At 48.5% G+C, this 251,561-nt stretch overlaps 1 protein-coding gene across 1 annotated transcript; it reads left to right on the top strand.

The window, feature by feature from the left end:
- Positions 1-54,703: 54,703 nt before the first annotated feature.
- On the top strand, positions 54,704-194,846 carry ATXN10 (ataxin 10). Its single transcript, XM_061124340.1, has 12 exons — positions 54,704-54,955; positions 79,749-79,940; positions 86,428-86,510; positions 95,960-96,056; positions 98,402-98,560; positions 101,175-101,255; positions 110,420-110,585; positions 117,977-118,085; positions 120,224-120,393; positions 170,550-170,613; positions 193,865-194,052; positions 194,546-194,846. Exons 1-12 carry the CDS (start codon positions 54,840-54,842, stop codon positions 194,546-194,548), a joined length of 1,428 nt encoding a protein of 475 aa, XP_060980323.1. The 5' UTR covers positions 54,704-54,839; the 3' UTR covers positions 194,549-194,846.
- Positions 194,847-251,561: the final 56,715 nt, after the last annotated feature.

Here is a 251,561-nt window from a genome sequence, read left to right as displayed (position 1 = left end):
TTCTCCCAGAAGGCTGTGTCTGCTTTGAATGAAGGGAAACGACTCCAACTTTCAGAGCAGTGCCGTGGCACGTGGCAGGAGTGCCTGGGTCCCCTGGCGCCCCTGGAGTGACCAGTGTTAAGGCTGAACCTCTTCATCCCGGAAGTGGAATGAGACGGAAACAGACTCTTGGATGATGTTTGACGTCATAAGAGAGAAATAGAGCCATTGCAGAGCTTTTATAATATGGCCTGGGGGAAGTCTGGTGACAGTCACCGTGACTTCTTGTAATTATGGTACTCTGTTGGAGACCTGTTATGGGCCAGGAATACCTCTGTAATGGTCCCCCGATACACACACACACACACACACACACACACACACACGATTCACCCTCAGCCCCTCTGCCAGGCTAGTTCAGGCCCATCTCCTGCCAAGAGGCCTCCTGCCGGCCTCACCCCTGGGCTGGTCCTCTGCTCCCACCACTTACAGAGTGATCTCCCGTCCTGTGCTCTTTCTATTCCAGTATGTACCCACCACTCTTCGTGAAAGGCTCTCTTCCCCGATATACTAGGTCTGTGACTCCCACTTTAAGAAAAACTTACTATATAATTTTTTAAAATGCACTAAAGTACAGAGAAGTGAAGTGAAGTGAAAGTCACTCAGTCGTGTCTGACTCTTTGTGACCCCATGGACTATGTAGTCCATGGAATTCTCCAGGCCAGAATACTAGAGTGGGTAGCCTTTCCCTTCTCCAGGGGATCTTCCCAACCCAGGGATTGAACCCAGGTCTCCCACATTGCAGGCAGATTCTTTACCAGCTGAGCCACAAGGGAAGTCCAAGAATACTGGAGTGGGTAGCCTTTCCCTTCTCCAGGGAATCTTCCCAACCCAGGGATTGAACCCAGGTCTCCCGCATTGCAGGGAGATAACCAAGGTCAGTGTCCCAGGGATGGTCATGACTCCAGGGAAGCCCAGAGTACAGAGAAGAATATACAAAACCTCTTGCCCCCATCACCCAGCTTCAACAGTTACTGACTCTCTGCCCATCTTCTTTTATCTCCCCTGCCCCCCACCCCTGCCCCACGCCTGCCAACTCCTCTTATTTTGCAGGAGTATTTTTTAAAATAAACTTTATTTTTAGAGCAATTTTAGATTGGCAGAAAAATTGTGAAGATAGTACAGTTACTGTATACCCCCCCCCCCCAGTTTCTCCATTTTAATATTTTACTCTCATATGGTACGATGGTTACAGTTAATGAACCCATGTTGTTGTTCAGTTGCCCAGTCGTGTCTGACTCTTTTTTTTGGACTGCAGCACTCCAGGCCTCCCTGTCCCATGCCGTCTCCTGGAGTTTGCCCAAGTTCGTGTCCATTGTGTCGGTGATGCCATCCAGCCATCTCATCCTCTGACGCCCTCTTCTCCTTCTGCCCTCGATCTTTCCCAGCTTGAAGGAAAGATAATGAACCCATATTAGACACACTATTATTAATTAAAATACATCCTTTTTTCTGGTTTCCTTAGTTCATACCTAACACCCATTTACCATCCCAGGACCCCACCCAGGATCCCGTGTGTAATCATCCTGTCCCCTTAGCTCCTCTGGGCTGTGACGGTTTCTCAGACTTGCCTTGTTTTCGATGACCTTGGCAGTGCTGGGGAGGACTGAGGTGGGGGGTTGTAGGATGCCCCTCTGTTAGGTTTCGCCTGATGTTTTTCTCGGGATTAGACTGAGTTCATGTGTGTTGAGGGGATGACCACAGAGGTGAAGTGCCCATCGCATCCCATCACATGTTGGCGCGTGTGACATGACCGTCCCTGGGACACTGATCTTGGTTATCTGGCAGACATGTGCCTGTCAGGCTTCTCCACTGTAAAGTCGCCCTGCCCGCCCCTCACCAGCGCTGGACTCTGGGAGGAGTTCACCATGCACAAGTCAGCCTGAAGGACTTACTCTCCAGCGTGTTGAGGGGCAGGGTGCAGGAAGACTTTCAAGCAAATCCCAGATACCATGTCACTCCATGTTTCAAAATCTTTGATGCATTCAAAATATGCATTTCTAAAGATAAGGACTTTTCACCACCACACCCATTACACCTCACCATATTCACAATGAGTCTTTAATATTTTCTAGTAAGTAGCTTATATTTCTAATTCAGCTCAAGAAGCATTTAGTAAGACAGGTATAAGGACCACAGGAGGGATACAAAGATAAGGAAGATGCAAGCCCTGCTCCCTGGGATGGGGGCAAAATAGAAGGCAGCTATTTCCTTAACACGTGTGGCTCAGCTGGTAAAGAATCTGCCTGCAATGAGGGAGACCTGGGTTCAATCCCTGGGTTGGGAAGATTCCCTGGAGAAGGGAAAGGCTACCCACTCCAGTATTCTGGCTTGGAGAATTCCATGGATTGTATAGTCCATGGGGTCACAAAGAGTCAGACACGACTGAGTGACTTTCACTTCACATTTCTTCAACAGGAGGAACTTTTCATTTACCAAAGGATTCACTTTGGGACTGCTTTACAAAACCAGCCTCCCCTTTGTGCTCCTGGTTTAACAAAAAGTAGACTTGTCCCTTTTGATCCTTCAAGTCTCAGCCCAAACATGCCTCCCAGAGTTGAGGCGTCTGTCTCTTGGACTCCAACCACCCAGGGCCCAGACTCCCTCCTACAACATGGGATTCTTTCTTTTAAATTTTAATTAATTTTTTACAAGTGAACAAATTATTTATTTATTTATTTGGCTACACCAGGTCTTAGGTGCAGCACGTGGGATCTTTAATTGCAGCATGTGAATTCTTCGTTGTGACTTGTGGGACCTAGTCCCTGACCAGGGATCGAGCCCCAACCCCCTGCATTAGGAGCTCAGAATCTTAGCCACTGGACCCCAGGGAAGTTCCTACAATACATATTTCAAATGCACACCCCAAATGCTCCCAAGGCTGCCTGACCTGGGGCTCCAGATATGGTCATCTGGTCCTAAGCAGGACTCTAGGCCACACCTAGACCAGGTGGTCAGAGCCAGGAACGATAGCCCAGGCAAGAGGAGTAAGGGGAATAGCATGATTGGGACGCCCTGTGTACCGCCCCCAAGGCTGGATGGAGTAGGGAGGCTGGAGGGCGGGGAGGAGGCTGGGCAAAGGCCAGCTGGAGGGAAGGACAGCTCCCCACCCCCACCCCGACTCTGTTTGGTGAATGAAATCAAGTTTAAAGTTAGAAGGTACCATTTATGTATGTGCAAGCAATTGAACAGCATCCCCCAAAAGATGTGTTCAAGTCCTAACACCAAGTCCCTGGAAATGTGCCCTTCTTTGGAAACAGAATCTTGGCAGGTGTGATCGAGTTGAGAATCTCAGGATGAGCGCATCCTGGATTTGGGGCGGGCTCTGAATCCAATGACTGGAGACTTCCTTGGTGGTCCAGTGGTTCAGACTCCACACTTCCACTGCAGGGGGTGTGGGTGTGATTCCTGGTCTGGAACTAAGATCTTACATGCCTTGAGGCGTGGTCAAAAGATTTAAAAAAAAAAATGCAGTGACCAATGTCTTATAATGGTAAGAAGGGAAAACTCAGCACACAGATATACGGGAGAAGGCCTGGTGAAAATGGGGGAGGAGATTGAAGGGAGGTGTCCCCAGGCCAGAGATTGCTGATGGTGACCAAAGCGGGGAAGAGGCAGTCCCGGGAGACTCCAAAGGGAGTCAGCTCCACCCACAGAAGTCAGTCCATCCTGACTTCTGACCACCAGCTTCCACTGTAAGATGATAGATATTTGTCATTTTGAGTTACTAAGTTTGTGTTAATTTCTTACAGCATCCCTAGAAAACTGGTGCTGTGTGTGTGTGTTTGTGTGTGTACACATATATATATGTAAGTGTGTGCATGCGTGCTAAGTCACTTTAGGCATGTGCGACTCTTTATAACCCCGTGGACTGCAGCCTGCCAGGCTCCTCTGTCTGTGGGATTCTCTAGGCAAGAATATTGGAGTGGGGTACCACACCCTCCTCCAGGGTATCTTTCCTACCCAGGGATGGAACCCACGTCTTTATGTCTCCTAGCTTGGCAGGAGGGTTCTTTACCACTAGTGCCACCTCGGAAGCCCATGTATATGTATGAACGTGAAAGTGTTATTCACTCAGTCGTGTCTGACTCTTTGTGACCCCATGGACTGCAGCCCGCCAGTCTCCTCTGTCCTGTCCATGAAATTCTCCAGGCAAGAATACCTGAGCGAGTTGTCGTTTCCCTTCTCCAGGGGATCTTCTTGACCCAGGGATCAAACCCATGTCTCCCATATTGCAGGCAGATTCTTTACCATCTGAGCTGCCAGGGAACCCCAATATATGTTTTTTAATTCCTGCTCAGTAACTTATGTCTTCCCAGGTGGGCCTAATGGTAAAGAGCCTGCCTGCCAATGCAGAAAATGTAAGAGACCAGGGTTCGATCCCTGGGTCCGGAAAATCCCCTGGAGAAGAGAATGACAACCCACTCCCATATTCTTGCCTGGGGAATTCCATGGACAGAGGAGGCTGGCAGGCTACAGTCCATGGGGTTACAAAGAGTTGGACACAACTGAGCGACTTAGCATCAGTATATAAGATTTATTGCTTTCTTGCAGAACGCAGATAGTGAATGAATACTCTTATAGTTGATTTGCAATGCTGTGTGTTTCAGCTCTACAGCCTGTCTCACATTTTTCAAATTACAGCCCACTGGAGTGGAGATGCGTGCTGCCTTGGTATCGAGCAGACCAGGCCCATCAGGATGGCCTGTTTCCCTGAGAATTGGCCAGAAAGGCGGCACGGGGCACAGGAATCACCACCTCGACATAATGGTCCACCAAAGTCCGGCATCCTGAGTGACAGCAGGTGGCACTGAAGACCAAAATGCCTCTTCGTTCCCTTTGGACAATTCCACCCTGATTCACGGCGTCCACTGCAAGTTCAAGGTGTCACTGTTCAATTATTAACCATGACGGGGCGTTTGGAGGCTTTGGCGCACGGTGGCAAGCAATCGGTCTTTAACACAGCCGCCTTATTAACATGTGTGGCGGCTCCTGCATGAATCAGTGTCATTTAACTAGGCGATGGCATTATAATCACCCATGAAATTATGCATAGGAAGGTCAAGGGGGCAAGTCAGACTGGAGTGATTGCTTTGATGATTAAAGCCTCCTGGACTTGGTCTCCCTGCAGATAAATGTCCCTCTGGCTTGTTCCCTGCTGATTTTCTGCAGAAACTCGAGTCCAGTGCTGTGATTCTGTGAGCCACCTTCCGAGTGGTGCCACGTGAAATGAACGCAGGTCTCTTCCTAGTTAGAGTTGGTCAATAGACCATCCTACTCCTATTCCTCCAACCGCCCTGACCTCCAGTCCTGCTTCTTCCTGGTAATTTGTTCCTTCGGAGTGAAATACACTTGACCCCAGCTCCTCCACCTCCTTGGCGAGACCCTCAACCACCTGATCCCATTCCTTCCATCTACTCTCTTTAGTTTGTTGATTGATTCATCCAGGTACTTCTTTTCACACCCCTCCCATTGGTGACTCATTTTACCTGAGTCTCCTCCCCTCTCTGTCTAAGCCTCCTCCAGGTCATCTTTTGAAGAAACCGGCTTGGATGGGAGCACCTCCTGGTCTCCCGTCCTTCAGGGCCTCTGACACCAAGCTTATGGTACAGCTGCGGGACCCTTCACCTTTGGGCCACACCCTTACTGCCCACCACTCCCACCATCCACTCCACACAGGGTCCAGACACACAGGCTCTGTAACTTCGGACTTGTAGGCCTCTGAGCCTCTGCATAGGAGGATCCATTCACCTGGAATGACCTCCCCCAACCCTTCTCTGCGAGTGAACTTCTCCTGACCCCACACGACCCAGCATGGGATGCCAACGGCTCTAGGTATACATCCAGAAGAGTCAAAAGCAGGGACCGAACAGATATCTGTACACAGGTGTTCAGAGCAGCACTGCTCATAATCTGCCAAAAGGTGGAGGCAACCCAAGTGTCCATCAGCAGATGAATGGATAAACCAAATGTGGTCTGCCCATACAATGGGAAATTATTCATAACAGAGAGTGAAATTTTGATACATGATGCAACATGGATAGAACTTAACAACAGTATGCTTAATGAAATAAGCCAGACACGGGACAAATATTATATGATTCTATTAATAAGAGGTCCCTAGGGACTTCCCTGGTTGTCCAGTGGTTAAGACTTCACCTTCCAATGCAGGGGGTCCGGGTTTAATCCAGGGTCAGGGAACTAGATCCCACATGACCCACAGCCAAAGGAAAAAAAAAAAAAAAAAATATATATATATATATATATAAAGCAGAAATAATATTGAAACAAATTCAACAAAGACTTTAAAAATGGTTCACATAAAAAAAATATAATCTTAAGAACAACCTTAATAAAAGTCCACTCACTTGTCAGAGGTGGGGCACCTGGCAGGTAGCTCTGGGCCTCTCCCAGGACCAAGTTGGGCACAGAACAGGCTCTCAGGAGGTGTTTATGGGATGGAAAATATAAAAACACTGTGTTCTGAACTGAACTGTGTCCTCCCAAATCCATATGTTGAAGCCCTAACCTCCAATGTGACTGTGATTGAAAATAGGTCCTTTGAGGAAGTGACGAAGACTGAAGGAGGTTCTAAGGGTGGGGCCCTGGTCTGATAGGGTCAGGGTCCTTGGAAGAAGAGCAGGAGGACCCAGAGCTCTGTCTCTGCCATCAGGTGAGGACGCTAGCCAGAAGGTAGATGTTTCCAGGGCAGGAAGAGTGCCCTTCCCAGGACCTAAATTTTCCAGTACCTTGACCTTAGACTTAGACTGCCCAGACTCCAGAGCTAGGAGAAGTAGAGGTCTGTTGTTTAAGTCCCACAGTCTTTGGTATTTTGTGATGGTGGCCAAAGCTGACTAATATGGCAAACAGACAGGAATGGATGTAGTGCTCACAGACGCAGACGGTCAAGCCATTTGATGACCAGTTAATGTCGGTAGGGGACTCCCCACAGGTGCCTCCGTGGTAAAGACTCCACCTGCCAATGCAGGACACTCAGGTTTGATGCCTGGGTCGGGAAGTTCCCCTGGAGGAGAGAATGACAACCCACTCCAGTATTCTTGCCTGGAGAGAGGAACAGAGGAACCTGGCGGGTACTGTCCAGGGGGTCACAAAGAGTTGGACATGACTGAGCACACACGCATGCAACATCAGTGCTGCTGGTGTGAGCAGCTGGCACTGAAGGGAGCTGAGGCGGGGATAAACGTTCCAGAGGGCTTTGTGATCTCTCAAGGATTCAGATACTATAGGGTCTCCTGCCGCGAGGAGTCCTTTCTGAGTTCTAACCTAAATGCACCGTCCTCCTCCTCTCCACTCCCCAGGATCCTTGTGTCCTAAACACTTGCCCTCTCCCAGTAAAGTCTGTTAAAGATTTTTTTTTTAATGTGGACCATTTTTAAAGTCTTTATTGAATTTGTTACAATATTGCTTCTGTCTAATGTTTCGGGTTTTTTTTTTTTAGCTGTGAGGCATGTGGAATCTTAACTTCTTGACCAGGGATTTAACTCACATCCCCTGCATTGGGAGGTGAAGCTTTAAACACTAGACTGCCAGGCAAGTCCCCTGCCAATTTTGGGGGCAGAAGCAGTGATATGATATATGATATCATTAAAAAAAAAAGCGCTGCATGATAGATAGTTCTGTAGCTACAGTTTCAGTTCATTTCAGTCGCTCAGTTGTTTCCGACTCTTTGCGATCCCCTGGACTGCAGCACACCAGGCCCCCCTGTTCATCACCAACTCCCAGAGCTTGCTCAAACTCATGTCCATCGAGTTGGTGATACCATCCAACCATCTCATCCTCTGCTGTCCCCTTCTCCTCCCACCTTCAATCTTTCCCATCATGAGGGTCTTTTCCAATGAGTTAGTTCTTCGCATCAAGTGGCCAGAGTATTGGAGTTTCAGCTTCAGCATCAGTCCTTTCAATGAATATTTAGGACTGATTTCCCTTAGGATTCACTGGTTTGATCTCTTTGCAGTCCAAGGGACTCTCAAGAGTCTTGTCCAACACCACAATTCAAAAACATCTATTCTTCAGCACTCAGCTTTCTTTATAGTCCAACTCTCATATCCATACATGACTACTGGAAAAACCATAGCTTTGACTAGACAGACCTTTGTCAGCAAAGTAATGTCTCTGCTTTTTAATGCGCTGTCTAGGTTAGTCATAGCTTTTCTTCCAAGGGGCAAGCGTCTTTTAATTTCATGACTGCAGTGATTTTGGAGCCCAAGGAAAGAAAGTCTGTCACTGTTTCCACTGTTTCCCCATCTATTTGCCATGAGGTGATGGGACTGGATGCCATAATCTTAGTTTTCTGAATGTGGAGTTTTAAGCCAACTTTTTCACTTTCCTCTTTCACTTTCATCAAGAGGCTCTTCAGTTCCTCTTCACTTTCTGCCAAAAGGGTGGTGTCATCTGCGTATCTGAGGTTATTGATATTTCTCCTGACAATCTTGATTCCAGCTTGTGCTTCATCCAGCTCAGCATTTCAACCTACAGTTTAGGTTTCAAGAATGATACATACCTGTGAAAGCTGGGCTATGCCCAAAGTGCTGGGTGTTGCTTTCACTGCAATCGCCCTCTTGGGACTCAGAAATCAGAAAGGAATGTTTTCTACTACGCAGAGGGAAGAATTCTCACCCCCAGCCTAGCTTGACAACTTGATGGTTGTTCTTCTCAGCCCAGCCTAGATAATTGCATAATTAATTGCATGTAGGTAACTCAGCCAGAGAAGGTGGTTATTAGGAGTGGGGAGCCCAACGCCCACTCCTATGGAAAGTGGCCAGGCCTGCCTCTGGGTCAGGTTCCGGGGTCGGGGAGCTGCAGGGCTCCTGGGCTCACATCTGATCACAGGGACAGTTTGGCCTGAGAACCAGAGGGCCTTGCCGCTGCCTGCTGGCTCTGTTGGGTCAAGTCGGAGGTGGTTCTGGAACCCAGACCCTGCCAGGGTGGATGAGGTGCTGCTGTCTCCCCATCTTGAGGCTGGAAAGTCAGGGATTTCCCTGGGGGTTTTGGCCGTTCGCCCTTGGGGTTCTCTGTGAGGCTTCTGGAAAGCCGGCCTCCACTTCCTTCCTCCGCCCCTCCCCGTCATGGTTCCCAAGGCCGTGCATTTGCCCAGGGTCTGATGCACCCATTCCCGGGCTGGCTCCCTGAGCCCCGGCCGAGTCATGATGCTGGGAAACCACTGCAGCCACACCTGGATATTCTCCGCCTCCGAGAAGAAGAGCCATCACTCAGTCACCTGGCAAGTGTGCCCTGGCACCACTGGACCAAATGCTTTGGGTGCTGGGGTCAGAGAAATGGTCCTTAGATAGACTGGATTCTTTAAATGAACCCCTCACCCCCAGCATTCTTGGCCTCTGGGGCCTCATCTGCCGGGCACAGATTTCCAAGGGTCTCTCCCCACTCTAATGGCTCATGGCCTGGAGGGACGGGGGGAGCAGACGGGCTAGAGAGGGTTGGCCCAGAGTTGTCAAGGGGCTGGTGGAATAACCGTATCACACCACTGGCCTGCACACTCCCTCTAACTTTCTGTCTCCCTCTGCAGAAAACCTGGGGATGAAGCACGTGGTTTCTGCGTAGGGTCAACTTGTGACCACTTACCCATGAGCCTGGGATAACTGCAGAAGCCCAAGGTGTGGGGAAGCCCGGAGCCCCCTTCCAGCACCCCTTCTTCCCTCTGCAGACCTCTGTGTGGACCTGCAACCCTGGCTTTGCGCAAGACCATTAAGAAGAGGGACAGACGGGGTGGGAGGCTGGGGGAGAGGAGGGTGCCCCTTGTGGAGCTGAGAAAGGGAGGGTCACCTGGGGGTGAGAGGGAGAAGCTTTTGAAATGACACAGAGCAGGGGCGGCCATCTAAGACCCCTGCTTTCGGACCTCTTAGGGAAGTAGCCAAGTTCCAAGACCCTCCGTGGAAAATCTAAGTAGTTACTGGAGCCAACCACGATGGGAACATCAGGCAACAACTTTGACCCTGACGTTGTGTTCCTGCACGAGACCCTCACTCAGCTCCTAGCTCTGGCTCCTGCACCTTGACGGGTAAATTACTCCAGTTGGTCTGTGGAGTGGCCAGTGACTGGGATCATTCCTAAGAGGTGAATGTTTATTTCTGCATTTCTTTTTTTCCCCAATAAATCATCCCTTCATTTATTTAGTAATTACTGAGCTCAGCATTGTGCTAGGCAAATGTTTATAAACAAAATAGGACCAAAAAAGTTATAATCAGGGACTCAAATATTTGTAAACCAAATGTTCATAGCAATATTCACAATAGCCAAAAGGTAGAAACTCAAATGTCCATTGATGAACAAATAGACAAAATGTCGTGTATTCATACTACAGCATCATCACTTCGATGGACATGAATCTGAGCAAGTTCTGGGAGATGGTGAAGGACAGGGAAGCCTGGCATGCTGCAGTCCTTGGGGTTGGACACGATTTAGCGACTGCACAATCCATACCATGGAACATTATTCCTGCTAATCCATGCTACCACATGGATGAAACTCAAACATTAGGCTAAGAGAAATAAGGCAGAGAAAAAAAGACCAAATACAGTGTGACTCCGTGTGAGATACTAGAACAGGCAGATCTCTGCATTTCTCACGGTCACAATCAGGTGGTTTCCAGAAGGATTCTTCAGATTGCTGAGAAAACACCCTCCTGGACATCCTTTCCTCTCTGAGTAGTAGGCTCCTGTGCACACAGCAGGTGCTTACTTCTTGCTCTAAACAGCAGAGTCTGCCTGCCTCAGCATGAAGAGTATGGGTTTGTACAAAGGAACCATTTCCCTGTTGTCTGCTTAGATTAGCAGTCTCCTGGTTAAAATCGGGCTTCCCTGGTGACTCAGAGGGTAAAGAATCCACCTGCAATGCAGGAGATCCAGGTTCGATTCCTAGGTCTGGAAGATCCCCTGGAGAGGAGAGTGGCAACCCACTCCAGTAATTCTTGCCAGGCAAGTAAGTCCCATGGACAGAGGACCTGACAGGCTACAGTCCATGGGATCACAAAGTGTCCCTTCCATGAGCCCTTATGGGTAAGAAGTAACAGAACCCTTCCAGCTGGTTGCCCTGGAAACGTGACAGCATCTGCCCCCAAACCTAAATCTTAGCAGAGAAAGTGTTCGGCATCTCCGGACCGCGTGCAGGTGGTGCTGGGGTCACAGGAGAACCCTCTGCCCTGGGCCGATGGCGACTTGTCACTTGTCACTGTTGTTTAGTCGCTAAGTCGTGTCCAATGCTTTGCAACCCCCATCCCACCCCGCTAGTTTGTCACAGAGCGCCTGGTCTGAGCAAATCCCCACTGGCTATCCATTTTACATATGGCAAGTTTCTTCTTTTAATTTTAAACAAACTTTTATTGCACATCTTCCACATCACAGTTCTGGAGAAAGGCCAGTGGGGAGTGCAGGGAATGGGCAGAGGGAATCTGTCAGGTCCAGAAGAAGCTGGTTTCTTTAATTGTCTCCTGCAAACTTGCTGGACTAAGTTTTGTTTTCGTCACGTATGTTTTGTTAGCGTTCGCTTTGTGCAACAAGATGTTTAAGACCAGATTCATTTCCCTTTCACATATATTTACAAAAATTCTCAGTGAAAGAGCCAATGAGCTGGTCATAAATTAACAATTAATTTTGCTAATAAAAGTACCATGTGATGGGCTTCCCTGGCGGTCCAGTGGTTAAGAATCCGCCTGCCAAGGCAGGGGACACAGCTTCGATTCCTGGCCCCAGAAGATTCCACGTCTGCAGGGCAACAGAGCTCTTGCATCACAACGACCAAGCCCAAGCTCCACGAGAGAAGCCCCGCTCGCCACAAATGGAGAAAGCCTGCGTGCAGCCACGAACGCTCAGCCGGGCCAAAAATTAAACTGAAAAAAATAAAAGCGATAAATGTATATCTTTAAAAGCACCATATGCTTTTAGAGTTCTAAGAGCCAGCAGTTACTTTGGCAACTGAGAAGCTCAAATCTAAATTTAATGTCCAATTGAATAATACCCTATCTGACATTTAAAATTTAACTTAACCTTTCCCTTTGTTTCTGATCTCCTTTTTTTTTTTACTCTGTTCTGTGCTAGAGCATGATTTTCACAGCAAGTCATCGCATATTTTTTAAAATGAGGCATAAATTAGAAATAATTTTATTTTAAAATGGATATTATGATAGAAATCACCTGACGCAATAACCAAAAGGTGGAGACAACCCAAGTGTCCCACAATGGATGGGTGGATAAACAGAATGTGGTCTATGTGTACACTAGAATATTATTCAGCCTTAAAAAAAGAAGGGAATTCTGAGATAGTGTGGGTGTGTGCTCAGCCGGGTCTGACTCTTTGTGACCCTGTGGACTGTAGCCCTCCAGGCTCCCCTGTCCAGGAGATTCTCCAGGCGAGAAGAGTGGAGCGGGCTGCCATTGCCTCCTCCAGGAGCTTCTGAGCGGGGATCCCACCAGCATCTCTTGTGTCTCTCCCATTGGCAGATGGATTCTTTACCACTAGCGTACCTGGGAAGCCCTCTGACACAGGCTACTATACAAATGAACCTTGAGGACATTTTGCTGAGTGAAATGATCAGTCACAGAAAGACAGATACTATGTGATCTCCCTTTTCTGAAGTAGCCAGAGAAGTCAGATTCGTAGACACAGAGGGTGAGAGGGTGGGGCCAGGGGCTGGGGGTTGGCAGAGTTGGCGTTCGATGGGCACAGTGCTTCCGTTGTGTAAGATGAACAAGTTCTGGAGGTGGGTGGTGGTGATGGTCATATAACAGTGTCCATGGACTTAATGCCAGTGAATCATACACTTAAAAATGACTAAAATGGTAAATTTTCTTTTGTATGTATTTTGCTACCAAAAAAAAGAGACCACTTAAAAAAAAATCACCCAAAAGTGAGCACTCTAAAATGTTTGTCCTATCGAAAATGCCCTAGGCCAGTTTCTGCTAGGTTTTTCTTAGAAGGACAATACAGTAGCTTCCATGTGGATTTATCCATCCCCCTACCAAAGTTGACCAGTTCTGGGCCTCGCCAAGGAGGCCATCCATGGTGTAGACGCTGACTAACAGGGGGCTCCCCTGTAACTTGATGCCACCCCAATCCCCAGAGCAGGTGGGCGTCTGCTAAGCAGCAGGACCAACGCTGCCCCCCACCTCCCAGCCCACAGGCCTCATGGGGAAGGAGCATGGTAAATGTGGCCTTTCAGCAGCCGCCGCAACTGTCATCACCGCTTTATTTTATCTCTGGCCTCCGGGGATTCACACTGCTTCCCCGTTATTAGTCCTATTATATCATCATCCACAATTTTGCTTGTCAGCCGGCTGGGGGAGGGAAGTACCGTTACAACATGGGGGCGCAGAGCAAAGAAAAAGAAGCCGTGTCTCCCTGGGGCGGGAGGGAAGCTGGCGGGGGTGACCGTGTGCCTGCTGCTCCCACGGTGGCTGTTGACAGACGGGGGCCCGGGAAAGGGCTTCCTGGGCCCTTGCGGTCGTCCTTGGGGGCCTCCAAGGCCGGTTTTACTGGAGGTGGACAGAGGCCGGGCCACCCTGCCAGCTGGCGCCCTTGGAGGCCGGGTGGTGCTGTGTCTGACCCACTGAGTCCTGAATCGGAGGGGACTGGGACCTGCAGGAGGCAGGGGATGGACGCAGGTTCCCTGGCAACCGACGCTAACAATGGCCAGAGGGCAGTGAGAAGGAGCTCGGAAATATAAAGCCGGCTGGCCCAGCTGTGAGTCCCGGCTCTGCCGCTGCGGAGCTGTGTGATCTGGACAAGTTGCTAAACCTCTCTGAAGCTGATGCGGGGACCACGATGCTCCTTACAAAAGCTCCTAGTGTGGTCCCCGCCACCGAGGCCCCTTCCCCCATCCTTCTTCCCACCTCCCCGTCAGCCCACGGGGAGAAATACCGTCCTGGTGGTCTTGCTAACGAGTCTCCAGCCCCAGAGCACTGGTTTCTGTGACAACCTAGAAGGTGGTGTGGTGGGGGGGTGCAGAGACGGGAGGGAGGTTTGAGAGGGAGGGGACATGTGCACGCCTGTGGCTGACTCACGCTGATGAATGGCCGAGACCAACACAACGTTGGAAAGCAACTATCCTCCAACGAAAAAAAATACACTTTGAAAAGAGACTCCAGAGACCATCCCGCCCCTCCCTGCGTGCTCAGGGGTCACTTCCCTCCATCCACGGGGAGGGCAGCCTCAGGAATACTGACCACCGTCCCCTTCTGAGAGCTGCTCTGGCCGGTGTCTTGCAGAGTCAGAGGGGCTAACTCGAACGGCTTGACTTGGATCATCCGCAGCTATATCTCAGGCAGAAGAGGCAGAAAGTCTCAAGCCCCAGGGGTGGTGGGAAACTAGAGATCCAGTTCCTTTACCAACCATCTCCCGACAGCCTGCTTAGCCAGCGGTCATGGAAGACAATGAGAAATGATCTTGCAACAGTGCCTAACTGGCCTCCCAGGCTCCTGTGGTCCAGGAGGACCACAAGACCAAGACTAGACCAGCTGCGTGTCAAGGCTTGCCCGTGAGACCTCTGTTGGGGACACGCAGGGGGGCAGAATGTAGCTGTTCCCCTGCAAGAATATAAGCAGTCTTGCGAATAAAATACTTAATCAGGCTCATTGTTGTTTTTCAGTTGCTAAGTCATGGCCAACTCTTTGGGACCCATGGACTGTAGCCCACCAGGCCCCTCTCTCCTTGGGATTCTCTGGGCAAGAATACTGGAGTGGGTTACCATTTCCTCCTCCAGGGGATCTTCCCGACCCAGGGATCGAACCTCCATCTACTGCACTACAGGCAGATCCTTTGCCACTGAGTCACAGGAGAAGCCCATTGAGGCTCAAAGAAGACCTGTTTTTCAGCCACAATAATTTCCTACAAAGGTCGTTTCTATACGTGGGTCTTCTTTTTTATGTGAGGTTTAACATAAATACAGTGGAATGCATAGATTTGAAGTGTACAGCTTAAAGAATGTTTTTTTCAACCACAATGACTTCTTTAAATGGTCATTTCTCTACTTAGGCATTAGTCTGTTACTTTTTGAAGTGAGGTGTAACAATCATACAGTGAGGTGTGTAGTTATTAAGCACGCAGCTGAAAGAACCTTTGTGCTTTTACACACCCACGTAATCACCACCCAGATACAGAATGTTTCCAGCATCCGGAACCCATCTGCCCACCACAACCTGTCCCTGTCAGTGACTAGCCTGCCAGAAGTCACCGCTGTCTTGAACCCTGTCATAACTTTGCTTATTCTTGAGCTTCATGTAAATGGGCTCATGTTGCATGCACTCTTCTGTGTCCGGCTTCTTTTATACAGTAAGAAGTCTGCGAGATTCGTCCATTGTTATGATTGCTCAGTTTGCTCAGCTGTGTCCGGCTCTCCATGACCCCATGGACTGCAGCACGCCAGGCCTCCCTGTCCATCACCAACTCCTGGAGTTCGCTCAAACCCATGTCCACTGAGTCGGTGATGCCATCCAACCATCTCATCCTCTGTCACCCCCTCTCCTCCTGCCCTCAATCTTTCTCAGCATCAGGGTCTTTCCCAATGAATCAGTTCTTCATATCAGGGGGCCAAAGTACTGGAGCTTCAGCTTTAGCATCAGTCCTTCCAATGAACATTCAGGGTTGATTTCCTTTAGGATTGACAAGTTTGACTTCCTTGACCATCCATCCTTTGATTCATCCGTAATGCCGTGATATCAGGAGTTCATTTTTTTTAAAATCAGTGTTGTGTTCCATTGTATGAATAAACTACAAGTTCTAAACAGCTGCTTGCTTCCCTGTGTGTATCTTTGAGTGGACATATGTGCTTGTTTCTGTTGGGTATAAATTTAGGAGCAGAATTGTTGGTTCATAGTGAAGGCCAAAATAGTTGTACCAATTCACAGCAATGCATGAGCATTTCATTTATTCTACATCCTTACCAACACTGGTATTGTGTCATTTTCATTTTAGCCATCCTAGTTGACTGTAAGATTTTGAGTACTTCCATAACTTTATGAGTTGTGTATCATTGTGGTCTTAATTTGAATTTTGGGGGGAATGTCTAGTGATGCCGAGCTCTTTTAATTATGCTTTCTGGGTATTTGGATATTCTGTTTAGTGAGCTGCCTCTTTAACTCGTCTGCTCACTTTCAATGTGGTTTGTTGTTCAGTTGCTAAGTAGGGTCTGATGCTGCAATCCCATGGACTACAGCACACCAGGCTTCCTAGTCCTTCACTGTCTCCCAGAATTTGCTCAAACTCATGTCCATTGTGTCTGTGATGCAGTTACTTGTCTTTTTAAATTGATTTGTAAAGTTTCTTTATACATTCTGGATATGAGCCCTTTATTGGATACAAATAACATAAACACCTTCTCCCAGTCTGGATTTATATTTTTACTCATTTATTCATTTATGTTGGTAAACAAAAGTTCTTGATTTTGGTAAAGCCCAATTTATCAACCCGTTCATTTACAGTTAGTGGCTTTGTGTCCTACTTAAGAAATCCTTGCTTATCTGAAAATCGTGCAGATATTCTCCTGTTTTCTTTTGGAAGCTTTATTGTTTTACTTTTCTCATTAGGAATACAGTTAATCTTGAATGCTATCAAGATTCACTTTTTTCCACACGAATATCCAATTTGGCATCATTTATTCATGAGAACATTGTCCTCTATTGTCTTGCTTAAGAGCTTTATTGTAAGTAGCCATATGTGTGTGGGTCTATTCCTGTTCCATTGTGATGCCATTTCTAACAGCAATATCACCTTGTTTAATTACCATTGCTTAATTACTTTTACTTTATAACAGGTCTCAATATTTACTAGAGTAAGTCTCCCGACTTTGTTCTTCTTCAAAATTTTCCTGGTTGCTCTACATTCTTTGAAATTTAATTTAAATCAGATTGTTAATATCCATTACAAAACTACTGCTGAAATTTTGATTGAGATTACATTGAATCTGTGGATCAATTTGAGACTTGCCACTAAGATAATTTTGAACTTTATAGTTCATGACATAGCATCTCTATTTATTTAGGTCTTCTTTAATCTCTCTTAAAAATGTTTTATAGTTTTCATGTAAGTCTTGCACATTTTTCAAAAGATTGTTTTTCAGTTGCTCAGTCATGTCCAACTCTGTGACCCCATAGACTGTAACACACTAGGCTTCCCTGTCCTTCACTATCTCCCAGAGTTTGCTCAGATTCATGCCCACTGAGTCAGTGATGCCATCCAACCACCTCATCTTCTGTCACCCGCTTCTCCTGCCTTCCATCTTTCCTAGCATAAGGGTCTTTTTCAATGAGTTGACTCTTTGCATCAGGTGGCCTAAGTATTAGAGCTTCAGCTTCAGCATCAGTCCTTGCAGTGAATATTCAGGGTTGATTTAGGATTGACTGGTTTGATCTCCTTGCAGTCCAAGGGACTCTCAAGTGTCTTATCCAGCACCACAGTTCAAAACCATCAATTCTTTGGCATTCAGTCTTCTTTATGGTCCAACTCTCACATCTGTACATGACTACTGGAAAAACCATATCTTTGACTATATGGACCTTTGTCAGCAAAGTGATGTCTCTGCTTTTTAATACACTGTCTAGGTTTGCCATAGCTTTCTTTCCAAGGAGTGTCTTTTAGTTTCATGGCTGCAGACACCATCTGCAGTGATTTTAGAGCCTGAGAAAAGAAAATCTGGAAATACTGTTTCTGCTTTTTCCCCTCCTATTTGCCATGAAGTGATGGGACTGGATGCCATAATCTTAGTTTTCTGAATGTTGAGCTTTAAGCCAGCTTTTTTGCTCTCCTCTTTCACTTCCATCAAGAGGCTCTTTAGTTCCTCGTCACTTTCTGCCATTAGAATGGTATCATCTGCATATCTGAGGTTGATGATATTTCTCCTGGCAATCTTGATTCCAGCTGTGATTCATCCAGCCTTGGGATTTCACATGATGTATTCTGCATAGAACTTAAATAAACAGGGTGACAATATACAGCTTTGATGTACTCCTTTCCCAATATTGAACCATGTTCAAAATTGTTTCATGTTCTATTGTTTCATGTCCAAGTTCTAACTGTTGCTTCTTGATCCACATACAGGTTTCTCAGGAGGCAGGTGAGGTGGTCTGGTATTCTCATCTCTTTAAGAATTTTCCATAGTTTGTTGTGATCTGCACAAAGGCTTTAGCATAGTCAATAAAGCAGAAGTAGGTGCTTTTCTGGATCTCTCTTGCTTTTTTCTATGATCCGATGGATGTTGGCAATTTCATCTCTGGTTCCTCTGCCTTTTCAAAATCCAGCTTGAACATCTGGAAGTTCTTGGTTCAAGTACTATTGAAGCCTGAGTGAAAGTGAAAGTATTAGTTGCTCAGACAGGTCTACCTTTGCATCCCATGGACTGTAGCCCACCAGGCTCCTCTGTCCATGGGATTCTCCAGGCAGGAATACTGGAGCGGGTTGCCATTTCCTTCTCCAGGGAGTCTTCCTGACCCAAGGATGGAAACCGAGGCTCCCCGCCCTGCAGGCGGTCTCTCTGCTGTCAGAGCCGCCAGGGAAGCCCAGCTGAAGCCTGTGTGCCTGTCACTCAGTCATGTCTGACTCTGAGACCCCACGGTCTGCAGCCCACCAGAATCCTCTGTCCATGGAATTTTCCAGACAAGAATACTAGAGTGGGTTGCCATTTCCTACTCCAGGGGATCTTCCCCACCCAGGGATCGAGCCCATGTTTCCTGCGTCTCCTGTATTGGCAGGCAGATTGTTTACCACTGAGCCATAGTTGTTCATAATGTCCTATTATTACATTTAACGTAACACTGGGATCTGTAGTGAAAGCCCCTTCCAATTTCTGTTATTGGAATCTTTTTAAAATGTGGGAGTTTTTTTTTTTTTTTTCTGTTTTTTTCCTTGATCAGTTTTGAGGGGATTGTCAAACACCTAGCCTGGCTTTATTCTTTTTTTTTTTTCCTTTTGCACCGTTGTTCTCCAGCTCATTGATTCCTACTCTTATCTTGTTTATCTTATCTTGTTTACAGTCTTCCTAGTTTCATGAGACAGAAGCTTAAATCATTGCTTTTCAACCTTCTTATTTTCTAATTGATGCATTTAAAACTGAAAAACATTCCCACTCAGGTACTCTTTAGTTTTGTCTCACAAGTTTCAGTATGTTTGTTCTCATTAACATTCAGTTAAACGTATTTTCTAATTTCCATTGTGATTTCTTCTCTGACCCATGAGTTATTCAGAAGTGTGTTGCTTAATTTCCAAACACTTGGGGATTCTCCAATTATCTTTCTGTTATTAATTTCTTGTTTAATTGCACTGTGGTCAGAGAACACACTCTGTGTGATTCCAGCTCTTTGAAATCTGTTGAGACTTGCTCTAGGGCCCTGCATATGGGCTATTTTGGTAAATGTTCCATGGCTGCATTTATCCCTTCCCCACCCCGGTGCCGTTCATATTATGTCTTTTAGCATTTAATAATTTATTATTGCTGTAAATAACCTTTTGTGTTTTTTTTTATCTTTACCCTTCCTAGTGTTCATCATTCCTTCCTGAAGTTTAGTGTGCCCACCTGGGGTCCCTTTCCTTCACCTGAAGAACTTCGGTGGGAGTCCTTGTAGCGTCGATGTAACTACTTCTCTTAGTTTTTGTTAGAAGGCATTTTTGCTTGGCCTGCATCTCTGCAGAATATCTTCTTCAAAAACGTTGGCAGGCTTTAGGGTTCTTTCTTTTTCTTACAGCAATTTAAAGATGTTATTCCATTGTCTCCTGGATTCCAAAAACATGAAATGTTTCACAAATCTGCATGTCACCCTTGGGGGCTGCGCCATCTCCCCCGAGTCCATCCAAAGTCAGTGTAGTCAGTGCCAGAACAAGCACATGACATCGCTTTTCAAACATTTACGCTTGTCTTTAAAAAAAAAAAAATCTCTTACAGCTTCTCTGCCATATTCCCCTCTTCTCAGTGAGAAGCTGATAGAGGCCCCCACCCACTTTGGGTGTGTTTTTGGGGGTGTGTTCCAAGTGTTAGTTGCTCAGTCGTGTCCGACTCTATTGTGACCCCACGGACTATAGCCCGCCAGGCTCCTCTGTCCATGGGATTTCCCAGACAAGAATACTGGAGAGGGTTGCTGTTTCCTTCTCCAGGGGATCTTTCCAAGGCAGGAACTGAACCTGGGTCTCCTGCATTGCAGGAGGATTCTTTGCCGTCTAAGCCACCAGGGAAGGCCGAGTTTGTTAAGCAGAGTAAAATACATATGTTCATGAAACAATGGCATCAAACCACCCTCTCCCTTGCTCACAACACTGGCTGCCTTGGCCTTTCTCAGTTCCTCAAACACTCCAAACTCTTTCCCACCTTGGAGTCCTGCGTGCTGTTCCCTTGGTTAACATGCTTATCATGGCCCTCTTCACCGAGCTAAGTCCCACTCCTGCAGGTCTTCATTTAAATGTTCCTTTATTTTATTATTATTTTTTTAAATAATTTTTTTTTTTTTGCCATGCTGAGTAGCATGTGGTAGTTCCCTGACCAGGGATCAGATCCACATCCCCTGCTTTGGACGCTTGGAATTGTAACCACTGGACAGCCAAGGAAGTCCCTAAACGTTCCTTTTAAAGGTGTGTATTTTGGGAATTCCCTGCCTGCCCAGTGGTTGGAACATAGTGTTTTCACCGCCGGGGCCGGGTTTGACCTCTGATCAGGGAACTAGGATCCAACAGGCCCAGCAGCACCGCCAGAAAAAGAAAAAAACAAGATAATAAAGTTGTCCATTTTGACCCCTCTCTGATTTGCCTCAGGCCCCTCTTGTAACCTTTTATCACCCCCTCCCGGCTTTTTTTTTCCCTAGAACTTGCCATACCTCCTGATCACAGAATGAGTCTTCTTATTATTTATGTAATGTGTCACTTATGGATGTTGCCTCCTCTAGATCTAAAGCTCCTGGAAAGCAGGGGTCTGGATTCCTGGGTGGGGAAGATCCCCTGGAGAAGGGCATGGCTACTCACTCCAGCATTCTTGCCTGGAGAGTCCCATGGGCAGAGGAGCCCCTCGTTCTCCCGGCCGTCCTCCCAGCCCCCAGCTGAGCACCCGGCAAGGTTGGGGTTTGTTCCCTCTTCCACCACCTCCGTCCTCCCCACAGCTTTCCTCTTTCTCCTCCCACTCATTTCCCTCCTTCTCCTGGGTCCCGGTTCTAGTGGAGACAAGCCAGGGGCTTTTCTGGGCGCTGCGCAGGTGAGCAGGGGTGGCCGCTGGCGTGACTGTACCGGCTGCAGGCTGGCGGCCCGTGGGCATGTTCACCTGAGTCATCGCTGGCAAAGCTTGCTGGCTCCAGGACGGAACATGTGTGTGAGAAACGCCTCTGCAGCGGGGGGCCCAGCCCTCTTCAGACAAGGGCGGGTGTGGTCACCAGGAAAAGAAATCTCGAGGTTACTAGGGTTGAGGAATGTGCGCCTCATAAGGAATGGGTTTCATTTTCAAGAAGCTGGGGTGAAAACCCCATTCAGGTCAGAATACCTTGGCCACAGGGGCCCTGTTTCACTTGTATGAGCCACATCGTCATGATTGGATTCAGCTCCTTGGAGCAAGGACTCTCTTACCTTTTTCTGTTGTCTCCCACAAAAACCCCAGCCCGGTGCCAGGCCAGCATGAGCCCAGCAGACAGGCCTTTATCAGATCCTGAGCGCTCCCAGTGGGGCCGATCGTAGGAGCGACGGCAGCCACTCTGAGCCAGGCACTGCCGGTGTCACGTACGATCGCTCACGACGGAGTCCTCTCTTAGTTTCTCTCTGACAAATCAGAACACTGAGGCCCAGGCCCTCCTGCATTTAGTAAGAAGAGGACTCTGGTTGCTGACCGACCTTTTGACTTGGGTGGAGGTGTAAATAGGGGAAGGCATCCCATGTGGTGCCAATGCAGGAGATACAAGAGACACAAGTTCAGTCCTTGGGTCAGGAAGGTCCCCTGGAGGAGGAAATGGCAACCCGCTCCAGTATTCCTGCCTGGAGAATCCCGTGGACAGAGGAGACTGGTGGGCTACAGTCCTTGGGGTCGCGAGAGTCGGACACGACTGAGCGCACCTACACACATAAACAGGGGAAAAACAAAAATTTTTTAAACAGCAAAAACCTTTAATGGTGTTGAAAACGATTACGGAAGATGTGGAAATGTGAACTTTTAAAATTCTGTACCCTTCCTTGCAAAGTCCCAGGTTGGCCGGTAGGATGAGGTGGTGGCCGAGTTTGCGCCGTGTTTTCCCGCAGTGTGGGCCACCCGGCCCGGCAGTCAGGGCCCCTCACTTATCTACGGGTTCATCTCCAGTGCTGATTTCACGAGGAGGGAGGGGGTGTCCAGGCTTGGGTTATCTGGGTGAGTCTCACCCTTGAATTCCTTTCCAGGGACCAGGTAAAACAGAACAATGCCCCAAATCTCAAGTGAAATGGGATATAACAAATCAATGAAGATACTGCAGTCGGGCATGTTTGCTTCTGTAAAATATTTCCAGAAACCCAGACAGTTCCATCTGAATGCTCGGCGTGCTGCGTGAGGGGACACTATCGATTTGTCTCCTTGCCAGAACCAGCTCAGAAACGACTCAGAAACACACGCAGAAGATGCAAAGGTGTATGAACTCGTGTCAGTGAAACAGATTTATGGCAATGAAGTTGTAGCTACTTCAAGTTGGCAATCATCTTTTACGAGGGAGTAACTGCCTAAGCAAAAAAAAACAACAACAACAAGAAAAACAGAATTTGTAGTGGTGCTAACTCTGCAGCAAAAGCATTCATTCCGTCTCCACTCAGCACACCCTGATGGGGACTTCTGTGCATCTTTAAAAGATTCTTTTCCTCCTTTCTTTTCTGTTTTCTTTTTTCTTTTTGGTGATGCTAAGTTTAGCTGTTGGGCTTCCCAGGTGGCTCAGTGGTAAAGAACCCACCTGCAGGAGATGCAGGAGATGTGGATTCGATCCCTGAGTCAGGAAGATACCCTGGAGAAGGAAATGTCAACCCACTCGTGTTCTTGCCTGGGACATCCCATGGACAGAGGCGCCTAAAGGGCTATAGTCCATGAGGTTGCAAAGAGTCCGACATGACTGAGCAACTGAGCACATAAGTACAGCTATTAGAGGCAACTGAAAAAAAAGCATTCGCTAATCTCTTTAGGGAGATAGAGCCTCTGTCTTTTAAAAATGGCTCCAAGGGGAATCCCTGGCTGTCCAGTGGTTAGGACTCTAAGCTTTCACCACTCAGGGTACAGGTTCGATCCCTGGTCAGGGGACTAAGATCCCACAGGCTCTATGTGCAGCCTAAATCAGTAAATAAAAATTCATCTCAAGAGGCTCAGCCAAGACAGTTTAAAAAATAAATAAAAATGGCGCCAAGCATGTAAGCTACCAAAGCAATGCAACCACGGACTTGGCAGCTCTGTGAGTCTGGACAAGTCAATTCAACTCCCCCAGTCCATTTCCTGGTGGATAAAGTGGGAATAATGACAGGGTGAAAGCCTGCCTTGTACTGTGGACAGTGCCCAGCCTGGCGCCGAGTCAGGGCCTCCTCACCGTGAGCTGCCTGCCTTGATGAGCAGTCCCCGCCGCTGTTATCCGTTATTACGTCCGCTCCCTGTCTGAGGATTCCCTGGTGGCTAGGTGGTAAGGATCCACCTGCCACTGCAGGAGACGTGGGTTCCATCCCTGGGTCGTGAGGACCCCCTGGGGGAGGGGATGGCTACCCACTCCAGTACTCTTGCCTGGGAAACCCCATGGACAGAGGAGTCCGGTGGGCTACAGGCCATGGAGTCAGACACAACTTACTGACTGAACAACAGTGCAGTTCAAAGAGATTCACCGGAATTTCCCGTTTAAAAGCTGTTTTAAGGCGAGGAAGCACGGGGTTGGCACAAGAACCACAGGCGGCTAATGGGAGCGGGCAGGAGAGCTGATCTGGGTAGCACTGTCCTGAGACCCATGCAGGAGGCAGAGGCCACAGGGCTCCTGATTCAGCAGACACATGCTGAGAGTCACGCACGTTGAGAGTCGTGTTGAGAGTGTGGAGCGGGGGCCCCCAGAGCATAACAACAGGTGACGAATGTACCTGGTCCTGGGGATTACGCCTGCTCAGCGCTTCCTACACAGCATCTCATTTAGCATCACAAGAACCCGGAGGCCAGCACAGCTGCGGGGGCGGGGAATAGTAAGCACAGGGTTCACTGTGCCGGGGAGGTGGGGGAGGGGTGCACACCCCTGAGGTCACCAGCAGAGATGGAGGAGCTGGGGGCACCGGTCAAGGTTGCGAAGACCTCCTGGAGGAACAGATAGAACAAGCAGGAGGGACCTGCCATCGGTGCCTTGTCAGTGGGGCCAAGCGCCCAGCTGGAGCTGGGCCAAGAAATGCTAGGGTCTCCCTGACACCTTGTGAGCGAGAGCGCAGAGCCAGCTGGTTCTCAGTTGCCTTGGCAACGTGGGCACTTAGGTTCAGGGAATGCTAATGAAAAAGCCACATGCAAATGAGGTAGATTGCAATTAGGAGGAACAGTGGTGCACGGTCTGTCCTTGAGAAAGTCCTGGGGGGTGGGGATGGCAAGGACGTCTGGGAGGGAGCTGCGCCCCCAGACAAAGAACAAAGCAGAGAGACGGAGACTTTGGCATTGTGAGAGAGCCTCATGCTGGCCTGGGGTGCCCTGCAATCCTGCCGCACCTCCGCTTGACTTAGGTGGTCGGAGGAGCAGGGCACATCACAGCGTGGGGTCCTATCATGCTTCCAAGACCAGAGGGGTTGGCTCAACCACCCAGCAGCTAGAATCCTCTCCATCTCACAGATGGGAAAACAGAGGCTTAGAAAGACTAAGAGACTTACCCTAGCTGTTCGAGGGGGTATCGGATTTGAACACGAAGTCTCTCTGAGATAAACTCGAAAGAGGGTTTCTAGAACAGTTAGCCAGCTATTCCTGAAAACTCCAGGGCTTAGGCCATACCCTCCCCCACCAAAATCCTTCTCTAAAGACCAAGCTCCTGTAGTCTGATATGTAGAGAGCTGATACCCACTGGTCAGTCCAAACGAAAGCCCACCAGTGCGGCCTGCCCACCTGTCCAGGGCTCTGGGTCCGTACGTTTTCTGCCTCAAACAAGGAAGCCGGACTTCGAGGAAAGCCTCCGACACTGGAGACCAAAATCAACAGAGAATTACGAGGATGAGCCAGAGCAAAAACAACAACAAGAAGAACCACGAAAACCTCTAATTAGGATCCTCAGAGAGACTGGAGAAGATGCCACGTTCGTAAAACTAGAACCAAAAACACGGAGAAAGGAATGTTCCAGCACAGGAGAGGAAGTCAGTCTCCACTGGTTCACAGAGCAAGAAATAAAGCAGTAAGTGTATTGCTTAACGGAGGCAGAAGAAGACCACGAGGAGGAAGAAGGCACAGGCAGAAGGGCGCTCCCAGCCTGGGAAGGCACAAGCCGGGGATTCTGGGCGCTGCCGCTGGGTCCACGGCCGCCCACCCGGGGGCCTCAGACCAGGCGGGACCCAGTCCTGCAGCATCACCCCCCACCCTCCGAAAAGTGGCCAGGCTGTCTTTTTCCCCATGGGCCAAGGGGCAAGTTGTCTAGTTTTCCTCTGGCTAACCCCACCTTGAAAGTGATTCTTTATCCCCCAGAGCAGGCAATGGAAAAAGAAAAGTTCGCAGCCCGCCTTCCCTTCCGTGGGGGGCAGGGGTGGGGTGGGCGGGGGGCGCCAGTGTTTATTTTCCTACCTGATAGCCTGGGATTGTGACCTAACCTCAAACCACCCAAGCAAGAAGGCGCGTCTATTGTTTTGTCTCAAGAAGCCACCTTGGTGTGTGCGGTTCAGGGTCGACCCTGGGAAATATTAGTCATGGAAACTAAGACTCCGGGAGGGATGGGGCTGATAAAAGCCTCAGGCTGGAGAAGCAGCGAGCTAATCACCGCTTCCCAGGAGTGAGGGTCCTTCCTCCCAGGGACTGAGTCAGGCTACACTGCGGAAGTGCTGGCCGCAGGACCAAGCCTGGCCCAACACAGACCAGGTCACTGGTATGAAGCCGGGAGAGCTAGGTGGAGAGCGAAAATCCTGCACCACACACAGCTGGTGGGGAAACTGAGGCCCAGAGAGGTTGCCGAGGTCACGCAGCAGCAGGAGCAGCAGCGCCAGCCCGTGCTGGGGGTGCGGACGGCAGCCAGGCTCCGTCCCGAACCGCTCTGCTCTGCGTGTGTGCTCAGCCGTGTCTGACCCTTCGCGACCCCATGGACTGCAGCCCGCCAGGCTCCTCTGTCCATGGGACTCTCCAGGCAAGAACACTGGAGCGGGGTTGCCATGCCCTCCTCCAGGGGATCCTCCCAACCCAGGGACTGAACCCAGGTCTCCTGCGTTGCAGGCGGATTCCTGACTAGCTGAGCCACCCGGGAAGCCCACCCTCTGCTCTAGGTCTTCTCAGTACTTTCAAAAATATCCGTTCACAGATGGAGTCTAATCAAGACACTGTATTCTAAAACCACCAGCTTAGTTTACATTGGGTCATTTTTTTTTTTCCTCCAGCATCAGAAGTTTGCATAACTTGGGTCTTTAAGAAGAAAAGACCAGATTCCTCAAGGAAAAGCACCAGGAAAGGACTGGACAGAGGTCTCCAAGTCGGCCTTCCACTGTGCTGTTGTTTTTTTTTTTTAATTTCTATTTATTTATTTGTTGATTTTTGTCTTCGCTGGGTCTCTGTTGCTGCACGCCGGCTTCCTCTAGTTGTGGGGACACTGTGCTTTCATTCTGGAGCGGGGTCCCGAGTAGCACCAAGGACAGTGCAAGCGACAATTACGGGCTGCCAGGAGGTTCAGGGACCCCCTTGTCGCATGTTACTACGTAGGCACGCGTGCTTAGTCGCTTCAGTTGTGTCCGACTCTGTGCGACCCCATGGACTGTAGCCCATGGACTTGTCCATGGGATTCTCCAGGCAAGAACACTGGAGTGGGTTGCCATGCCCTCCTCCAGGGGATCTTCCCGACCTCGGGATCAAACCCGCGTCTCCTGCTGCTCTTGCGTTGCAGGCGGGTGCTTTACCGCCGAGCCCCCAGCGATGCCCCTGTGTCACTGTACCTGGATGGAAACGTTGATGACCTGCTCGCCTGAATTTAACCCAATCGGATGGACAGCAGCAGAGCAAGGAGCGTTCCGTTGACTGACTGATTGTAAGCAGCTGGTTCTGATGCCCTTTGGAGTAGGGCCGAGTTAACCCAGCCAGTTCAGAGATGACACAGAGTGAGGGAAAAATTCGCAGGATCACAAGGTCTAGTTAGAAGCTGAAAAAGGAGTCACCCGCAGGAGCTTCCAGAACCTTCCAAGGCCTTGCTTCTGGGCGTCTTGGCTGCAGGCCCGATTGGTGCAGATCCGATGGAGAGGGCTAGGTTGTGTCTGGTAAGAGTGGATGGTGGTATTGCAACCTTCCCTGTCTCTGTGTAACCACAGCCAGTGATCACCCACCACTCACTTGCTAGGCACCTCACTTCAGGAAGGCTACCCTGGTATGAGAACGGTTTATGAAAAGTGTTGGTCACATTTTTACTGGAAAACCTGAGCTGGCCAGAGACCAAACATGTTAGTCTCAGGTTCCCCCTCTAACAGTCAAGCAAGCTGACCTCACTTCCTCAAAACCAGGGTCAAGTAGCAGACGAGTAAGGGCCATGTTTGATAAAAACAGTGGCAAGTTCTAATGATTTCTCATGGTTTGGGCCCCAGGCCAACTGGATTCCATTCGGAAGGTTCTAGCATTCCCATACTAAAACTTCAAATGCCTGGTTCATTTCAGAAAAAAAAACAGGACACTTGGTTGTCAACAAAATGGGTCATTGCAAAGTTAGCTTTCATTTCTCTGCCATGTGACTCTAACAATATTAAATCTGGGTATCATGAGGGTTGGAGCCACTCAGCCTAAGTTTGCATTCTAAATACTCAGACTAACTGACCACTGCGTAGTTAAGAAGTGAAATCTCATTGGCACTTGCAACCATCAGGCGAGGAGCAGATGGGCTGGTGGGGCAGAAGGGGTTAACCCTGGCTGGTTGTTTGCTCCTGGTGGATTTTGCTAATGCGGGAAGGCAAGCGATAGTTTTGGAGTCTGAAATTTGCCATAAAATAATGTCTTCTCCCTCCACCGGTGCACCCGCCTAGATCTCACTCAACCTATGTCCAGGCAATGCCTTTCCAACCCTTTCAAGCCAAATGAACCCTGCCTCTTGGCTATTATAGTATCCAGTCCAGCCAACTAGAGCAGAGGCCGCCCAAGGTCAGCCCCTAGGACACCCTCATTTGGTTGAAGGTTGGGCAAGCGCCACCTGCTTGACTCACCCCTACTGTTGAGTCTCACCTCAACCATAACCTGTGCTCCTCAAACCCAAGATAAGGCAGCTACTGCAGAACAGGGGAAAGCTACAAAAATACAAAGGCATTCATTGAAATGAGAGGAGACTGTCTTGACCTCCCAGGTTTATGCTTGTTGGAAAACGTCAAATTTTCCCTTTAGTTTTTCCCCAGCAAGCAGACTTCCCCTCCCATCTCTGCCATTTCTTGTATAACTTGTTCTTCAAAAGGAAAATTACAAACTCTTCTTTTAAGTATATTCTCAGTAGCAGTGGAAAAAAATGTTATTGAGTTGGGTGTGAAACTGAATCTATATTCATTCAGTTCTTAGCCATCTGTATCCCTCTGTCTGACCAGATTCCTTTACATATATTTGCAGCAAGGCAATCTGACTTGCTGCCTTTTGAGCTAGTGTGGATACATGGGCTTTTTACTCTGCAAATCCAGAACCTTCCATGTTCATCCACCAAGACTTTGATAGCACTTATTAAGTCCTGATGGTCCTGAATACAAGCAATGAGATTAGTAAAGTTTTGAAAGTCAACCAAGAAAATAAGCCAACATTTTTATTTGTTAGCGAGAGGTGGATGGCATATATGTATGTGTATGTGTGTGGATGCGTGTGTGCGCACATACACGTCTCTAAATAAATGGCATACGTTGGTGAAAGCCTTGTTATTTGGTTAAGACTGAAGGCTTTGTTGGGAAGGAAGGTGGTGGAATTAGATGTTGATACAGTAGGTGTTTCAAATGTCAGATTTCAATGGTAATGAGAAGGAAAGGAAAGAAGAAAAATGGCTCCTTTAGAATAAATCAATTCATCATTTCCCCCCTCGCAAACATTGAAAAAAGCAAAAGAAGCTGTGTGCCTCTCCTTGAGAGGAGCCTTTAGTTCTCAGAGAGATGAAGTTTGGGCTGATGTCAAGGTTTCTAAGGAAACGATGTAGGCTTATGAACAGCAAAGCAAATAGACATATAGCCCTCGAGTAAATCATTAATTCATTAATATTATTATTGATGGAGGCTGGAGAGACTTATTCCGTCTTTATCCCAAGTTCTCAAAAGTTTTCTTTCATCGCAAGGCAAACACTCGGATGGCCACTTTATGGATAATTATTCCCTCTTGGCCTCACTCTTGAGTTGAGGGAGGACTCGCTCTCGGATTTTAATGGATCAAAGAGAATGAGAAACCAGGCAAGAGAAGTGTGCTTCGTGGTTTTTTTTTCCCCCTTTTAATTGGCGGCTGTGGGTTTTGTAGAGAATGGAAAACGCATTAAGGATAGTTTGACTTAAACACAAAGCACTGTCTGGCTTGACAAACAGATTGAGTCGAGGCAAAGGCACACTGTTTGCCCCACGATTATGTCCATTTTCACGGGGACATTTGCAATGGTGGCCAGGCTCTGTGTCACGGGCAGGGGTGCTGGCAGGAGGCGGCGAGGGGCCCCGGCTCCAGGGACGGAAGGGCCTCTGTGCCTTGATGCAAACCCAGGAGGAATGCGGGGCTGGTGGCCAAGGCAAGGCCAGAACCCCCCGGGAGGCTGAGGCTGCAACACGAGAGAGTGTCCTGGCTTCTCACTATTTCCTATTATTTCTGCCCACCGAGTGAGTCAGCATTTTCTCTTCGGGTGCCCACCAGGCCTGGGGGTCCCGGCGGGGGTGAGCGAGAGGTGAACCCATGCAGCTGGGCTTTGCCTCTGGCCCTCCTCCCCAGACCACCTTCAGAGAAAACCCTCCCTTCATCCCCGTACCCGCGTTCTCTCAGGATGACAGATGCCGTAATCATTGCCACCAGGCAGCGTGAGCCTGGAGCCGGGCCCTCTACCGCAGGGCCAGGCCTGGGGTGCTCGCCAAGTGCACGCCGGTGTGTGGGGGCTCCTGCACCGTCAGAGCTGTGTGACCCGGGCAAGTTGCTTAGCCTCTCTGTGCCATGATTTCCTCCTCCTCAAAACCGGGTCGGTCCCAGCACTTACCTACAATGGCAGTTGTTAGCGTCGCCTGGAGGTTCTGTGCATGTTGCCAGCCACAGCGAGGGGAGCCAGAGCCCAGAGGATCTGGGCTGGGTTGGCACCAGTCCACCTCCTGGCCCTGCTCTAGGTACTGGACGCCTGCAGAGCCTGCTTGGAACATTAAATGAGGAGGTGCTTCAGGCCGCCCCCGCCCACCCCTTCCCTTTAGACCAAGGAGAAGAAATCGTTTGCCTTCCAGCAGGTTGGAGGGGAGCTCCCAGTGCAGTTCCTGGGCTCTGGGAGCCAAGTCCGGACAGCCTAGGTGAGGACAGTGAATCATCAGCCAGGAGCAGAGAGAGTGCTTATCACTCGCATTAATACTCCTTGCTGGGAGGAACTGTTGTGAAGGGAGATGGGGAAAGTCACGGCCCTGGGCAGGTGTGATCCAGAGGTGCCTGGAGCCCCAGGATGGAGCAGAGGGGAGAGGGCAGATCATGCTCTTGGGAACCAGGTGCGGCAGGGAAAGCAGGGGAGGCTTCCTGGAGGAGGTGGCTTTTGAGGTGGGTCTTGAGGAATGAAGACAAGTTTGCAGAGGTTCAGGGAGCCAGGGAGCAACCCCAGGGAGGGGTGGGGTCATTGGGGGCCTTGACAAAGGGGGAGGAAGCTTCCTGTCAGACCCTAAGGACTCTGAAAGCAAAGCCACTCTCACCCCCCTTGAACCTCAGGGGCTCAGGGCAGCGGTGCCCGGCCATTCGGGCCAGTCGGTGATGCAGACTCACAGACCTGGCAGCCCCCGGTCAGGAGGTCGTACCTGGGCTGCGGAGGGCCTGTCCCATGCTAATGGTCAGCCTTGGTGGGAGCAGGTCCCAGGGGCCTCGGCAGCAGGGTAGGGGGCCTTGGGAGGAGTCCCTGTGTCTCAGAGGAAGGGGGCTTGGGGTGCTGCTTGAAAGTGGGGCCCAAATGTCCTCCTGAGCTTGCCGGCTCCAGCTCCAAGGCACACCAGGGTGGGGGTGGGGGGTCCTGTAGCTGGGGGCATCCTAGACAGGGGACAGCAGGTGGCCTGCGAGGTCCACTGGGCACTTTGCAGCCACACTCGGCTTTGAGGGCAACCACGAGCTGGGGGCAAACCCCAGAGCAGTGGCCGTGCTCCACTGCTCAAGGGGAGTGTGGGACGACAAGGGGGTCACCCCCACCACCCCCAGGGCTGGCCGTGTGCGGTCAGAGCCCTTCCAGCTCCAAGAAGAGGTAGAGGCGTTCCATCTCCCGGCTCTGTAGATAAAGCCGCTGAGTTTCAGAGAGGTCAGCCGTCGTTCCAGAAGCTGCGTGGCCGGGACGCAGCCTGAAGGGTCCGGGACCAAACTCCCGAAACGCCCCGTGGACAGTCGGCCGTCTTCCTCCCCAAGAGGCTGAACAGTCTGAATCAGAGGCAGTCACCCATCCCATAAAGACGCGTAGAGCAGCACCTCTGTGCCGGGCACAGGGTGACGACCGGGCCCCGGGATCCCGGATCCAACAAGCATCAGCCTCAACTCGGGCGGGAGCGTCCGGGCCCAGGAGTGACCTGGTGCTGCCCGCTGGTGGGGTTTACCCAGGCTGACCCCAGGGGAGCCCTCAGCCACAGGAGCTGGAGGAGACGGGCACGCAGGGTGTGTGTGCGAAGCTCCTTGGGAAAGTAGCAGGGATGGGGCAGGACCTTGGCCCAGGTGGCGTTTTAGATTCAGTATTTCCATGTCTTGTTTGGTTACAGACTCTAATCTGTTTCCTAAATCTGGGTGGAACCCCACAGTGTGAAGCACGGCTGGGATGGATGTCCACCCTTGGACAAAGAACAGAAAGGCAGACTGGATTGGCCACCAACGCTTGCCCTGTCGGTCTTGATTTAGCAAGCAGCCAAATCTCAGAGGTGGACAGCCAGACGCAGAAGGGCCGGGATGGGGCCCGAGAAGGTGAGGTGTCAGCCAGCCCAGTGAGTGACGGATCCTAAAGCAGGTGGTCTGCAGGTGGCACTCCAGGCCTTGGTCCGGGGCTGGTGCCAGACCCAGTGGAGGCCGGGTTGGCTGAGAGCTGCCAGGCCTCGGGAGCACAGGCCTGATGGGACTGGACTTGCTCTGGGTTTGGGTGTGGAGACCATGTGAGGGAGCAAAGCGTTTGTAGTCAGGTCATCATCCAGAATAAAGTCCCCATTCATGGCTGCCACTAGGCCCTTTGTTGAATCTGTCCGTGGCATCAGCCACTTCAGGATCATCAAATAACAGGGTTCAAAGTCAAAACCCACTCCTTCCTCCTTCCCCAGCAAGGCCTGTCTAGTCTAGACCCAACCGTGGGTGGAAATGGGTCTGTTTTCACCCTCTCCTGTCAATGAAACACCTTTACTTCAGCTATTTTTTTTTAAATTTATTTTGTATTGGAGTATTCCCAATTAACAATGTGGTAGTTTCAGGCGAACAGGGGAAGGACTCAGCTGTGCATATACATGTATCCATTCTCCCCCAAACTCACCTCCCATCCAGGGAGCTATTGTTTTTAGACTTGGTATTTCCATTGTCCTGTTCATATCACTTACAGACTCTGACCTGTGTCCTAATTTTTCAGAGCAAAAACTCCCCCGGATGGGAGCCCCAAGTTTTTAGAGGTTCATCCACTGTGCCCCTTTGGGGCCTGAGCAAGGCCCAGATGGGTGAGCGTCTGGGGGGCAGGGGGCTGGGCCACAGAAATTTTCCGCGGGGGTCCCTACATTCCACCCGGTGTCCCTACCGCTCCCAACAGATTCTTTCCGCAGGGACTCAGCCCTCACACGACATGAACGGGCTCGTTTTATATCAGAAGGCTGAATTTTAACTGATAAATTGGACAGTTCCCTAAGGCAAGGGTTACTAAGCTTTGTCATTCTCACTAAAAATGTGATTTATAATATATTCTTATTTGCTAGACACTCCTGTTCCCAGGAATGAAGGCCTAGTGCAAAAAAACAGGAGGTCTACTTAATATCTTGACCCCACATAAAAATCCACTCCACCAGTGCCTCTGCGAACGTGTAAACAGATGTGCATAAATTAGGATTCTACAGAGTCAAGCAAGCTCAATTTCATTAAGTTTTCATGATAGTTTAAGGGGTCAAACACTTAAAATTCAGGATCTAGCAAGAGTAACACACAATTTGCTTTTGAATTTTATGTTGAAGGAAAGGTCTAAGGGTCTGAAGAAAGCAATGCTATTTCTTCTGCTTCCAGTTTATAAAGATAAAAACAGTATTTATTGTTCCTTAAATATGCTGGTATTTATGAATACAGGTATGTCATACTTCAGAGATCAGTCCCCAAGCTACCTGAGAAATTCTTTGTAAAAACCACACTTGAAAAGGCAGCAGGGAAACCATCTGACCTCTTAAAAGTTAAAGTTGCAAAGTCATTTTGCCTGAGATAACCAGAACTGCTCTAAAGCTAAGTGGGCAGAAATGGATTTGATCTCTATATCTGATTGCTTAGCAGAAGCCATCCAGCCAATTTTTCAACAATGTCTCCATATCATGGAACTTCCTAAAAAACTTCAAGGGGGTAACCTGAGCTTGTGAAAAATGATCCCGAATGTCAATAGGACAAAGTTTCCCTTCCAAGATGTAATTAGCCGGGTTTGGAGCGCCTTTCATATTTCACTTGACAAGCATCTTTTGCCTTTGTTCTGCCTGCTCTGGAGAGCTTTGCAGGGCTTTGCCATTTCTTTGTTAAGAGGAGTGGTTTTAAAAGACATATTTAGATAATAGTAATCGTTAAAAGTTGAATGCACCTGATAGGAATGTTCATATTTTACCCAATATTTTTGTGTGTGGAGAGAATACTACTTTTTCTAGTAGTATTTATTTCATCGTAGGCATGTTTGACTGCGTAAGTTCTTTGTGAGAAATACTGACCAAGGACACAGTGACCAGGTGAGCCAAGGATTGCTAAGAAGGCTGATGGGATCTTTGGACTCCACTGAGAGATGTCCAGCGTGTAGACCCGACCCCAGGGTGCCCAGGTTGGTGGGAGCCCGATTGGAGTTCTGTACCCCATCGTGGTAGAAACATTGCTGACAAATGAAGAGTATTCCTTGAAGAGGCCAGGTTGTTGAGACATCTCAGAACTCAGAAGCAGGATTCCACAACCTCAGCACTAAGACGTCGCTGAGGACTTTCCTGGTGGTCCCAGTGGTTAAGACTCCATGGTGCTGATTCAAGGGGCACAGGTTCGATCCCTGCTCAGGGCAATAAGATCCCACATGCCACACAGCCAAAAAAAATTTTTTAATTAGATGCTCAATTAAATTTGAATTTCAGATTAAGTATTAAAAAAAATCATCTCTGGATAATTGTGTGGTGGGGAAGGGGGCTTAGTCCCCTCCTTTGCAGCAGTTACAGCATCTTGGCCTCTGACCACTAGAGGTCAGTAGCAGCCTCCCGCCCCCAAGTGTTTCAACCTAGAGGTCTCCAGACCCTGAAGAACGCTGCCTGAGGGGCAAAGTCGTCTGCGGTTGAGAAGCACTGCTCTGAAGAATGAAGGAAGTCAGGCATTTTTCAGCCCCAGATGACAAGTTGACAGGGAATATGAAAGCTGTTTGTGGGCATTGCATATGAAAAAAAAAAAAGATTTTGAATTGCTTCAAAAGGCTGAATAAGAACAAATGGGGCAAAATTGTAGAGAGGTCAATGTTGACTAAGGAACAGGGAGAACCTTCTAGAAGAAGTGTACAGCTCCCATCTCTGTAGTACTTATGTTTATCTGGGGCAAGAATCCCCACTCAAGATCCAGAGCTCTTCCCTCCACAGATCTTTCTGGGAGCGCTCAGGGTGGGCAGAGCGCTGTGTGGTTGCTTTCCACCCACTGTTGAGTTTGTCTTCTGTCAGGGGCCGCAGTTCAGTCAGTTCAGTTCAGTCGCTCAGTCGTGTTGGACTCTTTGCAACCCCATGGACCGTAGCACACCAGGCCTCCCTGTCCATCACCAACTCCCGGAGTTTACCCAATCCCATGTCCATTGTGTCGGTGATGCCATCCAACCATCTCATCCTCTGTCATCCCCTTCTCCTGCCTTCAATCTTTCCCAGCATCAGGGTCTTTTCACATGAGTCAGCTCTTCGCATCAGGTGGCCAATAGTATTGGAGTTTCAGCTTCAGCATCAGTCCTTCCAAGGAACACTCAGGACTGATCTCCTTTAGGTGGTTGCTTTCCACCCACCATCGAGTTAATCTTCCATTGGGGGCAACTGGAGAAGCTCTAAAGGTTGGCTCATGCCCTGAGGAGCCTGCCCTTCCTCCAAGCCCACTCCAGTCCCACAAGGAGGGTGGGCAGGACAGCGGGGACAGGGGCTGTGTGTGTGGCGGGGCTGGGGGCTGGCAGAGGACGGGGGTCCCAGAACACTGGGGCAGCAGGAAAGAGCTGGCAGCTGGGGTCTGAGCAGGCACTGGATGCCGGAGTCCTCACTCATGGTCTTTCCAGGCGTCCTCCAAAAGCAGAGCCAGGTGAGCTCTCCGGGGCGAGCACCCGGCCCAGGTTCTCCCGCCCCCTTCCTTAGAGTCTTGAGTTCTAGGGACACCTCCCCCCGCCACCCCGACCCACCAGCGGCCGGCAGCCTCAGCAGAGAGCACTTCCCACGGTGGCCACTGGGTGTCACCCTATGGTCTCAAATGCCAGTTCACTGGTGCCCCAAGCAGAGAGCGGCTTTTTTCAGCCGCTTTGACATTTTTCTCCTCTCTGCCTCCAGCAGAAACATTCCAAGATTCTGCGTGGCAGGTATTTTTGCTCTTCTGCTAAATGGCTCCCTTCTCTTCTCCCTGCCTCTGCCTCCTCAACCAACTTCCTCCCCCTCTCGCAGACCCTTCCGTTGGCTTTGTCCCCCCAGGGGGCACACCCCACAGAGGTGTGGCTCCTGGGGTGAAAAACGTCATAGACAGTCCCCATGGAAACACCTCTGTGAGCGCCTGAGAGAGCAGGAGAGGCCAGCAGGGCCTCCAGGGGCTTCCGAGCAGCCCTCCAAATGCTACCTCTCCGGGAATGAGCGTGTCTGGCCCCACTCCAGGCACGTTGCTTGTCCCTCTGTAACTTCCCGTCGTCTGCCCCGTGAATGCCCGCCTCTTTGATCTGTTTCAACGTCTGGACTGTGAGCCCTGGACATCTCCCACCTTTCTGGTCCCCACATCACAGAACAAAGCATATGGTAGGATGTGGAGTACTTGGGATTGAAGGAAAAGAAGCATCTTAAACACTGAAAACTGACACAAGGAGACACCTTTGAAACCAAAACAGCTCTAATCATAAAGGTGAAGAACACAGGGAGATGTGTGTCCATGCAGAGGATACACTGGGGAGGCCAGGAGCTGGCTTGGAAAGCTGTGGTGGGGGGGGGGGGGGGACCAAGGGGATAGGGACACCCCCCAGGGGTGGGGAATGGCATGTGCTGTGCATGGAGGCAGAAACCAGGGATGCCCGTATGGAGGAAGCAGAATCTTCTGGCCACCCAGGGGTCACCAGGAATTCCTGTAAATCCTGAGAGCTGCTCCAAACCTTCCCCACCCCACCCTGGGACTCACTGCCCTTCCAGATGATGTATGAACATCTCCTCTCCCAGAAGCCTAGGTTAAAAAATGGCCAAACCGCCAACGACTTAACATTTCCTTCGGGGCGGTCCTGCAGATGGTGGGGGCGGGGGGTGGATTGTATGTGACATAAAAACAACAGAAAACAAAGTTGGGAACCAGTGAGGAAGGTGGGAGGCCCTTCTGTGGTTGAGTGTCAGGCTTGGGGGGTGCTCAGCCCAGGGTGTGAGCTCGTGTGACCATCCTAAGGGGGCAGATGACCGGGGGCTCCATGCAATCGGGGGGACATGTGGACATTTTTAGACAGTGGGGTGAACTCAAAGAAGGTTTGATAGTGATAGCTCATGTGTATTGAGCACCCACGACATGAGACACTGTTCTAGAGTTTCCCACACCCTGGCATTAAATGCTCACAGTTGCCTAGTGAGGCAGGCCTGTCACCGCTGGCCCACCCACCCTTCAGCTGTGGGAGCCAAGTCACGTGGAGGTTTCGTTACACGGCGGGGCACACGGCTGGCGGTGCTGCAGGCAGGGGTCTGGGCACAGGCTGCTTGGTCGAAACTCCCCTCTCAACCAGTCTACATCCACAGCCTCCACTACAAGGCTGCTGCTTCTTTTTTTTTAATTTTTGGCTGCACCCCATGGTATGTGGGATCTTACTTCCCCCACCAGGGATTGAACCCATGCCCCTTGCCTTAGAAGGCAGAGTCTTAACCACTGGACTGCCACAAGTCCCGCTATTAAGGTTCTGAATGTTATGAATAAAATAGCATTTTTCGGAGAGTCCTCTCCTCAGATCCAGGCTAAGGGACCCATGTTGATGGTAGGTACATGTTACGGCTTCCCAAGTGGTGCAAGGGGTAAAGAATCCGCCCACCAGTGCAGGAGACGTAAGAGATGTGGGTTCAATCCCTGGATCAGGAAAGAAGCCCGGGACGATAGTTTGCTTACATATTTGAGACTAAAATGTTGTCACTCTATATGGGAAAAGATTCTGTATATGTATAACACAACACTGTAAATCAACAATATTCCAGTAAACATTAATTAAAAAAAAAAACTGGAAGTATCCAAACAAAATAATGTTTAAAAGGATATACCATTACAACAATTAAAGACTAACTGCTTTATCTGTGCAAAAAAATAAAATATGGAACACCATCACTTGCTAAGTATCTTCACCCACATAGTCATATGTGGCTCTCCCAAGGGGCCTGAGCAGAGCACAGAGCCAATGTTAGTGCCCCACCTTACAGACGAGGAAACAGACCCACAGGCCCGCTGGGCGGCCCGTCCGGGGTGGCGCAGGGCTTAACTCAGGCCCGGTCTATTCTGCCGTCCAGGGCACTCTGGGTAAGGCCGCGGCTGTAGCTGTTCTACGGGAAGGGAACGAGCATACAGCAGGTGCCTACTCTGTGCCTGGTATGTTAAGAGCTACCAGAAGTGGAAACAGTGACAGATTTTATTTTTCTGGTCTCCAAAACCATTGTGGATGGTAGCTGCAGCCACGAAATTAAAAGAACCTCGCTCTTTGGAAGGAAAGCTATGACAAACCTAGACAGTGTATTAAAAAGCAGAGACATCACTTTGCTGACAAAGGTTCCTATAGTCAAAGCTACAGTTTTCCCAGTAGTCATGTATGGATGTGAGAGATGGACCATAAAGAAGGCTTTCAAACTGTGGTGCTGAAGACTCTTGAGAGTCCCTTGGACTGCAAGGAGATCAAACCAGTCAATTCTAAAGGAAATCAGCCCTGAAATATTCGTTGGAAGGATTGATGCTGAAGTTCTAACACTTTGGCCGCCTGATGTGAAATGCTGACTCATTGGAAAAGACCTGATGCTGGGAAAGATTGAAGGCAAGAGGAAAAGGGGGCAACAGAAGATGAGATGGTTGAATGGCATCACCAACTCAAAGGACATGAGTTTGAGTAAACTCCGGGAGATGGTGAAGGACAGGGAAGCCTGGTGTGCTGCATCCCATGGGGTCTCGAAGAGTCACACCCGACTTAGCAACTGAACAACAACAGCAATCCCGCGTTAGGCACCGTCTCCCTCAATTTACTGAGGCTGAGAGAAGTGGCTTTCCTGAGGCTCCCCGGTGGCTGGCACAGACGGAGTAGAACCCACATCTGTCTGACTACAAAGTCGTATTATTTCTCCCCGGTCTGAGGGCTCCTTCCTGCCCGTCTCCTCCTCTGTACCCCCACCCACTGGAGATTCAGCCTGTCTCTCACCCCTCACTTTGCAGATCTGTGTTGCCAACTCGCGGGTAGGGTTTTAGCTCGGAAAATTGGAAGAAGGGGCTTAGCTGAAAACCCCTGTTATGGCCAAGATCGTGTCCAAGGATCTGCAATGGACTAGATGGCAGTGGCAGCAAAAGCTTCAGAGAAGGAGAGGAAATGAGTGACAGAAAAATTGGGGGATTGGGAAGACAATGATAGGGTGGTAAGAAAGGGAAGGCTTTGGTGTAAAGAAAATAAGTTCTGTTTGAGAAACCTTCGGCCGTCAGGGGTGGTGAAACCTTGTTCACAGGGAAGCTGGCGGGCAGGACGGAAAGGACAGGCCGGGGTGAGCGGCAAGGCAGAGAGGAGGGCAGGGCCCAGGAACCGGCCCCCAGGGAGGAGGGGGCGCCGGGAGCCGAGGAGGCCGGCGGGAGGGGCCGACCTTCCGCGCCGCCCCGCCCTCCATGCCCCCTCCGGCCGGTGACCTTCACCTCCGCTCCCCTCCGGCCGCCCACACCCCGGGCCCTGTCATCACTCCAGGAGCCCACTCCCTGACCGCAGCTTCCGACGCGGCCCGGCCGCTCCCGCCTCCGTCCCACCACACCCCCACGCTGACCTCACTCTGATCCCCAGTCCCTGGACTTTCCCACGTGGACCAGCGCCTCCCGGCTCCCGGCTCCAGGCCTCCAGACAGCACAGGGCATGTTAGGGCCGTGCTGGTGCCAGGACCCTCAACTGCTTTGCCCCGGTGTCCTTCCGTCCTGCTCATCCGGCCAGACTTGAGCAAGGGATCTGCTCCAGCACCTGTCTCCTCTGCCCCGATGGAGAACATCCCACACAAGGATGTTCAGTGCCCACGAGGCCATGGTACCCGGAGTCAGCTGCCCACGGGCAGGACTCCACCTCCTCCGCTCCTGGGCATCTATTCCAGTCCTCCGAGACCTGCCCCCAGCAGACAGCTCAGCCTCCCGGTTCACGGAGGACAGAGAGGCGCTCGGCATGCGCCACCTGCTCCGCGCTGCCTACCTGGGCACACCGCGCTAAATGCTTTGCCCCACGTTATCTTGTCTATCTTCACAGCGACCGTCCTTCACTCTCCTTTCACAGCCAAGGCACCAGCGGCGCCGTGAGTGGCCCCAGGCTCCAGAGCCCCTTAAGTGCTAACAGTAGGCTATTGTCTTCACACGTGGGCTTTGTTTTTCCTTCTGGCTGCACTGTGCCCTTGCAGGATCTTAGCTCTCTGATCGGAGATGGAGCCTGGGTCCCCGGCAGTGAAAGCCCCGAGTCCTAACCGATGGGCGGCCAGGAATTCCCTCAAACGCGTGCTCCTAATCCACAGAGCCAAGCACTCTGCCTGATCCTAAAGGTAAAACAGTAAACAAGACCGGCAATCTTCCTACCCTCATGAAGCTCGTGTTTCAGAAGAGCAGATGGACGGTACACAGGTAGACGAACGACTGTGCTAATTAACTGCAGACTGTGTCATGGCCAGCAAAGGAAGCCGCGGAGTTCACTGATGAGAGCGCAGAGCAGGCCGGCTGAGAAAGGGTGGAGAGTGGGGGCCCGGGAGGCAAGGTGTGCTGTCGGCCTCCTATCCTCACTCACCACCCACTCGCCTGGAAGACACACCTCCACCTGTTCGGGGGTGTGCACTCTGGATCCTGTTCTTAGCAAAACAGGGTCACCTGCCCTGGGAGCAGCTGTCTCTGGGGACGTGATGAGCTCAGTGGCTGAATTACTGAGACCCACCAGTGGGAGCCAGATCAAACCAGTTGATCCTAAAGGAAATCAACCCTGAATATTCACTGGAAGGACTGATGCTGAAGCTGAAGCTCCAATCCTTTGGCCACCTGATGCAAAGAACTGACTCATCAGAAAAGACCCTGATGCTGCGAAAGATTGCAGGCAGGGGAAGAAGCAGACAACAGAGGATGAGATGGTTGGATGGCATCACCGACTCAATGGACATGAGTTTGGGTAAACTCCAGGAGTTGGCAATGGACAGGGAGGCCTGGCGTGCTGCGGTTCATGGGGTCGCGAAGAGTCAGACACAACGTTGAGACTGAACAATGAACAACAACAGTAGGAGGCACGGTAGTGGGGGCATTTCCAGGGTCAGTCGATCATCTAGGAAAGGACTGGGTCCTTACATGATTGGATTACCAGCTTTGGATGGGGGCCTCAGCCATCTTTCTCCACGGTCGGGAGAAGGATGGCACTGACCATGATGGAGGCAGGTAGTCCAAGTCCATCCAACAAATAGGTGTGGAGCAACCTGTCCCAGGTTCGGGTCCCCAGGGAGTGGGGGATAGAGATCTGCGTGCAGGAAGTTATTGGGAAGACCTCTCAGGACCAACACCTGCGTGAAGGCAGCAGAACTGCAGGGAAGGGGGGCAGGGAGAAGATGGGACATTTGACAGAGGCAGTGGGCACACTGGCTTTAGTGGGGGGCTGCCCATGCTGCTGGGCCCATGCATGGATGGCCCCAATCTCTGCCACTGCGGCCAATCAACTCATGACAATTCATGTGTCAGTCCCAGGGTGGCCGGTGACAAAGGCTGATGCTAAAGTCATTCTGTCCACTTAGATGTCCAACACCTTTTTCTGTATTGGATGCTCTCTGGTGAGCATTAGCAGACAAAAACCTTTGTTCCTGGTGCCTGTTCTCTCAAGTTCGTACACATTTCCTTCTCAGATCTTCTTGTTCCCAATTTTCTAACATTTCTTCTTTCAGGACTCTGAGCAAGCAGCAAGCTATTTGCCACTGCTCTTTGGTCTCTATATATTCTAACCTTGGACCAAATCTCTTCCCATATGAAATGATTGACCAGGCCCATGCTTCAAACTCTGTCCCTTAAGATTTCAACTCACTGATGTCTTTCAAAGCCATCCCTGAATGGGGCTACGGGAGACCACAGTCCACTTTTGGCCCATACCCACATGCCAAGGGTGGTAAACAGAATAATTGTCCCCAAAGATGGCCCCATCAAATCCCTGGAACCTGTTGTTCAGTCGCTCAGTTGTGTCCAACTCTTTGCGACCCCATGGATTGCAGCACACCAGCCTTCCCTATCCATCACCAACTCGCGGAGCTTGCTCAAACTCATGTCCACTGAGTCGGTGATGCCATCCAACCATCTCATCCTCTGTTGTCCCCTCCTCCTCCCACCTTCAATCTTTCCCAGCATCAGGGTCTTTTCCAATGAGAATAAATTACGTGGAAGAGGGAATGGAGGATACAGGTGGGAGGTTGCTAATCAGTTGATCTTGAGATGGGAGATTATCCTGAATTATCTGAGTGGGCCCAGTGTCATCACAAAGGTTCTTATACACGAAAGAGGGAGGCAGGGGTATTATTGCAAGAGTCAGAAGAGGAGGTGTGATGATGGAAGCAAGAATCAGAGAGATAGCAGCGGTGTGTGAAGCGCTCAGACCTGCAGTTGTGTTGCTGGCTCTGATGGTGGAGGAAGGGGTCACAAGCCACAGAATGTGGGTGGACTCTGAAACTGTACAGGACCAGGAAGCATTCTCCTCCAGGGTCTCCAGAAAGAACACAGGCGTGTCCCTGTCAACACCTCAATCTCAGCCCAGTGAGATCTAGTTCAGTCTTCTGAATCTCAGGACAGTAAGATACTAAGTTTGGGTTGTTTTGAGTCTCTAAATTTGCAATCATTTGCTGCAGAAACTAATATTATGTGGAGCAATCCCATCGGCGAACCAAGCTGGCTCTTTTTCTTCTCCATCTGATCATAAAAGACTCCCATGGTATGGCCAGAGGGGAAGAGAGCTAAGGGACTTGAACCAGGGCCATGGTGGAGGACAGGAGTTTGGGCTACTTACTTTCGCCTGCTGACATGGCTGGTCCTCAGTCTGGGGTATGCCGCCTCCATCCGACAGCCAATGGCTGTTGCACCCTTGGAAGGTCTGGTGGAATTCAGCTCTTAATGGGCAATACTGGCCACATGGTCTCTTGACATCGCAGTTAGGTGTCCCATGTCTGCCAACGCCTAGTAGCATGCCAGAAGCTTTTTTTTTTTTTTTTTTTAATGAGTGTACCATTCTATTAACATTTAAATTCCACCAAGAGTTCAAGTAGATGCTCACCATACATTCAGATGTTTGAAATAAAGATGAAATGGATAAACAGCTTTAAGGGTGCAATGTATTTACCACTGCACAATAAATCGACCAACTAGGCAATCTAGGGGTGGTGTAACTACACCCTTAGGAGCGCAAGTATAAGGACAAGCCCTGGAACTGGAGGAAAAACTTGTCATTCAGGACTGAACAGAGCTCCTTAGTTGCTGACGGAATCTCCCCTTGACCTCAAATTTGAGACAAATCGAGAGTCTGTCAGTATATGAAACTCACTGAATTCAGAACAAACAGTAGCAGGAGAGATTGGTCAGAGCCAACTCGGATTGTGGGGGCCAGTCTGAAGAGAGCAGGGTTGGCTGGGGCCTGGAAGGTCGCAGCTGGAGTCCAGGACTAATAGAGGAGAACAGCCATCTTCTAAAAATTGCTGATTTCCAAATAAACTTCTAAGCTGTCTTTTCCAAACAGGGCAAGGAGTTTTTAAAATTGATCAGTTTGATGAGTTTTGGTAAGTTTTTCAATTGTGTCATCCCAACACTTCAGTCTTAGAACACTTCCATCATCCCCCCAGGTTTCCCTCCTGTCCATTTGAGGTCCATCTGGGTTCCTACCCCCATCTCTACTTTCTGTCTCCATAGTGTTTGCCTTTTCTAGAAATTTCAAACAAATGTGATCACACCATATGGTGTCTCTTTTGTCTGATTTCTTTCACTTATCCTAATGTCTTTGGCTGGGCTTCCCTGGGAGCTCAGTGGTAAAGAATCCTCCAACAACACAGGAGACGGCAGGAGATGTGGGTTTGATCCCTGGGTCGGGAAGACCCCCGGGAGTAGGAAGTGGCAACCCACTCCAGTATTCTTGCCTGGGAAATCCCATGGACAGAGCAGCCTGGCAGGATACCGTCCATGGGGTTGCAAAGAGTCGGATACGACTGAGCACGCACGCACGCACACGAAATGTGTTTAAGGTTCATCTGTGTGCTTATTTCTCTCTCCAACCTGACCGGCCAGCCAGAACACCTTCCTCTCTGTGTGAGTGCTGGGCCTGGGACGTCACATCTCCTCATAGCTGTTCTTTGTCTTGCTTCACCAACTCTTGCCCTGTGCACGCACAGTTTAATAGTCCGAAACCTGAGCAGATTCCTATCTGCTTTGCTCTCTGCAGGGTTCCCACCTCCGCGAATTCCAGCCACTCTGGTCTGCAACCTGTGATCTCTGTCTTCTTAATTCAGTGAGACGAACTCGTTGTCCAGAGTCCCCTGCTTTCTGCACTGCCATGCGGAAAGTGAGTCCTTGCAGAAACGCTGGGTGATCACAAAGACCCCCTCATGAACTTGGGTTCTCTTGGGGATCCCGGTGCTACGTGCCTATTATTCAAGGTCTAAAAAGGGTCTTTCCATATATTTTGTCCAGTTTTCTAGTTCTTTATAAGCATGAGGGCAAGTCTGCTGTTTGTTATCTATTATGGCTTGTCATGATTTTCTTGTTGTTGAATTTTTTCACTCAGTTCAGTTCAGTTCAGTTCAGTTGCTCAGTCGTGTCCAACTCTTTGCGACCCCATGAATCGCAGCACGTCAGGCCTCCCTGTCCATCACCAACTCCCGGAGTTTACTCAAACTCATGCCCATCGAGACGGCGATGCCATCCAGCCATCTCATCCTCTGTCGTCCCCTTCTCCTCCTGCCCCCAATCCCTCCCATCATCAGGGTCTTTTCCAATGAGTCAGCTCTTCGCATGAGGTGGCCAAAGTATTGGAGTTTCAGCTTCAGCATCAGTCCTTCCAATGAACACCCAGGACTGATCTCCTTTAGGATGGACTGGTTGGATCTCCTTGCAGTCCAATTTTTTCACTAGCTATTATTATATACAAATTCACCTTTTTTAAAGTACATAGTGTGAACAGTTTTGGTAATTGCGTACCATCGGTAGCCACCTACACCATCATGATACAGGTCAATTCCCTTACCCTAAAATGCTTCCTCACAGCCCTTCATGCCCTCCTGCCTCACCTCTACATGCGACGTCTCTCTGCCACTGTAAGTCTGCCTTTTCCATAATTTTGAAATTATGCAGTAGTCTCATGGTTGGTATTTTCACTTAGCATGATGTGAGATGACCCATGTCATTGCGTGCATTAATATTTTGTTCCTTTTTATTGCTGAGCAGCATTTCATTGTGTGGAAATACCACCATCTGAACTCAACATTCAGAAAACTAAGATCATGGCATCCGGTCCCATCACTCCATGGCAAATAGATGGAGAAACAATGGAAAGAGTGACAGGCTTTATTTTCTTGGGCTCCAAAATCACTGCAGATGGTAACTGCAGCCATGAAATTAAAAGACGCTTGCTTCTTGGAAGAAAAGCTATGACCAACGTAGACAGCATATTAAAAAGCAGAGACATTACTTTGCTAACAAATATCCGTCTAGTCAGAGCTATGGTTTTTCCAGTGGTCATGTATGGATGTGAGAGTAGGACTATAAAGAAAGCTGAGCACTGAAGAATTGATGCTTTTGAACTGTGGTGTTGGAGAAGACTCTTGAGAGTCCCTTGGACTGCAAGAAGATCCAACCAGTCCATCCTAAAGGAAATCAGTCCTGAATATTCATTGGAAGGACTGATGCTAAAGCTGAAACTCCAATACTTTGGCCACCTGATGCGAAGAACTGACTCATTTGAAAAGACCCTGATCCTGGGAAAGATTAAAGGCAGGAGGAGAAGAGGATGACAGAGAATGAGATGGTTGGATGGCATCACTGACTCGATGGACTTGAGTTTGAGCAAGCTCTGGGAGTTGGTGATGGACAGGGAGGCCTGGCATGCTGCAGTCCATGGGGTTGCAAAGAGTTGGACACGACTGAGCAACTCAACTGAACTGAACTGAATTGAACCACCATTTGTCTACCCATTTACCAGCTGATGGACATTTGGATTACTTCCTGTTTGAGGCTATTATGAATAATGTTACTAAGAGCGTTTTTGTATACGTCTTTGTGTAGAAAGGTATGTACATATACTTTGTGTATAAGGAAATGCTGGGACATGTTGTAAATGTACATTTTAAAGATATTGTCATACTGTTTTGCAAAGCAGCCATACAACTTTCAGTCCCACCAGTTTCTCTGCATCACCAATAACACTGTTACTGTCTTCCTAACTTAGCCTTTCTAATGGATGCATAGTGGTATGTCATTGATTTCTCTTTTGAATTACGTTGGTACTTTTGCCAAAAACGAACTGACTGTTGAAGTGTGGGTTTATTTCTGGGTTCTCTATTCCATCTATCCGGGGCCAGCTCCGTACTGTCTTGACTGTAGCTTTAGAGTAAGTCTTGAAATCACATAGCTTGCAGCCTTCAATTTTGTTCTTATTTTTCAAAATTGTTTTGGTTGTCTTAGGTTCTTTGTCTTTTCATACAAATTTTTAAATGTCAATGTCTTGTTACAAAGACTGTTAAAATTTTCATTGGAACTGCATGACTCTATAGATCAATTTGAGGAGGGCTATTATCTTAATAATATTAGGTCTTTCAATCTATGAACATGGTATATATTTTCATTTATTTAGGTCTTTTTCAGTTTCTCTTTGTAATGTTTTATAGTTTTCATTGTACAGGTTTTAAATATCTTTCATTTAAATTTATTCCCAAGTTTTTTTCTTTTTTTGGCCATATGATGTGTGGGATCTTAGTTCCCCAACCAGGGATTGAACCCGTACCGCCCACACTGAAAGCATAGCCTCTAAACCGGTGAACTGCCAGGAAGTCCCTATTCCTAGGTATTTTTGATGTTATCATAAGTGAAGTTGTTCATTAAATTGAATTTGTAATTGTTCATCCCTAGTATATAAAAATACAATTGATTTTCATATATAACCCTGCTACACTCCCTGACTAGTTCCAGTAGAGTTTTTATAGGTTCATTAGGGATTTTTACAAACATGATTAAGTGGTCTGCAAAAAGGACATTTTTTTGTCTTTCTTAATTTGTATATCTTCCATTTCTCTTTCTAGTCTTGACTAGGACTTCCAGTAAATGTTAAATAAACATAGCAAGAGTGCGAATCCTTACCTCGTCAAGCACAGAGTGTTTCACCACTGAATCTGATGTCGGGTGTAAATTTTTTGTAGATGTTCTTAAACAGGTTTTGAAAATGCCCTTCTGTTTTTACCTTTCTGGGAGTTTTTGCCAAGAAAGCCTCTTGAGTTATATAAAATGCTTTTACCTGCATCTATTGAAATGATAATATACCTTTTCTCTTTAATCTATTAATATGGTGAAACATATTGATTGAGTTTGGGATGTTAACCTAATTTTACATTCAGAATATGGACCCACTTGGTCCTGATATATTGTCATTTTTAATATATAACTTGGCTTTTTAATATTTAGTTAAGAATTTTGGGGTCTATGGTTATGAGAGATACTAGTCTATAGTTCTTTTATTTTTCTTATGAGGTCTTTGCTTGGTTTTGGAATCAGGATAATACTAACTAGATTTATAAAATAAGTTGAGAGACGTTACCTCTTCTTTTTCTGAAAGAGTTTGTGTAGAATGGATGTTATTTCTTTCTTAAATGCATGGTAATACTTACCACTGAAGCCACGTCACTCTGGAGTTTCTTTATGGGAAGGTTTTATTTATAAATTCAATTTATTTAATTGATAGCAGGCTCCTCAAGCTTTATATTTTTCCTCGGGTGAGTTTTGGCAATTTCTGTTTTTCAAGGAATCTGTCTGCTTCATGTAGATTGTCACATTTATCGCTATAAAGTTGTCAATAACATACCCTTATTATTTATAGATTCTGTGGTAATGTCTTCTCTTTTACTCCTGATATTGGAAATTTGTACCTTCCTCTTAAGAAGCCCAACTAGAAGTCTCTTGATTTTATTACTTTTTTTAAGGAACTAGCTTTTGCTTTCACTAAAGTTCCAATTATTTTCTTCATTATTCTAATGATTTCCCCCTTTATCTTTACTATTTCCGTCCTTTGGCGGCTTTAAGTTTAATTTGCTCTCCTTTTTCTAGTATCTTAAGGTGAAAGCTTGGGGTTCCCAGGTGGCATTAGCAGTAAAGAACTCACCTGGGTCAGGAAGATCCCCTGGAGGAGGGCATGGCAACCCACTCCATTATTCCTGCCTGGAGAATCCTATGGACAAAGGAGCCTGGGGGCTACAGTCTATGGGGTCGCAAAGAGTCAGACATGACTGAAGTGACTTAGTACACACACACGCAAGGTTAAAGCTTAGATAATGTGTTTGAGCTCTTTCTACTTTTCCAATCTAAGCATTTAAAACTATGTTTCCTTTTAAACGCTGCTTTAACCTTATCCTGAGTTTCCCTAGTGGCTTAGATGGTAGACTCTACTTGCAATGCAGGAGACTTGGGTTTGATCTCTGAGTTGAGAAGATCCCCTTGCGAAGGAACTGGCAACCCACTCCAGTATTCTTGCCTGGGCCATCCCGTGGACAGAGGATTCTGGCAGGCTACAGTCTGTCGGGTGGCAAGAGTCCGCTATAACTTAGCAACTAAACAACAACAGCATGGGGGATCTTAGTTCCCACCAGGGACTGAACCTGCACCCCATGCATTGGAAGGCAACCCAACCACTGGAACGCCAGGGAAGTTCCTGGAATGTTTTTAGGAATTCCATTTCAGTTTTTCTTTTGGCATCTTATCTATAATTCTTCGCATTTTTAAAGTAGTTGTCGCCAGGAATCTATTACACAATGACCTCGTAGGTCATTATCTTCTCTCTTCTATTACTGCTGCTATACTTCAAACATTTATAACCTCACAAGAACATGTTCTAATTTTTATTATAAAACCAGTTTATGAAACAATTAAGAGGAAAATGGCAAATAGAAGAAAATGGCTGTTTGCATTAACCCAGGTATTTACCATTTCCAATACTCTTCCACCTTGTTAGGATTTGCATTTCTGTTTGATAGCATTTCCCTCAGCCCAAAGAAGCTTCCTTAGCATTTCCCATGGTGCAGTTCTGTTGGAGAGGAATTCTCTTACTTACATTTTACCTTAAAACCACGGCATAACATACACATAACCTAAACTTTGCTATCTGAACCATTTTGAAGTGTATATTTCAGTTATATTAAATGCTAGTGTGTAGTAACCACCAGCATCCATCTCCATAATTCTTGTCACCTTATGAAACTGAAAACTTTACATGCATTAAAAAAAATCCTCATTCTTCCCTCCTCCAACCTCTGGCTGCCACATTCTACTTTCCGCTCTAGGACTCCTGACTACTCTCAGCACCTCATATAAATGGAATTGTGCAGTATTTGTCTTTCTTGCGAATGGCTTACTTCACTTAGCCTAAAGTTCTTGAGCTAAATATATGACACACACTGGGTTGACACAGACTATCTTGTTGAATCCTCCAAACCACTCAATTAAGTAGGTATTATTAATATTTCATTTTACAAATGAAAAATAAGCTTTAAGAGGTGGTTACTTGTCCAAAGTTAGGTGCTAAGAGATGAAGACACAATTCCCATCATCCAAGATTGTCTAATGTTCTGGAGCTCATGCTTTTTACCGGAAGTTAGCAAACCTTTCCTATGGAGAACCAAGCAGCCAAATAGTTACTTTTTTTTTTTTTCGCCACATGGCATAGCATGTGGCCTCTTAGTTCCTCGACCAGAGATTGCACCCTGTGCCCCCTGCATTGGGAGCTCAGCGTCTTAATCATTGGACCACCAGCGAAGTCCCCAAACTGTGTTAATATTTTAGACTTTGTAGGCTGTACAGTCTCCGCTATACAACTACTCAACACTATCACTATAGCATCAAAGAAGCCATAGGCAATGTGTATAATGAACGAGTGTGACAATTTTCAATAAAATTTATGACAATAGATAGTGGGAAAGATCTGGCTTGCAGGCTGCAGTTTGCTGATCCCTGCTCTTAATAATTACACTATTCTGTTATTTTTTCCTTTGGTCTTCAAAGTTTTCAGTTTCACAAATATTTATAGCGTTGAATCTAGACACAAGGCTTTGAACTTGGTCCTGAACAGGATAAGGAAAATAAAGTCCCTGCCTTGAGGAATCTCAGATTCAAAGGACAGTACATAAATACATGTGTAGTACAAGGGGAATTCTCCAAAGTTAGCACCAAAGAGAGGTATGGACTGACTTGAGCATCCACTGAGCATTATGTTTTGGAAGAGGAGCTGATATATGGCATACGCTTTCTTTCTTTTAAAAAAAACATTTATTTCGCGGTGTCTTGCTTGCAGCATGTGAGATCTTCAGTTCTGGTATGCGGGATCTTTAGTTGCAGGATGCGAACACTTGGCTGTGGCATGTGGGATGGAGTTTCCTGACCAGGGATCACATCTGCATTCCCTGCAGGGGAAAGTACATTCTCAACCACAGCACCACCAGCGAAGTCTCTTTCCATCATTTCTTTTTCCTTTCTTTTTATTTATTTTCATTTCTTGATTATTGAACCATGGCAGATCCATTTCTTCTGCAGCAGGCTCAAGACACGAACATACTACAAATTTTCATCTAAAGTTTAATTCATGTACATCTACATGGTGGCATGTTTATCATCATAAGGCATAATTATAAAACATTTTTAAAATGCTAAAAAAAATGCTATTTAGCCCAAGTGATATAATAACTTAGTTCTGTCAGTTCATCCAAGGTTGAAATCCTCTAGCCAATTCTAGGCAGTCAATAACACTCCATGGTTTGACCAATTTCATATCCTTTTGTTTCTCATACTCACCTATACTTCTAGCCTGTCCTGTTATTACCTCTATTTTTGTTCTCGTGTCCTTTAATGATGTTTTTCTTCCTATCTTCCACCTTTTCTCTTTCTTGTACTGTTTGGATTGTTGACCCTCTTCTGGAGGCATGTTATTTTCTTTCTCCTTTTTGAAAATATATTTTAAAATATTTTGTTCATTAATTTAGCTGATCTTTATTGAGCAATTACCACATAATTGGTCCTTTTCTAGAGGCTGGAGAGATAAAGGTAAAAAAAGACCAAAATCTCTGTCCTTGTGTAGCTTAAACGTTTTGGCAGTAAACAAAATGGTAACAATAATTAAATAGGCAAGTAAATTGATGTGATATAGGAAGCTTTAAGGGCTATTAAGAAAAATTCCTGAGGAGGTGAGGATCAGGAATTTGGGTGGTGTGCTACAATTTTAAAGACTGACAAAAGAAACTCATTAAGAGATCTTTGGAGCAGATGAAGGAAATAAACCATGCAAGTATGTGCTAGATAAACATTGAAGGTGTTTCATGCAACAGGAACAGCATGTGCAAAATCCTGAGGCAGGAGCATACCTCCCCAGGTGGAGGACAAGGAGGGCAGGGTAGTTGAAGCTCAGTGGAGGATGAAAAGACTAGTAGATGTGATCAGAATCGGTGAGGGAGGCAGTCTATTTAGGAACACTTCCACTGGAAGAACTTTGACTCTTACTCTGAGTGAGATGGAAATTCTTTGGATGGTTTTGAGCAAAATGAAATGTTGACTCATATTTTTAAAGGACTTATAATATAGGGAGACAAGAGAAGAAGCAAAGAGAGCAGCCAGGTTCCTACTGCAACATTCCAGGCCAATGAATTTGAATGTTATGGGACATGTTTTCTAGAAGAATCAGAGTAGTTGCTTTTGTTTTACAATTGAGGATGGCAAGCTAAGGGGTAAGATCTTGATTGGTGACAATACATTTTACTACTCCCTGTTCCTCGGGGAAAAATTAGGAGATCCTGCCCTGCTAGTTTAAGGATTGTTGAACATTTTTGATGGTCTTGAGCATCTCTAGGCGATATAATGCCTGGCACAAAGTAGGTACGTAGAAATATTTGTGGAATTCATGAATATGTCGTCAGTTAAATGGGATAGGGCTGAATTACAGTCTCAGCTGACTTGCCTGTTCATGTTTCATTTCTCCTGCATATTCTGGTGGTATTTATCAGGTCTTTAAATTTTATCTAGTAAAGAACATCAAAAATATGTTATAAACATACCCCTACACTTCAAGTCGAAATGTAGAGAGTATTATTTATATATTCTAATTGGCCTCACAGCAATTTGTCCAGTCCTCTATTATAGCAGTAATCAACTATTCAATTTTGTTTGCCTCTCTCTCTGAATAGTCTGTGAGTTCCTTCAGGGTTGGGATCATCTCTTATAGATCTTTACACTGTTGGCCCTCTGTCTCCACGAGTTGCAGCATCTGTGGATATGGAGGGCTGACTATAGGACTTGAGCATCCGAGGTTTTTGGTGTCTGCGGTGGTGCGGGGGTGTCCTGGAACCAACGCCATGTAGATACTGTGAGATCACAGCTCATCCTGTACCTATCATGGGGTCTGGCAACAATGTCTGTTCAAAGAATATATACATGATATGATAAAGTGCAGTGAAAAGAAAAGAGTGAGTTACCACCACCCCCAGAGAAGCCTTGTCTGATTCCTGTAAAATATACTCATTTCCCTTTGCTGTTTTCAGTCACTGAGTCGTGTCCGACTTTTTGCAACCTCATGGACTGTAGCACACCAGGCTTCCCTGTCCTTCACTATCTCCCAGAGTTTGCTCAAACTCATATCCTTTGAGTTGATGTCATCCAACCATCTCATCTCACTTCCTTTAGAAAAACACAATTCTTAGCCTAACTCTGTAGAATTTAGCTCCTTGAATTCAAATTGTATATAAAGCCCTTAATGAACTGGAACAGAGTCCCTGGTGGCCCAGTGGTAAAGAATCCACCTTCAGTGCAGGAGATGCGGGTTCTATGCCTGGGTTGGGAAGATCTCCTGGAGGAGGGAATGGCAACCCACTCCAGTATTCTTGCCTAGGAAATCCCATGGACAGAGAGGCCTGGTGGGCTACAGTCAATGGGGTTGCAAAGACTAAACTTAGGGACTAAAGCTCACCAGTGAGCTGAAACAACAGTAGTCTCACCCCAAGCAGGCCTGGTAAATGATGTTACTGTCGGTGTGTGTTTGTCGCTCAGTTATGTTGGACTTTTTGCGCTCCCATGGGCTGCAACCCACTGGGCTGCTCTGTCCATGGAATTCTCCAAGCAAGAATATGGGAGTGGGTAGTCATTCCCTTCTCCAGGGGATCTTCCCAACACAGGGATCGAATCCAGTCTTCTGCATTGCATGCAGATTCTTTACCTTCTGAGCCACCGCCAGGAGGTGATCACTAAGATATGCAGATGACACCACCCTTATGGCAGAAAGTGAAGAACTGAAGAGCCTCTCGATGAAAGTGAAAGAGGAGAGTGAAAAAGCTGGCTTAAAGCTCAACATTCAGAAAACTAAGATCGTGGCATCCAGTCCCATCACTTCATGGCAAATAGATGGGGAAAACAGTGGAAACAGTGACTGACTGTGTTTTTCTGGGCTCCAAAATCACTGCAGATGGTGATTGCAGCCATGAAATTAAAAGACGCTTACTCCTTGGAAGGAAAGTTATGACAAACCTAGACAGCATATTAAAAAGCAGAGACATTACTTTGCCAACAAAGGTCCATCTAGTCAAGGTTATGGTTTTTCCAGTGGTCATTTACGGATATGAGAGTGGGACTATAAAGAAAGCTGAGCGCTGAAGAATGGATGCTTTTGAACTGTGGTGTTGGAGAAGACTCTTGAGAGTCCCTTGGACTGCGAGGAGATCCAACCAGTCCATCCTAAAGGGGATCAGTCCTGCATGTTCATTGGAAGCCCTGATGTTAAGCTGAAACTCCAATATTTTGGCCACCTGATGCGAAGAGCTGATTCACTGGAAAAGGCCCTGATGCTGGGAAAGATTGAGGGAAGGAGAAGGAGACGACAGAGGATGAGCTGGTTAGATGGCATTACTGACTCCATGGACACAAGTTTGAGGAAACTCCGGGAGTTGGCGCTGGACAGGGAAGCCTGGCGTGCTGCAGTCCATGGGGTAGCAAACAGTTGGACACGACTGAGCGACTGAACTGACTGAAGAACTGGGAACTGAGCTTCCAGGGACTGAGACTTGCAAGATGGACCCAGACTGCTCCAGCTCCCAGGGGGTCGGTGTGAGCCCTGATCAACCCTCCCGACCGCAGGATCGAGGTCTTCAGCCTTCTCCTCCAGGGGAGCCTCCGCAGGCCTCCCCAGCCTTCCTCATATCCTCTCCTGCGCAGACCCCAGTCTGCCCGCATCTCCTCCTCAGGGTGTCCTTGTCCCCCACACCCGCTCCCATGGAGACCCCCTCTGCCCCCATCTCCCCGCTCAGGGTGTCTCCGTCCCGGGCCCGACCCCCACCCCTCCGACTTCTCCTCCGGGACCCTCCGCCCTCCTGACGTCCCCACCCCCTCAAACATAACTTCCGCTTGCGCCCCCTCCCCACAGGGCGAACTTCCGGTGGGCGCCCCCCTCCCCGCAGGCGGGACTTCCGCCCGCGCCCCCCTCCCCTCGCCGCGCCGTCGCGTTCTCCGGCCTGAGGCGATCGTTGGACGCGTGCTCTCGCGCTTTCCGGGCAGGGCCCGCGGGCTGCAGCGGCGCCGAGGCGGCGGCGGCGGCGGCGTGCGGAGGCAGCAGCCCGCGCTCCACCCCATCCCGCAGGCCCTCCTGCCCCTCCTCCTCCGGCTTCTCGTCGTCGGCCGTTCGGCCCGAGCTGCGAGCGGCAAGATGGCGGCGCCCAGGCCGCCGCCCGGCAGGCTGTCGGGCGTCATGATGCCCGCGCCCATCCAGGACCTGGAGGCTCTCCGCGCGCTGACGGCGCTCTTCAAAGAGCAGCGGAATCGGTAACCGCGCGGGCGTCAGGGGCGGCCCGGGGGGGCTGGCGGGAGCGGGGCGGGGGCGCCCCCTCCTCCCGGGGCGGCGGCGGCGGGGTGGCAGCTCTGCGCCTCACCAGAGGGCCTCGGGCTGGGGGGCGGGGGTGACACCTGCTTCCCACTCGTCAGAACGGGCGTGAGGCCGGGCACAGGAAGGGGGACCGATCCAAGCGAGCCCTTCGCCGCCTCCTGCCTGTTGGGTTAGTTGAGCCGCGGTGATGGCGCCCGGGTAACGTGCAAGGTGGTCTCCTCGGCCTGGTTGGAACAGACTGGCAAGCCCCCAGAGGCAGCAGAACGTGCAGGTGGGGGAGACAGACGTTGCAGATGTGCAAGGTGGGAGGCCGCGTCACTCCGTTCGTCCTGTGAGCCCAGGCTTTGCATCCCCACTGGTGGCCCCGCTTTGCACCGTGGCCACTTCAGTCCCGACTCTGCCACAGAAGGGCCAGATCTCCGTTGTATAAGGTGCCTAGGAGTCTGAAGATCCTGGATTTGGCTCCTAGCCCTACAAGCGGTGCGTTATGGTGTCATTTCTCCAAGCCTTAAGACTTCCTGCCTAAAAATGGGAATGTAATACTCGACTTCATTGCTAAATTGTACAGAGGAATAAATGAAATAAAGCACGTGAAAATACAAAGTACCTGATATCTCCAGTCAGTGCCTGTTTAATTTTGTTCTAGTCTTCTCTGGGCCTCAGTTTTTGTGTCTATTTAATAGGAATGAGGTTGGACAGTACTTTGCTGGTGAGGTTGTTTGTCAAGATTAAGTGAACTCATGCATATTAAGTCCTTGGCACATAGCTGACACGTAGTATTAAATCAAGTTAGCTGATACTGTCCCTTCACACATTGACGGATGGTTCTCCCTAAGTGTGTTGTTGGGAAGCCCTGCTCTGGAATCGCAGAAATATGTGCAAAGAGGAGAGGGAGTGTGGGAGAACGCTAGATGGTCTTAGAGTTTCAGTCGGTCTGAGCACTTCTGCCCCAAATCACAGTGAGTGTGGAGCAATTCAAAGAGTGTCAAGAGCCCTGGGCACTGCTCCTGCCTTTTTGGGAGATAAGTTAATTGATGCGATACCTCAGAGAGATTTGTTGATTGCGTTGATGCTTAGGATAGCTATACCATGATGGGCTCTCCTTCTAGTCAACCAGTCATCAGCCTTCACTGGGGACCTGCTCTGAAGCAGGTTCTTTGCTAGGGCCGAAGGTGCAAAGATGAACGTGATTTCCCTTTTTTCAAGCAGGTTAGGGTAATTGCCGTGTAAACAAATTGTAAGAGGGTCTAGCCAAGAAGAGATGATGGAGCTGGGGGAACTGTGGATCTGGTGGAGAGATTTGTGGGCTGGGAAAGGCCTTAGGTTACTATGGCTTCTAGGCTTACAGATGAGAGGGCTAATTAGTAAGAACAGTATGTGCAGAGGAACAGTGTGCTGATTTTTTGCATGGTCTCTGAGTTTAAATGAAATAACATAGATAAGGCATCTGGTACAGAGGACATAGTCAAATATCAAGTTCCTTTTTATAAGCTGAAGGATAAAATTCAAGGGCCTGAGCCAGTTTACAAGGCCTTTCCTGACTCTGCTTCCTGTGAGGGGAGTTTATGGGGAACCATGCTAGGAGATCAAACCGGTCAACCCTAAAGGAAATCAATCCTGAATATTCATTGGAAGGACTGATGCTGAAGCTCCAGTACTTTGGCCACCTGATGTGAAGAGCTGACTTATTGGAAAAGACCCTGGTGCTGGGAAAGATTGAAGGCAGGAGGAGAAAGGGGCAGCAGGCGGTGAGATAGCATCATCGACTCACTGGATATGAATTTGAGCACACTGCAGAGAGAGTGGAGGACAGAGGAACCTGGCATGCTGCAGTCCATGGGGTTCTAAAGAGACAACTTAACAACTGAACAGAACAACAGTGGGAGGTTCTATTAAGGGCATGGCCTGGCAAATCTGTGTATTAAATCTCTGGCTGCCATTGTGAGAGATACATTAGGGTGAGGCTAGAGGCAGATGACTTGATGGAGAAGCCCAAGAGAAAGAGAAAAGTGCCTGAATTTAGGGTATTGTCTATGGGGATGGGTAGGATAGATATTGAAACATCTTTACCAGATTGAATGGACAAGACTCAGGGACTGGTTGGATTGCTGGGGAAGAATGAGAAGAGGTGAAGGTGCATCCCATATTTGATTTGAGTTTTTCCTGGGGCTGGCAGGAACTCTGTTCTAGTTCAGGAAGAGTTGAAGGCCAGGAAAGGTGACCTGATGTGTAGGTCTTGGAATCAGGAGGCAGATAGTATGTGGTGGTGCAGAGAGCGCTTGATGAGGGTTTGTGAGGACAGGCTTCTGGTTCTGCCTCTGCTTCTCAGCATGTCTTTGAGCAAATCACTAGTTGCCCCTCAGAAGGGTCTCAGGGTTTCCAGAGGCCAGCTGCTCTGCGAAGATCCATCCAATGCTGATGGACCCAGAGGGAGGATGGGCGGAGGTGTCAGAGGCTGCGTGGGACATAAAGTGAAGCAGAATGAGGCATCACAGTAGCAAAGTGAAAAACACAAGATACAGCGGAATCATACTGAGGAAAGTAAGAAGGAATTTGACCTTTCCCCTTGAGCGTGGGCTGCATTTAGTGACTGGCTTTTAAATAACAGATGTGGGGGAAGTGACAGGGTGTGACTTCTGAGCACAGAAGGCCCTGAAGCTTCCTCATTGCTTTCTCTCTTGGATCGCTTGCTCCCAGAAAGCCATCTGCCGTGTTATGAGGGCACTCAGGGGTCCACCTAGACAGGTCTGTGCGGTGAGGAACTGAGGCCTCCTGCCAGCAGCCGTGTGAGGACCATCCTGGAAGCAGATCCTTGGTCCCAGCCAAGCCCACAGTTGTTTGTACAAGTTGATGAGGGAGTCTGACCTGTATGAAACCATGAATTGCTCAGTTTGGGGCTCATTTATTATGTAGCAATGTGCTTAGTCGTTCATTTGTGTCTGACTGTGACTCCATGGACTGTAGCCCTGCCAGGCTCCTCTGTCCATGGGGATTCTCCAGGCAAGAACACTGGAGTGGGTTGCCATTATTTTCTCCAGGGGATTTTCCCAAACCGGAGATTGAACCCAGGTCTCCTGCGTTGCAGGCGAATTCTTTGCTGTCTGAGCCACCAGGAAGCTCCCCTGTATTCAGTGTAAAGCCAGGTGATAACTCTACCTCCACTGTCCATGCAGCTGCTCACATGCGGCTATTGAAATTAATCAGCAGTAAGTAAAATTAATCATTCCGTTCCTTGTCTCAGCCACATTTTCAGTACTAGTAGCCACACGTGGCTAATGGTACCTTCTCGGACCAGGAAGATACAGATTATTCCCATCATCACAGAAAGTTCTGTTGAGTAATGCTACTGTGTTTTTTTCTATAGGATTCTTGAGTATTCTTGAACTAGTTTTAACGTTTGGGTACTGCTTTCCATAAATCTTCTCATCCTTAAACTGATACATTATTGTTCTTCCATCTGAAAAGCTTGTTGAGTAAAGTGAGCATATCACGTTCCTTGGGTCCCTAGCATCTAGCATACAGTCTGATAATTGTAGGTTCTTAACAAAGGCTTGTGGAATTACTGCTATTTGTGTAAGTCATTATTTATGCGGCTTCTCAGGTGGCTCAGCGGTAAAGATCTGCCTGCCAATGCAGGAGATGCAAGAGACTTGGGTTCCATCCCTGACTGGGAAAAATCCCCTGGAGAAGGAAATGGCAGCCCACTCCAGTATTCTTGCCTGGCAAATCCCATGGACGGAGGAGCCTGGTGGGCTACAGTCCATGGGGTCGCGCAGAGTCGGATACGACTGAGCACACAGCACAGTTACTCATGGTGCGTGTGTAGTCTTTTTGTTCCATACTTGTATTGGTAAATTTTTTTAAAGCTTCTGTCAGTGTGGTTCTTTCTTCTTGTTAATGTGTGTTTAGTCTAAAGTATATTCCTGATTTCTTCCTTCCAGGCTTTGTGTATATTGTGTAACAGGGCAGATGCTTCCCTCCCCTCCATGCTTTGGAGACCCTTTACCTTATAAACCCTATTTTCTTTTTTTTAAAGAAAGCACTTATTAGATTCTTCATACTGTGTAATTATTCATAGAGATTTCTTATTTATTCTCTGTCTTCTTCCAGAATGAAGGCCCATGAGGACAGATATAGTTGGCTTTTTTTCTTTTTTTTTTGGCTTTTTTGTAATTACCCTGTTTGGATCATGCCTTTTGAATTTGATGTCTTTGAACAGTTTAGGAAATTGTCAGCCAGTATTTCTTCAGCTGTTGCTTCTCTCTCATTCTTTCCTTTCCTTCAAGGAATTTAATTACACATATGTTAAACCTTTCACTGTATTTTGTGTATCTCAAAGCCTCTTTTCTGTATTTCCGATTCTCTCTGAGCTTTGGTTTGAAAGTTTCCTCCTGTCTTCTCGTTCTCTGTTCTGGTTTTTGCTGTGTCTCATGTGCTGTCTATTGTATTCTTAGTTTCAGGCAGTTTTGAGTTTTGTAGAATTTCTATTTGATTTTTAAATGGATTGCTCTGTTGAAATTCATAGTCATCTACTTTCTTAAGCATATTAATTATGCTTATTTTAGAGAATGTGCCTGATAAGTATCTGTTGTCAGTTTCTGTCTTGTGTGTAGTCATCTGGTCTTCTCGTCATTGAATGCTGAATGTCACATAAGGAATGTTAAGACCATTTCCAAACTATGTGCAAGCTCCAAACCAAAATCAGTCTAAAAACAATTTCATTCAAAAAATGGTGGTAGAATAACTTGATATCTAAATGAAATAAAATGAACTTTGACCCATACCTTGCACCATTCACAAAAGTATTTCCACATGGATTGTAGACCTAAACATAAAATTTTAAACTATAAAATGTTTAGAAGATGGGAGAAATCTGTAATCTTGTGTGTAGACAAATATTTCTTATCCAGGTCACAGATAATATTGACCTTTCAAGAAAAATTATCAAATTACACTTTATCAAAATTAAAAAAACTTCTGCCTATCGAAAGATACCAATAAGAAGATGGAAAAGGCAAGTCATAGACTGAAAATATTTACAACACATATACCTAATAAAGAATTTGCCTTAAAATATATAAAGTGCTCCTGAAACTCAGTAACAAAAGACAATCTGGTAAAAAAATTGGGCAGAAAATAAATCTGGTTTAGAAAGGAAGATATATAAATGGCCAACAAATACATGGAAAAGTACGCAACATCGTTAATCATTGAGAAAATGCAAATTAAAAACTCCACTCTATGCTCTTTAGGATGGCTTGTTACCAAAAAAAAAAAAGGAAAAAAATTGTTGGTAAGGATGTGGAAAATTTGGAACCCTTGCACATTGCTGGGGAGAATGTGAAAGGGTTCAGCTATTACGTAAAACAAATTTTGTGTTACCTCAAAAAGCTAAACATAGGACACAGTCAAGCAGTTCCACTCCTAGGTATGTATGTACCTTGGAGGATTAAAAGCAAAAACTTAAACAGATACTTGTGGGCCCGTTTTCATTGAGGTATTATTCATAATAGCCAAAAGATGGAAACAACTCAAGTGTCCATCAACAGGTGAATGGCTACAATGTCATATGTACATACAGTGGAGTACTGTTTAGCCATAAGAAGGAATGAAGTACTGGTACATACTGTAATGGGGTGAACCTTGAAAACATGCTAAGTGGAAGAAGCCAGACATAAAATGACCGATATTGTATGATTCCACTTCTGTGAAGAACTAAGAATAGGCAAATTCATAGACAGAAAGGAGATTAGAATTTACTTGGAATGCGGGGGAGGGAAGAGTTATTGTTTAATAGTTACAAATTTGTTTGGGATACTAAATTTTTGGAATCAGTGGTGAGGTTTGTACAACTATATGAATATAATTAAAGCCACTGAATTCTATACTAAAAAATGTTCAGAATGGAAAATAATTTGGTTTGGCATTGTTGAACTTTGTTGTTTGATATTGGAATACATTCTTAAATTGGTTGTGTTGTACATCATTTTAATACACATTTCTCACTTTATTTTTTTTCTAATGACATTACTTGCTATTTTATATTTATTTTAGACTGTGGAAATGATCTTAGACAAAAAGCAAATTCAAGTGATTTTTTTTTTTTTTTTTATTCGAGTTCAAAATGTGTCGTAAAGCAGTGGAGACAACTGGCAACATCAACAACACATTTAGCCCAGGAACTGCTACCAGACATACAGTGCAGTGGTGGTTGGTTCAAGAAGTTTTGCAAAGGAGATGAGAGCCTTGAAGATGAGGAATGTAGTGGCAGGCCATTGAAAGGTGCCAATCACCAATTGAGAGCATTCATTGAAGCTGATCCTCTTACAACTACTCAAGAGGTTGCCAAAGAACGCAGCGTGGACCATTCTGTGGGCATTGGGCATTTGAAGCAAGTTAGAAAAGTGAAAAAGCTCACTAAGTCGGTGCCTCAGGAGCTGACCAAAAATAATACAATTGTGGTTTTGAGGTGTTGTCTTCTCTTTATGCAGCGGCAACAAAGTATTTCTTAATCAGATTGTGATGTGTGATGACAAGTGGATTTTATGTAACAGCTGGTGTGACCAGTTCAGTAGTTGAACCAAGAAGAAGCTCCAGAGCACTTCCCAAAGCCACACTTGCAGCAGAAAAGGTCATGGTCCCTGTTTGGTGGTCTGCTGTCTGTCTGATCCCCTACAGCTTTCTGAATCCCAGGGAAACCGTTATATCTGAGAACTGTGCTCGGTAAACCGATGAGATGCACTGAAAACGCAACGCCTGCTTTGGCGTTGGTCAGCAGAGGGGGCCCAGTTCCTCCCACGACTCTGCCTGACCCACATCGCAGAGCCAGTGCTTCACAAGTTGAGTGAATTGGGCTATGAAGTTTTGCCTCATCCGCCGTACTCACCTGACCTTTTGCCAGTTGACTACCTCTTCTTCACCTGACCTTCTGCCGATTGACTACCACTTCTTCAAGCATCTTGACAACTTTCTGCAAGGAAAACATTTCCACAACCAGCAGGAGGCAGAAGATGCTTTCCAAGAGTTCGTCGAATCCTGAAGTACAGATTTTTATGCTACAGGAATAAACATTTCTCATTGGTAAAAATGTGTTGATTGTAATGGTTCCTATTTTGATTAATAAAGATGTTTGACCCTACTTATAATGATTTACAATTCACAGTCCGAAACTGCTGTTACTTTTTTCTAACCTAATACATACATGCTACTGTCGCCAAGTCACTTCAGTCGTATCCGACTCTTTGTGACCCTGTGGACTGTGGCCCACCAGGCTCCTCTGTCCATGGAATTCTCCAGGCAAGCATACTGGAGTGGATTGCCATTACCTCCTCCAGGCGATCTTCTCTATCCAGGGATCAAACCCACATCTCTTATGTCTCCTGCTTTGCCAGGCAGGTTCTTTACTACTAGCACCACCTGGGAAGCCCTTAATGCATACATATTTTACCACAATTAAGAAGTTAATGTAATATACCAAAATTGATAAAATTATGTAGTTTAAATGAATGAATTGTATGCTTTGTTTGATTATGTCTCAGTAAAACTGTTACAAACTAGTAAAACCATAATGAGATACCTCTGCAGACTCATTAGGTTTGCTGGGATTAAGACGATTGACAGCTTTCGGTGAGGATGTGGAGCAGCTGGGGGTCTTGTCCATTGCTGGTGGGAGCATGGATGGTGCACCCGCTTTGGGAAACGCTTTGACAGTTTTTTATAAAGTTAAACATACTCCTGCCTATAACCCTAGGTATTTATCTTAGAATATATGTCCACACAACTTGTGAAAGAGTGCTTGTAGCAGCTTTATTGATAATAGCCAAGTACTAGAACCTACTGAAATGTCCGTCAGTGGGAGGATGACTAAACTGCCTGGTAATTGAATGACCCCCCCCCAGTAAACACAACAGTGTGGATGGATCTCAGAATGCGCTGAGTGAGGGAAGCCAGACAAAGACTGCATACTCTGTGGGTCTGTGCAGTTCCGCAGAGCTGACCTTCTCTGTATCGCTGGCTGGTAATGAAGGCATTAACAGTGGTTGTCGCAGGAGGCTGGGGATTGACTGGGAAGGAGCATTAGGGAATTTTCTGAAGTGAGGGAAACATGCTCTCGCCAGATGGGTTGCCTGGATTTGACATATTTATGAAATCCTAGCCATCTGTGTAATTCACTGTCCATTATATCTGTTTTCTGTGTGTAAAATTATTCTTCTCCCTGCCATGCCCAGAAGAACTTACTTGAGCTGAATCTCAGCCAGCATGGTGGAAGAACTTTGTGGAAATGTCACTGGTCTTTTCTGCTTCCTAGTTGAGAATTACCACTGATAAAACAATGTTTCTGAATTGTCAAATTTCCTCCAAGAAGAGAAGAGGGAACTGGTACATTCAGAGTGAGTCGGGTTTTGATCCATGTGTTCCTCCATGCCAGACAGTGCTCTCTCTGTATTTCCAGAGCCTGAGATGGGCTGAGGTGACTGATACTCATGAAGTGCTGGGGACCAAATCTAGGAAAAAAGGAAAGTAATCCTGGAAGGGTGCGGGCAGTAACGTGGCTCTGGAGAGTTCAGGTCCTTGTCCACTGAAGAGTGCAGTGGAAGGGTGCTTTTGGAGTCTCACTTCGCAGTGATGTCATGCTGCTTGTGTGGGGCAGAGGTGGTTTATCGTGGCTCGTCAGGACATCTGGGTAAGACGGGTGGTTGTGCAGAGTGACAGAAATGGTTTTGTAAACAATTTGAGTTTGGGGAGTGTCTTCCTCACCCCCTTGAGATGTATTGGTATGAAATACTGATACCTTCTGGGACTCAGTGGGTTTCAGGGGGGAAAGGCTTTCATAAGGCATGGAGAAGGAAAAGGCAAGGGAGAAAAGGAGAGATATACCCATTTGAATGCAGAGTTCCAAACAATAGCAAGGAGAGATAAGAAAGCCTTCCTCAGTGATCAATGCAAAGAAATAGAGAAAAACCATCGAATGGGAAGACCAGAGATCTCTTCAAGAAAATTAGAGATACCAAGGTAACATTTACTGCAAATATGGGCTCAATAAAGGACAGAAATGGTATGGACCTAACAGAAGCAGAAGATATTAAGAAGAGGTGGCAAGAATACACAGAAGAACTGTACAAAAAAAATCTTCATGACCCAGATAATCATGATGGTGTGATCACTCACACTTAACCTAGAGCCAGACATCCTGGAATGCGAAGTCAAGTGGGCCTTAGGAAGCATCACTATGAACAAAGCTAGTGGAGGTGATAGAATTCCAGTTAGCTATTTCAAATCCTAAGAGATGATGCTGTGAAAGTGCTACACTCAATATGTCAGCTAATTTGGAAAACTCAGCAGTGGTCACAGGACTGGAAAAGGTCAGTTTTCATTCCAATCCCAAAGAAAGGCAATGCCAAAAAATGTTCAAACGACTTCACAGTAGCACTCATCTCACATGCTAAAGTACTGTTCAAAATTCTCCAAGCCAGGCTCCAACAGTACATAAACTGTGAACTTCCAGATGTTCAAGCTGGATTTAGGAAAGGCAGAGGAACCAGAGATCAAATTGCCAGCATCCGTTGGATCATCAAAAAAGCAAGAGAATTCCAGAAAAACATCTGCTTTATTGACTATGCCAAAGCCTTTGACTGGGTGGGTCACAGCAAACTGTGGAAAATTCTTAGAGATGGGAATATCAGACCACCTTACCTGCCTCTTGAGAAATCTGCATGTGGGTCAGGAAGCAACAGTTAGAACTGGACATGGAACAACAGACTAGTTCCAAACAGGAAAAGGAGTATGTCAAGGCTGTATATTGTCACCCTGCTTCTTTAACTTACATGCACAGTACATCATGAGAAACGCTGGGCTGGATGAAACACAAGCTGGAATTAAGATTGCTGGGAGAAATATCAATAACCTCAGATATACAGAGGACATCACCCTTATGGCAGAAAGCAAAGAGGAACTGAAGAGCCTCTTGATGAAAGTGAAAGAGGAGAGTGAACAAGTTGACTTAAAACTCAACATTCAGAACACTAAGATCATGGCCTCTGGTCCCATAACTTTGTGGCAAATAGATGGGTAAACGTTGGAAACAGTGACAGACTTTTATTTTTCTGGGCTTCAAAATCACTGCAGGTGGTGACTGCAGCCATGAAATTAAAAGACGGTTGCTCCTTAGAAGAAAAGTTATGACCAACCTAGCCAGCATATTAAAAAGCAGAGACATTACTTTGCCAACAGAGGTCCATCTAGTCAAAGCTATGGTTTTTTCAGTAGTCATGTATGAATGTGAGAATTGGACCATAAAGAATGCTGAGTGCCAAAGAATGGATACTTTTGAACTGTGGTGTTGGAGAAGACTGTTGAGAGTCCCTTGGACTGCAAGGAGATCCAACCAGTCCATCCTAAAGGAAATCAGTCCTGAATATTCATTGGAAGGACTGATGTTGAAGCTGAAACTCCAATACTTTGGCCACCTGATGGAAAGAGCTGACTCATTTGAAAAGACCCTGACGTTGGCAAAGATTGAAGGCGAGAGGAGAATGGGATGACAGAGGATGAGCTGGTTGGATGGCATCACTGACTCAATGGACCTGAGTTTGGGTAAACTCCGGGAGTTGGTGATGGACAGGGAGGCCTGTCGTGCTGCGGTTCGTGGGGTCACAAGGAGTTGGACACGACTGAGCAACTGAACTGAGCTGAACTGAGATGAGTGCAGTTGTGCGGTCGTTTGAACATTCTTTGGCATTGCCTTTCTTTGGGATTGGAATGAAAACTGACCTTTTCCAGTCCTGTGGCCACTGCTGAGTTTTCCAAATTTGTGGACATATTGAGTGCAGCACTTTCACAGCATCATCTTTTAAGATTTGAAATAGTTCAGTTGGAATTCCATCACCTTCACTAGCTTTGTTCATAGTGATGCTTCCTAAGGCCCACTTGACTTCACATTCCAGGATGTCTGGTTCTAGGTGAGTGATCATACCATCGTGGTTATCTGGGTTATGAAGATCTTTTTTGTGGAGTTCTTCTGTGTATTCTTGCCACCTCTTCTTAATATCTTCTGCTTCTGTTAGGTCCATACCATTTCTGTCCTTTATTGAGTCCATCTTTGCAGTAAATGTTCCCTTGGTATTTCTGATTTTCTTGAAGAGATCTCTGGTCTTTCCCATTCAGTTGTTTTCCTCTATTTCTTTGCGTTGATCACTGAGGAAGGCTTTCTTATCTCTCCTTGCTATTCTTTGGAATTCTGCATTCAAATGGGTATATTTTTCCTTTTCTTGTTTGCTTTTTGCTTCTCTTCTTTGCTCAGCTATTTGTAAGGCCTCCTCAGACAAACATTTTGCCTTTCTGCATTTCTTTTTCTTGGGAATGGTCTTGATCACTGCCTCCTGTACAATGTCACGAACCTCCGTCTATCGTTCTTCAGTCTCTCTGTCTGTCAGGCCTAATCCCTTGAATTTATTTGTCACTTCCACTGTATAATCATAAGGGATTTGATTTAGGTCATACCTGAATGGTCTAGTGGTTTTCCCACTTTCTTCAATTTAACTGTGAATTTGGCAATAAGGCGTTCATGATCGGAGCCACAGTCAGCTCCTGGTCTTGTTTTTGCTGACTGTATAGAGCTTCTCCATCTTTGGCTGCAAAGAATATAATTAATCCGATTTCGGTATTGACCATCTGGTGATGTCCATGTGTAGAGTCTTCTCTTGTGTTGTTGGAGGAGAGTGTGTACTCTGACCTGTGTGTTCTCTTAGCAACACTGTTGGCCTTTGCCCTGCTGCCACAGAAGGGTATGACTACGCGGCGGTGGATGTGGTGGGTAGGGGCTCTTTGTTTCACTCTCCAGTCTCCTCGCGCCTCCCCCCGCCCCCGCCGTCCCCATGTTACATGGTACGTTATACGCTCTATACGCTTCAGTTTGCATCTTTAATTTTTGCTCTGTTTTCGAGTGCTACCAGTTTTCATACATAGAGAGCTATATCATTAGCTTCAACTGTTGTAGAGTGTACGGTCATAAGATTACATCATCATTTATGTACCTTTTCTTACTGTTGGGCATTTGGATTTGTCTTTAATTTTTGGTAACTCCAACAGCACTGTAGAGACCATCTTTATAAATGCCTCCTTGTATACCTGATCTGTTGGGTTTTTTCTCCAAAGTAGAATTTGAGGTAGGAACTTGGGTGAAGTAATTTAACAGTAGGCAAGCCCCAGCAATCAGAAGTGTGGGAGAGGGGAAGCTAGGTGTGGAAGGAGAGATAGCTGACGTAAGGATGCCGTATTCAGTGGCGGCTGTTGCAGGCAGCTGGGGCTCAACCCCGCTGGGGATCCGTGGGGGGCACCTCTGAATTGTCTGAGCACAGGGGTCATGAGAATTGCCCCTTGGGTCATTAACTAGATGGGCCAAGGGTGTGCGATGAGGGACACCATGAGCGTTTACTGCAGTCTGCCCTTCTCCTGAGACCTCTTGCCTGACACTCTCCTCAGTCTCGGACTCTTGGAGGCCAAAGCTGTTCGGAGTCTTAAGGAAGAGGCCTCACAGGCATGTTGGAGCAGTGAGTCCGGTCCCTCTGGTGCAGCCTGTCCTTGAGGCCGTTAGTGGACAGTCAGCTCCCGACTCCAGCTTCCAGTCTGATCTTCCCCGACTCTCCAGCATGTCCCTGGGCTCTGATGCCGAGGGGGCTGAGCCCTGGGTGGCCTTGCTCTTGTCAGCGTGTGGTTGCTGCTGCCGCCTGTTCATTGTTATCCCTGGACACAGAGGAGCCAAGAGACAGCCCATCCAACCCTGAGTTCAGACCCACTCCTCCCTGCCCGCCGCGTGTCATCACAGCCCTGGCTCTGCATGCTAATCAGGGGCGTTACCCCTCCAGTGTCGGCACGTCTTCTTTGCCTGCTGGTTTGCTAGCTTGAGAATCTCAAAGTGCTTGTTCTGTGGGCCTACTCTGAGGCACCCCGATCCTTTCTGTGCTCCCTGATGGAGTTCTGTGTCCTCGACTCGGGCTTGGCCCAGCACCTTCTAGAGTTGCAAGGTTGGGAAGCACACAGTCTGAAGGGTTGTCACAGAGAGTGCTGAGGAAAGGCCGGATTTTCCTAGGGTTAGATTTTCTCTGTGAACTTTTAGTTTGCTGGTTCACCTTGAGAGATTTGTTGCGTTTTCTGCCTTTTGGGGCTCACTGTTCCCTGTATAATCATGTTGACCTTTCCTCTGCCTTCTTCCCCAGTGACCCCAGCCTAAGGTCAGGCCTTCCTTCTCTTGATTGTATCCTAGCGATACTGGGAGCTCGTGTAACTGGTCACCATGCTGGCCAGCACTGTGGGCCAGGTCCCGTCTCTGAAGTTCCTGTCTCCCTCCTAATGTTGGAGGTGCACAGCTTTGCATGTGACCCACACATAGGGCTACACTGCTTGTGTGTGTGGTCAGTCATGTCTGACTCTCTGCGACCCCATGGACTGCAACCCACCAGGCGCCTCTATCCATGGGATTCTCCAGGCGAGAGTACGGTAGAGGGTTGCCGTGTCCTTCATCCAGGAGCTCTTACTGACTCAGGGATTGAACCCGGGTCTCCTTCACCTCCTACATTGGCAGGCAGAGTCTTTACCACTAAGCCACCTGGGAAGCCCAAGGCTGCCCTGAGTCTGGCTCTTTCCTTCTCTCTCCAGATGCCGGTCACCCTGTCCTGACACTGATTGTCCCATAGCGGCTCTGATCACCACAAGGTGCATTGGTCTCCATCATGCCGCAGTTGAGTTGCAGATGACCTTAGATCTTCTGCCTTATGACCTGGGTGCTTCTGCCTTATGTTCCTCTTACCTCTTTCAGAGAATTGCAGTAGAGTATTGTGATCACTTAATCACCTACCTATCCACTAGAATAAGCCCAAACCTGAGGGCAGGCTTCTTACACCTCTGTGTCCTCAGGGCCTCCTTTAATACCTAGCACAGAATGAGCCCTTGGTTGTGTTTTTATTACTTCCTTAAATAGTTAATTTCCTGGAGTCGGCATAGGAAGGGCTCTGGCAAGAGAGGTATAAAGCATCAGATGTGACAGAGGGTCGTAGAGGTCAGAAATGTTTTGGTGTCCCTCATTGCTTGCATCAAGACGTAGACTAACATTCATAGGGAAAAGGACTGTTGAGCACTTGAGAGGCCGGCATAATGTAGAACTCGGAATAAACCAGTCATCTGCATGTACACAGGCTTTCCCCAAACACAACTGAGCCTCTGGCCAGCAAGTCTTTGGCTGCACCAAAGACAACAGCCGAAACAAACAAACAAAACCCACAACACAGAAGAAGCCCCCTTCAAGACCCCCATGAGTTGTCAGCTTAGTGAAGGGCCTCATGCTGTCTTGACTCAACCATGACTCAGATCAGCTGTGCTGAGAGAGAACGTCAATTATGCAGCACTATAAACAGAACTGTGTGGAGTGTGGTGACAGTTCCCTTTATTTTTACCTGTGCCATGAGCTGGACTGCCACACGGAACCAGTCGGTAAGGTGTTCTGACTCAGCTTCAAAATACAGATGTGGTCAGTGTGAGCCACCCCGCACATCCAATTATCTTAAATGGACAAAGCAGACAGGAAGAAGTTTGAGCCAGCAAATCAAAATAAATAAGGTTAGAATGGTGACCCACTGTGCCCTCAGAGGAGAGTTTCTCAGCTCTTTTCATCCTCCTAGTCTTTTGTAGTGGTCCCTGGACCAGAGGGTGTGGTCACTGGACTGTGGGCAAGGACACTCATTCAAAGGCAGAGGAACCCTGGGGCCCACTGCAGGCTGAGTCAACTTCTGACGGCCACAAGCCCAGAGAAGTCCCATTAGAGCTAAGAGTGTAATGGAGCGTGACTGAGCGCAGACCTTAGCCGGGGCTGCTGCTGTGCACAGGTGACCCGACCCCCTCACCAGGAGCCGGTTACTGTTGCTGTGCCTCGGGGGGCCCGCCCCCAAGCAGCCAGCTGTCAGCAGGCCCCCGCTCGTGGTCCTGGTTCCCTCTCGGCCATTGGTCGGGGCTGCATGAGATCCTCCCACAAGCAACCAGTTGTCAGTGAGCTACTGTTAGTGGTCCTGGTTCCACTGGGGCGCCTTCTCTTAGCCAGGACCAGGAAGGATGAAAGTTGTGTCTTGGGACCTTGTCTTTTCTTGTCAGAACAGAGAATAACGTTCGTTTGGTAGATTTACAGGAGCATTGCTCCTGACTGTGACCTGACACCAAGAAGCTTGCAACAACTGACTGTGCCCCTCCCTCACCTTTCCTAGAAAAGGGCTTTGCTGAAAACTTGGGGTTGTTGAGGCGTGAGCCACCCATTTTCTTGCATTGCCCTCAATAAACCTGTCTCTGCTCCAGACTCTGACAGTTTTGGTATTGCCTGGCGTCTCTGTGCATTGGGAACGCAGACTTGCATTTGGTAACAAAGACAGTTTGTAAGTGAGGGATCCACTTATGATGGCCATGGAGGAGTGTGTGTATGTAGTGCTTAGCAAGGTGCTGGGCATGGCATAAGCACAGTTAAGTACAAGTGGCTGTCATCCTCACTGACAATATTATAAAACTATCAAAAGAGATTAGATGGTTATACAGTGATATGATAGGAAAACTCAGTAACACAGAGACATCACTTGTCCCCAAGTTGACCTGTGGTTTCGGTGCCATTCAAAGGTAAAATTTCAGCAGGGTTTTTGCTACACATTTACAAGCTGATTTTCTAATTAATATAGGAAACTAGGTTTTCTATTACTCACTGGTTCCCTTAAGACTTTGTATAGAACCTTTTTGACTCCTCGACTTTTAAAACCCTTCCCATGTGCAAGGGCCTTTCCTGATGGCTCAGTCAGTAAACAATCTGCCAGCAATGTAGGAGGCTGTCTGCAATGCAGGAAACCTGGGTTCGATCCCTGGGTCAGAAGATCCCCTGCAGTAGGAAATGGCAACCCACTCCAGTATTGTTGCCTGGAGAATCCCCATGGACAGAGGGGCCTGGTGGGCTACGGTCCATGGGGTTGACACGACTGAGTGACTAAACCACAACCATGTGCAAAATTCCCTGTGTCTTCAGCCTCTCTGGACAGTCTTGTCATCGTCTTGATCTAGGTGAAATAGGGCTCACTTCTAAGGACAAACCTTTCCCAGAATGTCCTTCAAGTGGGCTGTGTTCTCCTATATCCCGTGTATTGCTTAGCTCGAAGGTGTGTAGGTGTGAAGGTAACTGTCATTGCTGCTTTCAGAACTTTTTCCTCCATAATCTCTGCAACTTTCCATATCATGCCATCAGAGTTTATAGCTCATAGACAATCTCTTCTACTGTTAAAAGTTCAGGTTTTCACTCTCATCCCTTGAAGAATCTAACTGGTTCACTGTGACTGCATTGCTTCTCCCGTCTCAAGTCTTGGCTATTGTAGTGTTTACACAGACGATCCTTTTCATTACCCTGACCTTTTATTTCTTGACTTTGAACACCTCTTGCCTCCCCTGCTTCCCCCTGTCTAACCACACATTGCGTGTGCTACCTAGGCCTTGTGACTAACCATGGCTGCATGCCCTCCGCAGTCTTGATTCCAAGAGTCCCGCTCTGACTGCCTGTTCTGTCTTGTCTCTCTCTGTGTCCCCTACTCCATCAAGTCTTCAGCTCCCCGCTGGACACGCAGTCTGTTGATCCTACTCCTTCCTATTCTCTGTCCCTTCTGTTCCTTATAATCATGTATCCCTAAATCCAGGTTAGACCTATGGATCAGTGATAAAGCATTTCTTTGTATACATTCTCACTTCCCTTGCCTCCTCTTCTTTGTTACACTTTGCTGGCAAAACTCTAGCTCTAGTTAAATCCAGTTTGCTGCTGCTTTTCCACTTGCACCCAAATAACTGAACAAGGATGGAGAAAAACGCAACAACATACTGATTGGTCTTTCTGTAACTGATGATCACTGACCTTGTGTAGGGATTTAGTGCCATTGCCCTGGTCTGTTTGACCCTTCCGCTTTCCTGGTCAGCTGGCTTATGCCTTTTGCTCTCCCTCAGTCTCCACTGGTTCTCCCTCAGTCTCCACTGGTTCTCCCTCATCCTCATTCTCAGCTTCCTATGTTTCCAGGAATTCCCGCTTTCCTCTCCACCCTGCTGCCTCTGTCTGTCCCCATAGTTCGCCTTCCCTCAGGTACTGTGGGTGAACTGCCCTTCTCCACATGCCAGCCCCCCCTCCACAGGTCTGCACATATTCCTCTCCCTTTTGCATACATTGCTCCAACAATTCTCTTACCTCACCCCCCCTTTCTTAAATCATCCGTTTTACCCTTTCTATTGGATTATTCTCATCAGTTGCTGAATCTGCTGTAATTTTTCCCATCCTAAGAAGAATCTCTCCCCCATTTCCCTCTTTTTTTTCTCCCATTTATATAAACTTCTCTGAGGGTTTTTTATATTCATCTGCTACAGTTTCCCGTTTCTCTTGAACCCATTCCACATTGCCAAGCCCCTTGGTCTTCACCTAAAATCCTCATCTTCTCTGCTGGTTGACGTCACTCATCACTTCTTTCTCCTTGGAACACTGTCTTCATTTGGCTTCTAGAACCCCACCCTTTCTGATTCTTCTCTTTTATTGGCTGTTCTCTCTGAGGTCCAGTGCTCAGTCCCTCAGAATTCTCCCCACCTACCTGTGCTGTTGTGATGATTGCCTTCAGTCTTTGGGTTTGGTTAGAGTTGGTGATAGCTCTAACACTTTCTGTAGCTGGACTTTTCTCCTGATGTTTAGACTTGTATGTTCATCTGCCTACGCCACATTTCTGCTTGTACTTCTAATAGGCATTTCAGATGTAGCAAACCTCAAACTGAACTCCTGATATCCCCCCTCCCCCAATATCTTTACAGCAGTCTTCTCCAGTTCAGTAAACAGCAGATACATCCGTCCATTTATTGCTTAGTCTGGAGTTGGGTCAGAGTTTGGCACCATCCTTGACTCTGCTTCCTCAGATGCCCCTCATAATAATTTCTCATCAAATCTCATTGACTCCATCTTCAGAATATATTCAGAGTCTGGTCTCTGCTTATTATGTCTACCGCTGTCCCCTCCTCTCCCAGCTGCATCCTGGAAGAGTGTCCTAACTGATCTCCGTGTATCTTTTCTTTCTTTTGCTGTGATCAGTTGTTTACAGAATAGCAGAGGGATCCTTTAAAAGTGAAAGCAGGTCACTCTGATCAGAACCCTCCCTGGCTTCTCATCAGGTGGGTGGTCCTTTCAGTGGCCTGCAGAGCCTGTGTCTAACATATATTCCTAAATCCAAATGGAGTTACTTTTTACTTAAGGCTCCGATTCTGTTTTTTTTCCCATATGACTGATAGTTGTTCCAGCACCTTTTTTAGAATAGTCTGGCCTTCTCCTCGGGACCTTTAGTGCCAGCCCTGCCATCCGCCAGGTTTCTCTGCGTGCAATTCTTTTCTGGACACCCTGTCTACTTCTGGGCATCCCGCATTCTCTTTGCTTGCTTTCTTTGGTATAATGCATGGGAGAGTCTGTTCTGATGAGAGATGCGTTTTGAGTATGGTGAGGACACTGGAGGAGGAGTCAGGAGTTTTGGGGGGATGAGGAGAGGACATTTATTTGAAACCCTTCAGAGCTGGGGTCAGAGCCAAATTTTGATCTGTAGGCCAAAACTGACCCGCCACCTGTTTTTTCTTTTTTTTTTTTATGTTAATGGTTTTTGAGTTAAGACTGATTTTTACGTATTTAATGGTAGGGGAGAATAAATGAATAGAATTCCGTGATACATGAAGATGATGTGAGCTTTAAATCCCAGCGTCCATAGGAAGATTTTCACTAGAACACAGCTATGTGTGTTCATTTGGATGCTGTCTCTGACGGCCCTAACCCTGTAGCAGCGGAGCAGTTGGGACAGAGTTATCAGGTCCTCACAGCCTGAAATGTTTACTCTCTGGCCCTTTGCAGAAAAAGTTTGCCAGCCCTGCAGCTCTGTCTCAGGGACAGCTTGAGAGTCCTTGTTGTGACAGAAGAGGGGAAGACAGTTGTATAAAGGAGAGTTTTGAGGTCTGCAAAAATGAGTTTCAGACTTTTGTGTAGACTGTTTCTGATAGGAGCTAGAGATGTTTTTATTTTCTGTTTTGGTTCTTCCTAATGCAGTCAGATCAGTAAGAGGTTTATGGTTTTAAATAACAACCAGTGGTTGTTATTTTAATCTCTGAACTTGTGTGTGTTCTAATAGTTTTCCTCAGTGACAGTGGTTAAACTACTCTAAAGCACGTGTGCCAATTTTTAATTAAATCTCAGGTATTAGAATAAATCTTTTAACAAGGATGAAATTCTTAGTTGTAGTGTTATAGTGACAAGCAGTTAGTTTCCTTTTCAGTAGGAGGTCCCACTGATGAATTAACTGTAAGATGTGTGTACAGATAGTATGTTAGGCCTCTCTAAACTGCTACACATAATCACCGGTAGTTTTCTTTAATTTTACTCAAACGGGACTTGCCAAGATTAAACCTATAGATCTGTTCAAACTTGAAGGAAATGAAATTCTACCGTTTGTATAATTCAGAGGCTGTTTTTGTGCTGTAATGTAACATTTCATTTCTAAGTTGTCTTCAGGGTATGCATTCCTATCTAAAAGGAATGTCTAACGGTTGGATTTTAATTGTCTTTCTAAGCACTTTCGGCTTTCTGTGAATGAGGTAGCTAAGCCTTTTAAAGTCTTTGCGAATATTTTGTGTTAGTTTGGTTGAAGCAGAAATGACAGCAATTTTTATTATAAATAACACTTATACAAACGATTGATCTTCACTAGTTATTTCACTGTCGTTAATCATTACACATCCTTAGCTGTGCCGTCTTGACAGTGAATGTGGAATTTGCAGACAGAGTACCTTAGGACCACTTTGTATCTGTGCTGCCAAATAGCCTCCATTCAAGGCCATGGGGAAGGTAGAGAGAGTCAAATGCTTTCCTCCTGGTTACTGTTCATGGAGAGCTTTCTTTGTCCTCATCTGATGAAAGTTGTGTATTACAGTGCATTAAAATGTGGTGAGTAAGATCTGTAGCTATTTATTGTATGTCTCTGGAGGAAAAGGGTTTTTCCCCCCTCTTTCACCCTTTATAGAGGGATGCAGACATCTAAGAAATAGTCTCTGCTTTCAAGAAATGTAAATTGTAGTTAATTGGGTTACAGTGCCTCTCCTTTCTCTCCCCCTTTAAGCTTACCCACTGTATCATGTAGTAGGGAAGAAGAAATTAGCTGTTTCTTAAATACCAAGCCTACATCTTAAAATATGACCCTTTTTCCCAAGTGTTTGGGCCCAGGGGTGTGGGTTTCTTAATGGGTGAGTTGAGCTGGTTCCTGGGTGTTTACCTGGTTCTGGTTGCTGCTGCAAAGTACTGGTCCCGCCAGGCCTGGCGCCTGACTGCGGGCTCAGAGCACACGCTCCGTAAGTGTTTGTTCTGTGGGGAGCCTGTGAAGCAGTGAGATGCCACTCTGAAGATGTGACTAGTCTTGTCTCTGTTTTAAATGTGAACAAATGCAAATTAGTGAGTGCAGCTCTGGGCCTTAGAGGTACAGAAAAAATAAGGTCTTCTCTTTTTCTGGGATCTCTAGTCCAGCTGGGGTGGTGGACCGGATCAGTGAATGTAATCCGATGTGGAGAAGTGTTATTCCATGCTATGGATTGAATTCCAGGGGAGCGTACAATACTCTGAGGAGTTCCACCAGGAGCCCCCGGGTTCTTTCTTCCAGGCAGAGGCTGGGGTGGGGGTGGTATGAGGAGGGATTCTGGTGGAGGGTGCATGTGTGAATAAACCCAGAGGACTGCCAGTGCCTGCTGCTCGCAGGAATCCACGTGATCACAGGCCCCATTGATTTTCTCTTTGTATCAAAAATGTAAACTATTGTGTGTGGAATAGATGCTGCCAGGATTACTCTTGAGGAGTTGTTAATAGTTATTTGTGTGTCAGGAGTCTTTTGATTGACTTTAGTTCAGTTAAACATTTTTCTTTTGGCTGAAAGTGTAATAGAGGCATGGTGTAATAGAGGCCTGTGTATGACACACAGAAAATGTGTAGCATTGGAAATTGTTTATTTGGAGTAGTTCCTGAACTTACTGATTGTTCTATGCTTGGAATATCAGTTACCCAGTTTTCCTAAGAACAGTGCTTTTATTTAGTGTAGTCTGTTATTTGTTGTTTGCTCAGTTGCTGAGTTGTGTCCGGCTCTGCGGCCCCATGGACTGCAGCATGCCAGGCTTCCCTGTTTTTCACTATCTCTCAGAGTTGGCTCAAACTCATGTCCATTGAGTCGGTGATGCCATCCAACCATCTCATCCTCTATCTCCCCCTTCTGCCCTCAATCTTTCCCAGCATCAGGGTTTGTTTTTTTTTTTTTTCCCAGTAAGTTGGCTTTTCATATCAGGTGGCCAAAATATTGGAGGCTTCAGCATCAGTCCTTACAATGAATGTTCAGCTTGATTTCCTTTAGGATTGACTGGTTTGATCTCCTTGCATTATAGTTTGATTTCAAAGCTTTTGTTGTGCTCCACAGCAGTTTTGAGTAAAATAGATGTTAAAAAGAGTGACACCAGAGAAGACCATTCACACACAGTAGGGAGGTGGTACCTGTGTGAGAGGCAGCTTGCGAAGGACTGGCTGAAAGAAACTACACTGGCTTCTTTCTCTCAGGTGTAGACACATGCTTCTTAGTCATCATAGTAGAAAAAAAGAGGCTTTATTGTAGCAGATTATTGAAGTTGTAGAGCTCTACTTTTATTTGACTGGAAGATTAAGTAATAAATGTCTTTAAAACTTTATGCAGATGGAGCAGATAGAAGTAATTAGGCTTATTCTTTGTTGTAGAAATCTTGATCACTCTTGGCATTCTTCAGAATTCTTTAAACCCTTGGGTATTTTCTTTGTGTATTAATAGGGCCTGCTCTATATTTAGTACTGTTGGAGCCCAGAGCATGCTTCTTCAAATAAGCCTCAATGGCATGTTGAGTTTTTTGAATTAAAGTTACTTAAGAAAGAGCTGATGCAGGAGGGCCCCTCTGACCCTCCTGTCTGTGTCTGAAAGCAGGCAGTAAATCTCCATGTGAGAGGTACCCTCCCTGACTCCCGAGGCAAAAGGCCGCTATCCCCCCAAGACGGATTCAGGGCCCAGAAGCCTGTATGAACAAACCTGGTGTCTTCTTGAATTTACTATCCAAGTGCAGACTCTGGTTAGGTTCTTCGCTAACTAAGCACCCAAGCCTGTTTCTTTGTTCTGTCAGTTCCTCACAAATGTACCATTTCCTTGTCTAAAAAGTATAAAAGCTGCCTGCTCTGGCCCACTTTCTTGGTCCCGTTTCTAGGAGACCTCCATGCACACAAATTAAAATTTCTGTTTCTCTTGTTACTCTGTCGATTTTATTGTTAGTCCAGCCTGGAGAAGTCAAGATGGGTAGAATGGGAAATTTCCTCCCCACCCCCCCCACCCCCCCAACAGTGCTCTTCAGAGCTGTCTTGATGGAGTTAGTGAATGTTATTGTCTCTCTGAAAGTGGCTTATACATTTCATTGTTTTGTCTGGTTTCTGAGGCTGGACTAATGCTACAGCTCTGAACTTTGACTTTTTTAGTTGGTTACTCAGTCACTGAGAGCCTGAGTCAAAGCTTCATGATCCTTGTTTAGAGAGGGCTGATGGCGGGGAGAGGGGGAGCAAGTTATTTCATGGGTGATTTTCCAAGTTGGTTAATTTATACTGTTTCTTTCTGAAACAAAATTTGAAGTGCTTTAAAAAAAAATACTTTGTAGGTCATCAGAAATAACCAACTAATACCCCATGGAAGTTCTCCTTGGTTTGGAGCATAGATCAAGAAGTGGGAACCATGCTTTCTTTCTTTTTTGCCCACAGAGTGGTTTTCTTTTCTTTTTTTTTTTTCCACAAAGTGTTTTTTACATTATTGAAATAGGTGCCAACGTTTAGAAATCAGATTTAACACGAAAATCTAGCTCATCTTTTAAAATAGGCAGGTGTGTCCCCTTTCCCCAAGCCTGTACCAGCCATAGGCTGGAGCAGAAATGATAGGACTTAAGGCTGCTTGCTTTCCACAGCCCACACTTGGCCCAGCTTGCCACTCAGGGTACTTACTCCATGACTTCAGACATTGAGTAACTCTAAAGAGATTCACTAAACTTGAAACTATAATTTTTGTGTATAAATTTTGTGTAACTTTAGTCTAACAGTATATAAATTGGGGGAAAATGTAATACTATTGATATCCGTAATCAAATCAAGTTACCGAGCAAAAATAAATAAATACAGCTAGATAAAATAAAAGGTAAGGGAGGAAGTTGGAGGGGAGGGAAAAGCCAGATAGGAAAAATACAGTTAGCACTCAGAGTCACGCTGAGGAGTTTGTAGTGTTAAGTATGGGTGGTGGCTTTGACTCCATACTTCTTAAAGGCAAAGACAGGGAAGAAGACATGATGAATAATGTGATTTATTCTGTCCATCCTTAAGGTGAAAAGACGACACTTGGAGTACAAGTATTTATGGTCCTGAAGCTTCCAGAGGGGGTGTCTCAGTGGCTTGCGGCGCTTCAGTGGCAATGGTTATGTGGAAATGCACTTCACTCCAACCCCCCCTCCCCATGGTCTGGCTTCATCCAGGGGTGAAGTGTTCCCCTTCACTCCACAGTGAGAGCACAGAGAGAAACCCCACGTGGTCAGAACTGATCTGTGAGCATCTCTTCAATTGTCTTAACAGCAATCTGTCTTCTACCATTAAAGCAGACTCTTGTTTCTCTAGGGGATTCACGGAATGAAGAAATTGGCTGGCATTTAGGTGCCGTGTTGCACACAAAAATTCTTCTCTTCATAACTCAGAGATGATAGCCAGAACGGGCAGTGCTCCTGGCGTCAGAGGCGTGTGGGAAGCGAGGTGCAGGCTGCGGGGGTGGGAACCGCGCAGGGTCCTTGCCTCCCCAAGGCACACGCTCTCCCGGGAAGGGCACTCGCACTGGCTCGCTCTCAGCTCTCTCTCTCCCTCTGCGTCTCCCTCTGCTTCTGTCTCCTTCCCTCCTTCCCACTCCCCGAGCCCCTCTCTCTCTGGTTGAACGTGTATAAGCTCAGAAAACTGCTGTTGGCTTGCTGTATCTGAGAATGCATAGTGTCTTGCCCCCCAGGCAATCCTTCATGAGTTTTCTTTCTCATAATTTTACTTTAGGTACAGATACTGGGTGACAGAGGACGTGGTTATACTCTCTGTCCAGATCAGGAGATGCAGAGATTCTGTTTTGAGAGCAAATCTGTAACCCTCATAGTCAACAAAAGAATCCGAAATGCAGTACTTGGGTGCAATCTCAAAAACCTACAGAACTGACCATAAACAGTCACTGTAAATGGGGATTTGGGTTGTCGTGGGGAGTGGAAGTCAAACAGTTTCGGTTGGGATTGTGGCTCCGAGGGTCGTGAGCTTAGTGACGAGGCAAGTTACTCAGACTCCTCTCTCTGTCTCAGTTATCTTATCTTTAAAATGGCAAGGACAGTGTTGGCTTCATAAGGTTAATGCGAAGCTTCAATAAGATGATACAGGGGATGGTTGGTGAATCGCTCAGTCTGTGTAGCTCTTTTGTGTCATAAATCAAGGAGCTGAAACAGATAGGCCTAACCTACCTCCCCATAAAATAAAGTTATCAATACAGGCAGTGTTCTGAAAAGGACGTTTGGAAGTTAGTCTTTTTTTTTTTTTAACTGATGTGCAACAATTTTATCATTTTTCAGAGAAACAGCACCCAGGACTATCTTCCAGAGAGTCCTGGATATCTTAAAGAAATCTTCTCACACTGTTGAGCTGGCCTGCAGAGATCCATCCCAAGTGGAGCATCTGGCTTCCAGTCTGCAGCTGATAACGGAATGCTTCCGGTGTCTCCGGAATGCCTGTATTGAGTGTTCCGTCAACCAGAATTCAATCAGGTACTGTTCTTTCTAGTTACATACATGCCTTTGATTATATGGGCTTCTCAGCTGGCACCAGTAGTAAAGAGCTCGGCTGCCAGTGCAGGAGATGCAGGGGATGTGGGTTCAGTCCCTGGGTCGGGAAGATCCCCTGGAGGAGGGCCTGGCAACCCACTGCATTATTCTTGCCTGGAGAATCCCATGGACAGAGGAGCCGGTGGGCTACAGTCCACGGGGTTACAAAGAGTCAGACACGACTGGAGCTACCTAGCACGCATGCCTGCTTTGATTGTATTTCTTTGTGTCTGTGCGTGCTGGTTCTGCCGTGTTGGCTTATCCAGTAGAAATGATTTTGGCATCACAGCTGCCTGTTTAGATTCAGACTGTCTCTCCACATCTTGGGGACAAGTGTTCTGCAAGACTTGCTGTGGGAGACTCTTAGATGAATTTATAAAGGTACAGCATGTTTAACATTAAGATTACCTCCGTTTCTTACTTGTATTTATAAGTTTAGAGGTATTTGGTTTTTTACATATAAGTGATTTGAACTTATCTTTGATCCTTTGATTCTGCCTGCCTAAAGGCATATGCAATTCTAGACTTCACTTATTAGTTGTAAAAATTTAATTAGTTTTCGTGTTTTAATTAATTGCTCTTGTCTTTACTTTGAACAGGGAGCACTTCGTGAATTTCTCAGCTTTCCTTAAGATCCTGTAAACTTGCCAGCTTACGTCCACCTAACTTACAATGTACGACTAAAATGTCATTACCGAGATGAGGGAGAGAACTGCCTGCGCTGCTCTTGTTCTCTTACACGTTACACTTTCCTCCCAGAACTGAGCACCTTTCCTCTTTGGTTTTATGGAATCTACTTTTTATTAACAGTTTTTACTTGAGGTGAAGTCAGAAGCCATAGAGCATGCTCACCTTTATTTCCTGGACTCGAGTGCAGACAGAGCCCAGGGGCCTTGCTGTCAGCTGCCAGGATGAGTGAAGGCGAGCTGGTGCAGAAGCCAGTGGGGGGGTTCCCTGCACTGCCTGGACCGTCTGCACCTGAGGCTTGGATGTGATTAATGAGATTCTTTAGATCAAAGGAGAGGACGGGGTGGGGGGGGGGAAGCGAGGCTTTAACCTCAGCACAGAATTGAACATGGCATCCTATGCAGATAAATGGATAGACACAGTAATAATCTTGGTATTAATAGTTAACATTGAGAAAGTGTAACTAGTTCTATGCTAGATGCAGCAGGCCAGAACTGAGTTTATTTTGTCACTTTCCAGGCAGGTAGGCCTCTAGTGTGACAAGAGGGGGAAGGAGACCCCTGAATGGATATGCTAACCATTTGGGGCATCAGCTTTTGGAAGAACCATTCCTCTAGTCAGAAATACAAGAGAGATTCCGGTCAACGTCAACTAAAGCTGATGTTGCCAAGCCTGTCAAGGTTCAGATCTCAAGAAAAATGTATTTTTCTGATGTTTTAAGTTATTAAATAATTAATTAAAAAGTAGGATGCTGTTAGGGCCTAGGTCTTTTTATATCCTTTGTCTGAAAATTGCGCTTTGTGTGGACTGGAATTATTTTTTGCCAAGGCTGTATGGAACATGGGATTTAATAGAGCAGAGCAAACAATCTGAGTCATATGGAATTTCAGGAAGTACTCAGAGAAGCCTGGTGAGAGCAGTTAGCCCTGCCTGTAAACATGACCCTGTTGCTGGGGCTGCTGTCCTGTCACTGCACAGAGCCAGGTGAATAGTTCAGGCTCTGTGGCCTCTGTCATAGTGGTTCGGTTCTCCCGTCGTTGGTGAGAGCAGCCATACATAGTACGTGAACAAACGCATGTGCTATGTTCCAATAAAACCTCATTTGTGAGCATCGAAATTTGAGTTTCATAGAATTCGCATGTCATGAAGTTGCATTTATCTCCTTCCCCGAAATCTGGCTGACAGAAGTAGGCAGTGCGCCCAGTCGCTTGACAGCTGTTTGCACATGTAAAGGCAAGGGCTGCTACTGCTAAGTCACTTCAGTCGTGTCTGACTTTGCGCGACCCCATGGACGGCAGCCCACCAGACTCCCCCGTCCCTGGGATTCTTCAGGCAAGAACACTGGAGTGGGTTGCCATTTCCTTCTCTAGCGCGTAAAAGTGAAAAGTGAAAGTGAAGTTGCTCAGTCGTGTCCGACTCTTAGCGACCCCATGGACTGCAGTCTACCAGGCTCCTTTGTCCATGGGATTTTCCAGGCAAGAGTACTGGAGTGGGGTGCCATTGCCTCTTCCGAAAGGCAAGGGCAGAAAGGGGCAATAGCTTCTTCTCTTTTGAGGCAGGCGCCGAGCCGCGTTTCCCTTCACTCCTGTATTTGAAAAAAGAGGACAGGGGCAGTGCCATCTGCCCACCTGGGCTTGGGTAGGGGCGAGAGGGTCCTCGCCTTTGCACACTCACCCTGACCCTCGTCTTTAGCAGTGAATGTCTTGGCCTAATGCTGATTCTTGTTGAGAAGAAGTGAAGAATGTAGGGAGCCATATGAGTTCCTTTTGCTGTTGTAACAAATTACTGCAAATATAGTTACTTAAACCAACACAAATTTATTATCTGACAGTTTCTGAGTTCAGAAGTCCAAAATCCATTTTTCTGACCTAAAGTTGAAGTGTCAGCAGAGCTGGTTCCTTCTGAGTCTCGAGCAGAGAATCCATTCTCTTGCTAATCTGTTAGTAGCTTCTAGAGTCTGTCTGCTTTCCTTCCTTCATGGCTCCGTCTTCCCATCTTCAAAGCAACACTGTAACATCTTCCAGTCTTTCTGACTCTGACCATCTGGTGTCCCTCTGATAAGGACCATTATAGTTACATGAGGCCCACCTAGGTAGTTCAAGATAATCTTCCCATCTTCAAGTTGTTAATTTAATCATACCTAGAAAAGTCTCTTGTATTTTCTGACCAGTTCTTATTCTCCAAAAGCAGCCCGGAGTCCAACATTTCAAATCCATTCTGACCCTAACTACCTCAAGTTAGTGATGTCACATCCCATAACTTCATGACTCAATCCCACAGGACTGTCCCACTTGATGCCAGGGGCAAACGGGGTCCCCAGGCTACATTTTTGCCCAGCCAACTACAAAGTCAGGGCTTCCCAGGGTACCTCCAGGTTTGATAATTCAGTAGAACGACTCAGGGAACTCAGGGAAGCACTTTACATTCTATTACATTACATTCTATTCCATTCTCCTGGAAAAGGAGACACGGAAGGGATACTCAGGATGGGGCAGGGCACAGACTTCTAGGCCTTTTCTAGGCCTGCCATTTTCTGGACACTTTGGTGTGTTCATCAGCCCATTTGAAACCTTTCCAAACTCATTGTTTAGTATTCTTCATGAAAATTCTGCTACATAGACACAATTGATTGGATCATTGGCCAATGGTAATTGAACTCGGTCTCCAGCTGTCTTCCCTTCCTCTGAGATGGGAGGTTGGGTTGAAAGATTCAGCTGTCTGATCTGATCTTATGGTTGGTTCCTGTGGCAGCGGCCCCCTCCTGAAGCTGTCTACAGGCCCGGTGATAGTCACCTAATTTATTAGCATAAACTGAGGAGGGTTGAAGGGAGCTTGTTAGGAATAACAATGATAGTCACCTAATTTACTAGCATAAACTGAGGAGGGTTGAAGGGGCTTGTTGGGATTAAAGAGATCCCTTCCTGTCACACAGGGACTTCAAGGATATCAGGAGCTCTGTGCCAGGAACCTGAGGACAAAGATTAAATATCTATTTCTTATATCACACCTCTTTTGCCATGTGAGGTAACTTTCAAAGTTTCAAGTTTAGTATGTGGACGTTTTTCAGTGACCCTTATTTTGCCTAGCACAGTCTACCCTTTGGCCCCTAAAGATTCATGTCCATACTGTGTGCAAAATACGTTCATCTCATCCTGAGATCCCTCAAATTCTTGACCCGTTACAGCACCAACTCAAGTCCAAAATCTTAGATCTAAGTCTCTTTAGCTAAAATGTCCCAAATCTTACATCTGAATTATATATGGTTGAGATTCTGGGTATGATTCACTCTGGGACAGAATTCCTTTTTATCTTTGGGCTCGTGGAACTGGACAGCAAGTTGTCTGCTCCCAAAATACAATGGAGGAACAGGCATAGGGTAACAGTTTTAGACATTATCCTCTAAAAAAGGAGAAAATTGAGGGAAAAGAGGAGTCATTGGTCCGAAGCAATTTCAAAATCCACTTGGGCAAACTCGGGTTTTGAGGCTTGGGAATAATCCTCTGTGGCTTGAGGCTCTGCCCTTGCTCTTACCCTCAGAGTCATCCTTCCTTTTTCTTGAAGGGTAAGGGTAACACGTGTTTTCACCCGAATAGTTTTATCAGCCTATTTCCTGCTCATAGACTTTGGGAGTTTAACAGCCTTCTTTCATTCTTTCTCTGTGCATTTCATCCACGTTGGCAGAGTTTCTACTGGTATAACATTCTTAAAAACCTCGTGGGTCTCACTTGTATGTCATGGGGATTTATGCACCAGTGAGCAGTACAGGATGTGCTGTCGAGCTTTCTCAGATAACCCATCTCTGTTCCTGATTGCTGCTGAGATGACCAGAAAGAATGAGGAACATGCCTGATCTCCTTAAAGAGCTCTCTGGGTGACTGAACACTCACCTTTGAGTTCTTCTAAGTCATTAGCACAAGCTGGAATCAAGATTGCCCGGAGAAATATCCATAACCTCAGATATGCAGATGACACCACCCTTATGGCAGAAAGTGAAGAGGATCTAAAAAGCCTCTTGATGAAAGTGAAAGGGGAGAGTGAAAAAGCTGGCTTAAAGCTCAACATTCAGAAAACAAAAGATCATGGCATCTGGTCTCATCACTTCATGGGAAATAGATGGGGAAACAGTGGAAACAGTGTCAGACTTTATTTTTTTGTGCTCCAAAATCACTGCAGATGGTGATTGCAGCCATGAAATTAAAAGACACTTACTCCTTGGAAGGAAAGTTATGACCAACCTAGATAGCATATTAAAAAGCAGTGACATTATTTTGCCAACAAATGTCCATCTAGTCAAGGCTATGGTTTTTCCACTGGTCATGTGTGGATGTGAGAATTGGACTGTGAAGAAAGCTGAGTGCCGAAGAATTGATGCTTTTGAACTGTGATGTTGGAGAACACTCTTGAGAGTCCCTTAGACTGTAAGGAGATCCAACCAGTCCATCCTAAAGGAGATAAGTCCTGGGTGTTCATTGGAAGGACTGATGTTGAAGCTGAAACTCCAATACTTCGGCCACCTCATGCAAAGAGTTGACTCATTTGAAAAGACCCTGATGCTGGGAGGGATTGGGGGGGGCAGGAGGAGAAGGGGACGACAGAGGATGAGATGGCCGGATGGCATCACTGACTCGATGGACATGAGTTTGAGTAAACTCCGGGAGTTGGTGATGGACAGGGAGGCCTGGCGTGCTGTGATTCATGGGGTCGCAAAGAGTCAGACACGACTGAGCGACTGAACTGAACTGAAGTCATTAGTAAAAGGTTGTTCAGCCACACCCTCGGCTTTCTCTCCAGAGCACACTTTCCTAACAGTGAATATTCTAGTTTTCAGTGTCTTGCTATCTGGTTGGGTCAGGAGTTTCCCAAATTATACCTGGCTCCCTTTTAGTCTGCTTTATCTCTCCCTCCTTGCATTTTTACCATGTGTAGCAAGAGGAAATCAGGCCACACCGTCAGTGTGTTGCTTGGAAATCAGCTCAGCTAAATATCCAGTTTCCTCTTTTGCTAAGCCTCTGCCATGGTAGAAAAAGGATTGCCTTTCTTCCAGTTTCCACTCCCGTTCCTCACTTCCTTTTGGGATCTCACCAGCAGTGCCTTTAGTGTCCACGTTTCTACCAGTGATTTGTTCAAGGCGTCTTGGCTTTTCCTGTCATGCTTCTCAAAAGTCTTTCAGCCTCTGCTTGTCGCCAAAGCCCAAAACCATTGCGTGTATTTTCTCTTCTGTTACAGCAGCACCTCATTTCTGCTACCCAAGTCAGGGTCTTGTTGCTACTGTGACAAATTACTAAAGCTTAGTGGTTTAACACAACACAGATCTATTATCTCATAGTTGTGGGATTCAGAAGTCTACAGTGGGTCAGCAGGGCTGAGTCCCTTCTGGAGGCTCTAGGAGAGTCTTTTCCTGGCCTTTTCCAGCTTCTAGAGGCTCCTGCATTTCTTGGCTCATGGCCAACTTCTCTGACTCTTGTAAGACCTGTGATATACTGGGGCCACCTGGTTAATCTGGGATAGTCTTTTCATCTCAAGGTCCTTAATTTACTCACCACTGCAGAAGTCTCCTTTGCCACGTAAAGTGACACATTGATGGGTTTGGGAGATTAAGATGTGGGTACCTTGGAGGGCCATAAATCTGCCCACCATAAGAACTGTTAGTCAGTGGTCTCTGCATTCTTGGGATCATCATTCAAAGTACAGGTTTAAGAACAGGAATGTGTCTGACTTTGTCTTTTTTGAACACCTTATACAGGAACTTGGGTACAATTGGCGTTGCTGTTGACTTGATTCTTCTTTTTCGTGAACTGCGAGTGGAACAGGACTCCCTGTTGACAGGTAACTGACAGTATGAATCGTGGATTATTTATATCTTTGACAAGGATTTAAATATCATTGCTTTGAGTATTACATCGTTCATTAGAGCAAATGTTCTATATGTTGTGAAACCAAGAAACTTCATTAGTGATATTAAAGTGATCATAAAAGAAAGTTATAGTAACTTCCTTTCCTCCGTTGTAGGCTGTGTCTCCTTCCCGCATTCATAAGTCGCAGTCCTCACCCTTGGTGCACTTCTACATGTGATTACCTGTGGAGACAGGGCCTTTACAGAGAGAATTAAGATGAAGTGCGGTCATAGGGGTGGGCCCTAATCTGACGAGACTGGAGTCCTTACAAGAAGGGGAGGTTAAGATACAGATAAGTGCAGGGGGCTGAGCACGTGAATACAGAAGATGACCATCTGTAAGCCGAGGAGAGAACACTCAGAGGAAAGCAGGCCTGCTGACCGGAAGAAAACAAATTCTTGTTCAAGCCCCTCAGTCCATGGTGCTTTGTGAAGGCAGCCCTAGCAGAGGGAGTGTCTTCTAACAGGTGTGGCGTGTCAGGCCCTCTCCTAGGTGTTGGGTATGATCTGAACAGTGACCGTAGCACACAGACATGTCTGTCTTCAGGGTGCTTACGTTCCAGTGGGGGCAGCCTTGCATTACATATATTAAATAAGTCAAATGTATAGCATGACAGGGAAGGAAGTTAGCTCTGATTATTAATAGCTGCTGATGTGGGGTTAAGAGGAAACCACGCTCCTTAATATGAAGATAGGAACTCCTCCCAGGCTTTTGGGATGTTTTTGGTTCTTTGGCTACTTGCATCAACATGACTCCTTTGGACAGGGGTTATTATCATAACATTATATTTTAAAAAACAGAATTTTAACAGATGATGTCTTTACCCAAAGAATTGAAATACTTGTTGGTAAACCTGTCATTTAATAAGAACATTTCAAATGTATTAAATATCCAGTTTATAAAATGTACTAGATTAGAGGTGAAGAAAATTCTTTTTTAGAAATAATTCAATGAATCATTACTTTTAAATGAGAAATTTCCAGCTGTATTTAAAATATGATTTGATTTATAAGTTACTTTATACACAGTTCTTAATGCCTATGCTTACATAAAGTGAAGCGTACTTCTGTGAGTGTTAGTGGGACGCTGCTGTGAGGAGGTAGAGAATTTGAGCTGATCATTTTCCTTCACAGGCCTGGAAACTGAGGCCCACGGGAAATAGGCTAAGTGAGCTGTTGGAGGTGCTGGCTGGCTTGGTTTAATTCTCATTCTACTGTGATTTCTTAGTATTTTCATTTAAGACGCATTTGTTAAGATTCCTGCATCATTCTATTTGATTTAGAATTCTGCCTCTGGGATGTTGTAATTATTTACTTACTTGTTTTTATTTTATTTATGTTTTTTAAAGTTTTTTTGGGGGAGTGGCTCACACCACATGGCATGTGGGATCTTAGTTCTCTGACCAGGGATCAGACTGGCACCCCCTGCATTGGGAACTCGGGGTCTTGCTTTAACCACTGAACCACCAGGAAAGGCCCTGTAATTATTTTTTGAACTAATTAAATCATGCAAGAATTTGCACACAAAGTGTTTGCTCTAAGTTTTTTGAAACAGCAGTAACTTCTTGAGTATTCTCAATTTGGTAGGGTGTAGGATTAGGTTGTAAAATGTTTTAAAATGTTATGTATTTAAAAGTATTTTCGTAGCTCCATTTTATGATAAAACAAAAGCCTCAGAGCTCAAATTGGAGGATTAAAGAACAGCAATAAAATACAGATTTCACTGTGTTGCCTGGAAAGGCAGTTATTTTTGAAGTCTGACTGTGGTATGGTAATTCAGACAGGGAGTTCAGAATGTACTACGTTTTGTAATTGCTGTGAAGTACGATGTGGTGGGTAGTATGTCCCTGACAGAACTGAGGAACTGGGGTGGGCAGGAGTAGGCTTCTCTCGTAATGATGGATTCCTAAATAAGACGTCCAGAGGAAGCTGCACAAACGCTGTGATTAAATAACTATTAGTGAGGAGCCGGCCTCCTCCACTGTGCTAGGATCCCGCCCCCACTCGCCCACTCAGAGATCAGCTAGCTCTCCTCTCAGCATTTTCTGCTCTCTGCTCCATCATCTGTCAGCGTGTAATACGATGTGCTCTCCTGCTCTCCATCTGTCCCCTTGACTCTGTGTCCTTCCCGAGCACTGTCCCTTTTCTCTGTCCCTCAGTGGCTGCGGAAGATTGGTTACTTGGTGTTAACAATATAGGATAAAAGATTATTCTATCCCTTCTTCTCAGGATCAGTTTTCTGTTCCCTGAAGCAAATAGATGATCTAACAGAAAAATCTGAGGAGCTAGTTTCCAAAACTGTTAATGTACTAGTTTGCATTGATGGATAAGTTAGTCGTTTGGTCAGTGGCTTGGCTGTTCATTGATATTTACCAGTCAGAGAGAGTAGATCTTTATAGACCTGTTTTATGTAAGATGCGTTGAGAGTTGTTCACAGTCTAGGTAGTTGCAGTTGTATCAGTTCATTAGTGTATTTCTTATGCTAGGACATTCACATAACATAATTTACCGCTTTAAAGTGAACAGTCGGGTAGCATTTAGCGTATTGAGAGCGTCGTACAACCACCACCTCTGTCTGACAGAAATGTTCTCATCACCCCAGAGGCAAAGCCCGTGCCCCCTGAGAGGTTGCTTCCCACTTCCCACTCCTGGCCACCACCATTCTGCGTTTTGTCTCTATGGGTTTGCCAAGTCTGGATTTTTCATATAAATGGAATCATAGAATTATGTGACCTTTTTTGTCTGGCTTTTTTCACTTGGCATAATGTTTTTTGAGGTTCATCCACATTGAACATGTGTCAGTGCTTCGTTTATTTTTATGACTGAGTGATATTCCGTTGTATGCACAGACCACATTTTTGTTCATCTGTTCATTCATTGTCTCCATCGTTTGACTCTTGGGCCACTCTTTGGCTATTTAGAATAGTGCTGCCATGAACATGTGTGTACGTGTATTTATCTGAGTACCTGCTTTTTTCAGTTCTTTTGAGTATATACCTAGGAGTGGAATTGGTACATCAATTTTATATTTAAATTTTTAAGAAACTGCCTAACTTTTCCATAGCAGCTGATGCTTTTATATTTTCACCAGCACGGTTCCAGTTTCTCCACATCCTTGCTGACATTTGTTTTCCTTTCTTTGGATTATAGTCATCCTTGTGGGTGTGAAGTGGTATCTCATTGTGGTTTTGATTTGCGTTTCCCTAATGACTAACAGTGTTGAACATCTTCTCATGTGCTGTTTGGTTATTTATAAATCTTCTTTGGGGAACTGTCTATTCAGATTCTTTGCCCAGTTTTTAATTGGGCTGTTAAATTTCATTGTCAGGTTGTGAGAGCTATTTATTTATTGTGGATACTAGGAGTTATGTTGAATCTGTAGACCCACTTGGGAAGAATTGCCATCTTAACGATACTGAGTGTTCTGGTCCATGAGTATGGGCCATCTCTCCCGTTTATTTAGGTCTCCTTTAGTTTTTCAGTTGTGTTAATTTCAAGTAGATAACTTGTGTTTATTAATGGAGTTGGAAGGATATTACTGAGGCAGGGAGGAGACTGGAAGTGATGTTTCTCATGCCTTCTTGAAAGAGGCAGCCAGTGATGTTAATCTTATTTGGAATTCAAGAATGAAACTTTGGTGCCACATGAAACTTAAACACATTTTATAGTGCATTAGTTCAAACCTAATACAAATCTTTTTTTAAAAAGTGTTCTGGCTCCTAATACAGCGCCTGTACTATCTTTTGATTCTTTTTCTGTGAGAACCTTATTCTTCATAGATTTTTAGCTGGGTATTGGTGCCAGAGTTTTGTTACCGCTCTTGAGGTAAGAACTATAATTACGTTGTCAAAATAATATTTAGAGTATTATTTTCAGAGAATAATTGCAGTGGTGTGACGAATATCTTATGCTCATCAAATTTTATGTAAACATAGGCATGAGTTATTTTAATTGAGTTATTGGTGTTGTTTTTGGCCTTTGTTCTTCCCTAATCTATAAAAATAATGTTGGGCTTTCTGAGGGGCTTTGTTAACATTTGCAATATTTACATAAAGATCAGTCGATAAGCTGTTTGGTAAAAGTAAACTGTCATTTGTACTTGCCTTGAGTTTTCTTTTCTTGTTTCTAGGACATCTTTAAACCTTTTCCTTCCCAGAATTGTGTTCTGATTCAGAGAGCTAATTTTTAGTTGCCTGATGAGTTGCTGGGTTCGTTGGCTTTCAGACTAACTTATATTGTTGACTCTTCTTGAGTGTGTTAAAATTTTACAAAGATTTCAGTGTTAATATTCTGAAATATTCAGAAGAAATATTAATGTCATTTTAAACTATGGCAAGATTAAAATGAAGATTTTTAAATTATGAACATTTTATAAAATTTTATTATAGAGTAATTTTTTTAATGAATAAATTTTAAAAAAGGCCTTAATATGCATCTCTGGAGTTATTGTCAAAACAGTTTTTCATCTGATTGCAAAGAGGGTTAGGCAAAAGAAAAATCAGAGTAACAGGATTTACTCCTTAGCTCATCCCTCTGTCCAGTAATTTCTCCTTATTTAATTTCTATAAGAATTTATCTTTTTGTCCAAATTTGACAAATAATGTATGCCAGCACCCTTTTTCCATCCCATGGCGGGTCGTGAGTCAGTCAGGCACTCTTCTTGGTGGACTTATAGAGGAATGTTTAAAAGCTCAAAAAAGTAAGAAGAAAAATAATTGTCGTCGTCTGTGCAGGCTATGTTAGACGCTGTTTTTCAGTCATCTTCAGTGTTTGTGTGTAGGGGTGTGAACCTGTGCTTACAGTCTTGCATCCTGCTTTATTTTAGATTAAATGTTAACTTAGTTCAGTTTTGAGGGTCTTGCTTCAGCATTTTGTTTGCAGAGTTTTTTTATCTCAGTGTTTTGCTTTTTGGCCACAGTCCCGCAACTCCTCTTTGAGTGACCAGTTGTTGCCTTACTCTGAGTAAGTGACTAGCCCACACTGCTCATACACCGCAGCCTTCTCCATCCTCACAGCCGCTCTGCCTTTGAGGTGCTGGAGCAGCAGCGACGGGCTTTGAAGGGAGGCCTGGGTTCCGGGAGCCTGTGGACAGAGCCCGCGTGCCCAGCAGAGCACGCATCTGGGAGGTTGGAGGCCTGCAAGTCCTCTGCCCTTGAAGATGTCCCCTGGTCACTGCCTGACGGGATTTCCTGTAAGGGAGCAGGGCCTTGGTTTCATCCCAGCTTCTCCTGTGGCTCCTTCCTGATGAGCTGGTCCCGGTCCCTGGGAAGAGCTGCAGCTTGTTCTCACCCGTCCTGCTCCTGCCACTTGCAGGCTTGGTGGCCCGGGCCAGTGACCCGACCTTCTGAGCTGTGGTGACTGTGCACAGGGGATGATGCTACCCCCGAGTCCACGAGGGTGTTGTGGCGTTCGATGAGATGATGCAGACCGCACGCGGGTGTCCGCTCTTAGGAAACAGCACATGCCTGTTACCACTGTCGCCTCTGACCTCCCGCCTAGGTTCTCGAGGCTGTGTTCATGCTGGTGTTCGTTCTTCAGAAGTGTCCTGCTGTCTCCACCCAGGGTCTCATCACACTCCACTCTGTCTGTATGGGCCGCCCTGGCCCCAAGGGAACCACTTTTTGGGTCCAGCAAACAGGAGGCTGTGGGCGCTGACCCCTCAGCGTGGGTGCCAGGCGTAGCTGGGGCCTGTGGGCACTGGCCTGCGGTCTTGGGTATGAGCTGAGGAGGGGCTGGGGCAGGGGTGGGCGTGTAGGCGTCCACGGCAGTGTCTGTGACCTCAGACTATATACCAGGATTGGGTGCCCATGAGAAGTGGCTGGCTGACTGCCCTCCTCGGTCTGGGGCGGCAGCCAGTGTGGACCAGGGCCCTGGCTTGTTGCTGACCTGGGCCATGTGCTTGACCACTGTGCCTCCATGTCTTCACCTGTAAAATGGAGATGACTATACCTGCCATACGGTGGAAGTTATAATAAATAAGAATCTATGTAAAATAAAACACTTAGAACGGTGCGAGTTGCATTCGTGATTGACCAATGTTAGGCTTTGCTCTGGTTCCAAGGCTGTCGTTACGCAGCTTTGAGCTTAGCCGTCTGTGCCGTTCAGTGTTGCTGGGGTAAGGGGTGTCCACAAACTCGTGTCTCCTCTGTGTTCTGTGAGGTTCAGCCAGCGGAGGATCTCATGGGTGAGTGGAGGCAGCAGGAGGGAGAGCGACTGCTCCCCACTCGGGTCTCCCTTGAACAGCCCCTATTCCAGCTCCCTTCCCCCGGGAGCCTTTTGGTTTTCCCTCTGAGACACCTGTCAGCCAGCCTGGCTCTTGCTGAGGCTGTGCTCAGGGCTCCAGACGTACCAGCCCGGCAGCCCTTCCCCAGAGGTCTGGGCCACCTCTGGAGCCGCCAGGCTTCTGGGTGCTCAGAGCCTTGTCCTCGTACCCTTGGACCTCCAGTTTTAAGGGTGGTGACTGGTTGTTTCTGGTAGCCTTTACCTCCGTGTTACCTCAGTCATGCCTTTTTAGTTTAACTAATGGCCATATATTAAATTTTCTTTGTTAAAGGATAGTTCGGCTTCTTTGACGATATGGTCCTGGTGGGTTGAGCTGAGCGTGTTTTCCAAGGCTGTGCTTGACAACATCTTTTCCTGCTCCTGTTTCCCTTCCTCCCTGCTGCCCCTGGCCCTTCTCGCCATCTCTGAACCAGCTGGGGTGCAACCAGGAGACGGAAACCACACTGCAATTCACATAGGGAAAATTTAAAAGAAAGAATTACTAACTATAACAAAGGCTTGAAATAACAGGGGATTGACTACTAAGAAGTAAGGAGAATGCCAAAGAACACAGGAATTGCACACAGGAGGAGCGACCAGGGCCACAGGGCTGGGATGAGTGTCTCAAGAAGAGGCTCCCCCCCTGCCCCCTGAGGTCTGAGATCCAGGCCTCCTTGGGGAGGGCGCGGTGGTGCTGAAGTTGCTGAGGGCTGATGTTGGTGGAACCTGCTGGACACCCACCCTCTGGGGTGCAGGGGGATGTTGTCCAACAGGACGCTTCCAGGACGTGGAACTGGCTTCGAAGCGTCCTGAGGAAGCTCCTGCCTCTGGACACTGCTGGTTGTCCTGCTGTGTGGGAGCGCGTCGCTGGAGAAGCTGTTCCTGCAGGAGCTGAGCCCAGAGAAGCAGGAGAAGCCTGGCCAGAGGATGCCCCCAGAACCAGAGGGGAGCTCTCCCTTCCCCACAGGGCGGGCCAGGCCAGCTGATGGAGGAGGGGTCAGAAGGCCCGCCTTCATGTCTGCAGAGCGGGCCGAGAAGCTAAGAGGTGGCAGTTGGTAGCTGGTTCTCAGGCAAAAATAATTCAAATGTGCTTTGTTCACTGATGTAAAGGACTTCAGAGAACCTTTAGTTCCTAGTGCGTTGCGTTCTCATGAATGCTTTGTTATTTTCCGACTGAAATTTTTGCCAGTCTGGTGTGTGTGTAGTACAATCTTGTGGTTTTCCCATGGGCTTTAGTGCTTTTTCCTATATACGTATGTGTATGTAGACACATGGACTTCCCGGTGGCTCAGCGGTAAAGAATCTGCCTGCCAAGCAGGAGGTGCGGATTTGATGATCCCCTGGAGAAGGAAATGGCAGCCCACTCCAGTATTCTTGCCTGGGCAATCCCATGGACAGAGGAGCCTGGCGGACTGCAGTTCGTGGGGTTGTAAAGAGTTGGACATGACTTGGCGCCTGAACAGCAATAACACCTACACACATATATATGTTCTGTGGATTTGGACAGATGTGTAGCACATGTATCCATCATTGTCACATTGTATAGAGAAGTCTCACTACCCCAAAAACCCGCTGCTCCACCTGTTCACAAACCCACTCCTGTCCCCTCACCCCTGGCGGCCACTTGTCTTCTTACTGTCTCCATAGCTTTGCCTTTTCCAAAATGTCGTAGAATTGGACTCATGCAGTACATAGCTTTTTCAGATTGGCTTTTCATTTGGTAATATGTGTTTGATGTTCCTTTTCATAGCTTGGGAGCTCATTTCTTTCTAGTGCTGAATAGTACTCCATTGTTGGGATGGACCTCAGTTTGTTTATCCGTTCGCCTACTGAAGGACGTCTTGGCTGCTTCCAGGTGTTGGCAGTTAGGAGTAAAGTTGCTGTAAACATTCATGTGCAGGGTTTTGTATGGGCATACATTTTCATTTATTTTGGGTAAATACCACGGAGTACGATTGTCGAGTTGTATGCTAAGAGTATGTTTGGGTTTGTAAGGAACCACCAGACTGTCTCATGAAGTGGCTACGTGAGCCTCATTCCCACCCGCAGTGAACCAGCGTTTCCTGCCGCTCCACATCCTCTCCTGCACTTGACAGCATGCTGGGTTTTGTCCAGAATTCTGCAGTTTTATTTGTTGAAATAGTCTGAATATGTCAACCAAGTTGTTACTAAATCTTACTCAAATCTTCTAAATATGCTGATCGTTTTGTCTGTTTGTTTTATTAATTTACTGGGAAGAGTATATTGTTATTGCTGAATTTAACTGAATTTTTCTCTTTGCTCTATACTTTTGTCTTTTTCTTTTATATATATTTGATTATATATATAATATTTGATATAAATTTGATAATATATATTATTAGGTGATTCCAATTTAAAATTATGCCTTTCTGATAAATTAATTCTGAAATGACTTTTTAAAAAACCTTCCAATAATGCTTTTTGCCTTAAAGTTCATTATGTCTGATTTTAAGTGGTGTATGACTACCTTTGTAGGCTAGTATTTGCCTTGTATATCTTTTCACCATTCTTTAACCATCAGTACTTCTATAGCTTTGTATTTTACATGTATGTTTTAAATCCAATCTAAGGGTAACTGTTTCAATTGAAACACATATTCCAGTGATGTTTAATGTGATTACAGGTAAATTTGTGCCTACAGTTACAGTCTTTTTTAAAAGTTAAGTAATTTTGTATAAGAATATTGTTTTGGTGAGGGCTTTCCTGGTGGCTCAGCGGTAAAGAATCCACCTGTCAATACAGGAGACTCGGATTTGATCCCTGGGTCAGGAGGATCCCCTGGAGAAGGAAATGGCAACCCACTCCAGTATTCTTGCCTGAGAAACCCCATGGACAGGGGAGCCTGGTGGGCTACAGTCTGTGGGATCGCAAAGAGTCAGGAGTGACTTCGCGACTAAACAACAGCAGCATGTATGGTTTTGGTAAGGTATTTTAATATTGACGTCATGCCCAAAGTTTCGCTGTGGTGAGAGACTTTCATAGTTGAGAGAAGCTAACAGACACTTCTTGTTGAATAATATGAGAATATTTCTTTTTAGGATATATTTTAGTGAGTTAAGACTCTTCGTCACAAATCTGTTTTGCTCTTGTCAACCCTCAGCATTTCGCTGTGGCCTGCAGTTTCTGGGCAACATCGCCTCACGGAACGAAGACTCCCAGGCTGTTGTTTGGATGCATGCATTCCCGGAGCTCTTCTTGTGAGTACATTGCTAAGAGTTTTTCTGACTTCTGAGAAGGTTGTAGTTATATCACTCCACTTACGTGAAGTTTCAAAACAGGAAGAGCTAACCTTGGTAATAGAACTCAGGACAGTAGTTGCTCTTGGTGGGTGGTGGCGGGTTCTGCTGGGAGAAGGCGTGAGGGCGTCTCCTGGGTTGAATGTTCAGTGTCTTGATCTGGGTGGCGGTCACATAGGTGTGTGCATACCTAGTAATTCACTGGGCTGTACACTTAAGATTTGTGCCCTTCATTGTGTGTCAGTTTTTACTTTATGTGAATAAAAGTTTTGGTTAAAGTAAATACCGTTTAGGACACTTTTTAATAAGGAAAAAATTTAAAAGAAAAAATGATAAGGCATTGAAGTATGGGGGATGAATGAATCACATATTTATTAATTGAGCATTTCTTACGTGCTCAATGCAGTGCTGTGCGTTTTGGTAGATATGGACAAGTGTAAGATGTTGGAAGGTCAGTGTGTTTGTCTCAGTTGGTTGGTTCATGGTATTGTTTCTGGTGCTTAATGCTTTGCGTTGCTCAGCCGTGTTAGCGCATAAGAAATGGAGCCTTGAGATGAAAAGTGGGCTGGTGGTGGCCATAGGAAAGGCCTGGCCAGGAACAGGAGGCCTGCCTCTGGTCCAGGCTCCGCTGCCACCCAGGGGTGTCTTCTGTGGTGGCCACAGTGTAAGCACCAGAGCAGCTGTTGTTCAGATGCCCTGAGCTGCTGTTACAGTGTATTTCCCATCCTGTATAACATCCCTGTGCTTCCCTGGGGGCTCAGCGGTAAAGAATCCACCTGCAATGCAGGAGACACGGAGTTGATCCCTGGGTGGGGAAGATCCCCTGGAGAAGGAAATGGCAACCCGCTCTATACTCTTGCCTGGGAAATCCCATGGGCAGAGGGCAGACTCCATGACTTAGTGACTGAACAACAACAACGTGCTTGCAGGGCAGGCGGTACTGTCCCCATCTGGACAAACGACGGAACTGATGCTTGTCATTGATGAATGGCGCAGCTGCAGCGGGAGTCCAGTGCTGCCCTTGGGATCCAAGTCTACACTTTTGAAATACCAGCTGCCCAAACTTTGTGCCGTGATTGTGTAGGTTTTCTGGTCTCATCTGTACAGAGTTAGGATGAGGTGAATGCTCGTGTTATCTCTAGCTCACTGTGCTGATAACTGGTTCTCAGACTCCTGCAGATACTAGAGTTGAAGGCAAGAAATCTTCATGGTTAGTAATAATTGAGCTTAGGTTGGAAGGAAGAGTTGTGGAATTCAAGCTATAGAAATAAACACTGCTCACTGTTGAGAGTGTGTTCCTTGAAAACTCTCTGAGCACGTCGTATCTGCCAAGTTCTGAACTAGTTGATTGGAGGAAGGGTAGCTTAGGTATATCCACTACTCCCCAAAGCCCATGCTGGAGACGTGTCATTGTGTGAGAAGGGATGTGACTCGGGAGGCCAGGCGTCACAGGAACATAGGAGAGGTCCTGAACAGGGCAGCCGGAGTTTACCTGGTGGGTTTTTTTTTTTTTTTTTTTAACCTGGTGGTTTTACATTCGTTTCAGACCTGGTGCTCACAGAAGCCAAGGAGGTCTTGCTATCTTGTTCCATTTTTGTGTCAAAAAACACACTGAAAGACGTTATGTGACTTCACTCTATGCGTTTGTGAGACAGATACAACCAGGTTTGAACTCAGCTTTGGCAGGTATTGGCTTTGTGCCCTTGGGCGAGTAAAGTCAACACATTCTTCATCTGTGAAAAAGGGTACTACCTCCTTCAAAAGAGTATTATGAGGTTTAAATGAAAAGAAGTCCTGCCATAGTCCATGACCATAATAGAATTGACAGTTGATAACGTAGTGACCTTTTAAGGTCACACAGCTGATAAATGGAGGAACCAGGAGTTATCCTGAGGCTTTTGACTCCCAAGTTCTCCATCTATCATCTTTCCCTGGCACATTCTGTCCCTCAAACTGTTAAAGAAATGCCTATAGTCTTGGAAGTATCTTTTTTTGCCTTTTAATTTTTCTTTCTAATAAGAATGAGCGTTTCAATGCTTTATAAAGTAATCACTTTATTTTTTTCTTTAAGCAGATGTTATTTGCTTTTTTGTTTCTGAGTCAACTGCAGCTTTCATATCGGATACTTTGTTTTGTGACTAATTTTATATTTGCTATTTTTGCCAGAAATAATGTTTCAAAGTTGTGATTCTTCATTAAATCCTTAGAAATGTCAGTGTATACTGAATTTGTTAGTTGGATTATTGTCATTTATGAGTTGTCATATTTTATTATTGGGCTAACACCCTGATTTCTTTATTTGGAAGATCTTGCCTAAATCATCCAGACAGAAAAATTGTTGCCTACTCGTCAATGATTTTGTTCACATCCCTGAATTCTGAAAGAATGAAGGAGCTGGAAGAAAACCTCAATATTGCGATTGATGTCGTAGAAGCTCACCAGAAGCAGCCTGAGTCCGAATGGCCGTAAGTGTCTTGTTAGACATGCGACTGCTTAAGAACATGCTGACGTCACTTTCCTGGTAAAGGTTCTGAGTAAAAACTTGAATTACAACAATTGAACAATAAGTTAAAGTTTAACATATGTTGAAAAAACAAGAAAAGCCTTAGGAATGGATCCTGTTTCTAGCCCTTTTTGTTTGTAAAGTAAATATGTCTTTCTCTCATGCCCTTTCTACTTGGACTTCTGCTTTGAATGGAGTGTATTTTTGATCCTTTCCCAAGGTAATTTGTTCTGTTTTTCCATAAAGTTGGAGTATTGCTTACAGGCTGTAAAATGTCTTTGTGGCATTTTATGTTTCAGATTAGTGGGACCCCACCTCCCTCATAAAATATTACCACAAAATTTTTGCATTTACAGAAATAGTAATCCTATAAGAATCTATAAATTTATAAATTCTGTAAGAATTTAATCTCACATTTGAATTTTGTCACTTAGAAAATGTTAACCATGATTGGATCTCTTCTGGTTATGAAGGTCTTTATCTTTGGTTCTTCCCTGGAGCAGATATTGGGTAAGAAAGTCAGTGCGATGAAATCTTAGTGAAAGTTGAGAGTTTACTTGTAACTTTGTGCAGCACCCTAGGACAGAGAGTAATATTATATTTAGAAAAACAGGCCCAGCAGCTAACATAATAAAAACTTACCAGGTAATTGACAACTATTTAAATGACCGCTTTTGAGATGTAAGGAAAAAAACCTACCTCTCACTGGTATTCCATCTTCATTGCTTTGTGTGTGTAATATTATTTGCAGCCAGGATTATGACATTCAGTGTTAGGCCATAAGGTAATGTAGCAAAGAATTCCAGTTGTCTGTATGGATGTCCAGACAGAATACTTTTTTCCTGCCTGTATTCGTATTGATAAATTATGAATGACAGTTGTTATCCTTTAAATAGCTCTACAGTGAAAATGGGGCTTCCCCGATGGCTCAGTGGTAAAAGAATCTGCCTGTGATTCAGGAGACATGGGTTTGATGCCTGGGTTGGAAAAATTCCCTGGAGGAGGAAATGGCAACTCACTCCAGTGTTCTTGCCTGGAGAATTTCATGGACAGAGGAGCCTGGCGGGCTGCAGCCCATGGGATCACAGAGTCGGACACGATTTAGTGACTTAACAATAGCAAGAGCACACTGCTCTTCTTTCTTTCATGTTGCCTTCTCAAGTCCTTTTTTGTCACCTCTAGTTTAAATGTTCTTCCTTCCCTCTTCAATTAGGGATTCACCGACTCTTGATTTCCCTGCCCCATCCATCACCTCTCTCCCCACCACCCCCCAGCCCTCTCGTTAGATCAACTCTGCTGTTTCTGTAATCCATGATGTGTGTCTCTGTGTTACACTGAAGACGTTTTTCTCTGATTACCTATCTGTGCGTGTGTCTTTCTTCACTGTTAGAGTTTGGAATTGGGGCTGGGACCTAGCCCCTTACACACAGTATTTGGAACATTGCATTTTTGAATGAAAGTTCTTGAGGGAAGATATTTTGAGCTCCAAGTAGGTGGTTTATGAATGAACTTTAGGATCACAGTTTTGTATATCTGGCTTGATAGGTTGAACTTCTGTTGTCGCACTTAGATGACCTACCTAAGTTGATGTGAAAGTTGAGAACTTGAATATTATTCATTATTGTTAGAAATATTTTATGTCAGTGTTGTTCAGTTATTTGAAAGGTTATGGGAGAAATAGAATATGTGTTTCGGTTTTGTTTTTATATGAAGTGACGCTGTGTTAAGGTAGTTAACATGTTTCATTTGACTATCATACTTAAAAGGTATACTTTTACGATGTTACTTACTAAGAAGTGATTAAACTGTGTTTGTCAATATAGTTAATGCTTTACTGTCATGCTTAGTACTAACCTTGGTTATGAGCAGTATATTCCTTAGTTCTTAAGTCTTCAGATACCCTCTGGTAAATATGATTCAGAGTTAATTAATAGTACTCCTCAATCTTTTTAGTTGTCACAGTAGTACTTTGAAGAAGTATGCTTATAATCTTTGCCTCAGGGCTTCCCCAGGTTGATCTCTGAGTTTCGATGAGTGCATTGCTTGACAGTGAGGATGTTTTCGTGGTAACTTGAGAGTGCTTAAGGAGTAGATAATCAAGCCAGTATTCATGACTGTTGGTAGCATATGTTTCAGTAAAAAGTAGGACATGTCTGTTTCTCTGGTTAATGTTAACACTACGCTTTTGACTAAAACAGTTTAATATGTTTTGTTATACCTGAGCTTGTAGCTAAATTTTATTTTATCATTTAAACTATAGTGAACTTTTTCCTTTTGTAACTTAGATATTGGTAAAAACTATGGTAGGTCCTTTCCTTGAATTTAATAAATTTGAATCACTGTGATAAAGTTTTTAGAAGTAAAATTGGAGAAAAGTATTTTGAGGGCTTTTATTTTCTTTTCACTGCTAATGGAAAAATAATATGTGACTCTCTTAAAACATTTGAAGATTAATTGAAGCTAATAAAAAATTCAACAGGAGTACTTTATGTATAAACTATGCTTGTAAAGTAGATGAGGCCTTGTCTGTTTTACTGTGTTTCTAGTAACCTAACCCTTTCCTCCTTTTCTCTTAGGTTCTTGATTATTACAGACCATTTTCTGAAGAGCCCGGAATTGGTTAAAGCCATGTATGCCAAAATGAGCAATCAAGAAAGGTAACCCCAAAACCAGTGTGGTTTTGAGCATTTAGCTTTCCATATAGAGCATCCTGTACACAGGACTGAGAAACTGTGTGGTTTCTTCGCTGGCACAAAATCTCTAAATACATGCTTCTGTGTCAGTGATGGTTTTAAACTGGCTGGTTAGCATTACAGCTCAGCCACAACAGCAGCGATTTACCCAGCGTTGCAGAATCCAGGTTGGCGCCATGATTCGGTAAAGCCATATCAGAAAATGTGGAGAACAAAATGTTAGGCTTGTCCTTCGTGTTTAAAGTAATTCCTGCATCTGTGTGTTAGAGCTGTATAGATGGAGTGTGCCCATTTGTTCACATCCCTGTTGTCAGGATTCGGGATCCACTCTGTAGCTTTGCAGTTTTCCAGTGTCTACTTTAGAATGAAAGGAAATCAATACGTGTCTTTGGCCTTCCCTGCCGTGTAGTGGGTGGGGCTGTGTCCTCGGAGCCCAGAGACCGTGACACCTTGGCCCTGCGCCTTGTTGTCTGGGTGACCTCGGCCAGGTCTTTCACCTTGTTTTCAGTTTCCTGGCCTGTAAAATCAGAGGAGTGAGTAAAGTGATCCTAGGACTCTGTCCATCTCCAAAGTGTATGTTTTTCCTAACCTGATTGGAAATGTTGCCTTAGGAAAACAAAACTTATTCAGAAATCACTGATCTAATGTCAAAAACCTTAAAAAATGTTAATCTTTTGATTATAGTCACAATTTTTATAATTGCTGCGGTTTTGAAATTCTTTCAGTGCATTTGGGTTCCAACAGTTAATCTTTATGCACTTCTTTGTAGTCTTGTTAAGTAGTGTTTTTTTATTCTTTAATATCTTTAACAAAAAGGAAAAGTTCATGCTTTTAAAATTCATTTAAATGCCATATTTATAAATCCAGTACCCCTACCACCACCACGTATGCATACTTCTCCTGCAGAAAAAGAATTAAAATAAGTAATATGAAGACCAGTGCTATAAATTAGTACATTGCTCTGCAATGAGGAACATCCGAAAACAAGAACACACAGTTTCATTGTATTTCAATATCCAAACTTGTTTTTCACATGTTCCTATCAAATGATCTTTTGTTAACTGATCCATTTCCTAACCCAGTGAAGATGACGGACTAAACATTTCCCATTTTTATTACAGAAACTGCAGGCACTGCTTTGCAGCGTCACACAGATTTCTTGCTCAGATGTCACCTCCCCTGCCCCATTATTTTTCTTCCAAAGGAGAAATACTTCTATTTCTCACACACCTGCTGGCTAGTGTGTGACAGTAGCATTGGATCGTCAGTGTGAGAGTCAGGATTTGGTCTTTTATATTCTGTGCTGTCTGTGTTTCTGAACCAGTGCTTGGCACATGATAGGTGCTAAAAAAAGTTTTGAATGAAAGCTTGTGTGACTGAGTGGATTTTCTCACTGGTATGTTTATCACTGTAACATCACCTACTGGGTTGGAAAGCTCAGTGCTCTCCCCGCCGCCGCCGCCGCCTCCCCCTCTCAGTTTCCCTTGGTCAGTAAGCCTTACCACCTCGACCATCTTAGTATGTGGCAGATTCATTCCTGTCACAGCTCTGGTTTACATACCACCTTTGACTAGAAATGGGCTTTAGTTTATTTAAAAACTGTGATAAAATACACCTAATACAGGATTTACCGTTGTAACCTTTTAAAAATGTGCAGTTCAGTAGTTTAAGTGTAGTTATGTTGTTGTGCAGCCAGTCTTCAGAACTGTTTCATCTTGTATGATTGAAACTGTGCCCATTGGGAACTTCCTTGGGGGCCTGGTGTTCAAGAATTCGCCTTGCAATGCTGGGGATGCAGGTTCGATCCCTGATCGGGAAACTAAGATCCCTCGTGCCGCAGGGCAACCTGAGAGCTTGCATGCCACAAGGAAGAACCCAAGAACACAGCTAAGACCTGATGCAGCCAAAAATTGAAAAAAGGAAAGTCTACCCATTAAACAGCTGCCCATTTCCCCCTCCTCCAGCCCCTGGAAACCACCGTGCTACTTTCTGTTGCTGTGAATTTGATTCCTCTAAGTATGGTTGATGCTTGAACACCTCGAGGGTTTAGCGGTGCCGACCAGCAGCGCAGTGGGAAACCTGAGTGTAACTTACAGCCAGCCTCTGCATCCAAGGGTCCTCCGCATCCTCAGATTCAACTGCCTGCAGATGGTGTCATGCGGTGGATCCTGTTTACTGAAAAATTCCATGTCCGTGTGGGCCTTTGCAGATACTGCCTGTGTTCCCTTGGCTCTCCTGAGTTGCCGAGGCAAAGTTATTTGCATCCTCACCTGTGCATCTATCCTGATTATTTGCTTTTCTGCCGAAATATGTATTCTTCAAGGACAAAGATCGAATCTTGTGAGTTCTCTCTTCTTAACACTTGCCAGAATCAGTACTGGAACATTACTGGAATGGGAAACTCTACAGATACCAAATACTTACTGAAGCATCTCTTCAGGATGCTGACTCTGTCGATACTGTGGACCACAGATGACCCCATCCGCCAGGAGGACGTGGTTTGCTGCCGTAGGCCTGGCGTGGCTCGGCTGGTTCGGGTGAAGTCGGCTGTGGGAACTGCTGGGCCTGGCGGCTTGTCTTTGTTCAGTGGCAGGAGGAGGGGACTGGGGCTTTACAAGAGCGCTCAGAGGTCTATGGAGAAGTGGAGGCTGCTGGGTTCCCTGGTGTCTCGTTTTGGGCAATGATGGATAATTCTTGAGTGCTGTGCTGACAGAAGACATGTTTTTCTCAATGGGGATGTTTGATGAGACTAATTTCGCCCCTTGTTTCTGGAGTGATGCTCCATGCCGTCCTGTGAGAACTGAGCAGACAGGACAGGTCCGTATTCTGGGGTTCAGATGAGGGGCTGCACTGAAGATTTCCGGGGCACTTGTGGTGTCTCAATTGGGGACACACAGCAGTCTACTGAGGAATGCCCAGGCTGTGGCCCCAAGCTGCTGAACTAGAGAATCCAGTCGGGTTTGAGGGCTCAGTCAGTGAAACAGGCACCGTGTTCATTGAGCCCCTCCTCGTGGCCCCTGGGGCTTGAGGGTGTGAACGGTGCCCCCTCCCTGCCCCCGGCGTGGGCGTGTAATGGGGAAGCGATGCTTTCTTGTGCTGGCTCTTCTGGTTGTCATGGTGAGTTGACTCCTTCACCTTGGTAGTTTATTTGGACTGATTACTGGGTGAAGATATTTTGGATACAGGGTTAAAGTCAACTCACATAGTGTGATTATGCAGAAATGAGTGCCTGCGTTTATACAGTTTCCTATTTCCCCTTCCCAGTGAATTGGAGTGATACTGAATTAAACTAGCTGCTCCTAGAAACCAGCTTGTGTAGTTACCAGCTTTATAATCTGTGCTGTGTTCTTGTTCAGTTGCTTAGTTGTGTCTGACTCTTTGCGACCCTGTGGACTACATCACATCAGGCCTCCCTGTCCTTCAGTGTCTTCCAGAGTTTGCTCAAACTCATATCCATTGAGTCAGTGATTGTATCCAACCATCTCATTCTCTGCCACGCTCCTCTCCTTTTGCCTTCAATCTTCCCCAGCATCAGGGTATTTTCCAATGAGTCAGCTCTTCACATCAGGTAGCCAAAGGATTGGAGCTTCAGCAAAGCTGTCTGCAAAGTTATAATCTGTATAGCATAGGGTATAAGAGCGGAGGCTAGTTGGTGCTAGTTATGTCACTCTCTACTTTGGATAAGTTACCTCTTGGAACTTTGTTTCATCTGTAAAATGAGGATAATAATGGTAGGCACCCCATGAAACTGTCGTGGTTACTAATTGAAATACGTATGAAGCTCTCAGTGTTGGCATGTAATCATCACTCAATAAAAGTGAGTTGGTATTTCTGCTTGCATGTTTCTATTATTACTACTACTCTGGTGAGCTTGACTTTTTCCGCCAGGTAGTATCGCTGTTATGTATGGAGGCAGCATGCGACCATTGTCCTTTACTCCTCAGAGACACCTTCTGAAATAGTTTTATTCTTGCCGTGTTTTCACACCAGGTATCTGAGACTTTTAAGGTTAAGGTGTTTGCCCTGGTTCACAGAGGTAGCTGAGGTGGTATTTGAACTCAGTATGTCTGATGCCGAAGTCATTGATCATTTTCCCTGTAATGCAATAGCTTCTCATATATGTAATTTATGATGGGATTAATGAGATTAATTCAGCAACAGCCTGTATCTTGGTTATCCTGTTGTCCAGGTTAATGAAAGCTTTGGCCTTTGTGGCATGCCATTCAACAAATCATACAGGTGGAGTAGTTCAAATATAAATTGAGAATTTGTTGGAGATGTCAGTCTTTGAATTACAGATATTTTATTTCCAGAATTGTAAGATATTGTTTCCTACCCCAGAATGCTTGTAAAACTCCCTCTTTCATTTTCCCCTCATCCTTTGCCCCCTCACTCCAGTCCTCTCATAACTACCCATTTTAGGACGGTGCAAGCACGGCTTTTGAGATTGTAGACTGCATCAACTGAAGCATGACTTTAAAATATGAATCTTGATGTAGATTTTTCCCATAAAACCATTCCCATGTGCATTGCTATCAGTTTTTTTTATGAAACAGGAATCATCATTTTGAGGACAGAGTATGTAACTCTCAGAAGTGCATTAGAAGCAGGCTGCTCATGATAGCCAGTGATTAAGGGATGAGCTGAGGGGTGCGTCTGGGGGGCCCGAGGCAGCTCCCGTGATGATTTCTGGGTTGAAGGAAGTGAGGCTGAGGTGTTGTGATAGCTTTGGACAGCCGGTCTCTGACCTCTGACTGGGTCTTTCTGGTTCTACAGCCCTCACTCCTGGGTGAGTGGGTCTCTTAGACCACTCGTGCTCTGTTGTGTTTTCAAGCAAGTGTTCAGTGCGGGGAAGTGAGACGTTCCCCATTGTGTCCTGTTTCCCCTGACTTGGCAGTACTTCTCAACACACACATGTTTTCTGGCATAGAGATGGGGCTGGCAAAGGCAGTGCACAATCAAAATAAATGCCCCTGAAGAAAAATTTCCTACTCAAGTTCTATGTCCTGTGTGTGATTCCTTTATTTTATGAGAAGGATGGGATTTTTTTTTTTTTTTTGGTTTTTTGTTTGTCTGTTTGCTTTTTGTTTTTCTTGGCTGCACTGCATGGCTTGTGGGATCGTAGTTCCCCAGTCAGGGTTTGTACCCGGGCTCTTGGCAGTGAAAGCGGGGAGTCCTAACCACTGGACTGCCAGAAAATCCCCGAGAAGGATGATTTGGATGGTGGCTAGAAGCAGAGGGAGTTAGAGAGTTCAGTGGGGACTCCGGGTGGGAGGACCCCATCTTCCAGACAAAGTTTTTAGACCCACTCCCTGACAGTGGGAGCCCTTAAAAGTTTTTATTGCTAGATGACTTCAATATAAGTAGGATCATTTAATGAAGTATAATTTATTCCCAGGTACTTTTCAAGCTTGGTGTGTATCTTTTTATATTTTAAAGATTCATCCCAGATTTTTTTTGTTCAAAATCACTCCCTTCCTGTCGCTTAGCTCTCCGATCTCAGGATCACCTCATAGAGTGCAGAGGCGCCCCTCCTGAAAGAGGAGATGCCCAGGGGCAGCGCTGCATCGGCCCATTGGCTGCAAGGCAGCCAGCAAGTCTGCGTTTACCTGCCACGTAGGGCAGCCCCCCTCAGTGGGGCCCTGGGACCCCAGGGCCTTCCTGTGGCTAACGGGTTGCCTCGGTTACCACCACCCTATGGCCTGCCTCTGTCCTGACCCCACCCAGCTCTTCAGGATCTGCTTCTTCCTCATTCAGCATCCGCGTGCTGTTGGTCCTTGCCCCCAGTCAGGACCTGTTTGTCTGTTCCTCATTCCTCTTTACCCTGTTCTGAGTGATTGTCCCCTGGGTGCTAGGATCATGCCTTCTTAGACCTGGTAATACCTGCCACATTATCCCAACTTACAGGGAATATCTTTAGGGCAGACCTTCAAGTTCCTCTTGAATCACATGTCCTATGTGGCCTCTTCCCTGGCATCTTGGAGGTCGTCCTGCTCAGGGAAGGTGGGAGGCCTGGCATTGTGGCCGGAGCACCCTGTTGTCTTCAAGGATTATATGTGAATTAGAGAAAACAGATGTATCTGAATGAATACTGAACTATTCATTGTTCTTCTGTGCTCAATTGAAGGGATTGTTTGTTTTATTTTGGATTAATAACTGCTGTAAGAAATGTGAAGTTTTAGGAGTTTTGAAAATTGCTAAGCTCTGTGGGTGATTTTCACAGACTAATGATCTTTCTGAAGAGGCTTTACAAATAGCTGTGAAAAGAAGAGAAGTGAAAAGCAAAGGAAAAAGGAAAGATATACCCATTTGAATGCAGAGTTCCAGAGAATAGCAAGGAGAGATAAGAAAGCCTTCCTCAGCAATCAGTGCAAAGAAATAGAGGAAAACAATAGAATGGGAAAGACTAGAGATCTCTTCAAGAAAATTAGAGGTACCAAGGGAATATTTCATGCAAAGGTAGACTCAATATAAGGACAGAAATGGTATGGACCTAACAGAAGCAGAAGATATTAAGAAGAGGTGGGGCAGGAATACACAGAAGAACTGTACGAAAAAGATCTTCATGACCCAGATAATCACGATGGTGTGATCACTCACCTAGAGCCAGACATCCTGGAATGTGAAGTAAAGTGGGCCTTAGGAAGCATCACTATGAACAAAGCTAGTGGAGGTGATGGAATTCCAATTGAGCTATTTCAAATCCTAAAAGATGATGTTGTGAAAGTGCTACACTCAATATGTCAGCTAATTTGGAAAACTCAGCAGTGGCCACAGGACTGGAAAAGGTCAGTTTTCATTCCAGTCCCAAAGAAAAGCAATGCCAAAGAATGCTCAAACTACCTCACAATTTGCACTCATCTCACACGCTAGTAAAGTAATGCTCAAAATTCTCCAAGCCAGGCTTCAGCAATACGTGAACCATGAGCTTCCAGGTGTTCGAGCTGGATTTAGAAAAGGCAGAGGAACCAAGATCAAATTGCCAACATCTGTTGGATCATCCAAAAAGCAAAAGAGTTCCAGAAAAACATCTATTTCTGCTTTATCGACTACGCCAATATGTGTGGATCACAATAAACTGTGGAAAATTCTGAAAGAGATGGGAATACCAGACCACCTGACCTGCCTCTTGAGAAACCTGTATGCAGGTCAGGAAGCAACAGTTAGAACTGGACATGGAACAACAGGCTGGTTCCAAATAGGAAAAGGAGTACGTCAGGTTGTATATTGTCACCCTGCTTATTTAACTTCTATGCAGACTACACCATGAGAAACGCTGGGCTGGAAGGAGCACAAGCTGGAATCAAGATTGCTGGGAAAAATATCAATAACCTCAGATATGCAGATGACACCACCCTGATGGCAGAACGTGAAGAAGAACTAAAGAGCCTCTCTAAAGTGAAAGAGGAGAGTGAAAAAATTGGCTTAAAATTCCACATTCAAAAAAATTAGATCATGGCATCTGGTCCCATCAGTTCATGGCAAATAGATGGGGAAACAGTGGCTGACTTTATTTTTTGGGCTCCAGAATCACTGCAGATGGTGATTGCAGTCATGAAATTAAAAGATGCTTACTCCTTGGAAGGAAAGTTATAACCAACCTAGACAGCATTTTAAAAAGCAGAGACATTACTTTGTCAACAAAGGTCCATCTAGTCAAGGCTATGGTTTTTCCAGTAGTCATATATGGATATGAGAGTTGGACTATAAAGAAAGCTGAGTGCTAAAGAATTGATGCTTTTGAACTGTGGAGCTGGAGAAGACTCTTGAGAGTCCCTTGGACTGCAAGGAGATCCAACCAGTCCATCCTAAAGGAGATCAGTCGTGGGTGTTCATTGAAAGGACTGATGTTGAAGCTGAAGCTCCAGTACTTTGGCCACCTGATGTGAAGAGCTGACTCATTTGAAAAGATCCTGATGCTGGGAAAGATTGAGGGCAGGAGGAAAACGGGACGACAGAGGATGAGATGGTTGGATGGCATCACCCATTCATTGGACTTGAGTTTGGGTGAACTCCGGGAGTTGGTAATGGAGGCCTGGCATGCTGCAGTTCATGGGGTCACAAAGAGTCAGACATGACTGAGCAACTGAACTGAACTGAACTGAATGATCTTTCCCTGCACTTGGTCAAAAATACAGGGAGAGTTCAGCATGTTCTGTTTTCTACTTGAAGCAGTAAATAATTCTTATTTTTCTCTTGGTGAGACATGCTCCCTACCTAATGCAAGTGTATTTTCCCCCATTTGCTAAGCATTTTAGATATTTGTATCATTTCTGATAGAGGAATAAGTGAGAATTATGCGTTACCAGAAATAATTCAAACTTGAAAACACTTTTAAGAAACATTCTACTTGATTTATGCTGAATAGAGTGCTCTGTGTATGACTTGTTTTTCCTGAGCGAAGGGAAGAGATTGTTGAATAGAAATATTTACGTGATAGTTTAAATATTGAAGCAAAAATGGCATTTGTTTGGTCTTCAGATTTGTGTTTTCATAAAGTAAAATAATGAAGCAAACTACAAAGCCAGCCTTCACAAGGAAGATAGTTAAATGAGTGGGCTAAAGGTTTAGCCCAGGAGACAGAGGCTGACTCCTGTGCTTGGGTCCTGACGTGACAGTCAGTGCCGGTGACACTGGGCAAGTAAGTTAGTTAATCTTACTGAGCCTCATTCACCCCTTTATTGTGGGGGCCAGTGACAGTACCTGCCTCTGAAGTTTCTGTGTAGATGAAAAGAGAAAATGTATGTAAAATGCTGTTAGCTCAATAGTAAATAGTGAATAAAAAAGTTAGCCTACTTAACTTTGCTGTTGTTACAATAGATGATGTATTGTATAACTTACCTAGACAGCATTATTGAAATGTAGAATTTTATTTCACGGCTCAAAGTAATGGATATAACAAGGTGCTTGTTTCTGTAGCTAAGTCACAGCAAAGAAATCAAGATTTTGAAACATAGGTAATTGATTAATTGTATTCACAAAAAATAATGTTTTCCCTTAGTAGACATTATAAATAAGTTAGGAATTTAAAAATAAAAGTACTCTCTTAAAATGGTCTCTATAAATATTTTTGGTATTCTACAATTTCGGTGTTACATATTCATGTAAAAATCATCTCTGTTTCACAGGGTTACATTGTTAGACCTTATGATCGCCAAAATAGTGAGCGATGAGCCACTGACCAAGGATGACGCCCCTGTGTTTTTGAGCCATGCTGAGTTGATCGCGAGCACTTTTGTGGATCAGTGCAAGATTGTGCTGAAACTGACCTCTGAACAGCACACCGACGATGAGGTGAGAGAACAGAGAGGTTTTCTGACTCAGCCAGGTCCTTGGTGATAAAAACTTTTAAGTATTATGTAAGGAACCTACCTGCTGGGGACTGAATGTTTGTGGCTGGACCGCCCCTGAAGTTCCTGGTCAGACCCTGGTGCTCAGGGTGATGGTGTCAGGAGCAGGGCCTTTGGAGGCAGTTGGGTCAGGAGGGCCTCACGGATGAGGTTGTAGAAGATACCCTGGAAAGTGTCCATACCCCTCGCACTACGTGAGGCCACAGAGAGAAGTCGTCCCTCTGCAGCCCTGAAGAGGGCCCTCCCCAGAACCCAGCCGGGCTGACACCATGATCTTGAACTTCCAGCTTCCGGAACTAAGAGAAATAAATGTTGTTTATGAGCTACCCTGTGTGGTATTTTGTTACAGCAGCCCAAGCTAAGACAGTATTATTTTAGAACGGTTACGAAAATACAGATTAGGGAAAGCAGTGCCCTTACTCTTACCATCCTGAGTTAATGACTTAAGAAACTGTAATGAATGTATCTTCTAGGCAGTCAGCATCAAATATGTGCATGCACACACATACACAGGTGTGCATAGAGAAATCATTTTATGCTGCCTGTTTGTCAGTTCCTGTATTTTCTTCTGCTGAGTGTGAAAAGCTGCATGAAGGCAGAGTTTTGACGGTAATGTTCCTAGAACTGTGCACAGAGCAGGCACTTAGCGAATCCCTGCTGAGTGCATACATAAAGAACACACAGTGAGTGTCTTAAAATGCTGCTGTAGCATTCTGTGTAAAGAATTTGTCATAATTGGACATTTGAGGTGTCCTTGTTTCTGTTTATTACAGTCAGTGCTGCCATCTGTTCGCTGTCTCTGGATGGGGAGGTGGGAACGTGGACCCCAGCCCACAGCATTGCCTTGAGGGCTGTGTGTGGGGCTGTGAACCTGCTCACTCACACAGTAAATGTCCGCTGTGACTGTGCCCCTCTGCCGCGCAAGTGCGTTTCCTTCTCTGTGAAAACACCGCTCTCAGAGGTGCTCTGCTGTGGGCTTTCTGTGCTGTCTCACACAGGCCGTGTTGGGTCTTGCTCATAAGGTCCGCTTCTTGTTCTTAAGTCTGTGACAGAAGAGAGGGAAGCCTTACTCCTGGGCTGCTTTCCTTTCTGCAGGAAGAGTCGCCCGTTTCCAGCAGGAGGAGCAGTGGGCTATGCTTCAAGGAAGTTTTAAAAATGAATTTTCCAGGAGACAGAAAATGAAGTAAAGCTTAGTACTTGTTACATGACAGCTTTAAACTTTTTCACGGCACGTACATTTACAGTATAGATGATTTCAATATTGTAATAAGACATTACCTGGTGTAACTTTTTATGTTTAGGAAAAGCTGTCTCTTTCACACTTTTTCCTTTAACAGTGGGAGGAATTATTATGTATTAATAGCTAGAAAATTGTAGTTTTTTTGGGAAAGCCCAAATAGTCCACTTTTTCAAAATCCATTGATCTATACACTCAAATTGCCAACATCCATCGGATCATAGAAAAAGCAAGAGAATTCCAGAAAAACATTTACTTCTGCTTTATTGACTATGCCAGAGCCTTTGACTGTGTGGATCAAAGGAAACTGTGGAAAATTCTTCGAGAGATGGGAATACCAGACCACCTTGCCTGCCTCTTGAGAAATCAATATGCAGGTCAGGAAGCAACAGTTAGAACCAAACATGGAATAACGAACTGGTTCCAAATTGGGAAAGGAGTACTTCAAGACTGTATATTGTCACCCTGCTTATTTAACTTATATGTAGAGTACATCATGCAAAATGCAGGGCCAGATGAAGCACAAGCTGGAATCAAGATTGCCGGGAGAAATATCAATAACATCAGATATGCAGATGACACCACCCTTATGGCAGAAAGTGAAGAGGAACTAAAGTGCCTGTTGATGAAAGTGAAAGAGGAGAATGAAAAAGCTGGCTTAAAATTCAACATTCAAAAAACGAAGATCATGGTATCTGGTCTCATTGGTTCATGGCAAATAGATGGGGAAACAATGGAAACAGTGAGATACTTTAGTTTCTTGGGCTCCAGAATCACTGCAGATGGTGACTGCAGCCATGAAATTAAAAGACACTTGCTCCTTGGAAGAAAAGCTATGACCAATCTAGACAGCATATTAAAAAGCAGAGACTTTACTTTGCCAACAAAGGTCTGTCTAGTCAAAGCTATGGTTTTTCCAGTAGTCATGTATGGATGTGAGAGTTGGACTATAAAGAAAGCTGAGCACTGAAGAATTGATGCTTTTGAACTGTGGTGTTGGAGAAGACTCTTAAGAGTACCTTGGACTGCAAGGAGATCCAGCCAGTCCATCCTAGAGGAATTTAATCCTGAACATTCATTGGAAGGATTGATGCTGAAACTGAAGCTCCAATACTTTGGCCACCTGATGGGAAGAACTGACTCATTGAAAAAGACCCTGATGCTGGGAAAGATTGAAGGAGGGAGGAGAAGGGGATGACAGAGGATGAGATGATTGGATGGCATCACTGACTCGATGGATGTGAGTTTGAGTAAGCTCTGGGAGTTGGTGATGGACAGGGAAGCCTGGCATGCTGCATTCCATGGGGTCACAAAGAGTGGACACGACTGAGTGACTGAACTGAACTGATATGCTCGTGACTTGTGCATGTTAATATATGTATGTTGTCCTTTAAGTTCGATGTTTTTTAAAAAAGCATTAGTAGTTTTTAAGGAGACCCATACCTCAGTATTTAATATATCATAAACCCTGTGGTGTATTGGAGCTGACCTCTTCCAACTTGTGAGAGTCAGTTATTACTAACTATTCAGTAATGTTGAGCTGGTTATTAAACTCTTGATAGTTTCAAATCAGCCATGGCGGAGGTATTTATACCTTGGAGAGCAGCGAATATTTACCAGTTAACTTTGTAATGTCAGTTTGCCAGCAAGCCACTGCATTTACCCACCTGTGATGTTTTGAGGACAAGATATCTGATAAAGTTCTCATGATGCTGTGACCTAAAAATCAGAATGAAAGTAGATGTGTTTGTAGCATCTGGGCTTCCCTGGTGGCTCAGATGGTAAAGAATCTGCCTGCAGTGCGGGAGACCTGCGTTCAATCCATGGGTTGGGAAGATCCCCGGGAGGAGGTCATGGCAACCCACTCCAGTATTCTTGCCTGGAGAATCCCTATGGATGAAGGAGCCTGTAGCCCTACAGGCCATGGGGTAGCAAAGAGTCGGACACGAGAGCGACTAACCACACAGCACACATTTTTTAATTTATATAATTACATGGCTTTAAAATTCTGAGGTTTCATTCATATATTCTTTTATACAAATAATCCTAGGTTCTCATATTAACATACAAGTTTCTGTCCTTTGGTATATTTTGGTGTACTACTTGCTTCCAGTGTGTGGTGTTTTTTTGTCAGTTCTGGTATGCTTACTTTTTTAAGATTTGCTTTATCTTAAGTTTCAGTCTTGTCACTTGTTGCAGTGAAACTTGCCTTTCTTACAACATAATATTTCCTTTGTTGTAAGAAAAGGTAATTCAAGCCACAGCAGTGAAACAAAGTTAAGAACTCCTCTTTTTCACCCAGGCCCCATCTATTTTCTATAAACTTATCAGCATATACTATTTCACTTCCAAAGGTTTTTTTGTGTGTATACACACTTATATATTTTTGTTACTTTTTAAAATACAGTACTATATATTTTGTTCTGTAACTTTCTTTTTCACTTACTCTGATATATCTTACACTTGAACACATGTATTCATCCCATTCTTTTTAATAGTTGAATAGTATTACACTATATAGAGCCATCAGAATTTTTTTCATTTATTCCCATAGATGTACATGAGTTGCTTACACTTTTTTTTTTTAAACCTTTACAAATATTGCAACAGTGAAAAATCCTTATAAAAATAACTTTGCAGTTTTGGGCGAGTCGATCTGGGATTATAAATTCCTGGTAATTGAATTTCTGAGTCACAGAGAACTTATTTAAAACTTGTTTATTTAAAATTTGTAAGAGTTGTTTCTAAATAACACACCTAAATGCACAAGAGTATATGGGTTTGCACCCTTTCACTAATCTAATTATCATTTCTCTCTTACTTTTCATTGACCTATATGTTAGTTTGTTTTTCACATCAGGTTACCTTTTAAGATACTTTTTTTAATGAGCATTTTCAGAAAGTTAAGTGTTTTGTCACAATTAGAAGAAACTTTTTTTGCCCATAGTTAATTTTTTGTTTGAATTTATTTATGGTAGTCTTAGCCTTTTGGGAGTTTGTTTTTAATTCAGTTAGGTTTATCAGTTTTATCCTTATGACTTCTGAATTTCTTTACAGATTTAGTAAAATCATCTTCACTTAGATTGTGGAAATATACACCTGTATATTCTAGCTCTTTCAGTACATTGTTCACATTTTTAATTAACCAGGGATTTATTTGACTTCCCTGGTGGCTCAGACGATAAAGTGTCTGCCTACAATGCAGGAGACCCGGGTTCAATCCCTGGGTCGGGAAGATCTCCTGGAGAAGGAAATGGCAGCCCACTCCAGTATTCTTGCCTGGAAAATCCCATGGATGGAGGAACTTGGTAGGCTACAGTCCATGGGGTCGCAAAGAGTTGGACATGACTGAACGACTTCACTTCACTCACTTATTTTTGTGTAAGAAGTGTAGCATAGATCCAAATGAATTGCTTGTGTCTTTTAACTCTCCAAGACTATATAATCTTTGGTAGAAGACAGCTGGGTTTGAACCTGAATTTCTTCTATTTCTGGTGTGTGATCTTGGAAGTTACCTACCCTCTCTGTGCCCCAGTTTCTTTACCTGTAAAATGAGTTGTATTTTAATATAAGCACTTAGTATCCTGATTGGTACCTAGCTAATATTCCCTAAATGTTATCTGTTAATTATAGTATCAGTACCATTTGTTGAATAATCTCATCATTTCTACTAATTTTAATGCCACCCAAATCATATGTTAAAATTTTAACATAATTTTGCATCCATTTCTGTATTTCCAGCCTTTTACAGTAGAAACTGTTAAGATACTAACCTCTGTTAAAGAATTCAAAGAGCCACGTGTTTATGTGTGATAAAGGAATGCTGAAATGAATTTAGAAAGAGATGCAGAAACTGGTCAATGAACAAGGCAGTGATTAATTGCATTCCAGCCAGACAGGAGTAATCTGCATTTCTGTAGACAAGAATACTTTGCATTATTATCAGTTTTCTGCAACTGACAGTGTTGTAAAATAGCTCAGAGACACTGAATGGTAAAGTGAACCCAGACAGATGATCTAGAAAAACAATCTGTTTTTCTCTTTTACTCATTTTAAAATAGTATTCCTTTGCTTTGCCTACATCTTTTTTCCCCCTACTAGTGCCTGACTTAATATACATAGTTTTACAATATTTATAAATATTGGAATGGCATCTCACTTATTTCTCTTGTTTTTTTAAGAGAATTTTTTTTCCTGGCTGTTATTTCATTATTAGTTTCCAAATACTTGTTAGAAGCATTTCATTAATGAAAGCATTCTGATGATTAAAATTGGAAATTGGTTAGGTGAGGATAGATTAATTTTCTTTTGGGTTTATTTCAGATAATAACATAGAAATGAGGAGTTGAAAAGAAACTTTCAGATCATCTGTTCCTACCCCCTAATTTTATATATTTTTATCATGAAAAATTTCAAACATTGACTAAGAGAAAAAATGTTGTTAAACCCCATCACCTAGCTCCAGAACTTATCAGCTCCTCACGGTTCTTGTTTCATCCACAGTCCTACCCATTCTTACACTGGATGTCCCAGATTCTCATAGGGTTCCACATAGTTCATCAGTTAACATTTTATACTTGTCTCTGAAAGATAAGGAGACTTTATATTAATACATGAGTGAAATACAGGTAACACATCTGAAAACTTAACAAAATATAAATATCAGATGAACAGTATTCAACTGTTCCCCATTGTCTAATGTTTTTTTTCAAGTTTATGTCTTTGAATCAGGATATAAGTAAGAGCCATATGTAATTTGTTGCTGTGTCTTAAATCTCCTTTAAATAGCCTTTTAGAGCTGGTTTTGTGAAATTGTTCAAAGATGATGAGTTATTTAGTCTTGCTTTTAATCATTTTGAAGTCATGGCTTACAAACCATTGGATTTGTTTTCAGTTTTAGCATTGATTCTTCCTGATGGTCTCCTGTGCTAACCAGGGGAGGCTCTTCCAGTTCCTTCTGATTTCTTCCGACATGACTGAGGAGTTTCTTGATAGCTGCCTTGCTCTCTGGTATGACAGGGTGTCCAGGGCAATCTCATATGTGCTCTTTCCTGACCTACAGCCAGGCAGCCGTTTCTTGAAGGAGAAGTGGTGTCTAAAGATGCCAGTCCGGGCAGCTACTCATTTAATAAAAGAGGATGCCAGCGCCGTGCTAATAAGTTGATAGGTTTGCTCATGTCTTTTAAACAGACTTAGCATCTGGATATTTTCTCTTAACTTTTAAACTAGCACAAGAAAGCTGTTAAAGATACCAAAAATGTGTGTTTCTTGCTATATCAGATTTCAGAACAGTATATTAAAATATAGTCTACTAATTGGAGAATAATAAATATACATTTAGAAGTTTTAAAAGGAAATAACTCGTTTTTCTTTTGAAGAATGTTATCTGAGATAATAAAGAGTTAAATTTACATTATTTACCACATTGTTTCAAATAATGTAGAGATGAAGTAAAAAAAAATCTGTGCAATAGTTGCATTTGAAAATTAGACTACCTGATGCCATGCAGTTGGTAGTTTCTTGATCATGTAGTTTATTTGATATAAATTATTTAATAGTTATGTGAACATTTTCAAATAATATTATCTTTTCCAACTATTAAAGATAGCATATAGGTTTGTATTTACCCAGAAATAATCCAAGTTATTGCAGTCATAGTTCTTTCAACCACAGCATTTTACAGGATTCCTGTGGACAAGAAATTAATGTATTTCATGGGTTACTTAGTAGAACTTGCTTGCTGGGAATTCTTTAAAAAGAAAGTATTTGCATAAGTGTTATGTACATAGCTAGTTATTTTGAACACTTATTCCACTGTTGGAAGGTATTTTTGCTTGAATAAGAACTTTTCTGACTCTTTGCTCAAAGAAGCTGCATAATCTTGTATTCTTGATGGCAGATGTCTGTTAGTGAAAACGATTATTTCTGTATGTATTTAATACTTCTGTTTTGTTCTTGATAGTTCTGGTTGTCTCTTTAGCTGTGTTACAAGTATTGTCTCTTGACTATTTTTTGTAACATTTTGTTCTCCTACAGTTATTTGTAACAGTCACATTATTTAGCTTGTCTTGAAAGTCATGGTTTTTTTTTCTTTGTAGGAGGCACTGGCTACAATTAGACTTCTTGATGTCCTTTGCGAAATGACTGCTAATACTGACCTGCTCGGCTACCTGCAGGTTTTTCCTGGCTTGTTGGAGAGAGTGATTGGTGAGTGAAATATCACACATAGTGTTGTTTTTAATCAAAAAAATCTTTGACTTGTCATACTATAGTATGAAGTTTAAACACAGATCCTTAATTTTCAGTGTATTGGTCTTTTAAGATTTTTTGGAATGTTTTTTCTTGAAAGGAATTGCCGTGATTTGGTAGCAGCTCTGGCTTTCGCCCCTTGCTCGCTGTTTCTGGCGCCCGCTCAGCAGATGAGGACCTCATCCTTCCACGCAGGGCGCCCTCCAGTGGTGTCCCCTCAGCAGTGGCTGTGATGATGGTGGCGGGTGGGGGAGGGCTATGAGAGTGATGGGGGGTTTCAGTGGTGATGGTTACTTTTATGCTACTGTCGTTTTACCAGTCTTGTTAGTAAATTTTTCCCAGTTTCACTTAGGGAACTTGAAGTTCCCTTACCCATAGTAATGACGTATTCCATTCTTATAAGAAAATTGTTTTAAATGGGCAGCTATTGTTTGAAATATTATCTTTGCTAAAATACTTTGCAAAATAGTTCACTTACAGCCTGTTGCTTGTGGTCGCTGATCACTGTTGGCTTTCTTTCCCTCTATAAAGAGAGTACACTTATCCTGGAGACCATCTTCCAAGAAAGGTGAATTGGCGTCTAGATGGGTAGAGGGGTTAGCAGCGAACTTTAGAAGATATTTAGAATTTCACATCAGTGTTTTATTTTGAATGCAGTGCTTTCAGTGATAGTTAAAATAAGACATCACAAAACTGAGAAACTGAATTATTACAGGAAAAGTGTGCGTTTGGAGGCTGAGCAAACGTGGGTTGTCAGCCCAACTGCCAGGTTACTAACCTCTCTGAACACGGTTTCTTCATTTTAAAGTCAGGAAAGTGACCTGCCTTTAATGACTTTGTTGAGAGCGGAATGAGATAATGTGGAAACAGTTTATAAAGCCTCTGGAAGATTGTCTACTTTCACAGACTGCCTACAAGTATTTCATAGAGTATAGTATTAAGGTATTTCTTCTGAGTGTACCCAAAATATATTAATAGAGAACTTGTGCTGACTTCTGATTATCTGAACAATGAAAAAAAAATATCAACGTGCTTCTTGATTTCTATCATATAGTTCATTGCAGATAGGTCCTGAAGTTTAGGGGTGTCCATGGTGGCTTAAATGGTAAAGAATCCACATGGAATGCAGGAGATGTAGGTTCGATCCCTGGGTCGGGAAGATCCCCTGGAGGGAGAAATGGCACCCCCCTCCAGTGTTCTTGCCGGGGAAACCCCACGGACAGGGGGGCCTGGCGGGCTACAGTCCACGGGGTCGCTGAGTTGGACAGGACTGAAGGGACTTAGCACGCACTGCAGTTGGGACTTAGCTGACTGTAGTTACCGCATGAGTGCCTACATAAAGACGTTGGATTTGGAAACCTTGTACTAGGAAAGATGGAAGGAAATTTTTAGCTGACTTTTCTGTGTGGATAAATAGAAAGTCCGGGTTGGGGTAATCATTTTGGCTTATCATCCCCCAGATCAGAGTTACAGTAAATTCTAAGGCTGAAGAGCCTTCTAACCGTTATTTTGATGAAAGCTTTCAGTATTCTGTGCGTACATGTGTGCTAATTCCCTTCAATCTTGTCTGACTCTTTGAGACCCTATGGACTGTAGCCTTCTAGGATCCTTTGTCCATGGGATTCGCCAGGCAAGAATACTATACCTGTATTTTATTTTAATCCATTAAAATAAATTACATTTATTTATGAGAATCTAATACAAAACAAGGGACTCTGGACTGCAAGGAGATCCAGCCAGTCCATCCTAACAGAAATCAGTCCTGAATATTCATTGGAAGGACTGATGCTGAAGCTGAAGCTCCAATACTTTGATTACCTGATGTGAAGAACTGACTCATTGGAAGAGAACCTGATGCTGGAAAAGATTGAAGGTGGGAGGAGAGGGGGATGACAGAGGATGAGATGGTTCGATGGCATCACCGAGTCGATGGACATGAATTTGAGTAAGCTCTGGGTGTTGGTGATCGACAGGGAAGCCTGGTGTGCCACAGTCCATGGGGTCACAAAAGAGTTGGACATGACTGAACAACTGAACTGCACTGAGTACAAAACAAAAATTTTCCTGTGGAAAACAGTGTATCCTTTCTGTTGTAGATCTTTTACGCCTGATTCACGTGGCCGGCAATGACTCCACAAACATCTTCAGCACTTGTGCTTCCATTAAAGCAGAAGGGGACGTCTCCAACGTGGCTGAGGGCTTCAAGTCTCACCTCATTCGCCTGATTGGGAATCTGTGCTACAAGAATAAAGATAACCAAGACAAGGTAAGGTTCTTAGTGTGCTTTATACATATACGACTTTATTTAGAATATAGTATTTAGGATTTAGAATCTATTCATTTTCTGGAAATGAAGCCTTGAAGTGCTTAGAGAGTAGCTTGAGGTATATGTATACGTGTATATTTCCACAGATTGACATAATGTTCATATTTGTTTGTATTAGGGTTTGTATTTTTTGTAACTTTTTGCATTATATTTGCTCTTTGTGGGTTTGAACCAGTCTCCTTTGTATTAAACAGTTAGTTCTTGTCCTAAGCCTGTGTGTTTGAACACACTACTTATTTATATGGAGCACGGTGAGTGAAAAAGAGAACCTAGAAATTTTCAAGCACATAGTGGACATTTAATAAACAGAATTTCTTTTGGATCATTATCTTAAGAAGCAAACAGATCTTAACATCTGTGCCCTGCATTTATGCATCATAAGCGTTCCTTCCAGATGCTCTGACGTGGACATAAACCGCTGGACTCTCTCAGAGGCCGCTGGGAGGGGGGGGAGCCTCTTGTGCTGAACAGCTGAGGGTGATTGTGTTGCTGATGTGAGAGGGTGAGAAAAGGAGATAGCAGGAGGGTTGGACCATGTGCTTCCCTTCGAACAGCCTGCCTGTGTCTTTGTAGAGTTTTGCTTTTGTTTGGTGGTGTTTTGTTTTGCTTTGTCAGATACTGAACATATGTGGGGCAGATTATATTTTTCCAAGATGGCTGCAAAAATATCTATCATTCTGTATGTATTCCTGCAATGTGACTTTGCCACTTCCCCGTCAGAGGTTAGATTTATTTCTCCATCCTCTTGAATCTCGATGACTAAGGCCTGTGACTGCTTTGAATTATAAAATATGGTGGGAGGGATCCGCCACCGCCTCTGGTCTAGCCCTTGACTGGTCAAGTAGATTCCGTATCTAGCCTTTTAGAGGCCAGTCATCATGTAAGAAGTGCAGATTCCTTGAGATTACCATGTCCACATAGAGAAGCCCTGGAGCATGAGATGCAGTGATGAGAGAGAAAGGGACTGGTAAACAAACCCCAGGGCACCGGGCACAGACGTGAGAGACCATCTTGGAACGTTTTAGGTCATTGCCCAGTTTCTTTGTTCCAAGCGCAGTTCCTCAGTTGCCCAGCTGATGCATGAATCAGGGACAGCCTGCCTGGCAAAGCCTTTTCTGAATTTGTGACCCACAGCATTGTGAATAAAAGCAAAAGTTTTGGGGAAAAAATAAGTTGTGTAGGTTCTGCTTCTGTTAATGGCCCTGTAAGCTACTGTTGGACTGATCCTCCTACAAGTAATAAACTCTGGACAAAAGACAGCAATGTGAAGACATTGGAATTTGACATAGTTAGATTTTGGAGTCGAGAGGACACTTGGATGAAGGGCACAACAGAGTATGCCCTGTGGGGCAGTTAAGACTGATAGAAAATCTCTAGTTCTTCTGGCTTAGAGAGTCAAAGGACAGTTTGGAGCAGCCACAGCTTTTGGAAAGTGAAAGTGGAAATCCTGGAAAGAAGAAAGTAAGCCCTACATACTACGTACCAATCGCCTGAATCTCTGCTGGTGCCTGAATCCAAGACACAGCGTCAGGCTCCAAGCAACTAAGTTAGGGATAAGATAATGACACTGAGATTTGAGCCGCCAACTTAAGAGTCTCGGTTTAAGTCCAACCAAGATAATTACCTACTGAAACAAATAAGATACCAATATTCTGTAGAGGAATATAATAGAACCTAGAGTTTTCCATACCATAGCATTCACAATGTCCAAGATAACTTACAGCCCAAACTTACATGAAACACAGGAAGATATAACCCATTATCAAGACAAAAAAAGATAGTGGAGATAGACTGTGTGATGACACAGATGTGGATTTCAAAGCAGCTGTGACTCTGCTCAAGGATGCAAAGGAAAACATGCTTTGAGTGAATGAGAAGATCGCTTTTCTCAGCAGCGAAGTAGAAACTATATAAAAGAACCAAACAGAAATCTTAGAACTGAAAAATACAGTATCCAAATAACATAAAAATTTTACCGAATGAAGTTAACAATTCAATAGAGAGGACAGAGAAAAGAGTCAGTGAACTTGGAGATAGAGCAGTAGAAGTCATCTAGTCTAAAGAACAGAGAAGGGGAAAGACTGAAGATGAAGTGGTCTTCCTAAGACGCTAAATCTTGGGGTAGTGTGTTGTGCAGCATTTGGTAACTGGAATCATTCTTACAGGACATGGCATAGACATGATGGACAGTTTGCTCTTTTATTATACACGTATGCTGTTTCAGTGACTCCTCATCTATAAACAGGTACGAGTGGAAGACTACTAATCCACCCTTGGAAAATTACTGGACTGATTTTTATAAGAGAAAGTTGACAGAGAATAAAATACTTTACCTTTTTAATGACCAAGACTGCCTTTCTTCAGGAGCACAAAAGAGGTGGTTCTCTTGTGTTTAACTATTCTTTTGTTGCTAATTTGGATTGCCTTCTTAAAGGAACAAAATGTAGTAACCCTTAAAAGACTTATGAAATAACTCGCTGAGGGTGGATCGGATTGCAGCGTAAGTAAATACGGAATGTGCCCCAGGGCTGCTCTGGAGAGGTCGTGGGACTCACAGGAAGTCAGCGGTGTGTCCTTCACATGTGCAGTTGCTGATAGCTCTGCTGACTTCTGAGCAAACACTCTGGAAAGTATGAAGGCATTCGTTCTTTGAGTGTAAGGATGCCTCTGTTTCTCCTGCATTTTTTACCTACGCCAACAAAACGCTTAGCCTGAAAGCATTGCTTGTGGGATTTTGTTCTCCTTCCAAAGAAGCTATCACAGCATCACAACCGTGACTCACTGGGTGTTAGCCTTGCTCATTGATGCCACAGAGAGTGGAGTTCATTTTAGAAAAATGGATGGTTCTAGAGCAGGTCCTTATCACCATGCTGTTGATTTTCGTTATAGCATCTGGATGGATTGTCTGACTTCTCTGCAGATTGGGGCCTAGAAGGACCGTTTGGCTCTTTCTCCATGACTAAAGATACGTGTTAGGGGGTTTTACATCATCAAGCTTAATTAAGTTAATCCTTCACCCAGAGGGGAAATGGGGCTGATGGCTTGTTTAGTGTCTGCTTTGTCCAGCCCTGTGCTTATGAACATGTAATATCCTCTTTCATCTTTGCATCGGTCCTGGAGTCAGGTTCTGCAGCCACACTGTAGGGAGAAGCCATCAGTTAGTGAGCTGCAGGCCCAGAGCAGAGGTAGGTTTGTCTGAGTGCCTGGTCCTGTGCTCTCTCCCCTCTACCATGGGGCTTCTCCTCTGGAAGCTTCCCAGGGGTTTGGAGACGATGCCTTAAATAGACTACCTGAGTGACCTCAGACCGAAGATGCTGGAGGCTAACTGGGCTCCTTGGGCCTGCTCTTGGTTCAGGTTGGCCACCCTTTTGCAGCGCACATCTCTGTCTCTTGAGTCATCCATTCATCAACTGTGGGTGGCCCTAGCCTTGGGGACCCTTAGATGGATAAGGCAAGCCGGAGTCTCCTCCTGTGCAGCTTCCCCTCTTGGAGCACTGAGGGACCGTCCTTGCTTGTTGAACCAGAATCCCAGAGTTATTGGCACACATTTCCTGCAATCTTCGTGCACTACTGATTGCTCTGAGGTTTGGTCAGAAGTCATTTAACCCCAGCTAGGTCTCTGCTTATCTGTGTAACTTCATTCATTGCATTGGGTGTGGTGCCCACCGGCGGATGACTCCCCCATGATTAGTTATATGACTCTTTCTCTGTTGCAAAGGTCTTTTCCTCTGCATTAGTTCTTTGGAACATTTCGACACCTCTGTGGCAAGGCTGAAAAGATATTGTCATCATTTTCTAAATGAAGAAACCAAAGCTCAGAGGGACTGAAGTGAAGTCGCTCAGTCGTGTACGACTCTTTGCAACCCCATGGACTGTAGCCCACCAGGCCCCTCTGTCCATGGGATTTTCCAGGCAAGAGTACTGGAGTGGGTTGCCATTTGCTTCTCCAGGGGATCTTCCCGACCCAGGGCTCGAACTTGGGTCTCCTGCCTTGCAGGCGGACGCTTGGCCGTCTGAGCCGCCAGGGGTTTAATTCAGCTGGCATGTATGGGACGGAGCCTGCTGTGTGCTGCGTGCTCACCTTAGTAGGGAGGTGTGCAGGGCACCCGCAGCTCCAGCCAGAGTCCCTGCTTTCAGGGGGAGGGCGCAGTGGGAGAGGAGCAGCCCTCTGTGAACTTGGAGGGGAGCTGGCCTGCACCATGGTAACAGGGAGGGGGGGTCATCTCTTCCATTCGTGCCCATGGGCAGTTTTTAGGAGGATCAGGTTGCCTGGTCTGCGGTTGAAAATGTGCTCAGAAATTTATCTTCCCCAGTTTTCCATGAGTCTTAGGTCTGTACACATGGTGGGGTATAGTATTTCCTGAATTGTAATTTCCTGAATCTCCACTTCCCTTTACCAAGTCATCGTAGGGAAATGTTCTTAAATACAATACCCAGTGACTTCTGTTCTTACCTGTGTTTTGTGCTCAACTCACGTGGTGGTTTCCTGCCAGCTCTGTGGTGGTTCATTTACGTGTAGACCTTTGCGGACCTGAAGTGGAGATTGTATTTTGGGTTCTGTTGTGAGAAGCTGCAAACATGGCGAAAGCGCTCTCCAGCTGCTTCTTTGTTAGAGCGAGGAATGTTCGGTTTGCTGTGTTTCTTCCTCGTTCTTCTCTTCGCTATTGTCATGGACGCTCTAAGTGGGTGCTTTACTATTGAATAGAAGAGAAACCAAATGCAGTGTTTGCTTTTTTCATAAAGCTGAATGCATTCTTCAAAATGGATGAGCAGGTGATCGAGTTTCTCTACCTTCTCTCGCACTGCCCTCCCCACCTGCCAAGAGCTCGTGGTGACTGAGGTGGCCTGTCCACTGTTGTGGCTGAATTCCTTCTGCTGAAGGTTTTGTGGAAATGCTGTTCAGTGTCTTCTCTTCCCCCTTCTGCTCCTCATTGAAAGATTGCTAGCTTTCACACATATGTTTGATCCCATGTGTTCAGACATATGCACCCATAAAGCTTTCATTACAGGCATGACTTCATTTTAAAAATAAGTCCGTTCTACATGGAAAAGTTCCCCATGTAAAGACAATAAACTATTTGGCCATTCCAGTTTAGAACTGTCTATTGTGAAGGCAGGTTTCATTTCTGTATCTTTGTGATGCATTTTCCAATAAAATGTTTTACCCACTGTGTGACCCCTACCATCTAAATTGTACATGCCACATATGAGCATTCATTAAATTTTTCTTGAATGAGAATTTGTTTTAAAACATCTGTCAAGTGTCCACTACATACTGAGCACAGTTGTTGATGCTGAAAATATAAAGCAAGTAAGACACACTCTTCCTCTTCAAAAAAACCTATATTTTACTATAAAATTTCCTGACCGTGTTTGCAAACAAAGACAGGCAGTTAAAATAACTTTTTCAAACAAAAATGAATGTTCCACTAAATGCTGGCTTTTCTAATTATTTGTAGTTTGCCTTATTTTTATTTGATTTATCCACAGCCACATTTTAGACTGTAAGGACATATGTTAATATATAGTATAAAATATTTGCCAGTTATTAAAAATTTTAACTCAAAGTTTAAGCTTTGTAGCTCTGATTGCACTTTTTTCATTAAAGTTTTAGACTAAATAATGATTGTAAGCATTCATAAGAGGATTATTTTTACCTCCCTTTTTTAAGGGGGAGGAGTACCTTTCACATCCATATGGGAGGAACCACAAACAGGCAAACCATTATATCCTTTTTCAAAATGATTTCTTTCTATTTGAAATGTTCTTAAGCAGCATATTTGCCTGTTAAATCATGAAGCTTAAAAAAATCTGTTGCTCTTTCCTGATTGTTTTCTTTAGGTTGTTGCTCTCGGCGGGGATCAGTCCTTGTTTTGTACATCATTACTGGCTGACTTACTAGTCACCCAGACAATTGACTGAGTCATTTATTTGTCACAGTTGCAGAGAAAGCACCACTGACAAGCGTGTGCTGGTGTTTTCCTTTATGCTGCTCTCAGTGGGTTTGGGGATTCCCAGGTGGTTCAGGAGTGAAGAATCCACCTGCCAGTGCAGGAGACTTGGGTTCGATCCCTGGGTTGGGAGGATCCTCTGAAGGAGGAAATGGCAGCCCGCTCCAGTACTCTTGACTGGAGAACCCTGTGGACGGAGGAGCCTGCGGGTGGCAGTCCGTGGGGTCGCAGAGGCGGACATGACTGGGCGCCCGCGTGCAGGTCAGTGGGCTTGGGTGGCAGTGCCCTTGCTGCTCAGCCCTCACGCAGGGAGGCATCTGCCTTCTTGGCCTGTGCTCGCCCTGTGCGCAGGTCCCAGCCTGCACTCATCCCAGTGACCTTAATTTAGCCCTCAGAGCTGAGGTCACGGGATGCTTTGTCTGCAAAACCTTCTGAGGTCTACTCTGTGCTCCCCTCTCTACCCTGTCTGTCTGCTCCTTGTTAACTGTTGTTCCCTCCCTCAGTGACGTCCGACTCTGTGACCTGGTGGACCGCAGCACGCCAGGCTTCCCTGTCCTTCACCATCTCCAAGAGCTTGCTCAAACTTGTGTCCATCGAGTCGGTGATGCCATCCAACCATCTCATCCTCTAGTGTCCCCTTCTCCTCCTGCCTTCATCTTTCCCAGCAGTGATACCTCCGGCTTTTTAATAGGCAGTCTAGGTTTGTTATAGCTTTTCTTCCAAGGAGCAAGTGTCTTTTAATGTCATGGCTGCAGTCACTGTCCACAGTGATGTGGGAGCCCAAGAAAAGAAAATCTGTCACTGTTTCCACTTTTCCCCCATCTATTTGCCATGTAGTGATGGGACCATGATCTTTTTGAATATTGAGTTTTAAGGCAGCTCTTTCACTCTCCTCTTTCACTCTCATCGAGAGGCTATTTAGCTCCTCTTCGTTTTCTGCTATTAGAGTGGTGTCATCTGCATATCTGAGGTTGTTATTTCTCCCAGCAATCTTTATTCCAGCTTGTGCTTCATCCAGCCTGGCATTTCTCTTGATGTACTCTGCATATGAGTTAAATTAAATAAGCAGGGTGACCGTATACAGCCTTGACACACTGCTTTCCCAACTTGGAACCAGTTCGTTATTCCATGTCTGGTTCTAACTGTTGCTTCTTGACCTGCATACAGGTTTCTCAGGAGGCAGGTAAGATGGTCTGATATTCCCAAGTCTTTAAGATTTTTCCACAGTTTGTTGTGATCCACACAGTCAAAGGCTTTAGCATAGTCAGTGAAGCAGAAGGTGTTTTTCTGGAATTCCCTTGCTTTTTCTGTGGTCCAGCGGATCTTGGCAATTTGATCTCTGGTTCCTCTGGTTTTTCTAAATGCAGCTTGTACCTCTGGAAGTTCTCGGTTCATGTACTGCTAAAGCCTAGCTTGAAGGAATTTGAGCATAACCCTGCTAGCACATGAAATGAGCGCAGTTGTGCAGTGTTTTGAATGTTCTTTAGACTTGTCCAACTCCCCTGCTTTCTACACCCTGCCCCATACCCCCAGCTTTTGTACGTAAATGTAGTATCAGTTTTTGTTTCTAGTTCATATTGCAGCACTTGTGTGTTGGTGTTTCTACTTAAGACTTCAGTGTGATGCGCATAAACTGACCGCCAGTAAAACCACGACACACAGAATTTGATCTGAGTATCACTCAAGTTTCACTTAGCAAGTAAAAGCGATTTCTTCCTAGTCACCCACAGCCATCACCACCTTTCTTTGCTTCTCCCTTGAGGACTACTCCCTTATGAAACTGTTGCCCTAGATCTTCCTGGATGATAATGGTTAATCCGCCCTCTTTCCCAGATACATATTTTTCCGTTTTTACAGGAAGCTTTAATACCATAACTCTACGCCTGACTAATTGGGGAATTCCAGGTAGGCCATTGAAAGTGTCCTGGCATTGAGTCCTTCTGGCACTGGCTCTTCTCTCTTCCCTTGGCCTGTAACATTTGGCTCCATAAATATGAGTGATGTATGCAGGGAAACCTTACAACAGACAGAAAGCTTGGGACAGTGCAGATAATCCAGACAAGGCTTAGAGAAGCCCACATTACCTCTTAATTTCACCACCTCTTAGCTATAAAGTGTAAATTTGGACAAGTGACTTAACCTCTCTGAATCTCAGCTTCTTCACATGTAAAGTGGGAACTGTTACACCTGCCTTACGGGGTTGGAAGGATTAAATGTGATCACTTACACATAAAGCATTTGACAGTCTGTCTGGTGTCACTTACCACCCCCTCCTTTCCCCCCACACCCCACCACCTCCAGCCTCACTGGGAGTGAGTAGCTGCAGTTCATTTCAGCGTCTCCCCATTATGGTTATTTAAATAGACATTTGTACACAGCATCTCACAGGCATTTACAGACTATTTCCTATTCTGTGCTTTGTTGTTTAGTTGCTAAGTCATGTCCAACTCTTTGTGACCCCTTGGACTGTAGCCTGCCAGGCTCATCTATCCATGGCATTTCTCAGGGAAGGATACTGGAGTGGGTTGCCATTTCCTTCTCCAGGAGATCTTCCCAACCCAGGGATCAACCTCACGTCTCCTGCCTTGGCTGGTGGATTCTTTACCACTGAGCCACCAGGGAAGTCCCATTCTGTGTTTATTACTTTTCTAATAAATGGAACTTTGGGGAGGAAGCAGAGTGAAAGCAAAGCATGCGAATCTTTTTTTTTTTTCCTGTTCCTCTTTAGTTTGACTACCAACACTTTCTCAGTTGAATTTCCCTTTTGTTATTGTCGACTAGAGAGCTGAAGGGTTTTCTGTGTGGATTCCAGAATCGGTTCTAGCTCAGTCCTGAGAGTGTTTTAAGGGACTTCTGAATTACAGGTTCATGGCCCATCTCAGACCGTGTGTTTTCCTCTGTTGGAAACTAGTTGCACAGAATCCCAGCTTATTGATTTGAAGATTGAATGTATAGACAAGAGCTGGCTTGCTTAGAATTCCACATCTTTGTAATGTAATCCGAGTTCAAGAAATATGTCAAAATTCATAAATCAAACCGTCACCGTTAGTTTCCTGAACTTATAGTTCCTGCTGCAGTAAATGAAATTAAAATTCCTAGCTAGAGGACACATACCATGGTTGAGTGTGTTGCAGCTGTCTGTATCTTCTAGAGTGATGAGCTCTTCTTCTGCAGAAAAGGTATAACATTATTTCAAAGGAAGAGTCATGCTAAATACAGAAATACAATGCAACTCACTGTTGTCTGTTTCATACTAACCGGGCTCCAGCCCGTGCCAGGCTATGCTTTCTCCTGTGGTTCCCACCGCTGTCTTCCTCAGAGACTAAGCTCCTTTGCAGGCAGGACACGCCGGGTCTGGTTTAACACCTGCCATACCCCAAACCGCAGTGTGAGGAGCAGTGGGCAGAGGGTGAGAGCCCTGTTTACTGGTTAGTCAAAGCTTGGGTAGTTGAGTTACTTACTTGGAGCAGTGGTAACAGGCTGACCTCTGAGCTCCAGACTCAAACTGTGCTGTGCTTCCCTGCGTCCACATTGGCTGGAGAAAGACATTTGACGACTTGGACCAACATGTAGGAGTCCTTAAGGAGGGGCATCTTCTGTCAAACAGCGCATGTGGGACTGACTTTGTTCTTGGCGATGATCGCGTTCCTTAATTCCTGTTGAACTGTTTTCAGTAGTCTATAACTTCTTCAGATTAGTATAGAAAACTGCATTTCAGGGATATACATATTTCTCAGAAGCATCATTTACACGTTTCTTAGATACCAAGAGAAAGAGTGTGAAAGTCATTTGCCTGGGGTGACTCAGCAGTTTATAAAAGCCCAGAATTCAGTTTTCTTTGCTAGGCCAAGTGGTCAGTTTCCAGACAATAAGGGTTTTAAATGGATTTGTGTTCAATAGTAAAAATCAGTATTTTGCAGTATCCGAAATAAGAGTTATCTGAGACTTCAATTCAGTTTAGTTCAGTCGTGTCCGACTCTTTGTGATTCTATGAACTGTAGCCCACCATGTTTGTCTATCTGTGGGATTCTCCAGGCAGGGATACTAGAGTGGGTTGCCATTTCCTCCTCCAGGGGATCTTCCCAACCCAGGGATCAAACCCACCTCACTTATGTCTCCTGCATTGGCAGACGGGTTCTTTACCACTCGTGCCACCTGGGAAGCCCATAGTCATATACAGTGTACATGAATCACTTTAATGATAAGAAGAAAACATTATTAAGAAAGGAAACAGGCCTGAACGTAGACTTCTGGTTTTCCTCTGTGATAAGAGTGTGTACTGAGTTCACTAGCAACCAAGGTAGTTTTTTTTTCTTTGTTGTACTTCAGAGTAGGACACCATCCTGACCCCTCCAACCAAGGTCTGGAGGCTTTAATAATTGCAGTTTAAATTTATTTTTAGTGGAAGGACTTGAAAAAATAAGACATGAGCCTAGGATCTGGATGATTTTGCCAAAAAATAATAGCTGGGTTGGGGATAGTGCATGGGGTGTGTGTAGGAAACAGAGAGGAGAGAAAATAATAAAGCTTATTCTTCCAAGGTGTGGAACGCTAAGAGGAGTAGGAATTCAGATTCAGCCTTTATTGTCAGGACCTCTAATTTGGGTACATTAGCTTTTGCTGAGTGCATCAATTTCCAAGACTTCTGTTACTTATCTCCGCTTAATAAAATCGGAGTGCTTGTGATATTGTGAAATTTCTTTGTATCTCCCCAGGCTTCATTTCTTTGGCTAAATGAGAAAAGTGCACTTATTTCAAATGTTAGAGAGTTCTCTCCTTTTCTAAAAAAAAATATAATGGAGCTGTCTGTCACACATCTAAAACAGTTTTGATCTTTAGCATATTTCGTGTCCCCCCCTGCCCCTGGCTGCAGCTGAAAATTAAGAGGATCAAAGTCATGTTCATATAAAAAGCCTTTAAAGAAAAAAACCAATACTTGAAGTCCCTCTTGGACTGCTCGCTTCTCCTGCTTTTAAAAGCCTATTGCTTATCTCGTCCTGATATAATTTAATTTCAGACCTATCCCATTCTAGTGGACTGAGAATGATATTTAGTCTCATACTGTGGAATTTAGTTGAATTTGAATCTGTTGCTGTGTTGCCGTTAAGAGTAAAATCAGGAATAATTTTGACTCCAAATATGAACGAATGTGCTATTTGGCATCGCGAGAGCTTTTAGTTCAGTTCAACAAATCTGTGTCTGCCGTCTGCTGTGTGGCGGCGAGGACTGCAGGCGCTGGGGCTGCAGAGATGGGTTTGGCCCGGTGCTCACTCTCAGGGAATTCACACTCGGAGGGGGAGACAGGTGTGAACACAGGGTAGTAAGTGGTGTGTGCAAAGTCCTCAGAATGAATAGTAGAAACTTTCTAAGTGCTTCATACAAAAGGTTCACCTCGGAGCTTCAGCAGGAGCTCTGGGATCTAGGCCTTCAGGGATGAACTGAGCAAGAGGCTGGCAGACCAGAGGGTTGGCCTGGCAGGCAGAATGGAGCTCCTGTGAGCACGTGTGTGGGGCCACGTGCTGTGTGCTGGACTTCACCAGGACCCAGGGGTGGGAGGTGAGGTGGTGGGGTGGCAGGGGACGAAGGAGGGGGCTGGAGTGGAGGGCTGGCCAGCTAGGCTGAGCAGGCCTTTGTTTGCCATGCTGACAGACTCTGAACTCCACAGGAGACAGTCTTTATTTTGGTAGAATCATTAAAATATCTTTTGTTTCTGAAAACGATCTGTTCCTTTTTCAGATCCTCTTATCCCCTCAGCGTGTGCCCCAGCCTCTAGGAACTTGGTCCTGGCTGGATCCCAGATCCCTCCACTCTCCTTTTCTGCTGTGGCTTTTCATTCTTGGCACCACGGGTGGTGCAGAGTCTGCCCAGTGGCAGGATGTGCCCCAGGCCCCCAGGGCCTTCCCGGGACTACTCCGCCCCGCAGCGGAGCTGGCAGGGAGCCCAGGCAGACGTTTGCTGCTTGAGCCTCCCCCGGACTCCCTGCCTCTGGTGTTCTCACAGTTACCTTCAGTACAGTGTATGGGGATTTTTTGATTTGGGGGAAAAGTTTAAATTCCATTTTTGTTTACTTACTAAGAAGGCAAGCTTGGTACACTTTACTTCTCAGAGTCTCAGCTTCTTGATCTGTAAAATGAGATACCATTACTGACTTCATACGTTTGTTCTGAGATTAAATTATTTTTCATAATGATAACTGCTCTTTATGCGTGCCTCCTTGGTGTTCCTCAGTGGGCTGTCTGGAGGGGTGTTCTGTCTGTCCCATTTGTGCTGAGGCCCGTGTTCCACCACATTGCCCGCGTCTCTGAACACGGAGTGTTGGAGGGACCGGGCTCGCGGAGCGGCCGTCGTCCCCAGCGGTGGCCATGTCCTCCTCGTGGCTCTCATTGTGGGCTTCTGGGGGGCGGCACCACGCAAGGCGCTGAAGAGGGAGAAGGCTGGGCCCTGCCGGTTCCTCCTCTGCCTGGGAGCTGCCAGATGGTCGCTGCCGTCCCTCGGCACGAGGCCTGGCTGGCTTTCTCTCGGAGGCAGCATCCTGGAGCCGGGGCTGGGCAGGAGAGCCGCGTCAGCCCTCCCGCATCTGTGGGGGGCCGCCCTGAGGGGGCGGGGAGCCCCAGCTCTCCCCGACCTTCAGTCCTCCCCGCCTCGGCGTCATGCTGTCAGCTCTGTCATCAGCCTTGTGTTTCCTTCAGCTCAAGTTTGTGTACGATGCGCACACACCTTGGAGAGGAAACGCTTCAAGCCCTTGTCAGGTTTTCACGTATTTGTGTGTTGTATTTCTGTCTTGTCTGAAGAACAAACTCGGTAATGTGGTTGGGAGAAACCAAGACTCTCCTCCTCACTGAGCCTGAAGCCTGTGGTCAGTCAGTGTAGTCTCTTCCTTTGTTGTTGTTTAGTCATTGAATTGTGTCCTACTCCTGGCAACCCCATTCACGCCCCACAGCCCACCAGGCTCCTCATCCATGGGATTTCCCAGGCAAGAATACTGGAGGAGGTTGCATTTCCTCCACTAGGGGATCTTCCCGACCCAGGGGTTGAACCTGTGGCTCTTGCATTGGCAGGCGGATTACAACGAATGAGTAACAATAAAGCAATCCCAGTAATAGAAGCAAGCATTGCATAGTGCTGACCGACAGGCACCTTCGAGTCTGTTTACGTATGCCAGTGCGTTTACCCTCAAGTATTTCCTGGCGGGCTCCATGGGGTCGAAAAGAATCAGACACAACTGAGCGACCGAACAACAGCAGTTTCCTCGAGTGGGTGACGTTATCCTCATCACACACACCTGTGAACCGAGGCCCGTCAGGTTAAGCAGCTGCCGGAGGTCACACACACAGTCAGCGGGGGAGCCACGTGAGCACCCGGGCGGCCTGGCTCCATGGCCTCCCGACGACTTGCTGCCTGGCCCTGCGCTTGGCCCAGACGCACTGCTGGCCACGTCTCTGTGGTGGTTGTCTGCTGGGGACATCATTAGCCACAGACATGGTGCTTCCCGTTTTCTCCCTGTGATCACAGATTCTATTTCTGGTTGTAAGCGAATGCATGCAGAATGTCCAGTATCAGTCTTCTAGGTGTAAGAGTAAAAATTATTCTCTTTGCTTATCCAGACTATTTTTAAGTATAGTTAGTACTCTGAGTACAGTCTCAGAAAACTGATATTTCCAAAAGAGTACTTTTGTTAAAGAAAATTTTATCTAATAATATATAGTATACACACACACACACACATTTCCTGGAAAATTCCATGGACGGAGGAGCCTGGAGGGCTACAGTCCATGGGGTCATAAAAAGTCAGACACGACTGAGCACACACATCTCTCATCATACCTAAGCAGAGAGGATATGTGTTCTGTAATCATTTAGAGACAATGAACTATTGGCATTAAAAGAAAATAGCTAAATAGCTGTGATGAACTTCTTAGCGGATATTTCTAGTTTGTGTTCGACTGAAATTTTCCGCTAAGGCCCTTTGACTTCATTTCAGCCCCTCTGCTGAGAATCGCAGGAAACCTTGTTCCCCCTTGTGAGCTTGCTTGTTGGGTGGGTGGCTGGGGTGTGATTGTCCTTTTTGGGTTGGACTGTTTGTATTATTGTACATCTTATGTTACAAATCCTTCCCCAAGCGACAGTTAGCTCATGTTACTCTCAGACATTGGAATAATTGGTTTAATGTGAGACTAATTTCTGGAAATGACTCATCACTATTTACATGGTATGAGTTCAGTGTTGAAGTTACCCACTGGAAAACTCCAACAGGAAACCTTAAAAACTTTAAGTCCCTTCCATGCAGAGTTGGGACAGGAGCGGGCCTGGAGTTGAAATTTCGTCTTTTGAGGCCCACGCAGGCAGTGCCTGAAGATGGAAGAAGAGAAGATGTGAGGATCATAGGTGAGATGAGACGAGAATACAGTTTCAAATGTTTCCTGAAACAGATCACACCCTGCCCCTTTCTGTGGTAAGGAGTGACTTGGGTCCGCACCTGCAGCTCTGGAAGGACAGCCTGGGGGCTGGAGGTGTGGAGGAGGCCCGGCTGGGAAGTCTGAGCTGGGAGGCGCGGGGTAGGGGCGTTGACAGAAAAATCCGACTGGGAGCAGGGAGGGGGAAGGCGTGTCCCTGGCCTGCTGGAATTTCAGCCCTGGCAGCTCTCAGCTAAATCCTCCTGTCTCCCCCAGTCCAACCCAAACCAAACAAAAATGTCTCAGAGCTTCAGTGCAGAGAGGGGCAGTACCAGCTGATGGGCAGCCCTCCACCACCACCCCCCACCCCAATCTCCAGCTGAGGAGCGGCCTCTGTTGCCAGCAGCTCTGGCAGCAAGGCCAGTCAGTGGAGGCCCAGAACAGGGGCCCGCACCCTTATCTTAGTCAGATTTAGAATTCTGCTCTTTCCCCTCCAGGGCCCCTGGAGAACATGTTCCAGAAGGAGGGGGGATGTTTCATTGAGCATTTTGAAGAAAGAAAGAAATCAGTCCTTTCTGTAATGCCTTTAAGATGGACTTGTTTTCAATCTTGGAAAATCATTTCTAGCAGTTTTAGAAGAAGAAGATTTTTATAGCATTGGTAAATTTGGACAGGATTTTTAAAAACCCTTTTCACAGGCACATAGGATTCAAGGAATTTTTAGTATACTGACTTTATGTCAGATTGTTTTGCAATTTTGGTTAATGTCAGAATTGTGACTAGAGTTCCCATGCAAATTAATGGACATTCTATTCTCTTTTAAGTATTATTCTCTTGTATAGTTTTTATAAACAGTTGAGCTTACCCTTATTAGAAAATTAAGCCTGATACACTTTTTCCAATCCATTGGATTCATTCAGGGTACATTTATTAAATTGGCATTTATTAGACTTCTGTGTACACTGTTTATTAGTTTTATTTATGTTTCTAAAGGAGAAGAAAACACAAGCTCAGCTTCTGTGCTAAGATGCAAAAAATTCAAACTATTGCTGATACTTCAAAATTTGAACTGCAGAGAGGGGCTTAAGTATTTGTCACTAGAACACTGCTATCAGAAAGGTCCCCAACAGGGGTTAGGGGATCCCAGCCCAAGTCAGCCCCTCACCCCCCACCCTACCCACGTCATCTGGAGCTTCCAGCTTCCTGCCTGACGCCTTTGGCTCAGGGTTGTCCAGCCTGCTCCCCTCCATCACGTGCCAAGTAGGTCTGCCGTCGGCTTGGTAGGGTTGTTGGAGTGTTACCTGAGCCACAGGGTGTGGAGCATGGGCGTACAGAACCATCAGTGTCTCCGTGTAGTATTGCAACTTTCTAGCTATTTCAAATTCATGTAAAAGCTCAGAAAAGCCAGTTTTACTTTTATAAAATTGCACACTTGTGCCTGGAGATACTCCCCCTTCAATGCTGTATGTTATGATTTAGGTTCAAAACATCTGATTCAAAGCTGTCGTTCATTCGCTAAATCGTGCCCAACTCTTTGTGACCCCATGGACTACAACACGCCAGGCTCTTCTGTCCTCCATTGTCTCCCGGAGTTTGCTCAGATTCGTGTCCATTGGGTCGGTAATGCTATCTGAGCATCTCATCCTCTGCCTCCCCCTTCTCCTTTTGCCTTTTCAAATTATTTCAAAGTATCGATCTTGGGAAATCTGACCTTCCTTGCAGAATATCATACCAGATTTCCAGGTTGCTTTGGATATGTCACTGTGCCCCTTCACAGCCTTAGACATCCTCGGTGAGTGCCGTGTTTCGTGCTCTGACAGTTACCTCTAAGATACTGTCTTTAGGTTGCCAGGTGTTAATTTAAACACTCCGCAGCCTGTGTGCTTGCGCGTGCATGCATGCCTCCACACTCGCCGCAGTGCCAGGAGCTGTGATTTAAAGTGGAGTTGATAGAGCAGTGGGTAGTGTTTTATATTTAGGGCAAGCTCCTGATGCGCAGCTTCGTGTGACATCTCGTTTTTTTAAAAGCCTGAGGCATCAGTAATCTTCACAGCAAGAATGCTCATGCTTTTATGCATTCCAGGCTTACTGTCTGTTCTGCCCAGTAAATATATGGCTTTTATGGACTTATAAATCATGACAGTAAGATTCATACATATCCAAAAAAGAAGAGATTTAAATCTTTACCGAGTTCTCAAGATTTAATGTAGTTTAGCCATTATTCTTACTTAGAAGTAACCTTCTTATCTAAAGGCAGTATATTTCATATCTTTAAAGGTAACCTTAAAAACATACTGCAGAGAAACAAATATTTATTAAGAACATCCTGTGTGCCAGCCCTCTGCTAAGTGCAGCAGAGAAGGCAGTGGAAGAAATGGCCCCAGTCCTTAAGTGACTCAGAGCCCAGAGGAAGCTGCTGAAAGGTGAAAGATGGTGGCATCTGGGAAGTCCTTTTTGGGATGGAGGAGAGAAGTCAGTGCCTTGTGGTGGGGCGAGGGAGGACAGATGTCGCCCTCTGTATGGGGCTGTGAGCGGGAGGAGGGGCTGAGTCTTTCAGGATAGTAGGATTCGGTGATGTCCTCAGCAGAGGCTGGGCTCACCTGCATGACGGACAGCTGCTCTCCCTCCTCAGCTCCAGTTGGGGAGGGGGTCAGAGCTGAGGAGCCACCAGTTGGTGGTATCCAGACCTTGTTTCTGTCTTCTGGTTTGTTGTTGTTCAGTTGCTGAATCATGTCCGGCCCTTTGCAGCCCCATGGACTGCAGCACACCAGGCTCCCGTGTTTTTCACTATCTCCCGGAGTTTGCTCAGACTCATGTCCATTGAGTCAGTGATGCTGTTTGACCATCTTGTCAAACTTGTCTGCTGCCCCCTTCTCCTCCTGCCTTCAATCTTTCCCAGCATCAGGGATGAGTTGGCTCTTCGTATCAGGTGACCAAAGTATTGGAGCTTCAACATCAGTCCTTCCAATGAATGTTCAAGGTTCATTTCCTTTTATATTAACTAGTTTGATCTCCTTGCAGTTCAAGGAACTCTCAAAGAGTCTTCTCCAGCAGCACAATTCAGAAGCATCAGTTCTTTGGCGCTCAACCTTCACTATAGTCCAATTCTCACGTCCATACATGAATACTGGAAAAACCATAGCTTTGACGATATGGACATTTGTTGACAAAGTGATGTCTCTGCTTGTAAATACACTGTCTAGATTTATTTATCTAGGTGTATATATTTATTTATCTAAGTATATATGTCTAATTTACACACAGACAAAATGCACAGGTTTTTAAAACTTTTTTTAAAATTAATTTTGATTGTGCTGGTTCTTCATTGCTGCACTTGGGCTTTCTCTACCTGAGGCAGTCAGGATCTGTTTTCTAGTTGTGACTCCTGGTCCTCTCTCTTTGCGGTAGCTTCGCTTGTTGGGGAGCCTGGGTTCTAAGTGCACCAACCTCAGTAGTTGTGGTACATGGGCCTAGTTGCCCCGAGTCACGTGGCGTCCTCCCGGGCCAGGGGTCAAACCCAAGTCCCCTGAATTGGCAGGCAGATTCTTAACCACTGGACCACCAGGAAGGTCCATACACACAGATTTTAAATGAGTGATTTGATGAGTTTGGGGAGACCTATCACGTGTGCTACTGTCACTCCAACCAGGACACATCTGACACTCTCATCAACTCAGAGCTCTCCACTGTGTTGGGACTGGTGTTCGTGTGCAGCTTCAGCCTCGTGCAGGGAAGCCACGCCCGAGCCAGGCCTGAGGCCCTAGGTGCCCGTTCGCTGTGGGCCTGAGCCCCTGCATCCACGGGCCTCGGCTTAGACTCCCTGGGAGCAGCAGCCTGAGTTCTGGAGGTCCCAGCTTGGGTGTGGCCTGACAGCACTCAGTCTTTCCATCTTCAGATGACCATTCTGACCCTACTCGTGTGCCCTTAGTCAGACTTCACGAGGGGTCTGTTACCTCTGTGAGCATGTCTCCGTTACCATAGTCCTCTGCATGTGTGCACAGTACATGGGGGTTGAGTCACGCACAGGAGTTATTGGTTCACATTACCCCCTTTAGCTCAGCGAGCATTTACTGAGGGTCTCCCATGTGCCAGATGGTCTTAAACTTGTGGGTTCAAACTGATTCAGATGCAGACCTTACTCTCAGGTAGCTTCTGAGGTAGTGTGGGCCCCAGATGAGCAGAGCACTGCGACATGATGTGGTCAGAGCTTGGAAGGAGGGACGCACAGGGCTTCTGATCAGGACGTGGGCTATCAGCAGCAGCCTCCTGGGAGTAGCCACGGCAACATCAAGAGTAGCAGTTACGCTTCCTGAGAGCTGGGCCTGCTTCTCCGTACTTTGCTCTTAACTCATTTAACCCTCTTGAGGTTACTTTCCCAATTTTGCAGATGAGGAAACTGAGGGCCAGAGAAGTTGTGTGCCCACGACCACAGAGCTGTTAAATGAGCTTTGTCGTTTTTAGCCACTCGGATTTGTTCGGGTTTGTTTCTGCCGCATAAACTGGCCTATCCTGACTTGCTAAGAGCATCCACATGGAAGGGCTTGGAGAAGAGCTGCTCCCGGGGCGGGATCAGTGGGAAACTGGCCAGGCGTCTGGGGTGGGAGGACGGGAGGCCTGGTCAGGGGTGTGATGGTAACGCTGGGGAGTGGGGGCCGGCTGGGAGAGGGAGGGGTCTGAGGAGGACAAGGATGTAGGGGGTGCTTTCCTTTTGGGAGGACGGGAGGCCTGGTCAGGGGTGTGATGATAACGCTGGGAAGAGGAGGACGGCTGGGAGAGGGAGGAATCTGAGGAGGACAGGAATGCAGGGGGGTGTTTTCCTTTGCTGGGATGAGGGTGTCAGTACCTGACTGTTGCTCTACTTGTGGGAAAGAAGTTAGCTTTTCATTGTTGCCTTACCCATTCAGTTTAGGGACTATTTCTGGTATTTATAGTGCTGATTTTCAGCAGAGATTTAAATACTGTTTATAACCCTAGGAGCCTGTCAACCCCCTGCCATTCACCTCACTCTCCTCAGCCGCCAGCACAGTGCTTTGCCCAGAGCAAGTGCTCAGAATTTTTAGGGATGAACAGATGAATATTCTTAAATATAATTGTTTCTTTACAGTTAGACTTCTCTTGGCTCTTATTTAATGCTACATTTGCTGCTTTTTCATTTTCCTCCAGCCTTTCTAGGGAGATTAGGTTCAAGAATGACAATTGATAGAATTGTAATAAAACTGTCGTTCAGTTGCTAAGTTGTGTCCAACTCTTTGCCACCCCGTGGACAGCAGCAGGTCAGGCTTCCCTGTCCTTCACTGTCTCCCGGAGTGTGCTCAGACTCATGTCCCCTGAGTCTGTGATGCTATCATACCATCTCATCCTCTGCCACCCCCTTCTCCTTTTGCCCTCAGTCTTTCCCAGCATCAGGGTCCTTTCCTATGTCTAGGCTGTTTGGCATCAGGTGTACCAAGTATTTGAGCTTCAGCTTCAGTCCTTCCAGTGAATTTTCAGGGTTGATTTTCTTTAGGATTGACTGGCTTGATCTCCTTGCTGTCCACAGGACTCTCAAGAGTCTTCTGCAGCACCATAGTTTGAAAGCATCAGTTCTTCAGTGCTCAGCCATCTTTATGGTCCAACTCTCACATCCATACTTGAGTACTGGGAAAGCCATAGCTTTGACTAGACGGACCTTTGTTGACAAAGTAATGTCTCTGCTAAACTCCTTTACAGAGGTGTTGGTAAAGGTAATGTCACAGTAGAATGCAGTTTCTGCTAGACAATATCTTTTCCTGTTTTGAAACTTCTGAATACAGTGACTAGCACCTTTTATACAAGTCTTTGCTCTTTACTTTTTTATTATACACCTCTTCCCTGCTTTTGCCTAGTCCTTATTAGTAATTATATAAAAATCTGTTTTAAACTACACCCCAGGGAATAACAAAAGCTGGTTGCTTATCTAAATGGTCTCTAATTAAAGCTGAAAAAAATTAGGTTGTTGTGATGCAGATATTTTTAAAGTACTGCCTAAAACAGAAGAGGCTGATCTAAGTGCAGTCAGGTTGAAACTGTTTGTACTTAAATGGATTAAAATATACTCTGGCTTTAAAAAAAAACACAAACAAAAAAACACATCTGTCTGGGATGTGGTAGGTGTGGTCCTAATTTTAAGCAGGTGAATGGACCACATAAGCCTTTAAGAGTCTTCTGACTCCCAGGTTTTTCTGATTTTTAAAAAAATGCCTATTTAAACATATGTTTAACATTTCACTTCATGGCTTAAGTGAGCTGAACAACAAAAGTTGATCATAAAAGGAAATATTATGCTCATAACAATTAGCGAGAAAGTGAAATGCTCAAAGTAACGGGTAAAAAGGTAGATAATTTTCTCTGTGCTAGCTTTGGCCGTGGCACTTCTGAGACTGTGTGTGTCCGTTCTGTGTCTCCCTTGTCTGTCTGTGTGCTTTCTTTAGAGCTGGGTGCTTGGCTTCCTGTTCTCTGTGTGTACGTTACTGACCAGGGGCCTGGCCCCAGGGGGTGCTCAGGTACTCAGGGACACGTCCGCTTTCTAGACAGGACGGATGACTGTTTCTTACTTAGCTTTGAAGTAATGATCGATAAGAGGTAAAATCAGTTATTTCAGCCAGAAGTAAATGCAGTAGAATTCTTTTGACTCTTGTATTTTCTTTGTTTAATATTGTTACTTGCGCGTGTGAGTGCACACACACACTTTGAATATAGCATCTTTGCTTCGAGTGTGTCTCTGCGCTACACTTGCCCTTTAGATGAAGTAGCGCTCTCATTCTGGTTGGCTCAGGTGTAAGGTGGTGTTGGACTTTCTAGGCCGTCCTCCTTAACCCCTTGATTGGGTCTGAACCAGGCTCTTCCTTCCGGTCTCTCTCAAGCTGGCTCATGGAGAGCTGGGCCAGAGCTTAAGGATCCGCCGAGTGCCTGGACTCCTAGAGCAGGAACTGGAGGTGCCAGCGACGCCCTCAGAGACCTCACACGCTGCCTCACGCTCTGCCTCAGCCGGCGCGTCCGGCCCAGCCTCCTCGCTCTGCAGACTGCCGTCTCTTGCTTGTGGCCCCGAGTGGCACCAGCCTGACCCTTGGTGCTTCCTTACCTCACTGCTCAGAACCTGCCTCTGGCAGGTGTCGTCTCTAATTGTCTTGGTTCCAAGTCTTAACGAGAATTGTGTGGCTTCTCCTGGGTCAGTTTCCATCCTTGTTGGAGGTCCCTCACAACTCAGTGTGGACCCTGGACCAAGCGTAGGGGCCACCCACGGGCTTTGAGCTGCAGAATCTCAGGCTCTGCCTCACACCTACTGAATCAGAGCCTACACGTTAGCAAGATGCACAGCTGGTTTGAATATACAGTAAAGTTTAAGACATGCTCGTGGCTTAGTGGTAGAGACCACCTGCCAGTGCAGGAGGCGCAGCAGGGTTCCATCCCTGTGCCAGGAAGACCCCCCCGGAGAAGGAGACAGCAGTCCACTCCAGTGTTCTTGCCTGGGAGATCCCATGGACAGAGGAAGCTGGTGGGCTACAGTCCATGGGGTCACAAAGAGTCTGCCACGACTGAGCACACACATGCACACATGCATTGCAGGCCATGGCCACTCCTGCACAGAGAACAGCGTGGCTGTTTCCTGGAGAAAGAGGTCATGAATGCAGCATTTAGCCTGAAAATGGCCGGGCCCATGGCCACCCCCCTCTCTTTCCCACCCTGGTAACTGTCTCACTTGGCAGAGTGTCCTGGGGGTAAGCTGACAGGAGATGTTTCTGCAGAGGTGTTTGGAGGAGAGCAAGGGGTAACTGGCTGGAAAAAGAAGAGTCTGTTTGGAGGCTCCTAAGAGACAGGCCTGTGAGGAGAAGTTTGGTCAGGGTTGTGGATGGCCTTCAAGTTTCAAGTGGACTCCCCGCTATCGCCGCTCTGACACCCAGGCGGGCCTGCTGCCCTTCAGTTCTCGGCTTCTGCCTTTACTCCTCTCTGCCTGTTCCCAGAGCTGCATGGCTCCATCCCTCACTTCCAGGAGGGTTTTGCTCCTCTCATCAGCGGCCTTTCCTCCCTCTCAAGTTGTGCCCCTTCCTCACCCCTCCCCCTCCCCGCTCTTTGGCTTTGGCTCCACTTCTCTGTCACACTCGCTACCATCTGTCGTCCGACATGTTTATACGATGTTTGAGGTTTCATCTGCGCCCAGTCCCCGTTCATATCCTAGACTGGAAGTCCAGTGAGGGTGGACCTGGACCACGTGTGTCTCACACGTCGCTGTCCCACTGCCTAGATCTCACTGACCTACAGTAGGCCGTTACATGGGTCAGGGGCCCTGAATAGCATGAGATGTCAGTTGCGTTGGCATCTGTGACGTTGACGTGCTGTGCAAGGCCCGCAGAGCACCCAGATCACTCTCGCTGCCTGCAGGGGATCGCCTTGGGACCGCAGCTCCCGGAGCGCAACCTCAGATGCCTGCTTTCTTTCTGAGTCTGAACTCTGCCTTGAGTCGTCTTCACCTTCCCCCCAGTGGGAGAGTTCCTTCTCTGCACGGCCAGGCCCGCTACCGCCCCCTCGCCCCAGCCTGCTTGCCCTTTCCTCTCAGGTGGGTTCTCCCTGCGAGCCTGTCCTCACAGGGCAGGGCATCGTTAGGACTTGGGGGGAGGGTTTCTACCGGCAAGACTCCCTTCATACGAAATATGTGCAACTCCTCCTCCCCCTCATGTGTCCTCAGACTTGGTGTCTGAGCTCAGAAATGTCGGGCTCACCGGGGTTGGTTTGGCCTTGTCTGCAGGCTGCACAGTCCGGCTGCGTTTATTGTCCTTTGTCTCTGGCACTTCTGTTGATGTTTTCCCCCCCATCCTTTGTGGGCAGATTTAAGTGAAGATAGGGTCTTCTCTTTTTTCAGCATCAAACCCTTGCATGCTTTGCTGAAGAGGAACCAAACAAGCTTTTAAGCAACCAAGGAATTTTTTCAAAACTGTGTTAAAATGAGACTCTCTGGATGGAACAAATAACACAATTTCAAAACCGCACGTATATTTAGTAAGCTGTGTACTTACTGAAATTCACAGACGCTTTAGCTCCTCACACATGCTGCTGAGTTCTCTGCGTCAAACAACGAGAATATCAACCCCATATGCTAGCACACCAGCGACCATGGAAATTCTTGTCCATTTTCAACTTCGTTGGATTTTGATTGTCAACAGCCTCCCATCCTTAGTATGTGCTGTTCATTTATCAAACAGTTCATTCCCAACAACCATGGTGTCCAGTAATCCGGTTCTTTACAACACAAATGAACTTACGGTCATTTTTCTGTTTTGTAAATGATGAAGTTCCCTTTCAGGGGTTTTCAAGAGCTGTGCTGATAGGAAAGCAATGTAAGGGCAAGTATGCCCACTTGTAGAAACATTCTGGGTATCAGAGGAGATTTCTGGGTATCAGAGGAGATTTCTGGGTTGGTCCTGGAGCACGCCCCTTCTTGAAGCAGTGGCAAAGGAAGTGATTGGGCTTAGTGCAGCGGTGGTGAAAAGCAGTAGGTTGCAGCTGGCCGTCAGAGTCGAAGATGGGGATGCAGAGAGCAGCAAGGCAGGTCTGGGAGCCCACGGGAGGGGGCCTGAGAGCTGGGGGAAGCCTGGCAGGCTTTTCAGTAAAGCCGGACTCAGTCAGTGGCTAGGAGAGACGATAATTCATCCATGCATGAGTTTGTCCTTGAGGATTTAGGGAGCATTTAAGACCTCTCAGCCCAGTTTCACAGCAGGAAGTTGCTCTAGAGGCTGCACTGAGATGGATGGCTTGAATGCTGCTGGTTTTAACCCCGTTTCCACTTGCACCGTGGCATTGCCCGAGTTCTCCCCTCTTGGTTACTTAAATCTTTTGTGCAAATGTTTCAGAAGCCCCTTATGTTACCAGTCACTCCTGGACATAAGTTATTTCCTAGCAAATTGTAAATCTGGGTCTTGCTGTTCAAATACTGGTTGTTCTCATAAAAGCACTGCTGAAAGGGAAGCATTCTATTTGAAAGTGGTCTCTGTGCTTACGATGTGCTGGGGCAGGAAGACTTGGTTTCACACAGGTGATATTTCCCCTGTCGTTTATTTATCAATTTAATATGATCTCAGTAGTGTTCTCAGGTTTGTTTCTGGAGCTAGGTTCAATGGCTCAGTGGAAAAGAATCTGCCTGCAATGCAGCAGACGCATGTTTAATCCCTGGGTCAGCAACATCCCCTGGAGGAGGAAAGAGCAACCCACTCCACTGTTCCTGCCTGGAGAATCCCATGGACAGAGGAGCCTGGCGGGCTACAGTCCACGGGGTCCCAAGAGTCAGACACGACTGAGCACGGATGCACCCTTATTTAGATGAATAAACGAGCAGTAACAGCCCGAATACATAAATGTGAAAACACCTGAAACGTACAGACATTAAGAGAAAACATGAATGAGTTTTTTTACATTACACACTGAGTAGAGAAAAACCTTCCTATATACCTCATTCGAACAGCAATAACAGAAATTTAAAAGACTTAAATATACTTTTTTAAAAAGCCTTTGCACAGCAGAAAACAAATAAGCAAAGTAAAATGATAGATGACAAAGTGGAAGAAAATATTTACAACTTAAATTACAAATAGAAAGCTAATAGCCATAATCGGGTTATTTCTAAAATTAAGAAAAAGAACCTATAACCCTATTTTAAAATTTATACAAGATGAATAATTTATAGACAAATAGAACAAGGAGCCATCATACTAATGAAACACTGCTCAGGCTTGGTCATAAAAAGACAAATGCATACTAGCCGATACCCTTGCAGCGTTATTTACAACTCCTCAGCTTTGAAACAACCAGTGTCCCTCGGTGGGGACCTGGGCTTTGTTCTTAGAGTGAGTGTAGCAGAGCTGGTCCTCCACATAGTCTGTGTGAAAGCAGCAGCCACAGAGGACTTTGAGTATGCTGTCTTTTGTATAATCTAGGGGCAGAAATATGAATTCCATATATTTTCAAAGAGAAGCCATGGAAGGATAAACTATGAACTAATTATTAAAAATCGGTTAACTGTAAGAGAAAGGGACAGTGTGGAATAGACAGTGAGGGGGCTGGACTAGAATTCTCTGTGGCTCATTTGCCCTGTATTGTCTGACTCTTTGCAACCCCAAGGTCTGTAGCTCACCAGGCTTCTCTGTCCATGGAATCTTCCAGGCAGGAATACCAGAGTGGGTTACCACTTTTTTATCCAAGAATTCTCTAGAGGTACCTGTTTTTAAGTATTATTTTGAATACACTAGAGGTGGAAAGTATGGAAAAAGGTAGAGAAACAAGGTTGACAACATGGTAACTTGAAGCTGGATATTGAGTAAGTGGGTATGTATTGTACCTGTGTCTCTAAGTTTGTGGCATGTTAGGAAAGTTCCACCAAAAGGGGTTTTAAAAAAAAAACCAAAAAACTCTTTTAATTCCTATTGTTGACTTTAGATTGAAACCCTTAGTGGGCGGGGGAATCATGGTGGAATCTGAACAACAGCTTCATCAGTGGAACAATATCTGTGTGTGACGGGCCGCACACACAGATGTACATGTTTTTACCGATAACGTTCGTAGGCATGACAGCTGCCATGTAATGGGACTGGTGCAGCGTGTGCTGGGTGGATGGGGAGTGAAGGATGAAGTGGTTAGGGTCCTGGCCCGTGAGAAGGACGGACGGCCCAGCCAGCACAGCAGATGCCGCCTGGGAAGGAGGCGCTTGGACCTGGCCCAGCAGGTAACAGTCAGCTGTGTGGCAGTGAAGAGATACTCGAAAGGGATGGATTGTCCCAGCACAGGGAGAGAGGAAGGAAAGGAGAGTGAGCTGGGGAGACTGTGGAATAGACTCGGTCAGGAGGGGTGGACAGAGCCCAGATTCCACAGGGCCTGGGAGCCGGCTCAGTGCCACTCTGGCCCAGAGCCAGGCCGCGTTTGTTCTGTCTCCCTGAGTAGCCTGGTATAGTGCCTGCTTGCTACTGAGAAAACTTGTTGAATGAATTTACTCTGTATACAGTGAGGGAAACGGACCTGAATAAAAGCCTGTAAGAGTGTCAGGAAGATGAAAGAACATGAAAACTTTTTTGGGGGAACACAAGGTATAAACATGTTGGTTGACTCAAGAGTAAACTTGGCCATAAGTATTTTGCCGCTCTATAAATACATTTCTAAATGAGGATGCCCAGATGCAGCTCCACAGAGCAGGCTGTGTCCCAGATGGTGAGGCTCGGAGCCGACGAAATGGGTTTTAGGGTTTCTGTGCTGCTAATAATAATGCTGGGCTTCTTGAGAGCTTACTGTGTCAGGTCTGTGCCTCATGCTGGTCTTGTACATACAAGAAGTATCCCCGCTGTTTCACAGATGAAGGACCCCAGAGTCATAGAAATAATTTGCCCAAACCAGTTAGAGCAAAGTATGATTGAAACCTAGATCTATTTGAAGTCCATCCTAAGCAGAGTATTTTAAAAAATGTAGATTGCAACCCCGTAATGGAATGTGAAGCCTGTTTAATTCATCATAGCCAGAATTTTTTTTAAAAAAAGAGCAAGATAAGATGGAATAGAAAACGTTTCATTTATCATCATGTATTTAGCAAGAACTCCGCATAGGGTAGTGCCTTAGAAGCCTGGTGAGTCCCCACCTCCTCTGGACGCCTGTCAGCTTGTGGCCGTGCCCCTGTTCCGGTTCTCGTGGCCCCTTGTCTCGTGGATGGAGAGCGGGTGCAGCACTGTCTCTTCCAGCGTGGCCCAGTCTTAGAGCTGAGACGGTCTAGGGGCCACTCATGGGGAACCTGCCGCTGTCCCCCAGCCCTTCCTAGGGAGACCAGAGCTGCCTTGGAGGAGAGGAAGAGCCCGCGCTTCATGGAGAGAGGCTGGTCCTGTCAGACGCCAGCCGCTGCCGCCTCCCCTGCTTCTCCCAGCCCTGACCGGAGTGGGCAGCAAAGCAGCCCAGCAGGGAGTCTTCCAGGTCACTTTGCTGAAGAGGAAAGAGGATTTTACACGCTTTTTAAAAGCCCCATGGGTGGGGCTGAGGAGTGGGTGACATCACACTGGAGCGTGTTGCCCTCCTGCTTTCTGTCTCTGCTCCCCACTCTGGACGGTTATGGTCAGCGGTGTCCTGTCACCAGAAGCCCTTGTTGACCAGCAGATCTTCAGGCTGCCATTTCCAGAGGCTGTATTTGCAGCCCCGGGCCGCCTTTGAGAAACACTGCCCCTTAGTCCTTAGCATCCTCGGAGAAGTAAGGGTGGGGTGACGGGGGAGGAGAGATCCGTGTGCGCCTACTAAAGAGTTTGGGGTCTTATTTCTAACTGACAGCAGAGCCCACAGCCCACTGGTTCTGAGCTGGACTCTGTGTCTGGGTCCCGTGCTGTCAGTCAGGACCTCCGCGTCAGGACTGTGTGCTCCTTCTATAAGTAGCTTCCTTGAGATTTTATAAGAAATTAAGACTAAAGTTAGAAAATAAAAACATCACGAGGGTTTATAGAAGGGCATGCACTTGCCAGAAGTTTATATTTAGCTCACATTTTAGCTCTTTTTAATCTGTTCAAACATGGACTTATTTGCTTGTTGAATCATTCAGAAATAATTATTCTATAGTGCTTCCATCTATAGTGCTTCCATTTTATTAAAATACAATCAACACTGGAAAACATGGCTAGAATTAGGTGAATGCCTAAGGTGGCTTCGGGCAGTTTTTCTCCTTAGTGTGACTGTTTGTGCTGCAGACACAATTTGGAGTATTGTTAATGGATGTTTTGTGAAGCAGCGTCTGAGTAGTTTTCATGCATAAAGACTTTGTGCCTTACGTGGTACGCATGGATCTTCAGCTGATTTAACATAGAGCCACAAGCAGTAAGTGCTTAGGTGAGATCACCCAGCCCCTGACCACAGGCCTGTGGTGGAGCTTGGAGGCCAAGAGGAGCTGCTGTGGGCACTGACGTTTGTCCATCCCTGGCCTATACGTCACCCGTCTGCCTGGGGCTGGCCTGATCAGAGAGGCCAGGGCCGCCTGTTGTCACTCTTGAGCAGGTTGTGTGCTCTTTCTGAACTTTAGTTTTCATGTCCTTAAACCAAGATGGTAATATATTCTGTAACAGGGGGAATATTCTGCAGAGATGAAAAAACAACACCCGCTGCATAAAGGCTGCAAATGATTGTTTCCATTTTTTCCATCCAAAACCTAAGAAATGTGGACTGTGTTTTGCCTGAATCTTACATATGTTTGTTAATAATAATGAATCTTTATGCAGCGTTTTACATTTTACAAAGCTCCTTTACATGCACTTCATTTAAGGAGGTTTGCAAAATAGTTGTCTTTGCTCAAAAACACTCTCTCAAGAGTCGCAGTGTGTGTGAAGAGGAGGCAGTGGCTGCGGAGGGCCTCTCTCCATCAGCTCCCGCAGAGAGTGTAGGGTGAGCTTCCTGTTTCAGGGGAAGCAGAAATGGTTTCCAGTTAGTCGGACATTTCACAGTGGTGCTTGTCTTGGGACCGGGGACCTGTGCCTGTGTTTTGTGCATTTCTCATGGGGAAAGTGAGAGTGGACAGTTCCTGCCATTCTGAAGGTGAAGAGTTAGGAGTCTCCAGGGCTGAGCTGTATCATAGCCCTCCTGTCTCACAGCCAAGCCGGAGAGGATGCATCACTGTTCTCTTCAGAATTACGGAGGTGGGTGGAGCAGTAGGTTTAGGCGCTAGTGGTAAAGGACCCGCCTGCCGTTGCAGGAAACGCAAGAGATGCAGGTTTAATCCCTGGGTTGGGAAGATACCCTTGGGGAGGAAATGGCACCCCGCTCCAGTATTCTTGCCTGGAAAATTCCATAGACGGAGGAAGAGGAGCCTGTCCGGCCACATTGTAGCCCGTGGGGTCACAGAGAGTCAGACATGACAGCATGCAGGTGGTGGTTAGGACAGTGGTCATACTTTGCAGGTGTGACACATGATATGTATATTTCAGCTGACAGTCCCTTTTATTTTTTCTCCTGTAAAAAACTTTTCCTTTCAGAAAAGTTCACGTACCATAGCCATGCAGTTTTTCATAGAGTTTGCAGAGGTCCATGAATTCCCTGGGAACTATTTTTGGACCTCAAAGTCAGAACCCTGCTTTAAAGAAGTTGAACTGATGTGGAAGAAAAGTCTGGACTTGAAGGCTAGGCAGTTGTTGTTGTCGTTTAGTCACTAAGTCATGTCCAACTCTTTGCAACCCCATGGACTATAGCCCACCAGGCTCCTCTGTTCATGGGGTTTTCCAGGCAAGAATACTTTAGTGGGCTGCCCTTTCCTCCTCCAGGGGGGATCTTCCTGATCAAGGAATGGAACCTGCGTCTCCTGCATTGGCAGGCAGATTCTTTACCATTGAGCTACCAAGGAAGGCTTGGCAGACCTGATTCTAAATCATGTAGGTGCTTAGGAGCTTGGGGCGGGAATACTTGAACCCCAGTTTTCTCAGTGGAGAAAAAGGAGAAAAATAGCACATGCATCATGTCTTGCAGTATTGTTTTAAATATTAACTATCATATTGACTCAGATGCTAAAGAATCTGCCTGCCAGTGCAGGAGATTGGGGTTCAATCCCTGGGTCAGGAAGATCCCCTGGAGAAGGAAATGGCAACCCACTCCAGTATTCTTGCCTGAAGAATTCTGTGGATAGAGAAGCCTGGTGGGCTGAATAGTTCATGGGGCCGCAAAGTAAGACATAGCTGAGCGACTAACACTTCACCTCGCGTCATCATGTCTGTAAAGTCCATCAAGTAGTGCTGGGTATTTGACAGTCACCGACAAATACTCACTGCTGCTGCCGCTGTTTTTAAGCACTTACAGTCTAATTAAGTTAGTTTTTGTACCAGAGAGTCTGAGACAAATGTGAGGGTTTTTCTTTTTTTTTAAGGTTTATTGATAGGAGGGACTATGCCTGTCTCAGTTTTTTATTTTCACATATATTTTGTACATAATTTCTTGGTAAATGTATCGAATTGAACTTTTAAAGCCTAGTAGTATTTATGTCAGTTGAGTAGTGAGCAGTTGAACTTAATAGATTTTATATATATTTATTTATCTTAAATGAACCAAAGCACTAGTTTTATATTTTGAGAAAGAATTGATTTGAATATTTTTTTGAGATTCTGCAATGTCACTCCTAAGTAGTACCTTACTTACTGAGATCAGCCAAAGGAGGAGTTTGTCAAACTTTGCTACATACTGAATAGCCTGTAATTATCAAGATTATCCAGTTAGCATAAAGTGCAGTTTAGTTTCTGTTCCATACTTGTTGCTATAGCTGAAGTCGGGTGGGTGTTTAAACCTTCATGAACTCAAAATTCTTTTATGATGATGGAATATTTCATGTTTTAATACTCTTGGTACATAGTATGTGTTTAAATATTTTACCAGGCGTGTATTTTTTACAGGTTCATATAATATATAAAATGCATTTCTGTTCCAAGAAAAATAAAAGTGGTAAACAATTGGGAGAGAGCTTGCATATTTCCCTTTATTATCCTGTCTGATGATTAATGCATTCAGCAATGTTCAGCCTCACGTGTAACCAGGTTAGTGTTTAGTTTGGGTTAGGCTGTTTTCCTTGTGAGAACAAAAATGGCCAATCCTGTGCCCTGCCTGTCTCCCAGATGGAGTCTTTGCATTGTTTCCACATCACGGTGCTTAACGGAAGGTCAGATTTTCTTGTGAAAACAGATTTTGGATTAACTCTGTCTGTGCACTTGCACACACCCCTCCACACCTGCCCATGCGCTTAAGCTCCAGCAACCTGCTACGGTTATGGGTTTAATTTCAAGATGCAAGAGAGTGGACGTTCTGCTTTGTGCCGTAAAAGTGCAGGAGCAAGTTCTGAATACACAGTAGATCTGCGTGGAGACCATGAGGTTTCGTAGAAAGAGCACAAACTTGAAGATTCGTGGTGTGACTGTGGGCGAAGTGTTCAGTAGCTGAGCCTCTGGTTCTCGATAATCTGCCCTGCTTGATTATTGTGAGGGTCTAATGCGGGCCTAGCAGCTACAGCTGGCAGATCTGTTTATGTCAGTGACTTCATGGAGACAAAGCAGCGTTCCTCCCTTTAGGGTTGTCTCGGCTGCTCACATGCAGCACCCGCACGGTTGGGTAGTTGGGACAGAGACCACTGTGTGGCTTGCAGAGCCTCAGCTGTTTTTCTTACCCTTTATAGGAAGAGTTTGCTGGCCCCTGATACAGTGCAATCAGAAATCATGATTTGAGTCTCAGCTGTGCCACTCAATACCCATGACCGTAGTTGATCGTCTGTAAACTTAGTACTGAAGTTTTTCCTCTGTGAATACTATTTGTCCATCCACTCACTGAGTATTGTTTGCTTGCTGTGCATCAGGCATTGTTCTAGGCTCAGGAAGTGCAGCAGTGAGCAGGACACACCCAGACACCTGCCCTCACGGAGCTTACATTCCAGTGACACATACTCAGTGAGGATAACAACAGCTCACAGGGAGGACTGGATGAAGCAATCCTTGTAAAACCACATTGAGAATATTCCTTGGCGTGAGGCATCGTAAAGAGAATACAAGCTTACTGGTATTTGATGTTATTGTTATGCCAAGTGTAGGATTGAAAGTGAACATGTTAGTCGCTGTCCAACTCTTTGTGACCCCGTGGACTATAGTCCGCCAGGCTCCTCTGTCCGTGGGATTCTCCAGGCAAGAATACTGGAGTGGGTAGCTGTACCTTTCTCCAGGGAATTTTCCCAACCCAGGGAGAGAACCAAGGTCTTCTGCATTGCAGGCAGATTCTTTACCATCTGAGGTTGTTAACGTGTAAAACAAAGTAAAACCTCAGCTCAGGGCTGGAACCCTTGTAATTCCATGCTCACTGTTCCTAACTGATGTTTTTATTGAAAGAGTGAATAACTTGAAGTAAATAAGGAGTGTAGCATTACCCTATATAGAGAATAGCTTGTAATAAACTGTGTGTAATCTCCACTAAGTGTATAAAATAGCGCCACTGAGGTCCCAGTTAAGAGCTGTGTGAAGTCCCTGGGTTGTTCTGGGTACAGAGGACTATTCAGGTGGAGAAGATGAGAGCAGGAGAAGCAAACATCTCATACCTTTGGTCTCTTGGTATTTATTTTTGGAACTTGGAGTGAAAGCCTGGAACTGTATGCTCATTCCATATTTTAAATTCTCATTAGACATAAGGTCCCTTTCTTAAGACCTTTGAATCTCAGAGTAGGGAGAAGAGACACTCAGGAATGTAAGGATAAGCTTAGATTAATAATCCCTTCAAGTGTGATGACATTTTAAGACTGAAGATTAACATTAGAAAATATGAAACTGATACTAGTTTCCTTATATACTTAAATTTGATAATCTAATTAAATTGGTGTTTGCACACAAGGTCCTAAGACCTTGTGTTCACATCTTGGCCCTCAGTGACGTATGGGGTGGGCTAGAGCTTATTGGCGAGTAGACTGAGTACATACTGTCAGAGGACCTGGAAAATACCTAGTGTTGTTCCTTTTCCCATTTGTAAAGTAAGGAGATTGGACCAAGTTTTTCCACGTCCTTTTCAGCCCTAATCGTGTGATTTGTGAATTTTCTCTTTGACCAGGTTGCCCAAAGTAGAAAGCTTTCTATTGTTTTTCTCTCCTGCCAGAAACCGCTCCTTCTCCCCTGCTGTGGTGACGTGACACCCTTGGTTCTTCATGTTTCTAAGTACAGAACACGTAATATTAGAGTAAGAGGGCCCTGCCCTTCCTAAGAAGTTGTCTGTCTCTTCATCTTCTTAATCAAGATGGTTTCCTTTCATAATCCTCATCCGTAGGTGGGGGTATAATGGACCACATAATGACGTAAGGTGTTTTCCAGTTCTGACATTCTGAGATTCCAGAATAAGATTTAGAAGATGGGAGGTGGACCGGAAGGAAGAAGGCTGTGTTATTTTGTTTTCTTCTCTTAAGGTGGAGGAAAGGGAAACCTCCACAGCTGGGAATGTTACAGGACTAGGCTTGCTGTCTGAGTCGGCGGGTGGCTGTGACCCCCAGTAGTGATGCAGGTTCTCAGTAGGCACCTCTGTTGTTTTTCTGTGGTGTTTATGCAGATCCTCTTTCGTATTAAGCTGTCTGTTTTTCACATAACTCTGTAGGAAGTGTTTATGCCTAAAAGTATATATGATGGGAAGTGACCAATTCAAGATGGCCTGGTATAATTACAAGTGTACAAACTGAGACTTGAAATCTGTAGTTTTTGGTGTGTGGTCTGGCAGAGATCAAGCAAAATTCATACACACTTTTTTGAAAATACAAAGGAAAATCATCTGAACTTTATTTGAAAATATGCCGTTTTTCTGTAACTTTCATTTTTAGGGTAATTAGTAATAATGTTTTTGAAAAAAATCACTTGAAGTAGAATGGAAAAGTACACTTCAGCAATTTAACCTATTAGGAATCATTGCCCTTAAACATATAAGGTTATAGGTCAAAAAGTTTTATATACATATACATACAATATGTATGCAGTTAATGCTACCTGTGAGTTTTAATATCTGCAGTATTCGAGACTTATGAAATCCCAGCTGAGAAGGCTTATGTAGATAAAAGGACGGCAGTATAGTTTTAAGCTGCTGATCATTGGTCTGTTTCAGTGTCATGTGTTTTTGCGGCAGGGAGCAGAGTGAATGAAGGCCGCCTCCCTGCCAGTTTCAGAGGCTGGCTCATGGTGAGGGGCGTTAGGAGGGAGTGTGGTGGTGAGGAGCTCTGGTTCTGGATTCAGGTGATCCAGGGCCAAACCCGGGCCATGCTGTGGACCAGGGAGTGCCCTGCAGGAGCCTGCTCCCATTAGAAAGTGGGATAGTGGAAAGTCCTCCCTCATGCATTTGGGAGGACGGGGACAGTTAGACATAGTCCACGTGACATGAACAGTGCTAGGCAGACCCTTAGCGAATACGAACTGCAGTTACTGTTGTTTGCCTGAGAGATCCTGATCTTTCTTCTGGATCCGAATGTGGGCCATCCTCGACTTCCGTCCTTATCTCCTAGTTGGAGGTCCTCTGTCCCCTTCAGAGCAGCCTCTTGGGAACGGGGCTTTTTCAGTTGTGGGTCAAGGATGTGTTGATGTGCTTCTCCAGACTCCTGCTGCTACGGAGGCAGAAACCCTGAGCATCATGTGTAGAACAAGCACGGGAGACTCTGAAGGTGGAGGAGATGGCAGCTTCCAAGGGCCTTGGGGCTCCAGGGACGGCCCCTGGTATGTTCCTTGGGTTTTCTTTTTGCCTCGTATTTCTCAGACCAGATGTTAGAGAAGCTATCAATCCAGAAACACGGGAGCAGACCTAAAAGCCCCCAAGAGAAGCTTGCTCTTTCTAGTTAAAGGGCAGGAAAGGGGCAGTTGAGCAAGATAGGCTTTTAGACGATGACTCCCTACTCTAGACAAGCACCCCAGAAAAACTGTAGAGCCCCTCCCACACCCCCATCAGCAGTGGCCTAGTGGGGAGCCTAAACTTAAACCTTCACCTGAATGTAATGAGGTAACCCCCACCCCCTCTCTAGCTGGGGTCAGAGAAGACTGGGTGGGCAGCCAGGACGCTCGTCCCTGCTCCTCTTAACAGGCACCCTGCCTGACCCTGCTGTCAGTGGAGGGCACACGGGGAACTGGAGGTCACAGCTATTGCATACCTGTCCCAAATGTGTAAAACTGACCTCCTTCTGCCCAGCAGGAAGGAGGCCGAGTGAGCCTCGCCCCCATGTGGCAGTAGCAGGGTGCTGCCCCCTGTCCCCACCGTGGTGTTAGGGGAGGCCAGCTGAAACAGGAGACTGCTGTAAAGATATAGTCAAGAGCATACCCTGATGTTCAGAGGAATTGAAGATCCCACACCGAGAACCAGGAAAATCTCAACTTGAACGAGAAAAGGCAGAGTCAGCAGATGCCAGCACCTCGACGGCACCGATGCTGGAGTTATCTGACGGGGATGTTCAGGCAGCATTCGTGAAAGTGCTTCAACGAGCAGTTGTGAGCAATGGGCACAAATGAGGGAATAGAAGATCTCACCAGAGAAAGAGAAGATGTAAAGGAAATCCAAATGGAAATTCGAGGGCAGAAAAATATAACAACTCAAAATAAAGTGAAAAGCTCACTGGACTGGTTCAGTAGCACAACAGAAAGGACAGACAAAAACAGTCAGTGAATGTGAGGAGAGAATGTAAAGTATCCAGTCTGAATAACAGGAGTAAAACAGATGGGGAAAAAAATGATCAGGGACATGCAGGACTCTAATAGATGCTCTCACATTCTGTCATCAGAGTCCCAGGAGAACAGAAGAAAGAGGGTGGGGCTGAAGAAGTGTTCAGAGAAACCATTTCCCATATTTGACCAAAAAACCCAAACCGACGGGTTCAGGAGGGTCAAGAGCAGGGCATGTGTTCCTAGTTCAGTTTGTGGACAGTGAGTGTCCCAGCTTCTGGGACACTCTGGAAACTTCTGGGACACTTCTGGAAACGTTTGTGATCCCAGATACCCACCTGTCCTAAGAAAGGATCTTGCTTTCTGTCTTCTATTCTTAATGACCAAGATCCTCTTGCCTTATCTTCGTCAAGGTTACATCAGCCAGCATTTTCAGTAAAAGCATAACAAGAGAGTGTTCTTGCTGAATTTCTTATGTTTTCGTGAGCCAGCAATAACCCGGGTAATAAATGCAGTAGATATGAGTGCTGTGTCCACCAACAGTCTTGTACACGAATGTTCATAGCAACCTTATTTGTAATAGCCAAAACCTGGAGACAGCCCAGATGTCTCTCCAGTAGAGCAGGTAGTACCCCATGGTATGTGCATACAGTGGAGTAATACACAGCAGTGAAGGCAGCAGGCCACTGTGCGGCGCAGAGACAGGTGCAGTAATGGGGGCCAGACAGAGGAGGGGTGCGCGCTGTAGGACTCCACGCACCCAGTGATGCTGTGAAAGCGCTGCACTCAGCATGTCAGCGAGTTTGGGAAACACAGCAGTGGTCAGAGGACTGGAAAAGGCCAGTATTCATTCCAGTCCCAAAGAAGGGCAATACCAAAGAATGTTCAAACTACCATGTAATCGTGTTCATTTCACATGCTAGCAAGATAATGCTCAAAATCCTTTAAGCTAGACTTCAGTAGTATGTGAACCAAGACCTTCCTGATTACAAGCTGCATTTTAAAAAGGCAGAGGAACCAGAGATCAAATTGCCAACATCTGTTGGATCATAGAAAAAGCAAAAGAATTCCAGCAAAACATCTACTTCTACTTCAATGACTATGCAAAAGCCTTTGACTGTGGATCCCAGAAAATTGTGGGAAATTCTTAGAGATTAGAATACCAGACCATCTTACCTGTCTCTTGAGAAACCTATATGCAGGTCAAGAAGCAACAGTTAGAACTGGACATGGAACAACAGACTGGTTCAAAATTGGGAAAGGAGTGCGTCAAGACTGTACATTGTCACTTGGCTTATTTAACATCTATGCAGGGTACATCATGTGAAATGCTGGGCTGGATGAAGCACAAGCTGGAATCAAGATTGCTGGGAGAAATATCAATAACCTCAGATGCGCAGATGACCCCAGCCTTATGTCAGAAAGCAAAGAGGAACTAAAGAGCCTCTTGATGAAAGTAAAAGAGGAGAGTGAAAACCTGGCTTAAAACTCAACATTCAGGAAACTAGAATCATGGCATCAGGTTCCATCACTTAATGGCAAAGAGATGGGGTAAAAATAGAAACAATGACAGACTTTATTTTCTTGGGCTCCCAAATTACTGAGGATGGTGACTGCAGCCATGAAGTTAAAAGATGCTTGCTCCTTGGAAGGAAAGCTGTGACCATCCTAGGCAGCATATCACAAAGCAGAGACATTACTTTGCCGACTAAGGTCCATCTAGTCAAAGCTGTGGTTTTTCCAGTAGTCACGTATGGATGTGAGAGTTAGACTATAAAGAAGGCTGAGTGCTGAAGAATAAATGCTTTCCAATTGTGTTGGAGAAGACTCTTGAGAGTCCCTTGAACTGCAGGGAGACCAAATCAGTCAACCCTAAAGACAGTCGATCCTGAATTTTCATTGGAAGGACTGATGCTGAAGCTGAAGCTCCAATACTTTCGCCGTCTGATGGGAAGAGCCAACTCATTGGAAAAGACCCCGATGCTGGGAAAGAAAGAGGTCAGGAGGAGAAGGGAGTGACAGAGGATGAGATGGTTGGTTGGCATCACTGACTCAATGGACTTGAGTTTGAGCAAACTCTGTGAGATAGTGAAGGACAGGAAAGCCTGGCATGCTGTAGTCTATGAGGAAGCAAAGAGTCAGACATGACTGAGCAACTGAAAAATACCACCACCCCAGATTCCAGAGAAGGCAGAAGTGATCAGAGATGATAGGGGTGAGAGTCCCAGTTCCCATAAGGGCTCATGCCCTGGTAGGTACTGGAACATTCTCTGTCTTGACCTTGGGTAGTGGTTGCATGTGTGCACACACGTGTGAAACTTCTCTAAGCGATCAAACTTAAGAATTGCATGCTTTATTGTAGTAAATTCGGTTTTAAAATGAGTATGTGTTCTGAAGCTTAAATCTCCATGTAAACTCTTTCTGAGACCTTCAGGGTGAAGCTCATAACCTTGGTTTCTGAGCCTCCCATGCAGGCCCGCCTAGAGGGGTTAGGTGTGTCCCTCTCCTGCACTCCCAGGATGCTGTGTGTGTCCTCCAGCTTTGGATATTGGTGGTGGGTTTTGCTTGTCTCTGGGGCCTTTTCTCTCTCCCTTATCCCCACTGCCAACTTGGGTAAGGCAATAAGTGTATTTCATTCACCCCTTAGTGCCCAATACAGTGTCTGTCCTAAGTGGCTAGCTATCTTTTAAATTTTTGTCAAATTAACAAGTAGTTGTAGATGGCGCTTCCCTGATAGCTCAATTGATAAAGAGCCTGCCTATAATTCAGGAGACCTCAGTTCCATTCCTGGGTTAGGAAGATTCCCTGGAGAAGAGATAGGCTATACCCACTCCAGCATTCTTGGGCTTCCCTTGTGGCTCAGCTGGTGAAGAATCCACCTGCAATGCGGGAGACCTGGGTTTGATCCCCTGGGTTGGGAAAACCCCCTGGAGAAGAGAAAGGCTACTCACTACAGTATTCTGACCTGGAGAATTCCCTGGACTGTATAGTCCATGGGTCACAAAGAGTCAGACATGACTGAGTGACTTTCACACACTTGTAGATGAAAAGATTTTCAAGTGTTTGAGTATTAGCAAACAGGGAAATCAGAAGGGCCCTGAAGATGAAGTGTGGCTTTCATGTCAGGCTAATGGTGAGATTCCTGGGGAACTGGAGGATCGGCCACAGAAACCTGCCACTTGGGGCTGGTTGAGTTTGGCTCCCAGGTCCTCCTCCTGGGTGGTTCCTGACTGCTTCCCCGGGCAGGGCCTGCCCACCGTGTCCCTGTTCTGCCTCACTGGCCCCTTCCTCGTCCTGTCTCAGGGCTGAGCACTCTAGACTGTATACTTTGAGGTTTTCCAGCATATTTAGTATTACTCCAATCATTATCTCTTTTCTGAAGACCTGAACTACATCCTCCTGCAGTTTGTATGGTGCAGTTGCAAAAAAGCATGAGTTTTAAAACTTAACAAACTTGGATTTTGCTACTCATTCAACTCTATGACTGCAAACATTTCCATTAACCCTCACAAATCGCGTCTGTCTGATTCCTACCTTGCAGAGCTCTCACGAGCACCCATTTTTGCCTGTAAAACCTTGGTGAATAAGAAGATACTTGGTGCAGGTTTCCTTCCTCTTTTCCACGCCTGTTATCTAGCAGGGCGAGTGACGTTTCTCACAGTGGGTGTGTTTCTGAAATGTGGCATCTTTGTTCACAGGCGCATCCCCTCCCGGTGGTCTCCTATTGAAGGGTGAGAGTGGGCCTCCACATGACGCCTTCGGGGGCTGTGGCGGTGTCCGCCAGTCAGGCAGGGGGGAGAAGGGCAGGGTGTCGGTCCCATGCAGATACACTTGTTGGCTCTCCTCCTGCCTGTGCCCACAGGGTGGGCAGCTCAGAGCAGGGCCCCCTGCAGGCCCGGCGCTCCTGTGTTCTCACCACCGTCTCCCTCGTTCACAATCCTCCTTCCACAGCCCGTGTGCTGCCCTTCCCAGCACTGGCTGGAGGCTCATCATAGAAAGTCTTTTTTTTTTTTTTTTTTTTTAAACACCATGGGCCAGTTGATAAACAGTTTCCGAGTCTGTATTTATTAGTGGCAGGTAGCTCATCATAATACAGCAAGCAGTTGAGAGTCTGTCGGTGGGTTAAAAATTAAAGACTGAATGAAAACAGGACAGAATTCTGTTTGTTCAAGCACTGAAGTGTGACCTTGTAGACCGTGCATTTCGGGTGGGAATTATACCCCAAGTAGCAGAGGTGGAATGCATATTTTAAAAAAAAGAAAAACACTTGCTCTGTGGGTTATTTTTGTTCTGAGTGTAGCTGTGTGTGTTAGCTCAGCGTGCCTCTGTTTTCCCCGCTGCTGACACGGCGTCCCGACCCCTCTCCAGTGTGACTGCTTCTCCAGTCGTGTCCTCAGTTCTGTGTAGAGGCTGCTCAGGGGGACTTTCATTGTGTGCGCTCAAGCGCGTTGGAGACAGATTTGCTTCTAGATTCATATATTCCCCTGCTTCTGTTTAAAAACAGAGGTCTTTTAAAAAAAAAAAAAAGAGGTCTTTCATCTAGCTCTTCACATATTTCGCTGGTCAGCTTTTGACGTTTTGCTTAATTAAACTCTTGAAATGACAGTAATGGCAAAATAACACCTTGCTTCTGGTCTTTTCCCTCATGTTTCAGCCAATCTGAAGTTCTTCACAAAGAATGCAAGGGAAATGCCGAAAGTAGAAGGATAAGTAAGATGATGTTCGTATCGAGCGTTTCTTGAGCACTTCCTGGAAGCCAGGTGTTGTGGGAGTCACTCTCTTTTCTCCCCACCTGCTTGAGGACACCCTCTGCTCTCTGGGGAGCTTTTGGACTGTCTTCCACGTGAGGTCAAGGTGATACGCCCAGGCTCACACGGCGGCGCTCGGTCCTGCTCCTGCTCGCTGCCATCACGTCCTGGGGGCTGGGGGTCGGAGCCGTGCCCTGCGAGGCCGAGGCTCCATCCTGTGGGAGGGATCTGCTTGGCACCTCTGACCCCCATTCTCCTGGACCAGACGCTCGGTGATGTGTTCTGTTCCAGATCAGCTGAAAATACCTTTCTGACATCCTGCCCTAAGGTTCTGGTTGCTTCGTAAGTGGTCAGTGTGGAAGCAGATGCTCTCTGTGACTTAGCGCTCATTCACTAGAGTTCCTACCATGTGTGAGGCACTTCCTTCTCACTTAAAGACAATGACTCTTTTTTCAGTCTTGTAAGCAGAATATAGTAAGCTTCTTTAAAACCAGCTAATTTCATTCATTATTTAAACAAAGGTTTTATCTGCTGAGTGGAGAATTCATGAGAAAATTGCACCAAATTCAGATGCAGATGTTTGCCGAAGAAAAGTTAGTTGTTAATCTTCCTTGAATTTGGTGGCTGAACTTAGAAAATATTTGTATTGATCACATTGTTCTTTGTACTTCTGGACATTTTAATAGTCTCAGTATTACTGTTCTTGAAAAGCTTCTTTGTTTTTCTGTAAACACTTTCAGAGCTCTACTCTGTACCCCATTGAGCTTCACTGTGGAACTGCAGTGTCATTTTGTCTCTGAACTCTCTTCTGGTGTATATATAAAATAGCTGTTAGATGGCTTACTTTTCGTGTGCTCTTCTTTTCTAGAGTGTTCTGCCACACAGTATCGGGTGGGGGTGGGGTTAGCCTGTGGACCGTAGCCTCTAAACGTGTCTGGGTGCCTTCCTGGCCTCGCTGCATCCCTGCCATGGGCCCCCTGAGCCCTCCGCTGGTTCTTTCCCTCCCTCTTCCCAGCCTCCACTCCCAGGACTGACAGCTTCTTACCTGGGGCGTTCGACAGACTCACTTCACAGGAACCTCGTCCCTCAGTCTTTTTGAAGTTGAACTTCTCATCAGATTCGTCTTTGCTCTTCTTGTGGCTTGAACTGGGACATAATGAGTAGGTTGGAATGAAAATATTTCCATGAACTATGTATGTATGTATATCTGTGTTATTCCTATGTAGTTTTAACAGAACAAGGTCAAAAATTTGCATATGTTACAGTTCACAGTATAATTTAGTTTGGAGATGAGCTCCTTAAGTTACCCTGAAAAATTCCTAGTGGATAAATAATCTGATGATGATAACTTTAAGTTTTAAGGAAGTCTTACTCACTGTGTGTGAGTTATTGATTATCTCTTTCCAGGGAAAAAAGGTTCATATTGCTTACAAACTAACCCACTGGAGTGAGTGCTTACATTTGCTCTTAACTGTCTGCATCCAACCCCGCCCCCGCCCCCCACCCATGACCTCCAGTTCCCAGGCCTCAGAGACCCTCTATGTGTAGATGACCCCAGAGTACCTTTCAAGCCCAGACCTGTCCCTGGGCTCCCCAGGAGGATGGCACTGCTCTGTACCAGCGACCCTGGCACACACATGTGCGCACGTGCACATACGCAGGAATGTCACTCAGCCGTGCAGAACGGCGCCTCGCCGTCGTCACAGCGTGGGCGGACCTAGACGGCGCTCTGCTGAGTGCGACGTCAGAGAGAGACAGATGCTGCAGATTCCACTCAGGTGCGGAGCATGAAAACAGAGCGAGTGAACAACAGTAATAAAGCAGAGACAATCACAGCAGCAAAATCCAAAGGTGGCTGCCAGAGGGGAGGGAGGTAGGCAATGAATGAAGTAGGTGATGAAAGCCGAGGGGTACAGACTCGCAGTTTAAAATACATGAGGCGCGGGAACAAAATGTACAGCGTGGAGAAAGCAGTCAGTAATGCTCTAACAGCTCTGTAGAGTGGCAGACAGTAACTGGACTTAGCATGGTGGTCTTTTTGTAATGTAGAGTGATACTGGACAGCTGGAACTACCAGTCCTGTAGATCAGTTGTGAAACAGAAACGCTGTCTGCGGGGCCCGGAGCCCCAGACTTCCCTGTTGAGTAGGTCTGGGCTGGGGCCCGATGGTTTGCGTTTCTAAAGAGCAGGTGCCCAGGCGATGTTTATACTCCTGCTCCAGGGACCCATGAGGAGCCACCACTCCACAAGCCCCACCCTCCAGCCTCATCTGCCGTTTTTATCGTCTCCCTGCACACAGCCACACTGACTTCCTTTCCATAAGTCAGTTATGCTCAATTTTTTTCACCTGTGAGTCTTTGCGCTTCCCGTCCCTGCCCCATTTTTACAGTTCAGATATCATCGTCTTCTAGAAAAGTCTTACCTAACTACCCTTTCTGACGTCCTGCCTCCACTGTCCCTCTGGTTGATCATCCTGCTTGTTTCCTTATAGGAATTATCATAATCTGTAAATGTGTTTTTTCATTTGTTCATTTCTTTCTTGCTCATGCACTCTCCCCCTCTCATGCTCTTTCTCTCTCTCTGTCTCTCTGTCTGATTCTGTCTGTCTGTCTCTAGGCCAAGTGTCATGAGCCCAGGAATCCTGATGACTTGTTACCTACAGATATGTGATGGGATTGGTCATAAGAGCTGTTTTCCTCCTTCACACACATGCATTTTTTCAGCAGGTAGCTGTTGATATCGAAGAGCAAGGCAGGGAATATCAAGAACGAACGAAACATACTTCATTCAGTTGTAAATCCCAGAGTCTAATAAAAGAATCAGACCATCAAATGAGTAGCTGCTATATACCATGAACTTCATACAGTCAGACTCACTAATCCAATTGTCACGACCCTGAGAAGGAGCCAGTCGCAGGCCCAGAGAAGTCAAGGACTGTTCATGTTAGTTAGTTCAGCTTTCGCCACAGCATCACAGAGAAGAGTCTTGTTGTTGCTCTGCTGGTGTGTTGGGCAGAGGTGTGTCCTTTACTTGGGGGGACCCTTGGTCACCACCTTTTTAAGGCCACTCCTGCCTACCCAGCCACACACCTTCTTTCTCCTGGGCAACTGGTAGGGAGGAGAGATTTTTGCCCCCCCCCCCGCCCAAAGATTCTTAAGTGGGTCAGACCAATACATGAATCAAATTAACTCCAAATCACTTTGACCTCAAGGCAGAAAATTTATTCCATATTATGGTACTCCAGTGTAAGGCCTAAATTCATTGTAATCATAAAATGCCCACAAGAGATACTCTCTATTTGAATATTAATTCTATCTCATTATCAAATTCCCAGGGAGATGTTAAAATCCAAAGATTACATTTCATTTTAAATTAAAGTCCAAAACATTAAAGTCAAATTCTCTGCCCATGTGACTTAAAATTCAAAGAAATTAAAGTTCAGAATGCACCCTCCCAATTTCTTATCCTTTTTAATCCCAGCTGGAGGCGCTTTTAATGCCTACAGGGGGTCAGGAGTCTTTTAACAACAGTAGCTTGGGTGGGCATCTGGAGGTTTCATGAACCCCAATAATAAATCTCTGATATGCCTTCAAAAAAAGAGGTGAACAGGACACAGGCTTATTGTGCACTGGCCCCCGTACACCACAGTCAGGAGACATGTGGGCTCCCAGTCTCCTGATAGTTACCACGAGCCAGAGCGCGCCCCCTGCAGCCGGCACTGCCTGAGGTCACCAAGGGGCTGTCTTCGCGAGTGGGCGTCTTTTCCTCTCCCTGGCCCTCCCCACCCCCACCCCGGTCACTCTCCCGACTCCAGACCTCCTGTTTGCCTTATTTTCCTTCATCCACTGCCTCTGTTCCGGTGGTGAGGTTAAACCACCTTTCACACCACTCTTAACTGCTGTTTGTTTCCTAGCGGCAGAATGGTCCAAGAAAAGACCTTTTAAAATTGCAGAATTTCCTTGAGTTTCTGTTTCTCCAGCACAGTAAGAAGACAATAGCCTTGTGTTTTTTCTGGTCTTGGGGTCTATCTAAATTTTATTACGTATGATATTTACTGTAGGGTTCTGGCAGAAGCCATTTTCAAGTTAAAGTAGTTTTCTGAGAATTAAAAAAACAATAAATAGGTGCTAAGTATTACCTGATGCTTTTTCTGTGATAGTGAAATAATTATTGGTACGTTAATGAGGATAATTGCCTTGTACATTTTCTTATCTATATTAAGATGGTGATGAATTTTTAGGGTATGTTTAATTAACCTATTATTTTTCCAGGAATTTGCGAGAGTTGTCTTGGGAAGGGGTACATGTTCATAAGTAAGTTTATTTTCCTTTGGTCTGTCTTAATCCTGCTTTTAGAATTAGGCCATGGTAGCTTCATAAAATGAATTGAGGAACTTTCCCTCCTTTTTCACTGTTTTTGAATAACTTATGTATATAATGGGCTTCCCTGGTGGCTCAGTGGTAAAGAACCTGCCTGTCAAAGCAGTAGATGTAGGTTTGATCCCTGGGTTGAGAAGATTCCCTGAAGAAGGAATTGGCAATCCATTTCAGTATTCTTGCCTGGGAAATCCCATGGACAGAGGAGCCTGGTGGGCTACAATCGATGGGCTTGCAAAAGAGCTGTACACAAACTTAGCGACCAAATACCAGCAACAGATATACATAATAGATTTATCTGTGCTTTAGAAACTTCATGGTACTTACTTGGGTAGCTGTTTGGGTCTTTATTTCTGTCCGTGAGTCTTGGTCATTTTCATATCTTTATTTAAATGTAACTGTTTAAAGTATTGACCTTTTCAAGCTTTTTATTTATGTCAGTTTTTCTCAAAGTATCTGTTTCATCTCAGTTTTCAGTTTTTTCATTAAATTCATAATATTTAATCATTTATGTTTTCTATATCTCATTCTGTCTTTTCATTCTGCTCTTTTTAAATAGATATCTCTCTTTCTCCCTCGTCAGTCTCTCTGGGACTGTTGCACTCTGTTGATGCTCGCCGTGAACCAGCTTTTGGCTTTGGCTCATCCTTTGTGTGCCCTCAGTCTCTGGCGCATGGACTGTCGCCTGTCAGTCCAGGGGAGACAGAGATAAAGAGTGACAGCAGACTTCTCTCCAGAGATAACGCGAAACAGGAATCTAAAGAACAACGTTTTAAAACTACGAAAGAAAACTAGAATCATGTATCCAGCCAAAATATCCTTCAAAAATGGGGGCAAAATAGAGACATTTCCAGACAGACAAGAGTTGAGCAGATTTATTGTCGGTAGAACTGTGCCATGAAAAATGTTGATGGATGTTGTACCAGGTGAAGGAAGATGGTTACCATGTGGGCAAGAATAAAATACTTTTATCTTCACTTTTTAATTTTTTAAAATACAATTGGGTCTTTGAAGCAATCTTAATAGTAATGTATTTGGGGTTTTATAATGTATGTACAAATAAAATGTATGAGAGCTATTGCCCAAATGTCAAGTGGAGTATATAGTTGTAAGATTCTTACACTGTATGTGAAATAGTGTAATATTATATGTAAACAGACTATTACAAGTTAAGATCCATATTCTAAACCTAGAAAAACCACTTTAAAAAAAGGAAAGAGAGTTAGTTAATAAGCTAGTAGTAGAGGGGAAAAGATGGAATATTTAAAAGCACTCAGCCTAAAGGAAGTCAGGATAAGAGGAAAAGGGGAATAAAGTAACATTTAGGATAAAAAGAAAACAAATGTCAGAATGATACCCTCAGACACAGCTCTGTTGATAAGTACATTAAAAGTAAATGGCTTATATTAAAATTAAGAGAGAGAGTGTTAGATTGAATTTTTTTTAAAAGCGAGACTCAATTATATGATAGCTACAAGAAATACATTTTGAATGTAAAGATGAAGATAGGTTTAAAATGAAAGAATGAAAATGGCATACCAAGCAAACGCTTTTTAAAAAGGTGGAGTGGCTATATTAACATCAGACACAATAGACTTGAGATGTACAGAGGAATATTTCATAATGATTAAAGGATCAACTCACCAAGAAGAAAACATAAAAGCATGTACATATATTGCTAAGATGGAGAAGGCAGTGGCAACCCACTCCAGTGCTCTTGCCTGGAAACTCCCATGGACGGAGGAGCCTGGTAGGCTGCAGTCCAAGGGGTCGCTAAGTGTTGGACACAACTGAGCGACTTCACTTTCACTTTTCACTTTCATGTATTGGAGAAGGAAATGGCAACCAGTATTCTTGCCTGGAGAATCCCAGGGATGGGGGAGCCTGGTGGGCTGCCGTCCATGGGGTCGCACAGAGTCGGACATGACTGAAGCAACTTAGCAGCAGCAGCATATTGCTAAGAGAACTTTGGCAAGTACATTAAGCAAAAACTGACAGGACTGAAAGGAGAGAGAGATCTGTAAGGTTTGCAAATTCTAGAACAAGGTGAAAGAAACTCAGTAATATAAACACTTGAATACATTAACATGTGAATGGATAAATAAATGGTATGTTCTTAATCAAAAATAAAATTAAACTGATACATGAGTAATACAAAGACTTGAGCACATAAATAAATGGTATATTCATAATCAGAAACAAAAATAAACTGATACATGTAACAACATGGACAAATCTTAAAAACATTGAGAAAGACGTCTCTTCATATAGTCTTATTCCTACGCTAGCATGGAACAGACCAGATCAGCCTGCCGAGACAGGAGCAGAGAGTGGTTACTAAAGCAGTGGTTGCTCAGGGACTCCTGGGTGAAGGAAGGACCCCCCACCCTGTGGTCAGTGGTTACACAGGTGCAGTCACGGGCTGCTGTGTGTAAGGCGCGTCTCCGCCAAGTCTGCTTCTGAAGTAAAGAAAACAGCACTGGGGTGAAGGGGTGAAGGACAGGGTGTTGTGTTTTAGGAGTTTCTTTGAGGGCTCACCGCAGATCTCGGACTTTGTCTGCCTTGGTGGGTGCTCTTGGCCTTGGCGGGGAGCAGGAGTCCACGACTCACTAGTTGTCAGGGTCACCCGAAGGGTTGGTTCAGGACACTGATGACCAGGCTCTGCCCCCAGCGAGTCTGCTCGCCGTGTCCTGGGCTTGGGGCCACGGCACTGGTTGTTTCTGACCTCCCCCAAGTGATTCTGACGTGGAGTCAAGGCTGTGAACCACTCGCCTGGACTTCTGCTCTGAGTCCTGGAGAAAGATTGTCTGCAAAGGGCAGGTGCTGTGCTTTCTTGTTGCTTCCTGAGTAACACCTCTGGCTGCTCCTCTGGCAGTGGGAACAGGGCAGAGCTCAGTCGTGAAATGCCCAGTCAAGAAGTCGCACAGGGCACCGTGGAAATGAATGCAGCACAGAGCTAGATGAACAGCACTGTACTTTTGTGAGACGTAGACTTGATTGTGTGAGGCAAAAACCAGGAGAGGCGGTGGATGGAAATTAGTAACCAGAGGTGTACCCGATTTGTGAGGCAGTCAAGAAAAGTGTGGTACTAACTCAGAGCAACCTACCAAATGTACTGTGATTGTGGAGACAGATCTTTATATTTTCAGGCCTTGCTGAACAACTGCCTGTGCTTGTTGAGGGATGACTGTGCCCAGCCCTCTTCGAGTGTGGGTGCTAAAGGAATCCTCTGGAATCAGAACCAAGTGAAGATGACATTACAGGCAGCTGCTGTCTCCTTTGTCCTTGCTGGGTGCTGTACTGTTTGTTTATTCATGTAATGCTTACTCCAACCCTCTTGTTACACCCAAGAAACTCTAGACTGAAGTTCAGAACCCTCCACAGGTTACATGGCTGGAGGGCTGAGCTGGAATTCTCCCGTAGGTCTGTCTGCCTCCAGAAGTAACCCCCAAGCTCTGAGTCCTGGGGATGGCAGCTAGTCTCCCCCGTGGGCAGGTACACCCACATCTCATACAGATGGTCCAGTGATGGTGAACCCAGTGTCTGCCTCCTTCCGCCTCAGGCTTTGAGCCTTCTGGGTTGGCGGTCACCTCTGCTTCATCTGTTGATCAAAGCCCTGTCTGAGCGTTGGCACACCCACGTTGGCCGTGTGCGGGCTTCGGCAGGAGGCCTCTGCTCACCTGTGCATATGTGCATCTATCCTGCAGCCCAGTGCCACAAACGCACTTTGATCAAGTGTCGGTTACATTGATTCACTGGGCGTTTAAATAGGAGATTCAGTCCTGCATTGGCATTGTGCTCTTGTCTTTCTTCAGGTTGTTTTCACTTTGCTATTTTCCATTCAGTGTGAGAGCAGACAATAATGGAGCCTCTGTTTTTTTTTTTTTGTCAACCTAATACATTGTTCCCTAAAGAAGCTTAGATACTACTTGAGTTGGGCCTGCCCAGTTTGCAGTGCATTCTCTGAGATTAGTGTTGGCCATGGTGGGAGAGAACAGTTAGCAGTCAACGAGCCGCCCTGCTGTCTGCACTTGATTTCCAGAGGCTAAGTGTTCGCTTGTTTAAGCCAGACTTGCCGTCTTGTCGAGATGTGTTTTGTCGTGAAGCGTTGACTGAGCTTGGCTCCCTGGTAGGAACTGTTACTACAACTTGTGACTCAGCATGGGTCTAGAATCAGTTCCCAACACGTTAGCTAAAGAAACAAACAACTTCCCTGTTTTATGGTGTGTGAACAGAATAAAACGTGTTCGTTTCCTAATTGTTTCCCCGCCCCTGACGCGAGCTCCTCGCTCAGCAGGGGCGGGAGCCTGTAAGCGTAAGCGTGGTGATGACACCCCGCATCAGTGTCTCCTGGAGGTGTCAGGCCCGTGGGTCCTTCTCTCAGTGACCGTCGCCTGCGTTCACTCTCCAGTGTGTCGTCATGTGTGTGTCACAGTGTCACTACCGTCCTCTGTCTAGAATAGGTCGCTTATGTTATAAGCATCTAATGAATTTCTATAAAAAGTTATCTCTTATCATTTCATAACGGAGCGGTACGAATGAGAAATAGTTACCTAGGAATGCATACCCCGAGTTCAGGCATGGCTCTAGTATAACCATGATTTCCAAGAACGCTTTAATTCACCCTTACAGTCTGCTTTGAAATGTCAGTTTTTAGCATGTGATTTTATTTCCCCTTCCGTTGGGGTCGTGCCACTAAGCGTTCACTCAGGCAGTGTCCAAGGGAGCCAGTTCCTGTCGCCTCCCCAGCTGTTCATGTCGTCAGAGGCGCCTTTTCCGCTGTGGCAGCTGAGGGATGATGTCGTAATTTGCCTGAATCATAATTAGAAGCAAAGTTGAGCAGACTTTGATATCTCTGCAGTCCACTCACATTTCTTTCGTCTGTGCCATTTATGTTCATGTATTTCATCCAGTTTTCTGTTGGAGTCTTGGTCTTTTCTCAACTTCTGAAAAATCTGTACATATTAAAATATTAACCCTTTTCCTGTGGTATCTTTCAAATAATTATTACAGCCTTCACTTGCCTTTTTTAAAAAATGTAGTTAAATTTTAAAAATTTGTCTCTGTTGCTTCTGGATTTGGAACCATAGAAACTGCTTCTGACTTAGAGAAAGAATTTACTTACTAGTAAACTGAGATTCATTTGAAGTTTACGCTGGTGAATAATATTGGGAAGAGATCCACTTTATATTTTTTTTGAAGTATATTAAAATGTAGTTGGTTTGCAATGTTGTATTCAATTGTATTTTTTAAAATATGTCTGCCTAGTTGCCCAACTTTTCAGAGGAAGGATGAAAAGAAAGAGTGTCATTTTTTGTTTGCATGTCTCTTTTTAAACATTTCTGGACTGATAGAGGCGTTTCGGGTAATTGCACTAACCGTATTATTACAGGAATGAGTCAGGACATAGAAAAGGAGCCGTGGACCTCCTGTAGCCCCCACACCCCCAGGCTGGCCGAGTGTGTGAATTTGCCTTCTCTTTTCTTTGTAGGTGAATGAGCTGGATGGCATCCCCCTGATCCTCGACAGCTGTGGCCTCGACGACAGCAACCCCTGTATCCTTGACGTGCCCCCCAGTGAGTTCATGCCCGGGGCCTCCGCCTGGCGCCCCTCACAAGGGAGTCGGCTGGCTTTCTCACTGGCTCCGTCCCTGAGAACTGAGCCGCTTGGTCAGAGCGGGGGCCGCGTCGCGGTCCTGCAGCCTGCGCAGCGCAGTGAGCTCAGGTTCTCGGGGAGGGGTGTTCTCCAGAGTGCCTGAGCTCCAGCTGAAAGCTTGTCTCTGGGCCCTGTGTTCACTGCATGTCCCTGACGTCACCTTTCCAAACCACGTGTTCCCGGAGTGACTGGAGAAGTGTACGTCTCTGCTGTAGAGGTTCGACATCCAGTCCTTTGGAAGAGCCATTCTAGCTTGGAGACCTCTGAGAGCTCAGAAGTGGGGAGAAGCATCCCAGGGGCCCGAGATTCTGGTTTTTGTTGAGTGCTGTCCTGTGGCCCTCAGTTACTGATGTCGGAGGCTCTGGCTCTTGCCCCTCCTTGGCCTGAACACCCTTCTGGAGGGTGTTGTGCAAGGAACTTGCCCACTCCCCACCTCTCCACCTAGATCTTCCCTGTGGGAAATGGATCTAGTACAGTGATGAAGAGCCTGTGTAGGTTTGAGAGAGAATCTGCTTCACTTGAAGACCTTCCAGTCCCTTGCCTGGCTGTTGCACGGCCTTGTGCTTATTGCTGGCGGGGAGGGGGGAGGGTTAATAAGGCCATCGCCAGGATTTTGAGATTGTGACCCTGTGGGAGGCCAAGGAGGAGGAGAAATTTGTTTAAAATCATCACTATTGGTTTCTGTCAGGAAGAGAAAAGGAGCTGATGAAAATCATGTGTTGCAAGTAAGTAGATTGAGAAATGCTTATTATTTGTGCTAAAGATACTGTCGTTTGTCTGATTAGCAATGGAAGAAAATTTCGTATTTTAAAGAGCATGATAGCTTGTAAGCTCAGTCAGAGGAAGACAAGTAAACAGCCTCTGAAGAGTTTTCTTCAAGGTAAAACAGTCGGTTCACTGCCTTGCATTATGATCAGGCACTACAGGCTGTGCTCCTTAGACAGGTTTGAAATTTTTTAGCCCCAAAAAGGGAAAGGAGAAAAGAAAGCTTTCACAGGAAAGCAGTAAAAGGACATTCAGGTGTAACTGCAGGTGTTGGGTTTCTGGATGAAAAAGATGATTTATTATTGCAAACAAAAAATTCACACAGTTTCACTTTTATATTCCATGAATTGGCCTTCTAGTGAAGAACGGTTTTTTATTACTAATATCTGGCCTTTAGCAAAGACTGAAAAATTAAAAGGCTGTTGCACACAGCCCATGACAGCTCTGCAGATATGCTGCATGTGGTTCATGCTTACTAAGTCTTTTATGTTGGCGTCTCCTTGCCAAATATTCATTCATTCATTCATTCATTCCTTTCAGGAAACATTTATTGAGTCCTTACTATGTGTTTACATACGTTACCTTATTTAGTCTTGACAACACTGTGAAGCAGGTCCTATTACCATCATCTTCCCCATCTGTAGTTGAGAAAATAAGGACCTTAGTGACTTGTCCTAAAGGTCAGACTCAGAGGTTAAGCTTGGCCTGTGCCTGATTTCTCAGCCACTTTTCTGAACTGCCTCCCATGAGTCACTGGGAGGGTCAGAACACATGCAGAGAGAGCACAGTAAGATGCGAATGTAGTGGAGAAATGACTCGGAATTATACACTGAAAACTTTATACGGACAGTCTGTGTGGATAACTGGTGTTTTAAATGGTTATTAATGAAGCATTGCAAGATTCAGGAATCTTCTCTAAATTGTCAAGAAAAGGTGAAATGTTAGATGTTTAGTATTATGTATGTTTAGTAACTGTTGGGACTTTTGTTTTATAAAGGCCTACTAGATTTTAAAGACATGTAAGATACACTTAAGATACAAGATACATACCAAAATTATGAGACCTAAGGGAGAGTGATAGTCAGAAATGAAAAAGCGTTATAGCCTAGGAATTCAGATTTTTTAGGGATTCAATTTTTAGATGTGAGCCATAAGTTAAAACCTGGCTTTCCTAGTATTCAGAGCAGACAGGGCCGTATACAGATCACAGAGTGAATCTACCCAACGCTTCTCCACGCTCTTCTCTGCTCCTGCTGGCAGGGAAGTTTCCCCAAGTATTATTTCATTACCCTCACCTTGCCTCCTTACCTCTCCTTCCCTTTCCCACCCTCCTTTCTTATGTTTTTTTCTCTCCTATATGTTTTTACTCATCAAAATACTAAATCTGTTGGCTTTTTTAATGCCAAAGGTGTCAGTGGGAGAGGGGAATCTCTGGCCCACCGTGCAGCACGTTGCTGTTGACTCTCTTAGCTGTTGCTATTAGCTAAGTAATGTGCTTTGCTGCCGTTCCTTGATCTGTCAGATCTTGAGGTTAGTCGTTTACTTTGTCCTGACACTAGGATTTAGCTTTTGTTACCACCCCCTCTCCTCCTTTCCTCGTGCTTCCACTGTACTTAAGATCCCATTTGCTCTGTCGTCTGCATTTCTGATTAGGTTGAACATCTTCTAAAATGTTTGCCATTTGGAGTGTGTGTGCGTGTGTGTAAAATGTGCTTGATCAAAACCTTTTGCCCATTTTTTCATTGGGTTGTCTTTTTATAATTTGTTTGCAATAGATTTTTATATATTCTCGGTAGAAGTCCTTTGTCAGCTACATATGTTGCTAATATTTCCTTTCCCCTATTCTATTACTTGTCATTCTCTTTATAGTTTTATTAACAGAATTTCTTAACTTTCAGTCAAGTTTACCACTGTTTCTTTATGATTAGTTTATTTGGGTGTGTATCCTGTTAAATATTTTCATACACTTAGGTCATAATGATAATCTACATTATCTTGTGAATACTTTGTATTTTTATCTTTTATATATTAGGTCTGTAATTCAGTTGGAATTGATTTTTGTGCATGTGAGTAAAGGTCTGTTTCTGTATTTTTCCGTCAGAGCACAGAATTATCCCAGCCCAGTTATTGAAAAGAACACACATTGGCTACTGTAGCGCCGTGTGTATCATAAATGTGGATGTGCGCTCTCCTTTCTTTTCCATTGATCTCTGTGTCTGTCTGTAGTACTATAGTCTTAAGTACTATCACTTTCTACAGTTGTAACATACTGTAGGTCGATTGATTGAGTCCTTGATTAAGTTGATTGAGTCCTTCCAACTTGTTTCTTCTTTTTTAGAGTGTTATGGCTATGTTTGGTCATTTGTATTTGCCCATAAAAGTTTTAAAAGCAGCTAGACAGAGTCTGCACATTCGTGCTTGTGTGTTTATGTGCACACACATGTACACGCATAAAACTGTCACAAAGAAAATAATTTAAAATCTCTACTCATTCAAATTGCATTGGTGAGAATCAGTTTAATGAGAATTGACATCTAAACAATACTGAGTCTTCTAACCCATGATGATGGTATATTTGCCATTTATTTAAGATTATTGTGGGGTTTTTTGACCCATGCATTATTCAGAAATGCATTTCTTAAATTCTGAACAAATAAGAATTATTTGGGGGGCATTCATTTCTGACATAAGTATTTTATGATCAGAGCACGTGCTTGATGTTCTTTGTCCTAAATAATGTATTGAGACTTGCTTTATGACCCACTATATGGTCAGTTTCTGCAACTGTTCTATGTGTGCTTGAAAAGTCACATCTGTTTTCTAGTAGTGGAGTACAGTATTTTTAGGTCAATTTTGTAAATTTTTTACATTTTTAGTGATGCTTTTGTCTATTTTGGTTTACCAGTTACAGAGATGTTTTAAAAATCAGCCTGTGACTATAGATTTCTCTAAATTTCTCCTCTTAGTTATATAGCATTTTTCTTTATATATTTTGAGACAGTATTATTAAAATATTTATCAGGTCTTGAAAAATGTCCCCATTGTCATTGTAAAGTGACCTTCTGTATCTCTAAAAATGCTTTTTGCCTGACATGAATGCTTTTTACCTCACTTTTGGTTGATATTTACATGGTAAAACCATTACTGTCCTTTTATTTTCAGTCTTTTTATATCGGAAATGTTTGTTGTAAAGAGCATAGTTGACTTTTTCTTAGTCTAGTTTCTTTGCCTTTTAGCTATTGTATTTAGCCCATTCATATTTAATGTAATTGCTTATCTGTTTATATTTAAGCCACTCTGATTTACTTTCTATTTTATTTTTCTCTTGCTTCTTTTGAATTGTTTTATATAATTAAGCATTTGTCTTTTTCTAGTTTAAATTTTTTAATATTTTTTTCTATTCTGTTCATAGTTCCCTGGGAAATTATAACCTGCATCCTTGACTAAGGAAAATATAATGTTTTTCAGATCTTTACCCCTTTTCCAGATAATACAGGACTGCTTAGCGTCTCCTACCTTATATGCTACTGTTATATATTTTCAATCTATTTTTACAACCCTATAAAATGTTATTATTATAGTTCCATAAAATCAGTTTTCACTCAGATGCCTTCACATACTTACTCCTGTCCTGCCTTTCACCCCTTCTTACAGCTTTGTCTGTCTACCTGGGGTCATTTTCCTTCTGCCTGAAGTCTTTCTTTTAGAATTTCCTTTAAAATGGGTTCATGGGTGAGGGACTCTTTGGCTTGTTAGAAAATGTGTGCCTGATTCCAGCATTTGGGGTAGCTGTGGGATCTCAGTGTTTCAGCGTAGCGGTCCCCAGCCTTCTTGGCACCAGGGACTGGTTTCTTGGAAGACAGTTTTCCCACAGACTGGGATGGGGGGTGCGGTGGAGATGGTTCAGGCTGTCGTGCGAGTGATGGTGGGTTCAGGTGGTAATGCCTTTGGACTCTGCCTGCCCGCCTCCATCTCTCATAAGTTCAGTTCAGTCGCTCAGTCGTGTCCGACTGTTTGCGACGCCATGGACTGCAGCATGCCAGGCTTCCCTGTCTTTTATCATCTCCCGGAGCTTGCTCAAACTCATGTCCATTGAGTCAGTGATGCCATCCAACCACCTCATCTGTTGTCCCCTTCTCCTCCGGCCTTCAATCTTTCCCAGTATCAGGGTCTTTTCTTTTCCATCTCTCATAAACTTGGCCCTATTTACAGAACCTCCAAGCCTGTCCACCATACTTAGAATATGTCCATAGGTTCCAGCATGTCTTGACAGGTCCTGTGTGTTCTGGCCCCACCTGCCTCTTCATTTAGATCCAGACTGGTTTCCTCCTTTAGCATTCCCCAGACATGCCTCCTTTTTTGTTCGTTGAATCTGTGATTTCTCACCTCAAGGAAGTCGTTATCGTCCTCCCTTGGCTGAACTCTCTCCCCTGGCTCAGCCTCCTCTTCCCTTCCTCAGGGAAGCCTTCCCGGAGCCTCGTCAGCCCCTCCTGGGACCTCCTCTGTTCCTTCAGCTTGTCTCAGTGTGTAATTATTTGTGTATTTGCATCTTAATTACCCTCTAGATGAAGGTCCGTAAGGGCATGGACCATTTTTTTTTCTGTTTTTTATCTCAGTGTAATATGCCACTGACAGGCACATACTAAATGTCCAATAAATATTTTTAGATGGGTACATGACTGAGTAAGGTGGTGAACAAATGAATGAAAAAGCAGCAGCTTGATGAAGTATGTGTGTGTTTATTTGACAGGTCGGGAGGATGGTTCTAAGCAGAGGAGAAATTTCTCCCATGGATTTGATGATTCTTTTGTGAATTGAATAAGCTTGGTTTGGCAGCAGTATTATTTCAGCTTTGTTTGGTGATTCAGCCCCTTCTAATAACTCACACCAGTCAAGTTTTCATTGAACTTTAATTTCAGTATTTTGTGTTAAAGAAAGCAATATATATTGCATATGCCTAGACCCTGCCTGGAGAATCCCAGGGACAGGGGAGCCTGGTGGGTGCCGTCTGTGGGGTCACACAGAGTCGGACACGACTGAAGCAACTTAGCAGCAGCAGCAGACTAGGAATCAGAGCTGAGCATAAACATCAGTTAATAAAAACAGCTCCATTCTCTGATTGCTTTGGATCGGCGGGCTGTGTTCTGTGCTCACGCATCGTCCTTGGGTTGGGGGTGAGGGCTCGTGTTACCCTAGGTTAGGCATCCTTGTTCCCTGTGGGAAGTCAGCGGTTCTGACCCCCTGGAAGACTTCCTCTTTCTCCGCCACCCTTGGGGATTAGGAATTTCTAGGTGGCATATCCAAGCAAACTGGACTGTCAGCGCCCTCAGGCTAGGAACGGGGCTGGAAGCCTGTCTGCCCCGTTTTTTGGAGGTGTCTTCTAGTGATGGACTGGGATTTCTAGTTCCAGGGAAAAGACAACCTCCCAAAGGGTTGCTCGCCCCGAAGGACGGCCCTCGGCGGCTGTGCTGCATCAGGACACAGCCCAGCTGTCCGTCCGCCGCTCCCTTGGGGACCCGCAATAATGACACAGTAGCAGATGTGCCATTGGAAGGTTCCAGCCCCGCCACCGCAGAGTCAGTTTCTTATTTGTCAGTTTATTGTGGCAAGTGGGATTTTTTGTTGTTGTTGTTTCCAAATAGAAACAGCTGAACTTTATTTGAAATGTTTTTCTTTGATCCTTTTTTTGATCTGTGTTTTGATCAGTTGTCCTTGATGTGGGTTTTATATATATATGTGTGTGTGTGTGTGTATATATATATATATATATATAGTTTTTATTGGAGGAGGAGGGAACAAGGATAGGATGAGCAGACTGGGTTGGGGTTCTTTCTGTTCTTTTCTCTCTTTTCCTTCCTTCTTTTCTCTTTCTTTTTTTCTTTTTTTATTGAAAAGCCTCAGTTGTTAGTGTTACTTGTGCCCAGAAATGTTAACTTTATAGGAAGAATAACCAAACAGAGTTTCCCCACCCATCTCATGTCAAGGAGGGATGGATAGGTGGCATGAGCATCAGCTCTGGGCCTACGCAGACACAGGTTCTGCCACTTATCAACCTCTGAACACGTCACTTCACCTGTATTATGAGTTTTAGCTTATTTATCTAAAATGGGACTGACCCCCAGAGGGTTATGGTGAAAGTAAAATATGCTGTGTGCAAACTGCCCAGCCTATAGTTTCTCAACAAACAGATGTTGTCATACAGATATCCTATTACAGCTGTTACTGCCTAGGAGAAAGGTAAATTTTCATCTATGAGCACATTGTGGGTCAGTGGTAGAACTTAAATAATAGTAATAATATCATAAAACAGAAAAGAGAGTCCCGAAACGTACTCTCACATACACAACAAAGACCCCCTGTAGTTGAAGAGTAAAGGGTGGTCTTTTTCCATAAATGATGCTAGACCAATTTAATATCCATTACGGGGAAGAAAAACCTGCCACCCATATGTCACCCCATTCACCCACACTAATTGAAGATAACTCATAAACCTTCATGTGGAAGGTAAAACACAAGAGCTTCTAGAAGGAATCATAAGAAAGTATGGTTCCTGTCTTGGAATAGGCAAAGGTTTCTTAAACAAGACATCAAAATTTTAACTGGGAAAACACTAACTTTGAAAAAGTGTTTGCATTGTAAACATGTATCTGACAAAGGACTTATCCCCATACTAATTTAAGGACTGATGTGAAACAGCAAAAGATAATTCAGGTTCTGAGAATGAACAAAAGACCCATGGCATCTCACAAAAGAGGAAACCTGGATGGCCAGTAATGGTACAGAAAGAGCTTAGCATCCTCATCAGGGAGTGCATGTTTAACCCACAGTTAGGAACCCACCAGAAGGGCTGATGAGATGACAGGACCAATGGATGGCAAAGGTGTGGGGCAGCCTGAACTGTGATGAATTGATTTGGGAGGTGTCAATTGGAAAAATCCCTTTGGAAAACTTAGGCAGTGTCTGCTAACTCTGGGCGTTCGCCCGCCCTGTGAGCCAGCAGTTGCACCCCTAGATGCACCCCCGGGAGAAGCACGTACATGTGTCTCTCATAAGACATGTGCAGGAGTGTTCCTAGTCACGGTATTTGTAATAGCCCGGCAGGGGCTGTCTCCACACTGCAAGGTGCTGGAGCTCAGAGGGCCTCGGCAGAGGGAAGGGGCAAGCAAGGGGCTGGATGCCCAAGACCTCTTTGGCCCAGCAGCCTCAGGGCAGCAGGGAGAGCAAGAGGCCCAGTGTGCCCCTAGGTCGGCTCTGCCCCTTCCCACACAGGCGGCCAGCCCAGCAGCTGCCTGACAGACTCTGGCTCCCCCGAGCTCTCTGCCGGTGCAGGGGGCAGGAACAGACGTGTGCATGTGGTTCTGCCTTGGCCTGGGAGTGTGGACCCCCTGGCTGGCCCCCAGGATCAAGGGGCAAGGGCCCGGAGCGAGGACCACCCCGAAGCGCTTTTCTCCCGGGCTTGGGAGCATTGTGCGCGGCTTGCGGGAACAGCGGGCGAGAGAGCTTGCAAAGCGGCCTTTGGAGGCAGCCGGGGAGGTCTTCCAGCGGGAGAGGGCCGGTTGTGCTCAGAGGCCCCACAGGCCAGGGGCAGGACCCAGCAGGGCCCCTGCCCCTGGCCAGCCTTGCCCAGACCTTCCTGGCCTCCGGGGGGGTACTGCCCCACCAAGGGGCAGGCTGCGGGGACTGGGTCCAGACATGCCCGGGCGCCTCCCCAGCCTCATCCCCGCTGGCGCCTTTCCCCTGGGCCTAGGCCTCGGTTGAGGCCTCCTGGGAGGGGAGGTTGCTGGCAGGGGCTGTCTCCACACTGCAAGGTGCTGGAGCTCAGAGGGCCTCGGCGGAGGGAAGGGGCGAGCAAGGGGCTGATGCCCAAGACCTCTTTGGCCCAGCAGCCTCAGGGCAGCAGGGACATAGTCAGCAGTCATGGAAGAGTGTGGACGTTCATTCCACAGAGCGGTGTACAGCAGTAAAGAATGAGCTGCCCTTTGTCACATGGGTGAGTCTCACTAACAGCATAGAGCTAAAGAAGCCAGATTCAAAGTGAGTGCACACTCTGACTCTATGCACAGAAAGTGTAACAACAGGCAGAATCAGTCTGTGACAGTAGCAGTCAGGATGGCGGTTACGTTGATGGGTAGTAGGGTGGGCACAGGCGGGGAGTGGCACCCAGGGGCCTTGCAGGGGCCATCTGGGTGGGCTCCTGTGATGTGCACCCGTGGGAAAACCAGTCAGGATGTTCACGAGGAGGCATGCCTTCTGTTGCTTGTCACAATGACACTTAAAACTCACTGCATGGTTTCTGGGCGCCCAACCCCGTGCTGCATATATACACCCTTTAACCTACATTACCTTGCACGGCGGTTTCTTTCCTCCTCTTTTTAACAGGCCTCTTTGTTAAGCACTGTCATTTCCCAGATGGGAAGAGTGGTGCTCATGGAGTTGGTTCCCCGAGCACAGCTGGCTCTGCCAGCTCCTGGGCAGTGGGGCCGCGGGGCCAGCCCCGCGCTGTCTGTGCCCTGTTCCTTGTTCACGCGTCCAGACTTCTGTGCGGGCGCTTCCTGCCCCCCTTCACAGTGCTTCTCAGGTGGACTCCCGGGGGGACACGGGGGTGTGCAGCTGTGTTGGCGCCAGTCTTGTCACATGTCTAGCACGTGGTTCCCTCCCCCGCTCCGCTCTGGCCTCAGTAGTGATCCAGGTGGATGCTGAAACCCTGAGGTGGTGGCCACCCTGGAAAATGGGTACCTCTCCGCCAGCCCAGCCCTTCCTCCTCTTAGACTTGAGCACGCGTGCTCTTCTGGAGTTCTCCCGCCACCCCCTAGCTGAGCCCGAGCGCCTCGTCTCTCTGTGCATCACTTGTGTTCCTTTGCCCCTCCGTGAGCGTAGCACAGACTCCTGGATGTGTAACCTTTCCCTCCAGAAAAGTCTGTCCTGGGCGGGATCTATGTCATACTGCACACTCCACGTTGGACCCCGCAGACCCCAGGGGTGTCAGCGCAGTGTGTCCCAGGGCATATTTCTGTCTGCAGTATCTTAAATACCTATTATATGAGAGAAGTCTTCTAAGTAATAATACACATGTCAGACCTATGGTAAGAGGTGTCTGCTGCAGGACTCCCTGGAATCTGTGCAGTTCTCGTATGCATTTTGGAAATTCTGGGCCACAGTGCCACATCTTGGGGAATGCAGGAATTTTAGTGGAAACTTGGGAACACGCTCCATTCAGTCCTCTCTTCACCAGCAATCTGGGCCTGCCAAGCTGCCGCCAGAGGGAGGCGTTGGAGGAAACACCTCAAGCATTCCAGGCTGGCAGCGCTGGCTGGCCTTGCTGTTGCCTATAAAGGCATCAGCGGTCCCACACCAGGGGGGCGCTCATGCTATGCGCTCTGCATGCCTGCTGACCCCGTCTGCCTCTGCCCATCCTGACGCTCACATGGCAGGACGTCTTCCTGCTGAAATAGGTCTTCATCCTCCGGAGGGGAGCGATGCCTAGTGTTAAGTTCTGTCCCCAGCATCATGCAGCTGGTGGTCGTTCAGTGATCTTTTGCTCATTTGTTGAGCTGACATTAATTAAAACTAGAAAACCTCTTACTGCTGTTTGGCTTTAAAGAGATAAACGTTGGGCTTGGCTTCCCAGTTACATGATGTAGGTTTTTTAAAGCCTCTCATTGATGCTCTTACCCCTCACCTAGTGTGGTTGAAGGTGTGCGAACCAAGTCTTTGTCCTCGTCCAGAGCAAACAAGCATGGACACGATTTGGCGGGTGCACGGAGGCCTCCCTGGGCCCCTGTGTGCAGCGAGCGGACGTGGGGCTAAGGATGGGGAGTGCTCTGCCGCCATGCTGCACCCCGCGTCCCTCAGGCTCCACAGATGCAGGCCAGACACATTCAGAGTGAGAGGGCAGGAGCCCTACCCGTTTGATGTAGCTTCTACAGTATCCTAGCAACTGTTTGATGCAGCTTTCACAGTATCTTAGCAGCTGGTTCCCCAGCACTGGAAGCCAGAAGTTGGAGGCGTGGGATGTCCTGTCATGAATGAGACGCTCACAAAAGGGGACTCTGTTTCCTTGTTCAGGTGTGTTGGCAGATGGTCCAGCTGTTTTAAAATGAGACGTAAATGCTTCCAGTTATACTCCTTCAGATTGTGTCTACTTTTGGTTGTGCGCATCTTGTTTTCTTACATCGTGAAGATCACAGCGGCTTGAAATGAAAACCGTCATCACCACACTGAAACACTCGCGTGTGGAGTCTGTGAGCGGCACACGTCTCCTGCGCGCACAGAGGCCAGAGTGCGTGGTCTGCCCTCTGACCTTGGGCCAGGCCACCCACGGGTCTTGCTCAGCCTGCCTCACTCAGCCATGCCCTCTCCTCAGAGGTCAGAGTGCATCAGTCCTGCTCTGGCCTGTTTACTTGCACGAGAAGCAAGATTGCTTGAGGTTTACTGTCACGTCACTTAGAAATCGGGAGTCTGTCCCTTCCCGAGGTGAGGTGCTTAGCGTGAACCGTGTGGCCTGCAAGTGACCACATGCCCCTTGTTCCCACTCCTCCTGGGTTGGTGAGAAAGTGGAAGCTGCTCGAGTTCCTGTCAGTCACTTGACCCACCTGGCTTGGAGATGTCACTGTTTTCTTAATTTGACTTCTCAGTGGTTACTATTAATGTTTTAAGTGCCACCATGTACAGTTCATTCCAAACCAGAAACAAAACTTTATGCGAACATTTATTGCCATTCGTTTTTGTCCTTAAAGTTCTGCTCCTTTGGGTGGTTGATTTAACAGACACCATTTAAAGTTTAAATTTTATTTTCACTAGACGGTCCCCACACTGCCACACCCAGTGTCAGGCAGCCCTTCCTGACTCTCCTATGGCACCGTGGCTCCCTTGCCGGCTGTCCTCCCGGGGTCTCCTTCCGTCTACACTGGCCATTCTCCCGGTTAGAGCTAAACCTTATTTATTTGAGGGAAGTCTGCCAGAATCCTGGTTCAAATGAGGCCCCTTTTTATTATTTCGTTTATCCTGTCATTTCATATTGTAGCTGTTACAGCAGTTAGTAGTGTTTGTTTCTCTCTACTGAACATTCTCGGAAGTTCAGGAGGACTGCGGCATCAGGCCTTCACCTCGTGGACACTTAGCTGAAGCTGAGTTTACAGATAAACATGCGCGTGCCCACCTCTCTGCATTGCCTCCCTCCGTGGTGATTGCCCTGACTCTCCGTCCTTTAGTTGGAGATTGGCACAGGGAGAATAAAGACCTGAGAAATGGTGTTGTGTTTAATGAGATCCTCTTGTGGCTTCTGATGCTGGTTGAGAAACACTGACTTGGGAGAGGCCATGAACAGGCGACCGACCCTTCCTAGGGTGGAGTGGTGGCAGGGGCAGCTGGAGAACTAACCGCTGTTGATAACTGAGCAGATGGGATTTCATCGACCTGAGTGATCTGGCTTTTTCTAGCCCCCCAGGCTCCTCTGTCCATGGGACTCTCCAGGCACGAATGCTGCACTGGGTTGCCCTGTCCTCCTCCAGGGGATCTTCTGACCCAGGGAGGGAAGCTGCATCTGCTTTCTCTGACAGGCGGGTTCCTCACTGCTGCGCCACCTGCGGAGCCACCTCGCCCGGTGCTAGAGCTTAGGCTGGCAGTGCTGGAGTCTGAGCCTAGGTCCTTCCTCGGCCACACTCACTCCTGCTGTTACAGATGCTGGTTGGTCCCCATTCCCCACGCCGTCTTCCCTCCAAGCCACCCTCCATGGCTCCCAAAGAGAGCTGCCTGATTTTTCTGCTTCAGCTCTTTCAGTGGATTCTCATTGTATAAAATGCACACTCCTTCTTACAGCCTGAAACTCCTCTGGCCTCGACCCCTGCTCTCTACCAGCATCCTGCCTCCAGTCCCAGCCTTGCCTAGCTCATGTCTCCCGTCTTGGGTCCCACACGGCCGGCGCTGCTGCTGTCTCCCCAGCGCACCAGGTGACCAGCTTCTCTTTATCCTGAATTCTTAGCTCAGTCCCCCCCTCAGAGAAGCCGTCTCCCACCTCCCTCATCGGTGGTCCTTGTCCTTCTGTGGTCAGGCTTGACCGTGTCAGCCTGAAGGTCTGTCTGAGGCTGATGCCCGCCTCCTGTCTAGAATGCCAGAGGGGTGGGGACCTGCGTGTCCCGTTAGTTACTGGATCCCCGGCACCAAGCCTTCCTGTTTGTCAGATGAGCACCCAGATGACAGTTAGATCCTGAGAGGCTGGGTATGTGTTAACAGTGGAAGCCTGTGTTTGTATCTAAATCGCTTGCTCTCATTCCAGTGGAAGTGTCAAGAAGCATGTTCACAGAGGACAGCGAAAACATGTTGAAGTATTAGATTTCTGAAATTGAGTGAGGTTCCCCACAAAGTGGGACAGCCAGTACTTTAGAAGTTTTAAAAAGACCTGTATCAAGGAAGAGCTTGAGACGTTAGTATCCCCCTGCAGCCAGCTTGGCTCAGGTGTCACGGGTGCTTATTTCCAGTTGGTGCTGGAGTCATCTGCACGCTCTCAGTTCCTGCTGAGGTTGTCTTGACTGTGAAGTGGACACCGCAGTGCTCCTCCTCTAGTGAGAATCATCTGTGCGCCCAGCCCTCAGCCCGCCTGGTTGTGATTGCAGTGCACGCAGACAGCATGAGACTTCCACAGGTCTGTGCCCGTCCAGACCTGTGGGCCGGCTGCTCTTGCCTGCTGACTGGTTGCTGCTGTGGGTGGTGGGAGGAGAGGCCACCAGCATGGGCTGGGTGACCGTGGGGTTCATCGTGTCCAGAGACTAGTGACGTTTGGACTAAGGACCGGTGGTGTGGGTGCTCGGCAGCCCGCACGTGCAGTGCACTGAGAGTCGGCTGGCTCTCGTCTAGCCCAGAACCCTCCAGAAGCCCCCACACTGCTTGTGTTCTTCATGTAAGCCTTTGCATTTGAGAACTGTTTTTGACCCCTGGCTATGCTTTATTCATATAAAGATGTTGTTAGTACCAGGCAAACAATAAGCTTCCATAATTTAGATGCAGTTACTTAGTTTTTCTGGGCTTCCCAGGTGGCTCATTGGTAAAGAATCTGCCTACGATGCAGGAGACACAGATTTGATCCCTGGGTCGGGAAGATCCCCTAGAGGAGGGCCTGGCAACGCACTCCAGTATTCTTGCCTGGAGAATCCCCATGGACAGAAGAGCCTGGTGGGCTACAGTCCACGGGGTCCCAAAGAGTCAGATAACGACGAAGTGACTGAGCACACATGCACCTTTCTACTCTAAACTTTAATTTCATTTTAAACTGTTCACTGTTACTTATAAAGATGTTTTGTGGAGGTAATCACTCTGACCAGGATCTGAGGGCTTATTTTATCTTTTGAGAAAAAGGGACTCTGTTTCAAGTCTTATAAAACCTGCCACTCCTTCCCCTGATGTATAGGCAGAGCTCAGAAGCTTGCAGTCAGCCTGGCCGGAGGGGACTGCCCCGGGCCTCCGCCAGGTCTCCCCTCATGGGCTGGTCCCCCATTATGGGCTGGTCCCCGCTTATGGGCTGGTCCCTGAGGAGGGCTTAGGGCAGAGGGACGGGGGCTGGAGCGCGTGTCCAGACCAGGCCTGACCCCCAGGGTCCTCTGCCTCCTGGGTCTGTTTCCTCATCAGTAGAAGGTCTGGTATCCCCTCCCGTGAGTGCTGTGCTGGCGAAGCTGGAGGCTTTGTCAGTGCCTGGAGTGGCCCTGCGGGTCATCACACCACTGGTTCTGTTACACTTATTATTACTGTTATGACTTCATGCAGATAAATAGCAGTGGCTTATGTGAGAGACACTTAATTCCCCTGCAAAGCTTTGCCTACATTGATTGAAGCTAGAAATTTGTTCAGGCCAGCAAGTTCTTTCTTCCAGAGAGCAGAGTGCTGTGGACATACCCTCTCCCCTAGCGGCGGGCCCTTGAGGGTCCCTGCCTCCTTGGCTGCTCCTCACAAGTTTCTCTCCGTAAGAGCCCAGTGACCTCCGGTTACATCACAGCCGCCAGCGGATCCCCTGACGTGAGCAGAGCCTGGGTCCTGGCTTCCCTTGAGCAGTTGACTGCGTCCAGAAGGCCTCTCCTGGAGGAGGTCTCCCTGGAGCCCGAAGGCTGAGGTGGTGTGGTGGGGGGCCTGCCTGTGTGCCGTTGGCAGCATCGCACGTACTGCTCAGCTCTGGCAGGAGAACTGGGGTCTGTCCCTCTTAGTGGACGAAGGCCAGGCGCCCGCAACATTTACCGCCTCCTCCCCCGGGGGGAGCGTGCGCACGTGCGAGCCCACGTCCCACAGAAGGGTCAGGGTGAGCGGTGGCGGCGGAGGGACCGAGGGCCGCGGGCCCTGGGGTGGCCGTCCCTGCCCCGCCCCGTCCAGGCTGGTCAGTCTCAGACGGGCCTGAGTGCCCCCGAGCACACACGGAGCCGCCTGGCCTCCTGGCCCTCTGGTGTGGTTTGGTTAGACGCGGCCTTGCTCCATCCCAGTCTGAGACCTGTTGTGGGGCTGATGCCAGACCGACGGGCTCTCCACGCGGCGCTCTGAAGTGGTGAGATGGTCCCGGAGTGTGTCATGGACAGGATTAGCTTCAGGCCTGGGGGACCGTTTCCCACAGAGCCCGTGGACATGAGGCACCTGCCTGCCAGCCCCCACTCACCACAGGGCTTTGGAGTGGGGAGCGCGGGGTGGCCACAGACAAAGGGGGGGTCATCTTCCGTGACTTGGCCCCACACTGACAGGCCACGAGGCGGGGCAATGGTAGCGAGCCTCGGAGGCCGGCGCCTGACCCGTCTGGGCCCTGAGGGCCTGAAGGCTCATCACGGCTGGGGCCAGGCTGAGGACAGCGGTTCGCCGTGCCTCGCCTCGTGTGACGCAAGGAGCCTGGGGAGACAGCAGGACAGCTTTGGTTTCCAAGCGGAGAGGACCCTTCGAGCTGTGAGCGTCCCCCCCTGTAGGCGGTCGTGGATGGGAAGTCAGCCGTGCGTACCGAGAACGGTGAATGCAGCCTTTGTTTCAGAATCATTCAGATGCAGGCGGGGTGTGTTTCTCTGGTGGACGCTTGTGTGCTGGGATGTTTCTGTGAGAATTCAGCAGTGTTCCCCTCGGCCTCTGTGCCACTTCCTTTGATGTTCTAGTTCCCTGGGCAGCTGGAGGCTGAAAAGGAGCCGCAGCGCTCAGAGCAGAGGGGTTTCTGAGACGACGCTCTGCCGCAGTGAAGACTGAGGCTCTGCGCCTTCTGGCAGCACCTGCGAAACACGAGTGTGTTACTTTACTGTGATTGTGACCTTCAGTTTGCAAATCTGGCGATAATTTGCCCCCCCTGTGCTCTTCTCTTGGGGCTTCCCTGGTGGCTTAACTGGTAAAGAACCCGCCTGCGATGCAGGAGACCAGTGTTTGATCCTGGGTCAGGGAGATCCCCCGGCAAAGGATATGGCAACCTGTGCCATTCCATATTCTTGCCTGGGAAATCCCACAGCCCATGGGGTCACGGAGAGTGGGACACGACTGAGTGACGGGCTCATTCACTTGTCACTCCCCTCTTCTCGCAGGGCTTGTTCACTGTGTTCAGCAGTGACCGTCAGCTGTGAGTAGCCAATTGAGAGAACAAACAGACACTGACGTGCACTCACTGCCAGGATGGACTCCAGACCTCGGGTGGTCTGCGTGGGCACGGTGCTGACACACCTAGGCCGCAGAGATGTGCCCTAGGGTTAAAATGCGGAAACGCAATCAGACCCGGGACACACCTGCAGTTCGGAGAAGGAAGAGCGACCAGCACGGCGGCGGCGGGGGGGGGGGGGGGGGGGGGGGTCCGGGGGGGTCCGTGGTGGGGCCTGAACACACGCTGGTTTCCAGCGCTCTGCGAGGGGCCGGTGCGCCGTCTGCCCAGTGAGGACTCTGACTTTCTGAGTTAGGAGAGCCTACAGTTTAACTGAGCAAAGTGATGGTTGGAGATGAAGGCAGAGCTTGGATGCAGGTCACCATGCAGCAGAGTGTCCCGACGTTTGGAGGCAGAGCTCAAGCCTGCAGGTGGGGGTGTGGCTCCTCGTTGGCAGACAGTAGCAGTGTTTTTCAGCCTTGTCTCCTCCACGAGGACCCTCCTCTCCTGGGTCCTCTGTGTCACGGGCAGACTGCCCACCATCCAAGGGAGCCCATACCCACCCCAGCCCCACTCAGGTGCCCGCTGTGGTGTGTTTGCACAGGTTCCTACTCCAGCAGCAGCAGCCTTGGTGTGGCCTGGGCTTCCCTGACAGCAGTTTAGGAAATGCCTTGTTTTTTTTTTCCCTCAGAGAGTAAATACTTGAAGAGCAGAGCAGAGGTTGGTTAGGGGTCTCCTGCAGACGGGGTTGGGGTCAGAGAAGTGAGCCCACCAGGGACACGGCCCCCCGGGCGCTCACTGTCTCTCTGACTTGCGTGGCCGGGGAAACGCAGGACCGTTGTCACTCGGCAGGAAGAGGAGTCGCCCTCAGTGTCCTGTTCCCGCCCTCGTCCCCTCTGGCTGGCGGGAACTGCCATATTTTGAGGTGTTTTGGTTTTCAGCAACATGAAGCATTTCAGAAAAGTCTTGAAACAGAACTACTGCTTTGCGCTCCGAGAAATTCTGCAGTTTTCATCAGTCTTAAAAGATACTAGCTTAGATGTGGACGTTAACTCCGAAGCATCCTCGTGTTGAGGGAAGTCTCAGGGCAGGTGACGATGTGGTTTTGAAGCCTCACGAGGTGGCCCGGGTGTCCTGTCCTCAGGCCAGCTTTATCCGAGGTGCTGACGTGTGTTCTCTGCCCTGCTCAGTGGTGTGCTTGGGAAGTTTGTTAGGTGTGTAAACCCCTGGCTGTACATGGGTTTGTTGTCTAAAAATAATTTTTTGAAATATTCTGCAACCTAAAGGAAATATAGATACTATCTGTAGCATACGTATCTGTTATGTGCATGTTATACATATAATATTAAATATATACACATTATACATCTACAGACATGTTAATATATAAAAGACCATAAATAGATACTACATAGTTTATGTACATACACACGTATATCCTAAGAAGTCAGTAAAATCTTCCAGCATTTAAATTGTTTTAGTCTAAATAGCTGAAGCTCCAGTACTCTGGCCACCTGATGTGAAGAGCCGACTCATTGGAAAAGATTCTGATTCTGGGAAGGATTGAAGGCAGGAGGAGAAGGAGGCGAGATGGATGAGATGGTTGGATGGCATCACCGACTCAATGGGCATGAGTTTGAGCAAGCTCCAGGAGATAGTGAAGGACAGGGAAGCCTGGCGTGCTGCAGTCCGTGGGGTCGCAAAGAGTCAGACACGACTGAGTGACTGAACAACAGCAAATAGTTTACATTTTTAGTGCCAGTACTTTGAAAAGTTCATTCATTCATTCAGTGAGTATTTATCGGTTCCTTCCATGTTCCAGGGCAGTTTGGCAGACCTCTTCTGTAAAGGGCTCCTTTTAGTCAGTATTTTTGGCTTTGCTAAGCGCTCTCTCTCCCATCATAGCAGTCCAGCTCAGCTGCTGAGCACAACAGTGACCGTGGAAGAATCGTACGTGCATGGGTGTGACTGTGTGCCAATAGAACTTTATTTATTATGGATACTGAAATTTGGATTTCAAGTAATTTTTGTGTGTCGCAAATTGGTATTTCTCTTTTTATTCTTTCCCCCAACCATTTAAAAACATGAAAACTAGGGGCTTCGTGGGAGGTTCGGTAGTTAGGACCTCACTGCTGAGGGCCCAGGTTCAGTCCCTGGTTGGGGAACTGAGATTGCACAAGCTGCATGGCGTGGCCAAAGTAAGCTAGTTAATTTAAAAAATATGAAAACTTGTTAGCTTGCATCCATGCGAAAACACAGGCCATAATTCCCCCAGCCCCTGTTTTCAGCAGCTTCTAGACACCAAACACAGTGACCAGAGCAGAGTCCCTGTCATCGCGGGGCCCCCGTCCCTGTCACTTGAAGGACTGCAAGTAGCACTGATTCCAGTAACTGAAAGTCCAATGAAAGTCGTTCTCATCAGCGGTCTCAGGATCAGTATTCTAACTCACCTGGCTTGACTTTTTCAGAGTGAGTTTGGCACATCAGTCCTAGCCTAGGTTAGCAGTGTCATGGCCGTGGGGTTTGTCTCCAGTCGCCTCCCAGTCCGCACTCCCCTGCCTGGTCTCCTCACCTGCCTGGTGCGAGGTTACAGGGCTCAGCGTGGAGCCGACGATGCAGAGATGATGCACTCATGGCTGCTGCCACTCAGGTGCTCGGTCCAGGGACCACGTCTCACTCCCACCTCTCCAGGCCCCGAGGTTCCCAGGTGCTCAGTCCGCGCGCTCATCACTAGCTCTTTCAGGGTACCACATGCTCTGATGAGGGGCCGGACTGTGAGTCCTCACTCCGGTGCTGATCGCAGGGTTCTTTGAAGGCAGTTTTGTTACAAACAGGCTCACGCCTTCTGTTTGGAGTAGCTATGGAAACGTTAGAAGCTCTCTTTTTAAAGCCAAGCAGACAATGAAGCGCTTGGAGTGTTGGTAGGATTAGAGACTCTGGAAGATGTTTAATTTTCTACCCCCCTCTTGCTTGCTTTCTGTCTCGGTAGAGGGGGAACAAGAGGGCAATGTGAATATTAACCAGGCCGCTTTCATCTCCCTGTGACCCTCCAGGCTGTCTGGGTCTGCGGGGGCGCCCGGCCCTGGCCCTTCCGGCTGCTAACGAGGGGAGTTGTGCATATTCATGAGCCGGGCCCGGGGCAGGGATTCCCTGCTTCTCTTCAATGCAGATGTTATGAGGGAACAACTTAAAATTAGGAACTCAGAGACCCTGGACAATAGTGCCAGGATGTTCTCACTGGAAATAGGCACACGTCGGAGGATATTGGTGTGGCATTTGATTTATAGGCGGACAGTACAAACCCCATACGCGGTACTCACTTAGGTCGAGATGGAGCACACACCGTTCATGTCTAATCACGCTGAGTGTCCATCTAATCACGCAGAGTGTCTGGCAGGACTTGGTGAAGTCTGCCTTAAAGAGGAAGTAAGGTTGGTTTCACTTATGACATAAAGAATATGAAATGTACATCTGAGTGAGACTTGTTGGGGTCTCGCTATTGTTTTGAGTATTTTTCGATTTTCAGTGCTCTGGGAAGTTGACCCTGCCGTGGCTGTGTGGCCTTACCGCCCAGACCCCTCCCGTGCTCTCTACTTAACCCATCTCTCTGCTCTTTGAACTCCAGTTTCAGAAGAAGACTGAACTGCCTCTTCTGCCTTGGGCTCCAGGGCTGCCCCCGTCAAGCTGTGCCAGGAGCCTGCTTCCCGGGAGTGATGGTCACATTTGTCACCAGAGCTCCGCCTGGGAGCCCCGCCCTCGCCCAGGCGCGCATAGGGGTGGTCATCAGGACAGCCGTCATTCATCTCACTGTTTCCTCCGCTCAGAGTAGTGACCGTGTGAGCTTTCTACAGGAATGAGCTGGTGAACAGTGGGGTAGGATGTTGAAACACCATTACAGGACATCCACAGAATGCGGGGTTACTCCCTAGGTGGATGTGACTGAAACCCTCCCTTCTATCCATCCATACCGGAATTCTCCTGTGTTTTGTCATCCTGGACCTTTTATTTATACAGTCCAGCTTCCTTGCTCTCGTTGCATTTATATTGGTTTAACTTTCATCTAATCTTCCACCCTGCGAAGCCCTGAGTCAGGAAACCACACCAAGAGCAGAAAGGAAAAGCACAGCCCGTGTGGTCACTGCACTGCCACCACACCCCCTCCACACACGTACACTCACACTCACACACACACATGTTTCCAGTGCCATGCTTGGAGCAGAGGACAGAAGGTAAATAAGCCATCATCCTGGCTTGTGAAGAGCTCACAGGGCGTTGGGGCAGACGGAAATACTGACAAATAAGTATAGCTCCCAAGATGTCAGCACACACATCATCATCCACTGTGTGTCGGGTCTAGCTGCATGCCGGGGATGAGAAAAGGGACTCAGTGTGGCTCCTTCCCTCCAGAAGCTCCCAGACACACAAGCAGATCAGCAGGTGCAATGTGATGAGAACTGGTAAAGGAAAAAGAAAAAGGGAGAGAATGTTTTGGAAACATGCAGTAGGCGCGCCCAGCTCAAACTGGTGTTGGGGCTGGCCGGGACAGAGCGGGTGGGTTTCCAGGAGCGGGGTCTCAACTGCGTGCCCTGGGTGGGGAGGGCCAGGTGAGAGGGAGCGGGTCCCAGGTCAGGGCTCGCATGTGCAAAGACAGGGGGCGCCTGGCGAGGTGATGTTGCCGGAGCCCGGGGTGTCATTTGCCCTGGAACTGAGATATCTGACAGTCCAAAGCTCTGGAAGATGGCTCTTTCCTCCAGAGACACTCAGCACTGGCAGCTGGTGGTGACAAGCCTGGCATCCGATGCCTCGATTGCAGAGCTAGCCAGCCTTCCAGTTGTGAGGCGCTGTCAATGCATTTATGGGAATTTCCCCTCTCTTTCTTTCAATTAAAGTGAATAACCAGGAAGCTTCAGAAAGAAGTGTTTTGCGCCTGTTATTTAGCATTGGAGAGTTGTCACACACACGAACTGGAACGCTCCAGGCTTACACACGGTCTTGCCCAGATTCACCCTCAGATGTTCGCTCCTCCACTCAGTTCTCTTGATCCCTGCCTCATCTCTTTCTGCAACAAGGGAGGAAATGGGTTTGCATGATGATGATGTCGTCCTGCATGAGAAGTGAATTGTAATGAGTGATCCTTGCTGAGAAAGTCAATAATGTGTTGAAGGTCTTTGTTGCTGAGGATCATCCTTTTCTCTCTCCTGTCACAAAAGTGGGGGTTTGGTGATTGTGGAGAAGAAGGAGAAGTTCAGCTTGTATGCATTTGAGAGTGTGGATTCATCTCCAGATAAGACGTACAGCCTTCTAAAGGCCCTGGGCTTTGTCGTCAGAGGGTGACAGGTCCTGGCGAGATGAGAGCATTTTCCCACCAAACAGGCAGTTATCTATAGGATTGCATCAGCTACCGTTCTCTGCCCTTTGGAAAAGGTTGGTCATTTGTACCCACCAGTGGTCTTGGTGGTCCGCCTCCAGAGACCAGTGGGTCATGGCCTCCTGCTGACCTGCAGCCGTTCTGACGGAGCCCATCCCGTGTGGGGTCCATGTGCACTCACGACTGCGGGCCGCGTCGGAGGAACCGAGAGGGAGCAACCAGCAGGCACTTCCTGAGCCCAGAGCCGCCGGCTTCCTGTGTCCTGGCCGCCTGACTCGACTGGACGGGCTCGTGTTCTGCTGGTTTCCTTCCAGGTCAGTGAACTAGGGGCAGTTGGGTTCCCGCGCTTTGTGCGCATGGAGGCCTTTCTGTGTCACTCTCGTGCTGAAGAGAGAAGCCTCACTGCTGAGCCGGGTTTGGGATGGGATCTGGAGTGCGGACTCCTGAGTTCGGGGACCCGCCTGATCGCCTTTGGGGGAGCAGATGCCTCGATGTGGCATCAGATAGGCCTGCCTGGGAAACACTGTTAACAAGGAGGGACTCATTTTTCCTGCTACCGTCCATCTGATCACAGGGCAGGGAGGCCTCTGTTTCTTGGAAAAAGTGTTTATTCCACGCTTGGCACTTTGTTCCTTCTGAACCAATAGAGGGTGCCAGGCCCACTGTTCCTCGCGTCTCTGTGTCCCTGTGCCCAAGACTAGAGCAGTTTCATGGAAGGGCGTTACAGTGGCCGCCTAGTGCCCTCCTGAGGTTTCCACAGCTCTCAGTGAGCATAGACCTCAGAAAAGAGCGCTGTGATTCTGTGTTCCTCGGAAGTTGTCTGTGTGTGCCATGACGGACACCGTACATAACACCTAAATCAGGGGCAGGGCACAGTGAGGCACCGCATTCAGACTAAAAAGTAAAGGCTTCAAAGGCCTCCTTCGTCTTTAAAATACAGAATGAGGGAAATTCCATGGTGACTCCCAGGAGATAGTTTTTAGCTATAACTGGGCTTGCTTTAAACAGGATGATCTTCTTGCCTGATTCTACCCTAGCGTCTTTGTGACTCTTTCTATAATGCTCCTATTCCTTCCCTGGTGACTCAGTGACAAAGCTCTCCAGCACTCACACACGAGTGTGTCTATGTGCGTGCGCACTCCCACGTACACGCTTGTGTTCACACACTCCCTGTGTGGCTGCTCTAAGCCTTTGCCGCCTCCTTTGTTCTTTCAGTCCAGTACCTCTCCGTGCCAGTTGCTGGACAACACACACACAGTGTTGGACACACGTGTGTATGTATGTGTCTTATGCCTTTTGAATTATTTCCTGCTCTGCGTGCATATTCATAGCACATCCTCCAGGAGAAAGTGTTCGTTGGTTCTGGGTCTTTAGGGTTATCTGCCGTCTCCTCCTTCTCTAGTGATGCTCGGGTTAAAGCATGTTGATTCCTTCACTCTGCTCCCAGTTCTAACCCAGTGGGTGGTGTACGCCATCCGGAACCTCACGGAAGACAACAGCCAAAACCAAGACCTGATTGCGAAGATGGAGGAGCAGGGTCTGGCAGACGCATCCCTGCTTAAGAAAATGGGGTTTGAAGTTGAAAAGAGGGGTGACAAGCTGATTCTGAAGTCGACTAACGACACACCTCAGCTGGTAAGTATGCCAGGAGGAGGACTAGTTCCCCTTCAGTCTGTGGGAAGTGGTCCCCACTTCCCCATAACCTTCGAAGTGACATGATTCCTTCATAAGAACATGGGTAGATATAGTTTGCCTCCTGAGATGGCAAAGAAAGCCCTACATTTAATTGCAAATAACTTTTTGTTCATGCTTTTGTGCATGCCATTTTCTTAAGAGAGTTGAAATTTCAAACTTGTTTTAGGGGAGAAAAAGAAAAGGCATATCAAAATTTTCATGTGTTCTAAAAGTTTCTGGCAGTAATTAGACCTTCTTTAAAAGATAGCTAATGTTAACTGCAATGAAAAGAACAGAAAACTCCTTGTATGATATTGAATGGGTTGTTTCAGGTTTCTTTCCGTTATTTCTGTCATTGACCAAAATGCTCTTGTATTTTTTTTCCTTTGATGGTTCTTGTAAATAGCTCTGTTACATCTGCAATTTTGTTTCTTTTTATTTTTTTCCCTCTTAGTGAATGAACTCTCCATCCAAAAAAATGTGAATGTTTGGAATCTGTTTCCTGGATCTTTCGCAGTATGTGAAATCGCAAGTGTTTGAAGATTTTATTACATACACGTTCAAGAATCTGTGAATCTGCTAGATAATAGAGTTAAATGCGTATAAGCTTAAAAGTGAAAGTGCTTGAGTGTCCTGTTGATTCTTTGCTTTAAAATGTAGCTGTCTGGTTTGCTTCTGTCCCCATGGAATACAATGTGCGTTTAAGTGATAGATTGTACTTACTGTGGCTGCAGAAAATAAATTCCTCTTGCTGAGCGCATGTCCCTTCTTTGGCAAAGACTTGGAAGTTTGCTCAGGTCCACTCACTCCTTCCCTTTGTCTCCTCTTGTGGGGTTTTCTGGGCTCTGGCAGGCGGCTGAAGTAGTTTCTCACTGTGATTAATTCTAGCAATCGCTTTTCACCCCTTCTGCCTTTCCAAAACATTGACAAGACTCATTTCCAGTTAATTAATTCGAGAGATGGCGAAGAATAGAGGGCTCTCGCTCTTCACTTCAGGTCCTGGGCGGCGTTGTCACTGAGCCCTGTCCCTCTGGAATGTGGCAGGAGCAAGCGAGTGAGGGGACATGTGGGCCATTAACTCTTCCCATTCCAGATCACCCTAGACCTAGGCGTCCCCAGACCCCTGAAGCTTACCAGCCAGTGCCTGCGTCAACCACCGCCCTGGCTGTAAGCAGGAAGGAAGATCTCACGGTTGTCTGTGTGTGCAGAACCTCGGCATTAGAGGTTCATCCGGGGCTTCCTCAGTTTAAAAAGCACGGGTCTCTGGAAGGCGCTGCTCAGTTTTGGCCGGGGCAACGGAACTGCACAAGTAGCTTGGGGGAGCAGGGGCATCTTGACCCGTGTGTGTCAGTGTGCACACACTCAGAGGTAGCACTGGATCAAACGAGCACTGCAGCCTTTGTAACCACCAGGCTCACTAATGTAATCAGCAAGTGCTCGGGGCGGGTCACGTTGCGGATGCTTAACATGTGTTGTCTTCTGGAACAGCCGTGTTACTGAGCTGAACCGTCACGTGAAACCTTGCATGGTTCCTGTTGAACCTTCTGAAATGAAAATGGCAAAGACCCAACCAGAAGTTTTCCAGAAATACTACTGATTGTTCCAAAGTAAAGTGCTCCTAAGTTTTTGTAGCTGTGCTTAAATTGCTTTGTAGGGGGAAAAAAAAAAAACCAGCTAAAGCATGTTAAGAATGAAGTAAAAGTTTTCCCACATGCGGTCTAATGTCTACTATATAACTGAGGAAATGCCAGCTTCTACAACTGTAGTTGTCTATGAATAACATTTACTTCTGTCCTTTGTGACATTCCGTTGGTAAAGAATCCTTTGCAAAATCCAGAATGCACGAAGAAGCCCTTCTCTTCAGGACACAAGGAGTTAAACCCCTCGTCTCTAACTAGAAGTCTGGCCAAAGGGGAAAGCAGTGGGGGTCCCTTTTCCTTCTAACAAGTCTGCAATAGACACTTCTTTTTTTTCCTGTCTGAATGGATGTGTGCACACCAGTGGCATCACACAAACATGTCGGTATAAGCCATGCAATAACAAACACACATACATCACAGGGAGCCTTGTGAGAATACAGAATGGGATGCGGACTGTGTGTTTTCTAAATAGGAAATGCAGGGCTTGCATAGTGAAAACATGCTGATGGCTGCATTGTGGCCGCATTTGATGCCTCCCGACACACTAATTCCTGAACACAACAGCCTCCCTGTCTTCTGCCAGGGACTTGGAGCTTCTGAGAACCTTGTTTTACACGCTACAGAGGATTAAAGCACCACCTCAATCAGTCATTTAGAAGGAGAGGGAAAAAAAAAAAAAAAGCATCCCAGCCTTACAGAATTTGTAAAGAGAGAGAGCGGTCACAGCAAGTTTTGTGACTGTATTATTGCTTTCAAGAGCAGACTGACAAAGCAGTTCAGTTTTGTAGCCTGGTCTGTTCTCAGAGATAGCAGAGGAAGGCCTTTCTGCTCAGCATCGAATCCGAGCATTTACAGCGTGATGTCTTTTAATACCTTAACAACGGATGTTAGTTTTTCAGAAGTACTTGTATTCACAATTTTAGTCATAAACTATTAGAATTTGTCTTTATGTCCATTCTGTTAATACACCTCATAGGTTTAACTCTTTTGGAAGCTGATACCAGATGCATTTTTGTTCGGTAACTTCTGAAACTGACCAGAATGCTTTGGAAGCTGCCGAAGGAAGCCTGTTTGAGGAATGATCGAGGTCATGTGGGCTATTAGTAAATCTCAAATCAGAAATTGAGATTTTTACATGTGTACATCTTGTGTCCATTAGCTTCTGAAGGCATTGATCTGCAGCTGTCACAGTGACAGCTGGCATCTAAATCTTAAATTTTTTGTGCTCTTTTGATCTGTATTATTTATATGAATAATGAGAAATATGCATGGGTAAACCAAGGTTTGGGGACAAAAATGCTTTGTTTGCAAGAAGAAGACCTAAATACATATTTATATAAAATGCTGTCAGTAAGTTCTGCACAGAAAGGAATCGGTCTGTGTTTGAGAGGCAGTAAGATAAGACAGAATTTTTAAAGGCAGGGAAGGGAAGGGAGGGAAGTACCTTAACATTTAAGAGAAAAGGTCCTTTCAGTGCTGTCCAAGGTTCTGATAATTTCAGCTATAGTGGCCTGAATAAGGAAAATCAGTTAAAAACCTTTTAAAAAAGAAATTTAGATTTTTTCCTCCCCTTGTATTTATATGATGGAACATCTATTTTCTTCTTCCCTACGTATTTTAATATATTTTTTTGGATTTTTCCTATTTAGGTGGCATTTTACAATATAAACACGATTTACTATCTATAATATATATAAATTTTAAAGGTAAGCTTTTTCTGTAGATGCAGTGCTTACAATTTATTCATGTCTTCCCTCATCACAACCAAAAACAATTATGTCGAAGAAATGACTTTCTGAAGGCTTTGATAGTTGTTTATTTCTGCTTAAATTGAAACCTTAAATTAGGAAATTAAGTAAAATGTTTTGTTTTGTTTAAGCAACATAGTATACCTTGCTCATTTGCATATAAAGTTGCCTTACGCTTCTCCTTCAGTTAAGCAGGCGCTCACGTGGTGTTTTACAGCCTGGATAACAGTTTTTACCACCACCGTGTGCAGTGTGGTGGTCAAGAGCATAAACTCGGAATGGGTGCTGGAGGCCAGGCCCCCTCTTTCACCTGCGAGACTACGGGCAGATACTCTCATCACGAAAATGGGGCTTGTAACACGTACAGCCTCTCCGAGTGTGTGAGGATGAGCGTGAATGTGTGTGGAAGCGCTTAGGACAGTGGCTTATGCGTGGTAAACACTCACTCATGCTACCGTTGCCATTTTTAAGCCTCCGACACCGTCATTGTGATGTGTCTGAGGGGCATGTGTGGAAACTGTCTTGTCTTCTGCTCCTCCTCTCAGCCCACCAGAGTGCTGGGTATACAGTAGGTGCTCACTAAATGTATTTTGTTTCTTTTGTGGATTCTTGTCAGGTGCTTTCCATGTACCAGGCAATGTTCTAAGCACTTAAAAAATATTAACCACTAATCCTCACAACAGTTAGGCAGTCTGTTCCAGTATTAATCCCATTACATGGATGAGGAAGTTGAGTTGCAGAGGTTAATGCCTGGGGTCACACAGCAGTAGATGCTTAATGAATAATTGCTGTGGTTAATTAGCAGGGAGTGAATGAGGGGAAAAATACGGCTTCTTTCCCCAGAAGCAGAGAAAATAAATGCAGCAGAGATGCCTAAATTGTGGCTGTCGATACAGAGCCCCAGCATGTCTCGCTCATTCAGGTCCGACTTTTTGTGACCCCATGGACTGTAGCCTAGGAGGCACCTCTGTCCATGGGGTTTTCCAAGCAAGAGTATTGGAATGGGTTGCCATTTCCTTCTCCAGGGGATCTTCCCAACCCAGGAATCGAAGCCGGGTCTCCTGCATTGCAGGCAGAGGCTTTACCCTCTAAGCCACCAGGGAAGCTGTATGGGGAGAGCACGATTAGAAAAACCCAAACTCACATCTCAGCTCCACCTCCTGCCAGCTCTGTGGCTTTGCTCAGGTTGCTTGACCACTCTGAGCCCGTTTCCTTCTTGAGCAGCATCCCAGGCAGGTCCTCGGATACAGCACTAAACAGGACACAGTCCATGGTCCCCTGAAGCTGACATTCTGATGAGAAGGAACAGATAGCAACAAGAGCATCACATACTCTAGTCCGTGCCGTGAAGAAAACAAGGTGAGGATGTAGTTTCGTTCTGACTTCAGGTGAGCAAAGAGGGAGCAGCGGGAGAGAATTCACCTCGTGTGCATCTTGGACGATGCTTCTCTCTCCTTGAGTAAACTCAGGGGTAGTTAGTTGTGAGCAGCCCAGGGGAGGGACAGCATTTCCAGGGCAATCGGGTCGTTTTCTTCCCCCTCTTCCCTCCCTCCCTCACTCTTTCCCCCGCTGGGCCTCAGCTGTCCCTTGCTCCCAGCCAACTGTCTCGAGACTACTTGTGGATGTTCTTGCCCTGATCTGCACGATGGATGGAGCCATCCTGTGGTCAGCGTGCAATGGTCTCTCCTCTCAGTGAATGGTAAAAATAGTAAAGGAGAGTAAACGTTTGATGACTATACTTACAGAGTTTTCCTGTTTTTGATTTATAGAACAATACGCCCAACAACTGCAGAGTACATGTTCTTTTAAAATATACATGGAATCACTTACCAAAAATTGGTCCTTTTGCTGTGCCCTAAGACAGGTCTGAATGAATTTCTAAGGATTGAAATCATACACACAGTATGTTCTGACCCTAGTACAATTAAGCTACATATCAATACCAGAAAGGTAAGTGGAAAATTCCTTCGATTTTGTAAATTAAATAATGTGTTTTTCAAATACCTAAGGGTCAAATGAAGAAATAGAGATTAGGAGATATTTTTAACTGGATGTTAATGAAAATGCTACATGTCAATGCTTGCAGGCTGCAGGACCTTCCCTGGCCAGTCCAGTGGCTAAGACGCTGTACTTCTAAGGCAGGGGGCATGGGTTTGAGCCCTGGTCAGGGACCTAAGATCCCACGATGTCACATGGCGCTGCCACACACACACACACACAAATCTTGGGCTGCAGCTAAAGCTATTTTTAGATGGAGATTTATTACCATAAGTGCTTCTCTAAGAAAAGACAGAAAACCAATAAGCTAAGCATTATCTTAAATAGGAAAAACCACAGTTGAAGGATAATAAAGGAATAAATATGAGAGCAGAAAATAAACTGGAAGCAACCACAATAGTAATAAAAAAACAGAAAATAAGAAACATACAAAAAAGATAAAGCCAAAAATTGGTTCCTTGAAAAATACATTAAATTGAGAAATCTGTGCTAAGACCAGTAAAGAAGACACTTAGAAAATCATTATCCCTATAGATCTTGTGGACATTAAAAGTCCTTAAAAGAATATTGTAAATATTTTATGTTAGTGAATTTGAACTTTTAAGATGACATGGACAAATTGCTTTAAATAAAAAAGAAAATCCTAGTTTTAATATTGACTCTTTAATACTTCCACAGAGAAGACTCCAGGCTCAGCGTCAGCAACAAATTCTACCAACATTTTAGAAATACTGCCAACCACACACAAAATTCCAGAAAAGGGGGCGATTTCACAAATTTTTGTAAGGCCAGCATGATCCTGATGTTAGTCTCATGCCTGAACGTACTCCATCCAAACGTCCTGAGCACGTTACTAACAAACCATATTCTAGGGATGCAAAGATTTATCGAGCATGGCTTTGCCTACCAGAGCAAGACCCAGTTGTACTCACAACCAGTCCTTCCTATCAGGAAACTTCCACAAGCCTCTTATCCTCATCCATCAGAGGGCAGACAAGAATGAAAACCACAATCACAGGAAACTAAGCAAACTGATCACATGGACCACAGCCTTGTCTAACTCAGTGAAACTATGAGCCACGCCATGTAGGGCCACTGAGGACAGCCGGGTCATGGTGGAGAGTTCTGACAAAACGTGGTCCATGAGAAGGGAATGGCAAACCACGTCAGTATTCTTGCCTTGAGAACCACATGAACAGTATGAAAAGGAACAGGAGGGAAGTTCCTTATTCTGATAAGGAGTTACCTATGAACATGCACTCAGCAGATACCAGGCAATGAAGAAATGTTGAAAATTGTCCTCTTGACATTACAAAAGCAAGGTTTTAGTCACAGTTCACCACTTACAATGGAAAGGTGAAATAGCCAATGAAAAAACCAAGAAAGGAGGTGGAAGAAGGAGAAAAACTCAGAATTGTTGATACAGCTAATGCAGAAGGAGTCTGTACATAAAGTTAGGATGAATCAATGAAAATAGCAAGGTTACTGAATACAAGATTAATATACAAAGAAACATTGAATTTCTACAGACTAGCAACAAACATTTAGGAAATAAAAAATTTTTAATTTAAAAACGTATAAAGAAAAAAAAAAGGTATAAGGAAATGCAAAAAGCCCAAAACAGCCAAGACACTGAAAGAAGAGCACAGTGGGCTGAAAGAACACAGTGGATTGAACAACTGAAAGCCAAGTTTCCGTAGGACAGTATGCATTGGCACAAGGATAAATAAATAAACCAGAGAAACAGCAGAGGCCAGAAACAGACCCTCACAAGTGGACACTGGGTATATATTTAAAGTGGCGTCACAGAACACGGGGAGAGGGGGATCTTTCCATCAAATCCTGCTGAGACCACTGAATATCTAGAGAGGGCAAAGGGGCAAAGTGACCCCTATCTTGTATCATGTGAAAATGTCCCTTCCTACTTGGATTGTCAGTCTGAAAATAGGAAAAATAAACTACTAGGAGTTGTAGAAAATGAATCTCACTTTAGGGTAAGATTTCTTAACTGTGTTACGAAAGTGGTTAAAATGGGCTTTATTAACAGCTCCAGAATCACCTGTAAGATCGTGAGAAGGCAATGGCAGGAGTGTATGGGACTGCAGCCACACTCAGCGGGGTGGTTGCCCAGCATTACAGGTGATTACTGTAGGTGCCCGTGGGCTGTGGCCTGCCAGGCTCCTCTGTCCATGGGATTCTCCAGGCAGGAGTACCGGAGTGGGTAGCCGTTCCCTTCATCAGGGGATTCTCCCGAGCCTGCGTCTCCCCCATTGCAGGCGGATTCTTTGCTGTCCGAGCCACCGGGGAAGGCCCGCTGTGTGACTTTCTGTAAAGTTCACCTCGTCCTGCGTGTTGCTAGCCCAGGCTGTGTCTGGTCGGGAGGCTTGTGCCCCCTCAGGGCGCTGGTGGTCCCTGATGGCAGGAAGGGGGTGGGTTCTGTCCCAGTGCCCACACCTGTGAGGTCAGCCGTGCACCCGAGGGATTTCCTCCCGGCCCTTCCTTCTGGTGTCCCCGGCCTCCTCGTGCAGCTGAGGGCCAAGTGGGCACAAGTGTCTGGCCGGAGAGTCCCAAGGGAAAATGCACCGTGAGGACACACACCGCCCTGTGCCTGGAGAGCGCATCGGGCTGGGCTGGAGGAGCCAATCACCCCCGGACCCCAGGGGTGGGCGCGAGCCAGGGTGGTTGAGGGGAGGATGAGGGGCAGGGAGCGGGAGACGGCGACGAGGAGGGCGTGAATCCACAGAGCCTTGTCTTCAGCAGGAGGCCTGGGGCGGGGAGCCCTCGCTGCCGGGCCAGGGCCTGGAGGGCTGACTCATGGGGTGCGTGGCTCACTCCTGGGAGCAGGAGGCGGCAGCCTGTGCCACCTTGGGGCGCAGGGAAGGCGGGCAGAGTGCCAGGCCCTGGTGCAAGGCCTTTTCCAGGTCCACGTGAGCCTGAGCTTCCTCCTCGGTGAAACACCAAGGACAGTGCAGCATCTGCATGTTAATGTTGGGCTTCTCCAGGGAAACAGACCCCACAGAATGTCTGCACACATCCTAAGAGATGTGTTGAAGGAGTTGTCGCCTGTGGCTTTCTGGAGGCGGCAAGTCTGGGGGAACCAGCGGTGAAGCCCCAGCCTGCAGGCCTGCAGGCTCGATCCCCAGGAGGAGCCAGAGTTACTTGCAGTCCAAAGATGGGAAGAAAGCCTGTGTCTCAGCTCCAGGCAGGCAGGCAGGAGGAGCAGCCCTTTCTCCGGGGAGTGTTGGCCGCCTCGTTGTGTTCGGGCGGCCCTTGCAGAGAGGGCCGTCTGCTCTGCTTACCGGATTCCAGTGTGAATCAGGCTTCCCGACACGCCCACAGTCATGTTTGACCACTTGTCCACACGTGGCCCGGGCAGGTTGGCTCAGAATGACCATCGCCCCTTCTCAGGGTCCCGGGAGGGTCCATGAGGTAGGGGGCATGCAGGTGCCTCGTTGCAGCGGCCACAGGGGAAGGGACCTTTAGCTGGCCCTGCTGCCCCCATAGACCTTTGTCGACAGCTTGTTGGGCCACCTGTGTCCCTGCTGGGCTGGCCGGCCAGGCAGCAGGGCCCGTGTCTCATGTGCCCTGTGTATTTGGTGCTGTGCAGGGCTTCATCATGTCACCTATATTTGTGTGTCAAAGCCCTGACCCCCAGCTCCTCAGGATGTGACTGAATTCAGAGACAGGACCTTTAAAGAGGTGACTTGGTTAAAGTGAGGCTGTCCGTGTAAACCCGGTTCAGTTCAGTTGCTCAGTCGTGACCAACTCTTGTGACCCCATAAACTGCAGCACGCCAGGCCTCCCTGTCCATCATCAACTCCTGGAGTTCCCCCAAACCCATATCCATTGAGTTGGTGATGCCATCCAACCACCTCATCCCCTGTCGTCTCCTCCTCCCGCCTTCAGTCTTTCCCAACATCAGGGTCTTTTCCAATGAGTCAGGTCTTCACATCAGGTGGCCAAAGTATTGGAGTCTCAGCTTCAGTATCAGTCCTTCCAATGAATATTCAGGACTGATCTCCTTTAGGATTGATTGGTTGGATCTCCTTGCAGTCCAAGGGACTCTCAAGAGTCTTCTCTGACACCACAGTTCAAAAGCATCAATTCTTCGGTGCTCAGCTTTCTCTATAGTCCAACTCTCACATCCATACATGACTACTGGAAAAACCATAGCCTTGACTAGATGGACCTTTGTTGGCAAAGAGATGTCTCTGCTTTTTCAAATGCTGTCTAGGTTGGTCATTGCTTTTCTTCCAAGGAGCAAGCCTCTTTTAATTTCATGGCTGTAGTCACCACCTGCAGTGATTTTGGAGCCCAGAAAAATAGTCTCTCTCTATTTCCATTATTTCCCCATCTATTTGCCGTGAAGTGATGGGACTGGATGCCATGATCTTAATTTTCTGAATGTTGAGTTTTAAGCCAACTTTTTCACACTCCTCTTTCACTTTCATCAAGAGGCTCTTTAGTTCTTCTTCACTTTCTGCCATAAGGGTGGTGTCATCTGCGTTTCTGAGGTTATTGATACTTCTCCTGACAAGCTTGATTCTAGCTTGCTGTGCTTCATCCAGCCCGCACTTCTCATGATGCACTTTGCTCATGTGTGGACCCAGTCCAGTCTGATCAGTGTCTCCGTGTAAGAAGAGGGCACTGGGACACAGAGGGTGTGGCGTGCTCAGAGGGTGGCCGTCTGCAGTCTCGGGAGACGCTCAGAGGGAGCCAGCCCTGTGGACGCCTGATCTCAGACACCGGGGTCTGTGAGAGTGTACGTCCGTGCCCCCTCGCCCCCACGCGCATCTCGGTGTCAACGCCCCTGGAACTCCGCAGAACCTTTGTTCCCACCCACATCCATTCCCTCTGCCTCCCCGGACCCTTGAACAGGGACTGCGGCATTTCTCACTCCCAGACCAGCATGCCTTCCCGCCTGGGCCCCCGTCCCTCACCCTCCTGTCAGTGGGGGAGCCCGCCTCGCTGAGGGCTGGGCCTTCCTCACAGGCCGTCGTGCCGCTGGTCCTTCCCCACCAGGATCCTGGCCTCAGCAGCATCTATCTTCAGCCTCTCCGTCCTCCTTGCTTCCTTTCCAACAGGCTCAGGTTTCACCCACCTTTAAAAAAAAAAATTTCAGATACCCTCATTATTTAGCTCATTTGTCTTCAAACTTTTTGTTCACGTTTCACTAAAAGAACTTTGGAAAAATCTACACCAACATTTCAAATTGATATCTTTTTTCGTCTTAAATCTTTATAGTTCTAAATGATATAATTTGCAACAAACAGCAGGGATGCTTTAAAGAGAACTGTTAGCATCACACCTTTAATGATTTTAGTAGAATTGAAATATAGAAAAATGTGGTTCCAGACATAATCCATTTTCAAAGTGAACATGTTTTCTTTTAATATTTGGAAATATTATTTTTACTTTCATCTGGAATCTGCATTTATATTTTATTCTAGTCACAGAATTTTATCCTAATGTAGTATTTGTATGCTTGAAATCACACAGAGTATTACAATTTCACATACAGAATAAAATTTTGGCCAGAGCAGAACTAAACTAAAATCCATGAAAAAAAATATATATACCTGGAAAGTATCTGAATATTTGGAAATTTAAAAGCACACTACTAAGTAGCCTGTGGGTGAAAGAAGAGATTATGAAACAAACTTTAAATGTTTAAATGATAAGAGAAACACAATTCAGTCATCCCTCAGTATCGGGGGGCGGGGGGGGGGGGGGTTGGTTCCAGGACCCACCTCAGATACCAAAGTCCACGGATGCTCAAGTCCCGTTGTCAGCCCCAGGTCTTGCGTCTGTAGATAAAACCAGCCGGATCATGTCTTGCAGCAGTGGGGGGTGGGGGTGGGGGCGGGGAATCTGAGTCTGAATGGACCCACCCCGTTCAAGTCTGTGTTCAAACTGGAAAGAGAAGAGCTAATGAAACAGAGTAAGTTTAAGGAAGGGAACAAAACCAATAAAAAGCAGAAATCTATAAAATAGGAAATGGACACACAGTAGAGAAAAATCTGAAAGCAAAAGCTGGTTCTTTTAAAAGATCGATAAAGTTCACAAATCTCTAGTGAGCATGCGCAAGATAAACACACAAGCTTGTCAATATCAGCAAGAAAGATGGGACATCACTACAAATCCTACAGACATTAAAAGGAAAACCAGGGAGCACGAGGGAAACACAAACAACTTTCAGTTCAGTTCAGTCGCTCAGGTGTGTCTGACTCTTTGTGACCCCATGAACTGCAGCACGCCAGGCCTCCCTGTCCATCACCAACTCCCAGAGTTCACCCAAACCCATGTCCATTGAGTCGGTGATGCCATCCAACCGTCTCATTCTCTGTCATCCCCTCTCCTCCTGCCCTCAATCTTTCTGAGCATCAGGGTCTTTCAAAATGCATCAGCTCTTCACATCAGGTGGCCAAAGTATTGGAGCTTCAGCTTCAGCATCAGTCCTTCCAATGAACACCCAGGACTGATCTCCTTTAGGAGGGATTGGTTGGATCTCCTTGCAGTCCAAGGGACTCTCAAGAGTCTTCTTCAACATCACAGTTCAAAAGCATCAATTCTGTGCTCAGCTTTCTTTATAGTCCAACTCTCACATCCATACATGACCACTGGAAAAACCATAGCTTTGACTAGATGGGCCTTTGTTGCAAAGTAATATCTCTGCTTTTTAATATGCTGTCTAGGTTGGTCATAACTTTTCTTCCAAGGAGTAAGTGTCTTTTAATTTCATGGCTGCAGTCACCATCTGCAGTGATTTTGGAACCAAGAAAATAAAGTCAGCCACTGTTTCCCATCCATTTGCCGTGAAGTGATGGGACCGGGTGCCAAACAACTTCATGCAGAAAATAATTGAAGAAAGCAAATTGTTTCTGTTTACAGACGTGAATTATCGAAATGGACGCAAAAAGAAATAGAAAATCCCAGGTAGTCCTGTATCTCTTAAGGAAATGTGCGATTGATCTTTCCACAGAGAGAATCCCAAGCCTCTGTCTTCTCTCTCAAAGCCTCTAACACACGCTGCATCTGGCAGCCAGGGTGGTCTTTCTGGAGCATCAGTCTGTCCCGCCATCCCCTGCCCCGAAGAGTGGCTTATTACCCAGAGTGACTCTGAAGGCAGGCTGAGCCCGCCTCCTCACAGCCTCGTCTCTGACCACCGTCCTTCCCCATTCTGTGCATCCCACCCCCCGACACGGGAGTGTGCACATGCCTGACTTCTACCCCGCTGGCAACACCCGGTACCCCCACCACGGGACATTTGGGAAAGCCTGGGAGCGCGAGTTGTCACAAGCACCATGGATGTCGTCTCTTGACGCTGAGCAGGCAGAGCGGTCAGACATCGAGCAGTGCCCGGATCAGACCCCACGGTGAAGGCTCACCCTGACCTGCCAGGCTGACTCTTCTCTGGGCGCCCCCTGTGGGGGAAGATATGCTGTTGGCTCTGCCTGCAGGCCTCGTTCACCTGGCTATTCCCCTCTCGGGGCAGGTTTCAGGGCTCCGCCCCCCTAACACACTTCTGCTGCTGCTGCTAAGTCGCTTCAGTTGCGTCCGACTCCGTGCGACCCCATGGACAGCAGCCCACCAGGCTCCCCCGTCCACGGGATTCTCCAGGCAAGAACACTGGAGTGGGTCACCATTTCCTTCTCCTCCCTACACATGGACTGCGTCAATTTTGCCTCCCTCCTCCTGTACCCTTTTCATTAAAGTAAAAGGTTCAGTTCTAGGAGCGGAGACTGTCGTTTCAATATACACTGACAATCACTCAGTGCGGAGAGGCGATGGGCTGCAGATTCTAACATTTACGGGGAAGCATGGTTAAGCCTCCCCACTCTGGAAGGAGAGGCTCTGTCCTGATCTTCATTTTGTAAGTGGTATCCCTGGCGCTCCGGCCCACACCTGGGCCCCAGAATGTGCCCGCCTCCTCTCCTCCCCACCCCCCTCCCTGGCCCGTTTCATCTCTGCTTTTTAATACCCTCCTTCATCTTTCCCCCACCGCCGGGCTCATGTCGGGCTTTCCCCCTTCCTGCTCCCAGTCCAGCAGCGCCCGTCCACTGCGCCCACCCTGGCGGGCAGAGAGCTGAGAGCCTGCGGGTTAACCCTGGGCAGGCCCAGAGCCACCCTCAGCCCCTGCTCGGCGTGCTCCAGGTCTGCCGTCTCCTCTTAAACGATCGCAGGCAGTGGTCTTCCCGAGACCAGACAAGGAAGACGAGAAGGACCCCCCCGACCCCCGTCGCCACGCTCTTATCATTGACTCTCTGCTTCTCTGCATGCCTTCGAAGGCTGAAGACCTGTCAGTCAAAGCAAGAGGATTAGCTTCACCTGTGTGAAGGGAAAATTTGGAAGGAAAAAAAAAAAAGATTCCCTGTCTGAACTTGAAAATAAAAATGCTGATGCGGTTTTTATTCCAGAAACATATCTTACTGATTAAGGGCACGCAGCGCTCCCGGCTCATGGGTGGGCCAGGTCATCTGCCTCCCCGTGCTGCGGGGCCAGGCTCGGCGGCAGAGGCAGGGGGCGGTTGGGGTGCCCAGCGCCCGTCTGCGGTGATGGTTGGCTGTGCACGTGGGTGCACGCAGGGCGCTGAAACGGACCCCGTGAGGCAGGGCCCGTCCCTTCACTCAGCTCACCTTTGCGTCAGGAGGACAGAGAGGCGGCAGGTGGCCCCGGAAGAAGCGTGGATGTGGGGTCAGGTAGGGCTGGTAGAGGCCCACTCCTCATGAGCTAGTGATCCTGGGCGGTGACAAGCCCCTTAGGCCCTCGTCTCACCATCTGTGAAACGGAGGTAGCAGCGCCTACTTGGCAGAGGTTGAGATCATGCAAGGCCGACCACTGGCACCTGCCCTCACAGGACAGACACCCCACAATGGATCACCGGGCCAGTGCCAAGACGGTGGCCCAGAGCACACGCCGCCCCCTGCCCCGCCCTCGGACACCCGAGGCCACTGCCCCCTCCAGGTTCCTCTTTCAAGTTTCCCTGCCGTGGGTTGGAGTGGCCTGGGCCCCGGCAGGCCTCAGCCTCCAGAGCTGTGAAATGGGGCCAGCACCTTTGCACACCGCGACCACACAGGGCTTGTGGCTTGGCGTGGCTGCGGAGGCTGCTGCCAGGGGGGCAGCCTTCGCCAAGGGCTGGATTCCTCCCGGCCATGCGCAGCTGGCATTTCCTCTAGTTTCACTGGGTTGGGTTGCAGAGCGATGGCACGATTGATAATGCCGTAATTGGGTTGACTTGGGCATTTTCCTAGGTACGGCTGCCGATGACTCATGCTCGGAAAGTCAACATTCCACTACCATCAGGCCCAGGAGACAGTTCGGTAGCCTCACAGGGATTCGGGTTTCACAACTTCGGTGTCTGGATGTGAGGTCCTTGAGTCACAGAGATTTCGCACCTCAGGAGACGTTTAGGTGGGGCCTTTGTTCCCCGGGTCCCACACAGAGAGGGTTTTCTTTGAGGCATTGAGCTGGCACCTAGAGGGTTTCCAGCTGCAGTCTGTTCCCAGCAATTAAGATCCTGTAAATAATAAATCCGCTCTGGAGCCCAGCTCCTGAGGCCCTCAGCTCCTCCTGGCCTCTCCTCCTCCTCCCTGCGTTCTCGGTCTTTCCAGCTACTCCTCTCTGCTCCGCCCCTTCTCTTGATTGCTCTGTTTTCTTCTGCTTCTTTCTGGGGTCCCCCCCTTCACCCTTGGTTCTGGGCGCACTCATTCCTTGCCCCACGCAGTGGGCACAGAGCTGGCTGGAGTTGGAGGGTGGCGGGGGCAAGCGAGACCCAGGGGAGGGGCAGGTCCTGGGGGATCTCACAGACTTGGTGTGGGGTCCTGGGCTCAAGAAGGCGTGCGAGTGGCGCTCTCCCTTGGGCCCCTGCGAATCCGGCCTCTGGCCCGCGGAGCCATGTGGCACCTGCCAGTCAAAGGAAGACTGGCTGTTGGGGGAGTGGAGCCCCGGGAGACCTGGAGTGGGCTGCCCTCCTCCTGTGCCCACATGCGGTTGACGGCGGTCACAAGTGCCCTGTGCAGGCCGGGTCCCTGCCCTCGGAAGCTGATGTCCAGGGGGGTGGATCCCGACGCCAGTTACAGGATGACCGCTGGTGAACAGCTGGGGAGGGGACGAGCTGGTGGGTGGGGGGAGAAGGGGGACCCTGTCGAAGGTGCCAGGGAGCCTACAGAGGCCCACAGCCCCGTGGAGGGACCAGGGCCCCGGCTCCCCAAGGTGGACCCCAGCCCCTCCTTCCTGGCTGGGTGGCCTTGGGCAAGTCGGTCCACCTCTCGGGGCATCAGTTTCCTTCTCTATGAAACCAGCGGAGGGACAGTGGTCCCGACCTCCGGGGGCTGCTCTGAGGGCCCCGTGAGACGGCACACACACAACAGCTCAGGGTCACCCTGGGCCCCTCTTGCTTCCCCGATCCAGGGCCGCAGGCCGGGACAGGAGGAGGACAGGAGCTTTCAGGGCAGAACCCAAGCCGGGCAGGTGGAAGGCCTCCAGGCAGAGCTGGCTCCCCAGCCCCCGGGAGGAGGTGTGCGGCCCAGAGGCAAGCCTGCACTGCCCTCTGGGGGACGGCCCTGGGCACGGGAGCCTGGCCCCCAGATGCCCCCTGGGGGCTGCCCCCACATCTCCCTCCATCCCGCGGCCCCCTGCTTACTGTGGGCTCCCAAGACTTCCACGGTGGAGCCTGGACACCTCCCCTCCAGAGACCGCCTTGGCCGCCCTGGCTCGGGTCCTCGGTGCCCCTTCTCCCCGTGATGGTGTGGATGGGAGCTGGCACATGTCCGGCGCCCCCCTCCTGCGGATGAGCGGCTCACACCAGGTGTAGCCCCTCAGCAGTCTCTGGGGCAGTGCCACCATTAGTTCTGTATTACAGATGAGGAAACTGAGGCTCAGAGAGCGACGCCAGGGACCCGCTAAGCCTCCGCCTCCCACGGGCACAGCCTGGAACTTGTCCCTGCCAACAGCCACCTCTAGTTCCAGGTGCCCCCAAGCCACGGCCCCCCACCTGCTCCCCGCATCCTCCTGCCACCCCCTCCACACCGGACCCTTCCACGAACTCCCTCTGTCTCTGTCACCCACGCTCGGCTCAGGGCATCCTTCATTTCCATCAGCGCCTGCACATGCAGCCCTGGACCCTCTCCCACGGGGGACTCTTCCTCTCCGGCATCACCCCAACCGCGGTTAGATCCTCCTGCTCTCTTCCCTGGGGAAGCATCAGCCACGCAGCAGGGCAGTGCCCGCGTGCAGCACCTGAGCACCTCTGCCCACGGGTCACACCCCTGCCCCCTGCGCCCCTTGTCCTAGACTCTGCCCCGTGGGCCCCCCGGCCCCCGGCTCGGGGTCTTCCCTCATGGGCAGCAACCAGAGGACCCCTGCCCAGGCCCCCAGAGACCGTCACGTCTGTCAGCGGGTGACAGGCATGCAGAGCTCCCCGGGCGCGGCCGTGGCCCTTTCTCCCCGTCCTTGCCCACGGCTGCCAGCCGCCCCGCTGCCTCGTCCTCCTCCGCCAGCCCACAAAGCCCGTCCTTCTCCAGGGTGCAGATGGTGGAGTTCTCTCTTCGGCATCCACTTACTCCTGGAAACCTGGCCAGTTTCAAAGCTTTAAATAGCAGCCGTAATCTGACGGCCGCAGACTCGCCATCACATGTCCCAGCACCGCGGTCTAAGCCTCCACAGACCGCCGCCCCCCGTTGTTCCCTGGGGTGCTGGGGATTTGCCTGCTTAGGTCATTCTTCTGCCAAAAGCCCCCCAGACTCTGCTCTTGTCCAGGGCAGGGCCGAGCGTCCCAGGGGGCCGCGGGGCTGCCTGCTCTGACCGGCCGCCCTCCAGCTCCCCTGCGCCCCTGCGATGGGCCCGGCCCTCCCCGAGCACCCCTCCCGCAGCGTCTGCCCGGCTTGCCCCCTCCCCTGCCCCGCGTGTGCTCCGGCACTTAGTCCTCTCCGACCCCACCAGGCTCCGCCATCCGTGGGATTCTCCAGGCAAGAACACCGGAGTGGGTTCCCATTTCCTCCTGCAGGGGATCTTCCCGACCCAGGGAGGGACCGCGCGTCTCGCCTCTCCTACGCTGGCAAGTGGGTTCTCGCCCCTGCGCCCCGGGAGCCCGTTCTGGTCTTGGCTGAAGCGTCCCCTTCTCAGTGAGCCTGCCGCTCAGGCCCTTCCCCACAGCAGCCCTCTCTGCCCCCTCCGCGTGCGGCCACCCGCTGGCCCAGGGCTGGGTCATGTAGTCCCGGGTTCCTGAGGGCAAGGACTTCTCCCTCTCTACCTGCTGCTCCATACCCCACGCCCAGAACGGCCCTGGCACCCGGCAGGTGCCCGGGACTTGTCTGCCGAGTGAACGGCACAAGGAAGGCCCTTGGCCCTGTTCTCAGAACGAGGCGTCCCAGCAGGGAGGTGCTGGGGCACATGCTCTCTGGCCCCCACCTGCCAGCCTTCAAGTGGTTTCAAGTCAGGTTGGGTGGGCTCGAGTCCACTCAGCATCTCTCCAGGCCAGAGCAGGTGGTCCTGACCCCAGCGCTCTGGATGCTCCATGGGTCAGCATCAAAGCCAGATTGGCTTGAGCTCAACCCCGGCTGCCACATTCTTGTGACAGTTATCGGCTGGGAGATTCAGCGGCTCCAGTTTCAGACTTGGACTCAGACCTCTGGGAGCCCCTACCGTTCGAGCACGCACACACACACACACACACACACACACACATGCAGAAACCCACATGCACACATGCACACACATGCACTTGCACACACGCATGCACGCACATGTGTGTGCACCTGCACGCACGCACACATGTACACACATGCACACATACACGCCACATGCACACACATGCAGACACCCACATGCACGCACGCACACACGTGCACTTGCACACACGCATGCGCGCACATGTGTGCGCACCTGCACACACGCACACATGTACATACACGCACACACATGTGTGCGTTGTTTAGGGAGCCAGGGGCCCTTGCCTTTGCTGATAGCTCGCCATGCCCTGGTCTCAGACTCGAGCCCAGAGAGCCGGCACTGGCAGCCGCTCCTGTCAAGGTGGTCTTGCCTAGCGTCTCACAGCACAGCCAAGGGCCCCGCCCAGAGGCAGGATGTGGTCTCCATCACCTTTTACTCCCAATTCCAGGGGCCGTACTGCTTCTGTGCCACTTCACAGGACAAGCACCAGCCTCAGTAACTGCTGCCCAAGTGGAAATGTATAAGGAGGTCCCCCTGGTCACGGTGTGAACCAAACCAGATGACCAACGGGAAGGGCCCAAAGCACAGGGGCACAGGGGCCTCTCAAAGACGGGGTGGTGATGACTGGCTATTGTCACTGATTCTATCAATGCACCCTGAGCTACAGTACACTCCTCCACGGCTGTTACTTTGTCTTGCCCTCTTCTGGGTAGATTGGGTCACACCCTTCTCACTGACCCGTCACACCACGGACCTTCCTTGCTGGGACATCAGTCTTTTTCTACAACTCAGGAGAAAACCGCTCCCTGATCACCAACCGGAACGAGAGCTTGGGGTTCCCGCCCCTCTCACTGAACACCAGGCTCCTTTTATCTGAAGCAGCAGAGGCGCTGAGCATCCCTGCTGACCAGGAGGCCGGCTCGTCTGCGTCCAGGTGACGTGTCCTTCCCTGACCAGCCCAGGCACCTGACAACTTGCATCAAATCACATTTCACTCCTTCTGCTGAAACCTCTGTCTGTACCTTTTGCCACTTCTCTCCCCCTCCCCCACACTGGCTGTCTTTCGGGAGGCGTGGTGAGGACCCGGAGTCAGGAGGGGGCCCGTGCTTTGCCCAGCGTTCCAGGTCACACAGCCAGCAAGGGGAAGGCAGCCAATACTTGGTGTGAAAAGAGAGAGTGCTTCTGTTTCTGGTCAAGATGAAGTAACAGGCTATTTTTACCACCACATGAAACAACCAATAAAGAAAGCTGAGCACTGAAGAATTGATGTTTTTGAACTGTGGTGTTGGAGAAGACTCTTGAGAGTCCCTTGGACTGCAAGGAGATCCAACCAGTCCATCCTAAAGGTGATCAGTCCTGGGTGTTCATTGGAAGGACTGATGCTGAAGCTGAGACTCCAGTACTTTGGCCACCTGATGCAAAGAACTGACTCATTGGAAAAGACCCTCATGCTGGGAAAGATTGAGGGCAGGAAGAGAAGGGGACAATAGATAGAGGATGAGATGGTTGGATGGCATCACCAATGCGATGGACATGAGTTTTAATAGGCTCCGGGAGTTGGTGATGGACAGGGAAGCCTGGCGTGCTGCAGTCCATGGGGTCGCAGAGAGTCAGACATGACTGAGCAACTGAACTGAACTGAAACAACCAAAAGAACCAGACAGAATATATTCAATAGCAGTTTTCAAGACACTGGACATCAGGCAATGCGAGGAAATGAAGTGGCCTCTGAGAGACAGTAAACAAGGCGAGCTCTACAAGATGCCTGGCTTGCTGCCCTGAGAGTGCTCAGGCCACAGCACAGGGAAGGGGCCCCTGGAAGACCCTCGGAATCACCCTGAGTCCCAGAGATGGAGCTGAGCGTCCAGGAGGACCAAGGTGCTCGAGCTGACAGGCTTTGTATCAGAGAAGAGAGAACTGCACGGGGGCAGCTCCGGAGATGTCCCTAGAATGCCCCTCAAGTATTCCCCAAAGGACTGGTCCCTGCCTGTGTGTGAGGACGTTACTCAAGACCTATGAGAGAATCATCCTAACGGATTAAAGGAAACAGTGCCCAGTGCTCCCATGGGGCCAAGACTAATACTTGTTCCCACCAGCTAGACTGGAAAACGTCGTAGTTCTGGTGAGTGAGACGTTTGGGGGAAGAGCACAGGGGACTTGGAAAAGTGGTGGAAGATAATTATCCCTTGACTGAATCCTTCCCCATACCTACCTAACATATCATGCAAGCGAGACCCCAAAGGATCACACTTAGTCAAAGTAGCCTATCTGCATCCCAGGTCACAGTTCAGGAATGTTCATGGAGATACAGTACTAGCCAATGCCCCCAAAGGTAAATTTTTACAAATGTCAAGCATTCCACCAAAGATTATGAGGCAGTCAAAGAAACAGGAAGTGTGATCCATGATGAGGAAATAATCCATCAAAATTGACCCAGAATAGACACAGATGTTAGGATCTAGCGGAGAGGGACATCTTAATTCTCCCCCTAGTTCAGATAATAGACATATAGAGGATAAAAAAAGACCCAAGTCAAACTTTATGAAAAACTGCAATGCACAAGATTTAAAAATACAGTGGATGGAATTAACAGAAAGTTAGACATTAGAGGAGAGGTGGATGAACTTGAAGACATAGCAACAGAAACCATCCAGGATGAAACACACGGAGGAAAAAGAATCCCCCAATGAAGAGAGCATCACTGAGTTGTGGGCCAGCTTCCAGCAGCCTAACCTACGTGTAATTAGAGTCCCTGAGGAGGCAGAAAACAGGAAAAATATTTGGAGAAATAACAGCCAAAAACTTGCCAAAAGGATGAAATCTATAAACCCGTAGGTCCAAGGGCTCAACAAACTCCAAGCACAACAGGTATAAAGAAAAACAAGACACATCATAACCAAATTGCTCAAAGGCAGTGCTCACGATAAAAATCTTAAAAAGCGGCCAGATAATAAGAAATATTACATAGAGATGAGGGAAATTAGCATGACAGCAGACTTCTTGTCAGAAACAATGCAAGTGAGAAGACAGTGAAGCAACACCTTTCAGTTCAGTTCAGTCTATACTTGTCTCTAAAACAAAGATATCTTTCAAAAGGTAATGTCAGCAAATATACACCCAGTGAAATGGCTTTGAAAAGCAAAAGTGAAATAATAACATTTTCAAACATATAAAAGCAGGAAAAAAAATTATCAGCAACACACTTGAACCACACGAAATGTTAACATCCTTCATGCAAAGGAAAAATAATAACCATCAGGAAACATGGGTCTAACAAAGAAATTAAGAACACTGGAAATGGTATCTACATAGGTAAGTATGTAACATTTTTTTTTTTAATTTGAATCTCTTTAGAACATAGTCGAAAAGCCTAAACTATAAAATTTTAGAAGGTCTTTGTGATCTTAGGTTAGACAAAGATTTTTTAGGTATGGCGCCAAAAGCATTATTCACTAAGAGACAAACTGATGCACTTGACTTTATAATAATTAAGCTTTTTCGTTGTAGAAAACAAGCTTATAACCAAGGGGGTCTGAGGGGGTGGGATGGATTGGAAGATTGGGATTAACATAAATAACTGCTATATATAAAACAGATAACGAGGACCTACTGCACAGTGAAGGGAAGTCTATTCAGGGCTCTGCGGTGGCCTAGACGGGAAGGAAATCCAAAGAGGGGACATGGGTATACAGAGAGCTGATTCATTTTGCCGTACAGCAGAAGCTAACAGCCTTGTAAAGCAACCATTTGTCGTTGTTGTTTGCTGTTGTTATTTAGCCACTAAGTCTCACCCGACTCTCATGCAACCCCATGGACTGTAGCCCACCAGGCTCCTCTGTCCATGGGATTTCCCAGGCAAGAATACCGGAGTGGGTTCCCATTGCCTTCTCCCGGCGATCTTCCTGACCCGGGGATTGAACCCATGTTTCCTGCATTTGCAGGTGGATTGTTTATCACTGAGCCACCTGGGAAGCCCCATGACTAACCTGCATCTCTGGCATCCCCTGCATTGTCAGGTAGATTCTTTCAATGAGCCACCTGGAAAGGCCAACATTGCTCATTCAGTTCAGTGCAGTTCAGAAGCTCAGTTGTGTCCAACTCTTCGCAAGCCCATGGACTGCAGCACGCCAGGCTTCCCTGTCCATCACCAACACCCGGAGATTACTTGAACTTATGTCCATTGAGTTGGTGATGCCATCCAAACATCTCATTCTCTGTCGTCCCCTTCTCCTCCCACCTTCAGTCTTTCCCAGCATCAGGATGTTTTCCAGTGAGTCAGTTCTTTGCATCGGGTGGCCAAAGTTTTGGAGTCTCAGCTTCAGCATCAGTCCTTCCAATGAATATTCAGGACTGATCTCCTTTAGGATGGACTGGTTGGATCTCCTTGCAGTCCAAGGGACTCTCAAGAGTCTTCTCCAACACCACAGTTCAAAAGCATCAATTCTTCGGCACTCAGCTTTCTTTATAGTCCAACTCTCACATCCATACATGACCACTGGAAAAACCATAGCTTTGACTAGATGGACCTTTGTTGGCAAAGTAATGTCTTTCCTTTTTAATTTGCTCTCTAGGTTGGTCAGAGTTTTTCTTCCAAGGAGCAAGTGTCTTTTAATTTCATGACTGCAGTCACCATCTGCAGTGATTTTGGAGCCCCCCAAAATAAAGTCTGTCACTGGTTCCACTGTTTCCCTATCTATTTGCCATGAAGTGATGGAACCAGATGCCATGAACTTAGTTTTCTGAATGTTGAGTTTTAAGCCAACTTTTTCACTCTCCTTTTTCACTTTCATCAAGAACATCTTCAGTTCTTCGCTTCCTACCATAAGGGTGGTGTCATCTGTGTATCTGAAGTTATTGATATTTCTCCTGGCAATCTTGATTCCAGCTTGTGCTTCACCCAGCCCAGCATTTCGCATGATGTACTCTGCATATAAATTAAATAAGCAGGGTGACAATATACAGCCTTGTTGTACTCCTTTCCCGATTTGGAACCAGTCTGTTGTTCCATGTCCAGTTCTAACTGTTGCTTCTTGACCTGCATACAGATTTCTCAGGAGGCAAGTCAGGTGGTCTGGTATTCCCATCTCTAATTATTTTCCACAGTTTGTTGTGATCCAAACAAAGGCTTTGGCATAGTCAATAAAGCAGAAGTAGATGTTTCTCTGGAACTCTTTTACTTTTTCGATGATCCAACAAATGTTGCCAATTTGATCTCTGGAAGACTTCCCTGGTGGCTCAGAAAGTGAAGCGTCTGCCTACATGCAGGAGACCTGGGTTTGATCCCTGGGTCGGGAAGATCCTCTGGAGAAGGAAATGGCAACCCACTCCAGTACTCTTTCCTGGAAAATCCCATGGACGGAGGAGCATGGTAGGCTACAGTCAGTCCATGGGGTCGCAAAGAGTCAGACACAACTTAGTGACTTCACTTTTCACTTTCCTCTGCCTTTTCTAAATCCAGCGTGACATGGTTCACGTACTGTTGAAGCCTGACCTGGAGAATTTTGAGCATTACTTTACTAGCGTGTGAGATGAGCGCAATTGTGCGGTAGTTTGAGCATTCTTTGGCATTCCCTTTCTTAGGGACTGGAATGAAAACTGACCTTTTCCAGTCCTGTGGCCACTGCTGAGTTTTCCAAATTTGTTTGCATATTGAGTGCAGCACTTTCACAGCATCATCTTTTAGGATTTGAAATAGCTCAATTGGAATTCCATCACCTCCACTAACTTTGTTCATAGTGATGCTTCCTAAGGCCCACTTGACTTCGCATTCCAGGATGTCTGGCTCTAGGTGAGTGATCACACCATTGTAGTTATCTGGGTCGTGAAGATCTTTTTTGTATAGTTCTTCTGTGTATTCTTGCCACCTCTTCTTAATATCTTCTGCTTCTGTTAGGTCCATACCATTTCTGTCCTTTATTGAGCCCTTCTTTGCATGAAATGTTCCCTTGGTATCTCTAATTTTCTTGAAGAGATCTCTAGTCTTTCCCATTCTATTGTTTCCCTCTATTTCTTTGCATTGATCACTGAGGAAGGCTTTCTTATCTCTCCTTGCTATTCTCTGGAACTCTGCATTCAAATGGGAATATCTTTCCTTTTCTCCTTGCTTTTCGCTTCTCTTCTTTTCACAGCTATTGGTAAGGCCTCCTCAGACAGCCATTTTGCCTTTTTGCATTTCTTTTTCTTGGGGATGGTCTTGATCCCTGCCTCCTGTACAATGTCATGAACCTCCGTCCTTAGTTCATCAGGCACTCTGTTTATCAGATCTAATCCCTTGAATCTATTTGTCACTTCCACTGTATACTTGTAAGGGATTTGATTTAGGTCATACCCGAATGGTCTAATGGTTTCCCCCACTTTCTTCAATTTAAGTCTGAATTTGGCAATAAGGAGTTCATGATCTGAGCCACAGTCAGCTCCTAGTCTTTTTTTTTTTGCTGACTGTATAGAGCTTCTCCATCTTTGACTGCAAAGAATATAATCAATCTGATTTTGTTGTTGGCCATCTGGTGATGTCCATGTGTAGAGTCTTCTCTTGTGTTGTTGGAAGACGGTGTTTGCCATGACCAGTGCGCTCTCTTGGCAAAACTCTTATTAGCCTTTGCCCTGCTTCATTTTGTACTCCAAGGCCAAATTTGCCTGTTACTCCATGTATCTCTTGACTTCCTACTTTTGCATTCCAGTCCCCTATAATGAAAATGACATCTTTTTGGGGTGTTATTTCTAGAAAGTCTTGTAGGTCTTCATAGAACCGTTCAACTTCAGCTTCTTCAGCATTACTCTTCAGGGCATAGACTTGGATTACTGTAATATTGAATGCTTTGCCTTGGAAATGGACAGAGATCATTCTGTCATTTTTGAGACTGCATCCAGGTACTACATTTCAAACTTTTTTGTTGACTATGATGGCTACTCCATTTCTTCTAAGGGATTCCTGCCCACAGTAGTAGATATGATGGTCATCTGAGTTAAATTCACCCATTCCAGTCCATTTTAGTTTGCTGATTCCTAAAATGTCTACATTCACTCTTGCCGTCTCCTGCTTGACCACTTCCAATTTGCCTTGATTCATGGACCTAACCCTCCAGGTTCCTGTGCAATATTGCTCTTTACAGCATCAGACTTTACTTCCATCACCAGTCACATCCACAACTGGGTGTTGTTTTTGCTTTGGCTCCATCTCTTCATTCTTTCTAGAGTTATTGCTCGTTAGGGAATATGCTTATTAGGGAAATGCAGAGTAAAATGCCAGTGAGGTACCCCATACATCTACTTGAATGGCTAAAACTGGGGAGACCGATAATAGCAAGTGTTGTCAAGGATGTGAAGGAACTGGAACTCTCACCCACTCATGGTAGCCATGAATATAAAATGGTAGAAGCACTTCGGGAAACAGTTTGGTAGCTTCTTACAAAGTTAAACATGTACCTACCCTGGTATCCAGTCATTCCACGCTTGTGTTTACCCAAGGGAAATGTCAGCACAGCTCCATACAGAGGTTTGCATATGAATACACACAGCAGCCTTGTTTGTCTCCCCAAATGGACACAACCTAAATGTCTATCAACCAGTGAATGGAAAAGCAGACAACGGTATAGGAGGGAGGGAGGAGAGGGATGCAAGATTCAGGGTGCCACCTGCCTCTTCCATTCGGTCTGTTCCCATGGCAACCCTGGCCTGTGACGCCCCATGGTTGCCTCTGCACGAAACGCTGGAGATGACACTTGGCCAGCCTTGCTGCTGCTCCTCCTGGCCCATCTCTCCAAGGCATGCGATTGTCCTGCCTCCCCTTGGAATACGTCGGACATCATTTGAACAGAATTGCTTCCAACAGCGAGGTCCTCAAAGCCAGCACCAAGGCACAAAGACACCCAGCCCTCCCCCTCAAAGCTACACACAGGGTCTCTGCAGAAAAGGCTCCAAGCTCCCTTCAAGATCAGACGTGCTCCTGGGACCCCGCCTGCCCCGGCAGGACAGATTGCCTTGGCGAGTTGATCAGATTCTAATTAGCGCTAATTAGTGCCCGGCATCTGTGAGAGGAGGCACTGGTAGCCAAGCCGGCCTCTGGTTCCGAACATCAAAGGGAACTGAACATCAGCCGGTGCCTGCTCAAATGCCCGGGCATTTCCTGCTCCTTCCAGCTGGGCGCCCCTGGACCGGTGGCATCCGCAGGATGGGCTGTGGGCGGCGGGGGAGGTGAGTTGGCGCACCCGGCGGCAGGGTCCTGGCCCCCTGCTCTTTCCGAGGGCACTCAGCTGCCCTCGGGCCGGACCTGAGGTTCACCCAGTCCCTTCCATGTGCCAGTTCTGCGCTGGGGCTGGTGGCTTGACAAGTGGTACAAGAGAGGGGCTGCCACCCTCAGGGAGCTCACAGCCTGGGGTTGGTCAGAATGCCCGGCGTCTGGGGCAAAAGGGGCCCCTTCCGGAGGAAGAGACAGCAGAGGAGCTGGACTGGGGGCTGGGGAACTGGGCAGCGGGCCTTCAGACCAGCACTCTGGCTCCAGGCCTGGGGAGGGGCAGCCTCCCCACAGATGCGACACGACCACCACCCCGTCTTCCCCAAGGGCTCTGGGTGCCGGGCTCAACGTGCCCACTTCCCAGAGCAGGTGAGAGCAGCAAGGGTCTGCCGAACTGCAGTGAGCCTGGCAGGGGGCGGAGGGTGTGATCAGAGCCCTGACACTTGGGACTTCAGCTCCGTGGTCTTCCCAGGACTTCAGGTCTGGATGGACTTTGCCTCTTCCTAGGGTTAGAGGGGACTCTTGAGAGGGAAAAAAAAAAGGCTGGTTCGATTTCTCTTCTGGTGTCATATTGATATTCCGAAAATAGTTGGCTCTCTAAGGCAGAGGAAGTCTCCAGAGACACGGAGCATCTGGAGATGAGATGGGACTCTTCGACAGGCCCTCGGTCCACTTCCAGAGAAGGGCCACAGGCGGGCTGGGAGCGGGGCTTGTCCGCCAGGGCGGCTCCGAGAAGGCTGGCGCGGTTTCCTGGGCTGCAGGTGGGCGGCTCCTCATGAAGCGTGGGGACAGTGAAGCCACCTCCCAGCTCTCGTTTGGGAGCAGTGTCTCCCCGAGGCCCTAGGAGCACCTGGGAAGGACTTGGGGACAGAGGCCGTCATGGGAGGCAGGCCCCATGGATCCAGACATCTGCCGTGACTTCCCGCATCCAGGCTCCAGGATGCCCCTGCCTGCTTGTGGCAGCTCTGGGGAGCGGCCAAGCCCTGGAGGAGGAGCGGGGGCAGGCGGCTGGGCCGTGGGGGGAGACTTTCCCACTCAGAGTCCAGCGACACCCGTGACCCACCCCGGGGGCTAGCACTGGGACGCGTGGAGCTGGCCTGCTTTGCTGGCCGCCTGCCTGCCCAAGACAGTCTTGCTTTCCCACCACAGTTGGTGGGGTGGGAACGGGGAGGGGGTGTGATCCCCCCACTGCCTGGCCTCCCCTGGGTGCAGGAGAGCACTCCCTGGCTGCACCCTATGTATCTGGGGAGAAAAACCGCACAGGAGCCCTTGATCGCATTGATTTGCTAAGGATCTGGGAAGATGACTCTTCCCTGAAGGATTTTTTTTTTTTAAAGCACTATTTGGCTGGGCTTGGGTTTCTTCTCTCCTAATTGAATTCCGCTTGTGCAGGAGAGAACAGAAAAAAGACTGTTTGCCTCTGCCCCACCCCTCCCCCTGCCCAGTTCAGATGTGGCCAAGGAGGCGGGCAGTGGCCTGGAAGGGGCTCCTTTCAGCCCTTGTGAATGAGCCAGAGCTGTCATGACGCGGCGCCTGAAGAGGACAGGACAGGTGGCCGGGGGGTGGGGGGACAGTACCCACAGGCCGCTGGGCATCCCTCAGGGGCGATGGGGGCTGCTGGGGACCACCCCGAGGAGAGAGTGCGGGAGGCAGCCAGGGTCCCGGGGGGCGGGGCCCGCCGAAGGAAGCCCCCCCGGGCAGGGGCAGCGGGGGTGGGGGGGAACCCCTGCTGAATGCAGACGCCATGAGACCCTATTCAGAGTGTGTCTCCCTGCTGGGGCTGCCACAGATGTCCCAGAGGGTGGAAGGCTGTCCAGACACAAAGGCCTGGCGGGGACTGAGGCTGCGTTTTGTCTGGGTTTGGGTTTCTCAGGCCGAAGCCAGCGAAGCGAGGGAGGCCTCTGAAACTTGACCTCCGGAGCCCGCCACCGTCGTCCCAAGATGGGCTCAGACTGAGCCAGGTCAGTGGGGTGTCCCCAGTCTTCATTCCCGCCGGCCGCACTCCCTGGGGATGCGGCGAAGGGCGAGAGGCAGGAACCCCGGGGATGGTGACCGCGGCCTCCTCACGTCTCTCCTGGGGCCTCTGCTTGCGTCATTGCTGTAGCTGTTCAGTTGCTGAGTTGTGTCTGACTCTGCGACCCCATGGATGGCAGCGCATCGGCTTCCCTGTCCATCACCATCTCCCGGAGCTTACTCATGTGCATCGGGTCAGGGATGCCATCTACCCTTCTCATGCTCTCTCGCGTCTGTGAAAGACGAGGAAGCTGAGGCTAGGGGTGGCGGAGCCGCTCACCCGCACAGCCCTGCAGCATCCAGGCCGGATCTGAACTTGGGCCTCCCTGCTGCCCTGGCTTTGGGCATCTCTCTTGCGTGTCCCTGTGCCCAGTCCCACGCTGGCACGCCCTCCAGCTGGAGGCCTGGCCTGCCCAGCTGCTGAGGCTCAGGCCAGCCCCATCTTCTCAGGGCCTGTGGCCATGGAAACCACCCGCCTCCAGGCCAGACCTCCCTGGCGTCTCTCACTTCTTGTGGGGACAGACGTCCGCTGCAGACGGGTGAACGGACTCATGGACAGTCGCCCCCGCCCTGACTCACTGCCGTGATGAGCCCAGGGTCACACGGCTGCCCGCTCCACGCTGCTGGCCTGTGACTTCTCCCCAGGCCCGCGTGTCACTGCCCGCTGGTCGGGCAACAACACACACTGGGAGCTGGCAAACAGCCACACTCCTGACCCCGGGAGGGGCCCGCCCTGCCCCGGAGCTGAGGGTGCAGTGGGAGAAGGCACCCGCACACCAGTCCAGGGCGACCCCTCATCCATGTCCCTGAGCTGGGCCAGCCCGCAGCCCAGCAGCCAACTGGCTGACCAGCACACACCATGTGTTAAACAAGGTGGCCCAAGCGGCCAAGGAGGCCCCAGGGAGCCTGGACGGTGGGGTCACGGGCCCCAGCTCTGGACTCAGGGCTCAGGCACCGTCCCCAGGGCCAATCTAACTTGTGTTTACTGGCTCTAGGCTGGGCCCCATCCACCCCGCCCTGGGGGGCCACTGTTACTGTTATTGACAGAGAAGAGGTTAAATGCCTCTTGCTATTAGACGGACATGCTGCAGTCGTAATGAAACCCCTGGCTAAGTGACCTGCTACTTCTTCAAATATTAACCCTCCAGTACATATAACATTCCTTTACCACTGTTTATCCATCACCCTACTTAGAAAACACATTCTTTTCTAATGAAATTTCAACTATTTTCCACTTGCTGTGTGTGCATATACGTCAGAAGATTGTGTGTTTGCTATAGAAATAATATGACGTCTTTTGCTCTCTTGAACAATTGTTATTGGGATTTATGAAGAAAGACAGATGAGCATAAGAGGCTTGTGAAAGCTTCCTGATGGGAAGGACGGAGGGTCGGAGGGTTATCAACCCAGTGGACAGAAGTCTGAGCTCTGGGAGACGATGGAGGACAGGGGAGCCTGGCCTGCTGCAGCCTGTGGGGTGCAGACAGTCACACACGATTGAGTGAGCATAGCATAGTCAGAGCTATGGTTTCTCCAGTGGTCATGTATGGATGTGAGAGCTGGACCATAAAGAAGGCTGGGCACCAAAGAATTGATTCTTTTGAACTGTGGTGTTAGAGAAGATTCTTGAGAGTCCCTTGGACACCAAGGAGTTCAAACCAGTCCATCCTAAAGGAGATCAGTCCTGAATATCCATTGGAGGAAATGATACTGAAGCTGAAACTCCAATACTTTGGCCACCTGATGTGAAGAGTTGACTTATTAGGAAAGACCCTGATGCTGGGAAAGATTGAGGGCAGGAAGAGAAGGGGACCACAGAGGATGAGACGGTTGGATGGCATCACCAACTCAGTGGACAGGAGTCTGAGCTCCGGGAGACGGTGGAGGACAGGGAAGACTGGTGTGCTGTAGTCCGTGGGGTCGCAGAGAGCCAGACACAGTTGAGCAACTGAGCAACAGCAATGACAGTGAAGAAAGGTGTTCTATGAATAAAGACCTTAGCAAACATCCAAATAAGAAACAAAATGTCCTAGATGGACTGCAGTTCTTGATGTTTCTGAAGGAGCTAACATTTTACAAATTAATTTTTAATTGAACACTTCAAGTTCCACCAAAAAAAAAATAAATAAATAACAGAGAAGAAACAAAGGTCAAAGAGGTTAACCAACTGTCCCGAAGTCCCACAGCTTGAGGGGAGACAGCAGGTCCCCACAAACCTGCCAGGCTCCCTGCAGCGGTGGCTGGAGAGGGAGAGGACAGCCAGGGGGTGAGGGTGGGGACGGAGGCCTGGGAAGAGAGGCTGCTGGGGAGGTGGTTCGTGCAAGTGTGTGCGCTGGTGCTGGGGGCCTGGCCCTTGATCTGGGCAGCCTGGCTTTGCAGCAGCAGAACATGGGCCTCGTCCTACAGACAGCGAGGAGGGAAGGGGTGGTGGGTCCATGTGTCCCGGGCTCCTGCCCTCACCCCCCAGGCTCCTCCCCGATGCTGCCTCCTCCCACCTGCAGCCTTGCCTTTTTATGTCCGGCGGAGCCCCCTGACATGCATCACCCACGCTGGCCTGCCTCCCTCGTTCCCCCCGGTGGTCTTCAGGTGGCCAAGAACAAGAATGTGGCTGATAAATCTCACCACCATCACCGTGATTGAGCTCGGGACGTGCTGGGAGGGCCACGCCCGGGCTCGCCGTCGTCTGCCCCACTCCCGGCTGCTCCCGCCCCCAGATCTTCGGGTGTTGCCTCGAGTAGGCCCTGGGGTTGGTCTTTGCACACCTCTCTCTACTTGCAATAGTCTTGCAACTCTCTTGCAAAATCTTGCAACACTTGCAACTCTCTACTTGTTGCAAGTATATCATCTTATTTTATGGATGATAAACTGAGGGTAGGAAATATGCCCAGGGCCCCAAGGATGGCAAGTGTCAGCAACCCAGGGTCCTAACAGATCACAGGAGCCACTGCTCCATACCAGCCTGGACAGGACAATGAATCGGTGTCTGTTCTTGGTTACCCATCGTGGTGTGTGAGTGCAGCCGGCCAGAGTGCCCCTCTGTCCTCAGGGTGCCCTGGAAAGCCTCCTCCGACCCAGGGAGCAGCATCCTGAGCCCCCATCCTGCGATAACTCGGGTATGCGGCAATGCCCAGACCAGGCCCTCCCTGGGCAGAGTGGCCTGCCGCCCAGGGCACTTCCTCAGCAAGCCATGGGCGCCCGCCAGATCCTGGGCCTGGCTGCTCTGTAATTGCGGGTGTAGCCGGGCATGTGTGTGTTATCGGGTGATACTTAAATCCTAACCTTTTCAAAAGCAAACCCAAGTAAGTACACATTTGGGAACAATAATTCCAAGCTTGGAGGCGTTACTTGAGGCAGACGGGGAGCGTGGCACCATGACCACTAACCGGCCCCTTTGCATCCTTGGATTTGACAGCATCTGCGTCCGTCTGGAGGGAACTTCTGAGATCAGTGCCTGTCTAGCCCGAGGTCCGGCCCACACCGCTTTCCAGAGGGGTCCAGGGGGTCCCCCAAAGCACAGCTCCTGGAGCAGAGCCTGGTCCCCGGCCAAAACTAGGTCTCCAGGGCCGGACGCTGGACGCAGGAGAAGGGCACCCTCCATCCTTAGGGAACCCAGAGGAGCGAGATGCCCAGCAGCTTGTGCCATCAATGGCTTCAACGAGCGCAAATGGAAGCCAGGAGCTGGGGATGGGGTGGGGCCAGGCACAGGACTGGGGCTGCTTCGGCCCCAAGCTGAGTCCTGGAGAGAGCTCGAGGCCCCGACAGGGAACACGGTACAAGGCCCCCCGCTGCAGGAACTGCGGGGAAAGGCATGGCCACGTTCAGGGCCCCGACAGCGTGGGGAGGCCAACATCCACTCATCCTGCGGGCGGTGGGGAGCCCTGTGGGGTGGGAGGAAGCAGAACACGTTCCAGGGAAAGTGATGATGACCATAACCCCCAGCAGGTTGCAGGGTTGTTCCCAGTCTCATGTCAGGGTGCGGAGCTCACGGGCGCCTGAGCCAGGCCTTCCCTCACCGAGAAGGGCTGGGGAACCTCAGGAGCTCACTGACCTCACTTGTGATCACACTGCAATAGGGTGACCTCGAGGGGTGGTGCTGGGGGGGATGGGTAGCTGGAACCAGGAGGAGGGGGCCCCCCAAGAGGCCACGGGAGGCAGCTGTCACTGCCCCGTCACTGACACGCTGGAGGGGGCGGCCTGCCGGTGAGCAAGGCAGGGGGCGCTTAGCAGTCCCTGGAAAGGTGATGATTTACTGCCAGGAGCCGCTGCCTGGGAGCCCGGCCCCGAACCTCAGTGCTGACCTGGCTCCAGCCGCGGTGACAAGGACGCTTCCTTCCCCACGTCACTCCCCCTTCCCTGGGGCGCCCAGCCTCAGTTTCCCTGGGCGCTGCCGTCCCAGGCTCCGTCCCCCCATTCCTGGACCCAGCCAGTGGCCTCTGACCTGGTCTGTCTGCTCGGAGGGTGCGGACCCACCAAGAAGCCTGCAGCAGGCCCTGCTGGGGGCACCTCTGAGCCCCCAAGAGCAGGGTGGGCAGTCAACTTGGAGTGCGTGCGTCTGAACAACCCCCTGGGGAGCCCCCTACTGTCAGAAGGCTGAGTGGGGCCCCGGTCCCCAGAGGGGGCACTTCTGGGTTCCAGAACAGAGCCAAGGACAGCATCAGCCCTCAGCCTGCTCCCCAGGGCCCCCGTCCTCGAGTTCAGCCTTCAGGGTGTCACCTCGTCCCCGACAATCCCCACTCCCACCGCCACCCACCCGGAGGTCTCCCTGCCTGCCTACCCCACTGGACCTGAACCTGGGGGGTCAGGTGGGCACCCTCCCTGTGATCAGGGGTGGGGGTGGGGGAACCTGGAGTGACCCACCCCCATCCTGATTGGGATCTGCCTGTGATGAGGACCCCTGACCCCCAGACTCCAGCTCCCAGAGGCCAGGGAACAAAGGCTGGGCCCAGCACTGACCAGCGGTGACTGAGCATTCCGGGCCGCTTACTTGCTCTCTCCAAACACATTAGCTTTCTGGAATTCACGCTCTCTCCGCCCTCATTATCCACAACTCAGATGCCATTCCCAGGCAACTCTGGGCCCTCCAGGCTTAGCCGAGTGCCCCCGGAGGGTCCCAGCACCCTGGGAAGCCCACGCGGCCACCTGCAGGGGAGACTGGGGCCAGCTGCCTCCTGGTCCTGGGCGGCTCTGCCCACCCGCCCCCTGCCCATGTGTGGAACCACACATCTGACCACACCACCCCCAGAGGCAGCAACTCTGGGACACCCCGTGTCAGGCAAGGTGGGTGGCCACCCAACCAGACACTTCATGCCAGGCGCCTGGGGTTGGAGGGGGGAATGGTCACAGAGGAATGCAGAGCCCACCTTCCGTGTGGGCCTTGTGAGGGGTCTGTGCCCCGCTCGGGCTCATCCCCCAGCCCCCCTCACACCTCCACCCCCGCCATCAGCCCAGCCGGCCTGTGCTCATTCTATACATTTAACTCAAACGCTCCCTCCTCCATGAAGGCCTCCTTGACTGCACCCCAGCCCAGTGAGGCAGGTGCTGGGGTCTGGTAAGATGTCAAGGGCAGGGAGCACCTTCTGATCACCCTGGGAACCTTAGCCCTGGACCCTGGGCCCCAGGCCCAAGGCCTGGACTGTTGTGGGACTTTGGGAAAGGTTTACTAAATCCAAGGTGGTAGAGATCATGTAGAAGTCTCCTTGCTCCTCGTGGAAGGTCCCTCTGATGCCCTTGGCTGCATCTCGGAAGGTTCTATACTGTTGAGAGGGTGATTCCTATCCTCTTCGTACCTGCTTCAGCCCTCACGCTGTCCCCTTGGGTGGGGGGAGGGCAGGCTCAGATGGCAAGGCTGGCCCACAAATGAAGCGGAGGCCTGAACCCCAGTCTGTCTGATGGGGGCCTCCAGGGTCTAGGGGGTGCCCAGAACCCAGACAGGCCTCGCAGGACCCCTCCTCCTCCCCCTGGCGCCTGGACCTGAGTGCGAGCCACGCGCACACACGCACGCAAGCTCACTGGCGTGGACACACACACACACACACGGGGCCACTCCTGACCCTCTGCCCGCCGGGCCGCCCTCCCCTCCGCCCACGGATCTCGGCCAGGCCTTTAGTCACATCCTGGCGGAAGACCGTGGCCGGAGCCTGGTGGCCCGGGCGGGGCGGGGGCCGGGCAGCTTCCCCGGGCCCCACCTGATGAGAGACGGCTCAGCTGAGTTGCTTCCTCATCAGAAATGCGCCCTCCTGGCTTTGGCGGGGGGGGGGGGGGGGGGGGGGGAGGTGGCGCCCAGGCTGGTCGGCAGCAGGCCGGGCCCCTGCGGCTGTTTTTCCAACTCCCACGGATGCCACACGCTCTTGGCCGAGGGCAAAGCTGATGGGACCCAGATGGGCAGCGGGGCAGGCCTTGGAGGGCCAAGCAGGCCGGGCCGAGGCCGGGGGCTCCACCTCCCAGCTCGGGGGGCGCCTTGCTCTGCCTGAGAGACAAGGACGCTGACACCCAGTGGTCTCCCAGCAGCCCACCACCTGTGTCTGCTGTGCCCTGGGCCCCCAGGGGGGCTCAGCGCTGGGGCGAGCTCGCCTCACCTGCGGGGACGTTGCAAGCCTGCGGGAAGACAGGGTGTCTCAGGTCAGTTGCATGTTGGGATTATTCAGGGCAGCCTCCGGACACAGCGAGGGGAGGCCCCCAGAGTCCTTGGCCTGCCCAGTCCCCCTGAGCTTCAGTTTCCCTGGGAGTAAACGTGGTAACACCCTGCAGGCAGTTCAGCGTGCCGCCAGCGTAGCCGTGGCGTGCGGAGCCTGTGCCAGGCCTGGTGGGTCAGGCCCTGGTGTCTAGGGTCTAGGGCTTGCTGCTCTGGAGTCTGGATGCCCCCCCGAGCAGGACGGTCCTCTTGTGGGCCCCAGGCCCCACCCTCCTTCCAGCTCACCCAGGGATCCCGGCTGCCCACCACCACCATCACAGTGCCCCCCATGGACTGAATGCAGTCCTCGGTGGTCCACAGTGCTTCCACTGCCCACCCTGGGTGGAGCTGGGCCCCCATCCCAGCTCCCTTTCGAGGCAACCTAGAGAAAGTGTTCAAATGCAGGTTGAGCCTGTCCACCCACGCCTGTGCGCTCCTTTCTGCGACCTCGGGGCTGTGGGAGGGTGGTGCCCAGGAGGACCCACCTCCCAGAACCTCCCCTTCCCTCTGCCCCTGCAGCTCCTACATCCCTTGAAGCATGAGCCCAAGGGGGCGTCCTGTCCTTGCCCCCGCTGCTTCTTACCATCAGCCTGAAGCCCACTGTGCCCCGGGGCCTTGGGCTCAGACAAAGTGGCTGCCCACTTACTGGGGCCCAGGGTGTGGCCTTGAACCCTCAGACAGACCCCAGGGAACCGAGGCTGGGGGGTCCGAGCAGGTGCTGGCTCTGCCCCTGCTCCCCACCGGGGTCTCCTCCTCTTGAAGACACCCTCACCCTGCCCTTGCCCGCAGCTCAGGCCCCCGGCCCCACCCCGAGCCCCACAGGTCTGGCATGTGCCCTGGACGTGCAGAGCTGGGCCCAGAGACCAGGCCGCTGAGGACGAGGGGGCCCCGGTTCAGATCCCCTGGGCTGCCACTCGGCCCCTGAGGCCTGCAGCTGGAAGGTGGGCACTGCAGCTGCGGGCTACAGAGGCCTTGCCCACACGGGCATGGTGAGACCGGCCCTCCTCTGTCCGCGATGGGCGGGCTGGCCCTGGGGCCCACGGTAGGGGGGGTGACGGCAGTGGGGACCTGGAGGGGGTCTCTTGATGTCATTCAGGCCTCCTCTGGGTGGGCCTCATGTGTTCGGGATCGAGAGGGCCGCGGGCAGGTGGGCTCCGGCCACGACGCTCTGGTCTTGACACTCCCGGGAGGGCCGGCTGGTGGGAAGTTCGGGGCGGGGGGGGCCTCGCCCCTCCTGCCAGCCCCACCGTGACTAAAGCGGGGCCCCCCCGCCTCCCCGCCGTGACTCCACCAGGCTTTGTCCCCCGGGCCGTCCTTTCTCTGCCGGACCATGGAAAAGGCCGCGTCAGCGCCCGCCTTTGTCTGGCCCGCGCCCCGCTGTTCTCAGGCTGGACAAAGCCGGCCCGTTCACAGCCGCCCGGGCGGATAGAGCGATTCAGTGTTTGGATAATTCAACCACAAAGAGCCTGTGGCCCTTTCGCCTCCATCAGCTGGGCGCAGCACCCCCACCCCTCGGGCCTTTCAGGACTCTCGGGAGAGAAAATTCCCACAGGCCCCAGAGGCAGGCGTGAGCCCTGGAAAAACAGCGGCTTTGGCCTCCGACACCCGCAGCCAAATCCCCGCGCTGCCCTGAGGCCTGGGGCGTGTTCCCACCCCTCCCAGCTCCGGCTGCCCATCTAGTAAAGGGGTGAGGACCTCCCACCTGAGACGAGGGTCTGCAGGGTAGCAGGGAGCTTTTCTCTCGGCTAACTGAGGCAGGGCTCCAGGCAAGCCACCCCCTCCCACTGGCCTTGGGTTTGTTTCTTTCTTTTCTATTTTCCTTCTTTTATCTGGCTGTGCCAGCTCTCAGAGGTCACACATGCGATCTCCCATCTTCGCTGCAGCTGTGGGATCTCGTTTCCTGACCTGGGATCCAACACGGCCGCCTGTATTGGGAGCACAGAGTCGTCCTAGCCCTGGACCACCAGGGAAGTGCCCTGGCTTCGCTTCTGATCTGCGAAAATCAGGGCTGAGCCCGAGGCACCAAGGGCTCCCCGTGCCCGGCAGACAGTGTGAGTGCCGCCGTGTGTGCAAGGGAGCAGAGACACGGTGTTGGGACGCGTGCAGTGATCAGGCTGCCGGAGAGGAAAGCGCCAACAGCGCCAGGCCCCAGAAACCACCCCCGGCACGCCCTCGCCCACGGTGCGTCAGAGCAAGACCACCCATCAGCCCACCCTTCGTGGGCTCCTCCGTAGGTCCCTGACACCTGGGCTCCCCACCCCCCAACTCTGACAACACCCCTTCCTCCTGCTTCCCAAGAGCTCAGACCGAAACCTCGGACCCCCGCCTCCTCTCTCTAGCCCTGAGTGCATCCGTCGGCAGATCCTCCTGCCTCTGCCTCTGCCGGGTACAGCATCTGGGGCCGACCGCTCCTGCCCGCACAGCCGTCGCCTGCCCCCAGCCACCACCCTTCCTCCCCCGAGGGCTTTCTCCCTGGCACCAGCAGGCGATGCTCACTACCCACACACACGGGGCCCCTTGCGCTGGAACGGCCGGCCACCCGTCCCTCCTGCCTCAGCGGCCCTGCGGGCCCCTGACCACAGCTCCTCGGAGCCCCCGCCTCCTCGGTCCTTCCCTGTAGCCGTGATGGAGGGGCAGGTACGGGCGGCCCCTCCCCAGGGGTCTGTCTTGCTCACGGCTGCCTCCTCAGCCCCACCGCATAGCTGACAGGCATTGGGAGCAGGTGCCTGTTCCAGTGGGGGACCTGGGACACCCAGGGCCTCCCGGACCGCTCTGGCCCCAGACCCGCCCCCAGCTCTCCCCATCTGTGAAATGGGCACAGAGTCCTCTTCCTTCTCAGCCACAGCCTGGACCCTGGGCACTTTGCAGTCCTGTCACTGCACCCACGTGGCCACCCCAACCTCTGCAGCTCTCCTTTCTGGATGAGAGTCTGAGGCCCAGAGGAGGGAAGGGCTGACCGGGCCCGACGCCTGGGCCCAGTGACCCCGTGTCTCACAGAGTGCCTCCCGAGAGAGCCCCGACTGGCCCTCGGGCGCTCTTCTGCCCACAGTGACCCTCGGGGGCCTTCTGCCTATTGGCAAGTTGCCTGTGCCGGGCAGCCTCTCTGAGCAGCGGGGCCTGGTTCTCCTCCCCCTCCTGCGCCTCCCGGTCCGGGCCTGGCCCCGGGCAGCTAGGACTCTGGGGTCTCAGTGGGCAGGACTGGGGCTCCTCCGTAGGGTCTGAACCGTATGAGCGACCCTCACTGGGACCCTGTGTCTTCCTGCACCGCATGCCCAAGGCCCCAGGACAGGGGCGCCCCACAGCATGAACGCTCGGGGACCTCACTGTACAAGTGGGGAGACTGAGGCAGGGAGGGGCAGAGCTTCAGGCTGAACAGGGAGGCCCCATGGCGAGAGGCCACCCCGCGGGCCAGGCGGCCTCTTCCGACTGCTCCTCACTGCAGCGGTGATGAAAGCAGGTGTTGCCTGGTAATTCCCAAACTGTGCTTCACGGAACCCCTCGAGGCACGACAGCTGGACCGTAAGAGGCCTCGGTGGTCACGGAGGCGCAGGAAACACCGCCCAGAGCCGTGGGTGGACGGCCACCGTGCCGCCACGTCAGGCTGCGGACAAGCAGCTTAGGAGCTGGGACATCCCCAAGGGGCCGCCACCGCCAGGCAGGGCCCCGCTGGCCTCCTTCCCCAGGGGCAGCAACCCTGGTCGTGTCCCCGCTCTCACCCCAGGAGGCCAGTGTGCCCAGACCCCGGGGCACCCCAGAACAGACCCCTGGGGTCTCACAGCCCCCGGCCAGCACCACCGTGGAGCCCCATGCCCTGCCCTGGGGAGCGGCTGCGATGTGAGGACCGCTCAGAGCCGCCTTCCCGCTGTACCTCCCCACCCACCCTGAGCCCCCCACTCTCCACTTGAGGACCGCTCAGAGCCGCCTTCCCGCTGTACCTCCCCACCCACCCTGAGCCCCCCACTCTCCACTTGAGGACCGCTCAGAGCAGCCTTCCCGCTGTACCTCCCCACCCACACTGAGCCCCCCGCTATCCACTTGAGGACCGCTCAGGGCCCACAACCCAGCTGCGGCTCACTCTCCTCTTGCAAAGCACAGAGGTGTTGAGTGGCCTGACTGAGGTCACGGTCACAGCAGGGTCCCCAGAACTCACTTTCTTCTTTATTCATTTGGTTGCATGGGGTCTTATTTGCTGCACTCCAGATTTCGTTGAGGCATGTGGGATGTAACTGCCTGCCCAGAGGTTGAACCCGGGCCTCTGCACTGGGAACGCAGAGTCTTAGCCACTGGACTACCAGGGAAGCCCCCAGAACTCACTTTCTTGACCACTGTTCTCCTACCTTCCTTGTTTCCATAGAAATGTGAGTGGCCAGTGTCAGGCCCACCTGCCTCTCCTCCTTCAATGACTCCTTCTTATTGCCTCTTGATTTAAACCTCTGCTCCATTATCACTTCCTACAGGAAGCCCTCCTGACCTTCCGGCAGGGCTCCCATGGCCCCTGGGTGTCCCTCATCAGGGCCCTGCCTGGTGAGGAAGCAGGGAGGGCTTCCTGGAGGAGGGAGGCAGCTGGAGCTTTGTCTCAGAAGGTGAGAAAGTCAGCCCGGCAGAGAAGGGGGGCGAGGACCCAGCTGGAGTCTGAGGGTGGGCAGGGCTGCTGGTGGTTGGGGGGCCACGGCGAGGAGACTGGCAGGAGGGGAGGAGCGGAGGCCAGGCCTCCGGCAGAGGGAGGCCCTGTCTGGGCAGACCTCCGTGGCCTGTGCCCCGTGCAGCTGGTGGTAGGTGAACCCACTCCCGTGGCTGGTTTGGCCATTTTCTAACATCTTCCTCGGGAGCCTGGGGGGCCCGCTGGACTTGACAGGTGATTCTGCGGCCTACTGGGCGCTGTGTGCCCTGTAGCGGCCATGGGGCTCTGCCCTGGGCAGGCCTGGCTTCATCTCCAGATCTGGGAGACGAGGGCTTGTCCACGGTCCCTGAGGCCCCGGGAGCACAGCCTGGGCCTGGGGAGGAGCCCGCTGGGAGCACAGCCTGGGCCTGCAGAGGAGCCCGCCGGGAGCACAGCCTGGGCCTGCAGAGGAGCCCGCCGGGAGCCCACACCCAGCGGGGCCTCCTCGCTTCCTCAACTCGGCGACGCCTCCAGAGCCTTGAATGTGCTCCTTTAGTCAAGCGTCCTGAGAGGGGCTACAGCCACCTACCAGGGCCCCCATGGCGGTCTCCCTCCACCACCACGTGCTCCCCTCCCTGGAACCTTCCATGGCTCCCACTGCCCAGAGAACAGTCTACACGCCCAGGCCTGGCTGACACCCCTCCTGCTGCTCCAGTCTTAGTTCTTATAATCCCCTTAACCAGGCGCCAGGCCAGCGGGTTGTCTCAATCCTCACCAGGTGGATAGCCGGCCTCTGAGTGAGCCGGTGCGGGGAGGCAGGGACCCGGGTCTGGGGCCCCCCGTGACTCCTGCACCTCATGTGTGCCGGGCACGTCACACCGCTTGTCCCTTGGGGGACAGGGAGACCCCTGTGACTTAGGGACAGAGGTGCCTCAGAGCTCCCCTCCGGCCCCTCTCCACCGCCTCCCTGGGCTGCCTGCACCATGCTCACGCTCCTGTTGACCTTGGCATTCACAGGTCTGCCTGGCACTTTACAGTTTGCGAAGGGCTTTCTGCCCATTGCCTGACCAGACCTCACTCCCTCTCTGGGCAGGGCTGAGGCAGGTGAGGAAACAGAGGCTCAGAGAGAGACCTGCCCAGGTCCCGCAGGGACTCGGTTCCCCGCCTCACCCCATCCCCTCCCCGCTCCGAGCCTGCAATAGCATTGACGGGGAGTCCTCTCTAGAGTGGCCATGGGAAGCCATCAGTGGGAGAGGTCCACCCCGGAGGAACAGGGATCCCACGTCGGGCACCCCCGGGCCTCGTCTGGCTGATAAAATGGTTAATGTTTAAACCGCAGCAAGGAAATCCCCCTCCCCAACCCCCCGTGTACACACACTTACCACAAGCCTGAGAAACAAACCCAACTGACCGACAATGGAGAGATGAGGAGGGGTCCCCCTCCCCCCTGCCCTGACCCCCAAGGGTCCACTGTGGCCTGGAGAGTACTGCCAGGAACCAGGGGTCAAGCGGAGCAGACACCCCAAAGAGCAGGGCAGCTGCAGGCGGAGTCCTTCCTACTGTGACACCTTTTAAAAATAGTACTGGTGGTTTTTTGGAGCGTTACACGAGACTCACTAGAAAGCTACGGTGATGCACAGTACACAGAGTTGTAAAGCTACAGTAATCCAGACGTGCGGTGCTGGTGAAAGAACAGACAAATGGATCAGTGGGACAGAACAGACAGCCCAGAAATAGGCCCCCACAAATGCAGGCAGCTGACCTTTGATGAAGGAGCAAAGGCAACACACTGGAACAAAGGAAAGTCTTTCCAACAAATGAGGCTAGAATAGCTGGACAATCACACGCAAAAAGAGAGCCTAGATACAGACCTCACCCCTCCACAAAAATTAATTCAAAATCATAGGCCTCAATGTAAAATGTAAAACTGTAAGATTCCTGAGCTTCCCTGATGGCTCACACGGTAAAGAATCTGCCTGCAGTGCAGGAGACCCGAGTTCGATTCCTGCTGGAGAAGACTTTTGAGAGTCCCTTGGACTGCAAGGAGAAGGAAATTAACTCTGAATATTCATTAGAAAGGCTGATACTGAAACTGAAGCTCCAATACTTTGGCCACCTGATGTGAAGAGCCGACTCATTGGAGAAGACCCTGATGCTGGGAAAGATTGGGGGCAGGAGGCCAAGGGGGCCACAGAGGATGAGATGGTTGGATGGCATCACCGACTCGATGGAAAAGAGTTTGAGCAAGCTCTGGGAGACAGTGAAGGACAGGGAGGCCTGCGTGCTGCAGTCCATGGGGTCGCAAAGAGTCAGGCACGACTTAGCGACTGAACAACACCAACAATAAGACTCCTAGAAAATAGCACAGGAGAAAACCGAGATGACCTTGATAAAGGCAATGGCTTTTCAGATATCGCACCAATGGTGTGATCCATGAAGGAAATAATTGATCAGCCAGACTTTTTAAAGTGAAACACTGTGGCTCTGTGAGAGACAACGTCAAGGGAAGAAGACAAGCCACAGCCTGGGAGAAAATATTTGCAAAACACGTCTGATGGGGCTTCCCAATCCACCAGGGGACAAGCGCTGGATTCCTGGTCTGGGAAGATCCCACATGCTGAGGGACAATTAAGCCCGGACTCCAAACTACCAAGCCCACATGTCGCAACCACTGAAACCTGCTTACCCTGAAGCCCATGGTCTGCAATAAGAGACGCCACCGCGAAGAGAAGCCTGCACACTGCAACTAGAGAAAACCCATGCAGCAACAAAGACTCGACACAGCCAAAAATAGTTAAAAGAGTAATCTCTTAAAACCTGATAAAACACAGGTATCTTTAACACACACACACACAAAAAATATACGAAAAAACCCAAGCAAACAAACACTTAAAACTCAACAAAAAGAAAGCATGCAACCTAATTTAAAAAGTGGACCAAAAGTCTGGAAAGACACCTCCGCCAAAGATGATACATAAGCATATGAAATGACTGCTTCATAACCCACCTTGCGGAAAATAAAGCATATGAAAAGATGCTCGTCATCACGCAAATCAAAACAACAATGAGATACCAATACACACCTATTAGAACGGCCAAAATCCAGCTCTCCGACAGCTCCAAATGCTGGCGAGGAGGTGGAACAACCAGAACACTTGTGCCTTGCAGGCAGGAATGCAGATCTGTGCAGCCACTTTGGAAGAGGGTTTAGCAGTTTCTTATAAAGCTAGACTTACTTTTACCATATGTTCCAGCATTCACTCTCCTTGGTATCTACCCAAAGAAGTGGAAAACACGTCCACAGAAAAACCTGCACCTGGATGTTTCTAGCACCTTTATTCGTAATTGCCCAAACTTGAAAGCAAACATGATGTTTCTTGGCATGCGAATGGATACACAGACTGTGGTCCATCCAGACAACAGAATAGCTTTCAGTGCTAAAAAGAGATGCGCTATCAAGTCATAGAAAGACATGCAGGAAGGAACCCTGAGTGCATGTGAGTGAGTGAAAGAAGCGAGTCTGAAAGGCTTGCTGTTGTTCAGTTGTGTCTGACTCTCTGCGACCCCATGGACTGCAGCACGCCAGGCCTCCCTGTCCATCACCAGCTCCCAGAGTTTGCCCAAACTCATGTCCATTGAGTCGGTGATGCCATCCAACCATCTCATCCTCTGTCGTCCCCTTCTCCTCCCGCCTTCAATCTTTCCCAGCATCAGGGGCTTTTCCAATGAGTCTCTTCGCATCAGGTGGCCAAAGTGTTAGAGCTTCAGCTTCAGCATCAGTCCTTCAATGAACACCCAGGACTGATCTCCTTCAGGATGGACTGGCTGGATCTCCTTGCAGTCCAAGGGACTCTCAAGAGTCATCTCCAGCACTGCAGTTCAAAAGCATCAATTCTTCAGTGCTCAACCTTCCTTACGATCCAACTTTCACATCCATACATGACTACTGGCAAAACCATAGCTTTGACTACATGGACCTTTGTCGGCAAAGTGATGTCTGCTTTTTAACATGCTGGCTAGGTTGGTCATAGCTTTTTCCTAAGAACCAATCGTCTTTTAATTTCATGGCTGCAGTCATCATCCACAGTGATTTTAGAGCCCCCAAAATACAGTCTGTCACTGAAAAGGCTACATATTGTATGATTCGAACTCTATGACATTCTGGAAAAAGCGAAACTATGGAGACAGTAAAAAGACCAGTGGTTGCCAGGAGTTAGGGAGGGGATGGGACGAGATAAGACTAGGTGGGGCACAGAGGACTTTAAGGGCAGTAAAAGCACCCTGTATGATCCTGCAATGGTGGATGTTTGTTCTTACACATTTGTTCAAACCTGTCGAATGTATCTGGGCTTCCCAGGTGATGCTCGTGATAAAGAAGCCACTTGCCAATACAGGAGACACAAGAGAAGCCGATTCGATCCTTGGGTCGAGAAGTTTCCCTGGAGAAGGAGATGGCAGCCCACTCCAGTGTTCTTGCTTGGAGAATCCCATGGACAGAGGAGCCTGGCGGGCTACTGTCCGTAGGGCTGCAAAGAGTCGGACATGACTGAGCGACTCAGCACAGCCAAGCACAAGCACCTAGAACGTGTAACACTGAGTGAGCCCCACCACCCGCGGACTTTATTAACAAACGTGCATCGGCATCAGCTCATCAGCTGTGACAGCGTACCTCTCTAACTGTAGTTACTAATAACAGGGGAAACTCCAAGGGTGTGGGGAGTGAGGTATAAGGGAACTTCATGTTTTTCCTCAATTCTTTTGGTAAACCAAAATTGCTCTTCTAAAAAGTCTGTTTAAGAAATATGGAGCGTTGGACTTCCCTGATGGCCCAGAGGTTAAGACTCCGTGCTCCCAATTCAGGGGCATGGATTTGATCCCTGGTTGGGGAAGATCCCACATGCAGAACAGCTGAAAAAACAACAAAAGGGTGGGGTGGGCGGCAAGGGGCATTACGTGAGTTACAACCACACACAATATCTTGCAAACACCGTTTTTATTTGTTGATGTACACTTTCATTTTCAGCTTTTCTGAGGTACCGCCGACCCAAGAAGTGTATTATTTGAGATGCACCATGTGAAGATCTGATGAAGCACGCGTGGGGTGGTGATTACCTCGATCCAGGTATCTCACACGTCCCTCACCTCACACAGTCATCTTCCCTGACAGACACAGAGCTGAACACAGCATCTGGACAGCCGAAGGGACAGGCCGTGTGACCCTCCCTGCGGGGATAGAGCGGGCGGGAAGTGAGGGGCGCGGCCCCAGGGAGGGGACCGCAGCCAGGAGGGGCTCCGGGGCCTCTGGGAACCGGCCTCTCGTTCCTGGTCTGCGGACGCTTACGTGCAGGGTTTGGTTTGTGAAAATTCGTCGAGCTGTACACTTCTGCGTCCACTTTCCTGTGGGTTATACTTCATTAAAAAGTTCCAGAAAAAATAGTGTTTGCGGCAGAAAACTGGAAGTCCCAGAAAAGAAGGAAGGTGGTTCCTCTTGTCCATCCTCTGCCTACCGGGAGGGGTCCTCGATTTGGGGGGGTGCGGGAGGCTTGCGAAGGGGACATCTAGGCTACAGATCGCCTGGCCCCCTAACCCCACACCTTGGGCCCCGGACTGGGCGGGGGTCTTTGTCGCCCTGGGGCTCCAGCGCTGAGCCTGCCGGGATGGGTGAATCACTGCATCCTGGAAGCATGATCTCCTGGTTCGGGAAACTCCCACTCGATGCCCCTGAGGCCCAGCCCAGGGACAGGGGACTCGGTCCCCACCTCCCAGGGGGCCCCCAAGTTGATGTCCTGGGTGTCCAGGGGCAGGGATGGGCAAGGCCACCCTGGGACAGGCCCCTGAGTCCCCCCTCAACCCCGGACACCCCAGCATGGTGGCTCTGCACAGACCCCAGTGTGCCCCTCATCCCCAGGAGGCGGGGGCCTGGCCGGGGCCGGGGCCGGGGCCAGGGCTGGGGCTGGGCCGGTGACATCATGGATTGGGCCTTGCCAGTTCCTTCCCGACCTCGGAAACCCCAACACCCCGCTCCAGGAACTGGCCTGTGGAGTTGGCTTTGGCCGGCTGCCCCCAGAGTGCGGCGGGGAGGCCCCGGCCCCACAAGCCCTGGCGGCTTGTCCCCGGGGCCGCCTTCCTTTCGGGGGCTCCTGGGGAGTCCGCGCCAGTGTGAGAACCAGCGGGGTCAGCTCCCTCCGCCCCCGCCCCCGCCGCCCCCCTCAATAGCAAGGAAAATAAACAGCTGTCCGCCCCTCTCCACAACTGGAAACGCCGCCGGGCCTGTGGCCTCAGACCAAGCCATGGGGCTGAGTCACCGGCCAGCCACTGGGGAGGGGGCAGGCCCGGGGCTGCCCCGCGCAGACCTCAGGCCAGGCCGCCCCGTCGGGGCCCCACGCTCTGCCCCTCCTGCTGCACCCAGCTCTTCCGAGCCTCAGCTGCTGACCGCCCCGGGCCTCCGTGGCTTCACCGCCTGACCCAGGGGTGGGCCGGCGCTCCTGTTCCGTCCACGATTGTGGACAGTGACCGCAGTGCCTGTGGCTCCGGCATCTGACCGGGGGCCACAGCCCGCAGAAGGCCTCAAGGAGCGGATCAGGACAGCGGACGTTTCAGAAAGATCGTTCACAAAGGTGGAAGTGGAATGGGCCTCCCGGGACGTCTTGCCCAGTTGGGGGGTCTGATGACCCTAGAGGTGCCGCAGTCTGGTCCCCAGGGCCTGCGCCCCCTCCTTCCTGCCTTCTTCCCTTTCTCCGTCCTTCCTTCTCATCCTCTGATAACCTTTCTCTGGGGCAGCACCCTCTGTACTCCAACCTGCAGTGACCTTTGCAGGCACCGGGCCGTCCTCAAGGGTGTACGGCGTTCTGGGCCCTGAGTCTTTGGGGGGACCCCAATCCTGCCTGGGGACGGATCTGGACTGGGACCAGTTGGAGGTCGGGGTGAGTAGCTAACGAGGCTACCTGCTGTGAGGGGCCCATGGCGGCTCCCTGCCCAAGGATGGTCTCGAGAGAGGTTGGGCCAACCTCGCCCCCGCAGGAGGCGTTATCCCAGGATCGAGGTGGCAGGGGTGGAGGGTGTCCACTGGGAAGCGGGGCCAGCCAGGCAGAGGGGTTAACCCTAGTCAAATCTTCAGGTGCTGTGCGTGGCTGGACCGGGCCAAGGGAAAGCGTGCCTTTGGGGCAGAGTATGGACACTGGCCCAGGGCGGCAGGAGCTCCGGGGAGACCAGCCAGGGCTCCCCCAGACTCACCCGGGCTCCACGGGGCAACGAGGGCGGGGCGGAGGCTGAGCAGAGGGCCCAGCGGGGCAGGGAGGATCAGAGGGCAACAGGAGTCCCCGCTGGGTTCCCACGCCGGACAGCGGGGCAGGTGTGGCCTCGGGGTCACGGAGCAGCGGGAGGCTGGGGAAAGCCCGGTGTCTGGCCTGGGCGGGCGGTGGGAGCATCAGCCAATTAACCTGCGATCACCCAGGGAGACGCTAAGAGGATTTGCCTTTTGTGTGGCTAATTATTCCGCGTCTCCACTTTTCCTTTCCTGGGGAGCCCGGGCCCTTTGCGGAGCTTTAATTAAAAGGAAGCCGCTTTCTCAATTACCCCAAGGGTGGGGCAACCGGTGGAAACCCCGGGGGTCACCCTCTGGGGCTGAGCAGAGTCCTGGGGCGTCTTCCCAGGGCCTGGGATTATCATGGACGAGGATCGGAGGCCCTCGAGGGGCCCACCCGCGCGGGCTCTCCTGGCCTGTTTGACCACAGCCCGCTGGGCCCCTCCGAGCTCTGAGGCATCCCCGGGAGAGGCAGGAGCCCCGTCAGCTCACAGGAGTGGGGTTGTGGCTGTGATGGTGCCACAGAGGGGACCCGGGGGGCTTTCCCAGAGACCCGGGACCACAGGGCCACTTCCTGGGCCCCTCCAGTCCCAAGGGGTGCCCCCACACCCCCTCCCCAGTCCTACTGGGCAGCCTGATGGGTCAGAGAAAGTTCACTGTTCAGGGAGAATGGATCCAGGCTGCGGAGACCAGACCTCATCTGGACGGCAGCCCCCAGCCGGCAGGACACGGACGGGGCTGTGCAAGCCTCTCACCCCGCCCGCCCCTCTGTGCCCAACACGTGGAGTCTCTCTCCCCGACTCTGGGGCAGGCCCGCCGTGGGGTGAGCCCCTGGGTGCCGACAGGCCGACAGCATAGCCCCTCTCAGCCGCTGGGAGGGGTCGGCAGTGGGCCGTGGAGTCCCTGCTCCGGCCCTTGTCTGTGGAGCACCTGGGGCTTCCGGGAGGAGGGGACTCGTGAACCGCTTTTGAAGCGTGCGCAGGACTTTGCCAGCAGAGAGGATTGGAAAGTCACCTTGGGGGAGGCAAGAACCAGGGGGCCAGGGGCTGGTACCAAGGAAGGGGGCCCTGAGGGACTGAGGGCTTGAGGACGGGCCACAGAGGCTGTGTTGACAACCTGCGGGACCCCGGGGAACCACTGGGGCTTCAAAGACTTAGCGGCCGTGGAGGGCCTGGGGACGGGGATCCGGGCTGACCCCAGACTGAACCCCGTGTGGCCCTGGGGGGGCCATGGGGCTGCTCTGCCCCCGCTCCGGTGGCTGTCCTTTGGGGAGGCTGTCCGCTCACGCGTTCATTCCCGATCCACCCATCCCGCCCCTCACCAGGTCCTCACTCTCTCCTTTTCTCGTTCACTCACGCAGCCTTCTGTTCACCCATCCGACTGACCATCCTTCCACTTGCCACCTTAGGGAGGCCTGGGCAGGTGCTGGGTGTGGGCCGCGGAGGAGGACGCTTCCTGTCGGTGGCTGTGCCAGGGCTGGTGTGCTTCCTGGGGGAGGGGGTGGGGGCCGCAGAGTGGGTGGTCCAGACGGGCACTCCAGCCCGGCGCACTCTGGACCCAGAGCTCCGCTGGCTCCCCGTGGGCACTGAGATGCTCACCTGGCCTTCCCTGCCCTTGGCCTGGGCTCTAGAATCCCCTCCCCGGTCTCCCAGCCCGATCTGGAAAGCTGAACGTGGCGTTGGGAAGCTGCGAGTGGTTCCCTCGGCCCTGCCTCCCACCAGGCGCTGCTCTCTGGGCCCCTTGCTGGGCAGCTCCTCCTGGAGAACCCAGCCTTTCTCGCCTCCAGTCCGGAGGCGTGGGGTTGTGGTGGGGTGGGCTGGCGGGCTGTGCCCTTGCCTCGTGAGATCAGGCAACACTGAAGGCCTCCATCTGCCTGAGCACGGGGCGCAGGGGACTCCGCCCACTCGCCTGGCTGTGCCTGGACGTCCCCTCCCTGCACGGTGACACCAGCAGTGACAGCCACAGTCAGACCTCCTGGGAAAGGGCAGGTGGGTCTCCCGCTGCCACCCCAGGTAAGCCAGCCTGCACCTGGTAACAAGGTGTCCTTGTGCGGCCTGCCCTGACCCACGACCTCCGTGGCCAATTAGCATGGCTGAAAGCGCTCCAAGCGGTTCTGGAACTCGTCTTTCATGTGACAGTTTCACTTGGGAACATTTGAGCACAGACCTTCGCCTTTGGCTTCCTCTCAGGGGCCCCGGCTGAGTCGGGGCTGGGGGGTGGCGATGGGACCAGCTCTGGACTGCTCTGTCACAGGCCACCCTCGAGGTTCTGCAGAAGCTGAGCGCCTAGATTCAGGGAGCCTTGGTGTGGGGGTATCCCTGCGTTGGCAGACGTGGGGGGGACCAGTGAAACCTGTCTGGCCTGAGGCAGATAGCATCCCTCTGCGAGCCTCATGTCCCTTCATGGTTGTCAAACATTTTTAGCAGCAGAGCCCTTCAGGCAAACTCAGCGTTTGTGGAACCCCAGCCTGCAGAGGCGGTCACAGAGGAGCTGCCCTGCAGAGGAGGGCCAGAGGGCCTGGGGCCCCTGCCCTGGAGCCCGACGCCCCCACGTCTGCCCCGTGCTGCCCCCGTCTGAAAATAAGGTCTGAGCAGGAAAGGCCAGCTGGTCCTGTGGCCACCCCCTACAAGCTGGCCACGCCAGTGCAGTGGGCCCCGAGCCCTTCCCCGCTGCATGCACGCGGACCGTGACGGGGAGAGGGCTTGGGGTCCAAACCACGCAGAGCACTCCAGAGTTCTGCCCGGCTGTGGGCACCAGGACAGCCGGGTCTCGTCTCAGTCTTCCCTTTGATTTGCTTCACAAGTCATCGCTGAGCCCGACGGCGTGCTTGGCTCCGAGACACAAGGGAACGATGTCCAGCCTTGAGTTCTTCCCCAGAAAGATCTCCTGGGCTCTGAGGATGGGCTCGGGGCCTCGTCAGGGTCCCCCAGCCCGGGAGGGTGCCTGGAGAGGGCACTCTCCTCATCGAGTGGTCTTGGCATCCTGGCATTCCCTGGTGCTGGTGGTGGGGTCGGTACGTCCTGACCCGGTGGACTGCAGCCCACCAGGCCCCTCTGTCCAGGGGTTTCTTCAGGAAAGAATACTGGAGCAGGTTGCCATTTCCCCCTCCAGGGGATCTTCCCAACCCAGGGACTGAACCCACATCTTTTGCATCTACTGCATTGCAGGCGGATTCTTCACCGACTGAGCCACCGTGTGGGCGCCCAATAAATGCACTCACTGGAGTTCTAATCTCCTAGAAACCGGAACCCAGCCAGGACCTCAGCCCAGGGCGGGCTGGGGGTGGGGAGGGACACGCTGCGCTCCTGGGGTCACCAGAGCCGTCTGCAGGCTGCTCTGTTAGCATCACTCACCTCTCAGGCTTTGTCCTTCCATACTGTTGTTTTCTGGTACTTAAGGCATTTTCTCATGAACCAATGTCTGGAAAGTATCCATCCATCGATTGGGTCAACAGAACACTGCTGCATTCCTGCTGCGCCCTGGGCCCTGTTGCCAGGCCTCAGCAGTGACAAGCCAGCGATGGTCGTGCCTACTGGTGGCACCAGGCGAAAGTCTGGAGACCAGCTCCATGAGACCAGCTCCGGGAACGGGGCAGGCAGTGACGTGGCCTCTGCAGTTTGGAGCCTGAGAGACTGTTTCTGAGCTGGTGACCGCCAGCCTGAGACTCAAAGCAGGGGAACGGCCACACGTTTTTTAGGAGACTCTGGAGTCAGGCGGGGGGACAGGAGGTATCCGAGGGGACCTGGGCAGACCCTGGCCAAGTTGGAGATGAATCACATAGTCCTGGGCGGGGACGGAGCAGAGTCAGCAGAGTATTGAGAGCCACCGTGTACGGCTGGTTCACTCCTCACCCGCAAGGTGCTGCCGGCCTTCGTGAGGAAGGGCCCTCGGAGGTGGGGTGACCCCGACCAGCCTCGGGCAATGCTTCCTCACTGGCACACGGCCCGCTGTACCCCAGGGCGGCCCTCCCCACCCAGCCAGCAGTCACACCTGGCGGGCTGGGTGCACCAGGAGTTCTGCATCTCTCCCCAAACCCCAGTTCTGGAGACAAGGGCTGCCCTCTGCCTTGTGGACCTCCAGTTTTGCCCTCTTCTCAGAAGGCGCTGCCTCTCGGGGGCTTTGGGGTGTCCCTCCTGGGGAGTCCCCAGGCTGCCGGTCCTGGGCTGAACAGTGGCTTCCGAGACGGCCAGATCCAAATGCCGAGCTTGCACATCTTCCCTTGTGTGGTGCGTGTGGTTGAGGCGAGAGTCCTGAGATGGGAGCTTATCCCGGATTATCTGTGGGCCCTGAACACGATCACAGGAGTCCCGGGAGGGGGCGGAGGGGCTCTGACACATGTGGAGGAGCAGGCCTGGGGGACGGGGCCAAGAGAGGTGGGGAGAGGCTGGTCTTGAGGGCAGGCATGATGCAAGCACAAGCCACGGATGCTGGCAGTCACCTGGAGCTGGGACAGAACCTCCCGGGGGGACAGTCCTGCCCACACCTCGACTCCAGACTTCTGCCTCAGCGATAAAGCCACCTGACATGCGGGTTGTCAGAGCAGCTGCAGGAGAGAGCACACTCCCCGCCTTCCCCCAGCACCCGGGGGAGCCCGGGCAGCGTCTTCAAGGCAGTGAAGATGGTCCAGCACCCTTTGCCCCGGATGTGAGCACTGTGGGGTGTCTTCCTCATGCCCAGGACACAGTGCAGGAGCCGACAGGAGCAGTCAGACTGGCACCCCCAAATAGGGCATGTCTGACACAGTAAAGAATCCCCCTGCAATACAAAGACCTGGGTTCCATCCCTGGGTTGGGAAGATCCCCAAGGACAGAGCCGGGCAGGCTGTGGTCCATGGGGTCGCAAAAAGTTGGACACGACTGAGCGACTTTCACTTTCTTTCTCATTTAAAAAGGTCTTCTGGTAGCTTGGACCGAAACCAATCCGCCTGCAACACGAGAGACCTGGGTTCGATCCCTGGGTTAGGAAGATCCCCTGGAGGAGGGCATGGCAACCCGCTCCAGTATCCTGGCCTGGAGAATCCCACGGACAGAGGAGCCTGCTGGGTTACGGTCCACGGGTCGCAAAGGGTCGGACACGACTGAGCGACTAAGCCCAGCACAGTGCAGCCCCCCGGCTGATGGAGGGCCCGTCCAGGGGCAGGTCGGGGGAGACACCCCAGGAGGCCGGGTTTCCAGGGCTGCAGCGGAGAGGGGCATGGTGTCCGGGCAGGCTCCCTGGTTCTGGCTCCTGGGGGACGGTGCTGGTGGGTGCGGACCAGGGAGGCTCTGGAGTGCGGGGTGGGGGCCGTGGGGCGTGCGGGGACAGGCGCGCCTTCCCCAAGCCAGCGTGGCTCAGCCAGGCGTGTGCTGCAGGCCCCAGACCCGCCGCCCAAGCCCTTTTAAGAATAAAAACAAATATTTGTGCTGCATGTTGTGTGTGTTGGGGTTTAGTTTTCTTCTCCAGGCTAAAAATAGGCGCCTCTCCCACCCCGGCGGGGGTTCCTGCCCCGCCTGCCGCTGGGCCGGGCCTGGCCTGGCGCTCCGGGGCCCCTGCCAAGTTCTGACTTAACTGCTGGTGACAGGAGCGTGAAGGTTATCAGAAAACGATTACGGGATTAAGGTGCCCATGACGGTGGCGCGGCGGGCGCTTCAGCGCCGGGCTGGCCGGGCCCGGGGATGCATCAGGGGTGGGGGTCCCCAGAGGGGCTTGGACACCGTCCCGGGCCCCCTTCACCCGAGGGTAATAGCGATACCAGCCCCCCATCTGCACTAACAAGGAAAGAGGCAACACTCACACTCCGCTTGGGGGCGTGGAAGTGGCACAAACGAGCCGTCCGGGCAGAAGCCGCGTCCCAGCCGAGGGGTGACCGGGGGCCGCCAGGGGAGGGGCAGTATCAGTCGGAGGGGGCAGGGGCCCCAGGAAAGGGGTGAGGGAGGGGGGCGGGCCAGGGGGAGGAGGGAGGAAGGACAGGTGATCAGCAGGTTCGGAGGGTCTGAACAGTGCGGGGAGGTTCCGCCCGGGGGCCTGTTCACGCCACGGCCACGCTGCCGTCCAGGGCACAGTGGGGGCGTGAACTTGGGGGGACTCAGGGAGGCGGGTTGGCCAGACGATGGGGTGGGGTCCAGGGCAGGTGGCCCCAGGGAGTCCCCAGAGGGGGAGGGCAGTTTGGGGGACGTGCTGGGGCCACCTGCAGGAGCCAGGGGCTGGAGGAGGTCTACAGCCACCCTGGCCCGGGAGACAGTAATTCAGAACCACGGACAGCCCTGTGCCGCGAGAACCCCCGTAGGGGATGGGAGTGGGGGGACGCCAGGGTCCCTGAGCCCCCGCTCCACACAGGGGCCAGCAATGGGTGAGGAGACTCCCCCAAGAAGGAACCAGAGAGGGGCAAGGGCACTGGCTGGGGGGGCCGGAAGGAGAAGGAGAGGTCGGGACCTGGGGCTCCCGGGCCCTGGGGCTGAGCCAGACAGTGGTCATCAGGGAAAGCTTTAAACTGTAAAGTGCGGTGGGCACGCCAGGGTGGGGCTCTTGAGACCTTTCCATGCCAACTGTAAAGTGCTGTGCCCACTCTGGCCCGGGCTGGCCGGGGCTGCCGGGCGTCTGTCTGCAGGGGGAATTCCCCAGGGGGACAGTCTTGCTTTCCCTCGGGGTCGGGGGGCGAGCAGGGACAGGCTGCCCACTCCTACAGCACCCCCACTGCCCACGAGCCTGTCCAGCGAAGCGGGGGCCGAGCAGGGTGGGTGGCAGAGGGGCTTCCCCGTATCCTTGCTTGGCTGCCAGCCTGGGGGACACTTCTTCCCTCTGTCCCTCGGTTGGACGGATGGTGAGGAAGGGGAGGAGGGGGGCGGAGGGCTGACGAGTTCTGGGTGCTCCACACAGGCCATCTCGCTGGACGCTCCTCGCAGGCCCTAGACAGGCAGTCCGTCCTGTCTTATGGGGGGGAAACTGAGGCACAGTGGACCAAAGACATAAGGACAGGAAAGGGTCAGTCCCAGAGCCCCTGCTGGCAACCAGCTCCCGGGCCCAGCCAGCCACGCTCCGTCCACAGGCCACAGGGGTGAGGGAGGCCCTGGCATTCTGCACGGGGAGCAGGCCTGCGTCCTGGCCCCTCCCCGACCCCGAGCACCCTGCAGAGGCCCCCCTGTCCTGCACCGGAGGGGCTGCTGGCACCCAGCTCCCCAGCCCACCAGCCGTCCCCTGTCCTCCTGGCCTCTGGCCTTGTGGGTCCCGCTGCCTGGGGCACCCTCTCCACCTTCTGCCCTGGCCTCCATCAAGCGGCAGCTCGTCCATCTCGCGTGGTCCACTCTGACCGCCCGCCCGTCTTACGTCACCTGCCTTGGCTGCTCCTCAGCCCTGTCTCCCTTCTCGCACGCTGGACCCTTCATGGTTTATGCTGTTCCTTACATTTCTAATAGACGGCTTGTTGCCTTTAGGCCCCTCCAAATGGTCAGCTCCCCGAGGGCAGGACTCTCACTGCCTCCCCGGTATCTGACACTCGAGACGGGCACAGTAAAATTCGCCCAGCAAACCAGTGAGACGAGGGCTTCTCGCCTCCAGAGGGGCCTCCAGGGCACAGCAGGCCTCCCAGAACCCAACACCACCCATCCCCTCCCCACCTGGGCCCTGGCTCAGGACCATGACCTCCCCCTGGGCCACAGAACGGAGACCCCTGGAACACTAGACAGAAAGCACAGGCTCTCTGCGTCTGAGAATCGTGAAATCGGAAGCCCGTGGGGCCTGCACCCCTCCCTTGCCATTGTGTGGAGGTCAAACCATGCTTGAATTCCTCTAGTGACGGGGAGCTCCCTCCTTCCAGCAGCTCAGGTAGTGAGCAAGTCCTTCTAATGTGGCCTGAGGCCCACCCTGCACCGGACCTACTAGGGCTGCCCCTCCATGCCCTTGGTGAGCGGTGCTGGCAGGCCCTTTCCACGGGAGCAGGGATGGGAGACTGCCCCTCCTGGCAGTGGGCACACCCCAGCTCCCGGGGAGACAGCCCCGGTGACTCAGCTGTGTCCACTCCCTCCCCTCGCCTGTTTGCCGTTGAGATTTAATCGATGCTCCTTCCCTGGGAACACAGGAGGGGAAGCGGGCGTCCGGGTCAGGCCCTGTCTGCAAGGCCAGCCCCGGTTACTTGGCCGGCAGCCGGCCGCCTCTTCGGACGGGTTGATGAGCAGAAGCTCAAAGCCCTGACATCGGCCTCAGCAGCTCAGAGCGGGAGGTGTGGGGAGTGGGGGTGGCCAGGCCCATCCTGGGTCTGAGGAGGACGCAGGGAGCCACTGGCCAACAGGGCGATGGACAGCCCGGGCTCAGGGGAGGAGGGCCAAGGGGGCGGGGCAGCTGCTTCCGGAGGGGCTCAGCACCCAGCCCTCCTGCCCACGCCCCTCCCAGCCTGGTGGCTCTTGTTTGAGAGCCCTCTTTCTTGCAGTGGGCTGGGCATGTGGGGCCTTCGTTCCCCAGCAGGAATCGAACGCACACTCCCTACATTGCAAGCGCAGCATCTTAGCCGCTGGACCACCGGGGAAGTCTCACTGAGAGACTTTCCCGTGGAAGAGAGGGCCGTAGATTGCAGTTAAGGTGTCAGGGAAGCCAGCTGGCTTTGCCCAGAAGGCCCAGATCCGGGATCCGGGATCTGGGATCTGTGATGGCCCTGAGGAAAGGAGAAGTGGGGATGAGAGTTCTGAAAAAAGCTGGAAACCGTGAGACTCAAGGGCCAGGCTCCCTCCTGTCCTCCCAGAACCTTCTGGAACCTGGTCAGCGGTGGGGCAGCTGTCCAAGCTCTACTCCCCCCACTGCCCAGCCTCTGCACACTCCAAGCTCTGCGTCCCTCCAGCCAGCCAGCCCCAGGTTCCACCCGAGACCCTCACTCGAAGCATCTCTTTCCCGCCTGTCTCACTCCCAACCCTCTCTTTCCTCCCTTCTCTTCTACACCGGCTCCTCCAGGGAGCTTTGCCAACAGCCACACGCCCCCCAGGGTCAGTTCCCCACCCCTCTGGCTCCTACTCCTCCTGTCTCCACTGCAGCCTCAGGGCTGGGGGCAGGGAGGAGGGATGAAGGGACTTGCTGTTCATCATTCTGCCCGCCGTCCTGGCTTGAAGCTATTAAAGGACCTGATTTCAGCCTCTGCTCTGGGCCCTGCCAGGCCCGGCCAAGCGCTGGGCCCCGAGGAGATGAGCAGTGATGGATGAGGAGACAAAGGAATGCGGGGAAGAGTGGGTGCGCGGTCCTGTCCTGCTCAGAGGAAAAGGGGGACTCGGGAGCCAGCAGTGACGGTCTGAACCAGGAGCAAGGGGAGGGACTTGGTCAAAGCCTCCCAGCCCACTGCGGGCCTGGGCACCCGGTACATGGTGAATAAGCAGAAAGGCCCCCGTTATGGCCCAGCCCCCGCAGCTCAGACAGGGGGCTTCCAGAGCTGCAGACCCCCGGAGAGGCCTCCTTGGGGGTCCTGCCTAGCCTTACCAGCGAGACCCCACGCTGGGCTAGTCTGGGCAAACTGGAGTCCTAGAGACCACCCTGGGGCCTGAGGGTGGGTGGGCCGGCCGCCCACGGGGGCCGCGCGAGGCCACCTGTGTCCAGCAGCTGGAGGGCGTCCAGCCCGGCGCCGGCCTCTGCCTGCAGGTGGAGTAAGAGGACTCCCGATCCAGGCCCGCGTCCGGGCTGCTTCTCGGCAAGGCTGGAGGGCTTGCTGTTCCTCGGCATCCCAGGAGGCTGCAGGATCCCAGCTGAGCTCAGGGCAGCGTGCCACCCAGACCTCAAGAGGACAGGCCAGCCAGAGGGGACCGGCCAGGCACTTCTGCCTGGGCACTGCTCACTCCTGGCACCCTAGGAGCAGTGCCCGCCCAGGGCAGGCTGTGGGTGGGCCCTGAACCCCCTTGCCAACGCATTTGGCAGACCACTTGCTACCACCCAGGCCTCTGCTGGGCACTCCTGGGGGTGCCAGGCCTCCCTGCGGCCCCCGTGTCCTCAGACCTACAAGACTCCCAAGACTCCTGGATGCTTGGGCCAGGCAGCTGAGTCCCCAGGTCCTACAAGAGCAAGGACCTGATGAGGAGGCGGGGGCATTGTCTCACAGCAATGAGAACTCTGAGGGCGGAGAGCCAGGATGGAAAGTGAGGGAGGGCCGGAGCCTGGGCAAGCTTGCTGGGGGAAGGTGGGCGTCACGGGGGAGAGGGTTGCAGGTGAGGGATGGGAGGAGAAAGGATCTCCCTAGCTGGAGACACAGCTGGAGCGAAGGCTGGACGGGAGGTGGAGGGGATGGGTAGGTCTGGGGAGGAGAGGTTTGCTGGCAGGCCAGGGGCTTTGCGTGTGAATGGGGCAGAGGTTGGCTGTAGGAGATGAGACAGGTCAGGAAGGATGTCCAAGGCCGCAAGGAGAGAGTCTCTGTCACCACGGCCACAGGACCCCCTGGGAGCGCTGGCCACTGGACAGCAGCTGAGTGGGCAGCCTGGGGAGCCCTGTGGGGAAACAGGGTGGGAGACCTTGTTGCCAAAGCTTGGCCTGAGAGCAAAGTGTGGGCAGGAGTGTCCTCCAGACAGAGAAAGCAGGAACGCTGGCCTGGCCAGAGAGCTGGCTCCCCTGTGTCCATTCTACAGAGGGGCACGTTGAGGCTCAGAGGGGTAGATG

The sequence above is a fragment of the Dama dama genome, chromosome 22, assembly GCF_033118175.1.
Source record: "Dama dama isolate Ldn47 chromosome 22, ASM3311817v1, whole genome shotgun sequence".
Lineage (NCBI taxonomy): Eukaryota > Metazoa > Chordata > Mammalia > Artiodactyla > Cervidae > Dama > Dama dama.
The sequence above is the reverse complement of the archived record's forward strand: the minus strand, read 5'-3'. Positions and strand labels throughout refer to the sequence as shown.

What these genes read in the sequence shown, in the direction of transcription:
- ATXN10 (XM_061124340.1), top strand. Translation starts at nt 54,840, where the DNA reads ATGGCGGCGCCCAGGCCGCCGCCCGGCAGGCTGTCGGGCGTCATGATG. An exon ending in TTCAAAGAGCAGCGGAATCG is followed by an intron (nt 54,956 to 79,748) that starts GTAACCGCGCGG and finishes ATCATTTTTCAG; the next exon opens with AGAAACAGCACCCAGGACTA. An exon ending in GCATTCCCGGAGCTCTTCTT is followed by an intron (nt 96,057 to 98,401) that starts GTGAGTACATTG and finishes TTTATTTGGAAG; the next exon opens with ATCTTGCCTAAATCATCCAG.